General features: G+C 44.8%; 1 protein-coding gene across 1 annotated transcript; it reads right to left on the bottom strand.

Moving 5' to 3' along the window:
- Positions 1 to 86257: 86257 nt before the first annotated feature.
- LOC138267855 (collagen alpha-3(IX) chain-like) lies at positions 86258 to 259991 on the bottom strand. Its single transcript, XM_069217080.1, has 29 exons — positions 259696 to 259991; positions 247400 to 247508; positions 226507 to 226806; positions 219361 to 219484; positions 214802 to 215195; positions 208833 to 208910; positions 208714 to 208725; positions 208519 to 208605; positions 207004 to 207057; positions 202040 to 202093; positions 200145 to 200198; positions 187614 to 187667; positions 184774 to 184827; positions 184603 to 184656; positions 183306 to 183359; positions 178194 to 178247; positions 148685 to 148729; positions 145074 to 145127; positions 144934 to 144987; positions 137031 to 137084; positions 134237 to 134308; positions 128286 to 128321; positions 112464 to 112508; positions 110526 to 110558; positions 109499 to 109645; positions 98322 to 98498; positions 96611 to 96701; positions 95820 to 95897; positions 86258 to 88166 (listed from the first exon to the last, which is right to left on the bottom strand). The coding sequence occupies exons 1-29, from the start codon at positions 259714 to 259716 to the stop codon at positions 87937 to 87939; spliced, it is 2673 nt and encodes an 890-aa protein (XP_069073181.1). The 5' UTR covers positions 259717 to 259991; the 3' UTR covers positions 86258 to 87936.
- Positions 259992 to 288358: the final 28367 nt, after the last annotated feature.

The following is a 288358-nucleotide window of genomic DNA, read 5'->3' as shown; positions in this document are numbered from 1 at the left end:
ACACATCCTCACCCTCGTCCTATGCACACGCCGCCCCCCCTCCCAGCCCATCCTCCTCTCCCCTGCCATTGTCACTCCATTCCAGGAGGACAGACAGCAGCTCTAATGCTGGCCCCTGTGCCCATGGACTCTCCGGTTTCTTTAGACCTTAGCAAGTTACCCAGCCTTCATAGCTACATTTCTGGTGTTGCACCCTGCCCACCGCTGCCTGACACTTCTTCCTCAGCAGGGACCCTCCCTAGTCACCCCACTGCCTCCAATGCCATCATGGGTCTCCTGTTGCCCTCAATAAAACTATTCCCTGTCTGCCATTAGGAATCCACCTTGTGCTCCATTTAACCCTCCCAGCTCAGAACAACTGAATACAGCAGCCTTCCCACCTCACCCACACTCACCTCAAAGGCTGTCTTCTATCGCAGTAGTGGCGTGGCTTCCAGAGGCCCTTCCCCTCCCCTGCCTCTTCGCCGCTATAGCCAGTGTGTTTGCCTTATCCCTGCCCTTTCCCAGCAGCTGATAGGTCTCCCCGTGTGGGTTGGGGCTTTGTGGCAGCACCACTGGCTTTCAAGCTACTCCTGCGCACTCACTGTGCGTGTGGCGAACCTTGGCTGCCACCAGCTCCTTGCTAGGGAACTTCAGGACCACCCGTATGCCCTGTGCCTTATTTTGCCCCCCTGGGGCCACTCTCCCAACACCGAAGTGGCCCCACCCACTCACCTGCATGATCGCGGCACCAGCTCTTGGCGGAGGCACGCACGCATGCACAGCTGCTGCTACTCCATCCGCCGCCTTGCATGTGGGCCGAGCTCCCAGCACTGCTCCTGCTGTAAGCAAGTCAAGGCAGTCGGCGTCGGGAAGCAACCACACCACCTGCTTGATTTTGTCTTCGGAAGCCATCTAGGTAAACCTGCATTGACTTAACCTAAGAAACATGATATGACTGCACAAATCACAATGACTAAAGCCAAATGCTGCACAGCTAACAAACTGCAAATGGAAAAAAACGCTAAAGCTATGACAAGACAAATTGAGAAAAGCTCTACAGCTACGACCAGCCACTGTGTCACCTGGACAAAATGATGACTGGCTACATAAAATGGCTACTTTATAGCCCACAAAGCCCCCAGAGCAGTTGCTGACTGCTCCCTTTCCCGAATCCTCCTGGTGTGGAGACTTCCCGCTATTTGGCTGCCCCCCCAAAGAAAACCAATATGTGATTGACAAGGAAAGGCCTACACATAAAATCCAAAATAATATCTTGCATGACTCAAACAGGCACTTACCACTGAAGCTTAGGGGTCCAATTATTACTGAATATTGTGGTTATATTTTTTGGAGAAGAGGTTCCAATTTATGTTACCATTGCTAATAATTAAAATGTGCACCCTTCATTCAGTTTATATATATATGTATATATATATATACATACAAATAACCTAGGGGCGGTTACCACTGGGTACTCATATTTAGGACCTGGTTTCTATAGAAAAAGCATTTTTTGTTTTGCTAATAACTTTTGCACCGTTTGATGAATCTGCACAAAATGTTCAAAACTTATACTTTGCTAAGTTCAGCTTCTATCTTGAAAGTTTCAGGCGATCAGTTAAGCGGGGGCTGAGATAAAAGGGGGGGTCCCAAAACACATTTTCCCCGCTCATTTTTCCATAGGAGCTTTAGACAAGCCTACACTGAACCACTGAATGGAATTACACCCAATTTGGCATGAAGCTAGATGCTGTTCTGCAGATCACCCTGTTTGGGATTTGGTACAAATCCGTTCTGTAGTTTTGAAGTAATTTAAGGCCAAAAAATATAGATATATAGCGATGCTGATCCTCCACGGATGCGGCCCGCAGGTCCGGCTCCGGATTCACGAATCAGGGGGAAAAGCAAGTCCCTGAATGGCTGGTCGCAATCTGACAGAAAAGTCATGGCCACCATTTTGTTTGTCACTTCGGTTCTGGGTTGGGAAAAGGAGAGTGCAGGAGTGCCTAAGGTAACCATAACTTGCTTCCTCGCCATGCACAGTTTTTTCATCAAAAATGTCACTGCAAATATCACATTGATATTATCAGTGATATTATCAAAGATGCAATGAGTGCCGTAATTTGTGGGGTCATTTGCAATACATGGCAAAGCGCGAGTTATAGTTACCTTAGGGTACAAGTTATAGTTACTTGAGATAACTCTATAACTGGTGAATTTCTATGGTTTTGTACGTTTAAAATGTGAGCTTAACTATCAAGTCCATGTAACCTTTGGCTTTTTAAGTGAATTTCTATTTTTTAAAAAGTTTATTTTCTAACTATACCGTCCGTGTAACCTTTGTTATTTTCAGTGAATTTCAACGTTTTTTTAAAGTATAGTGATTTCTAATACTATACGTTAATCCAACCACCACAGTGCACAGCCTGTGGGCTCCGGCCAGACCCTCAGGCCAACCCCCTATAAGCACCAAACATTGCAACGTGCACTGCCTTCACCTGTGCAGAGGAGAGGTTGCCCGCAAGACCTGGCCTGCAGCCAGCCCCCATAACCATCCAACCCCATGCTGTGCACGGCCCTGTCTGTGTGACAGAAGTTGGGCGCAGCCTCTCTGGGTGTGAGAATAGGTGTGAGAGGGTATATCTGGGGTGAGAGTGGCTGTCACACTGTCTGTCTGGGTGTAACAGTGCATACATCAGTGCTTTAGTGGGTGTGTCACTGTGTGCGCAGGTCCATGAGTGGGTGAATGACATTGTCAGTGGATTTGTCACAGGCTGCTTAACACTCTAAGTGGGTCTGTGAGTGGGTGCGTGTGGGTATGACTGGGGCTGAGAGTGGGTGCGTGAGTGAGTGGGTCTGTGAGTGGGAGCATAAGGGTCTGGGTGGATGTGTGAGTGGGAGAAATGGATTAAAAGAGAGTCAGAGAGAGAGAAAGAACATGAGAGGGAAAGAGATAGTTCCTTAGGCTTTGATGTATTATATTCCTAGAATGAGATAATTCTCTACAATTTAAAATAAAAAAGTATCTGTCATTTAAAAAAATTAAACTAATTTGTACTTTAAAAAAAAAAAAGAGGGAAGCGATTCCAGCTGGACTTGAACTCTGACTGCTCATTGAGACAGTCTAGCAACCTTCACACTGAGCTATTGTATTTATTTATTTATTTATTTATATTTTACCAAAATGCCCTTCACAGGCTATCTGGCACCTTGGGGGAAACCTTAAGGCTTCCCTCGTGGTGCCATTGCTTCAGCAAGCACAGAGCTGCTTTAAGCAGCAGCTCCCTGTTTGCTGAAGCATTTCGGCCCATATTTATACTTTTTGACGCTAAACTGCGCTAACGCAGTTTAGCGTCAAAAAGTTTTGCGCCGTCTAACGCCATTCTGAAGCGCCATGCGGGCGCCGTATTTATGGAATGGCGTTAGACGGCGCAATCAGACCGGCGCTGCCTGGTTTGCGTGGGAAAAAACCACGTAGACCAGACAGCGCCGGCGTAGGGGGAAAATGGCGCATGGGCGTCTTAAAATGGGGCAAGTCAGGTTACGTCGAAAAAATCGTCTTAACCCGACTTGCGCCATTTTTTAACGACGCCCATCCCCCATCAACATGACTCCTATCATTGTAAAGATAGGAGTCATGCCCCCTTGCCCAATGGCCATGCCCAGGGGACTTCTGTCCCCTGGGCATGGTCATTGGGCATAGTGGCATGTAGGGGGGCACAAATCAGGCCCCCCTATGCCACCAAAAAAAAATATAAAAAATAAAAAATTATACTTACCTGAACTTACCTGAATGTCCCTGGGGTGGGTCCCTCCATCCTTGGGGGTCCTCCTTAGGGCCATATTTATACTCCGTTTGCGCCGAAATTGCGTCGTTTTTTTTGACGCAATTTCGACGCAAAACTAACGCCAACTAACGCCATATTTATACTATGGCGTTAGAGGCGAATAGCGCCAAAGTTCCCGGAATGTGCGTCATTTTTTAGCGTGAACCCCTTCCTTGCGTTAATGATATGCAAGGGAGGCGTTCCCGTCTAAAAAATGACTCCCAGGCCTTTACGTGGTATTTATACTCCCGGGCAAAAGAGACGCCCGGGAGTTGGCGTGGCTAAAAACGGCGCATTTGCGCCACTTTTTAACGCCTGCTCAGGGCAGGCGTTAAGGGGCCTGTGGGCTCAAAATGAGCCCACAGGTGCCCTCCCATGCCCCCAGGGACCCCCCCTGCCACCCTTGCCCACCCCAGGAGGACCCCCAAGGATGGAGGGACCCACCCCAGGGACATTCAGGTAAGTTCAGGTAAGTATAATTTTTTATTTTTTATATTTTTTTTGGGTGGCATAGGGGGGCCTGATTTGTGCCCCCCTACATGCCACTATGCCCAATGACCATGCCCAGGGGACAGAAGTCCCCTGGGCATGACCATTGGGCAAGGGGGCATGACTCCTATCTTTACAATGATAGGAGTCATGTTGATGGGGGATGGGCGCCGAAAATAAATGGCGCAAGTCGGGTTAAGACGATTTTTTCGACGTAACCTGACTTGCCCCATTTTAAGACGCCCATACGCCATTTTCCCCCTACGCCGGCGCTGTCTGGTCTACGTGGTTTTTTCCCACGCAAACCAGGCAGCGCCGGTCTGATTGCGCCGTCTAACGCCATTCCATAAATACGGCGCCCGCATGGCGCTTCAGAATGGCGTTAGACGGCGCAAAACTTTTTGACGCTAAACTGCGTTAGCGCAGTTTAGCGTCAAAAAGTATAAATATGGGCCTTAGTGTTTCAACTTCTGCAGCAAACTACAGTACATGCTTCTCTCATTCTCTTTAGACTTATACATTTCAGATGTATGAATTTCTTCAACTTGCGGCAGATCATTGATGAGGAAAAATAATTAAGCTTCATTTTACAAATGAATCAGAAAAAGGCATGTCAAGAATGACGCACGCTTCAGAAAGTATGCCATTATTTTTTTTTTAAAACAGTATGGCTTGCAAAGTAACCAGTCATAAAAAAGGAAGTTGTGAGAGCATTTTGAAGTCAAAACCTCTTGTTTCTGAGTTGGAAAACACGATCCAAGTTTCCACAAATCTGAGTTTAAGTCATGGATATCTAAAGCAGTGAAACCGAGAACATGTTTATGTAACATTTGTTAACATGCTTTGCTTACATAGCAGAAAAAAAACGCAACTGTCATATTAAGTTGCTTCTAACTAAAACTACCGTTACTGTATGCCCTTTACTGTGTGTAAGAACTTTCCTGTAGCAGTTAAGATATGTCTGTTGTTCAGTCTCTCTGCAGGAGTTGCTAGACAGTGGGTCTGTGGAACGCTCCGGAAGTGTTGCTCAGGTCATTTGACAGATGTGACGGGTGCAGCCCTATATTACATTTACTACACTGCTCAGCTAGACTTCACATAACGTATTTGAGCCAAGATCTCCAAAACGTTGTATTACATACTATTTTTTCTGGCCGTCTTTCAACGCGGAGGCATTATATGAAACACATGGAACGGCTCACTAACGATACACAGTTGAACCTCCAACCATTAAAATTAATGGAAATAAATGTTCCTTGAAAAAAAATGTCAGCCTACATTTTTCTAGAAATTGCACGGAAAAACCACACAGATTTCTGCCATAATATGAATTAAAATGTTATCAGCCTATCAACATGTTTCTCTTTCACTCTGCCTTACTGTCTCTCTCGCTCCCTTTCTCATGCACACATGGTCTCTCTTTGCCACCCTTTGTCTAGAGCATTCGCACCTCTGTATGTAAGGTTATTTTTGGAAGGTTCATGGAGGGTTAGAGTTGCCTTAGCGCCAGATATTTTGACGCTAAAGCAGGGCTAACTTAACGCCATATTTATATTTTGATGCTACACCCGTCTAGCTCCAACATTTTGGAGACAGCGCCATTTTTAGGAAGGGCCAACCCACCTTGCGCTAATTAGATGCAAGCTATACATTCCCTTCCTAAAAATGAGGCTATGTCCCCAAACGCCATATTTAACACCCGACGCTGAAACGACACCCAAGTGGGAGGCGGGTGTAAATATGGCGCTGAGCCTGCTTACCACCATTAATTAAAGCCTGGTCAGACCAGGTGTTAATGTGCAGGTAGGCCCATTTCCATGGGGAAACACCATGGAATGGGCACAAAGATGCCCACCTGCAGCATCACCTCTACCCACACCACAGGGACACTACAGAGAAGGGAGCACATCCCAGGTAAGTTGCAGGTAAGTGTGTGCAATTGGGGGCCCCTTAGATGGGGCACCCTCCCTGGCACTGGGTATGTAGGACTTGCCCAGGGGACACTGATTTTCTGTGGTGGGCACTGGGGCAGTGGTAGTGACTCCGGAGTCATTATTTGGCTACGTGTGCATCAAAAAATGATGCTAGGCTGACTTGCGGCAGATATTTTGCAGCTAATCAGCCTAACGTCACTTGTGACCCACTTGCACCATTTCCCCTAACGACATCCCTCACTGGTTAGCGTCTTTTTTTGAGATGCTAGTCATTCCTTAGCGCCATCGTGTATCATTTTATAAATATGGCGCATGGATGGCGTTAGGGAACGGTGTTAGCTTAAGTTAAGAAAAGCACAGTTGTGCCCCATTTTAAATAAATATGGGCCTACATGCTATTCACTTTCCCACAGCAAATGTTCTGAGCAGAAAACTCATTTCCTTGACAAAGCTAACCAAAATTGAACAACTTAGGGCCAGGTGTACAGAGCATTTTTGTGGTCACAAACACCCGATTAGCAGAATCGGGCTGTTAGTGATTCCAAAAGGCCTTTTCCGATGTACAACCTCAAACTGCAATTTGGTACCATCTTACCGAATTGCAATTTCTGTTTGCAACCCAGTAACAATTCGGAATTTGGAAGGGGTGTGTTTAGGGTGTCCCTTCAAAATACCAAACTGTAGTGTGTATTAATGTTTTGCAACCAAATTCCAGTCACAAAACGTTAATCTTTTACCACCTCCTTGAAGGAGGTGTTAAGCCATTCTCAAACATGTAGCGGTCCCCAAGGGACCAAAATGTTTTTTAAGAGTAGGCAGTGGTGGCTACTGGGTAAGCATTTAGTCATTGCCTGTTCACTGGCTGAGCTAACAGCTCAGCTTGCCTTGCACAATGAGAATAGCAGGCCTTGCTATTATATTGAACACAAGACTAAGGCCCTCATTCTGACCTTGGCGGGCGGCGGAGGCCGCCCGCCAAAGTCCCGTCGTCAGATTACCGTTCCGCGGTCGAAAGACCGCGGCGGTAATTCTGACTTTCCCGCTGGGCTGGCGGGCGGTCGCCTTCAGACCGCCCGCCAGCCCAGCGGGAAAGAGGCTTCCACGATGAAGCCGGCTCGGAATCGAGCCGGCGGAGTGGAAGCTGTGCGACGGGTGCAGTTGCACCCGTCGCGTATTTCACTGTCTGCACAGCAGACAGTGAAATACATGTAGGGGCCCTCTTACGGGGGCCCCTGCAATGCCCATGCCAGTGGCATGGGCACTGCAGGGGCCCCCAGGGGCCCCGCGACCCCCCCTACCGCCATCCGGATCCCAGCGGTCGGACCGCCGGGATCTGGATGGCGGTAGGGGGGGTCGGAATCCCCGCGGCGGTGCAGCAAGCTGCGCCGCCGTGGAGGATTCAATGGGGCGGCGGTACACTGGCGGGAGCCCGCCAGTGGTGCCGGTCCGACCGCGGCTTTACCGCCGCGGTCGGAATCCCCATTGGTGCACCGCCGGCCTGTCGGCGGTGCTCCCGCGGTCCTTCGCCCTGGCGGTCAAAGACCGCCAGGGTCAGAATGAGGGCCTAATTGTTCAAACACGTTTGCAGGTATGGACCATCTCTGAAATGCTAAATATGTTAGATTTTCTGCCGTAGCAGAAAGAGGGCATAATTGCTATAAAAGTAAAACTATAATTATGTTGGAGTATTTACTGTAACATGCTTTTGGTGAACATTACTGTTACCATACTGTTTGTCTATATTGTGATTTCAACTCATAGTGTGGGCGCTTGGCTAGGAGTTTAATTTTAAATTAGTCTGTTATTTTTTAATGTGTGCTAGTATAACTAAATTTATGTTGGAGTCTTTACATTCACTAACGCTTTTGGTGAACATTGTTGCTACTATATTATTTGTCCTCATTGTGATTACAATTCATATTGTGTGCACTTGACGAGGATTTTGGTTTTTGGTTTTAAAATGAGTCTTTCTTCTTCTTTAGATAGACGGTTTGTGTTTCCACCAACTATCACAGTAATGTCTAATGGGATTGATTGCTACCTGAAGCATATCTCATTCAAATATTGCTCATTGGCTTGTGGGGTGGTAGTAATGCAAATGGTTTTCTGTCTAGGGTTGGCACATTGACTGAGTCCTTAATGCCAGCGGTCTAGAATACCATACTCTGCAATTTAAAACAAAACTAAAACATATATCAGTGTAGCAGGGCCAGTAATGCTGTAACATTGTGGAGGGGCAAGACCCCGAGATATATAGTATATCATAATGTAATTGTTTGCACTTGCAGCATGATGGCATGGTGATCATGTGTGCCATGTGTAGATTGTGTAGTAACCAGTGCCACTTGTTCTAGATCCTAAAACACTGAACTTAAGCCTTACCTCATTACATCCCCTGGCATACAATAATAAAATGTCACTCCATTCCTCATCTGTGTATTGCAAGAGAGCTTCTCCTGTCATCTGACCTTGATAGGTGCAGCCATTTGGGCAGAGGACATGTCTATGATAGAGCAAAATGAGGCAGACATGTCTTTCTTGAATCTGTGCCAGATTCAGAAGTATTTAGGTATAGGTGAGATGAGATTCCCACTCTTGTATTCAAAAGGTGTGTGATTTGATAGTATCTCCCTGTATCTCCGTGACTGATGAGGAGCTAGGCTGAACTCCTCATGGAGCTTAGCAAAAGATTTCCATTGGCCTGGTCTATCATATTGTTATTAACAAGGATACCTGCCTCAGCCTTTTAACTCAATGGGGATTTCAGGATTAGGGGACAAGTAATATTTCTCAACCCCTAATCCTGATGCCCCTAATGTCACCCCAGTGTGTTTCATCAGGCATTTGGTCATGCACTCCAAGGAGTTTGTGTGCTGTTTGGCAGGTTGTTTCAGTGGTGTGCATTATCAAAATAAGATTCCTATAACTGCCCATGTTCCGTGTAGACCACATCTAGATCTCCATTAATGGACAATAGGTCCTTTTCTACTGTACTCATAGTGTTTTGTTCTTACAAAGGGGTTGTAATCTGCCAGTGTGTGCAATCACATGCACCAGGTAATAAGACTTTATATGTGGTAGTCTTAGCCCTCTGGACGTAGTTGAGGCTTGTATTTTAGCTGATGTAAGACTTGGCCTGGATTGGCTTACAGAGTTAGTAAGGGTAGTCAAATGTAAGAAAGTCATTTATGAACGAAATGACCAAACTAATATATCAAATGTTGCATTAGCAGGAACATCATCTTCTAGCAGTCGGTTCTCATGAGAAAGCTTCCTATATGAGCACATTTAAACAATACAATAGAAATCACAGTTTAACTCTCTAGGACAGCCATTTAATTAAACATTAAGAAATACAGCTTTTTACATGAGGCCTGGCAAGTAGGCCAAGACACTCGCTAAATTAAGGCCTACAATTAATAAAGCTAAAGCTTACTGCATAACCCTTAACATGACATATTACTACATTAATCAAAAAATGCTCAATATTTCATATTATTAAATCATTGATTACTGCATTTTGTTACCATTGGTGACCATTCATCGTAATCACATTTTCAAATGCATGCATTATTTTTCTACGTTATTTTATTTTCTACACAAACTTATTATTCAGAATACGTGAACACTCATTACTAATTTTTATTAATACACCTGCGCTAGCAGTCCTGTAAAAAAATAGCAAGTAGTTACCGTTCTGTATGCAAACTGACCCTAAAGTTTTCCTAAATAGTCCACAAATATCTTTCCTTGAAGCTTTTATGTGATATTATGCCTGTTGTGTAGTTTCTAAAACTTCATTAAAAGAAGGTGCATATGTGGTTTGTAAAAACTATGCTTTTTTTATGCTACGTTTAACTTTCTATGCATAATAAGTACTCACTGATTCTAGTAACAAATGTTGTTTTGAAAACAAATTTCTGCTTTTCAGTTTATTAGAACTCTCATTTAAGAGCTTGTTAGTATTTGGCTAACAAAGTTTAGATACTATTTCTCGTTTTGGCAAATAGAGCATATAATCGAAACATTCAATCAGCTCAAACACAGTCACTAGATATGTGTAACCTGTATTGAGTGAAGAGCAATGTTATTGTGAATCTTATAACAGAGGAACCATTCTTCATTGTTTGTAGAGTTCCAGTGATTTCTGCTTTTGGTGAGTGCTGAACTTTGCATTCTTGTCGTGGTCTCCTCTAACTATTTGCCTCTGTTTTCCAGGTTGTTGATGGGTGCTGGACTCTGTTTTTGCTGTTTGTGATAGTCTGGGCACTTTACCACTGCTATCCAGTGCTACAGTGCAAGTGTGCATATATAAAATGTATGTGTAATTAGCTTTCCATGATTGTCATATTTCATTTACCAGTAAGTCTCTAGTACCATTCACTAGAGGTGCCCAGGGACTGTGAATCAAATGCTACTAGTGGGCCGGCAGCATTGGTTGTGCCACCCACATTAGTAGCACTGTACCCATGGCTCAGACCTGCCCCTGCAGTGTCTACAGTTTTAAACTGCCAATTCGGGTTGGCAAGTGTACCCACTTGCCATGCCTAAACATTTATTTTCTTACATGTAAGGTACCCCTAAGGTAGGCCCTAGGTAGCCCCATGGGCAGGGTTCAGTGTATATTTAAGGTAGGACATATACTAATTTGTTTTATGTGTTCTGACTGAAATACTGGCAAATTCTGTTTTCACTGTGCAAGGCCTATCCCTCTCATAGGTTAACATGGGGGCTGCCTTTAAATATTATTAGAGTACAGATTCCCTTTGGGAGCAGATAGAGATATGGAGTTTAGGGTCTCTTTAATAATAAATCTTTTACTAAAGTTTGTTTTTAGATTGTGAGTTTGAAAATGGCACTTTTAGAAAGTAGGCATTTTCTTGCTTAAACTCTGTTTGTCGATTCCCTGTCTGGGTCAGTTTCAAAGTTGGACTGTTTGCACCTCTCCTCTAGACATTGACATAAAGAGAGCTGGGGTGTAGCCTGCATATCCTGAAGAGCCATCTGTGCTGGGAGGGAGGAGAGAAGTGATCACTCACATCTGAATGGGCTGTGCCTGCCCTCACACAATGCAGTCTCCAACCCCCTGGTGTGTGTCTGGGGCCTGGCTTGGGCAAGGCAGGATCTAACAAACAAGAGAGACTTTCCTTTGAGGTTTTCCTACTTCAAAGGTAGAAAGGAGTATAAGTAGTGGACCTAAAACCCCTGAAAACTAGATCAGTTCTGGAATCAAGAGGAACCTTTGCCAAGGAGAAGAGCTAAACAGCTGAGGAGAAGTGCTGCCCCTGCCTGTGACTGTGTTCTGTTGGGCTATTCTGCAGTTGCTGCTTCTGCCTCTGAAAGGGGACAAAGACTGGACTTTGTGGTATATTCCTGCTTGAGAAGAATCTCCAAGGCTTGGAATGAGCTTGCTCCCTGTTCTGAAGTCTCAGCGTCATCAAAGACTTCCTCTACCAGCACCTGGATTCTCTGCTGAGACTCCTACCCTGCCAAGTGGTACCCTATCCAGTCCTTGGGACCTTGGAAGGAGAAGCTGGTGAAAAACCAAGGAAACCGACTTCGGATGACTCCAGACCGACACCACTGCCGAATCCTGCGACGCCACCTGCAACCAAAGCCATGGTCCTCACTGGAGTGAGACGATCATCGCGATTGACACCGCTGCAGCCTAGCCGAAGTCCGCGACTTCATGGAAGTCACCACACCATGTCATGACTGCTGGAAATACACTCCACCCGAAGTGCGTGGATTCAACGCTTTGCACCCGCGCAGCCTCGCCTCCACCGCTCCGCAGCAAGGACCCAACGCCTCTTCGTGACTCCACCGCTGCTTCGCCCTGCAGCACCGGAACAGACGCAGCCTCGGATCAGGCGATGCCGCAATCCCCGACTTCGCGCACCGGCTTGTTCTTACATTTCACTAAGGTACTGTACCTGGGGGTCAGCGTGACTCCGTACCCGCGCCATTAGGGTTGGATTGTTGGGAAAGACTCCGTCACGATGCGGTGTTATCACCTCATCGAAACATTTTGTGTTTCTAAGCGCTATTTTTGAGTTTAATCTTTAAAAATTAATAACGACTTGTGTATGTTGGATTTTTGTCATTTTGGTCTTGTTTTGTTCAGATAAATATTGGCTATTTTCCTAACCTGGTGTTGAGTCATTTTGTAGTGTTTCTACTGCATTACTGTGTCTGTTGGTACAAATACTTTACACATTGTCTCTGAAGTTAAGCCTATCTGCTCGTGCCAAGCTACCAAGGTGGTGAGCGGGGGTTAACTGAGTGTGTTTCTCCTTTACCTTGACTAGAGGGAGGGTCCTTGCTTGAACAGGGGTTAAACTGACTGTCAACCAAAACCCCATTTCTAACACTGGTGATCAGCAGTGAGGCTTGGACTTGTATTTGTACTTGACATACAGTGATTAAGTATACACTACTGTTTTCAGAGCAGACCATTATGTGACCACATACTACTTGTTTTTGCTTTTTTGCTTTTTGTATTTTTTATTCTACTTCCATATTTTTGGTAATCTCTTGTGATCTTTGAACTCTCATTGGGAACTCTTGTTCTGCCTTGGAACTTTGCACTTTTTTGAATCACTATCATGTCCCAAATTGAGTTAGGGAAACTGGAGAGTTACACAGTTGCCCAACTGAAACAGTTCTGTAAGGATCTTGCCTGTCCCATTAGGGGCACCACCAGGAAGGAAGAGCGGCAAAAGGCACTGAGGGCCTGGGTGACAGCCAACACAAAGGACAAGGATGAGGGTGAGGAGGATGAGGTGCAGGGTATTCACAATGGTATAGTGGGTGGACCTGTTATGTCCATGTAGAGGGTCTCCAGGACAGGTAGCAGTGTGTCATACAAGGGTCTGACCCTGAAGAGTTGAAAGATAGACAGGCAGAGAGGGCTCACTAGTTGGAGTTGGAAAAGATGAGGATGGCAATAGAAGAGAAAAAGCTGTTGCTGGATCATGAGCTCAGCTTGAGAGACCTGGATCAGAGGAGCCAGTGCAGTAGGGATGGTGGCAACAGTACCACAGTGCAGCCTGATAGGAGAGTGCACATTCCTAAAGACCTAGCGAAGGATGAGGGAGGATGACATAATCTTGTGGTTCAAGGGGTTGGTGTCTGCTCTCCATATGAATCTGGTCCCTGCAGCTCATTGGGGGGGCGGGTCTGTGGAGGCACTTTGAGGTAGAGAGGAGGGATACTCTGACATCCTTATGGGATCCTCAGGTGCTCACTTACTCTGTCATGAAGGACGCCCTACTCACAAGGTATGGTCTCACCCCTGAGCAGTACAAGGACAAGTTTAGGTGCTATAAGAAGAAGGAATCCCAAAAATGGTTGGAATGTGTTGATTATTTTTGCAGGTCACTTGGTAGCTGGGTAAAGGGCAGTAAGGTAACAACTTTTGAGAGGCTATACAATGTGATTGCTTGGGAGCATTTGTATAGTCTTTGTTTTCCAGAGCTGTACCAGCACCTGATTGACAGCAAGCTGACTGACCCTAGGAGGCTTACGCAGGAAGCAGACCATTGGGAGAGCACCCGGGTCCAGAAGAGGTATGGGGTAGACCACGCCAAGGGTGGGTAGGGTCCCTTTCAGAAGAAAGGGGGAATGGGTAAACAGAGGGAGTTCTCTAAAGGGCCCAAACTAGGGTACAGATTTCCAGACCCCCCAGTGAGAAGAAACCATGGTTCTCGAAAGGGAAACCTGTGGAGGGGAGTCCCTACAAGTGTTATGCATGTGACCAGGTGGGTCATGTGAGTGGGGACCCCAAATGCCCTAAGAGTACATTGGCACCCACTGGTGCTCAGTCACAGATTTTGGATAGTGAAGCACTTGGCGAGGAGTTGGTTCCAGGTGGGTGGGAGCCAGCTGAGATGACCCTTGTCTCGCTAGGGGACAGTGAGATGGTCCAGAGAACCCTAGTGCCTGAGAACACTAAGAAATACAGGCAGTGGGTGACCATCAATGAACAGAGGGTGGAGGCTCTGAGAGACACGGGAGCCAGTGTGACTACATTTAGGAGTCACCTGGTGTATGAAGAGCAGATAGATCCCTGAGTACTTCACCAAGTTGTTGCAGTGGACAACTCAGAGCGCCTGTGCAGAGTGGCGCAGGTTCCCTTTGAATGGGGGGGTTCTCGGGTTCCTTGAAAGTATCTGTGAGCCCAACCATGCCTGTGGATTGTTTGCTTGGCAATGACCTGGAGGATTTCCCTTGGAAGGAGGTGGAACACAGGTCACACTTGGAGATATTGAGTCTGCCTGGGTGGGTATGCGTATCCACCGGGTCAATGGCAGCCTGTCAGGGTGGTCAGAAGCTCCTAGAGCCTGTAACAGTGTCCCAGGGGACTGTCAAAAAGTGGAAGGGCGAGAGGCCCTGGAAACAGGCCCCAGATGTTCCCACGGTCTGGGAGGAGGCGGAGCCTGAGGGTGACGCCCCAGAGCCTACAGGGGAACAGGTCCCTGAGCTGTCACAGTGGCAGCAGGAAGGGGGACCCACATGGGAGGCCTTCTGTGAGTCACAGAGGACATGCCTTAGTCTACTGAGTTTGCGGCAGCGGGCTGCAGACCAGGCGGGAGGATGGCCTCCTGTACTGTGAGCCTATGGTTCCTGAGCCTGGGTCAGCCTGTGTGCTGGTGATACCCCAATGCTTCAGAGCCTTCCTACTGGGTCTGGCTCATGATTTGCCTTTAGTTGGAAATTTGGGGCAGGACAAGATCTTTGAATGGCATGTCACCCACTTTTTCTGGTCCCTAATGCGCAGGCACTCAGATTCTCATTGCAGGTCTTGCCAGACTTGTCAGGCAAGAGCGGGGGAAATGTAAGTATCCCCTCCAACCTTTTCCAGTGGTTAGTACTTCCTTTGAAAGGGTCAGTATTGACAATGTGGGGTCTCTGGACCCGAGACAGCCATGGGCAACAGGTTTACCCTGGTCTTGGTGGCCCACCCCACCCTGTACCCATAAGCCATTCCTCTGAGATCAACCCCTTCCCCTGTGGTGGGTCATGCATTGATGGGGGTTTTTACCCACATGGGGTTCCCCAAGGAAGTGGTATCTGATAGGGGTACCAAATTCATATCTACCTATATGAAGTCTCTGTGGCAGGAGTGTGGGGCAACGCATAAGTTCAGCACTCCTTACCACTGCCCAAAGCAATGGTCTGGTTGAAAGATTCAACCGTACTTTAAAAGGCATGATGAAGGGCCGATCAGAGCCCTTGAGGCGGAAGTGGGATGTCCTCTTACCATGCCTTCTATTCGCCTACAGGGAAGTGCCTCAAAAAGGGCTCGGATGTAATCCTTTTGAGTTACTATTAGGGGACCTTTGAGTCTGGTGAAGGAGGGCTTAGAGAAGGCCCCCAGTAAACCTTCCCAGGATGTATTTAGCTACATGCTGGCCTTCAGAAACCAGAGTGCCCGCTTCAGAGCTCTCGCACAAGAGAACCTGTAAACAAGCCAGGCAGACAAGAAACGGTGGTATGACCAGAATGCTACTTTAGTCGAGTTTCAGCCTGGGCAAAAAGTGTGAGTGTGGGTAATGGCACCAGAGGAGCCTAGGGTGCTCCAGGACAAGTGGGCTGGGCTATCTGAGGTGGTTGAGTGCAAGAGCGAAGTCACCTACCTGGTGGACTTGCGGATTCCCAGGAACCCCTTAAGGATCCTGCATGGGAACCCTCTCAAGCCACACTTTGAGTGGAATGAATTGTCCATGCTCTTAGCAACACATGATGGGGTGGAGGGAGAGAGTGAGTCTCTTCCTGACCTCCTGTCTGCTGGAGACAAGGATGGGTCTATGGAGGGAGTGAACTTCCTCCCCTCCCTGACCTGAGAACAACAGAGGGACTGTTGCCAGGTGTTGGGTCAGTTTTCATCTCTATACTCCTTGATCCCAGGGGTCATACACCTGTGTACACATGATGTGGACACTGGGGACAGTCCATCCATTAAACAGAAGGTTTACAGGGTGACTGATAAGGTCATGACTAGCATCAAGGATGAAGTGTCTAAGATTCTATCCCTAGGGGTAATTGAGTTTTCTAGCAGTCCTTGGACCAGCCCTGTGGTCTTGGTCCCAAAGGCTGCTGCTAATGGTGCCACCCCAGACCTCCGGTTCTGTGTGGACTACCGGGGTCTCAATGCAGTCACTAAAATTGACGCATGCCCCATCCCCTGAGCTGATAAGCTCATCGATTGGTTGGGAGCTGCCTACCTCAGCACATTCGATCTGACGTCTGGTTATTTGCAGACTGCCCTAACTGAGGGGGCCAAGCAGAGGTCAGCATTTTCTACCACAGATGGACACTTCCAGTTCAAAGTGCTGCCATTTGGGATGAAAAGTTCCCCTGCCACATTCGAGAGCTTCGTCAACCAGGTGTTTACTGGGCTGGATGACTACAGTACAGCCCACCTGGATGACATTGCAGTGTTCATTTCCAATTGGGAGGAACACTTGCAGCACCTCTGCAGAGTGTTTGAGGCCCTACAAAAGGCAGGCCTCACTATTAAGGCTAGCAAGTCTCAAATAGGGCAGGGTTTAGTGGTGTATTTGAGGCACCAGGTAGGGAGTGGCTAAGTGCACCCCTACAGTCAAAATTTGACACCATTCTTGCAAGTAGTATAAGGGGATACCTTCCATCAAACATTTTGACAGGTGCCACGCCCGTGACGACGTATTTAATGACATGGGTGCCCTGCCAAGAGGTTGTCAATCAATCTCTGTGCCTGTCATGTGTCTGTGGCTGTGTGATTGATAGCCCTAAAAGCCTGTGCCTGGTGTCTGTGTGTGCCCAGACATGTTCAGGCTGTTAGAGGGTTGTGAAAAATGTCAACCCTAACAGCTTGCGCAGTGTGTGAATCTATCAAGGTAAGTCTGGCTGTGTTAAGGTGTGTGTAAAATTAAAGCCCTAACATTTTGCGCACTGTGTGAATCTGACAGGGGCTTGTTGGGGCATGTTCTGGGCTATGCTGTCTGTCTCAGCTGAGCAAAGGATATGTGTGAATAGGCAGCGTGTCTCATAGCTGCCTAACACGGAGGTGGGGACTAGCCGTGGGAGTTTAAAAAAAAAAGAGTTGGGCAGTTAAAAAAGACCCCATAAAACAAAATGCACAAACCTATCAAAGCTTCCAGCCGTGTGTCATAGAATGAGTAACACAGAGTTAGGAAAGGGCAGAGTCATAAACAATTGTGCATTTTCCAATCGCCCTGCAAACAGCTGCAACAAACAGAATGCAGGAGGAATCTGTAAATCAGACCCACAATGTCAGAGATAATCAAAAGATTTTAAAATGAATGGTCATCTTGAAAGCCTAGTGTAAACAGATGCAACCAACACAATGCCAGAAGGAGCTTTAAATCAGAGACTATGGGGTCATCATGACTCCAGCGGTCGGTGTAAATGTGGTGGTAGTACCACCGACAGGCTGGCGGTACCTACCGCCACATTAAGACATTGGCGGGTTGGCTAGAGCCAAACCGCCAATATACCGCACTGACCGCCATGGCGGTAGCAGCTGCCAGAGATAACAATCTCCAACCCGGTGGCTGCTACTGTACCGCCAGCTGCATTTTGACCCTGCCGACCGCCATGGTTTTCGTGGCGTTTGTAACGCCACGAAAACCATGGCGGTAGGCCCTACCAGTGACAGGGAATACCTTCCCTGTTACTGGTAGTAGGCCCCCCACCACCTTATGCTACCCAGACGCGCCCTAGACCCCCATCCACGCTCCCCATTCCAATCCACCCCCCCCCATACACGCACACTCGCAGGCCACACCATGCATTCACACACTCACTCACACAGGCAAACACACATTCATACATGCATGCATCCATTCATTCACGCACGCATCCGTACACACATTTATACTGACACACAGACATGCATTTGCATTACAACACACTTTGAAAACCCATCATTTATAAAAACCCATGCCCTAGTCAAGAGTAAAATAAGTTATAAACAAAAAACGTACAGGTGGCTATGCAGTTAAGTAAAACATTTTTTAAATAGAAACATCAAAACCCATGTGGGTCATGGTACAACATTGCACAGAATTCCATCATTTATTTTGACCGGCTCTAAGCCTACTTTACAGCCGAAAAGCATTACAGAGAGCAAGACACACCATTGAAAAAAAGACCATAAAAATTGAAAATAGCATCAAAACTTTTACACCAGTACACAAGTTGCAAGCGTTAGCTAAAGTTAGCTAAAGTTGCAAAAGCAGCTGCAATACATTAGAAAAAGACCACATGCGCATATCGTATTAACACAGCACAATACACAGCGCACCATTAATTAAATAATACAAGTGTGTGTTTCACAAACAAGTCTCAGGGACACCATCACCTTTCAACATGGGAAATTTACATGTATTAAAACAGTTGTTTAGACAGGTTGAAAACTGCACAGAATAAAACACCACAAAACATCAGGGGTTGAACTACTTAGAAAAAAGTTGTTGGTCTCTCCCTGAATTTGGGGGTGCGTCCTTCTGGGCCATGTTAGATGTCTTGGGCTAGGATCCTGGAATAACTCTGCGCTGGGTACAACTCCAAAATGGTGAGGACTTAAAATTGTCCAAGATGGGTCTGTGTACGGGGTTAATGAGGGTTTTTCTATACCTGTGACAACTGCTAATTATACGCATATATTGCTTTAGAGAACAATTGTTTGTGTTCACATTGTGTTTTATAGCCCCTTTGTGCACTGGACCCTGCTAACCATGCTGTGGGAATAGTGATGCCTGTCAGAGGTTGTCAACAGATCAAACAGTGTCTTGTGACACAGCCCTCACAATCTCTGGTCATAAATTCCAACCTTCCTCAGCATATTGACAGCTCTGGGACCCTTCAGATTTGTTTATGTAGGCTTGATGCTTTGACATATAGGTGGTCATTTTGAACATGGCGGGAAACACCGTCGCCTGCTGTGGTGACGGTGAAGAGAAGACCGCCATTGGCGGTGAACAGAAACCCGCCATATAATGATGCCAAAAAAAAATCTACAAAAAATCTGACACCTCCGGCCACCGCCAGGGCCCTTGATGGCGGAAAGGCTGCACAACCCACCCCGCCACCGCCAAGCAGACAAATTACCCGTGCTCCAAATAATAATGCACAAATCACCATGGTGGATAGTGGATGTCGAACGACCATTGGCAGTATAGGGCCACGGCCAGCAATGGGACCCAACAGCAAGAAATGCACACATTGGCAAGTTTGAAACCCACACACCTGACACACATCCACAACACTTTAAAACACCCACATACACACCCCACAATCCTTTGCATTGCCAATAGGACAACTGAGACTGACAACACAACATGCAGACACTTAACAGAACACCACACAAGTCACACATCCAACCACACAACAGCACCCTCACCAATATCCACACATCACACCACCCACAACATACATCATGGCACCCCCTAAGCACCCCCGTTTCACAGATAGAGAGCTAAGGACCATGGTGGACGAAATACTCAAGGTAGAGCCACAACTATTCAGGGCACAGGTCCAGCAGACAACCATCACCAGGAAGATGGAGTTATGGCAGACAATAGTAAACAAGGTCAACGCAGTGGGAAACCATCCTCGCACGAGGGACGACATCCGCAAGAGATGGAAAGACCTGCGCGGGAAGATGAGATCGATGGCATCCAGGTACAACATTGTGGTCCAGAAGACTGGGGGAGGACCCTCACCTACACCCCCGACTACATCGACTGGGAGGAAAAGGTAATGGCCATCCTGCACCATGAGGGCCTCACTGGACTCACTGGCGGAATGGACTCGGGTAAGTCAACAACAATTACTTCATATCCACCACACCTGTAATGCATGTACCACCCCACCCCTCCAACTACCACCAGAGCCACTACCCCACCCAGGCCAAAATCACTACATCCAGTCACCCTACATGCCCACAAACCCATTAACAGGCCCACATCCCTCTCCCTGTGCACAGCCACCTACCCCTACAAGGAATCACAATGGAAGAACAACACACACAATGCACCTCCAAGTCCCATGCAAAATCCAATGGCAACCCCACAATAGGTCCCTGCATGGCCCAACAGGGGAATAAACAGCACAATATAGGGCAGAGCTGTGCATCCTTATACAAATGCGTACATGTTGCATGCATGTCCATTCCCCCCCCACAGGCACCACCACCCATGTCACCCTGACAGAAAAGCCAAGGAATGCCAGTGCCCCACGTGGAGACAGAGGCCCCACTCAGGACACTGGAGAGGGAAGTGTAGACAGTGAGAAATACCCTGGCCCGTCACACAGTCCTGGACTGTCACCCTCCAGCAGCCCCTCCCAGGACACCACTGACACACCTACCACCTAGCCACCAACAGCAGCCCTGGCCAAACGACCAGACTCCAGGGTCTCCAGGCCGCAGACTGGTGGAACACAACTACAGAGGCCAGAGTCTTCACCTACTACAGGCAGGATGACGATGGCCTGAGTGCAAGTGGTACTGCCAGACCTGTGCAGGGGGCACAGGGGGCTAGGCCCAGTGGGAGGCCAAAGGATGGATGCAGCAGCCCAGGAGGTGATCTCTGAGGTCCTGGGAGCATACCACCATACACAAGACAGGATGGGCGAGATCCTGGCAACCCTGGAACAGAGTCAAAGGCTGCAGATAGCCCAACACCAAGAGACAATGGAGCGGTGGAAACAACTCAATGCCACCACGGCCACTATTGCAGGGGTGCTGCAGCACCACTACCCAACCCAGCCCGAGACCCCAACAAACCTGCAAACCCCTACCACTGCCCAGGACACAGACCAGCCCTCAACATCAGCAGTAGCAACTGGAGTGGTGGCACTGGCAGAGGACACACAGGAGACCTGCACCTCTACCCCTGCAGCCCAGCACCAGATCCTCAAGTGTCCCTCAGACCCAGATATGGCACAGGAACACCTGCCAAGACCAAGGCACCCACTGAGAAGTGACTCTGACATGAACTGTCTGCCAAGGGTGCCACTGTGCTACAATCCTCACCCGACAATAGCTACTCAACACCTTGCAAGGAACAGATGGCCCTATACCCACTGCCACCAATTGCTGAGCCCATGTACCTGGTATGGACAGACACCATTAGCCCACTCCCTATCTCTGTAAAGCGCACCTATGCATTTATGACACCAAATAAAACACATGTACACCAATTTGTATGCCCCCTGTCATTATGTTGAATCAATTGTAAATGTGAATGCATTTGCCAGTCAACTTCATATTCAGGCCTTTAATGCAGGAATGGCATCCCACACAGAACATTGTCTTGAGTACACATTAATGTACACCATATTTGTTTCCATGGAACATGCCACGTTAGTCTTCAGGTAACAGTGTCAATGACTACAGACCCCAAATCCCCATAATGAATTAGTCAAACAGGCATTATGCAGTGCAGACAACATCAACAGTGAACAGTACCTCATTGTCACTGAAAGTATAGTTGGATCAGCTGGTTTCTGGAGTGGACATCTTCCCCCTCGTCATCCTCACCATCACTCTCATCCCCTCTCAGAGGAAGCAGGTCTGGATATACTGCACCATCCTCCTCTAGTAGGGGTATAGCTTTCCTCACAGCCATGTTGTGCAGCACGCAGCAGGCCACCACTATTCTACACACCTTCTCAGGGCCATAGCACAGGGATCCCCCACAGAGATGGAGGCAACAGAATCTAGCATTCAGGAGACCTATACTGTGCTTTATCACCCTCCTAGTATCTCCATGAGCCTCATTGTAATTCCTATCTGCATCTGTCCTCTGATTCCTCACAGTTGTCAGGAGCCATTGCATGTTGGGGTAGCCAGAATCACCTGCAGAAGTGGGCAAAACAGGACTGTAACAAACTGAACCTACTTGCAAATAGCCTGGCTGTCAGCTCTGTGTGCTGATCCAGTGTCATACACTCTCACATATGAGCCATCCTCTGTTCCCTTGTAGTTGATCCATCATGTGTGGTACACTGCTGTTCCTTAGGACAAATGAATCATGGACTGATCCTGGAAACATGGCATTCACATGTGAAATGTACTGGTCTGCAGTACACACCAATTGTATGTTCAGTGAGTGGAAGTTCTTCCTGTTTCTGTACACCTTTTCATTTACTCTTGGGTGGATGAGAGCTATGTGGGTGCCATCAATGGCACCTATCACATGGGGAATGTTAGCTAAGGCATAAAAGTCTGAATTGATGGCAGGGTGTTCAGCCCTTTGGGGAAACATTACATATGTCTGCAGGTGTAGTGCAAATACATCCAGGAATTCGACAAGATGAGGCTAAACATTGGCTGTGAGAACCCTGCACCCATGCCCACTGTCCCCTGAAATGAGTCCGTAGCCAAGAAATGGAGTACAGAGAGCACTTGCAAGTCAGTAGGGATGGCATGCTGATTCTGATTAGTCGGTCTCAGTACAGGATCCAGTAATGCACATAGGTCATGGATTGTTGTACGATTGAGTCTGTAGGTGATAATGATGTGACGTTCCACCATGGTCTCCAAATCAACAAGAGGTCTGTACACAGATGGGGCCCTCCCTTGTCACATGGGTCTGTACCTGGGGGAGAAGAGAACACATGTGAGGGACACACATACACATGGAAAACATGTTGTGTATGAATAACTGCTGTAAAATATGTAGGTTACACACAAGCAATGTATTTAGACATGAGTCATTACACAGCATTCCAGAGGCAATATTTACCAGCTTCTCGTGGCAAGAATGACGCCGTCACCATCCATCATCCCAAAAGGTATTTTTATTTCTTATTTCATGTGAAGTACAAAGTGCAAAGTGCCATCCAGATAAATGTGGCAACGCTTTTCGGCCTGAGCCTTCGACTGGCCATAGAATAGGTCATGAGATCAGTGTATTTAAGTCATGTATTATGTACAACTGTAGGGACATGTATGCAGTGATACCTCTGGACTTATGTGGGGAACAAACACTCATGTGGCCATGCGTCTAAGGGCTTGAGTTCATAGGGCCTGAATGGGGCCCATGACCATGGAATATCTACGTAGTGCTATCAAAATGGCAGCCCCCTGCCATCCATATATGTAGGAGCGGAAGTGACCTAATTCCGCTAGCAGTTGTTGTCATGGCGTAAGGCATGTTCACCGCCGTGCACCCATTTATTGGTTAACATGGTTATCAAAGGGGAACCTGGGCTTATCATGATCGCCGCCGCCGGTGATGGTACACACCACCGCGGAGCATATGCCATTTCGTCACCCCAATTTCACTTGACTCCCGGATCCCGTGCATGGAAGTACTCCACTGAGTGTGCTGCTGTGTCCTGACTCTGGTTACTCAAATGGCATTAGTCACAGGGGAAAGGGCCCTGGCCTTCACCACGGAGGAGCTGGAAAAGCTGGTGGACGTGGTCTTACCCCTGTATGCCAAGTTATATGGGCGACCAGAGGTGCAGGTCAGTCGGCGGTTGCCTTGCATGGATGTGTGTGATGGTGGAGGATGCCTGTATGCATGTGTGGTCGGTATGTACGTGCACAGGCGTAGTTTGTGTAGCATGTACCGTGATTGTGGTGGTGATATGGACTTGTGAAGTGTCTGTCCCATAGGGGACGTATAGTTAGTGGGATCACATGGCCATTTCGTGAACTCTGTTTTCCATTTCTGTGTGTCCAATACAGGTCAGCCCTCATCAGAAGAGGGCACTCTTGAAGGCCATAGCCAGGGAGGTGCGGGCCCTGGGGGTCTACAACTGGTCCAGCTTGGGAAGTCCTCCCAACGAGGAAGGGGTGTCCGTCAGACCTGACCCCCCTAATGTACTGCATTCTGGCGGTGGTTTATCCTGAATTGGATGGGCGCTTGAAGGCTGCGCAGCTGCCGCAAGGGGGTGAGTACCAACACCATTTAATGCCTCTTTGATGTATGTCTGAGGGTGCTGTGGTATGTGTGCTGTCTAGTGCTAGGAACTCTGATAGGTGTCTACCAGCAATCCTTCCCCCATGGGCACTGAGATGATTAGGGGCAGGTATGACAGTTCATCAGGTCCTTGTGCCATGTGGGGGGAAGAGTTGTATGCTAGGGTAGTGGCCACTAGTCAGCGCCCTAGGCACAACTAGTTGTAGGTGCTGCGTGTAGGTGTCTAAGCTGGGTGGGAGTGTGTGTGTGCCAAGTTTGTACATCCATTCAGGTATTTACAGATATCTGTCATGTTTTGTCTCCCCACCCCTGTACTCTTGTGTTGTCTGTGTACATCAGCATCATCTGTCAAGGGAGCAGTGGCACCGGCAAGTGGGAATGCAGCCGCCCACGGTTCCAAGGAGGCAGAGTCGAGCCACGCCTAGGGGACCAGTGGGTTGGAGGGGAGAACCATGGGGGAGGCTACTACCACTGGCTGTAGTGACTCTGAAACCTCCTCCGATTGCAGCTCCCTGATGGTGGCGGACCCTAGAGGGCCCACCAATTCTGTGTCATCTTCTGCCACCACCCATACCATCAACGCCCTCCCAGTTGCTTCCCACCCAGTTGCTCGAGCCCACTCACCCAGGAGGGTGGGCGTCTCCTTCGCACCAGGCACCTCATCCCCTGCCCCAGTCAGCCCTGCTGCCCTCATGGAGGAGGCTATTGACCTCCTTAGGACCATCTCTGTAGGGCAGACACCCATCGTGAATGCCATCCAGGGGCTAGCATCCCAGATGCAGAAATGCAATGCATACCTGGAAGACATTTACAGCGCCATGTCTGGACTACAGAGATCTTTTCAGGCTCTGGCCTCCTCTTTGACGGCAGCCAGTGTACCTGGTCTTTCCGTCCCCCCTCTAACCACCTCAACCCCTTCCAGTACTCCACTCCCTTCTCCCATCCCCAGCACACGTTCAGACAGCCATGCACACACCTCAACACACAAGAAGCACATAGAGAAACACATGCCCCACACTCCCCACCACAGGCATAGACACAGCCAACATACAGACGCATCCACTTCCCCCAGTGTGTCCACCTCACCCGCCTCCCTGTCTGTCACCTCAACATGCACACCCACAAGCACTGCACCCTCAGTCATTGTTGCTGGCCCCATTCTTGCAGTCACCATTCATCCACCCCAGACACCACACCTGCACTCACCACAAGGACATTGACTGACAAATGCAGCAAACTCACCAGACCTGCAGACACCCAGACAACATCAATTTACACTGGCAGCCTGTCTTGTCCCACTGTGTCCACCCCCCTCCTCCCAAGCCACTAATACATTCCCAGACACCCACCCAACACACATCCACCACACCTCAGCATACTGCACAGGCACCTGCATCGACGTACAGCACACCTACACCAGTCACATGCACTCCCTCTACCTCCACTCCCACACCTTCCTCTAAATCCACCCTAACTGCCCCTAAAAAACTTTTCCTGTCCTGTGTTGACCTGTTCGAACCCACTGGCCCACCCCGTCTCCTCCCTATACCTGCCTACCTCCTTTGCCTGTCCACTCCTTCCACGTCCAAGTCCTCCCCAGTCCACCCTTTGCATTCTCGTGCCCCTTCCCAAGTGAGTAGGAAGCCCTGTGCTGCCCCAGGCCATCTGCCACCCCCCGGTCCAAGCCCACTCCCCCACCTTCCAATAGCAAACCCCAGCCACCTCCACCTCCCAAATGTAAGCCCAAGCCCCCCTCCCAGACGTAAGTCCCTACCCCGCCACCCCATTCCCCTGTTCCCTGAGGTGCCTGGCTGTCCCATTCATGTCCCTTTATGGTGGAGTGCCATGTGCACATGTGGGAGTCAAGTCCGGCCCATTTGGGCCCTTCAGCCTATTTTTCATGGACTGGTCAATGGCATTTTTGGACATTCCTATATTACTCTTGTAATAAATATTGTGTGCCCAGTGGTGCTGGTGGCACTTTATGGAGACGTTCATCGTTTCATTGTGGGGGTGTGGTGTGCACATGTGTGTGCTTTGGGCAGGTTGTAATGGCCTTTTGTCGGGTAAGTGCCTCTTGTTCTGGTGTGTATGGCTTGTGATGGTGTGAGGGGTTGGGGGTGCATTGCAAGGTGGGTGAGGTGGTTAGATATATAACTGTGCCCTTTCTTCCCTTGCTTAGTAGGTTGCGGTACTTAGCGTTGTCGTCTTCGCCGGAGGTCACGGTTGTGGAGGTATATTGCAAAGAGCAGCACAGGTATGATTTCCAATTCTCTCTCCATGTCTGCCTCGGCGCGTTATGTGTGCCTACAGTGAGTGTTTCCTTTTATTTGGTTTGTTCCCGCCCCAAAACCTACGGTGGTTATATGTTGGGCAGGTGGGGCCTTTCCGTCGGCCTGTGGGCGGCATCTTCGTCACTGTTGGCACTCCTGTGCTGGTGGTGTGTGGATTTCATGCTGGCTGTTTCTCATGTGCTTCTTGGACCGCCAGCCTGTTGGCGGTAGTTACCGCCACTGCCGTCAGTGAGGTGATTACCGCCATGTTCATAATGAGGGCCATATTCTCTGATTTGAAGCTCCCTCTGGCCTTGTGTTGGTTGCACCTGTTTACACTAGGCTTTCAAGGGGACCATTCATTTTAAAGGTTTTCAGCTTGACAACCGTTGAATGTCTCTGACATTGTGGGTCTGATTTATAGATTCCTCCTGCATTCTGTTTGTTGCAGCTTTTTGCAGGGTGATTTGACAATACAAGATTGTTTATGACTCTACCCTTTCCTAACTCCTTGTCACTCATTCTATGAAACAGGGCTGGAAGCTTTGACAGGTTTGTGCATTTTGTTTTATGGGGTCCTTTTAAACTGCCCAGCTCTTTTTTTTTTTTAAACTATCACAGCCAGTCCCCACCTCCGTGTTAGGCAGCCATGAGACACCCTGCCTATTCACACATATCCTCTGCTCAGCTGAGACAGACAGCATAGCCCAGAACATGCCCCAACAAGCCCCTATCAGACTCACACAGTGCGCAAAATGTTAGGGCTTTAATTTTACACACACCTTAACACAGCCAGACTTACCTTGATAGATCCACACACTGCGCACGCTCTTAGGGTTGTAATTTTTCACAACCCTCTGACAGCCTGAACATGCCCGGGCACACACAGACAGCAGGCTCTTAGGGCTATCAATCACACAGCCACAGACACATGACAGGCACGGAGATTGATTGACAACCTCTGGGCAGGGCACCCACGCCATTGCCTACATCATCACGGGTGTGGCACCTGTCAAAAAGATTGATGGAAGGTATCCCCTTATACTACTCTGGCTTGGGAGTGTCCAAGACCCAGACTGAGGTGAGGGCCTTTTTAGTTCTCACTGGCTATTACAGGAAGTTTGTCAAGGGATATGGCACCATTGTGGCCCCCTTGAATGAGTTGACTTCCAAGAAACAACCCAAGAAGGTGTTCTGGACAGGGGCTTGCCAGACCGCTTTTGATGCCCTGAAGGCAGCCATGTGCACAGCACCTGTACTGAAGGCACCTGACTACTCCAAGGAGTTTGTTGTGCAAACAAACACAGCAGAGCATGGTATAGGAGCAGTTCCCTCACAGCTTAATGGAGAGGGCCTAGATCAACCTGTAGCCTTTATTAGCAGGAGGTTACTTCTCAGGGAATGTAGGTTGAGTGCAATAGAGTGTGAAGCTTTTGCTGTGGTCTGGGCGCTGAAGAAGCTAGGACCCTACTTGTTTGGGACTCACTTCCGGGTTCAGACCGACTACAGGTCCCTCAAATGGTTAATGCAGATGAGGGGTGAAAATCCAAAACTGTTGAGGTGGTCCATTTCCCTACAGGGGATGAACTTTACAGTGGTACACCGGCCTGGCACAGAAAATGCCAATGCTGATGGTCTGTCCAGATTCTACCGCCTTAGTGATGAAAACTCCCATGAGGCTGGGTAGTTGCTCCCCACTTTCAGCTGGGGGGGACACGTGTTACGTGGCATCCTTTGCGTGGTCACCCTTAACTTTTTTCCTCTTTTTCCCAGGTTGTTGATGTGTGCTAGACTCTGTTCTTGCTGTTTTGTTACTCTGGGCACTTTACCACTGCTATCCAGTGCTAAAGTGCAAGCGCTATTGCATAAAATGTATGTGTGATAGGTTTTCCATGATTGGCATATTTGATGTATTAGTGAGTCCCTGGTACCGTGCAATAGAGGTGCCCACGGCCTGTAAATCAAATGGTACTAGTGAGCCTGCAGCACTGGTTGTGCCACCCACATTAGTAGCCCTGTAACCATGGCTCAGACCTGCCCCTGCAGTGTCTGTGTGTGTAATTTTAAACTGCCAATTCAAGTTGGCAAGTGTACCCACTTGCCAAGCCTAAACATTTCTTTTCTTACATGAAAGGCATCCCTAATGTAGGCTCTAGGTAGCCCATGGGCAGGGTGTAGTGTATGTTTAATGTAGGACATATACTAATGTGTTTTATATGTCCCGACAGTGAAATACTGCAAATTTTGGTCTTCACTGTGCAAGGCCTATCTCTCTCATAGGTTAACGTGGGGGCTGCCTTTAAATACTATTAACGTGTAGATTCCCTTAGGGAGCAGATAGAAATGTGGAGTTTAGGGTCTCTGAACTCACAATTTAAAAATACATCTTTTACTCAAGTTTGTTTTAAGATTGTGGGTTTGAAAATGCCTCTTTTAGAAAGTAGGCATTTTCTTGCTTAAACTGTGGTCTGGGCGCTGAAGAAGCTAGGACCCTACTTGTTTGGGACTCACTTCCGGGTTCAGACCGACTACAGGTCCCTCAAATGGTTAATGCAGATGAGGGGTGAAAATCCAAAACTGTTGAGGTGGTCCATTTCCCTACAGGGGATGAACTTTACAGTGGTACACCGGCCTGGCACAGAAAATGCCAATGCTGATGGTCTGTCCAGATTCTACCGCCTTAGTGATGAAAACTCCCATGAGGCTGGGTAGTTGCTCCCCACTTTCAGCTGGGGGGGACACGTGTTACGTGGCATCCTTTGCGTGGTCACCCTTAACTTTTTTCCTCTGTTTCCCAGGTTGTTGATGTGTGCTAGACACTGTTCTTGCTGTTTTGTTACTCTGGGCACTTTACCACTGCTATCCAGTGCTAAAGTGCAAGCGCTATTGCATAAAATGTATGTGTGATAGGTTTTCCATGATTGGCATATTTGATGTATTAGTGAGTCCCTGGTACCGTGCAATAGAGGTGCCCACGGCCTGTAAATCAAATGCTACTAGTGAGCCTGCAGCACTGGTTGTGCCACCCACATTAGCAGCCCTGTAACCATGGCTCAGACCTGCCCCTGCAGTGTCTGTGTCTGTAATTTTAAACTGCCAATTCAAGTTGGCAAGTGTACCCACTTGCCAAGCCTAAACATTTCTTTTCTTACATGAAAGGCATCCCTAATGTAGGCTCTAGGTAGCCCATGGGCAGGGTGTAGTGTATGTTTAATGTAGGACATATACTAATGTGTTTTATATGTCCTGACAGTGAAATACTGCAAATTTTGGTCTTCACTGTGCAAGGCCTATCTCTCTCATAGGTTAACGTGGGGGCTGCCTTTAAATACTATTAACGTGTAGATTCCCTTAGGGAGCAGATAGAAATATGGAGTTTAGGGTCTCTGGACTCACAATTTAAAAATACAACTTTTACTCAAGTTTGTTTTAAGATTGTGGGTTTGAAAATGCCTCTTTTAGAAAGTAGGCATTTTCTTGCTTAAACCATTCTATGACTCTGCCTGTTTGTGGATTCCCTGTCTGGGTCAGTTTGACAGTTGGGCTGTTTGCACCTCTCCTCTAGACAGTGACACAAAGGGAGCTGGGCTGTAGCCTGCATATCCTGATGAGCCATCTGTGCTGGGAGAGAGGGACGGAGGGGAGGAATGGTTACTCACTTATGAAAGGACTGTGCCTGCTCTCACACAATACAGTCTCCAAACCCCTGGTGTGTGTCTGGGGCCTGGCCTGCGCAAGGCAGGATCTCGCAAACAAGAGAGACTTTCCTTTGAATTCTGCCTACTTCAAATTAGATCACTTCTGGAATCAAGGGGAACCTCTGCCAAGGAGAAGAACTGAAGAGCTGAGGAGAAGTGCTGCTCCTGCCTGTGACTGTGCTTTGTTGGGCTATCCTGCAGTTGCTGCTTCTGCCTCTGAAAGGGGACAAAGATTGGACTTTGTGGTATATTCCTTCTTGAGAAGAATCTCCAAGGGATTGGACTGAACTTGCACCCTGTTCTGAAGTCTCAGGGCCATGAAAGACTTCCTCTACCAGCACCTTGATTCTCTGCTGAGACTCCTACCCTGCCAAGTGGCACCCTGTCCAGTCCCTGGGCCCTTGAAAGGAGAAGCTGGTAAAAAAAACGACTTCAGACAACTCAGGACTGACGCCGCTGCTGAATCCTGCGCCGCCGCCTGCAACCAAAGTGGGGTCCTCGCTGGAGTGCGACGACCCTCGCAGGCCTGACACTGCTGCAGCCTCGCCGAAGTCCGCGACTCTATGGAAGTCGCTGTATCACGTCGTGACCACAGGATATCGACTCCGCCCGAAGTGCACGGATTCAACCCTTCGCACCGCCGCCGCCTTACCTCCACTGCTCTGCAGCAAGGATGCAACGCCTCTTTGTGACACCTCTGTTCGTTCGCCCCGCAGCACTGGAACAGACACCGCCACGGATCCAGCAATACTGAGATCCCCGACTTCGCTCACCGCCTTGTTCTCACATTTCACTAAGGTACTGTACCTGGGGATCTGAGTGATCCTATACACGGCACCATTGGCGTCTGATTGTTTGGAACGACTACGTCACAACACCGTGTTATCACCTCATCTAAACTTTTTGTGTTTCTAAGCACTATTTTTGAGTTTATTGTTTAAAAACTCATAACTTGACTTGTGTATGTTGGACTTTTGTCATTTTGGTCTTGTTTTGTTCAGATAAATATTGACTATTTTCCTAACCTGGTGTTGAGTCATTTTGTAATGTTATTACTGTATTACTGTGTGTGCTGGTACAAATACTTTACACATTGTCTCTGAAGTTAAGCCTACCTGCTCATGCCAAGCTACCAAGGGAGTGAGCAGGGGTTAACTGAGTGTGATTCTCCTTTACCCTGACTAGAGTGAGGGTCCTTGCTTGGACAGGGGTTAACTTGACTGCCAATCAAAGACCCCATTTCTAACAGTGAGACCTTCCTTTTACAAATTATCATACAATGTTATCTGTTTACAGGTGAGTGATGCTTGTAAAGGGGTTGGACAGTCCTTGGCACTTAAAAACTTTGATTGTTCCTAAAATAAATAATACATTGACTAAGGAATCCCCAGGTATATTTCAAAAACAAATTTCTTAGCAGTGTATACCACTTTGCATCTTGTTTTATAAGACATCCTTAAAGTTGCAAAACATTAACAGGTATCGTAATAAACCCATTAGTCAACCATGTCATACTTGAATTTTCATAAGGAGTAAAAGGCAGCAATTCAAACTCCTATATTGATAGTAAACTATATGTCTTCCTTACTTAGCACTTTATGATGACTACTCAAGTTACAGGGCTTAAATGTATCAACACCATCGATGAGGGTCCAATGAACTCAATTTCAATACCTGTAAAGAAACGTGCTGTAAACATAGCTTTGAATTGCTCTTGTTCATATTTATAACTTTCCTATGTGTCATTCATAACATTAAAGGCAATCAAAGTCAAAGTTACTTTGAAATATTTTCATTACCATGTTTAAATAATTTTCTACTATTTTAATTGTTTAGGGTCTCTGGTTCTAATATTCTGGAGCACTTCTGTTGGAGTTTTACACATCCTAGCAATCACCGTTCATGCATTCAATTTAAATCATGTTTTTCTTGTGATTAAGAGACCTTCTCAGGCATAATGGCAAGGAGACTACCTAAAGTGATCAGGATATTGTACGTGAAGAGCAAATGGGTTTGACCCAGTGCAGTACCTTCATGACAAGATACATATGGTGGGTTTGATTCAGTGCAAGCTCTGTGCTTATTACTTACAGCCAACCTTCTAGTGTACAACAATTTAACAGTGAGCTTTGTAACTGAAAGAGGGTCTTGATAGGTGTGCCCCTTTCCCCATTGTTATTTGACATGTTTATCAAATCTCTGTCACAACTATTATGGCAGGATGCAGGAGTTATGATATTTTAATCTAGAAACCGTTTTATGTGGATGGCTTGCACTTACACATCAAAGCCACACAAAGGAATTCTGAGGGTGGAGAAAATAGATCAGGAGGCTGGATCTTTATCTAGCTGTTTGGTCAGCAAACTGAATTCAGAGATGATGGCTGGGAACATTGATTGTGAATCAGCTCATATTTGTTCTGAAATTAGGGGCAGGTTTACAAAGCCCTTGTGTCAAGGCAATGCAAGGGTGTAAGTGAGAATTACTAAGCCACTCAAAGCCATCTTGCTTGGCTCTGTGTGGCTTAGTACATCCAGTTTAATGCAAGGTAGTGCAAATCGTTGCCTTGTGTTACTCTGCATTGGGAAGGCATTCCAGGGGTAGAGTGTGACCGTTCCCATGTATCCACCCATGGATTTTGGCGCACTTGCAGATTTACAAAGACGTGTACACCTGGGAATGTGTCAAAATGGTATTCCTTCCCAAAAGAGGTGTAACAAAGAGTAATATCTTTATTTTCCTCATTATTTCCTCTTTCCGTGTGCAGCACACAACAGAAGAGGAAAATACCTCTGAGGATTGTGTTTGTGCTGAAGTTGTCCCATCCTGCCTGTAGCGCAGGCATCCTTGCATCATGGTGCACTCGGGCCAGCACATTGAGACAGAAGGAATGTGTCATATGTTAGTAGCTATGGTGCATTCCTGCTCAGCACAGCACAGCAGGTTGTCGTACTGCGCTGCACTGCATAGCCTTTCAGTAAATCTGGAACTAAATTTACGTATTAAGAAATGTATTGAACCCATTTTAAAGCTATGATAAAGGTCAATTGTATGGTCATTTTTTGCAAGTGCTCCTACTTTAATTTTTTTTAAAAGACAGATTAAATGTATTGCAGAGCACAGCCAGTTAAATATTAAGAAATTTGATTTGGGACTCCACAAGAAAGCCAGAATGTGTGAAGGATGCCATTAGTCTACCACTTTGTGCAGCAGGCTTTACACTTTGGTACGATCTTTTAGACTTGGATTAAGTCCGTTCATGGGTCCTTTAAGTACTGTAACTAAAGGGTCCATATGCAGGTGTAAGAACCTGCAGGTGCACTCTTAGACCTTAACAGGAAGACTTCCGAAAGGAAATATTTCAGGTGAAATGAAAATGGAAATGCAAGAACTAACTCCCACACTGAAAGTGGTCACTAAATGGTATAAAGAATTAAATGAGGTGGACGAAGAAAAGTTGCCCTATGCAGGCAGCTGTTGTTCTATCACTTGACAGCAGACTCTTATAGCAAGTATCAATGAAAATATAATATTCTATTGTTAAATCTGCAACACTTATAAGAAAGCATTTCTTCACTGTCTATAGGATTTACTGTAATCCGAAGAAAATGGTGAAATTCGATTGAACATCAGAGGTCCACGCCTGAAGTGCGATCAAGTTAATGTGAAGTTTTCAAATCTTATCAGTTTTCCGAGCTTTAAGTCCCTACTAGCATGAAGCGCGTACTCTCCTATCTTTGAAACTTAGGGTAGAGCTTGAGATAAATTCCATTTTGGTTTTCATTCCATTAGTCTATACTGTACATACAGTACCATGAAAATAACAATAAAAAAAAATTGTTATTTAAATGTGCTGGCAAGGAGAGCTGTAAAATGGGTTTCTAATCAAATTCCTTCAACAGCTGAATGGTTGCAATCTTTTAACCTACTCTGCAAACTAAATCCTGCCTGCCAAACAAGAAAGAACCAGACTTTTGTCCGACCTTTCCAATTCGTTAGGGAAGTGAATACATAGTTGTACCTAAAAGGTGATTGTTGTCCCATTTCTGTTTTTTCAGAGCAGTCCAATGATTATTCTTTTCATGACAAGTGGATCCAAAGAATAAGTTAACTCCCCTTCAGTCATTGGAGGATTGCTCTCGCCCTGGGGAAGACTCATCTCTACCTGCGAGGCACGCTGATGTCACAAAACCCCACCGGACCAGCTTCAGAGAGAAAGTAAGGGCTACTCCTATGTCCTGTGTATTTTTTTTTGTTTTGGATGCCCCCTTATGTTTGTGGGAGGCATTGCTGGAAAGGAGAGAGTCTCCTCTATCCAACAATGCCTCTTACAAACAGATTCCTGCTTGTGGATCACCACAAGGGGGTGGGTCGGCCTTCGTGATACCAGGCCGGTCCGCCACCCGGAGGCAATATTATTGTAAAGGGGTGTTTTTTCCCTGTGCCCCCAGGAGACTATAACTTTTTTTTTTTTAAATGTGATTACAAAATAATTACATTGTCAGAGGGGTCGCCCCTTGTCTTGTACATATGGGTCGACCGGCAGGGGGGTTAATTATTTTTTTATACATGTGTGGTTACCCTGGAGGTTTCTATCGCCCCCCAGGGAAACCACACATGTATTAAAAAAAGTGATCTATATAAATATATATATAGAGAGAGAGAAACTCTCTATATATGTACATATTTTTATGTAAATATATATATATACACATATATATATATATATATATTTAGAGAGAGAGAAAGAAATCTCTTGATATATATATATATATATATATATATATATATATATATATATATATATATGTGTGTGTGTGTGTGTGTGCATTTTTTGAGGGTCGAGATCGGCCCCCAAAGATACCACAAATATCTAAAAAAGTGATATCTCTCTCTCTTTCTCTCTCTCTCTCTCTCTCTCTATATATATATATACATATATATATATCTTTCAGGGAGCAATAAAAATGATGTTGAGATAACTCTTGTGATTATGTTCCTGCTAAAGAGAGAGATTGTAGTTTTGTCTAGTGGCAGTTTTGACATGCCATAAAGTAGCTCAGAGGGTTAACTTGCCTGCTGCAAAGACCAGATTTGTATTGTATGTCGATAGCTGAGTGGATTAGTAAAGCCAGCTGATACCAGTGCTTTAAAACAAGTAAAATGTGTGTGAGAGATGGGCTATGGAGAGATGAGGGGCACTTTTGCTGGGTGGTAATGAGGAATTCCAAGGAGGAGGTCATGGTGGTGGGGCACCAAAAATGATTGTTGCACTGGGTGCCACCAGGTCAAAAGGCTGTGATGATGGGTATGTGGTAATGTGAAGTAGTACTGTGTCTTTTTTTGTCTTTTTAGAACCTGCAGATTTAGGGAAGAAGAAAAGAAAGGTAAGGTGTTATTGTCGTTATTTATTGTTGCACACATCACTCACGCACACACCTATTAACTGTTTCAGAACAACATATCTGCCTTCTACATAGGATAGTGCTCTGGAAGGATGGTTTTAGCCAGTAGAAGAGATGGCATCTTGGTAAGACTGTTGTTCAACCTCTAACTCGGGTTATGGAGGATAGCTCTGAGGCAGGATCAGAGACTAAGACAGCAGATACTGAATCAGCATCTGAGGGGGGGACAACGGAGCAGAATCTGGAAGTGATTTTTCAGTCAGTGGAATTCCATCCAATGACTCCTCTTCCAACAGTTCTGAGGAACACAATGATGACAGTTGCGCTGTCCCTTTGTAAGCACAGTCTGCGCAGCGGTACACAAGTAACAGGTTAGACCAACCTAGAGAGCAGGCACATGCAGCGGCAAGCACAGATTGAGTGCTCTGTTGGCAGCCCACTCATTTATTTCAGCCCCAAATTCCACCTTTCACTGGCAACACTAGATGTAAAGACGATACAGCCAACTTTTTGCCAATTCACTACATCCATCTCTTTTTGGATGTTGACTTCCTTGAGCAAAGTGTGTAGTAAACAGATGTGCATGCCAAACAATTTCTGATGGAGCATGAAGACACTCTACGGCCTCATTCTGGGGCATGCCAGTGGACTCCCACTTCACTTTAAGATTTTTGTGTCTTAAGCTCAAATTGGAGCAAGTGTAGAAACCAACCCTGCCTTCCAACAGGTTTCCCCACACGGCTTGGGTAACTCCCATCTTCACAGTGAACAGAGATCGTTTTTTGCTACTGCAGTGCATGCTGGATTTCAATTACAATTCTGCTGCATTGTCACAGGGACATCCAGGCCATGACAGGTTGTTCCAAATTTGGCCTGTCCTGGAACATTTGTTTGCCAGTTTTCCAGGGATTTTTACTCCTCAAAAGAATATATCTGTAATTGAGTCCTTGATTGTGTAAAATGGGTGTCTGCTGTTCAAGCAGTACTTTGCAAACAAAAGAGCTCACTATGGCATCAAGCTGTACATGCTTTGTGAGAACTCTGCTTGCTATGTGTACAGCTTGATAGTGTATAGAGGGAAGTACTCCACTCTAAACCCTGTAGTTTGCCCTCCCACGCTGAGTCACAGGAAAGATTGTATGGGAGTTTGTCCAGCCACTCCTTCATAATGGTTATAACCTTCAGGTGGACAATTTCTATACGAGAGTAGACCCGTTTAGTGAGCTGTACAAAGCTGGCACTATGGCCTGTGGTATAGTTCATTGCCAGTGCAAAGGATTCCGGGATGAGCGTGTTTGTAAGAAGCTCCAGAAATCCCAGAACACATTGTCCTAGGAACTACTCACAGCCAAGTTCTCAGATAGGCTTGATGTGTACGTGCTGACTACAATTCATGATTAGAGCTGTTAGAAATGGGTTCTCACACCCTTGTCCAAGTAGGGACCACAATCCTAGTCAGAGTAAGTCACAACACAATACAAATTATCCTGTGCCCACCCTCTGGTAGCTTGGCACTGAACAGTCAGGCTTAACTTAGAAGGCAATGTGTGAAGTATTTGTGCAATAAATCATACAGTAACACAGTGAAGACACCACAAAAAAATCCAATGTACACAAGCAGAGTTATGAATTTTAAAAGATTAAGGCCCTCATTACATCCCTGGCGGTTGGTGATAAAGCGGCGGTAACACTGCCAACAGGCCAGCGGTAAAAGAAATTAAATTATGACCACGGCGGAAACCGCCAACAGAGACAGCCATTAACACACCGACCGCCACGACAGTAGCAACAAACACCGCAGCGGTAACCACCAACAGCCGGCGGAAGACAATGTACCGCCCAACCTATTACAACAAGCCAATCTGCCAACTTTTCCGGGGTGGTACCAACGCCATCAAAAGCTCGGCAAAAACAGTACACAGAAGGGAAACGACTCACCTCTGGACACTCAAGGAAGAACCACAATGCCATGGAGCCCGAACTGCAGATCTTCCCCATGCTGGTTTACCTCCTCGTGCACCAGGAACACGAACGGCGGCGAAGATGACCACGGTGAGTACCGCACCCAGCACACAAGGAAGGGGGGGAGGAAAAAGAGAGTGACACACACGCACAACACGCCGTACACCTCAGGAATAACACAGGGACAAAAGGAAGTGAGCAAAGTCAGTGTAATAGTATAAATTTCAATAAATACGTCCTCAAAGCACAAAACAGTATCTACAATATATACAAACGGAGGGACACTGCCTAGTCCAAATTGTCCATGGCCCACAGGGCCATATCACATAGGCCAAGGCCCCACTTGACTCCTGCCTCAATACGGAGAGAACACTGCTGGGGCATCAGCTTGAAAATACACAGGCACATCAGGGGAAAGGGGAAGGGGGGCATCTCAGCCAGAAGATGGTACAACGCCACTGCTCCTGGAGGGGGCCACATTCCCTCCGTGATGTCCTGGGGAGTGCAAGGCCACAGCCTCTCTAGTGGTTGGTTGCCCAGTGCTTGGTCCTGGGGAGTGCAAAGCCACAGTCTCTCTAGTGGGTGGTTTGCCCACTGCTTGGTCTGGGGAGTGCAAAACCACAGTCTCTTTAGTGGGTTGTTTGCCCACTGTTTGGTCCTAGGGATTGCAAAGCCACAGTCTCTCTAGTGGGTGGTTTGCCCACTGCTTGGTCCTGGGGAGTGCAAAGCCACAGTCTCTCTAGTGGGTGCTTTACCCACTGCTTGGTCCTGGGGAGTGCAAGGCCACAGTCTCCCAAGTGGATGGCTTCTCCACTGGTTCTGGAGGCGGCCTTGTGCCCAGTGTGCTTCATCTTGGCAAGGAGGGGGTGAGTGGATGCCTTCTTCCACTGGCTCTGGAGGGGGCCTTGTGCCCGGTGTGTTTCATCCTGGCAAGGAGTGGGTGAGTGGATGCCTTCTTCCACTGGTTCTGGAGGGGGCCTTGTGCCCAGTGTGCTTCATCCTGGCAAGGAGGGGGTGAGTGGATTCCTTCTTCCACTGGTTCTGGAGGGGGCCTTGTGCCCTGTGATGCAGATATTGGAGGGTGCAAGGTCACAGTCTCTTACCTGGGTGTCACACCTACAGTCTTTGCAGGGGCAAGGATGCACTACATCCCAGGGAGGCACGACTACACACTGCCCACCGGCGGTGACGGATGCTCAGTGGTGGCGGTGCTGCCTGTGGTGGAGGGAGGCTCCAGCCATTCCCCCGCAGCCTCGGACGGCTGCCCACTGGGGCTGCTGCTGCTGGTAGTGATGCTGGCAGTGGTGCAGGTGGCGGTGCTGCCTGTGGTGGGGGGAGGCTCCAGCCCTTCCCCAGCAGCCTCAGACGGCTGCCCACTGGGGCTGCTGCTGCTGGCAGTGGTGCTGGTGGTGGTGCAGGTGACGGTGCTGCCTGTGATGGGGGTGGCTCCAGCCCTTCCTCCGCAGCCTCGGACGGCTGCCCACTGGGGCTGCGGCTGCTGGCAGTGGTGCTGGTGGCAGTGCAGGTGGCGGTGCTGACGGCGGTACTGGTGGCGGTGCTGCCTGTGGTGGGGGGAGGCTCTAGTCCTTCCCCTGTAGCTTCGGACGGCTGAACTGCCATGGCTGGTGTATGTTCAGATGCTGCTCTAGCACCAGACTCCATATCCATCCTGCCTGCGGCGTCTGTGCCTTTGTCAATGCCCTTGGCAGTTGGTTTTCCCTTCCTGCCCTTGGCAGCTGGTGGTGCCTCCTTGTTTCTGCCAGCTGGTGGTGCCTCCTTGCGTTTGGCAGCTGGTGGTGCCGCCTTGCTTCTGCCAGCTGGTGGTGCCTCCTTGCGTTTGGCAGCTGGTGGTGCCTCTTTGCTTCTGCCAGCTAGTGCTCCATTTGTGGATTTGAAAGCAGGTGCTCCCTTTTTGCCCTTAGCAGCTGGTGCAGGCACACTGGCTGTGTGGACGGGTGTCTTCACAGAGCCTCTCACAACTGCAGTGGCTGCAGAAATGACAGTGGCTGTGGACTGGGTGGCTGAGGTGCTAGCCTGGGTCCTGACCACCCTGGCCTGAAGTGAAGGACAGGGGCAGGGGCAGGGAATAGGTCAAGGGTGCAGAGGAAAAGCTCTTTAGGGACACTGGTGCTGGAAGAGGGTGAAGGTTTGGGAGTAATGGAAGAGGGAGTGGTGTTAGGAGGTGTCTGCTGTGTTTGGGTGCAGGTGCATGGGCTGGATGCTGTCGTGAGGTGGATGGCTGTTGGGTGTCTGAGTGCTTGCATTTGTGTACTTTTGGAGGAGGGGGCACAGACACAGTGGGAGAGAACACAGGGGATGTGTGCATGGATGTGGGGGTGGTGACTGCAAGTGAGGAGCGTTTAGCGATAGGCGTGCTGGTGATGGAGGTTGTGGATGAGGATGTAGTGCATGCAGGAGTGAGTGGAGATGCTACTGGGAGGGAGGTGGATGACGACGAGGAGGGGGACACAGTGGGGGCAGTGGATGTTGGTGTGTATGCATCTGGATGGAACTTGTGTGAGTGCCTGTGGGATGAAGTGTGGTGCTTGTGTTTGCCTGAGCCACTTCTGTGTGTTGATTTGGGTGCATGCTGGTCTAAAGGTTTGCTTGGGATATGCTGGGGTTGAGGGGAATGGGACTGGGTAGGGGAAGTTGGAAGGGGAGGCTAGAGACAGGGACAATGGCTGCCATCAGTGAGTTGGCCAGAGCCTGGAATGATCTCTGTTGGGCTGCCACACCAGAGTGAATGCCCTCCAGGAATGCATTTGTTTGTTGCAAATGCCCTGCCAGCCCCTGGATGGCATTCACTATGGTTGACTGCCCAACAGAGATACATCGCAGGAGGACAATAGACTCCTCTTTGAGGGCAGCAGGGCTGACTGGGGCAGGGCCTGAGGTGCCTGGGGCAAAGGAGATGCCCACCCTCCTGGGTGAGCGGGCACAGGAAACATGCTGAGGGGCTGCTGGGAGGGCGGGGCTGGTATGGGGGGTGGTGGCTGTACCTGTAGTTGTGGTTGGCACAGAAGTGTCCACCACCACCAGGGAGCTTCCATCGGAGGAGGTGTCGCTGTCTGAACTGTCCCCTCCAGTCTCCGCCGTGGTGCTCCCCCCGCCCTCTGTCCCACTGGTTTCCTCACTGTCAGTGGATTCGGCCTCACGGGCCACGTCGGAGGCAGCTCCCTCCGTTGCCGGTGCCTCTGCTCCTCCGCCAGATGATGCTAATGCACACAAGGATAGGGTGACAAACCAAAAGGGGGGGGGAGAGACAGAGGATACACTTGGTCAATGCCAGCAACAACACCACCGTTGGCACACACTACACACAGGGAAGAGCCCTATGCACTAGGCTATGCACTACCAGTTACAATGCTAGTCACCAGGCCATGGAGTACAATGTCTAACGCCAATAGCAGCACAGCTGAAACCCACAGGACCCTGCCCGGTAGTAGATGCCCACTAGCATATTTGGGGTTGGAGTACATCAGACCCTGCCCATCATGGAACCTACCCTGCTATGTTTGTACTGGCCTAGGGGCACCCACAGACCCAGATCCCTCACCCAGATAACACCTCAACACGTGCCATTTTCTGATTCTGAAACTGTACTCACCCCCTTGTGGCTGCTGTGATGCCTTCAAGCGCCCATCCATCTCTGGATAGGCCACCGCCAGGATGCAAAACATCAGGGGGTCAGGGTAGGACGGGCACCCCTTCCTCGTTTGGAGGCCATCATCAGCTGGGCCTCCGCCGTCTTCTTTGCCCAGCGGCGCAGGTCTTCCCACCGTTTGCGACAGTGAGTGCTCTGCCTGTCAAAGACCCCCAGGGTCCGCACCTCCTTGGCAATGGCAATCTAAATACCCTTTTTCTGATGGGTGCTGAACTGCAGAAAAATATGTTTTTTAAAAGGTATTAGTCATACCGTCCAGACTGTTACACTCATGGCCCACCATATCCCTCCCACCCCTTTACAGACATACATTGACCACTATACATGCAGCACTCTGCCCAGGACCCCTCAGCCAACCCCCCCCTTACACGAGGCTGACACACACAGCACTCCATGCATTTATGCCCCATAAATCATGCTCACAGTGTACTCACCTGTTGGTCTGGAGGACCATAAAGTAAATGTTACTCAGGTAGGACCCCATCCACCAGTCTCTCCAACTCCTCCAAAGTGAAGGCAGGGGCCCTTTCCCCAGACACTCGAGCCATGGTCGCTTCTAGACACAGGTCACAGCAGCACTTGTAGTGTAGGTTCTCTCCTGTTGAAGGTCAGGTAGCAAGTGAGTGAACAGATAGAAAATGGCGGTCACGTCCTCGGCAGTGCGTAATGTCACCGCTGGCGTACATCAGCATTGGCTACTGGAACCCATAGGGCCTAATGATAACCAATGAGGTGTTGCACGGCGGTCCACGGCACACAATGTCAGCGGAATTACCTAATTTCCACTTGTCCCTCCACACAGGTCAGGCGGCCGCCATTTCAGGGGGGGCAGGCCATGGCACCTAACTGCGTCACAGCAGACATAGGCACATTTATGGAACTACAAGTTGACACACTGTTTCTGTCAGAACATGCAAGACATTTTACTCTGAGGATATGTTTGAATATGACCATCTGCTCACCATTTTTCACCCTAGAGTTCAACCGCTGCAGATGAATAGGAGATGGAGACATCCCCCATGTACAGACCCCTGGTGGACCTGGCAACAATGGTGGACAGGCACATTATCCTCACCTACAGACTTGATAGGGCCACAGTACAAGAGCTGTGTGCTCAATTGGAGCCAGACCTGATCTCAGCTATACGTCACCCCACTAGGATCCCTCCTCTGGGGCAAGTCCTATCAGTGCTACATTTCTTGGCAACTGGCTCCTTCCAAGCGACAGTGGCCACGGCAGCAGGGATGTCACAGCCCATGTTCTCAAACCTGCTGACCAAAGTGTTGTCAGCCCTGATGAAACACATGCACAGCTACATAGTTTTCCCCCAGGTGGAGGATTTGGCCACAGTGAAGTCTGACTTCTAGCACTGGGACATATCCCCAACATCATTCGTGCTATTGATGGTACACATATTGCCTTTGTCTCCCCCTTGAGAAATTAACAGGTGTACAGAAATCGAAAGAGCTATCACTCTATGAATGTGCAGATAGTGTGCCTGGCGGACCAGTACATCTCCCATGTGAATGCAAAGTATCCTGAGTCTGTGCATGGTGCCTTTATCCTAAGGAATAGCAGCATCCCATATGTAATTGCTCAACTCCAGAGGCACAGGGAGTGGCTAATAGGGAGCCCATGGTCCCCACCTAGTGCATGTTGGTATATGGGTGTGGGGTTGGCCCTAAGGGTGAGTGTCTGGCTAACAGGTGTCCCTCGATATTTACAGGTGACTATGGTTACCCCAACCTCTCATGGCTACTGACCCCAGTGAGGAATCCCAGGACAAGGGTAGAGGAACGTTACAATGAGCACATGGGTGAACAAGGAGGATAATTGAGCGCACCTTTGGCCTCCTGAAGGCCCGGTTCAGATGCCTCCATCTGAGAGGTGGATCCCTGTGCTACTCACCCAAGAAGGTGTGCCAGATCATCGTTGCACAACCTGACCTTGAGACTCTAGGTGCCTTTTCTGCAGGAGGATGAGGCTGGAAATGGTTGTGTGGCAGTGGTGGAGCCTGTGGACAGTGACAAAGAGGAGGCAGAGGTAGAGGATGTGGACAACAGAACAACTATAATGCAACAATACTTCCAGTGACACACAGGTAAGAAACTGTAACCTCACCTTCCATTGCTGCTTTGTGAAGTGAATTTCCTCTGGCTGGCTGCTGTTCACACTACAAGGGACACTTATTGTACCCTTTAACATTTCTATTTGCAGATATTTGTGCCCTCCTGTGGCTCCTGGTGTATTGACTGCAGCACATTACAGGGCATAAGTATGTATACATCACTGTACAGTCTAATTAAAGTGTCTACTGATTGTTAATCAGCTAGATCCTTAAATCATTTGACATACTCCATACTTGTTTTTTCCAAGGGTGTTTATTCCAGTGCTGAGAAGTAAATGGGAATGTGCAATGGGCTTGGGTGATGGTGGAGGAAAGTCCAGGATAGGGTCCAGTCTATTTGGTTCACAGGTGCATTGTCCAAGGTGGGATAGGAACGGGAGCAATGGCAGTTCAAGGTGGACAGGGTGACAGAGTGGGACACAGGGGTGACAATTAGGAGAGTCTAATTTCCTGGCAGAGGTCTTGGCAATGTTCTCTGGCTTCTGCCTGGATAACAGGGCCCATTTGCGGGGTGGTTCTCCTTCTGCAGGGGGTGGGGTGCTGGTTGTCTGTTGTTCCTGTGGCGGGGTCTCCTGTCCACTGGCGTCAGCGGAGGTGGAAGGCTGTTCATCAGTGTGGCTAGAATCAGGGGCCCGTTGGTGTGCCACTGCCTCCCTCATGGTGTTGGCCATGTCTGCCAGAACCCCTGCAATGGTGACCACGGTGGTGTGGATGTCCTTCAGGTCCTCCCTGATCCCCAGGTACTGTCCCTCCTGCAGCCACTGGGTCTCCTGCAACTTGGCCAGTATCTGGCCCATGGTCTCCTGGGCATGTTGGTATGCTCCCAGGATGTTGGTGAGTGTCTCGTGGAGAGTCGGTTCCCTGGGCCTGTCCTCCCCCTGTTGCACAGCAGTCCTCCCAGCTTCCCTGTTGTCCTGTACCTCTGTCCCCTGAACCGTGTGCCCACTGCCACTGACCCCTTGTCCCGGATCGTCCTGTGTTTATGGGGTTGCCTGGGGTCCCTGTAGTGGTGGGCAAACTGCTGATTGACATGTCCTGGGGACAATGGTATGGGCCCGCTAGGTGGGTGCTGTGCTGGTGTTTCCTGAGTGAGGAGGCTCTGTGGTGGTATGGGACTGTGCCTGGGTAACCGACTGTCCAGAGGTCCCCATGGGCCAGGTTGGTCAGCCTGATCCAAGCATGCAGAGGTGCTGTCATCACTGTGGGCCTCTTCTGGGGGGGGGGCTGGATGTTGCTCGAACCTCGTCTCCGGTGACGTTGTGTGGGGGTCCTTTGGGGATGTAAATGCAGTGTTATTGTTACTGCGTGTGACATCTTGTGCATGGGCATGTTTCCCTCTATGGTTGTTATTACCAAGGCAGCTTTGGCTTGTGTGAATTGTAATTTGGTTAGCTAAGTGATTATCACTACTGTGTATACTGTGGTAGTGGGTGTCTATGCAGGGCTGTAAGTGGTGTCCATGGGTTGTGATGGTGGGGTATATGTGAGGTGGTGGGGTGATGGGGTGGGGGTATGTGACAGCATGCAGGTAGGGGGGTGAAAGTAGTTAAGATTTGACTTACCAGAGTCCAGTCCTCCTGCTACTCCTGCCAGGCCTTCAGGATGCATAATCACCTAGACTTGCTCCTCCCATGTTGTTAGTTGTGGGGGAGGAGGTGGGGGTCCACCGCCAGTCCTCTGTACAGTTATCTGGTGTCTTGCAACCACAGAACCCACCTTCCCCCGTAGGTCGTTCCACCTCTTCCTGATGTCGTCCCTTGTTCTGGGGTGCTGTCCCACGGCGTTGACCCTGTCCACGACTCTCCGCCATAGCTCCATCTTCCTAGCAATGGATGTCTGCTGCACCTGTGATCCGAATAGCTGTAGCTCTACCCGGATGATTCCCTCCACCATGATCCTTAGCTCCTCCTCTGAGAATCTGGGGTGTCTTTGTGGTGCCATGGGTGTAGTGTGTGTGTGGTGTGTGTGAGGGTGTGTGGGTTGATGTGCTAGGGTGTGTGCTGTGAGGTGCATGGATGGTGTAAGGTGATGGTGTTCTTTGACTCTGGTTCTGTGGGTGCTCCTGGCTTGTCTCTCTTTCTCTGTTGTAAAATGTTTGTATTGGTAAAGGGTTGTGGGTAATGTGGGTGTGTGTTTTATTGTGGTGTGGGTGTGTGGGTGTGGTGTGTGTATGTGTGTCAGGTGTGTGTAGTTTGAATTGTCCAATGTGGTGCTGTTTTGTTTGAGTGTATGTATTTTGAGCACAATTGTATGTACTGCCAATGGTTTACAACGTTGAATGTCCGCCGCGGTGATTCATGGGTTATAATGCTGTGGGCGTAATTCTGTTGGCGTAACGATGTGGGTTTTGGTACCGCCATTTTATCACTGACCTTTGGTGTGACGGTCTTGTGTGTGTGTCTGTATAGTGGAGGATTTCTTTCTGTGTGTCATAATACGGGTGGCGGTATACCGCCGCGGTCGCAGTATGTTGGTGTCGGTCAGCCTGGCGGTAAGCAGGACTTACCGCCAATGTAAAAATGAGGGCCTAAGTCCCACTAAAGCGCTGACAAACACAATAGCTCCAACTGGGGCTATCACGGCGTTGTTGACAGAGTTATTTCCAATAATCCTATGCCACAGGCACCGGTCACGGAATCGCATGGACCCCCAGGTACAGTACCTTTTGAGACAAAAACGTTGTATGGAGTCAGGGAGATGCAGTCTTGCTGAGGCTGGTGTGGTGTCAGTCGCTTACAGTGTCCAGGAGATGAGGCATCAGTTCTGCCCTGCAAGGCAGGTGGAGGCAAGGCGTTGGTTCCGTCCGATTGCAGGGGAACTGGTGCTGTATTGGTGGCAATGCGTTGGTCCCTTGTGACCCGGTGGGGTAGATGGATGCACTCGGTCATGACGTGATGTGTTGACTTTGTGGCATCTTGATGACCCTGCGTGATGTCAGCGGTGTCGCAGCAACTTTGGGCTTGCGTTGCAGGCCATGGTCGTTGCGTGCAGTGATGTCCACGGAGCGGGAGCAGGCTGCAGCATAGGTGCTGGCGCCACTGAAGTCGTTCCTGGCGTCACTGAAGTCATTCCTGGTGTCGCAGAAGTCAGAAAACTAGCTAAAAGCTAGTGGGTGAAGTCTTTACTGTCCCTGAGACTTCAAAACAAGAGGCAAGCTCAATCTAAGCCCTTGGAGAGCACTTTTGGGGAAGGCAGAGTCCTTCCAGCAAAGTCAGAGGCCAGCTGGGCAGCAGGGCAACAGCAGGGCAACAGTCCTTCTCAGCAAAGCAGTCCAGTGAGTCCTTTGCACAGCCAGGCAGCTCTTCTGACAGAGTTCAGGTGTAAATCCAGAAGTGTCTGATTTGGTGGGATCAGAGACCCAGGTTACATACCCAAGACTGCCTTTGAAGTGGGGGAAACTTCAAAGAGTGGTTTTGAAGTGCACACGTTCCCCTTTCAGCCCAGTCCTCTCTGCCAGGGTCTCTGTGGGGGGTTATCAGTCTTTTGTGGCAGACCACTGGCCTTTGAAATGTTAAGTGTGAGCCCCCTCCACCTTTCAAGCCCAGGAAGACCCATTCAGTATGTAGTGGAATGCAGATGTAACCTGGCTACTCCTTGCAGATCAGAATTTTCCCCTCAAAAGTATGTAAGGGCAGTTCTAATGCTAGTCTACGAGAGGAGCAGGCTTTGCAGTAGTGGAAAACATAGGTACATGTCCTGCCTTTTACTTGCATAGCACCCTGTGCTATGGGTTACCTAGGGCCTACCTTAGGGGTGACTTATATGTAGAACAAGGGTTTTTTTCAGACTTGGGAAATAATTTTAAATGCCAAGTCGAGGTGGCAGTGAAACTGCACACACAATCCTTGCAATGGCAGGCCTGGGACATGGTTAAGGGGCTACTTATGTGGGTGGCACAATCAGTGCTGCTGGCCCACCAGTAGAATTTAATGTACAGGCCCTGGACACATGTAGTGCACTTTACTAGTGACTTACAAGTGAATTAAATATGCCAATTGGGTAGGAACCAATCTTACCATGTTTAGGGGCGAAAGCACATGCACTTTAGCATGGGTTAGCAGTGGTAAAGTGCGCTGAGTCCTAAATCCAGCAAAAACAGTATCAGAAAAGTGGAGAGAGGCAGGCAAAAAGTTGGGAGATGACCACCCTAGGGATGTCAGGTCTAACAAGAGCACTTCCCCAGTCACGGTTTGGGGTCAGTTCACAATCTAAATACATTATTACAACAAGTACATGGTTGGAGTGAATAAGAACAACCAGGGTCTTCAGCCATACAAAGCGAGTCATAAAACTCGCACTTGGTACAGGAAACTGTTTACCCACCTGATCCAGATGGTAACATACAATGCACGTGTTGTTTATCATCAGACAACCACAGTAAAATTCAAATCTTTCCTTGACTTTCAGTTGTTCGTCATTGAAAGTCTTACTGTTACAGAAGCAGCAGCCTCTACTTCATATTTTCTGGAGGATGTGGCAAAGCTGAAGGAGCGGCACTTTGCTGATCGCATTCCTTAAACACCTACAACGTCCTGACCGTGTCATCATTATAAAGTCTGCTTTAAGCAGGGAAAGAGACCGGAGAGTCATGTTCACTAGGCCCAGTGCCCTTCTCAGCCAGCCCTGTGTTTTTCTACTTGCTTTATGCTATATCATGCAGTAGTGAAGTGCTGGGAAACTGACTGAGGTAGAGCTGCCATTAGTTAAACTTTTGAATCGCTGTGCATGGATACCTACTGTCCATGGGCCACTACTTTGCTAAGCATGCAGCCACAGAATTTGAGTTCCTCTACTTAAGGCAATCATGGACTTCCTTATGGCCTGCTCGACACCTTTATCCGCCGTCAGAACGTGGTAGGTGTCCTGATCGCCGATTGACAAGTGCATTATAGTCCCACACTGCACATACTGGTGGACAGAACATATGCCACATTGTCACAGAGTACCCTGGGTGGCAAAATGTTGAAGGCTTGACTGGATCTTGAAGTGTTTGTTTGGGAACCTATGTATACTGCACAAGGACCACCCTGATTGTCCACAAGAAGTAGAGTGAGTGTAATAAGTCAAACAAATGTCCTGTGGGTCTTATTCACTAACATTTCTACTTGCTTTAAAAGTGTGCATACCCAATTAGTAGTTTGTAATCATGTTATTGAAAAAGGGTACAGGACACAATATATCGTATGACGATTCTTTTCACATCTTTACTATAAGATGCGAAAAGAATCATCATACAAGATATTGGCCCTCATTATGTCATTGGTGATAAAAACCGCCTACCGCTGCGGCGACGCAGCGGCCAACAGCTGTCCGCCATAATATGACCAGAGAAGGAGGGGATTGGAAGGGGGGAGAGTGGATAGAGGGGGGGTGGGTGGGAGTAGTATGGGGAGTGTTAGGGGGAAGGAATTCCCCGTCACTGGTAGAGCCTACAGGAACGCCACAAAAACCATGACGGTAGGCAGGGTCATAATGCCGCCAGCGGGACAGTAGTGGCCACCGGGTTGGAGATTGTTATCTTCAGCCTGGCGGCTGCTACTGCCATGGCGGTGAGTGTGGTACATTGGGGGGTTGGCTTCAGCCAACCCGCATATATCATAATGTGGCAGTATGTACCACCAGCCTGTTGGCGGTACTACCGCCACATTAACACCGACCGCCAGGGTCATAATGACCCCCATTGTGCCCTGTACTCTTTTTCAGTAACATTGGGTATGAAACAAGTTAGTAATTGAGGTTTTCACACTGTCAAAGCAAAAGTAGAAGTGAAAGGTAAATTAGTCTGACAGGACATTTGCTTGGCTCATTACTTTAGGGAACCTAGGTAGTATTCCCCAGCATGTTTGCCTTAGTTTCTACTGTAAATATGCTCTCTCATTTCGAGGAATAGGCCTCTGAAAGCATACTCGACACCCCTAGCTTACATTCACAAACTGGAAGGAGCTGGATTTAGCACAGTAAGTGCCTGACGGTGCATGAAAGACATGTTTTCTTGAGCTTTCAGTAGCTAGGGACGAAAGGCTTTAGTATAGGTTCACTTGGCAATTATACAGCATTAGTCAGGACTCTCATGGAGACAGAGGCATGAATGAGTAAGAAAAGCTTATAGTAGGTGTGGTTTCCCAGAGATATTGCATAGGTAGAAGCCAGAAAGTAAAGTTAGTACAGATACACATGCCATAACTTCATCTTTCCCTATGGATTCAAACCCATAGGTGATGCACTCACCCCAAAACTGAATCAATATGGCATGTATGGGTAAATGCTTGACCTGCTTGCCATATTCATCCTCTGTCCTCTGTCAGAACTTAGTAGATTTTAGTTTGCTGTATGATAAATGCATTACAGCCACAGCGCTGCACATAACGTGGATTGGACATATGCTACGTTTTCACAGACTACCCTGGGTGTCAAAAACTACTGTTCTTCATAGTTTATGTTCTCTTTAGGGAACTTGGTAAAATTCCCCAGCATGTTTGCCTTAGTTTCAAAGGTAGATATGCTCACTCAGTTTGAGAACTGATGCCTTGGGGGCATACTAGGACACTCCCAACTGCATCCACAAACTTGAAGGAGTTGGATTTAGCATAGGGAGTGTACTAAAGGCGCATGAAAGACGTGTTCTTGAGCCTCATGTGGGTGTCATGGGTGCGATTAGTAAAGGTTTAATTGGCATACGTTCAGTAATGTTCCGAAAGAAGGAGATGGTTACTTGACGGGTGGTAAAATATAGTCTAATGGAGGGGCGGGGCTCCTCCACTATGGCGGAGGAGTGTCAAACCCCTACCCCCAGTAGCAGCTGCAGCAGCTGAAAAACGTTTACAGTAGCAGCACTCCCCCTCAGTGCACAAGTATGTTTGTCCGGCCGTCTCGAGCAGGCCAAACATACATGCGCAGCAGGCTCTGTCCAACCTGGCAACCCAGTTCCGGATTAGAGAGAGCAGGCAGAGGCTCCTACTCTGCCTCAGGCGCCCAGCCAGGGTGTTCCATCCAATCCTACCGCTGCTTTCATGCTGCTGCTGCTGCTTGCATGAAAGCAACAGTAGGATTAAACGCATGGAGCCTGAGCCTGTCCCTGCACATGAATGGTTCAGAGGAGGCGCGGCGAAACAGGTACATTTTTTTTCTTCATTTATTTAACTTATTTATGGTGGCACAATCCGATGCCACCCCACCCCGCTCCTTCTCCCTCCCGCAAGCCATGACTGGTCATTCTGATTCCGTCCTGTGGGGTATGAATGTGATGGGCCCTTCCATGGTGGCAGTATGTTGATGTGCGTACATTGATCGGTTGGATTGGGCCGGTGGCCGGCAGTATGAAAGTCTTCTGCATGGTGTGTGAACGGCAAAGGAATGGACCAGGATTTTTTTTACACAGCATCCCCTGCAAATCTCAAACTTTGCTTGGTGCCCACGACTGGGAAGGGTCCAAGACGTATTGTGGAGACATCAGAATTATCTATCACAAAACGACCTGGTTTTGCATGGGGGCATCTACATTTTTGGCCCCAGGCTCAGCGGCTATCTAGGGAAGCCTACCAAACCCAGACATTTCAGAAAACTAGACACCTGAGGGAGTCCGTGGAGGTGTGGCTTGTGTGGATCCCCCTAAGGTTTCTTACCCAGAATATCTTGCAAAAATTAAACATTGAATAAAAACACTATTTTTCTGTGCATTCATGACGTAACCTACATGAATGTGCACAGATCCACTAAATTCCTCCCACCCAGCATTTCCCCACTTGTCCCATTAAAAATACTACCCCACTTGTGTGCCTGGGCCTAGTGCTCGCATCAGGAATGGATCACACCAGGGTCGACAGTAGTCCTTATGAGGGTGGGTTTGTAACAGTGCTAGCAGAGCTAATCAGAAAACATGAGCAGCAAGGTAGCAGTGTTTAGCAGCTGGGCCTGCACTGGCACAAAATTGAAAAAGTAAATAAAAAGTACAGCGAGGGAGGGCTGGGGAATAGAGCAAGGAAGGCACTCCATAGTCTCTCTCATCATTAGTCAAAGGAGACAACTCATCCAAACAACCGCCAGTAATGCCAAAATGCTCCTTAGGTGGTAAAAATCAAGATTAGAGAGGAAGGCTATCAAATCAGGAGTGTGACACTGAGATAGACAACAGTCATTGAATCAGGAGCAAAGCGGAACCCAGAGGCAATTTTAAGTCTACACTGCCTGCCTTAACGTTTTGAAGACGAAACCTAAAAATGAAGGCAACATTATTGAGAGATGTCACAAATGCACCTTTCATGCTGGCCACGCTGGCTGTCATGTCTGCCTGCTTTACTATGAAAGCGTCTTACAAACTAGGCCCGTCTATTTCAGGAAGCATTTGAATTACTTAATAGTTTGGAGTTTGTGAATCATATCTCTCTGAAATTGCAAAATGCGAAATAAATAATAATTTAATCAAAAGGTCCTCGTTCATCTAACTCATTAAGAAAAAACATGCTTTCCTCGTATGCTGAGCCAAAATATTTATGTAAGGCAGGACGATGATGAAGCACAACAAAGAGACCGGTATGAGTGAAAAAGACCAGATTGGCATTAAAACTAACAGAAAGTGAAGACCCCATGACATGAAAATGGACGCGTAAACACCAGTTCGCTAGCCCTGGGTCCTGAACACATTACAGCTTCCCCACGTCTCAGAGCAATCAATCATACCACAGACATCAGTCGACAGAACGCCTCTCTTTTGAGTAACTTGTCAAGTCGACTCTGGGGGCAGTGTAAACAGAACAGAGTAGTCTGGACCGGGAAGAGAGTGAGCTAAACAGGAGAAAGCATGCTAGAGATAGACCTTAGTGTGGCTTTTGCATTTCAAAGTGTGCTTTGACTTTGCTCAGGGCAGTTTACGTTTAGGATACAGCAAAACCTTGTCCTATATTTCATGTCTTTTTCTGCTCACTTTTTTTTGGTTGCAGTAATATTTAAGTGAGCACATCTGTACTGATGTGACCGATTAAGAGAATATTTTCACTAAGACTTTCTTCATTGACTATAATAGGTGCATCGTTGTGGCTAGTTTAGCACATTCCTCATCATTCAGGCGAACACTCACTGGCTTTACTTTTATCTTCAAAAAAATGCTCTAAAGATAGTAAAGGCGCATTTTATTTATTTTTGTTTAGATTGTTGGCTTCTTGCACCACAAAATTAAGGTACTATAGCAACACTTATCAACCTTTTCAATTCTCAATCTTCTTAAACAACTCATTCATATGTTAAAATATTGTCTAACAAGAGTATTTCCTGCCCCGTGTCCATCGCTATGTACATTACTTCAAGTAGACACATCAGCTAAAGGCCCCAAAAACCATTTGCCTTAGCTACAATCAATGCTTAATTTGCGCCGGTAGTTCCAGTTGTTTGGTAAGCTCTCATGACCGTGGCGTATTTTTCATTTCAGTCTTTGAACCAAAACAATTGAGAGAAATGTAAAAAAGGGAGAAAGAAGTAGGAAGAGAACAATAGAAATCTAGTGGCAGAAAAAAAAGCATGGGTAAACAAGCACTGGCAAAGGAAATAGGTCTCACCTGTGCAAGAGCTATTGACTTTGCCAATGTGTTTAAGCCATGTTGTACACTAGCGTGGTTGGTGTTCAGCATGGCAAAAGGTTAGTGGTGTGGAGGAGAGTTGCTTGGAGTGTCGTAGAGTGTGATGGCAAAGAGTGGAGTAGAGTGTTGCAGAGTGGTGTGGCAAAGAATGTCGTGTATTGGCGTGGCATAGTGTGGAGTCACATAGAGTGGCATACACTGGCGCGGCATTGAGTAGTTAGGACTGGTGTAGAGTTCATTGGCGTAGAGTGCTGCAGAGTCTAGTGGCGTAGAGTGCAGTGTCATTGAATTCAGCGGCATACAATGCAGCATCATAGAATGTAGTTGCAAAGATTAGAGAGGTGCATAGGACATTTCAGCAGCACAGAATGGAGTGGTGAAGACTGGAGTGGCACAGAGTGGAGTGGTGAAGACTGGAGTGGTGCAGAGTAGAGTGTCATGGTGCAAAGTAGAGTGGTGCAGAGTAGAGCGGGCAGATTAGAGTGGCGCAGAGTATAACGGTATAGAGTAGAGGGGCATAGAGTTGAGTGATGCAGAGGACAGTGACATAGAGTAGAGTTGAGTGGCATAGAGTGCAGTGGCGTAGAGTGCAAAGTAGAGTTGAGTGGCTTAGAGTGCAGTAGCATAGAGTGGTGCAGAGTATAATGCTGTGGAGTGCAGGGGCATAGAGTGCAGTGACAGAGTTGAGTAGCACTGAGTGAAGTAGTGCAGAGAAGAGTGGCAGGGAGTCCAGCGGAGTGGAGTGCAGTATTGCAGCGAAGAGCATCAAAGTGAAGTGGCGTAGAGTGGAGTAGCACAGAGTGGAGTAGTGGAGAGTAGAGTGGCATAGAGAGCAGTGGCATAGCTTACAATTATGCAGAGCAGAGTGATGTGACAAAGTGCAGTTGTGTAGAGCGCATTGGCATAGAATGCAGTGGTTGAGAGTAGAGTGGCATGGAGTGCAGTGGCATAGAGTGGAGGTGTGCAGAGTGGAGTAGATTGGCATAGAGTGCAGTTGAGTAAAGTTGATTGTTTCAGAGTAGAATGCAGTGGTGTAGAGTGCAGTTTTGCAGACTGGCTTCCAGTACAGTTGCATAGAGTGGAGTTGTGCAGAGTAAATTTGTGTAGCCTAGAATGGAGTAGTACAGAGCTCAAAGGTGAACAGTGTAGTGGTGTAAAGTAGAGTGGCGAAGAGTGCATTGGCACTGAGTAGAGTGGTCTAGGGGAAAGTAAAGAGTTGTAGCGTGAAGTGCCATAGAGTGCAATGGCTGTGCAGAGTGCAGTGATGTAGAGTGCAGTGATGTAGAGTGCAGTGGCATGAAGTGGTGTAAAATGGAGTGGTGAAGAGTAGAGTGCAGTGGTGTGGAGTGGTGGAGAGTAGGGGAAGTGGCGTAGAGCAGAGTATGAATGGTATGGTCTTGCACTGCCATTACAGACAATACACACATTCCATTTGCACAGACATACAGTTTTCCTAATAAAACTACACAGTGCACAAAGGTAAATGTGTGGAAATTGTATCGCCTAGTGGAGTGATTTGTTTTGATCATATTAAAGTATTTGTTTCCAACAGACTACAGAAATAGCAACAAATGTGCTTTATGTGTATTAATAATCCTGATATATTCTGAAATTCTTGCACAGTTTATTTAAATGGTATTGTGTGCTAGAAAAAACTCTTTCCTACCCTCAGTATCCAGCTAGATGGTCACATAAAGCCTCTCACTCTGAAGTCTGAGAAATAAATGTAAACAAGCACCCCTGGAAGACAGCACCTGACCTTTGACCTCAGCCTTTGAATTACAAAGAAAATGTGACAAGATAAGAAGAAGATTTAAAGGCCTGCTTACAGAAAAGGAGTTAGTGGAAGGATACAGTAAACACATTTAAGGCAACAGGAGGGACAAACTGAGCATGGCTAGTCTAAAGCAAATAAAGCCAGCAAATAGAAAGCCAGAAAATGTGAGTTACAAACCACAAAGCCAATGGTAATCAACAGGCAGAATGCATTCCTAGGTCAACTTTCTGAAAGTCCCCAAGATGTCTTTAGCAAACCAGACCGCTGCCCTGTCTGATAGATTGTGACCTAAAAAGGCTGGGGTAGGAATCATTAATAACTACTGGCTAGTGCACTTATTAAAACTGACACTTCACCACCATTGTTAGACCTGGAAACACTACACCTGAACAAAAATGGCCCTGCTGGAAGAAAGAAGACTGCAGATTTGTGCCTGGAACTCAGGAACTGGAACTATTCTGCAAGAGTTGGTAGCTGACCATCTGTTTGTCTGTTCCAGGGACACAACTAGCAGAAGGACACCTGCTTCCAATAAGGGCCAACTGACCATAGGAAAGTACATCCCAAGATAGCTATGGCTTTAGAGAGACCTGGTGCCTAGAAGTCTGTCCTAAAGACTTAGGCCCTCATCATGACATTGGTGGCAAATCCCACTTACCGCCTCGCTGACGGCCGCCAACATTCCGCCGTGGTGGCAGATAACTGTTCTGCATATTACGACACACAGACACCAAACCGACAGAATATCATCATATACACAAATCCGCCAGCCCAAAGGTCAGTAATAAAGTGGCGGTCCCAACACACCATCATGACCCGCGAATCACCACGGCAGACATTCAACGGTGGTAAACCATTGGCGGTACACACCGCCTCACTCAGAATGGACACCCAAAAAGTAAACTACACAACATTGGCCAATTCAAACATCACACACCTGACCCCCATACACACACCACACCCATCCACTCACACCACTATAAAACCCACACCCACATTACCCACAACCCTTTACGTATACAAATCCTTGCCACCAGACAGATATCAAGACCACTGCAACAAATACACACACACCCAAACATACCTCACGCACTCCACTATGCACACCCAATCACACCACCCAACACTCACACACTCACACACATCACACAACACCCATGTCCCTGCAAAGGCACCCCCATTTCACAGATGAGGAGTTGAGGGTCATGGTGGAGGAAATAGTCAGGGTAGAGCCACAGCTGTTTGGAGCACAGGCCCAGCAGATATCCATTGCAAGGAAGATGGAGCTATGGTGGAGAATTGTGGACAGGGTTAACGCTGTGGGACAGCATCCAAGAACAAGGGATGACATCAGGAAGAGGTGGGACCACCTACGGGGAAGGTATGTTCCGTGGCAGCAAGGCACCAGCTTGCCATACATGGGACTGGTGGTGGACCCCCACCTCCTCCCCCACAGCTCACAGCATGGGAAGAGCTAGTCTTGGTATTACTGCATCCCGAGGGACTCGCTGGAGTATCCGGAGGACTGGACACTGGTAAGTCAACACTTACCACTTATCACCCTTCATACCTGCATGCCATCTCACACCCTCACCCTCACTCCCATCACTCCATTCCATCCCACACACTGCACCAACGCAGATAACTAACCCCAATGCCAAGCCCTGCATGCCATACCAATGCATGGACAGCCCTCCCAGCCCTGCATGGACGCCCATCACCAAAGCATGCACAGCATGGGGAAGCTAACCATTCCACAATACATCACCATACACAGTCAAAGGCGGCAGGGCAAAAGCAACAATAGAGGGAAGGATAGGGATGTACAACATGTCACAGGCGTGAAGCATAATACATCTCTTACATACCCACAGGTGCCCCAGCCAATCTCAGTGGAGAGGAGGTGCCACGACTATCCAGTCCCTCAATAGAAGATGCCCCCAGTGATGACAGTAACTCTGGACTTCAGGATCTGGATCAACAACCTGGCCCATCACGGACCACTGGACAGTCGGTCACCCCAGCCCACTCACAGTCCACCACAGAGCCTCCCCCATCAGTTACCAACACCACAGCACCCACCCAGCATCCCCACACCTCTGTCCCCGGGACACGTCAATCAGCAGTGTTCCCACCTGTACAGGGACCCCAATCCACACCTCATATCCAAGACACTCAGGGGCCTGGGGTCAGTGGCAGTGGGCACACCATTCAGGGGACAGGGGCAACAGTGACACTGGGAGGCCCACCGTGCACCAGGGGTGGACAGGCCCAGGGAACCGACTCGCCACGAGGCACTCACCAATGTCCTGGGTGCCTACCAACAATCCCAGGACACGATGGGCCAGATCCTGCACTACATGCAGGAGAACAAGCGGCTGCAGGAGGAACACCATCAGGAGATCAGGGAGGACTTGCAGGCACTCAACACCACCATGTTCTCCATAGCAGGGGTGCTGGCAGACATGGCCAACATCATGAGGGAATGGACAGCACACCAGCGGGCCCCTACCACTAGCCAGTCTATTGACCAGCCCTCCACTTCTGCTGCAGCTAGTGGACAGGAGGCCCTGCCACAGGACCCACAGGCCACCAGCAGCCCTCCTCCTGCAGGGAACAGTCCAGCCCGAACTGCCAGGCTAGGTCTTCCCTGAACCAGAAACAAGCATCCTGGGACTGGTTTCAGGGTATCACCCTTCATCAGCCAGGCTAGCTTGAATCTGGTGACATAGCAAGCACGGGACCCACGTCTGAGCATACCCTTCCCACTTGGGGTGACAAATGCAAAAACAACAGATGATGGATGGAATGCAGAGCAAATCAAACCTTCACCCCCAGTCACAGATCTGGTTTTAATCCATCAGTTTTTTTGCTTGCCAAGGCACTTCAGTTTGGACCCAGCCATATGCAGATCAGTCTTGACCCTGTTCCCCATGGGAACAGTCCAGCCCGAACTGCAAGGCCAGGTCTTCCCTGAACCAGAAACAAGCATCCTGGGACTGGTTTCAGGGTATCACCCTTCATCAGCCAGGCTAGCATGAATCTGGTGGCATAGCAAGCACGGGACCCACCTCTAAGCATAGCCTTCCCACTTGGGGCGACAAATGCAAAAACAACAGATGATGGACGGAATGCAGAGCAAATCAAACATTCACCCCCAGTCACAAATCTGGGTTTAATCCATCAGTTTTTTTTTTGCTTGTCATGCCATTTCAGTTTGGACCCAGCCATATGCAAATCAGTCTTGACCCTGTTCCCCATGGGAACAATCCAGCCCGAACTGCCAGGCCAGGTCTTCCCTGAACCAGAAACAAGCATCCTGGAAGGGGAAGTAGGCCACACCTCCTGCCATGAAGGGAAAGAAGCCCTTGAGTACTGCCATGAAGGGGAAGAAGCCCTCTACTCCTACCATGAAGGGGAAGGAGCCCACACCTCCTGACATGAAGGTGAAGAAGCCATTGATGTCTACCATCAAGGGGAAGAAGCCCTCAAATCCAGCAGAGGCGGGCGGGGTGACACCACCACCACCACTAGTGGTCACGGAGCCCTCACCTCCAGCTGAGGCAGTGCAGCCCACTCCTCCTCCAGAGGCTGCACCTTTACTCGCTGAGACAGTGCAGCCCTCACCTCCATATGAGACAGTGCAGCCCTCCAGCAGAGGGCATGTAGACTACCCTCCTGCGACTGCGGTACAACGAGCCCCCTCCAGAACCAGAGGCTGGCATGGTGACACCATCACAACCACCACCTCCACCAGTGGTCAGGGAGCCCTCACCTCCAGCTGAGGCAGTGCAGCCCACTCCTCCTGCAGAGGCTGCACCTTCACCGGCTGAGACAGTGCAGCCCTCACCTCCAGATGAGACAGTGCAGCCCTCCAGCAGAGGGCATGTAGACTACCCTCCTGCGACTGCGGTACAACGAGCCCCCTCCAGAACCAGTGGGAAAGTCACCCACCTGAGAGACTGTGGCCTTGCACTCCCCAGCACAGAGAAATGGGCATGGAGCCCCCTCCAGAACCAGTGGGAAAGCCACCCTCCTGAGAGACTGCGGCCTTGCTTTCCCCAGCACAGAGAAATGGGCATGGAGCTCCCTTCAGAACCAGGGGTCCAGTGCCCCAACTCAGCTGAGGTGTCCCTTTCCCCCTGAGGTGCCTACCCACTTACAAAATGTTGCTCCTGCAGAGTTCTGTGCAGTTGATGTCAGGAGACAAGTTGGGCCTTGGACTGTACCATGTGGCTATGTGGGCCCTTTGTACTTTGGACTGGGCATTGGCCCTTTGTAGACAATTGTACATATCATGTTCATGTGGTGGCTTTTCCCTTGCTAATACATTTTCAGTACTTCTGAAATCGGGTCAAAGTTTCACTGTGCCGTGTGTCGTGTGCGATTGGTTTACGTGTGCAGCTGGTTGTGTGTATAGTGTGTGTATGGTGTGTGTTGTGCGTGCATGTATCACTCTTGTCTTCCTCCCTCCCTTGTGTACTAGGTGGCTGTACTCACCATCGTCATCTTTGTCGGCGTTGGTGTTCCAGGTGGAGCACGGCATAGAAGACGATCGGGAAGACTTGCAGTTCTGGTTCCATGGTGGCAGCGGACTCCTCTATGTACTTGTTGGTGAGTCTTTCGTTTTCTGTGTTCGGTTTCTGCCAGGCTTTAGATGGCGTTGGCACCACCCCAGAAATCGTGGCGGTGTGCTGGGTCATATTATGGTGGGCTGTACTTTGTCATCGCTTGGCTGTTGATGGCTACTGCCGTGGTCAGTGGTGTTAACGCCCTGCGGATGGTGTCGTACATTGGCTTTCTAAGGGAGTTCTCACCATCATGGTCATAATTTGACAGTAATTACCGCAGGCCTGTTGGCGGTATTTCCGCCACTTTATCACTCACCACCAATGTCATAATGAGGGCCTTAGTGACTACAGGAGTGACCAGAAAACAATTTTGTCTCCGAAGTAACAGCAATGTGAATCTAAATACTTTTTTAACCTCTAGAGGACTGGAAGAAGGTGCTGATGTTACTCAGGGAGGTAACACTCAATACTGGTAAAGAAACCATGTGTGTCCACTGTAAGAAACTGGGGGCCAGATGTAGCAACTTTAAAATTTGCGAGGTGCAAAGTGCGAGTCCATGCGATTCGCACTTTGCACCTCGCAAATTGGTATGCAGTACGGTGTCTCAGACACCGACTGCAACTCGCTATGGGGTCGCAATGACCCACCTCATGAATATTCATGAGGTGGGTCGCAAATTGTGGCCCCATAGCGAGTATAGGCACTCGCAAACATGGAGGCCTGCTGTCGTCAGCAGACCTCCATGTTCGTGACTGCTTTTAAATAAAGCAGTTTTTTTTTTTTTTTAAGTGTAAAAAGTTTCTTTTACAGGAAAACGAGCTGCACTTAAAAAAAAAACGAAACCTTTAGTTTCGGTATTTTTTCAGGGCAGGGAGTGGTCACTTGGACCACTCCCTGCCCTGAAAAAATATTTGTGGGTCCAGTCACAAAGTGGAAGGGGTCCCATGGGTACCCCTTCCAATTTGCGAGTGGGTTACCATCCACTTGAAGTGGATGGTAACTGCGATGCCATTTGCGACCGCGTACGCGGTCGCAAATGGTATTGCATACCACTCAGACTCGCAAATAGGAAGGGAAAACCCCTTCCTATTTGCGAGTCGGAAATGCATTTTGCGAGTCGGTCCCGACTCGCAAAATGCATTTCTGCATAGGAAACTCACATTTGCGACTCGCAAACGGCAATTTTTGCCGTTTGCGAGTCGCTTATCGTTTCCTACATCTGGCCCTGGGTTATTAGTTGTGACGGGTGGAATCCTCCTTCAAATAAGACCATTCCATGTCACTGTGAACCTCAAAAGTCACTAAATTAACCTGTGCTTAGCTCTGGTAGCATAGCACAAATCAGTTGGGCTTAACTTAGAGGCAATGTGTAAAATATTTCTGTGGCACTCAAACAGTAATAAAGTGAAAACACAACACAAGAAAAATCCCAAAATAATTTACAAAAACTTTTAATAAATAAAATATCAGAACAACAAAAATCGTATCAACAAAACCAGATATATAACCAAAATCGCAAAGCACCACTCACAGTTATCTGGTTGCACTAGACTGAGAGCAAAGTTTCAACTATAGGCTTATTACGATGAAACATGTGTCAGGTCAGGGACCAGATTAGTACCACTGAAGAGTTACCTTCTCAAAGTCCACGTGAAAAACAGCGTTTCCATTGGTGGATGACACAAGGAGTAGAGTGCAGGCGAGCAGATCGGATGTCAAGGACATATTTTGCTGAAGCACAGTCGGTCGTCACTGGAATTTTGTGCTGGTTGATTGTTACAGACGGTCTTTGTTTGCAAAGAAGTGCAGGTCTTGTGTTGCTGTCCATCTCAGACAGTCGCTGTCAGCGTGAAGAGCAGGTCATGCTGTCTCTTCACATTGGCAGTCCTCGCAGGTGGTGAATTATTGGCGCGAAGAGGGCACGTTAAAATGTAATCAGGACAGAGCACAACTCCTCCCCAGCCATTTTGGCAAGAAGACCCTCCCCTCTGCACATAAGCCCTTTTGTCTCACTGTCCGAAAGCAAAACACAAAATCCAACGGGAGAGCCTTTCACAGTTATGTGACCCTGGACACAGTCAGAAAGTACAATTGGTTTATGCAGGAAAATGCCAACTTTATGAACGTGACATTTTTAGAATAGGAATTTACAATCCGACTTTACCACTGAGGAGGATTTTAAATTACAATTAATTTAATCTTTCTTTCAGCTCCCAAACTGAAACTAGCACTTACTAAAGGCAATAACTGACAACTCAGTGTCACTCCATGTGAGAGATAGGCATTTCAACAGTGACAAAACAACTTTAGGATTTTTTTAATTTTCAGGACCTATAAAACTTAAACACACAGCCTACTGTTTAAATACCATGGACCCTGCCACATGACCCTGTACGGTCTACCGTAGGGGTGACTTATAGATGTTAAAAAGGAAGGTTAAGGCATTACAAAAGAACAACTTTGTCAGACTGAAATGCTAGTTTAAAACTGCACTACAGGCTGCAGTGACAGCCTGAGACATGTCGTAATAGGCTACTTTAGTGAATGGAGCAATGAGTGCTGCAGTCGGCTAGTGGAATGTAAATTACAGGCCTGAATACTCGTAGTACCATACACCAGGAACTTACAAGCAAATTAAATGTACCAATCAGTTGTAGACCAATGTTACCATGCCTTGAGGAGACAGCACGTTATCCGTGGTTAACAGGTAAAAAGTGCATCTAGTCCGAAAGGCCAACAAAAACAGGTTGAGCAAAGGAAGGCAGATGAAGGGAAAATCTGGGGTGACCCTGCCAAGAGTGCCGGGGCCAATACCTACTGAGATAGAGACCTTCGAACAAATGTATCCAGCCTTGTGGTGTCTGACTGCTGTGCCATTGTGTCGAGGCCGAGGTCAACAATTAAATTATATTTTTTCAATGCCGTTTTACTTTTTCTAGGTGGTGATTTTCCTTAGCATTTCAAATATTCATATCTCCAGGTCAGTTATCTAATTTTCACCATGTTGGGATGCATTTGCTCATTGAATGTGTCCCCATTATTCTAAACCGATTTAGAAATTTTACTGTGTGTCTTTTGTGTTTAAAATTGTAAGATGCTACATGAACTTAACAAGCCATTCTCCAGGGATTTCCTTCTGCTAGTGCCATAGCTACCAGGAGTGGAGCAAAGATTCTCAGTGAACTTTGTTAAGGTTTAAACAGATTGAGTTTATAAATTGAAAGCCCTCCGCCTTCAACATGAATAACCTAGTTTTTACAGTGCCTGTTTTTGTTTTCTAAATAAATGCAAGCTTAGCAAACGTGCCTTAAACCCAAAGTTTTTGTATGATTGTATCATAAGTAGCGTTCATTGACAGTTTGACTTTGAAAGGTATCTTTTTTAACGCTGCATTTCCTCCAATATAGTAGAAAATAACCATCTCTTTTTTTCTTTGGATCATTTACTCTGCAAAATGACTTCATTGGTCTTAGACCTGTGGACGGATGATGTTCTATGTACATGCTCATACCTACGAAATAATGTTTAAAGGGCATGTGCAATTCCCCTAGGAATGCTAGCATACAAAAGGAAAATTTCTCTCTTCATTCCAGCTGCTGTCTTTTCCTTCCTCGGTTGATCAGCTCCTTCAAGTGAAATTGACATCAAATGTAAATTAATGGCCGGTAGCAGTCTAACTTACTGCTTCCCCAAATCAAATAGATACCCTGTTTAAACAAGCGCCATTAGAAGACTGTGCCTGACGTTTGATCTCGGTCTTTGAATACTCAGCAAACCTGACAAGATAAGAAAAGATGAACATGCCTGTTTATTACAGAAAACAAGTTCGTGGAAGGATCCTGTAAACACAGCTTTGGCATGGGGAGGGATGAACTCAAGTGGGGAGCCTAACGAAAATAAAGCTAGCAAACGGGAAGCCAGAAAACGTGAATTACACACCACAAAGCCAATGGAAAGCATCTGACAGAATGCATTCCCAGGTTAACTTTCTGAAACTCCACAGCATGTCATTTGCATAACAGACATCTCTGGTAGGCTGAAACCTAAATGTGCCCAAAACAATGAGATTGAGAGACAGGTGGTGTAGGGTGGTGGAAGATTTGATACCACTTGTGGTGGTATAAAATCTAGACAGCATTGGTATTCAGTAACCTGGCATTCCAAAGCACCGGCAGCAAACTCCTAAGAAAAATGCTGAGTCCTTGCACATATGTGTTTTACAAATTGATCACTGACTATCATGCAATATTACTGGGATATCAAACCAGCACCAAAGCTTTGCATTTTCATCTCTTTTAGGATACTGCCTGCACCCTTTCATGCAAGGTTCTAGCTCCTTCTCACAACTCACCTCTGTTCATTCTCTGTCATCGAAAAGCCATTTGGTGCCTTCAACCTGACTCTGGGTCATGTGACTAGGTGTAGTGTAGTTAACAGATGGGCTTTGTGTATTCCTCCTACACAGCCGAACACAATAGAGAGCTTACATGTTCTTGAATGGGCCATTCATGGGAGGAAGTATCTGGGCATAGCCCTACATACACTGGAATAGGCTGTGCCCTGTCTCCACACTAAGGGCTGCATACCCCCTCTATTTAGTCTGGAGCTAGGGCCAGGAAGGCAGGACACCTGTGCACTTCAAAGGGAAACCTCTAGAAGCTTCTCCCAGTTCAAAGGAAGATCTAAGTATAAATACTGGACCTCAGGCACCCCCTCTTCAGTACACATCTGGACCTATGGAGACTGTCAGGAAGAAGGACTGATATGCTGCTGGAAAGACTCAGCTATACAACCGCTCTAGAAGACTGCTGCCCTGCTGTGCTGATCCTCTGCCCGATGCCCACTTGCCTGGGTATGGACTGGACCTGCACCTGCTGAATCCAGGTTTCCAGAGTGACTTCAAGGGCGTGTTGACTGGCCTCCTGACTAGATCCTCAAAGACAGAAGGCTCCAACAACCTTGAACCCAGCACCTAGACTCTGCCATCTGTGAGTCGTACCCTGACAAGTGGTGCCATCACAGTCCTGGACTGTTGGACATGGGCCTGAAAGTACTCTGGCAGCCCATTTGTCGATCCAGCAGAACCAACTCATCTCCTCTGCTGTGTGTTGCAAACTCAAGCAGAACTGACACATCACTTCATCTGTGAGGATTCTCTCACCACAAGGACTCCGCATCCACCTCACAGACAACATTGGAACTGCAGCTGTGCAAAGCTACACCAATGCCAGCCTTCGCATTGCAAATGTCTTGCCGATGGCAGCCTCAACAACAATGCAGGTTCACTCATTGCAGCTTTTTGGAACTGATGCATCACCCTGACTGCATGACACAGCCTCTAATCATGACTTCATATCGCAAGCCCTCATCGACAAGATCCTCGAGGACAATGATGGACCTTGCATCACAGCTTCACAATTCCTCAGACCGGAAACATCACCTCAGCTGTGTGATGCATCCTTGACGAGAGACCTTGCAAAGCTCTACAACCAGGATTTAAGGTACTCTGTTGAGTGGACCTAACTGGGTCCCTGTATCCTGCCCCCACTCCATCATAGTCAGCCTCAACTTGTGACTTTGCCCCGGCTCGTCGTGATTAGATATTCATAGTTGCCACTTTGTGCTCTTTAGTGCTATTTTCTCTAAAACCTTTAAAATTGCCTAACTCTAATGCTACTGAATGGAGTTTTGTCATTTTATTTTTAATTTGCTCGATTTTTATAGATTATCTTCCTGTGAGAAGCCTGACCCTACACAAAGATGTTGTCTGCAGATCAGCTTCAAAACAACCCTCAAAAGGAGAACCACCTTAAACTGCTTTTACAGTTGCAGAGTGGATGCACATTTCCTGTCTGACCTTATTACATAAAAGTGGGACACCAATAATCCAGCTATTGGTCTAGTTTCAAGTCTTCTATCCCACTCTGTACTCAGAGGACTGCTACACTACTAGAGCTGGTGTCTTCATGACAGTCAACTTCCCAAAGGTGCTGGGGCATCCCCTGTTTCGTGACGTCTTGCTGGTAGAGCTGAATCCTTGCCCTTGAGTGCCAAGAAGCCTGCCTGCAACGGGAGCAAAGGTGCCTGCTGGCCCAATAGGAGGAGTACCTTTCCAGGAGTAGTGAAGTGAAGCATGTCTAAGCGCAGGTGTCTCCAATGAGTAGCTCCTGAGCTTCTAGTAGCTCTCAAGCTACCCATAAGTAGCTCTTCTGTGTGCAGTCCAGCCTTCAATAACTGATATGTGTGTATTTAAAACAAAGATGTAAACATGTCAACTTGTCTTATGTGGTCAGCTTTAAAATTCGAATAATATTCGTAGCTCTGGCTGATTTTCATTGAACATAAGTGGCTTTTACTATAGAAAAGGTTGGAGGCCCCTGGAACGTGTGTGTTAGGAACCCATAGGGGAGAGACTAAGGACAGTAATCTAAAAACATGTGTTTGTGGTCCCAGAGTCTATGTGCTAATCTCATGCAGGAAATGCTACAATTGTGGCCATAATTGCTGAGGCCTGGTCGGGACTGTGACTGTGCATTGGACTTGACCTGCGTTTCTCTGCCACTGCCCAGAGTGCTCAGCATGTGTGAAGGGTGTAATTGCTGTCTTGTTCAGGGCTGCATCTGCCAAAAAGTCATAACCAGCCATAAAAAGATGCTTCTGAGAATCTTTTGCTCTACTCGGGCTCCTTCAGAAATTGATGGCTCTTGCAGGAGTCCATTGTCGATGCCCTGACTGTGCAATACTCACTGTTGGCAATCGGGACCAAAAAGATCCAGGACTGCTGCTTCCATTCCTTGTACCTGCACTACTTGAGTGGGGACCCAGTGAAAGAATCAGCTCTTGTTCAAGACACTTCTATGCCACCTCTTGGGAAGAATGGTACAAGCATGCTAGGAAGCCAGGTTGTGCAACAATCCAGAGGGACTAAGCAATTACATGTTGTAAGACTGAGACTCTGAACTGAACACGCTAGTTTTAGCAGTAACATAAATGCATCTGATATAATTCACACTAATTTCTTGAGTGAGGGGGCACTTAGACCTGGCTACCAGGTGTGGTATCCAACCAGAATCAAGATGGAGGACAGAGTTAACATGTTGAGGTGCAGCATTGCCTCAAAAATGCCCAGGATCACAAAATTACATTTTTATAGTGTAACATGAAGTACTTTGTTTACTTTTAGTTCTTGTAAAGGTAAGATCTGGGTTGGGTAGTCATTTATTCGGTTGCTGCATAATCATTGAGCCCTGAGCTTCAGCAACCCCACTCTATCACCATGAGAGGCCAGGCACTGTTTACCATTGCTATCACTGAGACAAGCGCTGAAAGGTCTGTCCTAGGCCCAGCTTGCAAAGCCAGTTGTGGGATGGACCCTGGGAAATCAGAGACAAATAAAATCAACCCTAGTGGTTGATATCCAGCAGCCCCAGCTTGACCCTTGGCCCATCAAATAAGGTCTGAATTTATATATATTGAAGTACCTATAAGTATAACTTGCACAACTGCAGATTTCAGATGTCATCAGTTATCTAATATTTGAGGTCATGAGCAGTGCATCATAGTGGTGCAAGCTGTACTTGCAAGTTATACTTATGTTGATTACATATACCTTGTGAATAATTTTTTTTTTTTTTTAATTTATAAACATTGGATTTTTTATTAATAGAGGCCCTACCAGCATTAGGGTGGTCTTAGCTAAACCTTTTGGTTCCTCCTCCGTTTTTGCTGCTCTCATTTTTGTTGATTTTAGGACTATGCACACTTTACCACTACTAACTGTTGCTAAAGTGCTTGTGCTCTCTCCCTTAAACATGGTGAAATTGGCTTTCACCCAACTGGCACATTTAGGCCCATATTTATACTCTGTTTGTGCTGAATTAGCATAATTTTTTTTATGCTAATTTAGCGCAAACCTAACTCCATATTTATACTTTGGCGCTAGATACGTCTAGCGCCAAAGTTATGGAGTTTATGTCATTTTCTAGACGTGGAAACCTACCTTGTGTCCATGAGATACAAGATAGATGTTCCAGTGCGGAAAACAACGATATGCCCATAGCGCCATATTTATCCCCCCAGGCAAAAATCTAGCATGGGGGCATGGGAGCCTTAAATAATGGCGCTAAGCTTGCTTAGCACCATTATTTAACAGCTGGGTCATGGCAGGTGTTGGGGGACCTGTGGGCCTTTTTCCATGCCTGACTGCTTGTGCCAAACTACCAGAGGGTTAAGCACAGGTTAATTTGCTTGTGACTTCACCCTGACAGAAATTGTATTTGCTGCTTGAGTAGGGTTTCACTCCCTCAACCAGTAACCCAGTTTCCTGCACCTCTGTATAACTCCACTTTATCCTTTGTTTTTTTCAGTGAATTTCTAAGGTTTTTTAATGTAAGTTATCATAACTCTTACTAGCTTAGTTCTGTACTCAACTTCAACCTTTATTTTTTTCAATGACTAAATATGTTTTATATCTAAAGTGAGATCTTATAATAATCAAACGTTTGTGGTCAACCCCCTTACCATGCATGGCCTTTGGCCAAGCACCCCTCCCAGCCCTTGGGGAGCCTGCTGCCTGACCCTGATCCCAAATCCTCACAGGAAGCAAACCACCAATGCAAATGGTCAATGGTCCTGTGTGTTGTAGGGCTGGGTGCAGGACCTGGCTGTCAGACAATCCTTGTGCCCAACTCTCACAGACAGCCAACACCCATGGGTGGCCAACCCCCCCGTGAGCAGCCATCCGGCCACAGGCCTCCCACCCCACATATTCCTTTTTTATTTCAGTTACTCAGGACTCCCAAGGGAGATAAAGTAGCCTGCAGTGGATAATGGTTGAGAATCAAAAAATAGGCACTCCCCCATTCTATGGAGATGCCAACAGCCTGGATGGAACTACCAGAGTGAGCTCCGATCCATTACTCCGGCTCCTAATTGATAACCAAATTAGCTCTAATTCATGACTCAATCATGATCCACTGCGGACGACACCTGATGTCACTTGCCTTTTTCTACAGATAGCTTGCAATTACATATTTTTGGTTGTCATACATTTCAGCAGAGAGTTTGATCCATCCTGATGAAACCTACTGACACCTTAAATTAGGGTTTTTACTGGCAGAAACATGTCACTCTCCACTGATGAGTTGAACTACTCCCAATGTTACTTTTAATTTGATCAATGGGGGACAATTAAAATGGTTGTGTGTCTACCTAGGAGATTATTTTAACATGCACACATTTCCCCTCTGCACTATGCCTCCACATCTATTCATTTTGAGGGTGGCATAAATTAATATGTGTAGGAAAGTGTATTATTAAGAGGTGGAGGTATGCACCTTCATCTAGTAATAATACGACAATCACTAATAAGGTCCAGTCAAGTCTCAATAAATTAATCCTTGTTCAACCCTGGGTAGCTTGGCATTGAGCAGTCAAACTTAACTTAGGAGACAGGCAAGTGTAAAACATTTAGGGGGTCATTCTAACTTTGGCGGGTGGAAATTCCCCCGCCATTTGGCCGCTCCGCGGTCAGAAGACCGCGGAGGCCATTCCGACTTTCCCGCTGGGCCGGCGGGCGACCGCCAAGAGAGCACCCGCCGGCCCAGCGGGAAAGGCCTTGCAACACAGAAGCCTGCTCCGAATGGAGCCGGCGGTGTTGCAGGGGTGCGACGGGTGCAGTTGCACCCGTCGCGATTTTCACTGTCTGCTAAGCAGACAGTGAAAATCATGCTGGGGCCCTGTTAGGGGGCCCCTGCACTGCCCATGCCAGTGGCATGGGCAGCGCAGGGGCCGCCAGGGGCCCCACGACACCCGGTTCCACCATCCTGTTCCTGGCTGTAAAAACCGCCAGAAACAGGATGGCGGGAAGGGGGTCGGAATCTCCATCGCCGCCATGGAGATTCAGCCCAGCCAGGGGAAATCCGGCGGGAAACCGGCGGATCCCCTTTTCTGACCGCAGCTTTACCACCGCGGTCAGAATGGGCAGGAAAGCACCGCCAGCCTGTTGGCGGTGCTTTCCGTCGGTCACGGCCCTGGCGGTTTTTACCGCCAGGGTCGGAATGACCCCCTTAATATCATCAAAACAGTAAATAAGTATAAAACAGAACACAATAAAAATCCAACACCAACTTATAAAAATAGAGAATATTTTTATCTTTAAAATAACACCAAAACAAAGAAAACCAGTGTAGGAAACTGGAGATATACATTTCCAAAAACTAAATAAAAAATGTGCATTCTAGCACCAAAAAGCATAAAGCGCCAACCACAGCTATCTGGTCGCACTGGACTAGACAAAGTAAGAGTTTTAGGCAGATTGCAATGGAGTGCGGGTCAAATATAGGAAGCAGGAGGTTCCAGTCAAGATTTTACCCATGCACGTAGTCACTTTTTTGGACCTTTTCTTCTCGACTGATCGGGTCTTCGGATCCAGATTTTGATTTGAAGATGGCAGCCTGCTGCAGCGCGATACCTCAGTGAGCCATGGAGGTCCTTGTCTTTTTCATCGACAGCGATGAGCTCCAGAGCTTTCACTGGGACAAACCTGTGCGGTAAGGCCATGTCGCGGTTCGACGTCGCCAGCTTGACTCTTATCGTTGATGCTGGTCTTAATCTGGAAGGTTTTCACAAAAGTTGTCAAAAAGTTCCCAGACTATTAGATATTCTTCTGAAACGTTCCTTGCGGGTCTGAAAGGGTCCACGGTACCAGCCTAGAGTTCAGAATCTCTAGTTTGCCTCTTGGGGGGTCTGGTACTCTAATTTTCACAATGTACCTGGTCAGGACAGCAAAATCCAGGTAAATATGGTCAACTGAAGTTGTCCTCTTAGTGGATATTGCAGGTGTCTTCTTTGAGCACTTTTCTACTTGTTGCTGCTCAGGTAGTCCACTCCTTATACTTGAAGACAGGCAAAGTCCTTCTTGTGTGTACTCTTAAAAGTGCAGCCAGTGCAGTCTTTCTGAGTATGGTCCTCTTTTGCAGTCCAACAGTCCAGCAGGGCAGTCTTCCTCCTTCAGATGGTTAGGGAAGGGATGTGAGGGGCTCCCGCAGATCTTCCATATTTATTTCACATCCTTGGCTGGCAAGAGTGGGGGCACCCCAAACAATGGAGTTCAAGTTGCACCCTCTGGTATGATCAATTCCTGGAAGTGTGGCATATTTTGGTCCCAGAATGCACAGGTCTCCAAAAAATCTAAATGGAGAAATTCTCCCCTTGGAGTTCAGGTCTGGCTAACCCAACCACAGATATGGCAAACTATTCCCTACACTCTAGCCCTTCTTCTAATCGAATTAAGGGGATCCTATCTTCCTGGTGATCAAGGAAGAGGGTGCTGGTCTCGGTCCTGTGACATCTGTGCTTCTACCTTAGAAGTCCACTTTATCTCCCCAGCCCCCTTATTGGCCTGGCTTCTCCAGAATACAGATCTCCTCCCACCAAATGGTTGTATTGTTTCAGTCCCAGGCCTCTTCTCACCTACTCAGGGAGAAGCTTGGCTCAAGCTGTAAAATGGCTGATCAATTAGAACAGGCTGCTACAGGGCTGTTTTAGGTAACTTCAGGATAGGCTCTTTTGGGCAACACTAGGATAGAAAATTCTAAATCTACTTTCCTGCAATAGTTATATTAAATCCACCCTTGGCAAGTTGCTGGATGTATTGTAATACTTATTTTGATACTTTGATTAATTTTGCTAGCTAACTCCAAAAAAAAATAGACTTTATTTAAGTTTATTAAAGCCTTCCCATGTTAGCTTCTGTGACTTGCAGCACTACAATGGGGAAAAATGACTTTGGCTGTCTTTCTCCATCAGGGCATTTAAAACATATTTTATATTGTCCCTGCTTTTCGTAGCAAGGCACATACGCTTGGGGCACCCTGGGCAGACCTTAGGGGTGCCTTATATGTAATAAAAAGGTAGTTTTGGACTTTGGAAGTACTTTATTTCCAAAGTCAAATTTGGACATAGTTTTAATTTAAAATCAGCCTGCAAGATAGATCTGGCATTAAAATGACACCAGCCAGCACAGCGGTGCACACTTAAGTCCACTGGGGTCTTTAAACCTCCCTGCCCTGTTATATATACTGGGGACTTACAGTACGGTGTATTGGTCAATTATAATTATACCAAACACCATATACTTTTATACTTTTAAGGACAAAACCTTGGCCCTGGTTAGAAGAACCCAGTGCACTTTGAGAGTCAGTAACCACCAGTATCAGTCAGAAAATGGGGCTGATCAGGGCCGAAAGGATGACTTTCCTGTTCACACACCCCCAGACGAAAGGTGATGGGTAACGTACCCAAACCCTGGTAGCTCTCATAAGCTAAGTGGAAAACCTGGAACGTACATCTCAATTGGCATGGGCAGTCCCAGGTCTGTGTTCCACTCTAAAGTCCATCCACTATAGGGAAATGGACCACTTCAACAATGTTGGGTCCTCTCCTCTCATCTGCATGAGCCATCTGAGAGGTCTGGGTCTTTTTGAACATGGACATGTGTACCAAGCAGGTATGGCCTCAGCTTCTTCAGCAACTGGACCACAGCAAAAGCTTCCCTCTCATTGGCACTTCATCTTTGCTCTCAGGGGAGTAGTCGCCTGCTAATGAAGGCTACTGACTGATACTGACCTTCTTCATTTACTTGTGCCGACACTGTCTGAACAATAAACTCATTATTGTACTCAGGGGCCAGCAGGACTGGTGCTGAACACATAGCCTCTGTCAGACTGTCAAAGGCCTTCTGACACCCTGGGGTCCAAATGACCTTTCTGGGCTGTTTCCTAGAGATAGTTCTGTCAGGGGACCCACAATGGTCCCATAATACTTTACTAACCTCCTCTGGTACCCAGTCAGGCCAAGAAAGACCCTGACCTCAGTCTGGGGTTTAGGAACTACCCAGTCCAAGTGGTGACTCTAGGTGTCAGTAAGAACAGTCCAGCTAACTGCTTCAACACATGTTTGAAGTCTTTCTGCTGCCAATCTGTCAACATGGGAGAGAGTACTACTCTCTCTATGGATCCATCTTGTGCAGTGGTGGAGAGGAGGTCTGGCAGAGACTCTCTCTCCTCCTCCCCTCTTTCATCTGTGACCAACAGCATAGTCATGTCTGTCCTGTCATGGTGGGGTTTCAGTCTGTTGACATGGAATACCCTGTAGTGACTTTTGGGGGTGTCAACATCCACCAAGTAGGTGGCCTCACACTATTTCTCCAAAATGGCGTTGGACAAGTCCAGTTGACCTGGAGGGCCCTGGGAGCCACAGGCTCTAAAATCCACACTAACTGCCCTGGATGGTATTCAGGCAGAGTAGCCTTCTGGTCATATCAATTAATTAATAAGCTCTTGGCTGGTCTACAGATTGCTGCTCACTCTGCTTATGTACCCTGCCATGCAGGACTGCAGGCCTAGCACATAGTCCAGCACATCTTGGGTTCCTTGAGAGGTTTCTCCCAAGCTTCTCTCACCAAACAAAATGGCCTTCTTACACGATGATCAAACAATAACTCAAAATGGCTAAACCAACCCTTTTCTGTTGAACCTCTCTGTAAGCAAACAGTAGGCAAACATCCCATCTCCTCCTGAACCTGTCAGATAAATCCATAATAATGCCTTTAGGGTCTTATTGATTCTTTCCACCATATAATTGGTCTGGGAATGATATGAGGTAGTGAAGTTATAAGTAACACCACATTCATCCAACATTGCCTTCAGATAGGCAGGCATGAAGCTTGTCCCCCTGTCTGAGACCACCTCCTTTGAAAGTCCACTCTGGTGAAGATGCCAAATAGGGTTCTGGCCACTGTGGGACCAGTGACCTTTCTGAGGGGTTCTGTCTCTGGATATTAGGTGATATGTTCCAATACCACCAGATTATTTCTATTCCCTGAGGCTATTGGTGGGTCTAGGGGACCAACAATGTCACCCCCTACCATCTCAAACGTAGTTCCAACCACATGCAGTGGTATCAAGGGAGACTTTGGTTTGCCCTCTGTCTTGCCACTTGCCTGACAGATGACATGGAGCTGCAAACCCCTTCACCTTGGCAGACATATTGAGCCAATAGAAATGATTGACTAGCCAGTTCCATGTCTTGGTCTGACCCAAATGTCCTGCCTAGGAGATGTAATGAGCTAATGTGAGGAGAAACTTTCTATACTTCTGGGGAGCCACCACTCTCCTGGTTGCCCCTGGTTTCAGGTCTCTGGTCTCAGTATAGAGGATTCCATAGAGGCTTCCGTCCTCTCAATAGACTCTGTAGAACCCACTGGCATCACCCTTCCTTTGCCTGGATGTAGCCTGCCTCAGGCCCCCAAGAGTGGGACAATATCTTTGGCCATTGCACAGTTCGTTTCTGATGGGTCCAACAGCTCTTTGCATTTCTGCCTAGTCGGACAGATCTTGCAGGGGTTGGGTCACTACCCTAGAGGCCAAATCCCCCTCTCAGGACTAGATTCCTCCTGATCTGTGTGAGGAAGTTCATCAGACCCTTCACGCTGTCTCTTGTTTTTGGAGGCTTGGCCCATTGTTCCAGGGTACAAATGTCCAGCGCTCCCCTGATGTTCAGTCTGTGACCTAGTCATAGCATAAAGCCACTCAGGGTGGTCCAGCATCTGTTCATGGACCTGCCTTTCCACCACCCCTGACCATTCAGAAGCTTCAAGATCATTTCCAAGTAAACATTCTACTGTGAAGGCAGGAGACACACCTACCTTCTTAGGGCCAGTCACACCTTCTCATTCTAAGCTTCCATTGCCATAGGCTAGAGCGAGGCTCTTCTCTCTTCTCTCTGCGTAGGTAACCTGGTAGATTACACCCAGTACGATATGCTCTGGGGAAACCAGGTTGTCCACCACCATGGTAACACTGGCTTCTGTATCTCTCAGAACCTCAACCTCAGTCCTGCTGATTCTAGGCCTCTGCCTAGAGCATGCCCATCTGTGGCTGTAAAAAGCTGAACTGGGTCTGCTCTCTTGGCCCTGGTGCCTTGGTATTAGGGCTTATCTAAATCATCTACTGCATCTAGCCTTCTGGTTTTCAGCGGTTTTGCTGGGCCTCCGGATTTAAGTGGCTTGCACTTTCTATGAAGCCGCTTTCTACTGACCTGCTTTGGTACTTTTCTTTGCACCCAACTGATATTAATCCATTAGTATTATAAGTTTCCTAGTGGCAGGGTACCTCCAAACACAATGGGCAGACAAAGGCTGTGTGTGCCACCCCAGAGACTGGCAGTAATCATACTACAATGGACTCTTTTCTTGCTAGGATTGTTGGAGTTATCTCCAGAGAAATTGATCTGGCCGAAAGGCCTTTGTTTTGGGGTTTTGCTTGGGCTCTTGGTCTACATGAAACCACTTGTTCCAAATGTTGCAATGGGTCCAGCACCGGGACCAATTGAAGCGGAAAGATCCAGTCCTGTTTCTGCTCTTGATGTGCCTCCCTTTGGTGGGTTCCTCCCACTTGCCAAATGAAGCTTTATCACTCTAAGTTCCTCCCACATTGGTATGCTCACCTGCCGCTAAGTGCAAGCGGAAGAGTCAGTAGGTGGCTGAAACTCCATCCAGCCCATCATCTTTTGCTGATCCTTTATGGGCTTCTATTTTGCAAATTGACAGCTTCTCTTAAAGAGTTTTTCATGCCAATCTGGAACAAGCTGGATAAACTGGAGATTGACATGGGGAAAATCCTTGACCTCTGCCAAACCCAGCAGAAGTCCGTTACTGTGGCACTAATTTGTCTGTGCTCCCAGTTCTCCAGCTTGTCAAGGGTCCAAGCCCATCCAGTCCCATTCCATCTACTACTCTAGTAAATGGGGGAAATAAGTCCTAGCACATCAACCTTGACAGCTAGGAGGACGTGTTTTAACAGGGCAAGAGTACTCCATCTTCACTGAGAGGCTACTCCGCTGGTCATGGTTCTGACAAACGTCCCTGCTTTCACACAAGGCCAAAAGGAGATTATACATTGTCTTACCAAACACTCAGATCTGTATACTTACGTCTTTTCTTTTAATGCTATTATCAGTGTGGAGCAGATGCACTGGATTGACCCTTTGCCAAAAAGAGAGGAGGAGGTTGTATAGTTGTACATTTTGCCCAGAAGTCGGAGCTGCAGTATTATGCTTGGGTCAATTTTCCAGTAGGAAGTGTAATGGCAGTTCCCTTGAGATACTTTTATAAACCTCCTGCTGTCTGGGAGTGAAAATCTATGTATAACTTGCCTGGTTGCAATGTGTATAATGTCCTCACATCCACAATCTTTGCTACTCTGGAACAGGTTGACTGTCATTCATCAATCAAGATCTTCCACTAACAGAAGACTTGGGGTCTCCCACTGTGTCTTTTGAGATTGCACGAGCAATCTGCCCTTCAACCCTTTTTACCCCGTAACCCACTGACTGTAGCAGTGGTAGCAAAAGTTACTGTATGCACACCAAAAGGGTGTCAACTTCTGCAAAGTTGTCAGCACCCATTATGGCTTCACAACAGCCAGTCACGTTAGAACATCATGATTGTAAGTGTCTATTTTGGAATGTGGCTGGTGTTGCAAATTAGGTTAAAAATGAGGACTGGTTAAATTTGGTCTCTGGGTATGATATGATATGTCTGTAAGAGACCTAGTATAGAGAGGCAGTCTATATTGTTGGGTTTCACTCTGTTCATACCCCTGCTGAAATGTCAAGAGAAGGGGGCCTCCTTACCTTATTTTCTATTACCTCAATATGGAAGATTCTTATAACATATTTAGAGTCCCCCCACCACTTTCAAGTTGTAACGATTTAGTTAATGATAAACTTTTTCATGTTGTAGTTAATTTTGATCAGAATAACGTTTTGCAGACAAATGTGGACATAGCTATCTCGCTTTATAATACTCGGAGTTCTGTTTGGATAAATTCACAACTGACTATTTTATTAGTTTGGGGGGTGGTTTTAACTGTAAGTTGTGCAGCATCAGGGACTCAAATGTCTGTGGTGTGCCTGACTGGGACACTGATGATGCTGCCTACTTTTAACACACTCCCTGTGGCGATATTTTTAGCTCAATGTTGTGTATGCTGTCTCTTTCTCTAACAATAGATCTGATTGAACAACCTACTGGAGATTACATATCCTTCCCAAGGGAGAGGAAAAGGGAGTTTGCGTATTGATGTGGTAAGTTCTTCTCATCTCATCTCACAGTGTGGCTACTGCGTCTGTAGTATATGCCAAAAACACTAGTATTACTCGCAAGCGAGCAACAGTTGACTCTCCCCTTGTTCTTCATAGGGCATTACTGAAGGAAGTGGGAGATCAATCTAAGATTGTTTAAATGATGCTCTTACCTCCCAGTGAGGTTTTTAGCGCTTGTCATACAGTTTGTAAATTGCCTGCTGGTTTTTTTACCTCAAAAGGGCAAGTAGCCGAACCCAAAGGCCAGCTGCAGTTTGATTGTAACTGCTTTAGGGCTCACAGAAAGCTTGTGGGTGCACTGAAGAAGATCCCGCTTTACAGGTGGTTGGTGGCACACCTTAGTTGTGAATACAAACAGCTCATGTTACAGAGGAAAAAGGATATTGTGAAAGATGCTTGAGACAAACTTCATAGAGCAAGTATGAGTAGAGAAGCCCTTTTGTTTTGGGAAACAGTTAATTATCTATATTTCAATGACGAACATAACACCCCATGGATGTTAACATTCTTCCTCAAGATTGGGTTGAGTATTTCTCAAACCAGTGGATAGTCCTTCAAATTATATTTTGAAGGACAGCTCTGAAAAATCTTAGATCCACCAACTTATGGGGAAGTGACTTCTGCTCTAAGTTAGTCAAAGAGAAATAAGGCCTGGCCCAGATGGGGTCGCTATTGACCTTTTCTTAGACAGTCAAAAATTCTGGGGCCCATTGATAGCAAATGTTCTGTGGCTAAGGTAGGCCCCCCTAAGATGTGGTGCAGTGGAAATATAATACCTACCTGTATGGTTCAAATCTTTTTATTTTGTACAAAAAAGGTGTAGCAATGTAGGGGATTCAAATAATTCCCAAACCATAGTAGAAGCAAACTGAACAATAACAACCCTCAAGTCCCTCACTCCCGGGAACCACAGTATCACAGTGTGCGGTAGGTAGCGCAATTGAGCGTTGTGTGTCAGAGTGCCCCAGGGAAAGTCCCCCTGGCTTTGGTCAGAGGATATTGCCGTTAGACTGAACAACCAGAGATATCTGGGGCAGATGAGTTCCCAGAATTCAGATGATAACAGGTCGATGAGCAGGCACCAGAAGACAGGGTATGATGTGCCATGTGCAGAAAGATTGAGTGTCAGCTGTTTCATTCATAAAATGTGCCAGAGACGGTGGAGCCAACCCTGATAGGTGGGGATCTGTTCTGTTCTCAAGTGAGACAGGATGTTTTGCAATGCCCCCTCTAGGGCCAACTCTATCTGGTGCCCTCATCTGGACTTGAGCGGAAAGGTAAGGCCGTTGGCCAACACCAGACAGTGTATGAAGGGAACCAGGAAGCTGTGCGTTGATATGTGTATCTATGTCATTTAGCAATCAGGTCCAGTAATTAGTGAGATGCGGGCACTCCCATAGAAGGTGCAACAGGATACCTGGAGTGCCACAGCCATGCCAGCAGTCTGGTTTGCAGGCGGGGTTGCACCGGTGAAGACAGACTGGGGTGTGGCAAATTTATTGGCGGTTTCAATACTGCCCGTGTTGCGGGTTGAGTACGATAATACATGTCCCCCCATTCTTCCTCGGACAGTGTGTGGCCGAGTTCCCATCGCCTTTGACCGGGTGATTTGAGGTGTGGGGGGTGCGGACCAAGGAGCCCATATAGTTCCGTAATGAGGGGTTTGTCCAGTGTCTTTGTGAGCAACCACTTTTCAATTGGTGTAAGAGTGTAGCACTCCAGGGTGGACTTTGGGGTGCATGATCCAGTGCATAGTTTTGAGACAGTGCAATCTTTCAGTTTTAGGCATTGCATGTTCAGAACAGAGTATATCGAAGGGCAGGGGACCCTCCTCGTCAAATGAGGCAGAGGATCCAGGCCCCGGCAACGCAGCCCTAGGAGCAGATGATGAAATAGGCCTTAGGCCCAGCCGAAGACGGCTTCAATCTGTGGCTCCGAGGGAGCAGCAGCGCCAAGACCAGGGGGTAGCGAGGAGGGAGAGACTGCGTGTATCTCTCAGGGGCCCTGTTCCTTCTCCGGCACCCGATGAGCTCAGGAGACGTTTGCAGTGGCGGAGGGGAAATGAGTGGCATCAGGTTTCAGTCTGGGGACACCAATCTCTGGTTCCAGGTCCCAGGAGGCCACTGACAAGTCCTTATGGCTGTGGGGGAGTTCTGACCTACTCCGGGTGCGAGCCAGGGCCTTTTGGCAGCGGCGGCTGGCGGTTGTAGGCAGGCTGCATGCGGCAGAGAGAGAAGCATGGGGATGGGGGCCTGCCGCTCACTTGCTGTATTTTCAGCTCACTCCCCTTCTCCCTCCACAATGCTTTATGGTGTTGAGTATGGACCGGGCCAGAGTGTGCAGGGTCAGCAGGGTCACCGGTGGACTCACCACTGTTTCTTGGGGTCGGCAGCACAGCAGGGACCCCAACCTCAGGTGCCACAGCCCCCACAGCATCAGTGCAGGTTCAGGCTGCCGCATGGAGTGCTTGTTGGTGGAGGCCGTGTTTCTCTCGGCCTGCAGTGGGCCAGGTCCTCTCTGCTGTCCTCGAGCCTCCACCCACTCAGGAACATGGTCGGGGCACCCAAGAAGCAGGATCTCTGCTCTTGTAGGGCTGCATAAATGCGAGGTGGGTCAGTATGGGGCACGGAGAGACCAGGAAATGCATCTCATCCTCCATTATCTTGGCCACACACCTATCTTTAAAAAGTGTAACTGATCAGATCCCAGCTCCTACTCTCCAATCTCATTGATCGATTCCACATGTAAACTCATGGGGAGAATCAATCAATCAGTTTTGGTAAAGCACGGCTACTAACCAGTGAGGGTCTCAAGGCTCTGGCGGGGGAAGCGAGGGGTCTCATCCAAAGAGCCAAGTCTTGAGGTTCTTCCTGAAGATGGTGAGCGACGAGCTTTGTCTGAGGTGCAGGGGGAAGTTGTTCCAGCTTTTTGCTAAGATGTAGGTGAAGGATTGTCCTCTGGTGGTGGTTTTGCAGATGCGAGGAATGGTGGCCAGGCAAATCTGGGTGGAATTGAGGGATCTGGCGGGGGTGTGGAAGGAGACGCAATGGTTCAGGTAGGCTGGTCATGCATTATGTATGGCCTTGTAGGTATGGGTGAGTAGCCTGAACCTGATTCTTTTTGTGATGGGAGCCAGTGGAGGGTTCTCTGGTGTTGGGAGATATGTTCTCAGTGTGGGAGGTCCAGGATGAGTCTCATGGTGGCGTTCTGGATGAGTTGTAGTTTCTTTATGTTTCTTGTCGAGGTGTCGGCGTAGAGAGCGTTGCCGTAGTCGAGCTTGCTTGTGACTAAGGGGTAGGTGACTGTCCTGTGACAGTTTGCTGGGGTCCATCCGAAGCTCTTCCGAAGTTTGCAGAATGTGTGCCAGCAGGAGGAGGCGACTGAGTTTACCTGTCGGGTCATGGATAGGGAAGAGTCGAGGATGATGCCTAGGTTGCGGGCATGCTCAGACGGTGCGGCGGTGTGCTGTGGTACGTGGGCCACCAGTAGTCGTCCCAAGCTGAGGTGGCATTTCTGAAGATGATGAGCTCAGTCTTGTCGGAGTTGAGCTTGAGGTAGCTTTCTCTTCCTTTTGGCGGTGTCCGGGTCTTAGGTGAGGGAAATGATGAGTTGTGTGTCGTTGGCATATGGCATGATGTTCATACCGATGGCTGCGAGATGGGCCATGTATATGTTGAACAGTGTGGGACTCAGTGAGGATCCGTGGGGGACTCTGCAGTTGACTCCTGTGGGTCTGTATGTGTAGTACGGGAGTCTGACCCTCTGCGTCCTTCCAGAGAAGAAGGAGTGGATCCATTCCAGGGCTCTTCCGCAGATTCCAATGTTGTGGAGTCTAGTGCGTAGAGTGCTTCGAGATGTGGGTTGTGTATAGGGGGTGTTTCTCACACATTCAATCTGGGTTCAGGCAAGGCCTTAGTACTGTGGAACAATGTCTCAATCTCCATCTCCTGATTTCAAAGCATACTGAGAGCAGCAGGGAGAGTATCCATCTGGATTTTATGGATCTTTCAGTGGCTTTCGATTGGGTGGACAGAGGGATGCTGTGGTTCATCATACCTGATATGGATTTTGACATGGCCTTGGTTCTTTGTTTAGCTCAGATGCACAACAGGGTAACAGCGACAGTGAGGTATGGGAAAAAAGGTGAGCTTACTGAAGCTTTTAATATCAAGAGTAGCATTAGGCAAGGCTGCGTCTTGGCCCCGTTTTTATTCTGTCTCTATATTAATGATCTAGAAAAACATCTTCATACAGTGGAGGCCGACGCTCCAAAAGTTGGTCACAGGAAACTTCCTGCTCTGTTGTATGCTGATGGTTGTCTTTTAATATCTATAACAGGTGTAGGTTTAAATGGGTTATTTTGTTCACCAATGGTTTGGACTTAAATACCAACATTTCCAAATCCCATGTAATGGTCAGGTCTAAAAGGATTTCTACAATACCCTTGCAAACCAAGACACTTCCACAAGCTCCCCAACAATACGGTGGGGTGGAGCTCACAAAGATTCATATTGGATTAGGTCCTAAGAGGGACCCGGGGATGAACCATGCCACCTTTAAGGTGCATGAGGGCCTTCGTCCTGAGACAGTGATTCACTTAAATGTACTGAGTTTCCTATTTCTATAAAAATCGGCAGCAATTACTGGTATGTGCATTCATAGGATAGGATGTTATATTGACTGTTTCAGTTAATTCTCCAGGCTCTGATGTGTTTGATGATTTGGGACAACCCCACTGAGCTCGGCCTATGGTTTTGGGCACATGGTATGACCTCTGGGCTGACCTTTGGCAGACTTGCTGCAAGTATCCAACCCAATGTCCTCTGAACACAACCTCTATGTAGCACATTCCTGCATTGTTGTCCTCTTCTTTTTGACACCGTACTTCAGGTGGTGCAATTTCATCTGCTCTTGCTCCCTGATGTGTTATTTTTTTTAGCATTTTTTTGCCCAGCTGAAAAAGCAGAACATTTCGAGACCACGTATTCCATTACAGGCCTACTGTGTTTTGCTGCAACAGTTGCAGATGCCGGCGCTATCCCATCCTCCACATGTGATGACCCAGGAGTAAGAGGGTAGATGGATGGTTTAGTAGGTGGCAGCTGCTCTAGATTTACTTGGATTGTCTCCTTAGCAAACTCCCTCTGCAAACCACTAATGTGCTAATAATGTTCAGGAAATTCCTTTGAACTATTTTCTAAAGGCTGCGGGCTCATATTATGAGTACTGTACCCTGAGTGATCAATTACGTACCTGCTTTCATTTTTTTATTTGTTTTTATTTGTTTTTCTGCTGGTCCCAATGTAGTCCAGTGGGACCCGTAGAGATAATAATAGAGCACTGCATTACTGTCGCAAGGTTGTTATTTTCATTTTTGGGGGTCCCTGCGTAGTAAAAGAAAAAGTACTGCATGATCCAGACGTTTTTAAAACGTTTAGTATAATATGATAGGGTCATTCTTTTCAAGGTTGAGCCATGGGTTTGCTGACAGGCCGAAATATAAGAGATTTTGTAGTTTTTTATTAAAATATCTACATTTTTAAGTGTTGTGGTACCTAAGAACGGTAAACAGGTTCTTATTACGCAGAGTTAAACTGCTTCTATTTGGTTCATATGGGAATACATTTGACTCTGTACACATCTTACATGCACTCTTTTAGGGGGTTTCTGCCACTCTTCTAATTTTTTGGTGAGTTTAACTACTTATACAGTATCTGGAGGAGATCAATGAGATTATCAAACAATCATGATGTGCAAGAAGAGCAGAAGATCACCCCCATGCCCCCTGTACTTCAATGCAACACAACAGAGATGCAAAGATGATGAGGGAGTGCCTATGTCTTCTGCATTCCTCCAGAATGTCCAAGATGGAGATTCTAGTCCAGTACATGTCCTTGATGCCCAACAGTAGGACTTGAAACCTTCATACTCCAGGATACGAGTGTACTCATTGACTGTCTATGGGTGAACAAATGTCACAGCTCATCGTAACGAGGTGACTACCCATCAAGTCACCTGCGAGAATTAATTTCTTTGTTTATATTGCAACACCCTGTTTTGTTATTAATTTGAGTTGATCCCCCAAAAAAGTCAAAGGTTCCAAAAAAGATACATGGGCCTGGGTCCAGAAGTACTAATTAGATTTGGGAAAAGGGTTTCAATATGAGCACTGAATTTGTGCAAGTCAAATGAAAATAATATTGCAAGTCCTATTTAATAATGAGTTGGTTCACAAAATACTGGTAGATAGTGGTCGCAATTCGACCTACCTCATGAATATTCATGAGAAAGGTTTCATATTGCGACCTACCATGATTGGCTGTCATCACCCAGATGGTGACCTGCTGGGATTAGCATACCGTCATGTCTGTGATCACTTTTCCAAGGCCAGATCCTGCACATAGCTGTGTGGGTGTTACCACGCATGGTGGCTGTTGACTACATAGCATTACCTGGCAGCAGGGCATGACCCCTGTGGGGGCAGCCAGGACATGCATTCAATTGCCATTTCCTTACAGTAGCCAATCCCAAAGCCATGCACACTGGTGATTGATCCCAGGACCTGGCGTATGGTGGGCAGCTAGGCTCTGAGTCCAACCTTCCGCCAATTATTTTTGGGTACCGCCGTACCACTGTGGGCTGGAGGAATCACTGTAATACTGTGATACTGCACTGGGCCCATGCTTGGTCCCATGGTAATATTGTGTAATCTGTGACAAAAGCAACTTCTTTTATTTAAAACACTCTGGTTCCCTATGCCTCCCTGCCTACAAACATGGGAATAGGGGCCATGGTGTCCTCAACATGCCCCTTTACATCTCCTCAGTAGTTTCAGGATTCAAGAGCAAAATCCCAGAGTTGTCTAATGGCAGTCACAACATTTGCTCTAATGTTACAGCCAGCCAATCAAATCTTTTCGGTGGATTGGGACATTTACCTGTCCAGAGGAACCAAATTTGCCAACGGGAGAAAAAGCTTCCTCTACCAAACAGATTTCCTTTTTTTATTTTAGTACCTTTGTACCAACTGTCTAGATCGTTCTAAATTTTTCTGAGGGCTAAGCCAAACTCCTCTTTAAACGCTAGTTTATTAAAAATGGCTAAATGGATTTACAATAAATCACAAAAAGTATGCTTTCGGACTTAGGGCCTGATTTCAACATTGGCGGAGGTGGTTAATCCATCCCAAATGTGACGGATATCCCGCCCACTGTATTACGAGTTCCACAGGATATAATGGACTCGTAATACGGCAGGCGGGATATCCGTCACTTAACCCCCTCCGCCAATGTTGTAATCAGGCCCTTAGTGTCAAATGTGGTGCAACTCTGTTCTGCTGCTTTTTCTTTATCAGAGAGCAAACTTTCCTATGGAAATTAAAACTGAAAATCACACTTTTGGGATTCCCCCTATTTCTTGCCCTCCGTGTTACAGATCAGCTTAACACTTTATATAAAGGAGCCAAAGTGGATGAATTTCATTTTGGGAAGTTTTCTACAGATTTGTCTAACGTCAGTTATTAAAGAACCAAAAAATGTGCATTGTGTGTAAATTCTGGCCTAACTTTAACTACACTGGCCCTATTGCCGCCAGTGTCATTTACATGATTTCTTCAGCAACAGTTCACAACAAGCAAAGAAGGACTCAGAGAAGAACAGGAGAAGAAAAGGAGCATGGTTTTCCAGGGACAAGTGTTAAAGGCAAGACCTAGAGGTCAAAGGGAGGGTCTAAAGGTGAAGACCAAGGTCTAAGGTTAGGAGGCAAAGCCTAAATATTACAAGTAGGGTGAAGAGGCCAGATGCTAGGCCTGGAGGTTAGTGGTACAGCCTATAAGTTAGAGGCAAGACACAGAGGTAGGAGTACAGTATTTAAATGCACGGGCAGGCCCAGAGGTCAGAAACACAACCTGAAGATCATATGGTGGGCCGGGCACTGGACACTTAGGGGGTCATTATGACCCCGGCGGTCAGTGATAGTGTGGCGGTAATACCGCCAACAGGCTGGCGTTACATACAGCCACATTATGACTTTGGCGGGTTGGCTGAAGCCAACCCACCAATGTACCACTCCAACCGCCATGGCGGTAGCAGCCGCCAGGCTGGAGATAACAATCTCCAGCCCGGCGGCTGCTATTGTACCGCCTCAGGCATTTTGACCCTGCCTACCACCATGGTTTCCCTGGTGTTCATAACGCCACAAAACCATGGCGGTAGGCCCTATCAGTGACAGGCAATTCCTTCCCTGTCACTGATAGGAGGCCCCCTACCCCCAAACACTACCCAGATGCCCCCCACCCTCCATCCACGCTCCCCCCTTCCAATCACCCACCCCCTTACACACACACACACAGACACGCACCACACATACACACACTCATTCACACAGGCATACACGCATGCATCCATTCATTCATGCACACATCCGTACCACATTCACACGGACTCGCAGACACACATTCACATATCCATTCATACACGCATTCTCACAAATGCATACACGCACGCACACAACACACACATACATTTGCATTCACGCAAACACTCACACATTCATGAACACACCCCCACACACAACAACCCCAACCCCCTGCCCTGTTGGAAACCCAACTTACCTGGATCCAGGGGGTCTTCCGGCAGGGGGCGGGATGGGGCGCTGCTACCGCCAGCGGAACACCGCCAGGCCGTATTATTTGACATAATACGGCTGGCAGCAGTCTACCGGCGTGGCGCTGCTGGTGGTAGCAGCACTGCCTTAACCCCATCAGCCAGCATGGCCCCCGCCATATTTCCGTCCTTCTTCTGGCGGAAATCCGGCTGTGGTAATTGTTTGGCGGACAGCTGTTAGCCACGGCGACAGTCTTTTTGCAGCCGTCGCCACAGCAGTAGGTGCCATTTACCGTCAATGTTTTAATGAGGGCCTTAATGTGTACAGAAGACCATGGAGTTCTTCAGGAGGCCAAAGAAGGATTGCAACTCTTCAGTATGCTTCTATTTGTTATAGTACGATTTCTAGGTTTGTAAGCAGCTGAAGTGGTAGTTTGCACAGAGTGGCAGGGCTTGGTAAAGAGGGACACGTACTGCAAGTACTGCTACTCAAACACAGGGTACTAGACTCACTTAAACCACCTGAGTCACTGGCACAAGGTAGTGTTTGACACCTTTGATTCTATAGTGCTAAATGTGCATGGTAAGAGGAGAACAGCAGCAGGAAGATAGAGATGGCCACTGGCACCTCACTTGAGCCTTCTCCACCTTGGTAATGATGCCACTGATATCAGAAGGTAGGCCACCACCATGCGTCTACCCATGTGCGATCCTTATGCCACAACTGTGTTGTTTCCAGACACTGTAGATCACTACTAACGGGAGGCAGCATCCCCGGATATTTGTGTAATGGTACCAGTCTTTCAGAGAACAGGGATACCTGGCCTTCAGCACTGTACTCGTCGGCATAGACCTTGTCAGTGGGATTTAATGGACCAGCATAGCATTAATCTTTAGCCACCTCTCAGAGGTGGGAATATGATCGCTTTCAACTTCTATTTGCATGCGTAAAAGGGTTTCAATTGTCAATCATGGTTTACATGCAATACTTATGCAAACTTATAGAAAATGTTTACATTGGTGAGGCTTGCTCACAATCGAACAAGATGAACCCAGCCATTCTAGCAATACACCTCATAATTAGGAAATATATGAAGATGTTCTGAAACAATTATACTGTGCAAAATCACTTAAACCTATTGAATCGTAATTCATCTTGAGAAATATTCAGACGCACACAACTTATTGAATCAATATGCCACTTGCAGAGGTATTATATGCCCCCCTACTTTACAAAATAGGTGCATCAAAAAGGAAACGACAATTATGTTTTGAACATTTATTTTGCTGTCGACCTTCATTACTTTCGCACAGCATTTTATTTTTAATAGAGAAGTACATCGTTTTTTTAAAGAGAAGACATCTGGAAAACATTTTTATTTGCTCAAAGCAGAGAGTAAACCACACTATTGCTACAAGAACAACTCAGGCACAGGGTGCTTAATCACGCAACAAAATTAAATACGGACATCATATGTAATATCTTACAAATCTTATAAACACGCTGTTAAATGTGTGTTCCAAGTGAATAAATAGTAAGTAAGGGTTTGGAGATCAAAGCATTTTGAGATGTAGGGTGGATAATTCCTGAATTAGTTTTCTATTAATAAGAAGAATGCTGCTGTTTAAGTTCTTCTTGTGTGTGTTTTTTTTAAATTTCTGCAGCATTACGTCAGATTTCAGTTTCTTCAGATTAGCTGCTAGCTCATAAATGTGTCAGATTTGATCCGTAAAACTGATGATCTAGAACAGATCGTCCACGTTCTTCTCGGGAGCAGAGTGGGCTCGAGGTGTCATATGGTCTGCTCGCAAAAAAAAGTCAGTAAAAGGGCTGATCAGCCTTGGGGACCTTATTTATCGGGAATATCAGTAGATTACTACCCTACACTGAGCAATTTCCCTAAATGATTCAAGAATGACCTACCAAAGGGTGCATACTTAAAGGAAGTATCCAAATACCATTCTCCGGAGCCTGCAGAGCAAATCATTTCACCTACTCTGTGAAGGTGGTGAGCTGTCAATTACATAGAATAAATAGTATGGCATATACGCAATATGCCCTTTTCTGGGCACTCAACGAAAGGTGACAAATAGATTGTATCGACAGTAAAACTATTAGCTTGATCCAGGTAAAACATTAAATTTACATATAAAAGGGAAAGTTTACATATTCCACATTTTCAGCTATCTCTGATTAGATGCCTCCTTAGACCAAGAATGCAAAGAGTATAAAGGCTGCGTATCAATATTTGAATTTTGGGTTTTAAAGAGTATGACTGTTTCTTTTATTTATTTCAAGAGACTGGTAGTTGACGGAAGAATGTTCCCGACATTTTATTTTACTTAAAAGGGAGCACATGGCATACAGATGCATTACAAAAGAAATGTGGCCCTTTCCCTAGGTGATATTAACAGAGCAGCATGCTGAACTAATTCAGATATTAACAGCAATCAGAGAATTAAAAGGTGTTTTGAAATGCTTCAGAGCTCTGCAAGGCGCCTTGCTCAGACATCACAAGCTTTATGCGTGCCCTCCCCACAAAGGGGAACCAAAAAGCCATCTCTCACTGTCATAGTAATGAGCTCCAAATGCTTCTCTGAGACTCCCGAGGTTTCTGTGAATGTGGCATTCGGTCGAGGAATGTGGCAAAAGAAACAGGAGAGCTCCCAAAAGCAAAGACAGTACATGTTCCAGTGTTTGCTTACCTGCTCTCTAGCCCCTGGCAGAGCTGCGTATTGAAGGATGCTCGGAATGTGGGAACGGATACAAGGATTAGCAAAACAGGCGGGTCGAATACATGGAAAGCAGTTTACAAATTGTTAGTTGTTTCGGCGTGTCTGGTGGGCTTTCAGCTGCATGGTGTTCTCGGCAGCCACCATGCTGATTGCTGCGGCTGCTGTTCATCCAAGGCCTCCAGTTACTTAGAAGAATCGTCCATTTTCCTAAGTTCTTCTGGTTCTGTCAGTGTGTTGTTGTTGAACCAGTGGTCTAATTAGCAGGCCTTGTTCATCCCGTAGAGTGTGTGCATGGATGCTACAGTCCCTGGCTTCACATTGGCCAGCGACACCTGGTGGTCCAAACAAGCCGGGCTGGCCTGGAGGACCGGTGTAGCCACGAGGTCCTTCTGCACCAGGCAGCCCATCTTTGGCTACCCCTGGATATCCGTGATAGCCTAAAAGAGGAGACAAGGAGATGGTAATGAAACAATGTGCAATAAAGAAAGAGATAGTCTTTACGGCTAAGAGTACTCTATATGCAATCAAGGTGAGGTATCAGAGAAGTGTGTTTGCTTTCTCTTCTGCAATATTTGAGGGAAGACAACTAGAAGCTCAGAAATTCATCCAAAACAAATCACAATGGGCGTAAAATGGATGCAAAACTGAGTGGCCAGGCTACTGCTAAACATCACTCTCTAGGATCCCTACACATTATGACCTTGCACTGAATTGCTGTGTCTTTCTGGAATGCATTCAAATTACTGAGCATAGTACACAAAGCATTGCATGGACAAGGGCCAACGCTCTTTTGCCACAAACATCATACTCACATTCTCAAAATAGTTTCCAAATACATTTCGACTACTCAAACTGCCACGTTTCAATTGAACCAGGCTTGGCGGTCACTAATTCTTAGTCAAAGCCAGCAAACTCTGGAACTCATACCCCATCCAGGTAAGGAAAGTGCAAAATCACATCATTTTACAAAAGGTCATGAAAACAGGTCTCTTCAAGTCTTCGAAAACCTTAAGGTCTCCTCAGTCACAGCACAAAACATCTATCAATCCCTGAACCCCAATAGAAACGACACGATATTTTACCCTCTAGTTAAAGACTCACCAAAGCAGATATCTTAGAATAATCAGTGCTTGAAATGGGAAAATAGAAGTGCAGGTACTCTGTAGCAGAGTACCTGCTTGTTTTTGAGAAGTGCCGGTACTCTCCAATGAAAAGTATTACGTTTTTCTTGAAGAGTGCAGGTACTCTCCCTCTCAAAATAAAGTGCCGGTACTCACTACCGGACAGTACCGACCCATTTAGAGCACTGAGAATAATTGTGCCTGAAGAGAGATCTATCACATCCCACACCCTTTATAAACATGGGCACACATAGCAGCAGCAAGTTTACCTCAATACATTAGACTACTTGTAAGGGAACCTTGTGAACATCACTTAACTCTTCTCATACAGCTTGTTCTACAGCCGCATACAACAAGTCAAACACGGAGGTCTGCTTATAATCGCTCTGAGCAGTTAAAAAGACACAATGCTACACCGGTAACACACGCATTCTGCACAATTTCAGATAAAATAACATTTAAATGATGAAACTTGTAGTTGCACAAAGTGTCAACTGGATCCTAGTACTTCACCAGGGATAGAGCTTCCAGATTGATGTTTATTTACAAAACATACACTCTGAAACATGCACTATGATCACAGCAGACCACTGTTTATAGAAATATCTAAAAAGTATAACATATTAGAACATATAAAACGACGTAGTAGTACACATAATGAAAGATTCGGGAATTTTTCTTCTTTTACTGGCCTAGTTTAAATTTCACCTCTTCCTAGCAGTAATACAGGAAAGAAGACTTTAGACCAAGCACAAACACTGCGAGAGGGGAACCCTCCAGGAACTGCGTGCAGAAATGTGCTCAATGCATGCCTCTCTCTCACAGCACTCCAAAGCTTCCCAGCGGCTCAGTACTCTCCCTGAATGGGCGGTGTGTCATAGCAGTGTTAATACTGTCTAAGATGTCCTGATTGGGGATGCAGATCCAAAACATGGCAACTCTCGATCCCAGGCACATAGCGCCCTAGTATTAGCCCCTCACAACATGAAGTAAAGCACAGGCACATGTCGAGGATGCAGGAGATGGTGAATAAATTCAGACATGGGCATTGATTTGGGATTGTTGACATTTAGGAGAGGGGAGGGACGCAGCTACAGCAGTGCATGCAGTACCGCATTTTGTTGTGTCAAGGCATTATGACAATAGTGCATGTGCAAAAATCATTGTCAATGGCGGGGCTACTTTGGAAGAGGAAGAAGTTTCACGAAAGAACAGTTTCGGACATTGGCCTGCTGGTTGACTGGGGTGTGAGCCCTGGTGAAGCACCAACCACGATCCTTGTCAGGTTGAGGCATTAGCTAACCCTACATTAACATGTGATCAGCCTTCTAGTAGCTTGGCACAGAGCAATCAGGCTTAATGTAGAGGCAATATGTAAAGTATATGTGCACCACACAAAAAGGATCCCACACCAAGTTAAAAAATAGAGCACTTTTTCATAAATAAAACAAGACCAAAAGAACAAAACTCCAATTAGTACAACTAGAGATATGCATTTTAAAGATTTTAGTGAAAATAGTGCCAAAGAGCACAAAACGCCAACAGTGGACATCTGGTCACGCAAAACCAGAACAAAGTCACAATTTCAGGCTGATTGCAATGGAACATGGGTCAGCTACAGGGACCTAGATAGGCTCACTGAACAAAATACCTTCAATCTTGGTTTGTAGAGCATTGCAAGGATCCGAGTCAAAGTTGCATCAAGCAGCCAAAGCAATGCATTGGTTTCCAAGTGCAGCTAAACTACGATACGAGGTACTGCATCATTCTCAAGGATCCTATAGTTGAGAGCTTGTGATGCAAGGTCTGGCGTTGACAATGTGTTGCACAGTCAGGGCGATGTGTCAGTTTTGAGGAGCTGCAAGGCTGCGATAGGGAGTCCAGAGTCATAGTCAAGGCTGCCATAGATGAGAAGCAAGAGCCTGACTTAAGGACGCATCATGCAGCAGGGCTTCCGGAGAGGTTGTGGAGGTGATGCAGGTCTTTGTGATGGGTCCAATCCACTCAGAAGCAGCGATGCTAGGGTTCTGCTCGGGGAGGGGTGTTGCGCCATGCAGCAGAAGAGATACATCAGTTCCACTGGATCCACAGAGGCTGGCAAAAACTTTAGGACCACCTCCAAGGGACCAGGACTGGAGTAGCACCACTTGTCGGGGTAGACAGAGATGGACGAGCCCAGGTCAGGTGCAGGGTTGTTGGACGTGTTATGTCCCAGAGGCTTTAGATCAGAATGCCAGCCACCTAGCCCTCCGAGTCTCTCTGGGGTTCTGGGTTCAAGAGATGTAGTCCAGTCCTTCTCACTCAGGTAAGAGGACAGATGACAACAGGGAAGCAGTCCCTTCATGTCATCAGTACAGCAGAGTGGCAATCATTTCATCAGCACAGCAGTCCTTCTCCCTGGCAGATAATACATAGGTCTTAAAGTGTACTGAAGAGTTGGTGTCTGAGGTAAAATAATTATACCCAGTTGTGTCTTAAGTAGGGAGAAACTTCTAGAGGCATGCCTTTGAAGTGCACAGGTAACCTGCCTCCCTTGCCCTAGTTCGAGACTAACTACGGGGGGGTTTGCAGCCCTTTGTGTGGAAGCAGGAGACAGTCTATCCATGTGTAAGTGGGGCTGGGTCGAGCACCTCCTTCCCATCCTGCCCATATAGGCACATCTAAGCTCCTTATTGTGTGTGTCTGTCTAGAAGAAATACACAAAGCCCATCTGTCAACTATACCCAGTCATATGAACTAGAAACAGGCTGCAGGCACCAAATGGATAATGCAGGAAAATGCCACCTTTCTAAAAGTGACATTTTCAAAATTGCAATTTAAAATTCGACTTTTATAGTTTTTCACTACCAGGACATGTAAATTACATTGCATCCTATCCTCCTGGCTGTCCAAGGCCTACCCTAGAGATTGCTTATATGTATTAAAAAGAGAGGTTTGGGCCTAGCAAAAGGTTAATTTTGCCAGATCAAAATAGTTTAAAACGAGAGTCTCAGTCTCTCTCTCTCTCACATGGCAGGCTTGAGACGTTTAAAGTGCTACTTAAGTGGCTGACACAATCAGTCCTGCAGGCACACTAGTAGCATTTAATTTACAAGCCCTGAGCAGAGGAGGTGCCACTTTACTAGGAACGTACAAGTAAATTAAGTATGCCAATTGGGTATAAGCCAATTATTCCATGTTTCAAGGAGATAGCACAAGCACTTTGGCATTGGTTAGCAGTTATAAAGTGTGCAGAGACCCAAAGCTATCAAAAATGAAGTCCACAAGCATGACAGTTGAAGGCAAAAAGTTAAGTGTTAAATCACACCAAGGATACCATGTCTAACAGACAGCAAGTGAGAGCACTAGGGTACAGTGCTCCAGGTCTCTTTGATGCGTAGGACCTGTCTCTGGCATGAGTTGGGAGGGATAACCAAGGTCAAAAGTTTATAAAAAAACGAAGTTTTTTGTGGTTAGTGCCTGGTCTAATTGTCAGTGGGCACGTGTTTATTTTCCAGTATTGTTAAACCTCACAGTAAAACTGTTCAGTTTGAATTTTGTTTCAGTCTAGATCAAACAGTGGCAAAACCAGTAGTTCTTGCCTTGCTCCTATTGGTTTTGTCAAAGCTTTATGCCAATGGTGTGCATCATCAGTAAAAGAATAAACCAAAGACAAAAAAGCAAAATGAGAAGCCTCCTAGCTTGCTATGCTATTCTGTAGGAAAGGTATTTGTGGACATAACTCGCTATGCATATTTGCACCTACTGAGTTATGTGAGGGCCAGAATTATGTGAGGGTCATTTTCTTTTTTGTATTCACTGACCTAAAATGGTAGACTCCACATAGATTGGTAAATAAAAGGATATTATTTTATTTGCACAAGAGGCCAGGCTCCAAATTAGAGACCGGTGGGGAGAGCAACAAGCAGTGGGAGGTGGTGAGGTCCATGAAATCGTCTTTTGAACTGCCGAGCATCCTAGCAGCAAAATGGATGCTCCAAAGAACACCAAAAAAAAAAAACATAAATAAAAATATTTAAATGACATTAAAGGGCGAAGACGCAATGGAGGAGTAGGTGGGAGCTGATGAATGGGGAAATAATGGGGTGTGACTATTGAGGTGGTAAGCAGCACACAAGAGAGAGAGAGAGCAAGCAAAGACATGCACTCTCTTGGAGTGCTTAATGAAAAAGAAAAAAGTAGTTTATTGATTGTGAACCGTGGAAGAATATATTTAAGCCAATCAAGAGCATGGCAACGAGGCTAAACACCAGGGAAGGGGCAAGAAGGGGAAGCCAAACCATTGAATATGAAACAATCAAATGAGCATGTCAGTGAAGTCAACCAATTGTAAGCTACGGGTGGACTCTGAACCCATTGTAAGTTTTTGGTAATATCCACAAGAGGCTATAGACAGTTAAAAGCTAGGTAAGTACGTAGAACCAGAAAACTTGATACTGTTATCCTTTTGTGGCCCTCACTTATGTGCCCTACATCTGGCTGTATTGCATGGTGCTTTCTTGTGCACAGGGAAATAATCAGTAAAGAAAACGTGGATAACTTTGAGGTTCAGCAGTGAACCGCCATTCTCAGTAACTACTTCATAGTTGACATTTGTGACTTCACGATGCACCTATGATGTCTTCAGCATGAACTGGAACATTAGAGATAAAGGCCCAGATTCTGAGAGGTGTCAAACAGCACAGTGCAGCAGCCAAAAAAGCTGTGCTTCGCTGCATGACAAGGAGAGAGCAGGAGAGCACCATATTCACATAGATATGGCATTCTCCTCCCCACTCCCTAGCACTGGCTCCGATTTCAACTGCAGGGCACCATGCACACACCGTAGCGCCATAGTACTAGGGTGTGTGTGTGTGTTTGTGTGTGTGTGAGCCTAGCATATGTTTTGTACAGGAAAGGTACCCTTTCTACACAAAATACTATGCCTAGACAAGTGGAAATGCTTTTCCTACTTTGTATGTGTGCTGTACAGTGCAGCACACATGCAAAGTCGGAAAAGCATGGAGGAATAAAAACATTTCTCAGTTTAGCGCCTGCTTTTCAAAGGCGTTAATGTTTGGTGCTAAACGCATGGGTCGTAGCACGGGTATGCCCACGTACCACCCATGTAATGCCCCCTTAATGCAAAGTAATGAAAAGCAGTGTTTCACGCTGCTTTGCATTTCTTTGCCACACAAACCAAGGCAAATACCTATTTGCGTTGGTTTGTGAATGCCAAAAAAAGTTTAGGGTCGGTTTAGCATTACAAAAGCAATGCTAAACCAACCTAAACCTTTGAGAATCTGAGCAACGGTTTTGCACAAACCTAACTTTGTCATTTTCTTGGGAAATGATGTTATCATTATTTAATATTTTTCTAACCTAGACCATTTGCATACTGTAAAATGATGGAAGTTAAGGTTCTTGAAATGTGAACGCCATGCAAACACAGAACCAAAACTCTTCAGTATGGATATGATATGAATCCATTGGACCACTGCCTGCTCTGAAAAAACCTTTTTGGCAACATTCACAAAGGGGAAAGGGTCCCATCGGGACCCCTTCCCTTTTGCAAATGGGTTACCACCAGTGTGATACTGGTGGTAACTGCGACTTGCTTTGCAACCGTATTCGCTGGTCTCAAAGCAATTTAGCATCGCGATGCGAGTCGCAAATTGTGAATGAGAATTTTGCATGGCACAAACTGCGATTTTTGCAGTTTGCACCATGCAAAATGCTTCCTACATCTGGCCCTAAAAACCATCCAATGCAACATGACAAAAAATGTTTGCCCACCCGGTATCGCCATAACTTCCCAAAGTAGACAATAGTGTCTCTGTTGAACTACAAGAGTTACAAGATACTGGTATTATTTGGTGGAAGTTATTAAAGACAATGAGGTTGTGCTTAATTGTACAAAAAAACATAAGCGCAGGGGGGCAACGTTTTAATTATGTGCGTGCTTTCAGCACTGCTGAATGTTGGTTGCCGTCAGTGCTTAATTTGTAAAATAGTAAGTGCTGGTGCCCAAAGCTCTGCTCAGCTGCCCATGGCCAGTGCCAGTAACTGTCAGTGCGCCGAATAACAAGGCTGTGTAATCTTGAATCCACCTCATGCCTCCTATATTCACTACCAGACACTTACTGCCCCTTTAGCTCTCTCTTGGGGGTTCCTGCTTTCTCCATTTATGACTGTTTCAATGTCTTTGCCTTCCTCCATCTTTCCCTCACTTGCTCTAGGCAAAGGTTTGATGAGAAAAAATGATTACCGATGTCTCCCAGCGGTTTAAGTTAAGCACTTGCTGCTGTAACAAGTCTTTCTAGTTTCGATTCCACCTCATGCTGCTTTGTTCCACCACTCTACACTTCCAGTTTCTTTGGCTCACTCTCATAAATTCTCTTTCATCCCTTCTTTTTTCTCTTCGGCACAGATTTTTTTCTTCCACTTTCTTTCCGCCTTTTGTCCTTTCTTTCTTGATCGAGATCAAAGTTTTGGGATGAAAAATACGTTTTGATCCGCAAAAGTGAATGCCAGTGCCCACCGCAGACATCCACTGACACAATGGGGGTTATTACAACTTCGTCGGAGGTGTTAATCCGTCCAAAAAGTGACGGTAAAGTGACGGATATACCATCAGCCGTATTACGAGTCCATTATATCCTATGGAACTCGTAATACGGCTGGTGGTATATCCGTCACTTTACCGTCACTTTTGGGACGGATTACCACCTCCTCCGAAGTTGTAATAACCCCCTATGTAAGCACTGCTATTAGGGTACTTAAGCTATCAAGAAGTGTTTGCTCCCAATTAGCCTACTGAATCATAGAACACTCAAAAAACGCATCAACACGTTTTAAAAGGCGTCATGTCTGCCCTCAAAGTAAGGTGTTCATGGGTAAAAAACAAATGCCTGAGAAATCAACAGGCTAGCACACGAAAAATCTCCAAAAAGTGTTCAATGTGGACTTTTAGTTAAAAGTAACCTTTACCTCCGGGTCCTTGAACCCCATCTGGTCCAGGGATTCCCGTACCGGTATCTCCTCTCTGACCCTTCTGACCTCTGTCACCTGCAGATTGCAAAACATAACACAAATGGTACATTTCAAGATGTGCCTCATGTCATACTAAAGTGGCTTGTGCATAAATAAATCTATTTGTACCAAGCCTGTTAATCGTTTACTGTGGTTTCGGCAACCCATATGAAAAACATATTCACCATGACATAGACCGACAAAAAAAAAACATATACTTGCAGTGTAGAATACGTCATCAATACAGGTCCCTCCAGTTTTCATATCAATATGTGTTTGAGTCAGAACTTCATGAACATTGTTCAATGCTCCATCCCAGAGGTCTGGACTACGTAATAGGGACCAGCATGTAGCTAGTGCGCCCGCATAAAATGGTGCCGTCGGCTACCCTCGCACCTGCAGCTCCATCTTGGGAGGGGATCCCTGCAGCTGGCTAGACAGCCTGGCGCAGGTGAGTTTCTCCCCAGCAAAATCCCCCATACAACGGACCTCGGGAACATAGGTTGCACTATGCGAGCGTATCCATCGGGGCTCTATACTAGATAGCTGGACTAAATAGCTAAAAAATACGCTGCCAAGACCTTTCTCTTATGTATCTGCATCGTTTTCTTGTGCTTGATTCAGACTGTTTTTAGAAAATGATGTCAAATGGAGTGTTTATACCCACCTCACAAAACACAAAAATACTGTATCAGTTTAAGCTCTCAAACAATTGTGGTAGGCCCTAATGTATGCATATATACATTTACCTGCATCGCCTACAGCTCCCTTTTGCCCAGGTACACCAAGAGGTCCACGGGGGCCACGATCTCCATTGATCCCGGCAGCTCCTGATTTTCCCTGTTGATATAACGGCATTTTATGATCAGATGGAAACGGCCTTGTTGTATTGGTCAGACATTTTGCTCAATAAATAGAAGCCATTCACAGATAATGCTTCTAGGCTTGAGTGACAAAGCATATTGAGTCTATCTGTGAACAAAGGCCGGAGTGTACCAGAAGAAGCATGCATTTACTGCTGCTCTGTTCTATCACATTTGCCGTCTTTTGTGTCACAGACAGGGGGGGAGCTTAGTCAGTAAGATTGGGGGCTTGAGGGACGAGGGCATTGGGTTGTTGATCTTCAGATTTTTCCCAAAAATCAAGCTAGTACATAATGTTAAAATACATTATATAGCAGGCAGGGAACACTAGAGGGGTTTAGGGCAGCGTAAAGGAGATGAATACAGAACGGTAGGGGCACTAAGTGAGAGAGGGCACATTATTTTGTGAAACAAGGGGGGGGGGAGGAGAGTGTGTGTGCGTTTTTGTTTGTGTGTGTGGAAAATTCCTGGTGAAATCATACAGGCACCTCACCATACTAACTAAAACCCCTGTAGACTGTGTGGCCTCTGAAGGGAAATGCTTTCCTTATCTATTTCACATCACCATGTTGCCTGATGAGATGCATTGTCGGGGACGAAATTCTAATGCCACTTAAGTCGCTTCAGCGCAACCACATAGACAATCACCCAATCAGCGTGAGTAGCAATTTGCACCTTGTATTCTAAATAGTAATGAATTAGGTCGAATTTTGACTCACTCTGAATAGTTCTTTTACAAACTGACCTAATAGTACATAGGTCGGCTTGCAGACCAATCCTTTATACATCAGACCCTTGGTACCTACAGATAGCAACAACAGAGCATGGGGGAGAGAGTTGCATTTTGAAATGAAGTGTATAATTATCGTTGGTAAGCACATACCGTTCATATTAAAGGAAAGCTAGGGGCAAGCATACTTTCACTGACATGCTTTCTACTCAAACCTTTCAAACTGATTTTGAAAATATTTTGGATGAACTTTAAATGTTTGTGACCTGTACCAATAAATTAAATACCACAGAACTTGAGTTTTGAATACATGTACCTGTTAATACATCTAAAATGATAGAATGGAAGGTGGCACGATAGTTTACTATGCAGATGAGCACAAATTAACGCCACAATTAAGTCAATAGCAGAACACATTCACAGGACAAAAATGGCTTTGCTGCTTATGAAGTAATGTAGTTTTCCTGATCCTGAAAGATTGCCGAAACAATCAGGGAGTGAGTTTTTTGGGGAAAATGGTGGTTACCGAAGCAAGTAGTCGACTGAAAGAGGCTTAAATGGAATAAAGCTTTAGGTTGGTTGTCGAATCATTTGCACCTATAGTTTTAGACTAGAGTCAGTTTGGCCATTGAGCCTGCATTTTCAATATTTTCCATTCTTTACTTCAAAAGCTACCGAATATGCTTCTGCCAACAGAAGATTCCAGCATGACACATCATAATGGTGACCATTTCAGAAACCATGCAGCATAAAGGATGCTGGTCTTTTCTTGCAAGTGAGATAGCCAATAGGTCTAATCAGCTGAACACTGAGGGGCCTTGTCTCTTGTACAGTAACAGTAACAATGTACCTTCCAAAATTGCCTACCTTCTTCCCCGTAGCTCCGTGTGCCCCTCGAGGGCCAGGAGGCCCAATCAGTGTCCTGTTGGCAGTAGGGCAGGCGCTGGCACATTTCTGTCGGATACCGGCTGCATACTGAGACATTTGCTCGATGATCACCCGGCGGCACAGTTCGTACACCTGCTCATCCTGCATCCCTGCTCCCTGCAAACACAGATTTGCAACTTCATAAATATAAAGTATAGTTAAGCTGGCCTAATCGTGGTCATCTATTTGTTCCAAGCTTCAGTCACTTAACGTTAGGTAGTAGTTGGCTGTGACGCTGCATTTGTTTCCACTTTGTAAAATGGAAAGTATAGGCATAGAAAGGAGATCAAATGCAGTTTTCAACTTACTAGGCATTTAATATTTGGGTATTAAGATAAGTTCTATACAACACTGTAGGAAGTTGGCTCTGTATGTGCTATTTCAAAGTAAGGAATAGCATGCACAGAGTCCAAGGGTTCCCCTTAGAGGTAAAATAGTGGTAAAAATAGATAATACTAATGCTCTATTTTGTGGTAGTGTGGTCGAGCAGTAGGCTTATCCAAGGAGTAGTGTTAAGCATTTGTTGTACATACACATAGGCAATAAATGAGGTACACACACTCAGAGACAAATCCAGCCAATAGGTTTTTGTATAGAAAAATATCTTTTCTTAGTTTATTTTAAGAACCACAGGTTCAAATTCTACATGTAATATCTCATTCGAAAGGTATTGCAGGTAAGTACTTTAGGAACTTCAAATCATCAAAATTGCATGTATACTTTTCAAGTTATTCACAAATAGCTGTTTTAAAAGTGGACACAGTGCAATTTTCACAGTTCCTAGGGGAGGTAAGTATTTGTTAGGTTAACCAGGTAAGTAAGACACTTACAGGGCTTAGTTCTTGGTCCAAGGTAGCCCACCGTTGGGGGTTCAGAGCAACCCCAAAGTCACCACACCAGCAGCTCAGGGCCGGTCAGGTGCAGAGTTCAAAGTGGTGCCCAAAACACATAGGCTAGAATGGAGAGAAGGGGGTGCCCCGGTTCCGGTCTGCTTGCAGGTAAGTACCCGCGTCTTCGGAGGGCAGACCAGGGGGGGTTTTGTAGGGCACCGGGGGGGACACAAGCCCACACAGAAATGTCACCCTCAGCAGCGCGGGGGCGGACGGGTGCAGTGTAGAAACAAGCGTCGGGGTTGGAATGGAAGTCAATGGGAGATCTAGGGATCTCTTCAGCGCTGCAGGCAGGCAAGGGGGGGGTTCCTCGGGGAAACCTCCACTTGATCAAGGTAGAGGGACTCCTGGGGGTCACTCCTCCAGTGAAAGTCCGGTCCTTCAGGTCCTGGGGGCTGCGGGTGCAGGGTCTCTCCCAGGTGTCGGGACTTTGGATTCAAAGAGTCGCGGTCAGGGGAAGCCTCGGGATTCCCTCTGCAGGCGGCGCTGTGGGGGCTCAGGGGGGACAGGTCTTTGTACTCACAGTCTTAGAGTAGTCCTGGGGTCCCTCCTGAGGTGTTGGATCGCCACCAGTCGAGTCGGGGTCGCCGGGTGCAGTGTTGCAAGTCTCACGCTTCTTGCGGGGAGCTTGCAGGGTTCTTTAAAGCTGCTGGAAACAAAGTTGCAGCTTTTCTTGGAGCAGGTCCGCTGTCCTCGGGAGTTTCTTGTCTTTTCGAAGCAGGGGCAGTCCTCAGAGGATGTCGAGGTCGCTGGTCCCTTTGGAAGGCGTCGCTGGAGCAGGATCTTTGGAAGGCAGGAGACAGGCCGGTGAGTTTCTGGAGCCAAGGCAGTTGTCGTCTTCTGGTCTTCCTCTGCAGGGGTTTTCAGCTAGGCAGTCCTTCTTCTTGTAGTTGCAGGAATCTAATTTTCTAGGGTTCAGGGTAGCCCTTAAATACTAAATTTAAGGGCGTGTTTAGGTCTGGGGGGTTAGTAGCCAATGGCTACTAGCCCTGAGGGTGGGTACACCCTCTTTGTGCCTCCTCCCAAGGGGAGGGGGTCACAATCCTAACCCTATTGGGGGAATCCTCCATCTGCAAGATGGAGGATTTCTAAAAGTCAGAGTCACCTCAGCTCAGGACACCTTAGGGGCTGTCCTGACTGGCCGGTGACTCCTCCTTGTTGCTTTCTTTGTTCCCTCCAGCCTTGCCGCCAAAAGTGGGGGCCGTGGCCGGAGGGGGCGGGCAACTCCACTAAGCTGGAGTGCCCTGCTGGGCTGTGACAAAGGGGTGAGCCTTTGAGGCTCACCGCCAGGTGTCACAGCTCCTGCCTGGGGGAGGTGTTAGCAAATCCACCCAGTGCAGGCTTTGTTACTGGCCTCAGAGTGACAAAGGCACTCTCCCCATGGGGCCAGCAACATGTCTCTGGTGTGGCAGGCTGCTGGAACTAGTCAGCCTACACAGACAGTCGGTTAAGTTTCAGGGGGCACCTCTAAGGTGCCCTCTGTGGTGTATTTTACAATAAAATGTACACTGGCATCAGTGTGCATTTATTGTGCTGAGAAGTTTGATACCAAACTTCCCAGTTTTCAGTGTAGCCATCATGGTGCTGTGGAGTTCGTGTTTGACAGACTCCCAGACCATATACTCTTAGGGCTACCCTGCACTTACAATGTCTAAGGTTTTGTTTAGACACTGTAGGGGTACCATGCTCATGCACTGGTACCCTCACCTATGGTATAGTGCACCCTGCCTTAGGGCTGTAAGGCCTGCTAGAGGGGTGTCTTACCTATACTGCATAGGCAGTGAGAGGCTGGCATAGCACCCTGAGGGGAGTGCCATGTCGACTTACTCGTTTTGTCCTCACTAGCACACACAAGCTGGCAAGCAGAGTGTCTGTGCTGAGTGAGAGGTCTCCAGGGTGGCATAAGACATGCTGCAGCCCTTAGAGACCTTCCTTGGCATCAGGGCCCTTGGTACTAGAAGTACCAGTTACAAGGGACTTATCTGGATGCCAGGGTCTGCCAATTGTGGATACAAAAGTACAGGTTAGGGAAAGAACACTGGTGCTGGGGCCTGGTTAGCAGGCCTCAGCACACTTTCAATTGTAAACATAGCATCAGCAAAGGCAAAAAGTCAGGGGGCAACCATGCCAAGGAGGCATTTCCTTACACAACCCCCCCCCCAAACGAAAGAGGATGAGACTAACCTTTCCCAAGAGAGTCTTCATTTTCTAAGTGGAAGAACCTGGAAAGGCCATCTGCATTGGCATGGGCAGTCCCAGGTCTGTGTTCCACTATAAAGTCCATTCCCTGTAGGGAGATGGACCACCTCAACAGTTTAGGATTTTCACCTTTCATTTGCATCAGCCATTTGAGAGGTCTGTGGTCAGTTTGAACTAGGAAGTGAGTCCCAAAGAGGTATGGTCTCAGCTTCTTCAGGGACCAAACCACAGCAAAGGCCTCCCTCTCAATGGCACTCCAACGCTGCTCCCTGGGGAGTAACCTCCTGCTAATGAAAGCAACAGGCTGGTCAAGGCCATCATCATTTGCTTGGGACAAAACTGCCCCTATCCCATGTTCAGAGGCATCAGTCTGCACAATGAACTGCTTAGAATAATCTGGAGCTTTGAGAACTGGTGCTGAGCACATTGCTTGTCTCAGGGTGTCAAAGGCCTGTTGGCATTCCACAGTCCAGTTCACTTTCTTGGGCATTTTCTTGGAGGTGAGTTCAGTGAGGGCTGTCACAATGGATCCATATCCCTTCACAAACCTCCTGTAATACCCAGTCAAGCCAAGGAATGCCCTGACTTGAGTCTGGGTTTTTGGAGCTACCCAGTCCAGAATAGTCTGGATCTTGGGTTGGAGTGGCTGAACTTGGCCTCCACCTACAAGGTGTCCCAAGTAAACCACAGTTCCCTGCCCTATCTGGCATTTGGATGCCTTGATAGAGAGGCCTGCAGATTGCAGAGCCTTCAAAACCTTCTTCAGGTGGACCAGGTGATCCTGCCAGGTGGAGCTAAAGACAGCAATATCATCAAGATAAGCTGTGCTAAAGGACTCCAAGCCAGCAAGGACTTGATTCACCAACCTTTGGAAGGTGGCAGGGGCATTCTTTAAACCAAAGGGCATAACAGTAAACTGATAATGCCCATCAGGTGTGGAGAATGCTGTTTTCTCTTTTGCTCCAGGTGCCATTTTTATTTGCCAGTACCCTGCTGTCAAGTCAAAGGTACTTAAGAATTTGGCAGCACCTAATTTGTCTATGAGCTCATCAGCTCTTGGAATTGGATGAGCATCTGTCTTGGTGACAGAATTGAGCCCTCTGTAGTCCACACAAAACCTCATCTCTTTCTTTCCATCTTTGGTGTGAGGTTTGGGGACTAAGACCACTGGGCTAGCCCAGGGGCTGTCAGAGCGCTCAATTACTCCCAATTCCAGCATCTTGTGGACTTCCACCTTGATGCTTTCCTTAACATGGTCAGACTGTCTAAAGATTTTGTTCTTGACAGGCATGCTGTCTCCTGTGTCCACATCATGGGTACACAGGTGTGTCTGACCAGGGGTTAAGGAGAAGAGTTCAGGAAACTGTTGTAGGACTCTCCTACAATCAGCTTGCTGTTGGCCAGAGAGGGTGTCTGAGTAGATCACTCCATCTACTGTGCCATCTTTTGGGTCTGATGACAGAAGATCAGGGAGAGGTTCACTCTCTGCCTCCTGATCCTCATCTGTTACCATCAACAGATTGACATCAGCCCTGTCATGGAAGAGCTTAAGGCGGTTCACATGGATCACCCTCTTGGGGCTCCTGCTTGTGCCCAGGTCCACCAGGTAGGTGACCTGACTCTTCCTTTCTAGTACTGGGTAAGGGCCACTCCATTTGTCCTGGAGTGCCCTGGGAGCCACAGGCTCCAGAACCCAGACTTTCTGCCCTGGTTGGAACTCAACCAGTGCAGCCTTTTGGTCATACCAAAACTTCTGGAGCTGTTGGCTGGCCTCAAGGTTTTTGGTTGCCTTTTCCATGTACTCTGCCATTCTAGAGCGAAGGCCAAGTACATAGTCCACTATGTCTTGCTTAGGCTCATGGAGAGGTCTCTCCCAGCCTTCTTTAACAAGAGCAAGTGGTCCTCTTACAGGATGACCAAACAGAAGTTCAAAGGGTGAGAATCCTACTCCCTTCTGTGGCACCTCTCTGTAAGCGAAAAGCAGACATGGCAAGAGGACATCCCATCTCCTTTTGAGTTTTTCTGGGAGCCCCATGATCATGCCTTTTAATGTCTTGTTGAATCTCTCAACCAAGCCATTAGTTTGTGGATGGTATGGTGTAGTGAATTTATAAGTCACTCCACACTCATTCCACATGTGCTTTAGGTATGCTGACATGAAGTTGGTACCTCTGTCAGACACCACCTCCTTAGGGAAACCCACTCTGGTAAAGATACCAATGAGGGCCTTGGCTACTGCCGGGGCAGTAGTCGACCTAAGGGGAATAGCTTCAGGATACCTGGTAGCATGATCCACTACTACCAGGATATACATATTTCCTGAGGCTGTGGGAGGTTCCAGTGGACCAACTATGTCCACACCCACTCTTTCAAAGGGGACCCCCACCACTGGAAGTGGAATGAGGGGGGCCTTTGGATGCCCACCTGTCTTACCACTGGCTTGACAGGTGGGGCAGGAGAGGCAAAACTCCTTAACCATGTTGGACATATTGGGCCAGTAGAAGTGGTTGACTAACCTCTCCCACGTCTTGGTTTGTCCCAAATGTCCAGCAAGGGGAATGTCATGGGCCAATGTTAGGATGAACTTCCTGAACAACTGAGGCACTACCACTCTCCTAGTGGCACCAGGTTTGGGGTCTCTGGCCTCAGTGTACAGGAGTCCATCTTCCCAATAGACCCTATGAGTTCCATTTTTATTGCCTTTGGACTCTTCAGCAGCTTTCTGCCTAAGGCCTTCAAGAGAGGGACAGGTTTCTTGTCCCTTACACAGCTCCTCCCTTGAGGGTCCCCCTGGGCCTAAGAGCTCAACCTGATAAGGTTCAAGCTCCAAAGGCTCAGTTCCCTCAGAGGGCAGAACTTCTTCCTGAGAAGAGAGGTTCCCTTTCTTTCGCTGTGTTGTAGTTGGTTTCCCAACTGACTTTCCTGTTCTCTTGGTAGGCTGGGCCATTCTTCCAGACTCCAGCTCTACTTGTTCACCCTGTGCCTTGCATTGTGCTCTTGTTTTCACACACACCAGTTCAGGGATACCCAGCATTGCTGCATGGGTTTTTAGTTCTACCTCAGCCCATGCTGAGGACTCCAGGTCATTTCCAAGCAGACAGTCCACTGGGATATTTGAGGAGACCACCACCTGTTTCAGGCCATTGACCCCTCCCCATTCTAAAGTAACCATTGCCATGGGATGTACTTTTCTCTGATTGTCAGCGTTGGTGACTGTGTAAGTTTTTCCAGTCAGGTATTGGCCAGGGGAAACCAGTTTCTCTGTCACCATGGTGACACTGGCACCTGTATCCCTCAGGCCCTCTATTCTAGTCCCATTAATTAAGAGTTGCTGTCTGTATTTTTGCATGTTAGGCGGCCAGACAGCTAGTGTGGCTAAATCCACCCCACCCTCAGAAACTAGAGTAGCTTCAGTGTGGACCCTGATTTGCTCTGGGCACACTGTTGATCCCACTTGGAGACTAGCCATACCAGTGTTACCTGGATGGGAGTTTGGAGTGGAACCTTTCTTGGGACAGGCCTTGTCTCCAGTTTGGTGTCCATGCTGTTTACAGCTATGACACCAGGCCTTTTTGGGATCAAAGTTTTTACCCTTGTACCCATTGTTTTGTGAAGAGGCTCTGGGCCCACCCTCCTGTGCAGGTTTTTGGGGGCCTGTAGAAGACTCTTTACTATTTTTAGTTTTGGTTGTCTCATCACCCTTCCCCTGGGGAGTCTTTGTGACCCCTTTCTTTTGGTCACCCCCTGTTGAAGTCTTGGACACCCTTGTCTTGACCCAATGGTCCGCCTTCTTTCCCAATTCTTGGGGAGAAATTGGTCCTAGGTCTACCAGATGCTGATGCAGTTTATCATTGAAACAATTACTTAACAGGTGTTCTTTCACAAATAAATTGTACAGCCCATCATAATTACTTACACCACTGCCTTGAATCCAACCATCTAGTGTTTTCACTGAGTAGTCTACAAAGTCAACCCAGGTCTGGCTCGAGGATTTTTGAGCCCTCCTGAACCTAATCCTGTACTCCTCAGTGGAGAATCCAAAGCCCTCAATCAGGGTACCCTTCATGAGGTCATAAGATTCTGCATCTTTTCCAGAGAGTGTGAGGAGTCTATCCCTACACTTTCCAGTGAACATTTCCCAAAGGAGAGCACCCCAGTGAGATCTGTTCACTTTTCTGGTTACACAAGCCCTCTCAAAAGCTGTGAACCACTTGGTGATGTCATCACCATCTTCAAATTTTGTCACAATCCCTTCGGGGATTTTTAACATGTCAGGAGAATCTCTGACCCTATTTATATTGCTGCCACCATTGATGGGTCCTAGGCCCATCTCTTGTCTTTCCCTTTCTATGGCTAGAAGCTGTCTCTCTAAAGCCAATCTTTTGGCCATCCTGGCTAACAGGAGGTCATCTTCACTGAGAGCATCCTCAGTGATTTCAGAAATGTGGGACCCTCCTGTGAGGGACTCACTATTTCTGACTAACACAGTTGGAGACAGGACTTGAGGGGTCCTGTTCTCCCTATTTAGGACTGGAGGAGGGACATTGGCCTCCAAGTCACTAATTTCTTCCTCTGTGAGGTCATCATCAGAGGGGTTGGCTTTTTCAAACTCTGCCAACAGCTCCTGGAGCTGAATTTTGGTAGGTCTGGAGCCAATGGTTATTTTTTTGATATTACAGAGAGACCTTAGCTCCCTCATCTTAAGATGGAGGTAAGGTGTGGTGTCGAGTTCCACCACATTCATCTCTGTATCAGACATTATTTTGCTAAGAGTTGGAAGACTTTTTAAAGAATCTAAAACTGTTTCTAGAATCTAATTTCAAACTTTTAACAAACTTTTAAACTCTAAAAGACAATGCTAAACAGGGACTTAACACACAAGGCCCTAGCAGGACTTTTAAGAATTTAGAAAAATTTCAAATTGCAAAAATGAATTTCTAATGACAATTTTGGAATTTGTCGTGTGATCAGGTATTGGCTGAGTAGTCCAGCAAATGCAAAGTCTTGTACCCCACCGCTGATCCACCAATGTAGGAAGTTGGCTCTGTATGTGCTATTTCAAAGTAAGGAATAGCATGCACAGAGTCCAAGGGTTCCCCTTAGAGGTAAAATAGTGGTAAAAATAGATAATACTAATGCTCTATTTTGTGGTAGTGTGGTCGAGCAGTAGGCTTATCCAAGGAGTAGTGTTAAGCATTTGTTGTACATACACATAGGCAATAAATGAGGTACACACACTCAGAGACAAATCCAGCCAATAGGTTTTTGTATAGAAAAATATCTTTTCTTAGTTTATTTTAAGAACCACAGGTTCAAATTCTACATGTAATATCTCATTCGAAAGGTATTGCAGGTAAGTACTTTAGGAACTTCAAATCATCAAAATTGCATGTATACTTTTCAAGTTATTCACAAATAGCTGTTTTAAAAGTGGACACAGTGCAATTTTCACAGTTCCTAGGGGAGGTAAGTATTTGTTAGGTTAACCAGGTAAGTAAGACACTTACAGGGCTTAGTTCTTGGTCCAAGGTAGCCCACCGTTGGGGGTTCAGAGCAACCCCAAAGTCACCACACCAGCAGCTCAGGGCCGGTCAGGTGCAGAGTTCAAAGTGGTGCCCAAAACACATAGGCTAGAATGGAGAGAAGGGGGTGCCCCGGTTCCGGTCTGCTTGCAGGTAAGTACCCGCGTCTTCGGAGGGCAGACCAGGGGGGGTTTTGTAGGGCACCGGGGGGGACACAAGCCCACACAGAAATTTCACCCTCAGCAGCGCGGGGGCGGCCGGGTGCAGTGTAGAAACAAGCGTCGGGGTTGGAATGGAAGTCAATGGGAGATCTAGGGATCTCTTCAGCGCTGCAGGCAGGCAAGGGGGGGGTTCCTCGGGGAAACCTCCACTTGATCAAGGGAGAGGGACTCCTGGGGGTCACTCCTCCAGTGAAAGTCCGGTCCTTCAGGTCCTGGGGGCTGCGGGTGCAGGGTCTCTCCCAGGTGTCGGGACTTTGGATTCAAAGAGTCGCGGTCAGGGGAAGCCTCGGGATTCCCTCTGCAGGCGGCGCTGTGGGGGCTCAGGGGGGACAGGTCTTTGTACTCACAGTCTTAGAGTAGTCCTGGGGTCCCTCCTGAGGTGTTGGATCGCCACCAGCCGAGTCGGGGTCGCCGGGTGCAGTGTTGCAAGTCTCACGCTTCTTGCGGGGAGCTTGCAGGGTTCTTTAAAGCTGCTGGAAACAAAGTTGCAGCTTTTCTTGGAGCAGGTCCGCTGTCCTCGGGAGTTTCTTGTCTTTTCGAAGCAGGGGCAGTCCTCAGAGGATGTCGAGGTCGCTGGTCCCTTTGGAAGGCGTCGCTGGAGCAGGATCTTTGGAAGGCAGGAGACAGGCCGGTGAGTTTCTGGAGCCAAGGCAGTTGTCGTCTTCTGGTCTTCCTCTGCAGGGGTTTTCAGCTAGGCAGTCCTTCTTCTTGTAGTTGCAGGAATCTAATTTTCTAGGGTTCAGGGTAGCCCTTAAATACTAAATTTAAGGGCGTGTTTAGGTCTGGGGGGTTAGTAGCCAATGGCTACTAGCCCTGAGGGTGGGTACACCCTCTTTGTGCCTCCTCCCAAGGGGAGGGGGTCACAATCCTAACCCTATTGGGGGAATCCTCCATCTGCAAGATGGAGGATTTCTAAAAGTCAGAGTCACCTCAGCTCAGGACACCTTAGGGGCTGTCCTGACTGGCCGGTGACTCCTCCTTGTTGCTTTCTTTGTTCCCTCCAGCCTTGCCGCCAAAAGTGGGGGCCGTGGCCGGAGGGGGCGGGCAACTCCACTAAGCTGGAGTGCCCTGCTGGGCTGTGACAAAGGGGTGAGCCTTTGAGGCTCACCGCCAGGTGTCACAGCTCCTGCCTGGGGGAGGTGTTAGCATCTCCACCCAGTGCAGGCTTTGTTACTGGCCTCAGAGTGACAAAGGCACTCTCCCCATGGGGCCAGCAACATGTCTCTGGTGTGGCAGGCTGCTGGAACTAGTCAGCCTACACAGACAGTCGGTTAAGTTTCAGGGGGCACCTCTAAGGTGCCCTCTGTGGTGTATTTTACAATAAAATGTACACTGGCATCAGTGTGCATTTATTGTGCTGAGAAGTTTGATACCAAACTTCCCAGTTTTCAGTGTAGCCATCATGGTGCTGTGGAGTTCGTGTTTGACAGACTCCCAGACCATATACTCTTAGGGCTACCCTGCACTTACAATGTCTAAGGTTTTGTTTAGACACTGTAGGGGTACCATGCTCATGCACTGGTACCCTCACCTATGGTATAGTGCACCCTGCCTTAGGGCTGTAAGGCCTGCTAGAGGGGTGTCTTACCTATACTGCATAGGCAGTGAGAGGCTGGCATGGCACCCTGAGGGGAGTGCCATGTCGACTTACTCGTTTTGTCCTCACTAGCACACACAAGCTGGCAAGCAGAGTGTCTGTGCTGAGTGAGAGGTCTCCAGGGTGGCATAAGACATGCTGCAGCCCTTAGAGACCTTCCTTGGCATCAGGGCCCTTGGTACTAGAAGTACCAGTTACAAGGGACTTATCTGGATGCCAGGGTCTGCCAATTGTGGATACAAAAGTACAGGTTAGGGAAAGAACACTGGTGCTGGGGCCTGGTTAGCAGGCCTCAGCACACTTTCAATTGTAAACATAGCATCAGCAAAGGCAAAAAGTCAGGGGGCAACCATGCCAAGGAGGCATTTCCTTACAAACACCCTGTTGTATTGGCAATTTTCAACTCTTAAGAAATAGTAGAACATGTAGCGGAGTTCACTGGAAAACGTTTTGACTACATATGTCTAGTGAACAGTTTTCCTCAAGTGACCCATCATTAAGGGTAATTTGCGGAGTCATGCCCGCTCCATGAGGTTTGCTTGGATGATGTGGTAGAAGCTCTGAGTGGATTTATAGCACTTATCAACCAAATAAAGGGCTATACAGACACAGCACTATGTAAGGTAACATATCCACAACAGTAAAAGTTAAGTAAAAAAAGTTACATAGCGAACAAGGTAAGACCTACCTCCGGTCCTGAAACACCTTTTGGGCCAGGAGGACCACTTTTTCCATCTTCTCCAATGGAGCCAGAGAAGCCTCTTGGTCCTGGTAGACCAGGGACACCTATTCTGCCCTTAGGACCAGGTGGGCCAGGAACACCACGTGGTCCTTGCTGCAGGGTTGGAAAGATTGTGATATTAAACTGTAGAAGAGCCAATATCGAAACACACACTCGTCTTTGAATTGCGGGTCCACTAAAGTGGCTGAAGACACGGTCTTTGTAATCTGATAAATGATATGAGGCAGGAATGGACTGCTACCGAGAAGACTTTCCAGAGTAGGCTCGGGGAACCATCTTTAAATTTCCTTTTTGGTAATGCCCACAAATTGCCATGGTTGTTGCTATGCCATGAATTGTACCTCAAGTACGATAGTGGTTTGTAGTAGACACACACTATTAAGCGCATCTCTGTACGCAAAATACACCATCACAATAAGTGACTGACATTTTCCTTTTGCACAGATAGGATTGAGCGCCATTCAGTTTTCTTATTCATTTATCAATGTTTCCCGTGGTCCTTACTAGGAGAAGACCTACCTCCTATATTGCATATACTTTTATATAGAAAAAAGATTGCTTTGTCCTTACACAGTTCCCTTCACTTGTCTGAGCTGGCTATATTTTCACAGTGGTATATGTTTGACTCACTGCTTCCCAATGAATCAACTTAAGAACCCTAAACTTTTGGATGCCCTCCATTGGCAGTTTGAGTCAGGTACAGTAAATTTGATGTTCAGCCATGAACACTGCAATGTGGATGGTAGAGGTGAATCAAATGGTGTTCCTTACAGAGGACATGGGATTCTCACACATACACATTCCTCAGTTTCGGCACCATTCACCCATACAAAGACCACCAGGATAGCGGGTTTTATATAGTTCTGGGTTCACACAGGAATAACCAATCAATGTAATCATACTCTCTTTCACACTATTGGTGATGACTTGAAACAAAAAAATGTAAATATGGCATGCAATGAAGAAGACTCACAAATCCTTTGTCGCCTCTGTCCCCCAAATCACCCTGTTAGGGGAAAAAAGAGAACAGAAATTATATTTGCCGAGGATTAAGTCCCAGATCCTTTTTGCATTTAGACATATGTATAAACTCTCAACCAGGAGTTTATCACCTAGTTATACTTACCCATGAGTGTGCAAACTTGAAACAGTCCTTCACAATTTCGTATGTTTTTTTATACTACACAATTTGAATGACGGCCACGAACTTTGCAATTAAAACATGCTAGAGAGTGCCTTGAAGGTTTTTGGGGAAAAACCTAAAAAAAAAGCCTCTTTCGCATTATTTTGCAAAAACATTTTTGCTGGACACTTTTTCTGCAAGCAATGATAGGAAACTGCACAAACTATGCAAAGTCTGTCAGCTGAACTTTGAGGGCATAGTTTAATTCTTCACAAAACATTAACACAATATGACCTATTGATGAGTCATTTTACTACAATGTATGAACTACTATGTCCTTCAGATGTGTTAGTCACAAACTGCAAGGCCCCCCTTTCAACACGAAACGGTCCTCACATCCAAGAGAAGACAGAACACAGTGTGTAGAAGAAGGATGACATGAGGATTTCAAATGAGATTCCTTCTCTATTTTTATGTATTTATGTACATTTATAGAATTCTAGCACAATAGGTGTAAAATAAAACGGGATTTCACTGGATATACTGCCGGTTGTCGAATCGCCTCAAAGTGTCCCTGTATCTTCAGGGGACGCAGTTAACCCTTTAACTCCACCTTCTAAAGTTACAGATACAGGATATGTAAAGTAATTCGAGTGGGTGAAGCTTTAGGGAATTTGTGAGTGGAAATTTTATGAAGGATCAGTTCTTTGCATGTGTTTTTGATCAGAAAATGCCCGGCGCACGAACGTTTTGTCTCCCCTATAACACAGATGTCTAAATTTTCCCACCACAGAGCGGGTCTTCCTCGGATGAGGAATAATTTTGGACCGTCTTGGGTTTGGTCTCATCACTGTAGTAGGAATAGCTCATGGGGTTCAACAGAGGTCTCAGTCTCTACATCAACCATTTACACAAAATGTTGAGACAGGAAATTTTGAACAGTTGCCCACAGAGGACTTTTGACACACAATTATGAATCCGGGGTTCCTTAGTTAAGCTCAGGTATGACTAAACCATTTGCAAAGACACCAAGACTTATAGTTCCAAAGAGCTGGAGGAGAAACCCATGGCAAGCGAATATGAAAACTAGATGTTGCTGTTTGTTGGCCACTGAAGTGCTTGTTAATGTTAGAAGATGCCTAAGAGAAGATGAGAGGAAGAGCATTGGGTTGCATACCTTCTCAAGTGACTTCTAGCAAGTGACTATTGGGCTGTTCATGTTCATGACATGCCATGATGTGATGTCTATTTCTTGCCCTCTTTGGGGTTACAGTGATCCAATAAAATACAAGCAATTTCCAGGAACTGTAGTTTTGGGGTACTTGAGAAAGCCTTCGCTGCCCTCTTTCAAGTGGAAAACATCAAACACCTGCACTACTGTGTTCATTAATGGCAGATACGTGGCTTCTACTAGAAGCGTGAGTCGGGTCCAACTCTCGGCAAACTGCGGTGACAATGATCCCGACTTAAGAAAAAGATGCTCATAGACACTAGGTTGTTGACTTCACATAAGGGCTACTGTTATATCTAGTTTTGCTTATTACTATTCTCCTGTAGCCTCATAAGTTCTATGCACTTTCCAGTACGCGTGGTTTACATTACTAGTTACTGGGCATCTCAATCTTCATATATCAAATAGGAACAAGTTTAAGTCCTTTTATGTCTAAGTATAACGGATAGGTTACTTCTCAAACGGCCACCATATAATTCAGAGATTTTCTCTAAATATATGTTTTCCTACCTTATGCTGAATATGTAAATAATAAATAATTTATTCCAGCTGCCTACCTCAGATCCAGTTTTTCCTGCCGGTCCTCTCTTTCCCTGGTCCCCCTGGGGAAAAATATTTTGTTAGTTTCGAAACGAATTCAGAAATCTGTTCCTGTTCAGATCAAGGAGTAAAGCGAAAATATGAGCCTAATATGTAAATGCACATCATGCGGTGTAACCGTTCCCATTCGTTAGTAACAAGCTATGTCATTCTTATTTCAAAGGGTGCTCTTATACAGGTTAAAACACAAATACATAATGATGCACTAAAGAAAAATTTGTATATTGTGACTGAATTAATTTACTTTGAAATGGAGTACATTTACTACTGTTTTAGTTTTCTATGGCTGTAGAACTGGAGAAGTACAGTTTGTGAAGAGGAATGGGCTTACTTTTTTGTTGTGGGTGGATGTCCCTCCCTAAACCTCTCTGTAGTCCTACCCCGCCTTACTTCTTTTTAAAAACCTATTTTACAGCAAGTATTTCCTATTCCCTAGCAACTTTGACTTGTCACCTCCACATTTACTACTAAACCATAGGTGCACCTATAAGCAGTGCTTTAAATGGGCCGGTACTCTCCGGTACTGAGTACCGGCACTTTTTTATTTTGAGAGGGAGAGTACCGGCATATCTCAAGAAAAACGTAATACTTTTAATTGGAGAGTACCGGCACTTCTCAGAAACAAGCAGGTACTCTGATAGAGAGTACCTGCACTTCTATTTTCCCATTTAAAGCACTGCCTATAAGGCCATCTCTACACAGAAAATATAGAAACAGCAGGGATGTAGACCTCCGTACATAGATTTGTGAATGGCATTTTGTAGTATATGAGTAGTGTGATTGTGGTACAACTAAAAATACTACAAAACGCAGTTTGGTAATAGGCTCCGGGGAGTATGTGTTTGTTTGCGTGTGTGTCTGTGCAAGGGTTGAGAAGTGTTGTGCTGACAATTACTGTGTTTATACTATAGACATAACAGGCGGAGCAGGTATGCTGTCATCTTTGGAGCAGGCTCTGTTCCCGCATGTTCCATTCACACATATAAAAGTATGATTAGAAATAACGTGACATTTTAAAACATGCAAACACTTTTTTTTGGTTGTATTTTTTTTTTTTTTGACGAAGTGTAACAGAATACAGATGCAGTGAGCATTATGTCATAATACTGCATGAAAAGGACAATTTGAAGTTTGTCTGCTGAGACGAAGGTAGGGGTAATGGGTGGGGTAATATTGACACAAGGAGGAGAGGAGGCGCCTCGGCACCTAAGAAAGATAGATAGACATGCGATAAAGTGAGCCATGAACTGTGTCGAAATGATATCAATAATAATAGTAACAACAACGATACTCTAGTCTGAAACGTGTCAAAGTTCCAGAAAGCACCCCCGCTTCTTGACAGTCGTTAAACAGGTCCAGGATCAGGTAATACGAGGGCCCTCTGAGCAGGTCATATGTCTTACCGTATCATAGGGCCACGGAGGGAGGGGCAGTGAAAGGTCTCGTGATATCTGAGCTGTGACTGGGAGGCGGGAGGTCATGTTAGGGGGAAACTAGCAGTGTACTTGAGTTGCCGGTCCCTATGCAGACATGCCACTCGCAGGTCGAGAAGAAGGGGGATAAGGGCGGGGCAACACTGGGGATGGGGACATGCATAGGGTATCAACTGGACTAGCAGAGAGTATAGTGGCACAGAAGCGTTCTTAACAGCAGACGGCGGAGTATTTGGGTGCAGTATATAGTAGATCCAAGGAGTACTGAGAAGGGTATAGCATAGGAGAGTACAGCTTTTAGAGGTCGAGAAGAGAAAGGTATAGTATAACAGCATATTACTGATTGAGATAGCCTATAATGATAGAGAAGGAGGGGTGACAGGCCATAAGAAGGGAATCGTTGAGGCAGATAGGGAGGGTCAAGAGAGAGAGGGAGGGGAGCTGAGAACCGAGGAGAGCTGAATTGAATTGAGGGCACCCAACGCCCCTCATGCAGCACAGTCTAGGAAAATAGATGGATGTGGTGGGAGGGATATGGGTAGAGGCAAGGGGGAGGGGTTATTGGAGGGTAGGGTTGGAGGGAGTGCTGGACCAGGGGAGGGAGAAAGAAGGGGGAGGAGGAAAGGAGGGGAGGGGAACTTGGGCATTTTGTTTTAGTGATAGCGATGGCCGTGGAGGCAAACTGATAGTGAACTCTGTATTGGGCATCCAGGAGAAAGGGTGCCCACGTTTGTTTAAACAGGGCAACTTGATCTTTCATATTATATATGGTATGTTCAAAGGCTACAATCCGGGCCATTGCCACCATCCATTCTTCCGGGGTGGGGGAGGCAGGGGATCTCAAGTGGCGGAGAACGCATATCTTGGCCATCGCCAGGGCAGTGTGTAGTAGTAGTGGGAGGTTCTCCATATCGTGAAGAAGTAGGAGAGGAAAGGAGAGCGGGGTCCGCAGTGTCAGAGAGGTTTTGAGAGTATTGCCCACCACTTCCCAGAGGGGTCGGACCAATGGACAGTTACAGAGGATACGAGTCAGATCGCACCGAGTCTCCGGGCATCTCCAACGCTCTGCATGTAGGAGAAGACCCACCCTTTGCAGTTTGTAGTTTATAGATTATTTTAAAAAGGTAGAACTTCAGTCGGGCTTCCCGGTTGCCCCTTTCTAGGGCCTTCATTATCTCTGTCCAGTTCTCTGCTTTGAATTCAGTTTGGAGGAGTGTCTGACATTTTAGGCGTAGTGCTTCAAGGAGGAGCTGTGAATAAAGATGTGTGTAATAACATCGTAAATGCCATCATGCCTTTGGAGTGTCCGCAAGATTTAGGATAGGATACAATAGGGGAATTCTAGAGGGTCCATGGAGAGGTCCCCATACTACATTGCGGGCAGTGTTTAAGTTGTATATACTGCCACGTTTGGTTGGGATGTAGGCTATAGTCCTCTTGTAGATGCTCAAACGGTTTTAGTGTATCATTTTCAATGATCTGGTCCAATGTTTCAATGCCGGCTGTGCTCCACTGCGTCCAATGGAGGGTATGTCCTTCAATCCGTAGGCCTTCATTTCTCCAAAGGGGAGCCTGAGAATGGGAAAGAGGGTCGATGCCCAAAAGGCGATGTGCTTTGCCCCAGGCTGTGTGCATTGTTTCCGTTGATAGGGCATGGGTGGGATTGTGAGGTACAGGTTTTATACAGACCGCAAAGTGCACCCCTATAAGAGAGTAGCAATCATTCCGTTATGACCCATTGCCGTGGGTCATGTGTCTCGGGAAGCACAGAGGCTAGCTGGGATAGGTGGAGAGAAAAGGCATAGGGGGTCATTCTGACCCTGGCGGTAAAATCCGCCAGGGCCAACGACCGCGGGAGCACCTCCAACAGGGTGGCGGTGCTCCCATGGGCATTCTGACCACGGCGGTACAGCCGCGGTCAGAAACGGAAAACCGGCGGTGTACCGCCGGTTTCCCGCTGCCCTGGGGAATCCTCCATGGCGGCGCAGCTTGCTGCGCCGCCATGGGGATTCCGACCCCCATACCGCCATCCTGTTCCTGGCGGTTTTGGCCGCCGGGAACAGAATGGCGGTATGGGGTGTCATGGGGCCCCTGGGGGTCCCTGCAGTGCCCATGCCAATGGCATGGGCACTGCAGGGGCCCCCGTAATAGGGCCCCACAAAGATTTTCAGTGTCTGCCATGCAGACACTGAAAATCGCGACGGGTGCAACTGCACCCGTCACACCCCTTCCACTCCGCCGGCTTCATTCGGAGCCGGCATCCTCATGGAAGGGTGTTTCCCGCTGGGCTGGCGGGCGGCCTTCTGGCGGTCGCCCGCCAGCCCAGCGGGAAACCCAGAATACCCGCGGCGGTCATTTGATCGCGCAGCGGTATTCTGGCGGTCCCCGCCAGGCCGGCGGCTTCTGCCGCCGGCCGGGGTCAGAATGACCCCCATAGTGTTCTACCGATGGGAGCCCCATGCCACCGCAGGAGCGGCATGCCATGAGTTTCAACGATGATAAGGGGCGTCTATTGGTCTCAGAGTCGATAACGGCACATGAATGGAAAGCATGCCTAACATGTAAGTAAAGCGCAGTAATGTGACCATCCATACCGCCTGCACCCTACCCCACATGGAGAGTCCCAGATGGGACCATTTCTCAAAGTCCATCTTCATGCGGCCAATGAGCGGGTCTAGGTTATGAGCCACCATATTCTCCAATCCTCAGTTGACAAGGATCCCTAGGTAGTTAAGGCGGAACGGCGTCTAGCGGAATGGAAAGCCGTGTATCGCAGCCCTTGTGGTGATGAGAGAGAGGGATAGCGCTTCACATTTGTCCCAGTTCACCCGGTACCTGGATAGGGTTGCAAAGCCATCAATGATCTCCATTAAGGCAGGGAGGGAACGGTTCAAGTCTGTCAGGGTAAGTAGGATGTCATCTGCATATAGATAGAATTTGGAGATCCCTCCTGTTACAGGTGTTCTAGTGAGTACTGGGGATTGACAAATGGTGGCCGCTAGTGGTTCCATGGCCAGTAGGAATAGTAATGGCGAGAGAGGGCAGCCTTGTCTCGTCCCTCTGCATATGGGGAAAGGGTCTGACAGAAAGCCTCAAAAGTTGACCCATGCCGAGGGGCAATCATACAGTAGGCATACTTTAGCAATGAATTGGTCGCCCAGGAGAAATTTTCACAAAGTTGTGAACAAGTAGCCCCATTCAGTGCGGTCAAATGCTTTTTCAGCATCTAGGGACAAGACTAAGGCCTCTTCTGGCATGTTTTAGTGCATGGGAGAGAGTGCATAGGTGGTTTCAGGAGGTGCGTGCTGGGATAAACCCTACCTACGGGGAGATGAGTCATCCCCAAAAAGGCTTCCACCCTTGTAGTGTTAGCAACCTCTTGTGGGGTATATACAGGTTGATAAAAGTCTGCAAACTCATTGACAATGTCCTGTGGTCTGGTAAGGAGCTCCCCGGAGGAGGATGTAATGGTGGGGATGGCCTGGGCCTCTTCTCTCTGTCGGAGCTGAGCCGCTAGAAGCCAACCAGCTTTTTCCCCCGGTTCGTAGTGTCGGCCTTGCAGGCGCTGCAGGGAATATTCGGCCTGGGAGGTGTAGAGTTCATTGAGGGCCATATGGGCCTGTTCTAAATGCAGATGGGCTGGCACAGAGGGATGTGCTGTGTACTGTTGTGTGACGATTGTGATACTGTGCTCTAATTCTGTCTGGCGCACTAACCGTTGTTTGTTTACCTTGGCGGCATCACGCATCATTTGCCTGTGAAGGGTCACCTTTGCCGTTGCCCACAGGACCCTCTGGGAGGGGATTGTACCTTTATTGTCCTGCATGTAGGTGGAGACATTGGTTCTCAGTTGTGTTTTGTCCTGGGAAGTACAGTATCAATGCACAGGCGGGTTTGTGGCCCGGGGACACAAGACCTGTAATTTCTGATAACAGTATCGGGGAATTATCCAATAGACCACATTCTAATATACAGGAGTCTTGGATCTGAGCAACTGTGTTATGTATCACAAAGAAGTAGTTCAAGCAGAACTGAGTTCCATGTGCTGGTGACAAGAATGTGTATTCCCCATTGGACGGATGCATTAGCCTCCAGTGGTCCATTAGTCCAAGATCTGAGGACACGACCATGAGAATGGCTCTGTCCTGGTTGTTGCACGTCTGTGGGTCCGGTCCTGTCTTACACTGCATCACAGGCTAAGTTCCAGTCACCTCCTATAATGTAGCGTGTGGCCTCAATCTCCGTTAGGAGTCAATTGATGTGGAAAAAGAACAAGCGCTTGGGGCCTGTGGGTGCATATATAGAGCCAACGCATATGGAGAAGTCCCCTATTTTTAGTTTTGCAAATACATATCCTCACTGTGTCCGACCACGTTTTGATAAGTGTAACAGGTAGTGTCTTATGAATCAGAATCGCCACTCAACATTTCCTTGGTGTTTCACTTCCCTGCGGCCTTGGTGTAGTACAGTAGCTGAATATCGCCTTCCCCACCCAGTCCCGACGCGACTTACTGGATTCGATCACATCAAGATGTGTCTCCTGAAGAAGGGCCATGTCGGCTTTTTTTGACTGTAGAAAAGGTAGTAGCTTTTTCGTTTCACATAATGGGTTAAGCCATTAACATTCCAGGATAGGATTGGAGTGGTCGGGCACAGGATGGGGCCCGCTACTCATGATCACAACGGATGTGTGTGATAGACTGGAGAGAAGGGTGGGTTGTCGGGGGAGAGCGGTGGTGTTAGGAGTGTCAGGTTAGGTGGAGGGGGTGAAGTGCGTGTAGCTGTGAGGGAGGGAATATAGGGGGCAGTATGTCTAGTGTCCAGTGTATGGGTTTAGATGGTGATATCAGATCCGGGTCTCAGGCAGTTGGGGGGGGGGAGTCAGGTGCCTTCCTAGGGTGGTGAAAGTGAAGTAAGGCGAAGTACGTTAGAGAGAATGAAAAGTAAGAGGGAATAGGGATGGAGGTGAGAAATAAAAAGACAGAGAAGACTGGATAGGGAATACGAATAGAAGGAGAAGGAGGGGGATGAAAAAAGTGGAAAAAATAAAGGGTTGGGGGGATATTGTAGGCTACCAGGGAGATAAAGACACAAGGCTACCTAGTTTGGGCAGGATCAATGTCCTGAGGGTTTGGGTCTGTGGACTGTGGGATTGACACACTCGGAGGGGTCCTAGTCAGGGCACTCACGGTGAGCCGCTAACAGAAGAGAGATGGCGGTAAACGCCAAGTGGGACCAGCAAAGGAGGGGGGGAGGGTCAAAGCGTGTATGTCTTCGACTACTACTACTATTCCCACTATTCCCCCTCTTCCTCCTCCCCACCCCCTGGGGTGTGGGGGGGAGGGGTCATGTTGACATCAAGACAGATAAGAGCATCAATGAGTGACTAGCACATGAGGGATGGGAAATTATATTGCATGTATAGCCACGGTGGGCCATACTGGTGAGGTTGAGCAGCTATGGGTACAGTAACACTGGTCCTCCAACTCTAGGAACCATTAAAACATTATAACAGCTTTAAACACATTTAACACTAACCACAGGTGATAGGGCATAGGAGATACAAGTCCAACTTTTGCCCGTAGTGGAGCATCTTATCCAGTAACTATGCAATGCCCTGTATATTTACATCCCCATTGTCACATTTGACATACTACAGATTACAGTATCCCGTCATAGTTGGAACATAGAGCTGGTGTGCCAACCAGGCGGTAGGTAAGAAAGGAGGAGAGAGAGCTAGAAAAAGATAAAGAACAAAGAGGCTGCCGCCGTAGGAGAAAGAAGGTGTACAATGGCTATCAAGGTGCAAGTCAAAGCAATACATTGCAGTGCTACTCAGTACAGCCCTCTATTGTGGCACATCCATAATCTGAGTATATCATTACTCATCCACATCAAGCAATAGCATGCTGTAGGGTACTAATCTGTCCATCATCGTCGGGACGCTGTGTCCACGGATCTTTCTCGCCTCCTTGTTCATTGATGTCCCACTTGGCTGCTGTGGTCTCAGGTGATGGCATTTAGACATGTTAAAGGGGATCGTGACTTGTCTCTTTCTGATGTTTGGGTATGGTGCTCCACTTCCTGCAAAGCATGATCTGTATCACTGTGGGTTCTCGCTAATCTCTCTGTGTCCCTGTCCCTCGGGTGAGGGTCATTGTCATTGCGGTGTTGTGCTTCCGATGTAGTGAATGAGGGTGATCTACCCTGTCAGTCAGCGGTCTGCTGATAGGGCTCGTGGGTTTGTGTCTGTTGCTTGGACCGATAGTTCTTCCAGGTAAAGACATAGGGGGTTATTCTAACTTTGGAGGAGGTGTTAATCCGTCCCAAAAGTGACGGAAAAGTGACGGATTTACCACCAGCCGTATTACGAGTCCATTATATCCTATGGAACTCGTAATACGGCTGGTGGTATATCCGTCACTTTACCGTCACTTTTGGGACGGATTAACACTCCTCCAAAGTTAGAATAACCCCCATAGTTCCTCCGGTTCATAGACTTGTCATCTTTAGTGATCCACATCTGTGCTGGGTCGAACATGCCATATTTCATCTCTAGTTGGCGAAGTCGGGTTCCAAAGGAGAAGAATGCCTTGCGACGGTCGTTGGTCTCCTTTGAGAAGTCCACGGTGAGTCAGACCTAGTAGCCCTCGGCCTTCAGTCGGCATGGAAGCAGGCCTTTTGGAGGAGTTGACGGCCCTGTCCATGTCGTAGGAGACAGGCGATGATCGGACGGGGTCGGGATGCACCTTCTGTCCTCCTAGGACCTAGACTGTGTGCTCTCTGGAATTGAAGGGTATACCTAGTGTGGGAAGGGTGTTTCGCAAAAAGGTTTGAATGTCTGTCCCTTCTGCTGGTTCCAGGATCCCAAAAAAACCAAACACTGTCCCTGTGGCTTCTGTCCTCCAGGTCTATGAGCTTGCTACGTATGCATAGGATTTCCTGGTCTCGATCCGGCGTAGTGTTTATATGGTCCTCTATTGTCGTGACGTGCTGTTTGAGCCCCAAAACTCTGGTTTAAAAACCCGCTATGTCCTTTCATATGGATTTAGTCTCCACCGCTAATGAAGATGTAGAGGAGTCCATCCCTTCTAGTCTGTGACCTACAGCCAATAACTCTTGGAGTATGCAGTCGACAGTGGCATCCTGCTTCGGACCATCAGAGGTGCTGGGCAAGTCTGCTGGCTGTGTTCCCTTGGTAGTGGTCATTGAGCACAATTGCTGTAGGGCTTCAGAGAAGAGAAGTTGTCTCACTGGTTTACTTGTAGTTTTACCAGCAATTTTGCCGTTGGGCCTCTCTAGGATGGATTCCCGGAGTGGAGGCCGCGTATCTATCACCCGGGGGGCAGTGCTCCTGGACTAATTTCATTTCGGCAGCAGGGGGAAGGAAGGGAGGAGAGGTATGCTCCCCTAGCCTCCATGGTAGTAGGGTCCTTCCCAGGGTGTAGACGGACAGAGTTTGCAATCTGGTCCAGTGCTAAGCAGTGCTTCCACCCCGAAGGAGACCATGATGTGCAATGTTGTTGGAGGGAGGTAGTGGCTTAAGAGCTACTCTATGCCCTGGGGCCTCTCCGGTCACCTCCCTCGTGGCTTTGAGTTGTCAGAATTACTGGAAGGGGAGGTTATTGCTACTAGCCTCAGGTCTCCAGGTCCAGTAGAGACCTCTCCCATGTACTCTGTCGCTTGTGGCACCACTTCTATTCCACCGGGAGGTTCCTTTGCCCATGTTGAAAGCTGCCTAGGTTATTAGATGTGAAAGCAGGGGAAGGTAAAGGGGGATGTTCATTCCCCAGGACCCTCCCTTTCATGTCCCGCACCACCCTTTCAGTGTCCCGCGCTTGGTCCCTTCTGTTGAAGGCAATGATTGGGGTGGATAATAGTGTCTACGCAGGTCAGCCGGCTGGTACTGCTCCGCTTCGGGATATTGGGTAGCTTTGGGCTCTTGGAGGGGCTGGCAGTAGAAGAGGGCGATGGGGTGCGTACTTGATGGCCAAGTGTGGGAGCACTCTACACCCTGTCGGCTTGTTGGGTTACTATTGCAGTCTGTAGCTCCTCCCAGGGATTAGGATCCATGTCCGTTGTGCTCTTCAGTGCTGTGCCGTAGAAGGGGGGCAAGCAAGTGAGGGCCCCCCACTGCGCTGGATGTGGTGATGCTGTTGGGGAGGGAGAGGAGGAAGACACTGGTCCCTCAGCATGCTTTTCTCTCACCGCCAGACAAGGGTGCGCTATAGTGTCCTGGAGGTGGCATGTTTGAGGCCCATCCCGTCCTGCTGGTCTCCTTGGTAGAGGTGGAGAGGGGGGGTTCCCCTGTGGTGCTTGTCGGGAATGTGGTTGATCATTGTGGGCAAGGGAGCAGCAGTGGATAGGCCCCTGTGGTGTCCACCCTTGCAGTGCTAGCAAAAGAGGGGCGAGGGAGAGCACCGTCTCCGCGCTGTGTCCCCTGCCCACCCCACCACATGGATGGCACTGTGCTCAGTCAGCCAGGTGGGCCCTGCTACGTCATGGGTGAAAACGAGCCTCCTGGCAGGGGCGCTTGTAGGGTCTTGGCAACTGTAAGGCAGTTTTCAGGGCAGTCGGAGCCCCCTTCAGGACTTCTGAGTGTGCTGTTGCTGAGCTTATCAGAGCCGCCAGAGGTGGTAGGGGAGGCACTGACTCTCCAGCACGCTCACCTTTGATTTCCGCCACTTTAGGTTGCTGCTGTTTCCCGCTGCCTAGGCCTCTTCCGCACTGCCACGGTTTTCGGAAGGCGGGTGTGACGGTGGTGATCCTCCTCTCAGGGCCCCCTAGCCGGGACACATCGTTTGTGAGGCTACCCGTGCTCTATTCAGGGTCGTGCGTGGCCCCCCTGCCGCCACCACCTCCATACAGGGCCCGTCCTCATGCAGAGCTCTGAAGTCAGGTGGCCATCCTCATTCGTGGCCAGACCACACCCCCTGCAAACACTGTTCTTAATGCAATACATCAGAGATGTATGAGTAAAGAAGAGACTCATTTTTGGAAAAAAGAAAGCGCCTCGCTCTGATAACTTATGCCAGGGGAACCTCTCAAAGACCCTACCCGTTCCTGCAAGGGCAGTTGGCGACTTGGTGGATAGAACCCATGTGTTGGAAATGCCCATCTTTTGTTTGGTGTACCCCTTTGACTGTTTTTGCTGGCTGTGGAGCTCTGAGCATTTTATCCCTGCTAACCAGTGGTAAAGTGCCTGTGCTCTCCCTTTCAACATGATGAAATTGACAAAGCCCATATTAGCATATTTAACTTACCTATAAGTCCCAAGTATATGGCACACCGTGCAGCAAGGGCCTGTAAATTAAATATCACCAGTGACCTGTACCACCCACTGTGCCACCCACTGCAATGACAGTGCAAACATGAATGAAGGCCTACCACCTGTAGCCTGGCTATGCAGTTTTAAATAAGCAAATTCAACCTAGCAAAATAACCTCTTTAGACAGGCCAAACCTTCTGTCTAAATATTAATAGGTCACCCCAAAGTAGGCCCTACTTCTCATAAGGCAAAGTGCATGGTATTTAGTGAAGTAGGATATGTAAAAGCTTTATATAAAGCATGTTGTAGAGTGAAAAGGCCCCCAAAACTATTTTTACTGTAGCAGGGATGACTGTTCCATAGGAAAGCATTGGGAATATTATATTTAATAGTGTTATTTCTGGCTAGGAAACATCTAAACATTTAATTCTTGGAATTTGTAAAATAGTATAGCCCAATTCGCTGGTGAAGTCAATTTGTAATAAATATTTAGGAAAAGATGTTTTTAGAAAGTTACCTTTGCCCTACCTAGAGCCGCTGGAGGCTTATTTGCATGAGCTTCAACTGTCACCTGACAGCTGAATAGCACCCTTGATGAGGTGTGAAAACAGCTCCCAGAGCAGGACAAGTTCCATGGATGTGGGGAGATGTGTCTGTTCCTTTAGCAGGATTACCATCTGGAATGTGCCCATAGGTACTTGATTAGCTTCAACGATGCCTACCCCATCACAGGTAAATGATACCTGCCATCTGAGTAGGGATCTCCTTTTTTCTCCCAGTCAGGCAGGCACCAATTCCAGTGGAAGAGAATCTGAGAAGCTATCTTCAGAACTGGTGTAAAGTGACCACAAAGGAGGGGCTGCTCATTTCCAAGATCAAAACTGGGGTGGGAACACAGGCTTGGCACAAGGGAAGATGGATTTTACCATCTTGGATTTAGGCAGAGAGGGGCACTGTGGGACTGTCTGCAACAGGGCACAAATGAAGTGTGACACAAGTTGGTAGGGTTGTTGATAGGATCTTTTACCCTATTGGTTAGGGAGGAGCCAGGAGACTCCCACATCTGCAGGCTCACGGCAGGTATAAATATGGCACCCACAATACCCTCCTCAGAACACTTTCTGGACCTGTGGCAGAACATGTGAGGACTGAGCCTCTTGTCTGTGACCTGTGAAGAGCCTAGATGTCTGGGCCTGCTCTCCTTCTTGCACCCAGCAAAAAGGTCTGGAAGACTAGAACCATAAGGCGGGCCCTCCTGTTTAACCTACAGGGACCCAACAAATTACAAGAGGTAATTTTATGCAGCTGGCCAGATGTTCAGTTCTGTGCATTTGTAAAGTGCACTAGCACATGCAAGGGTATCCTGCTACAGAGGAAGTGTCTTAATTAAAAAGCCAGGTCTTCAAGCTTCTCGTGGAGTTCAAGAAGGGGGAGGAGGACACTCTGATGTGGAGTTGGAGACCGTTTCATGCTTTAGGAGTGATGCAAGAGAATGCCATCCTCATGATCTGGTTCTTTGTATGCAGGGGATGGGTTTGAGTAGGAATCCTTCAGAGCTGGGGTGTCAGGGTGGTTGGTGGAAGGAGATGTGTCTGTTCAGGTAGGTGGGGCCTATATTGTGTAGTGCTTTAAATGTGTGTGTGTGAGGAGTTTGAAATGATTGCATTAGTGTATCAGGAGCCATTGGAGCTTTGTGAAGTGTGGTGTGATCTGAGTTCTGTGTGGAAGATTGAAAGTGAGTCTAACTGACAAGTTCTGAATGGTTTGTAGTCTTCTAGTGAGTTGCTTAGTAATGCCGTCATAGAGGGTGCTCCTGTAGTCCAACTTGCCGGTGACTAGGGAATGAGTGACCATTTTTCCAGTGTTGCCTATGAGTCATCTGAAGTTCTTATTCACCATTTTCAGGGTGTCAAAACAGGATGCAGTGACAGGGTTAACTTGTGCTGTCATGTCCAGTTTGCTGCTGATTATTATTCTGAGGTTTCTGGTGTGGGTCCTGGGGTAGATGTAGGTCTGAGCTCACCCAGCCATCAGTTGAAGTCACATGGGGTCAGATGTAGCAAAGGGTTTTACCCATTCTGTGTCTATGGGAAAATGTGTTCGTACATATGGCCCATGGTGAGGTGTTCTTGCCGAAGATCACTACTTCTGTTTTGTCGGTGATGAGCTTGAGACAGTTTCTTTTTCATCCAGTTAGGGACTTTGGTCATGCAGGAAGAGAACCTGTTTCTTGTTTTAGGGGTCTTAGCTGAGAGGGAGAGTATGAGTTGCATGTCGTCGGAAAGGATATTACTGCATGCGCAAATGACATTGGCCAGAGGGATCATATATGTGTTGAAGAGGGTGGGGCTAAGTGATGAACGTTAAGGCCCTCCACAGATGAGATTACGGGCTTCCAAAGAGTAAGATGCCAGGCTGACAGCTTGTGTTCTATCTGTTAAGAAGGTGCAGATCCACAGGAGAATATGTCCTTGGATGCCAATCTTGTAGAGGTGCCGATAAGGACAGGGTGTGAGAAAGTATTAAATGCTGCAGAAAGGTCCAGGAGAATGAGGGCTGCCGTGTCTCCTCTGTCACATTTCAACTTAATACTCCCTGTATCTTGCTGCTAGGCTCTGCTGGAATGAGGCTTGACCCCCTAAGTGCAATCCCCAAGATCCTGGAACCTTGGCTTGGTGTACTCCTCCCATCATCTTCAGAACCCTAGAACATTTGGATTCAAGAACTTCCAGAGGACCAGGGCCAAACTGCCAAGTTAATCAGACAAAGGTGTATTGCCGCTGGGCCAGATATTCAGATTGCTGCCACTCGGCCTTTTCCTCAGCAGCAAATCAGATTCAGCAGGACCTCACAGTGAAGGTACCCGGCTTAGGCATGAAATTCAAATTCTTGCTGCTTAGAGCTTTTCCTCTAAATGTCAACAGCTCCACCAGGACCATGTCCAGCAGCTATCTGATGTCACGGAGCTCTCTTTAGCTACAGCCTACTGCCTTGCCTTTTTGAGGGTATTTTGACTTCCATCTCAGAGACTAAGTCCAAAGGTAAAACAACTGACTGGCTTGAATCTGGTTTCTTTATCCAACCCAAACTCCATTGTGGTCGATGTTAACTTATGCCTAGGCACAGGTCTAGCAAAACCGGATGACCATGGCTTGTGCTCAATGGTTTTTTGCACTATTTCCACATATACATTTCTTAAATGTATAACTCTGGTTTCCCTTATTGGAGTTTTGTAATTTGGATGTAATTTTATCTATTGAAATGTATTCTTTTTTTTAAATTGCTTTGGGGTGTTTTTTTGTATTGCATTTTGACTTTATTAGTCTTTTGGTACTGCACAAATACTTCACACATTGGTGTTACACTAAGACTGTCTGCTTTGTGCCATACCTAATTGGCGGCTGAGCTCAGGTTTATTCACTGACTTTAGTGGTTCACGATGACAAGGGTATTACTTGAGGTGTGTGGGAAATTAGGTAATTAGTTGGGAGGGCTGGAAGCCTCACCTAAATAAGAAACACAATCTTTGTCAGGTGAACCACATAAATCACTAAATGATCCTGTGTTTAAGCCTCTGGTAGCTTGGCACAGAAGCAGTCAGGCGTAACTTAGATGCAACGAGTAACATGTTTATGCAGCACTCAAATAGTAATAAAGTGAAAACACAACACAGGAAAAATCCAACACCAATTTAGAAAAAAAGAGTAACATTTAATAAATTATTTGACATCAAAAGAACAAGAATCTAATCAGTAGAACTAGAGAAATGAGCTGAAAATAGCTTCAAAAAGCACAAAGGGCCACTTTTTATCTGATCATGCTGAAACAGGGTAAAGTCACAAGCACAGGCAAACCGCAATTGAGAGCACGTCAAATACAGGGACCAGGTTCGTCCCACTGAAGATTGTTACCTTCTCAAGTTCAAATCAGCTTGAGGGGCTATAGTGGGTGGTTCCCATTGGCAGGGGCTGTGAGGAGTCTGTTGCCTGCATGAGGAGAAGGTCAGGCACCACATTCGGTCACCGCTTGGAGTGAAGCGTCATCATCACTGGAGCTTCACATTGGTGATCAAAGAAGACCATCGCCGTTGGTGCTGGATTTCAGAGCGGATGCAAAGAGCAGACCATGGCTGGAATTTCTCATTGGCGGACGTGGCAGATGATCATCGTTTGGCGCAAAGAGTCCAGTTCGTAGTCACAAGGAGTGCACTCTGATCCCATCCAAGGGTTTAGGACCTGAGGGAAACCTTCTGGGGATCAGGGTTCATTCCAGCAAGGGCTTGCAGCAGGGCCAGAAGCCAGCCTCAGGCAGGTCAGTTGCAGGGAGGCCTCTGGAAGCCTGGTGTGTCCCTGTAATTTAAACTGGAGGTCAGCCTGCGTTCAATGAAAACAGCTCCAATCATCCTTCTTCAGATAGTAGGAATCTTCCCCATGTCCAGGAGTTTTCTGATGAGAGGTTCTGAAGGTGCCACTTTCATACCCGATGCCAGCATCTGTGTGGAGGAATTCCCTACCCCTAAGGCTCCTTCTTATGTTTTATAGATTTGTATAGTGCACCATTCACTCAAAGGCTTCTTGAAGTGCAAGCAGGGCAGGGTACAGCTCCTTCCCAAACAGCCCACTCCCCTCACACCTAGGTTTTGTTTCCCTATGTCTGGCAAGGATACACAACCCACAACTGAAGAGCCATTCACTGTCATGTGGCCCAGAACACTGGCAAAAAAGCACAGTTGGTTTAGGCATAAACATGCCAACATTCTAAAAGCTGCATTTTCAAAATAGTAACTTAAAATCTGACTTTACCGCAATTTCTTATGCCACGGGCACCATTAATAGACTGTAAGTGCCTAAGGTATGACTATGTGGCTGATGTCCAGATATGTTCACAGTTTTATGATCTATACCTCTTGTATCTTTGCCAGTGAATATGTCATGTCTATTTTGACATCTCCTTTGCCTGCCATGCCCAGATTTCACAAAGATTTGATCCCCATAAAGGTTTGTTTCTCCCAGTGAATCCACATATAGATAGAAATGAATACTATCTTGCTGGCCTGGACAGAGAGCAGAGTGATTTACCTTAGGACCATCATCTCCTGTGTCCCCTTGTGACCCCTGCACAAAAGAAATAAACAGAAGAAACGACTTAAAATGTGATACAAGTCAACGTAATCAGGGCCTAACAAAATATATAATAAAGGTTCTGTTCGTGGCAAACTAAAGAAATAATAAACATAAAAATATACAAAAACTGAATAGATTTTTATTGGCGTGCCCCTTTTGTTCATCTGCATGACCTCAGAATCCTGGGGCACAAAGGATGATGGGTTCAGTAAATCATATTCCAACACTGGAAGTTGGAGAGCTCCACTAAAGACAAGTATGGCTCATGGGAAGTAATAGTGTAGACATTTTGCTACAACATTCCAATGTTTGTCTTTCTGTGTCTCCCTTTTTAGTTTAGAACATCATACACTCTGTGGGTGAAATTATCTAATAGCTGTATAGCCTTTCTGCATTGTGATATACCAGTTGTTAAAGGACCACTCTCTTGTTATAGACTCTTACTTGCAGCTCGGGCTGTAACTCAGCTTCAGGGCCTTCAATAACTGGTATAGCCCTAGACAGGGGGATATAATTCTATAGTAAAATACAATGCAGAATAACCGTATTGGATTTGCTATTCATCTCTTGTCGCTGTTTACTTCAATTACAAAAGGACTGGACTGTACTCTAGTAACTGTGAAGATGATTAGGGTATACTTGAAAATGTACTTTCACACAGCTGCCTTGATGAACAGTGGAAGCTCACCTTGCATACCAAGCAGTGGCCAAAATATTCTTTCTAGTAGACAACGGTGGCCTTTAACTCCATGCTAGATACAGTGCGTCATGTTTGACGTAACTTACCGTTTAGATGGCTAGGGACACTTAAAAAGTCATACCATTGACAATATCCGTGCACTGACCACTGGCATCTTCCTGGCGCTGACCATCCTACTTTTTATGCGTGTTCCAATTGCTTTTCCTTGTTCCGACCACTTTTCAGTCCTCATTTTAAATTGTCCAAAAAGGCCTTAAAATGTGACATTAACCCAGGGTTGAATGTTTTTTAATTCTAGGTCCTCACTTGCTTGACTGGCGCTATAACCTGGATTACCTTTTTGTATATATTTCCATGACACTCAGATCCCACTTAAGGTAGAAAAGTCTGGCTGCAACAATTGTCAACTTTCAAATTTGGCTTCATAATTAGACTTAATGGAAAAAATTATAAAAAAGGTCCAAATCAAATTGAAAGAAAACTGATACTATAATGAAAACATTTCTTCAAATCAAGCCTTATACTACGATTTTGCTGTCTTTAGGCACTGTAAGTAAGAGATGTCACTATTTCCTGATTTATTGGTACTCCATTCACTACACCACATACAAAAGGATGGAAGGCTAAGTTGACTTTGTCAGGGGTCAGTTTTTGAACTCTAGCACAGCACATCAGCAGCAAGCATTTACATTCACCAAACTTTCATGCAGCTACTATTGTCTGTAATCCAAACACCTTTATGGTCCTTTCTCTTTCAGAGATGTGGTCAGGTGGATGAGTAAACACAATCTGTGAATGCCTCCAGGCAAATCACTGTTTCTTCCTGCCCCAGGAATTTCAAATTTGCATAGTAATGACAAATGCATTAAATTATTGAAGATAATCCAAAACATTTAAATGGATCTTGGTACAGGAATGTCTCCTACATGGTATACAAGTGTGTTCTCCTTCGCTGAGTGACTGACTGCATATGTATCTGGTATCATTACCTATTTTGCCTCTTGTGCTAAATTAGGCATAAGAGCAGAGGCCTAGGTCTATATCTGACTATGCAAGGTCCCGGACCTGTCCTGTGACGGATGGAGACGGAGGATGGAGACAGAGCTGACTACAAATTACATGAGAACTTTCATTAGCCAGAGGCCCCAGATTATTTTTTTCTGAGTGAGGCCATTTGGTTGATGATAGAGGTGAGGGGTGGGAATGAAGTTTTAGTTGTGGTAATTGAGTAAATTTCTAGGGCAGGTCTGCCATTTTGCCTACAGCTGATTACCATTTCAGAGAGGCTGAAGGTGCAGGTGCAAGGTGCAGAAACCTCACTCTTCATTGCGCCTGTGTTGTGGTTGCTCCTGATTGAAGACAGTCTGGTGCTACCCAGGGCCCCACACGGAAACCGAAAGCAGCACTCAAAACCAGACCTTCTTTCTCTGTCTCCTTATGCAATCTCTCTGCATCCACTCTCTCTCCTTCTCTCGTCTTTCTCTCTCTCTTCTCTCTACTCTTTGATTGCTTTCTCTTCACCTTCCTCCTCCCTAACTCCCTCTCTTTCTCTCTTGAAGCCTCCACATGCCTGCAACAAATACCTTAACGGAGGCTGGGAAAAGGACAAAGGCACCAGTGGTGGTCCTGAGCTTCAAACCTGGCCTCCAAGAGCTACAGCCCAATGGGGAAATGCCTGGTGGAATAAAAAGCCTGTCTGACCATGTGCTGCCTGCTGTGAGGAGCAAAGGCTGTGTCTGGAGAACAACCTGATGACAGCACCTAAAGGAGAATCACCTCAGACTACTTCCAAAGTTTGAGACAGTGGATCCACATCTCCTGTCTAAAAAATGTGAATGAAAGTGGGACCCAAATTACCCCACTTTGTTCTAGTTCTGAGTTCTTTGTGACAAAGGAAGCAAATGCTCTGCATAATGATTAAAGGACTGATGTATGACCAGGCTAGTGTCCGCCTGACAGTGTTTCGGAAGTGAGGGGGTATGACCTCAAATCTGCAGGGTCTATCTTTTGCCTCAAAGCCTATCTCCCTGCTTCAGGTTGAGAGAGGAAAGACGTCTGCCTGGTTCAGTATGAGTAGACACCCATTTTGACATCAGGAGTGATGGACACCCAGAGAATGAGGCTCCCTGGGAGCAAAGTCAGGAGCGACCCATGTTGCAGAGAGCCCCCTCATATCTCAGAATGGTTCCAGCTGCAAGCCACTACATGCCTTTGCCACTGTGATGGGCTGGTGGGGTTTCAACTGCGATGAGTACTGCATCGGCCTGATCAATGCTGCAACTGCTGTGGTGACTGTTTCATTCCAGATTGGGGCTCTAAGTTCAGTGGTGTCTGAGTCAGCCTAATTGGGTCTGCAACTGCCACAGTAACAGCACAGCACATTTGGGGTTGTAACTACAGTTATGAGGGCATCGGCCAGATCAGGGTTGCAACTACAATGCTGTCTGTGTCGGTCCCATAGGCTGCAATGTCCATGGTATCTGATTGGACCCTGTCAAAGCCCATGCCAGCTTTGGGGCAAATTGCTCATTCGGGTCTAATTCCATTTCTTTGGCCAGACGGGTCACAGCAGCTGGGTCCACAACTTCATGCAAGCGCTGAGGACACTGGTGAACTGAGTCTGGGCCGCTGCATGAACAGAGAAACAGGTCATGCTGAGCTTCCATAGCAGCCCTCAGACTGCCTTCAATCACAGTAGGACTCTGTCTGAGGCAGGACAGTGAGGCCACTAGGTCTGCATTGGAATGCATGAGAGACTAACTAGTTACCCACTACACCACTAGGGGTAAGAAGTATTAAAACAGGTGAACTGAGTGCACATTTTATTTGAGGGGCACCAGACAATTGCATCTGCATATGTATGCCCTAATTGCCTGAGTGAAATTAAAAAGTACTTTCTTTTCAAAGAAGGCAAGCAGTGGGCTGGACACTGACATTGTGTCTGTTGAATCTTTACCTTCTTTAGAAGCTTGAGACTGCTCACGCTCTCTACCCTGGGAATTGAGTGTGTACTTGGCCCAGTTTCCAGACGCATTGTACGATGGGCTGCAAGACATCAGTTACAAATTACTTTAATCACCATGGTTGGGGTCCACTAGGCCATGACTGCCATGAGCCCCCAAACGGGGCCAGACAATGTATTAAAAATAACTCTTCAGTGTGCTGACTGGTACTTTCACAAAGATATGGTCTGAGCCTCACATCTAGTGTTCTCTAATAGCAGGTCAACCCACACATACTCTTCAGTGTAGAACACCTCACGCTTCAGGACCAAGAAAGGTTTTTTCATTCAGATACTTCTTTGAGCTGCATTGCTGCTTCTTATACAGAAACTCTGTCCCTGCTCCAGTTGTTTAAGACTTTGGGAGGGAAATTGTATTCATAAGTGGACATATTGCCTTTGATTAAAGTTATGTCCCAAACTGGCTACCTCCAGCTTTGGTCTTTGGGCAGGGGTTGTATGTCAGAATATAGTATGCAAAAATATTGTCTGACATAAATAGTTTGTTCTAAATAACTCTAGCAGAAATATTATTCAATTGGGTGTCCCTTTTATAATAATTAACTCAGTGACACTGTCTTTATGTCAGATGATGCTCTGATGATATTCCTGCAACACAGCTTCTCGGAAGCAAGTCCCTGCACTGTTGCATCTTTGTACAAAAGGTGCCAATGCTTGATTAATTTGTCATGCCCCTCCGAATTTATTCCACTGCTTCATATCTTGCCTAGCTGAAGTCTGGATCCAAAAACTGCAATTGATCCAATGTTTTGCCACACAACTGGTTCTCAGTATTGGCAACACAATGTGCATCTCCATTGCTCTGCTCACCTTGCATTGCCTTCCCGTTCAAATGCCACAGAAACATACAATTCCTGGGTGGGTGTATAAATGTATTTGTTTTACAAATATGGTCTATCTGTCGTAATTCTTTTTTTAACATCCTCACCATTCTCTTTGTTTAGACTTCAGGCTAAATCTTGGCTTTTGCATCTAGTAGATGGGTACTCCTGGGTGGCAGTGGTTTCTCTCACCAAGTAGCTGATTTAATGAAGTCTCTTTCTGAAATCGTTCGATTTTTTTAGGGACATCTTATGGTCAAGAAGGCACTGAAAACCTACCTATGCCTGAATTGTGAGGCTGTTTCTATCACTGTGCTTCCACAGGTTCATGAAGTCCTCTGGTCGTATGTTCATAAATGCAGTTCCTGCCCAGTTCTATACATGATTGTTGGCAACTTTAACCATTTAATGTCGCTATGTGTAAAATACGGAAGCTCAAAGGGGTACTAAAGATGGCTATGAATGGGGTAATATCTGTCCCAAAGAAACCAGCAATGTAGCGTAACCTAAGCTTCTGTTTCAAGCTGAAAAGAATATGCACCTTTCGGCTTTCTTGCTCCCTTTATAGTTGATGGATATTTATTTTTTGTTGCTAGAAAGCTGTATGTTAATTACCATTATGAAACAGAGCAAGGAGTCCAGCAAAACGTCACAGCCCACCTCCGCGCCTCCAGCTGATATTGTGGCAATGAGAGAGGATCTATGGAGTCCATTTTTGTAACATTAATTGTAGCTGTGGGCTGAGTTTTAATTAAACAGGCGTAGCCGAATAAATTGTGGACGGGGTAGCAATTTTGTATGCCCTGAACAAATAGAAAATTCCTGAATTTGCACAAGACCAGTATGTTTTCACTTCACCTCAACCCCTCCCATTCTCTGGAGCCAGATGCCTGTCCAACAGAGCAGATTTCGATTCGCAGGACATAGTGTTCCGCACAGTGACCTGGGTGGCGGTGGGGAAACGTGACAGCTACTGTTCTGCCATATTATTTCTTTTCGCCTTCGCCAAAAATCACACCTGGGACTTCTTGCAGTGAGCAAAGGAGATGAACTATATCACTGCAGTAAAATTAGGTAAGCAGTACACTGCATAGAGCAGGAAAGTTCCTGCTGCACCTATGGTGACTTTTAAGATCTAATGTTATTAAGGTATGGGGCAGGTTTTGACATTGTGCAGCTTTGTGCCAACATTTTACTTTTGTCATGTTATACCAATGTAATTAACTTTGTTTACTTCTGTATATATTGCCGGTTCTGTTTTTCTACAGAGATTATAGAAAGAAGAGGGCGGAATTCAACTGTAGGTGAGTTGATATGACCGATCTGGTCCATGGCTTGAGTACAAAGGCCCTTCAACACTTACCTTAGGGCCCCTGAGTCCTTCAGGCCCCGGTTTTCCAGGTTCGCCAGGGTCACCACTATCACCTTTAAGACCCTGATTTGAAGCAAAATATCATAGTTAGTGGCCCAGTTTAAAGATGAAGTTTGTTATAGGAATCTATTAAACAGCAAAGATACCACAACTGTACTGAATATCGCTATTTAAAAACAAATGCCATAATATGCTAAATTATACACTACTTACGAGATTTAAAGAAAGCTTGTGACATACATACATTGTGCAAAATGTCCAGCCTTTCAATATAATGCAACCTATTAAATAATTCAAGAGAACTTTAGGCAAAATTGATCCCAGTGAGCTACAACCAGATGTTCCAATAGCAGTCCAATGTGACAGTCAAATATAGGACATCTAGATAGAAAAAAGCCACCTTTGAGCCCAAAAAATAATTTAAGATGACTGAGGTGAAGAATTAGCAGGGATTCCCAAAGAAAATAAAGGATAATCATAGTTGGCCTTGACTATGGACTGACTAAGACACGATGGAAACCAGAGAAGCAAACCAGAGAACCATGAAGACCTGCAGCAGGTGGTGATGTTGTGAACTACAGCAGGTGAAGATATCTTAAGTTGCCAGACACCGACTAGTCAATTACATTGTTTCTAAAGATCCTCAAAACTGGTTCCTTATCAGTTCAGTATTAAGGCTTGACGATTGACTGGAAATACAACAATGTTCAGCAGCATCCTCTACATTCACAGGATCATCTCCAGACTACAGCCTCCAACAGCAAGATCCCCATTAGGATGCACTACTTAATAACCATTAGAACACACAGATGGTGGGAGCTCCACTGAAGACAATAGATTGGCTTAGGGCTAAGAATGGCAGCTACTGATCATCTACTCCAACATTCAAATGGTTGTCTTTTTTTTCCTCCCTTTCCAGCGTAGAACATTCTAATGCCCACCCCCATCCCCCAAGTGGATTAAATGTTCTAATAACCTTATAATCCTTTTGGCTTGGGCTACACAGTCCTCTTTGTATAGGCCTTTGCCTGAAGTCCAGGCCCATAACTTGGGTTCAAGGTCTTTTGTAACTGGAAAAGACCTCAGAAACAGTCTATAATGTTATGTTGAGACGCTGTTCAGAAAGCTGCCTAATTATAGTCCTATTGAAAGTCCTTTCCAACAGGAGAATTCAAGGAGGCAGTGCTTAATTTGAGATAGTGGTTTCCGATGCTCGGCACCAGCACTCAATTGTCAACACCAGCACCTATTGCAGTTCACCACATGGTGGTACTGTTTGTCCAATTTTGAGAAGAAAACAACAATAGTTGTTTAGTAACTCAATATACATTAATAATGACTAATACCTTCCACCCAACCTAGCTTAGGGTGGCTTAGAATAGTCTGAGTTTTCACACTTAAAGGAATGTGGTGATTAGTAGTTGTCTTTGTACCATCATTGGCAGTGATGGAAGAGGCAACGGATGGTGCAAAATGCAATGGCCTCCTGATGATAGCCCTGGCACTTATGCTTTCCTTTATTTATTTATTTGTTTATTTGGTTTACAATTTAAGCACTACAAGTAGCCAAGTTCATACTAATGCTATTTTTTACCTTTACAGGAGTACAAGAAACATCTTCTGCTGCTCTTTTAACCTTTGAGTCTTAAATTCAGAAAGATGGTTTTGCTGTAGTGTTTAGTGAAAACCCCAATTATGCCTCCAGATATGTAGATTTAACCAATTACAAAATTTCACACAACAAACATTAACGTTTCAGTAAAATTGTGTAGTCCTGTCAGATTTACTTTCCACATTTACTTTTCAAGCTATCCAAATCCTAGAGAGGCTTCAGGGTAAAACTGTGAATGGCTTGGGGGTTCTTTCTTTTAAATAAGGCTCTTAAAAGAGAAAAAAAAAACATTTGCAGTAACTATTCACTTCTTGACAAAAGAACACAAGCATAGTTCAGATTCTTGCTTTAGCAACTATCCATCCCAACCTCACCCAGGATGCCTACAAAAAGATATACGCAATAAATAGGACTTTTCACACATTACATGCAGAGTAGATACCGACTTAACATATCCTCTCCCTTTTCTGTTGTGTGTCTGAGTAGGCTTTTGCTCTGCCAGCTTCTCACAGAACCCACGCGATTCATCAGCATTAGTAAATGAAAGTCACTTCAGTCATGTATCAAATTCCTCTCTTGCTAAAAACATGAGAATTATTCTCTTAAAGATCAAAAAGTAAACAAATATTTAAAGTCTATTTGAAAAACTGGTGACTTCAAATACACTCATACGGTAGCGAAAGTAAAATTAGTATATTTTAACAAGTTATGACCTTAGGGTTTTAATGTTGGAAGAAATATGTTCAAGGCTCTAATCTTGCCTTGTGACACCCTAATACAACAAGACATATTTGGCTTTTGAAACTAAAAAAATATACTTCACAAACCAGACCAAGCCACATAACCACACAGCTGTTAAACCTGAAATCCTTTCCATTGTCATCCTGGCGCTCTGACCTCAAGACTGAAACAGCTGCATTCAAGGTAAAAGTGATTTCAGTTCACACAGACCACACGGGAGCCACCACCCGTTCATGAGGCCCCACATTTCAATAAAAGTCCAAACCTAAGGTTCCAAAAACTGAAAAACATGGGATTTTTTAGCGAACAGATGGAGTTTCTTACAGGTACTCATTTTCATTGATGTGTTCCAGAGTATTTCTAAAGATCAACTTTGCTTACATTCACCTTTTAGGGAGGGGAGTGTGACCACATCTTGTTTTTGTAACTTACCATGAGCCCTTGTCTTCCTGGTGGGCCCCTCTGACCTCGATCACCTTTATCTCCCTGCAGAGAAAGACCACCGAATTAATTATTTGGGAATTCGTCATAATCTAGGTGAACATATTGTTACTGTCATGGATGAACAAGAAACAAGCATAGAAAAGAAGAGTCTCCTCCAATGGCATTCAGTAAGTGAGCTATGGACAGCATAACCAAGTTCATTTTAAAGCTGCATTTCTATTTGTGCCTCTTCCCACATCTACAACTTCTGGAAGCTAATATTCCACATTTTTAAATTGGCAGGACACAGGTCTGGGGTATATAGGTATGAGCCGACTACATGGTTTGCAACTTTAAAACTCTCCATAATTGATCTTAATTCTACTTAACAAGGTGCAATTAGCTGGAGGTGCAAAATATGAAAATGTGTAGTAACATCATTATTGCACACTTCCCGTTTGTGCCCATTTTAGTTCTGCAGAAAAACTGCGTATGTTTTCCAGTAATATTGCAGCATCAATGAGGTATCACTTCACAATCGCACATAAAAAACATATTTAGAGTATGATGGAGCAGGATTGCTGCCAAACGCGAAAGAGGTTCCTTGGCTGCATTTAGAGACCCTTGGACATCAATTAATTCTTAATAGAGCAGACGAAAATCCTACACTTTTTGGCAGATATACTATATCATCACATCTCCAAATAAGGCCTCCTGTCTCACTGTCGCCAACAAAAGGCTGGTGGTAATTATGAGGAGAATACGTATGAAAGTGTATGTGCATTATTTCTCCCAATAATATAATGAAGTGTGGGGGGGCCGTGGCCAACATGATGGCCAACAAGACATGCCTTTAGGAGGCTCCAACTCTCAACCTCATTATCCTGACTCATCCTGCCACTGTTGGCGATAAACCTACCCTACTGCAATAGGGTCTCCCTTCCCACAAGGAATATGGTCCCAGGGGCGATCAAAAGCTGCGGAGGTGAGAACGGCCCACAGTCTGCTGCAGCCTACTCAGACATCCGCCTGCAGCGGGGCCGCAACTGCTGCTGTGAGCACCAAGAAACATTCTCCCGAGCTTGCAGTGGAATCTGGGGACAAAAACACTGGGCTGGTGTTGGCTCACTCAACTCAATCTACAGAGAGTGGCACCGTGCCCACACATTCTGATCATCTGTAGCGAGGGGAGACATCCTGCCAGAAGGAGATCTCGGAGGGCGATGGCCTCTGCGGCATGACTATTGGGCAGAGACACACGATGCGTTGAAAAAGTTGAGTGACTGCAGTGCTGAGAGGGAGGGCCTGAAAGCAGAGGAGGAGCACAACATCAAAGCTGAACCTAGCTGGGAAACAGTGACCGGTGGCCCTACCAAGTTGGAGGGGCCGACACCCGTAAAAGGTACTGCATCCTATTAAGCAATTGATGGTTTAGACCTCTAGACCTCCTTGAAGCATGTGGAAAATTGTGCAGGGACCAGCAATCATGGAGATGGCAGTCCCCCTTCATCTTTACCTTCATCAGGGCTGATTAGAGGAAAGGTCACCAACCCGGGGCGCTGGATGTGAACTAGGGGCGAATATGAAGCCATTGGGAGGATTATGGCCTGCATGGACACTTGAGTGGAGGCGTCGAAAGCAGGACTGAACTGACCTTTGGCCTTGGGCGCAGCTCGTGGTGCAGCGGGGGGGCCTACACTTCTATTGACGGCACCTGGGAGCAAGAAGCTTGCCCAGAAAGGGGAGATGGAAACGGCTAGAGGTTGGTGATGAGTAGGGCAAACCTAGAGTGCCAGGCTGCTGGGCCTGCGTGACCCTCTAAGCACATTTCCTGACCAATACAGCTGAGGCCCAGGACTCTGATACTGGGTATCTTAACACATAGAATGGAAAGGCACATTGCGACTTGAGGGTGTAACCTCTTCAGCGCCTACATATTCGACACTGACCTCAGTGATAGTACATATGACAGAACAGGGACATAGTAGAGAGGGGGCTCTCCGGAACAGATTGGGGTCTGTGTCGCTGTTGCTTTCTCTCTCTGTGTTTGCATTGACTACACATCAGGGGCCCAGCCAAGCTGATTTACCTGTGCGGGGGACACTGTTGCTTGCTCGGCCTCACCATGGGTAAGGAAAATCCTCAGATGAAGGCACAGGGCAACACCATTATACAGTACACAACTCCTCAGCAGACTATACACAGAAGTACCATACTGGGCAGAGGAACATCAGAGCATGCCTCGAGAGCTATTCTGATGGATGCCATTAGGGATTGAGAGTGGCATTGGAAGAGCAGATTATCGGGGTATCAATGGAAGAAAATCTCCTGTGAGCTGACTTATGAAAAATAGTAAAGAAAGTGGATATTGTAGAATCCAATATCAGAACTCTACAAGCTGAAGTGGGCAGCTCAAACAGCTAACATGTCTGACTATGACTAGGGCCACACTTGATGACTGAGCCGAATTCAGAGAGGGGGATCGGGACGGACATGGTTGATCCATTACTTTATGGGTAATAATAGGTTGGTGTTGGACCTGGCTTTTTGACAGGGACATCCCCAAACTTTTTGCCTCCTTCCTCCTATTTTGTCTGACCTGTTGTTGTTGGCTTTTGACCTCTGGGCACTTTACCACTGCTAACCAGTGCTAAAGTGCATATGCTCTCTGTGTAAATTGTACTACTGATTGGTTTATCCATGATTGACTATTTAATTTCCTTGTAAGTCCCTGGTAGAGTGCACTACATGTGCCTAGGGCAGGTAGATTAAATGCTATTAGTGGGCCTGCAGCACTGGTTGTGCCACCCACCTCAGTAGCCCCTTAACCTTGTCTCAGGCCTGCCATTGCAAGGCCTGTGTGTGCAGTTTCACTGCCACTTCGACTTGGCCTTTAAAGGTATTTGCCAAGCCTAGAACTCCCCTTTTTCTATACATAAGTCACCCCTAATGTGTGCCCTAGGTAACCCCTAGAGCAGGGTGCTGTGTGGGTAAAAGGCAGGACATGTACTTGTGTAGTTATATGTCCTGGTAGTGTAAAACTCCTAAATTCGTTTTCACACTACTGTGAGGCCTGCTCCCTTCATAGGCTAACATTGGGGCTGCTCTCATACATTGTTGAAGTGGCAGCTGCTGATCTGAAAGGAGCAGGAAGGTCATATTTAGTATGGCCAGAATGGTAATATAAAATCCTGCTGACTGGTGAAGTCGGATTTAATATTACTATTCTAGAAATGCCACTTTTAGAAAGTGAGCATTTCTTTGCACTAAAATCTTGTTGTGCCCTTCAATCCACGTCTGGCTAGGTTTAGTTGACAGCTCCTTGTGAATTCACTCAGACACACCCCAAACACAGGGTACTCAGCCTCACTTGCATACATCTGCATTTTGAATGGGTCTTCCTGGGCTGGGAGGGTGGAGGGCCTGCCCTCACACAAAGGACTGCCACACCCCCTACTGGGACTCTGGCAGACGGGATTGAGCTGAAAGGGGGCTTGGTGCATTTCTTAGAGACTCTTTGAAGTCACCCCCACTTCAAAGGCACAACTTAGTATAAAACAGGGCCTCTGCCCTACCTCATCAGACACTTGCTGGAGAAGAAACCTGAACCAGAAACTACATCCTGCCAAGAAGAACTGCCTGGCTGCTCAAAGGACTCACCTGTCTGCTTTTCTACAAAGGACTGCTGCCTTGCTGTTGGCCTGCTGCCTTGCTGAACTCTTGTCTGGCTGTAAAAGTGCTCTCCAAGGGCTTGGATAGAGCTTGCCTCCTGTTCCCTGAAGTCTCAGGACCAAAAAGACTTCTCTCTTCCTCTTGGACGCTCCGTGTGCCGAACTTTTCGACGCACAGCTTGTTCCGCTGCAAGAAAAACGCCGCACACCGACGCTGATCAACACGACGTCTTCGGGACGACCGAAACTTTGACGCACGGCCTCGCAAGGACAACGCCGCCCGACTTCCCGGGAGAAATCGACGCGACGCCTGCCGTGAGATCAAAACTTTGACGCACGGCCTCGCAAGGACAACGCCGCCCGACTCTGCAGGAGAAATCGACGCGACGCCTGCCGTGAGATCGAAACTTTGACGCAAGGCCTCGCAAGGACAACGCCGCCCGACTTTCCAGGGGAAATCGACGCGACGCCTGCCGTGAGATCAAAACTTTGACGCACGGCCTCGCAAGGACAACGCCGCCCAACTCCGCCGGAGAAATCGACGCGACGCCTGCCGTGAGATCGAAACTTCGACGCGCAGCCCCGCAGAACGACGCGCAGCCAGAAAACAAGCAGGAAAATCCACGCACAGACCCGGGACATCTGGTACTCCCCGCAAACCACAGTAAGAGACTGTCCGCGCGCCGGAAGACGACGCCCGACTCCCCGCGTGAAAAATAACGACGCAAGTCCGTGTGTGCTGAGGAGAAATCGAAGCACACACACCAGTTTTCCACGCACCTCTTCTCCTGTGGCCCTCTGAGGAGATTTTCCACCAGAAACCAGGTACTTTGTGTTTGAAAGAGACTTTGTTTACTTTCTAAAGACTTAAGACACTCTCTATCACTTTTCAGTGATATCTTTACAAATTCGTATTGCAACTTTGATCGTTTTGACCTGAAGATACCCAGATAAATATTATATATTTTTCTAAACACTGTGTGGTGTATTTTTGTGGTGTTATGCTATGGTGTTGTATGATTTATTGCACAAATGCTTTACACATTGCCTTCTAAGTTAAGCCTGACTGCTCGTGCCAAGCTACCGGAGGGTGAGCACAGGCTGATTTTGGATTGTGTGTGACTTACCCTGACTAGAGTGAGCGTTCTTGCTTGGACAGAGGGCTACCTGACTGCCAACCAAAAACCCCATTTCTAACAGTTGGACATTTAATTCCAATAATATGGAAAGACAATCAATTTAAAGACCATGCAAATATAAGCCCTGAAGAAGTCCTTTTGTGTAGGATGAAATGCGTTGGGTGATTGCTCGTTTGTTCAAGAAAAAGCAATAATAAAAAATGAAGATGTTTAAAAGACAACGTTGTGTTACTGGACTTTACTGACTTTGCGCAGTGGTGCACTATCCATATCTTTTTGTATGTAATCCTTTCAGGATTGCCCCTTTGGTGGCAGGTGCCGTGATTTGTGCACAGGTATAGCCATAGATATTGGGCGACAATATAGTTCACAGAGTTTTAATATTTATGGTAGACTAAGACAGGTGCATTCTTAAGGTTTAACCTGCCACCAATTCAGTAGCAGCTCAGAATACATGGATGGGGGTTGGGTTCTTATAAAAAGATACAGTGTTATCCCTTCTCAAACGGCATAGGGTTAGTGTCACCTGTTTGCAGAAAACTCACCTTACAGAGGAGAAGGCAAACAAATCGTGGTCAAGTGTACTATGCCAATTATTTGTCATACTCCCATGGGGTGATGATATGGTTTGCCCTAGGTGTGCCGTTTGCTTCAACATATATGGAGGCATATGTGAAGGGTCAATATCTGTTGATACAGAGTAGATTGGATGAGGAGAATGTGGCCTTTGTAAATTCCTATGGGCCGAATATGGATGATAACTCATTCTACAGTACGATAAGAGAAGCTGTGTCTTAGGTGAGCGATACTCATTTGTTCTGGGTGGGAGACTTCAATTGCATAACAGATGGCAAATTGGATCGATATCCCCCACGGCAGAATACTAAACTGAGGATGCCATCACAATTATGGGACGTTTTGGCACTACTAAGGTTATGTCACATATGGAGTGAGTCACACCCGACAAGGTGGGAGTATACATGCCACTCACCAACACATGGTACATTCAGGAGGCTAGATTGTATTCCAATGGCTAGGCATTCAGTCTCCAGGGTACAGGAAGTGTCTCACTTGTCCTGTTGCTTATCTGACCATGCACCAGTGACGTGCCTACTTGAATGGGGAAACGGTCCCCTGTCGCCATGTACATGGCGATTCCCAACTGAGATACTGCAGGATATTGTGGGTCAAGAAATCCTAGCGGGGCACTGAAAGACTATTTTGGGATCAAGTGAATGACAACGCATAGTTGTGCTATGGTGTGGGAGGCAATGAAGGCTGTGATGAGGGGCAGGTGTGTGGGCCTTTCATGTGGGCTGTGTAGAGCACTGCAGTCAGAACTCCTCCTCGGGAGGACGGCCTGGCAGAGAACCAAAGCCTTCCACCTGAGGATGAGCAGTGGTGGCGCAAGGAGGCAGTGTTGCGTGTCAGGTGGCATCAGTAAGGGACAGGCTTGAGCATTATAAATTGAAGTCTTACGCCAACTGTTGCATAGAGAGGGAGACAGCTCTGGATGGCTCCTAGCACGGATCTTTCACTGAGAAACCCTGTGCTCTCCTATACTGCACCTTAAGGCCCCTTTAGATACTGACACATATACCCAGCAAACTACCCTGTGCATGCTTAGGGACCACCTGGAAATGGTGTACACTAGCCCACACAGCTTGGATCCAGGGCACGTTTCTGACTTCGCCCAAGTCTGCCACTCCCACAAGTAGGGGAAATAGTAGCACAAGACTTAGATTAGATGCTGACCTCACATTGGAGGCGGTTAGGTTGGAGCTAGCGTGCCTCCCTGGGAGGTGGGGTGAAGTCATCTGGGAGTGATTGCTTTACCCCTGAATTCTATCAAGTTTACACAGCAGAACCCGCTCAACGGTTGCTTGAGGTGTACCTAGAGGCCAGAGAAAAGGGAGTGCTGCCTCCATCCATGCTCTGCCCATCAGCTAGTGCATTCTGGGATGCTGTGGTGGCTGCACAGGAAGATGGGCTAAAATTTGATCCAGCCAATTGACTCTTCTGTTATCTAAACGAAGGGTAGAAATTACGTGGAGTGAGGTTGGCTGGAAGAGGGATGTGACAGAATGGATGGTGGCTGAGGAAGGCCACCTCAGATGAGGCAGGCAAGACAATAGAGTAGTGGAAGATCTGCAGGTTTTGGATGAATTACTGTCAAAGATTGAGAGGGGGAGACAATGGTGGAATCGACAGATGAAGAGGGGTGAACACAGGAGGTGATGAGACGGTTGCCTGCACTGCCAGGAGGAGAGAGCATGGGGATATTTGTACAAGAAATACCTGTAACATGTAATGATCTGTGATACTATAGTATGCTACATGTCAATTGGATGGCAGTGACAATAGTTTCTCTATGTATAATGGTTTACTGTAATGATTTGTTTTTGTATTCGTTTTACTGGTGAAAACAATAAAAATAAATTTTAAAAGAGAATAATATAATGAAGTTTGTAGCACATTCCCCCCGAAAAAGAACAATTAGTGCAATCCTTTCGGGTGGCTGGTCACAAGCTCTACTTGGGAGACCCCATTGCACCCCATATACCAAACTTGTGACTGCGTAAAATCCAGTCCTCTTGTGATTTTCTGTGCAGTTTTAAGTTCTATCTGCAAGAGTATACACCCGCAGATCCTGATGCTAGGACACTGGATATGCAATTTGAACTCTTAGCGAGCACCTTTTGCACACCTACAAGACATTTAATTGCTTAAGGGGTTCTCCAAATAATGTACTCTGTTCCCAAAACGTGCATATTCGATGAAAAAATTTAAGAATGGGCCAATTGTTTGTGGATGCAGAAAGGACCACAGCATTTCACCTAAAATGTGTGACAATGGAATGAAAGGATCAGAACAGGATTACTGTTACTATTATTTTTGTATAGACACAGAAGTAGAATTAAGATTAATATTATTTAGTGCTGATGTCATATTGTGTACAATACAATAATCCTTCAAAGAAGCGAGATAACTTTAACCCGTTAACCCCAGGATCTCAAAGATATTCTGTGCTGCAGTTCTATATAACTACATCAAATTTAAAGAAAAGCCACAGTTCATGTTGCAGTGCAGGTTCTCTATCACCTTCTGTCCAAATATTCCAATATTTCCTTCCCTTCCAGACACTCCTGCGCGACCCTAGAATTAACAAAAATACACAAGTTAAGGATAAACGTTTATGTTCTCTGATCTAGAAATGCTCTTCCTTGTGCTGTAACACTTACATCCTTTCCAGGTATTCCATCATATCCTGGGATTCCATCAGATCCAACATTACCCTACAAAAAATAAATATAAGTGTCATCAGAATGCCGGGTTAACACGGAAGTGTTTTTAGTGGTGCAGACTTTCTGTGGGATGTCCACCAACCATACATTCTAATGGTGTCTCACTTTGGGTATAATAATACGCCTACCATGTATAAGATCATACCAGTCTATCTTGGTCATTTATGTTTGATCAAGAGCACACACCACCCTTAATACGTTTATGGGAATCATTTCTACTGAGTCAATGCACGTCCAGATGTACAATGCCACGTCACTGTCTATATGTCTCCAAGGTTTGTGCTAGAGTCACCAGCATACTGAGCGACAACTCACAGCATTTTGCTTTAGTCCCTTACAATTCCGAATACCTTTCAAAAATGTAGTGAGTTTAATTACACAGTTGCAGAAAAAGGGTAATGTTGTCTTTAGCTCGTAAAAGGAATCTGTAGAGGTCTACAAATGCGAAAATTATAGAAGAGGTTGAAGAAATTAACATTTTACTGCATGTCAATGAGCTTCCACATTAGAAGATCGATTCACTAAGTTTTTGCTAGGAGTATGTGAGATTTATTCCTGGGAATTCATGATTAAGTCGCAAGTCACCCTATTCACAAAATAAACTCAGCCATGATTTGTGTAAATCACAACATGGCCAGGGAATTTGCTTCAGGGGAGTGTTTAGAGTGTGACACTCCCTAAATAAAAACATTCTTGGAGTGGAAGTTGGGGCTGTGGGGCCCAGTTGGGTCTCCGGTTTGTTCCGTTTTTTTCTCACTGGGAGTGAAAAAAAAACAGACCCTTCATATAAACTGGAATAAAGGAGATATATAGAGCAACCCATCAATCAATAACGCCTTCCCTGTTTTTTCAAAATGTGTTATTTTAGGAAAATATTTTGTTTCACAGACCCTCCTTTTTCATCGATATCACATATTAGAGCACTTTTAAATACTTGAGTTCAGGGTGCATACCTGCCAACTAAAAAACAAAATTTCACAGTGGGGGGCTGTTGGCCTTTGAGGGGGCGGGGCCTCATGCCAAGATATACCTAAGAGGCACTTTTGCCCCTGCCCCATCCCCTAATCTCTCCTCCAAAAAGAAGATAAAAAGCTTGCTGAGGCTGGTGCCATTTTCCTGGGGTGGTTTCACAATCCTTAATGGCCGTCAGTAGTCGAAAGCCTTCAAAAACTAGATGAAAATCCACTGGTTTCAGCTTGTTTTCCCTGCCACTGTATGATAGTGGCTCCGCAACGAGTGGCAGTGTGAAGGAAGCCAATATTGTTTCACATCATGGCACTGTGTGAGTTAACAGGTCTGAAGATTTGCGCCGTATGAGCACCTTTTAAATTGAATGGACTGTATTGTTGCTCCATCTATAATAAAAACCTAGGCCAGGGTTTACATTGCTAACGAATCGCCTCCTAGATCACTAATGGCATTGTCATTGGGGGTGAGCTACATATGTTTGTAAAAACAATCACGTTTAATGAATGTCTGTCTAAGCAGTGGTATAATCAGATGTACTACGGGGAAAATCTTCTGCATGTTAAAGAAATACACGTTTATGAATTTTGAAAAGATTGTTTTTTTTTTACATTATGTTTATTGCAAAATATATATATGCAAATGTTTTGATGACTCAGACCCAAGACCCGGCTGTGTCTCAACCCACCCTATTATTTTGACTTTGCAACCTCCTCAATTTGTGACTCAGGCTTAGTACATGGGGCCATCAGTCACTTGATAATATGATCTGTAAAAGGCAAGGACTAGAAAGGTGGAGCCCTGCCACATGCACATATTTGACAACTTTGCTATCAAGGCTTCATGTAGCAGAGACAAATAAGAATGCATGCAGTGTGAATGCATTCAAAAAAGTAATGCAAGGGCATTTATTCCAGGCCGTTGTGTTGTATGTGACTGTAGTCATGGGTTCCTCAGGTGGACTAGCAGGTCCAGGAGGAGTTGGTGGGGCATAGTTTCAGTGGGGGATGTTTGGGGTGTGATACCCCTCTAATACATTCTTGGTTTGGTAGTTGGTTCTGAGGGGCCTGAAACGGGCCTGCTATCGGTTTTTCATTTTTTCTTGTCATTCTCATTACACTAAGAGGTTTTAACTGGTTCATTTTTTGGCTAGAGATCATACATATATATAGATATTTACTGTATATATCTCGAAAAAGTAGTAAATGTGCCTTTAGGAGTAATCCTTTGGATGACTGGAAATGTATTACTTTTTGGAATTCACAAACATGGTAGTAGTGTGCTTTGAAAGCTGTGCCAGTCTAAAGTCTCCAGGTATACTACTGGCAATAAAACACTCTAAAGGCGATGGTGTAAATGCTTTCCAATAGTTTAACCAGTGGCAATTGCTCAGGGTAGGATTCCAACCCGTTTTTCACCCACTGTGCCACTCTAGACAGAGGCCCATCTAACGTATATCAGTACTGACCCTGCTATTCATGGAAACAGCCCATCCCGAACCTTATTTATCTCACCCTTCCACCCCACAACCCAATGCTTTTTAGTTGGGAAATTTGAGACTCATGCCTCTCAATCTCAGTGACTAAGCCACTCTCCTGAACACAGCTTTGCAGTGGAAAATATCACAAGTAATATGTGCTCTACAGGTAAGAGCTTAAAGGAATGGAGACAGTCAAGAAATTGTTCATTCAGTCCTTTTCAAGGCATATTAGGTATCATCTCCGATAACTAGTTTGACTGTATTTGCTACTCTATTACGCTTTCAGTAAGATGGCTGGAGGTGTGTTACTGTGTCACTCATCAGTCTGGCTGACCTTTCGATTAGAACTTTCTTTTTCTCTCCCTTTGTCCTTTCTTTCCTCCTCTTCCTCTTTATGGCACTTCTTTTTTTCCTTTCTTTCTCTTCATGTTTATTTCTCTCTTCACCGCACTCTCTCTTTCTATGTCGTTTTTCTGTCCTCCATTATCCCTTCCATTTCCTCTCCACTACTCTACTTTTCTCTCTATTTCTATTCCCTCTTTCGTCCACTTACTCCTTTTTCCTATTTTTTTCCCTACTCAGAGTCCATCTTTTTATTAATTTCTGTTCTCACTCTTTTCTGTCTTCTGGCACTACTATCGCTCTCCCTATCTCACGTTCTCTCACTTTTCTCTCTCCCTCACTCTTTCTCGCTTCTCCCTGGCACATGGTACTCTCACTCTCTTTCTTTTTTTCTATCTCTTTCTCGACATTTTTCTCTTCACCCTTCTATTTCTAAAGCCTTGATCCAAGCCCATATTTTCATTTGTTGCATGACAATATTCAAGGCAGCTTTACATTATGATTTGTTATGGCAAATGGCCTGCCATATTTGGTCCTCTGATCAATGTTATTTGGAGGACCTACTTCAATATGCTCATAGGCAACTTTGTGAGGGAGATTTCTTCTTAAGGTACAGTTTTATCAGTAGTTGTCAGGTTTTTTTTTTTATTGAAACACCATTCTGCAGCATTCTGTATGGCACCAACTTCAGTGGGAATTGTCATGATCTGTTTACTCAGCGCTGACAGATGAAACCATTGCACACCTGACAGTTCCTTACCTTGCCTCCTTGAGGTCCATGAGCTCCTGGTATTCCTGGATAACCCTAAATGGTACACAGGGAAAGAACAGTAAGATTACATGTTTGGTGCTGCTGTACAGGTATGTGGTACTTCCTTATTATGGCAGAGCATGGCTATAAACAAGCTCAATTTGCACTCTATAATGCCACACTTCCACCAGACAAGACAATCCATTCCTGCACCTTGTACTAACGGAGCTAACATCCTTTGAAGGACTGAGATTGCAGTACACTTCTGAGCTCTGATATGTCACTCAAAAATGTCCACCACCATCACTTTTCTGCTCTACTGCCTTCTTAATAGATTTAAGAGAGCTCCCTGCAAAGTTTGACTAACATCATAGTTGACTCGTTGGTAAATTGTCCATGCAATATCAAGGAAAAATGCTGACTGGGGTGTGTGAGTAGTAGGGCTTGGAAACAACCCAATTAAATACATGGCAGTTCCACATTTCTATTATGGTGCTCGGTGTAGTGATGGCCACGTGACCACTTTTGTGGTCTCTAAAGGTTAGGTAGGTCCAATTGAAGACCTTTATCGCACACAGAGAAAGCTGCATTCTGCTCATTATACAGATACTTCAAGGTTGCAATTAGTTAAATCACAGAGTTTGTGGTTGCTGAATGGCTTTAGAAATGCTTTCTGAATCACAATTTTGGAAGGGGCATATTTATTCCCTTTCAAATTGCAATTCACAATGCTATTTCTCAATGGTTTGATTTGGACTGAAATTTCGGTAGCAAACCATTTGTAGGGTACCAACCTCAAAGTAGGCGGTGACCCATTTCAAAGGAGAAAGGGTCCAATTCCCATTTGCGAATGAAAAAACATTTACTTGGAAGTGGGCAGAGGTCTAGGGATCACTGCCAACTCTTACGGAAACTTTTTTGTTGTTGTAAAAAAGGTGTTTTGGTTTTTTAAATGTTCAGCTGCTCTGACCATTAAGGAAAACAGGCTGTAACGAAAAGGTGTACTTCATTTAAATGCAGTCACAGATGTAGTGGTGTGCTGACTTCAGCAGTCTACCATTTCGGTGATGGCATCTAATCAGAGCAAGTTGCAATTTGCAACCTACAGCATGAATAATGATGCAGAAGGTGGCACTGCAACCCTGTTCGAATAGAGATTTTAAGAATTGGCCTATTAGTACAGAAGTCAGCTTGCAAAATCAGAATCGATTCACAAAAAGTCAGTGTGCAATTTGCGGCCACATACTGCTTCTGTTAAACGAGAAACTGGTTACACCAGGTGTCTACAACCAGTAGCTCACGAGCTACCAAAAGCTCCTAGACACTTGCAGAGTAGCTCAAATCCTTGAGTTAATTTTTAAATAAGCACCACGTCATAAATTGCTTTCAAAGTTAAGGGAAGGCTGTGTTTATTTTACATTTTTATCATCAGGCTGCAGATAGCTGGGCCTGATAATGAGCAGTGCTCAGTCAGATTTATGACTAAGGGGCACAGAGGTGAACAACTCAATTACTTAAGTTTTTAACTCTTAATAAAAGTCCTTGCCAACTCAGTATTGGAACTGTGAACAGAAGGATGCTTCTAAATGCCTTTAAATAGGAGAAAATGAAAAGTTACCTTAATGATTAAGTTAACTTTTCATTTCAATGTTCTCCCATTTCAAAGTTTTGCAAACAACAGGTCTCTTGCTTACAGTGGCATATGTATAACTGAAAAATACAACTATTTCTGTTAAATAAGATACATTTAAAGTGCACAAAAATGTTCCATATCATGAATATTTTTGCAGAGCATTCTTCTGCATTTTAAATTTCTCCCATTAAAAAAAATATATATATATATATATATATTTGGGTTATACAGGTTTTGGTGCCATATACAGAGAAAGGTATGTCCTGTTCTGCAAGTACATACAACGCAGGCTCTTATTCACCCATACAACTATATCCCATTGTTATGCACATCTTTACACATTTCAAAAAGACCACACTCACTGACACCTGGCAGCCCTCTCATAGTGCCCCAAGTCAAAGTATTTTATTTAAACCATAATGTCTAGCTTCTTTGACAATAGGCTTAAAGTCAATGAAGCTGGTTATGAGGGTGTTGAGTAACAATGCGCAAGTTGTTCAGCCTTCTGTAGCTCACAGCAGTTAACACTACGGAAAAGGTTGGAGACCCCTGGGTTACACCATTATTGGTCATAGCAGCTGATCATTTGCTGCACTGATCTAAGCACTACTTTATATTTCAAAAGTGAGAACCTGCATCCATCTTTGCACCAGGCCATAAATCGTTGAACTCAAACATCTGATTTTGCCCTAACAACGTCTAGCTACCTCTGGTACAGCCCCTCCTATGTTCTAGAGTTAAGAAGTTTCCCTGTCTAATTCTGTATATTCCACTGAACCTTCTATAACTTTTGATCATGGTAGCTTGCCTTTTCTCTGCCTGAACTCCACAAGTAAATCTGTCACTTGTGATTTACTAGATCAGACCGGGTGATTTACCTTCACTAAATTGATCTAGCTAACACACTCAGATCAATAAAAATAAGTATAATTCTGGTCCTTTAATACATAATGACTTTGAACATGACCCTGGTCTTGAAAGCTAACCTCACTCCTACAGAGTATAAAGTCAACCATTTCAAATGACATGCAAAAATATGCTAAAAACAAATCATAGGAGCCCCATCAAAAACGTCAGACGATTGACACAATCATTTTCCTACTTATTCCTCTATTTCAGAACCCTACCTTTAGCTCCATTCCATGCCCTCGCGACCCCCAGCTATCCCTATTGCCAGAACTCCTTACCCAGGCTCTACCTACCTCCCAACTCTCTCATATCTCCTTACCCTTCTACCTCACCATTGACTTCTCTGCTTGGTCTTCTTTCTCCTCCCATTAATTGTCCACCTTCAAGACCTCCATGCCTGTTGATTGTGCACTCCCCTTGAAACATAAACCATGCCACACTAACTCAACCTGACAGTTTCCTCCCCCTCCTGCCAAATTCTTCCTCTCTTACAATCCACCTTTCAGGCATTTACTCCTTTCTTACCTGTACATTTTCAGCTATATTATTTACTCCTCTGTTCCCGAGACCTCTTATGAAGCCTATCTCACCTCCAACCTCCACGTCCCTTCTCACACTCATTCCTTGCTTATCTTCCAACTTCAGTCCTTACCATCTCTCATTGTTCAAGTTATTACCATGCTTATTTGCCTATTTTCTCTTTCCTTTAAACACACAACCTTCCAACCCACTATGTGCCTCTTCACCCTCACCTCTCTTCACCCCTACTTAATCTGTTATGTCACTACTCAGTATTTCAGGACAATCAACAATCTTTTGTTAGACATGGGTATTATACCAATTTTCATCACTGAACAGTTGAATGATTACTTAGGTCCAATATTACAAGAAGCAATGCCTGCTGTCTACCAAATTCCCATTAGAAACCACACCATGAAGAAGGTTGGAGGAACAGCTGTCATTATCCACAAAAATGCAGTATCTAAATAAAATCCATTGCAAACTACACCATGTCAGAATGTATATCTATGTTCATCAGATGTTTCCAACTTCTTTCACTTCCCCATTACACCTTATCTACAGATCTCACCATCACAATCTAACATGTACCTTACTTCTTCATAGACTTTGGTGGGCATTTAGACATTGCTGGGAAGCTGTCACCCTCAATTCCATCTCTGGAGGAGGACCACCCACCCTACTAAGTGATCCTGGCCTGTTTCTTAAGGATCTCAGTGCTTGAAGTGCATCTGCCATTACCTCTGACATATTTTTCTCATAGCTGAATGGCCTTCATTGTGATGCAGCCAACATTGGGTTTTCCTTTGCTTTTCAGAAACATTCCACCAAGCAACATCAGGGACATGTATCTCTTTTGCAGTCAAAATCAATGAAGGGCACTCCACTCTAACTGGGGAGAGAATTCACCGCTGTCACCTAGCAGCCCTATGACAGAAGGGACACTGGGTGAAGAGTTTCCTTGGCAGGTACACTGGGTGAAGAGTTTCCTTGGCGGGGACTCTAGCAACAGACACCTGAGCTCTGGCAAATTAGAGCAGAGGGCCCACTCTGCCAAACTCTAAATGCGGCCTTTTGTCTTCATTATCTTGCTAAAACACCTCAATATAGGACCAACTTAACTGTTCATATCCAAATGCATGCTGTCCAACGTGGAATCACAGAATGTAGTTCAATTGGTCTCCAGCTCTACCACACAATTCGGAATACCTTCAATCCAATCTTCACCTTCAGATCCTCACTATAGTTAGGGGTAAACAATGTGTGGCCTAGACGGAGCATGTTAAATTTCAGTTTGAACTCCACTTAGCCTCGCCTTCAGCCAAATGCACCACCACAACTGACAAAACATTCAATAAAGTATGGAAATGAAAGGACTATGCCATGCACCACCCTCAAATTACCACATTGCTGCCAAATGATCTTACTTCAATAGTTACTTCACTGGCTGACATCTGTTTTCAACAATAGCATTCCAGTGAAGACTCACACAAGCACCACTTAATGTCTGAAAGCTGGGTGGATGATACTGGAGTTAACATCTCTTACATAAAACAAAAGATGTATTGAAAGACAGAGGAAAAAGGCTAACAACCACAAGATCGAAATGATTCAGTAGTACCACTCAAACTCTACCTCTCAAATGAATCTAGCAAAACAAAATGAGCCTTTTACAGTTGAGATGTCTACTTTGAATCTTTTCCTGTACCATTTGCAATTCTACCGAATGGTACAAGCCACCATCAACCTAGCACTTTCCTGTCTGGAGCAGGTTAACATACTGGGCCACTGCACATTAACCTGAGTGGCATGAATGCATGTGTCTGAGCAGTGATGCCAAAGTATGAGGCCTAACTAGCCACAGTGGGACACGACAAACAATGGGTGAGATAGGAACATAAACTCTAAAGAAGGAGAAGGCAGCACAACAATACACGCTGTAAAGCGAAAAACCACAGGGTGTGGGGATCCTAACTTGAAGGGGAGTGCTGTTAATGGTTTATTAGTCTCAGGATGCAACAGGTCAGCTTAAAAGAAAGAAAGATATGATTGTGATTGTGGAAGTGGGTCTGCATAACTAGAGGAAGGAGGAAACTTTACATTATTCGTATTATTACGGTTAGTCAAAGACTGGCTATGTAGTTACCTCAACCTTTGTGATTATATTTTCTTAATTGCTCTGTTCTCTGTTAGATATGTCAAACTGTTGACTATATGTGTAATAGTGTTGTGAAGTAGAACATGACTTATTACATGTTATTCATGTACAACTGAGGTCTGAGTCTCTAATCCCACAACATAACTCTGAGTAAACCATGGACTTCTCTGCTTCACTTCCCTGAGAAGTAAATGATTAACCTGTGCTTTTGGTGGTCCCTCATCAGTCCAACAGTAGGTGAGTTCATGGGAGAGCATAGTATAGGATAGGACCCTACTGGATATAATTAAAGCCCATGCCTGCTGAGTGGCCCAAATCAGTTCTAACACCTACTAAGCAATTAATGACTGGCATTATCACAACTCCACTATGTTATAGATTCAGATGCATCTATTTGCTGTGCTCAGATTGTATTCCTATTTATGTGTGATATTTCATTGAAATTCTGTTGTATCCCAATGTTTAACTTCTTCTACAAATTTTTCTTATGTTCCATACAAAGTACACTCTATATGACAATGTCAAGTAAGTAATTTAAAACATCCAGGCATGCAAATATTGTTTTGTCTTTGCTCGCTATGTTGTTATATTGGTCTTGTGTCTTCCTATACTTTGCTGACCATGAGGTCAACTGTGAAGGTCAAGATATTCCAGTCACTGCAGTTGGTGGTTGTCATGTGTGATGCAGCTTGAATTCAATAATGCATTTGTATGACCACTTACATCTGTGTGGATTCCATTCTTCTTAACAACTAGTGAGTTCTTAGATTGATTGTACTGCTTTCTGCTGCCTCAAAATTGTCTTCAGATCTGTCTGGGTTCTGCTTCCCTGTCAACCACCTGTGACTTTGTATGTGGACACTGCTTCAACAGATACAGTGTTTGGTTATCAACTGTCTGAATGAACTGTCAGCTTTCTTCCATATTGAAAATTTAGATGCACACCTCCACAGTGCAATGCTTTAACCTACACCATAGTAAGGCAAATGAGGTATTTTGCAGCTGTGTGCAAGACACACACTTAAGTTATTGGCAGGTAGAACCACACAAGTTGAGGGTGGAGTTTTCCTGGAACGCATGATGTGCACACTATACATCATAATGCACATTGCAGAAGTGGGTCAGTGGAAACCTGACAGGAACCTCCTATCAGGAAAAGATGGCCATGTGTGAGCACTGATCAGTGTGTGCTTATTGCACCAACACTATTAAGTAAGTGGTTTTGGATATACCTCTGTGTACTCTGTATGTCTTTTGTTTCGTATGGTGTGATATTTTTAATATTCACGGGTCTGTGATACATTAAATTGGTACCACTGGATTGTACTTTTAATGATGCCAAGCAAAGTTTGTTATTGCTATGTATGTTGAATTCGGTAGATTGAGTACACAACAATTCATCGTAAATGCAACAGCCAGTTTTTTTTTCAAATGCCTGGATCACGTCCAATAAAATGGTTTCAATGGTATTGCAGTCTGATAAATATTTAATTGCTATTGATAGGAAAATATTCTCAGTTGAAAGAAGATTGGCCATTTTGTACAACTGTTTGGATACCCAAGGTCAAAGAACCCTTGATAAGTTACCAGATACTGTAAAAGACGGAGTAAATTTTGGTAACTGGGATGAATATATGGAGGTAGTTTCGAGAGATTCAAGACATTTAGCTGATAATTTCAGTACCATTGGCGAACATTATCCTTTCACACCAGGTAGCACTTACCTAATGAGACCAATACAAATTATGTAGCCGAATTAGGCAGTGTAGTTTATTTGAGTGACTTTGGTGGTACTTTAGAGGATTATATAAGGGAGCAAACACTGTTGCACTGTTACGAGAAGGACTAACTTTTGTACTTAAAAAAAAATACCAGTTTAGCGAAAGTCAATAATATCACTAAAGGAATCAAATATTCTTTATCTGCATCCAAAGGATAGAATAAGTGTGAAGTTGTGTTGTTAGCTCATAAAGTCAGTGCTGTGACTCTCAGTTCTGGTGGGGAGTCTAGTAGAGCTAACAAGACTCATGAGAGGGTTGTTAACCCAGGAGTGTTTAGCTGGGGCTGCAAATTTCACTAAGCCAATGTTGCTCTGGGATTAACAAAATATGCATTTAATGTAGAAGAATTGGTCATTTTGACAAAGTCTAAAAAGCTAATCAGAAAGAAGCAACTGTTTATACTATCACAATCATAAATTAGTTGGTAGGGAGGAACACTGAAGGTTTGTTTTATCAGTTTCAGAAGCTGGGAAGAAGGTAAATAAAAGGAAGGGAGGTGCAACTTATGGAACTGTTGCTACCAATATCTCATTGAGGGTAAATGTAGATTGTGGATCACCCTTAACTGTTATTTCTGATCAGGTATAGTGGAAAGAATGGCCCAGTGTGGATCTTCTAACATCAAATGTCAATACTGTAGCCTTCAGTCGGAGAAAGATAGACATGCTGAGATATTTTTGTGACAAATTCAGGTAATGTGACAGGAAAATATTTACCAGAATATATATGCAGCTAAGAGAAGCTACAGTGTGATGGGATGGGGTGACCAAGGCTCTTTGGACATTGCATTAGGTTATGACACACAGTTTTGCAACATAATAGGACCTTCAGCAGACAACTAAAGAGCAGTAGGGGGTATTCAAGGAGAGTTTTGGTTCTGTCAAGAATATTTTACACAGAATTGTCTTAAAGGAAAATGATGTACCAATTGTTCACAAGGTATGGAATGTGCCCCTTAGTGCCTGGGAGGATTTTCAGAACCATGTCATTCAAGTAAATGAGTTATCAAGTCTATTGACTGAGCTAAACGGGTGCCCATGATTGTGGTGGCAAGGAAGTGAATAGGTATATTCAGCCATGTATGGATCTTGGGCCTCAACAAAAATATTCTTATTAATTGCCACCAAATGCATAAAGTTTGATCATTTTTGTATATTTGAGTTACTACAAATATTTTTACTATGACTGACCTGAGATCTGCATACCCCTACCTGAGTATGCAGAAAACTCTTATGCTCTCGCAATTTTCATTACACCATTTCGTGCCTTTAGGTTTATGTCGATGCTATTCAGGCATGCCTCAGCAGTGTCAGTTTTTCAGACATTGGTGTTCAAGCTATTTAAATGCATCGATGGTGTCTCTGTGTTCCAAGACAGCATTTTGAACTTGTGAGTGAGCATTAGTGGATTCTCAGCAAGGCATTTGATATCTTATAAGAACATGGTATTACAGTGAAATAAGAAAACTGTATGTTGCAAACTGATAATATGTAACATTTTGTGCACTTCATATTTTCTGAGGTTATTAAACCTACATGTGATTGTTCTAGAGACATTCTGGAAGCCCTGCAGCCAAAAGGCAATAAGGAAATTAGACCATGTTTTTTAATATGTGAGCATTAGTTACAGTTCATTGTTTGGTTTGTTATATTTTCTTAACTGTTGAAAAGGCTGTTGAGAAAGGGTTAAAAAGTGTGTGGACAGATAAAGAGGAGACTAAAAAACTGCTTGTTGAGATACCTTAATTCTGCCATACACTGGGGCAGGCATGTGCATCAACACTGTGAGCATGGGATTGGTGCCATGTTTAGTCAAATAAGCAATGGACATTAAAGGAAAGCAGTTCTGTCTCAAGATGGTAAAGGAAATCTGAGCTGCATAACAGCATTATGACAGCCTTGTATTCGCTAAAAAGAATTATGTTAGTAGAGTACATCAACAGGCCTTTGGCGATGGGACGAGAGGCGCTCTCAAGGCTCTTCAGAGGTGCTGTAAACAGGCCATGATTGGGGTCAGCGGCAACAGCACCCAGCCCCTGGAGATATAAAAATGGAGCACAGGGTGGCAGGGCCCAGCAGCAGGCCAGCATATAGGGTTGCAGTCAGTGGCAGTTCCTCCTAGTGACCCAGCAGGTCAGAGGTCAGCACAGCAGCAGCAGTCCAAGGCGATTCCTGGTGAGTCCCTCCAGCAGCATTCTGTGTCCAGTTCCAAGTATGTTTCAGTGTCTCTAATGTCTCATTTTCATGGGGAAAAACCCCTGTACTTATACTCAGTTTTGCAAACATTTAGCAAAGAGGGGGAGAGGAGGTTCCAACCAGTTGCAACTGGTTCTGGGAGTGCCCCCTCTCTCCTCCAGCACAGGCTCCAGACATCAGTTGGGGGTAAACAAGCTCTTTGTGTGAGGCCAGGGCACAGCCTTTACAAATTAAAGTGTGGCCCACCTCCCCTTCTTACAGCCTAGGAAGACCATTCAAAATGCAGATGCACCTCTGTGACACCTCCACCCTCCCTGTTACAGGCTGTCTGAAAAGTATGCACAAAGTCCAGCAGTCACTCTGCCCAGATGTGGATTGGAGTCAAGCTGCTAAACACCAGAGCCATGAGCACAGAGAAATGTTCACTTTCTAGAAGTGATCTTTCTATAATGGTTAATAAAACATCCACCTACACCAGTAAGCAGCATTTCTCACTACCATTACAACCATACCAAGCATACCTTCCCTCATAAATCAGACAATAACCCCCTAGACATAAGGCAGGGCATTTCCAATGCAATCCTAAGAGAGTGCAACACTCACAGGTGTGACAAACCAAATAGTCTGTCACTACCAGGACAGGCCACACAACCAGGCACATGTCCTGCCTTCTACATACATAGCACCCCTCCCATAAGGCTAGCTAGTCCTACCTTAGGGGTGACTTACATGTAGTAAAAAGAGAGTTATGGGCCTGGCAAGAAAATTTAGATGCCAGGTCCCTGTGGCAGTAATCTGCACATGCAGGCCCTGCACTAGCAGGCCCGAGACAGGTTTGAAAGGCTACTTTTGTGGGTGGCACAAGCAGCACTGCATGCTAGTAGCATTTAATTTACAGGCTCTGGGCATAGGGATACCACTGCACAAGGGACTCACAGGTAAATTAAATATGCCAATTAGGTATAAGCTAATCATACCAACTTTAGAAGGGAGAGCACCTGCACTTTAGCACTGATCAGCAGTGATAAAGTGCTCAGAGTCCGAGAGCCAACAGCAAGAGGTCAGACAAAATAAGAGGAAGGGGGCAAAAAGTTTGGAGATGAACCCGCAAAAATGGCCAGGTCCAACAGTTAGTTTTTCCGATTCAGTGATCCAGTCACAGAACAGGGACCAGAATACATAAATCGAATGCTCCCTTTCATGGCTCAGTAAAAGTGTCAGAGTTTGAGGGAAGGGTTTAAAGCTCTCAGGAATGTAGCGTATGAAGATGTTATTTGGTTCTACACACTAAGGCACACTATTTCAATGCAGGAGATTTGGTGAGGATCAGGCATGGCATTTTTGTTCATATAGGGTAAACCAAATTGTGTTGCCTCTACCCTTGTGATGAACATCAGCAACCATCTGTTAATGTGGGAGGATAAAAGATTATGGAATAAGAGAAGAGTGGTAAATGTAAGTGAAGTTATCGACTCTAGTTCAGATGCTAGCGATTTTTTCTTTCACAATGCCATGGGACAAACATTGAAAGGTACTGCCATGCCTGGAACTGACTGTGATCATGACAGTAGTTTAATCGGTGTGAATGGCAGTGGAGCAGTGGTTGGTGGCTGTGCTGGTGATAGTGGCATTGAGAACAATGGTGGCAGTGGTGTGAATGATCCAGTCCTTGATGGCTCTTTTGCTACTGAAATTTGTAATCCAATAGGGCTTCCTCCTACAAGGATTGGAAGGCTATCAGGACCTTCTTCATATTTTAAGATTATAACAGGTACCTGTAAAGGGGGTGACTTGAAAGAGGGGTTTTGAAGTGCACAGAGGTCCTCTCTTCCTGCTCTGGCTCCAGACTCGCTACAGGAGGTTAAGCATGTCTTTGTGCGGGAGTAGGACACTGCCTATTCAGCTGTGTCAGGTCCTCTCTCCCATCCTGCCCAGGATGATCCATCAACATGCAGATGGCCACTCAGTCACACTGACTCTTCCCTTTGTATGAGACTGTCTAGAGGGAATGCAGGAATCCAGTTGTCACCCAGCCTAGTTGTTTATTGGAGACAGGCTGCAGGCACACAGGATCAAGAGCAGGAAAATGCCAACTTTCTAAAAGTGGCATTTTCAAAATGTTAATAGTGAATCCAACTTTATCATTAAATAGGATTTCTCGTTACAATTCCATCTGTACTAAACAGGACTGGTCTACTCCTTCTTAATCAGGGATGATTACACTTTATTAGATGTAATAAGGATTTCCCAGTGTTGTCCTATGAGACAGATAGGTCTGACAGCACTGAAAAACGAATTTGAGAGTTTTTCATCACTACCAGGGTATGTAAAATGTTTAATTACATAGAACCCTGCACTATGGGCTACCTAGGGCTTACCTTAGGGTGACATATCTGTAATAAAAGGGGAATCTAAAGCTTTGCAAGGTGTTTTAAAAGCCATGTGGACATGGTTGTCAAACTGCACACACAGGTTTTGCAGTGGCAGGCCTGAGACATGTTTATTGTTCTACTTAAGTGGATAGCACAATCAGTGCTGTGGCCTACTAATACCACTTAATTTACAGTTCCTGAGCATATATAGTGCACTTTACTAGGGACTTATAAGTAAATTGAATATGCCAGTTGTGGATATACCAATGTTACTATGTTTTAGGAGCGTGAGCACATGCACTTTAGCACTGATTATTGGTGGTACAGTGTCCAGAGTCCTAAGGCCAACAAAACCAGATTGGCAAAAGTGAGGACACCCCGAACAAAAAGTTTGGGGGAAAACCACCCTAAGGCTGCAGTTCTAACAAACTTCAATTAATGTATGTGTATCACCACTTAGCTCCATGTGGAATCGATTCATCTTAACATGTGTCTACAAGAAATACCAACCAGTGAAAAAAAGCTTTTAGCCATTGTTTAGCCAAATCATGTCATGAATATGCTTCTTTATCATTACATGAAGGTCATATGTATAGTAATGGCTGTCAAGGGTGCAAAAGCTGTTAAAGCAAGATGTAAACGAAATTAAGTTTAGACCACCCAAAACACAGCTACACATCAGAACTTAAAGTGATTAGTAATAAGCACAGAGTACTAGCCACCTTTTGTGTTGCTATTGCGTGAGACAAAGGGGCTATGTTAGTCAATGTTAGTAGGCAACATTAACTTAGAGGTGGGGGAGCCACGGAAAGCTCAAGCTAGAAGCCTGGCTCTGGCCAAGCTTGAGGTCATTTTGCAGCCTTGAGCCCAAAACGAGCCTAGCTTACATGGGAGCGGATGTAGCCCAGTGGCTACAGATGCAACCATGCAAAATGGGGGGAACAGGTTTGATTCTCCACCTGGTCTTATTATACAGTGAACTACTACTAAGCAACTTGTACCAAAACAAAGAGGTAAAGTAGTCTGTGTCTGTCTGTAGTGAGGTGCCTTTATATCCTTGGCAAGGTTGGTGCTATGTAAAACTGCCAAAAATAAAATGTGGACTCTGCTTGTCACTCATACTCTAATCTCATCCGTGAAGAATTAAGGACAAACCATCAACCCTTGATGTAAGACTGTGCTAGCTGAATGGTGCAGTATCAAACTGGAAAATCCAAGAGATACCCATCTCGAGATTGAGTTCCACAGTGGTAAACTAGAAAATCTATGTTCAGTCCTGTCTTTCCTGCTTGACCAAATTGTGTGATCTTATGCAAGTACTGGATGTAGATTGCGCTGTGCTAGTGTGTGGGTCTAGAATGTACTGTACTGGGGTGCAGATGCAGATTGGGCTGTGCTAGAGTGTGGGTCTAGAACGTTCTGTACTGGGGTGTGGATGCAGATTGCATTGTGCTACTGTGTGGGTCTAGAATGTACTGTACTGGGACGTGGATGCAGACTGGACTGTGCTAAAGTGTGTGTCTAGAACGTACAGTACTGGATTGCACTGTGCTAGAGTGTGGGTCTAGAATGTACTGTACTGGGAAGTGGATACAGATTGCACTGTGCTAGAGTGTGGGTCTAGAATGTACTGTACTGAATTGCACTGTGCTAGTGTGTGCGTCTAGAATGTACTGTACTGGGAAGTGGATGCAGATTGCGCTGTGCTAGAGTGTGGGTCTAGAAAGTACTGTACTGGATTGCACTGTGCTAGTGTGTGGGTCTAGGATGTACTGTACTGGGACGTGGATGCAGATTGGGCTGTGCTGGTGTGTGGGTCTAGAATGTACTGTACTGGATTGCACTGTACTAGTGTGTGGGTCTAGAATGTACTGTACTGGGGTGTGGATGCGAATTGCGCTGTGCTAGAGTGTGGGTCTAGAAAGTACTGTACTTGGACGTGGATGCAGACTGGACTCTGCTAGAGTGTAGGTCTAGAATGTACTGTACTGGGACGTGGATACGAATTGCGCTGTACTAGAGTTTGGGTCTAGAACGTACTGTACTGGATTGTGCTGTGCTAGAGTGTGGGTCTAGAACGTACTGTACTGGATTGCACAGTGCTACAGTGTGGGTCTAGAATGTACTGTACTGGGACGTGGATGCAGATTGCACTGTTCTAGTGTGTGTGTCTAGAATGTACTGTACTGGGAAGTGGATGCAGATTGCACTGTGCTAGAGTGTGGGTCTAGAATGTACTGTACTGGATTGCACTGTACTAGTGAGTGGGTCTAGAATGTACTGTACTGGGAAGTGGATGCAGATTGCACTGTGCTAGAGTGTGGGTCTCGAACGTTCTGTACTGGGGTGTGGATGCAGATTGCATTGTGCTAGTGTGTGGGTCTAGAATGTACTGTACTGGGACGTGGATGCAGACTGGACTCTGCTAGAGTGTGGGTCTAGAATGTACTGTACTGGATTGCACTGTGCTAGAGTGTGGGTCTAGAATGTACTGTACTGGGACGTGGATGCAGATTGCGCTGTGCTAGAGTGTGGGTCTAGAACGTACTGTACTGGATTGCACTGTGCTAGAGTGTGGGTCTAGAATGTACTGTACTGGGACGTGGATGCAGATTGCACTGTGCTAGTGTGTGAGTCTAGAATGTACTGTACTGGGAAGTGGATGCAGATTGCACTGTGCTAGTGTGAGAGTCTAGAATGTACTGTACTGGGGTGAGGATGCAGATTGCACTGTTCTAGTGTGTGGGTCTAAAATGTACTGTACTGGGAAGTGGATGCAGATTGCACTGTGCTAGAGTGTGGGTCTAGAATGTACTGTACTGGATTGCACTGTGCTAGTGTGTGGGTCTAGGATGTACTGTACTGGGAAGTGGATGCAGATTTGGTTGTGCTAGAGTGTGGGTCTAGGATGTACTGTACTGGGAAGTGGATGCAGATTGCACTGTGCTAGTGTGTGAGTTTAAAATGTACTGTACTGGGAAGTGGATGCGAATTGCGCTGTACTAGAGTTTAGGTCTAGAACGTACTGTACTGGATTGCACTGTGCTAGTGTGTGGGTCTAGAATGCACTGTACTGGATTGCACTGTACTAGTGTGTGGGTCTAGAATGTACTGTACGGGGACGTGGATGCGAATTGCGCTGTGCTAGAGTTTGGGTCTAGAACGTACTGTACTGGATTGCGCTGTGCTAGAGTTTGGGTCTAGAACGTACTGTACTGGATTGCACTGTGCTAGAGTGTGGGTCTAGAATGTACTGTACTGGGACGTGGATGTAGATTGCTCTGTGCTAGTGTGTGGGTCTAGAATGTACTGTACTGGGGTGCAGATGCAAATTGGGCTGCGCTAGAGTGTGGGTCTAGAACGTTCTGTACTGGGGTGTGGATGCAGATTGCATTGTGCTACTGTGTGGGTCTAGAATGTGCTGTACTGGGACGTGGATGCAGACTGGACTGTGCTAAACTGTGTGTCTAGAACGTACAGTACTGGATTGCACTGTGCTAGAGTGTGGGTCTAGAATGTACTGTACTGGGAAGTGGATGCAGATTGCACTGTGCTAGAGTGTGGGTCTAGAATGTACTGTACTGGATTGCACTGTGCTAGTGTGTGCATCTAGAATGTACTGTACTGGGAAGTGGATGCAGATTGCGCTGTGCTAGAGTGTGGGTCTAGAAAGTACTGTACTGGATTACACTGTGCTAGTGTGTGGGTCTAGGATGTACTGTACTGGGACGTGGATGTAGATTGCACTGTGCTAGTGTGTGGGTCTAGAATGTACTGTACTGGGGTGCAGATGCAGATTGGGCTGTGCTAGAGTGTGGGTCTAGAACGTTCTGTATTCGGGTGTGGATGCAGATTGCATTGTGCTAGTGTGTGGGTCTAGAATATACTGTACTGGGACGTGGATGCAGACTGGACTGTGCTAAAGTGTGTGTCTAGAACGTACAGTACTGGATTGCACTGTGCTAGAGTGTGGGTCTAGAATGTACTGTACTGGGAAGTGGATGCAGATTGCACTGTGCTAGAGTGTGGGTCTAGAATGTACTGTACTGGATTGCACTGTGCTAGTGTGTGCGTCTAGAATGTACTGTACTGGGAAGTGGATGCAAATTGCGCTGTGCTAGAGTGTGGGTCTAGAAAGTACTGTACTGGATTGCACTGTGCTAGTGTGTGGGTCTAGGATGTACTGTACTGGGACGTGTATGCAGAATGGGCTGTGCTAGTGTGTGGGTCTAGTATGTACTGTACTGGATTGCACTGCACTAGTGTGTTGGTCTAGAATGTACTGTACTGGGGTGTGGACACGAATTGCGCTGTGCTAGAGTGTGGGTCTAGAATGTACTGTACTGGGACGTGGATGCAGACTGGACTCTGCTAGAGTGTAGGTCTAGAATGTACTGTACTGGATTGCGCTGTGCTAGAGTGTGGGTCTAGAACGTACTCTACTGGATTGCACAGTGCTACAGTGTGGGTCTAGAATGTACTGTACTGGGACGTGGATGCAGATTGCACTGTGCTAGTGTGTGGGTCTAGAATGTACTGTACTGGGGTGTGGATGCAGATTGCACTGTTCTAGTGTGTGGGTCTAGAATGTACTGTACTGGGAAGTGGATGCAGATTGCACGGTGCTAGAGTGTGGGTCTAGAATGTACTGTACTGGATTGCACCGTACTAGTGAGTGGGTCTAGAATGTACTGGGAAGTGGATGCAGATTGCACTGTGCTAGAGTGTGGGTCTAGAACGTTCTGTACTGGGGTGTGGATGCAGATTGCATTGTGCTAGTGTGTGGGTCTAGAATGTACTGTACTGGGACGTGGATGCAGACTGGACTCTGCTAAAGTGTAGGTCTAGAATGTACTGTACTGGGACGTGGATGCAGACTGGACTCCGCTAGAGTGTGGGTCTAGAATGTACTGTACTAGATTGCACTGTGCTAGAGTGTGGGTCTAGAATGTACTGTACTGGGATGTGGATGCAGATTGCGCTGTGCTAGAGTGTGGGTCTAGAACGTAGTGTACTGGATTGCACTGTGCTAGAGTGTGGGTCTAGAATGTACTGTACTGGGACGTGGATGCAGATTGCACTGTGCTAGTGTGTGAGTCTAGAATGTACTGTACTGGGAAGTGGATGCAGATTGCACTGTGCTAGTGTGTGAGTCTAGAATGTACTGTACTGGGGTGTGGATGCAGATTGCACTGTTCTAGTGTGTGGGTCTAGAATGTACTGTACTGGGAAGTGGATGCAGATTGCACTGTGCTAGAGTGTGGGTCTAGAATGTACTGTACTGGATTGCACTGTACTAGTGTGTGGGTCTAGAATGTACTGTACTGGGAAGTGGATGCAGATTGCAGTGTGCTAGAGTGTGGGTCTAGAATGTACTGTACTGTATTGCAATGTGCTAGTGTGTGGGTCTAGAATGTTCTGTACTGGGAAGTGGATACAAATTGCGCTGTGCTAGAGTGTGGGTCTAGAATGTACTGTACTGGATTGCACTGTGCTAGTGTGTGGGTCTAGGATGTACTGTACTGGGAAGTGGATGCAGATTTGGCTGTGCTAGAGTGTGGGTCTAGGATGTACTGTACTGGGAAGTGGATGCAGATTGCACTGTGCTAGTGTGTGGGTCGACAATGTACTGTACTGGATTGCACTGTACTAGTGTGTGGGTCTAGAATGTAGTGTACTGGGGTGTGGATGCGAATTGCGCTGTGCGAGAGTGTGGGTCTAGAATGTACTGTACTGGGACGTGGATGCAGACTGGACTCTGCTAGAGTGTAGGTCTAGAATGTACTGTACTGGGGTGGAGATGCAGATTGCACTGTGCTAGTGTGTGGGTCTAGAATGTACTGTACTGGGACATGGATGCAAATTGCGCTGTTCTAGTGTGTGGGTCTAGAATGTACTGTACTGGTACGTGGATGCCAATTGCGCTGTGCTAGAGTTTGGGTCTAGAACGTACTGTACTGGATTGCGCTGTGCTAGAGTGTGGGTCTAGGACGTACTGTACTGGATTGCACTGTGCTAGAGTGTCGGTCTAGAATGTACTGTACTGGGACGTGGATGCAGATTGCATTGTGCTAGTGTGTGGGTCTAGAATGTACTGTACTGGGACGTGGATGAAGATTGCGCTGCGCTAGAGTGTAGGTCTAGAACGTACCGTACTGGATTGCACTGTGCTAGTGTGTGGGTCTAGAATGTACTGTACTGGGACGTGGATGCAGATTGCACTGTGCTAGTGTGTGAGTCTAGAATGTACTGTACTGTGAAGTGGATGCAGATTGCACTGTGCTAGTGTGTGAGTCTAGAATGTACTGTACTGGGGTGTGGATGCAGATTGCACTGTTCTAGTGTGTGGGTCTAGATTGTACTGTACTGGGAAGTGGATGCAGATTGCACTGTGCTAGAGTGTGGGTCTAGAATGTACTGTACTGGATTGCACTGTACTAGTGTGTGGGTCTAGAATGTACTGTACTGGGAAGTGGATGCAGATTGCACTGTGCTAGAGTGTGAGTCTAGAATGTACTGTACTGGATTGCACTGTGCTAGTGTGTGGGTCTAGAATGTTCTATACTGGGAAGTGGATGCAAATTGCGCTGTGCTAGAGTGTGGGTCTAGAATGTACTGTACTGGATTGCACTGTGCTAGTGTGTGGGTCTAGGATGTACTGTACTGGGAAGTGGATGCAGATTTGGCTGTGCTAGAGTGTGGGTCTAGGATGTACTGTACTGGGAAGTGGATGCAGATTGCACTGTGCTAGTGTGTGGGTCGACAATGTACTGTACTGGATTGCACTGTACTAGTGTGTGGGTCTAGAATGTACTGCACTGGGACGTGGATGCAGACTGGACTCTGCTAGAGTGTAGGTCTAGAATGTACTGTACTGGGGTGGAGATGCAGATTGCACTGTGCTAGTGTGTGGGTCTAGAATGTACTGCACTGGGACGTGGATGCAAATTGCGCTGTTCTAGTGTGTGGGTCTAGAATGTACTGTACTGGGACTTGGATGCCAATTGCGCTGTACTACAGTTTGGGTCTAGAACGTACTGTACTGGATTGCGCTGTGCTAGAGTGTGGGTCTAGAACGTACTGTACTGGATTGCACTGTGCTAGAGTGTCGGTCTAGAATGTACTGTACTGGGACGTGGATGCAGATTGCATTGTGCTAGTGTGTGGGTCTAGAATGTACTGTACTGGGGTGTGGATGAAGATTGCGCTGTGCTAGAGTGTAGGTCTAGAACGTATTGTACTGGATTGCACTGTGCTAGTGTGTTGGTCAAGAATGTACTGTACTGGGACGTGGATGCAGATTGCACTGTGCTAGTGTGTGGGTCTAGAATGTACTGTACTGGGAAGTGGATGCAAATTGCGCTGTGCAAGTGTGTGGGTCTAGAATGTACTGTACTGGGACGTGGATGCGAATTGCGGTGTGCTAGAGTTTGGGTCTAGAACGTACTGTACTGGATTGCGCTGTGCTAGAGTGTGGGTCTAGAAGGTACTGTACTGGATTGGGCTGTGCTAGAGTGTGGGTCTAGAACGTTCTGTACTGGGGTGTGGATGCAGATTGCATTGTGCTAGTGTGTGGGTCTAGAATGTACTGTACTGGGACGTGGATGCAGACTGGACTCTGCTAAAGTGAAGGTCTAAAATGTACTGTACTGGGACGTGGATGCAGACTGGGCTTTGCTAGAGTGTGGGTCTAGAACGTACTGTACTGGATTGCACTGTGCTAGGGTGTGGGTCTAGAATGTACTGTACTGGGACGTGGATGCAGACTGTGCTGTGCTAGAGTGTGGGTCTAGAACGTACTGTACTGGATTGCACTGTGCTAGAGTGTGGGTCTAGAATGGACTGTACTGGGACGTGGATGCAGATTGCACTGTGCTAGTGTGTGAGTCTAGAATGTACTGTACTGGGACGTGGATGCAGATTGCACTGTGCTAGAGTGTGGGTCTAGAATGTACTGTACTGGGACGTGGATGCAGATTGCACTGTGCTAGTGTGTGGGTCTAGAATGTACTGTACTGGGAAGTGGATGCAAATTGCACTGTGCTAGAGTGTGGGTCTATAATGTACTGTACTGGATTGCACTGTGCTAGTGTGTGGGTCTAGGATGTACTGTACTGGGACGTGGATGCAGATTGGGCTGTGCTAGTGTGTGGGTCTAGAATGTACTGTACTGGGACGTGGATGGAAATTGCGCTGTGCTAGTGTGTGGGTCTAGAATGTACTGTACTGGGACGTGGATGGAAATTGCGCTGTGCTAGTGTGTGGGTCTAGAATGTACTGAACTGGGACGTGGATGTGAATTGCGCTCTGCTAGAGTTTGGGTCTAGAACGTACTGTACTGGATTGCACTGTGCTTGAGTGTGGGTCTAGAACGTACTTTACTGGATTGCACTGTGCTAGAGTGTGGGTCTAGAATGTACTGCACTGGGACGTGGATGCAGATTGCACTGTGCTAGTGTGTGGGTCTAGAATGTACTGTACTGGGACGTGGATGCAGACTGGCCTCTGCTAGAGTGTAGGTCTAGAATGTACTGTACTGTGACGTGGATGCAGACTGGACTCTGCTAGAGTGTAGGTCTAGAATGTACTGTACTGGACTGCACTGTACTAGTGTGTGGGTCTAGAATGTACTGTACTGGGACGTGAATGCAGACTGGACTCTGCTAGAGTGCAGGTCTAGAATGTACTGTACTGGATTGCACTGTGCTAGTGTGTGAGTTTAAAATGTACTGTACTGGGACTTGGATGCAAATTGCGCTGTGCTAGAGTGTGGGTCTAGAATGTACTGTACTGGGACGTGGATGCAGACTGGACTCTGCTAGAGTGTAGGTCTAGAATGTACTGTACTGGGACGTGGATGTGAATTGCGCTGTACTAGAGTTTGGGTCTAGAACGTACTGTACTGGACTGCGCTGTGCTAGAGTGTGGGTCTAGAACGTACTGTACTGGATTGCACAGTGCTACAGTGTGGGTCTAGAATGTACTGTACTGGATTGCACTGTGCTAGTGTGTGGGTCTAGAATGTACTGTACTAGGGTGTGGATGCAGATTGCACTGTTCTAGTGTGTGGGTCTAGAATGTACTGTACTGGATTGCACTGTACTAGTGTGTGGGTCTAGAATGTACTGTATTGGGAAGTGGATGCAGATTGCACTGTGCTAGAGTGTGGATGTAGAATGTACTGTACTGGGACGTGGATGCAGATTGCACTGTGCTAGTGTGTGTGTCTAGAATGTACTGTACTGGGGTGCAGATGCAGAGTGGGCTGTGCTAGAGTGTGGTTCTAGAATGTTCTGTACTGGTGTGCTAGTGTGTGGGTCTAGAATGTACTGTACTGGGACGTGGATGCAGATTGCGCTGTGCTAGAGTGTGGGTCTAGAACGTACTGTACTGTATTGCACTGTGCTAGAGTGTGGGTCTAGAATGTACTGTACTGGGACGTGGATGCAGATTGCTTTGTGCTCGTGTGTGGGTCTAGAATGTACTGTACTGGGACGTGGATGAAGATTGCGCTGTGCTAGAGTGTAGGTCTAGAACGTACTGTACTGGATTGCAGTGTGCTAGTGTGTGGGTCTAGAATGTACTGTACTGGGACGTGGATGCAGATTGCACTGTGCTAGTGTGTGGGTCTAGAATGTACTGTACTGGGAAGTGGATGCAAATTGCGCTGTGCACGTGTGTGGGTCTAGAATGTACTGTACTGGGACGTGGATGCGAATTGCGCTGTGCTAGAGTTTGGGTCTAGAACGTACTGTACTGGATTGCGCTGTGCTAGAGTGTGGGTCTAGAAGGTACTGTACTGGATTGGGCTGTGCTAGAGTGTGGGTCTAGGACGTTCTGTACTGGGGTGTGGATGCAGATTGCATTGTGCTTGTGTGTGGGTCTAGAATGTACTGTACTGGGACGTGGATGCAGACTGGACTCTGCTAGAGTGTGGGTCTAGAACGTACTGTACTGGATTGCACTGTGCTAGGGTGTGGGTCTAGAATGTACTGTACTGGGACGTGGATGCAGATTGCGCTGTGCTAGAGTGTGGGTCTAGAACGTACTGTACTGGATTGCACTGTGCTAGAGTGTGGGTCTAGAATGGACTGTACTGGGCCGTGGATGCAGATTGCACTGTGCTAGTGTGTGAGTCTAGAATGTACTGTACTGGGAAGTGGATGCAGATTGTACTGTGCTAGAGTGTGGGTCTAGAATGTACTGTACTGGGACGTGGATGCAGATTGCACTGTGCTAGTGTGTGTGTCTAGAATGTACTGTACTGGGAATTGGATGCAAATTGCACTGGGCTAGAGTGTGAGTCTATAATGTACTGTACTGGATTGCACTGTGCTAGTGTGTGGGTCTAGGATGTACTGTACTGGGACGTGGATGCAGATTGGGCTGTGTTAGTGTGTGGGTCTAGAATGTACTGTACTGGGATGTGGATGGAAATTGCGCTGTGCTAGTGTGTGGGTCTAGAATGTACTGTACTGGGACGTGGATGGAAATTGCGCTGTGCTAGTGTGTGGGTCTAGAATGTACTGTACTGGGACGTGGATGCGAATTGCGCTCTGCTAGAGTTTGGGTCTAGAACGTACTGTACTGGATTGCGCTGTGCTTGAGTGTGGGTCTAGAACGTACTGTACTGGATTGCACTGTGCTAGTGTGTAGGTCTAGAATGTACTGTACTGGGACGTGGATGCAGACTGGACTCTGCTAGAGTGTGGGTCTAGAATGTACTGTACTGGATTGCACTGTGCTAGAGTGTGGGTCTAGAATGTACTGCACTGGGACGTGGATGCAGATTGCACTGTGCTAGTGTGTGGGTCTAGAATGTACTGTACTGGGACGTGGATGCAGACTGGACTCTGCTAGAGTGTAGGTCTAGAATGTACTGTACTGTGACGTGGATGCAGACTGGACTCTGCTAGAGTGTAGGTCTAGAATGTACTGTACTGGACTGCACTGTACTAGTGTGTGGGTCTAGAATGTACTGTACTGGGACGTGAATACAGACTGGACTCTGCGAGAGTGCAGGTCTAGAATGTACTGTACTGGATTGCACTGTGCTAGTGTGTGAGTCTAGAATGTACTGTACTGGGAGGTGGATGCAAATTGTGCTGTGCTACAATGTGGGTCTAGAATGTACTGTACTGGGACGTGGATTCAGACTGGACTCTGCTAAAGTGTAGGTCTAGAATGTACTGTACTGGGACGTGGATGTGAATTGCGCTATACTAGAGTTTGGGTCTAGAACGTACTGTACTGGATTGTGCTGTGCTAGAGTGTGGGTCTAGAACGTACTGTACTGGATTGCACAGTGCTACAGTGTGGGTCTAGAATGTACTGTACTGGATTGCACTGTGCTAGTGTGTGGGTCTAGAATGCACTGTACTGGGGTGTGGATGCAGATTGCACTGTTCTAGTGTGTGGGTCTAGAATGTACTGTACTGGATTGCACTGTACTAGTGTGTGGGTCTAGAATGTACTGTATTGGGAAGTGGATGCAGATTGCACTGTGCTAGAGTGTGGATGTAGAATGTACTGTACTGGGACGTGGATGCAGATTGCACGGTGCTAGTGTGTGGGTCTAGAATGTACTGTACTGGGGTGGAGATGCAGATTGGGCTGTGCTAGAGTGTGGTTCTAGAATGTTCTGTACTGGTGTGTGGATGCAGATTGCATTGTGCTAGTGTGTGGGTCTAGAATGTACTGTACTGGGACGTGGATGCAGATTGCGCTGTGCTAGAGTGTGGGTCTAGAATGTACTGTACTGGGACGTGGATGCAGATTGCGCTGTGCTACAGTGTGGGTCTAGAACGTACTGTACTGGATTGCTCTGTGCTAGAGTGTGGGTCTAGAATGTACTGTACTGGGACGTGGATGCTGATTGCATTGTGCTAGTGGGTGAGTCTAGAATGTACTGTACTGGGAAGTGGATGCAGATTGCACTGTGCTAGAGTGTGGGTCTACAATGTACTGTACTGGATTGCACTGTGCTAGTGTGTGGGTCTAGAATGTACTGTATGGACGTGGATGCAGATTGGGTTGTGCTAGTGTGTGGGTCTAGAATGTACTGTACTGGATTGCACTGTACTAGTGTGTGGGTCTAGAATGTACTGTACTGGGACGTGGATGCGAATTGTGCTGTGCTAGAGTTTGGGTCTAGAACGTACTGTACTGGATTGCGCTGTGCTAGAGTGTGGGTCTAGAACGTACTGTACTGGATTGCACTGTGGTAGAGTGTGGGTCTAGAATGTACTGTACTGGGACGTGGATGCAGATTGCGCTGTGCTAGAGTGTGGGTCTAGAATGCACTGTACTGGATTGCACTGTGCTAGAGTGTGGGTCTAGAATGTACTGTACTGGATTGCACTGTACTAGTGTGTGGGTCTAGAATGTACTGTACTGGGGTGTGGATGCGAATTGCGCTGTGCTAGAGTGTGGGTCTAGAATGTACTGTACTGGGACGTGGATGCAGATTGCACTGTGCTAGTCTGTGGGTCTAGAATGTACTGTACTGGGGTGTGGATGCAGATTGCACTGTTCTAGTGTGTGGGTCTAGAATGTACTGTACTGGGAAGTGGATGCAGATTGCACTGTGCTAGTGGGTGAGTCTAGAATGTACTGTACTGGATTGCACTATACTAGTGTGTGGGTCTAGAATGTACTGGACAGGGGTGTGGATGCGAATTGCACTGTGCTAGAGTGTGGGTCTAGAATGTACTGTACTGGGACGTGGATGCAAATTGTGTTGTGGTAGAGTGTGGTCTAGAATGTACTGTACTGGGACGTGGATGCAGATTGTGCTGTGCTAGGGTGTGGGTCTAGAACGTTCTGCACTGGGGCGTGGATGCAGACTGGACTCTGCTAGAGTGTGGGTCTAGAATGTACTGTACTGGGACGTGGATGCAGATTGCACTGTACTAGTTTGTGGGTCTAGAATGTACTGTACTGGGGTGTGGATGCGAATTGCACTGTGCTAGCGTGTGGGTCTAGAATGTACTGTACTGGGAAGTGGATGCAGATTGCACTGTGCTAGAGTGTGGGTCTAGAATGTACTGTACTGGGACGTGGATGCAGATTGCACTGTGCTAGAGTGTGGGTCTAGAATGTACCGTACTGGGACGTGAATGCAGATTGCACTGTGCTAGTGGGTGAGTCTAGAATGTACTGTACTGGGACGTGGATGCAGATTGCACTGTGCTAGTGGGTGAGTGTAGAATGTACTGTACTGGGGTGCAGATGCAGATTGCACTGTGCTAGTGGGTGAGTCTAGAATGTACTGTACTGGGGTGCATATGCAGATTGCACTGTGCTAGTGGGTGAGTCTAGAATGTACTGTACTGGGACGTGGATGCAGATTGCGCTGTGCTAGTGGGTGAGTCTAGAATGTACTGTACTGGGGTGCAGATGAAGAATGAGCTGTGCTAGTGGGTGAGTCTAGAATGTACTGTACTGGGACGTGGATGCAGATTGCGCTGTGCTAGGGTGTGGGTCTAGAATGTACTGTACTGGGGTGCAGATGTAGATTGCATTGTGCAAGTGTGTGGGTCTAGAATGTACTGTACTGGGACGTGGATGCAGATTGCGCTGTGCTAGAGTGTGAGTCTGGAATGTACTGTACTGGATTGCACTGTGCTAGAGTGTGGGTCTAGAATGTACTGTACTGGGACGTGGATGCAGATTGCACTGTGCTAAAGTGTGGGTCTAGAATGTACCGTACTGGGACGTGGATGCAGATTGCACTGTGCTAGTGGGTGAGTCTAGAATGTACTGTACTGGGGTGCAGATGCAGATTGCACTGTGCTAGTGGGTGAGTCTAGAATGTACTGTACTGGGGTGCAGATGCAGATTGCACTGTGCTAGTGGGTGAGTCTAGAATGTACTGTACTGGGACGTGGATGCAAATTGTGTTGTGCTAGAGTGTGGTCTAGAATGTACTGTACTGGGACGTGGATGCAGATTGTGCTGTGCTAGGGTGTGGGTCTAGAACGTTCTGCACTGGGGCGTGGATGCAGACTGGACTCTGCTAGAGTGTGGGTCTAGAATGTACTGTACTGGGACGTGGATGCAGATTGCACTGTACTAGTGTGTGGGTCTAGAATGTACTGTACTGGGGTGTGGATGCGAATTGCGCTGTGCTAGAGTGTGGGTCTAGAATGTACTGTACTTGGTCGTGGATGCAGATTGCACTGTACTAGTGTGTGGGTCTAGAATGTACTGTACTGGGGTGTGGATGCGAATTGCACTGTGCTAGAGTGTGGGTCTAGAATGTACCGTACTGGGACGTGGATGCAGATTGCACTGTGCTAGTGGGTGAGTCTAGAATGTACTGTACTGGGGTGCAGATGCAGATTGCACTGTGCTAGTGGGTGAGTCTAGAATGTACTGTACTGGGGTGCAGATGCAGATTGCACTGTGCTAGTGGGTGAGTCTAGAATGTACTGTACTGGGACGTGGATGCAGATTGCGCTGTGCTAGGGTGTGGGTCTAGAATGTACTGTACTGGGAAGTGGATGCAGATTGTGCTGTACTGTAGTGTGGGTCTAGAATGTAGTGTACTGGGGTGCAGATGCAGATTGCGCTGTGCTAGGGTGTGGGTCTAGAATGTACTGCCCTGGGACGTGGATGCAGATTGCACTGTACTAGGGTGTGGATGCAGATTGCACTGTGCTAGAGTGTGGGTCTAGAATGTACTGTACTGGGGCGTGGATGCAGATTGCGCTGTGCTAGGGTGTGGGTCTAGAATGTACTGTACTGGGGCGTGGATGCAGATTGCACTGAATTAGGACTTAAGTGCATATTTCATTTTGTTAGAACGTGGTTACCGCTTGACTCATTTCTGGAGGTTTCAAGCATACGGCAGATTGACTAAAACCACTTCAGCAATGAAAGCTACGAACTATTTCCAGGCGATCTATTAATTCCTTTACTGAACACTCATCACACGGTGAAATGTTTAACACTCTCCTAGGCATCTCCTTTATCCTGCAGCTGGTAAAAAGGAGTTCTGTCATTTCTTACATTGACAGAATCCGATTCTGGCATGCTTGTTACTTTTGGTTTCTTTCACTATTGAACAATTTCACATTCAAAAGCTGGAACAAATCAGCATAAAATTCAAACACATGGTCCAAGTGGACCCCTTCTCCAACATGTGCACCATGGGGAAAAAGTTACTTTGCATATCATTTTGCAGAAGGTCATTTTGTGAAGCAGGGAGGGGCATCCGCAGTACAACTCTCCTGGGTGCATAATTTGAGTTTGTGTACTTGACACATAGGTTGGCAGATTTATAAAGTCGGGTCATTATCAGTGTGGTCAGACAACTACGCGTTGGTAAATATTCCAGTGAAGAGGCATCCAACAGGTCGCACACATTCTTCGTGTGGTAGTCAAATGCACAGTCTGCACAGAACATTCAGTACGGTGTGCTCTGTCGACCATGTCTATTTGTTTGTTTGTATTTTGTTGTATATTGCACGGAAAAGGGCTTCAGGCATAAGAATGATTTAAACTGAAACAACAAACTCGATTGAATGCGGATCCTGCCTTAGAACAACAATGAAGCATAACTGAGGAAACCGACCAGTGAGAGTAAAAGAGAAGGTTGTTAAGGCACTTTTACATATAAGCCAGACCTGTCGGCGTTGCCAATGCTTGTTTACATTCAGAAACCATTTTGGTTTCTCTATTATTTATTTGCTTAACAGGAAGGTCCTATCTCGGGGACATAGGTTTTAGTAGTGCTGACGGTGCAGTAACATCAGGGTGGGTGCTTAATTTGTAAAAGAATGAGTTTTTCTCTCTCTTGCTCTAGGGAAATGTCAAATCCGGAAAAATAAGTGCTGGTCCCCAAAAATGAGTGGCAATGGCTACCAGCAATCACTAGCTCACTGGCACTGATCAGAGCTCAGGGGTGTCAGGGCCCTATTGTACCCAAATTATAGCTGTATTTGGTTTTCTACCAAACCAAGGCTATGCCCACTTCCTTGCTTTCATGGCGGCCTATGATACCCCTGCTATGGCACTGTTCTATCCTGCTATCCCTGAGGCCAGGAATCTCGGGTGAGTGCTAAGATGTCTGTCTCCACAAAAGCGCGGGGGAGGGCTGTTCTGGTGATGACAACCAGAGATTAATGGTATATGTTTTCTTTTCAATTTTTCAGTTTCAAATTTTTCGGTTTTAAGGTGATTTTATCCATCATCATTCCAAACTTGAAGTTAATATTGCGTTGTTTGTTGAAATGAATTCTTGCTTCCATTTTGTAGCACTAACGAGCGGTCCATGTGAGGTTCTTTCAGCTTTTTCTGACCTGTCTTTTTCAGTCAGAAGAATGTTAGTGAACCGGGGTGACTAGGTTGGAACATTTTAAGCACGGGGTGCCTTTTGGCCTTCCCAGTTTCCAGTTAATTTCTCTAATAATCAGCTATTATTTTGTAGAGGTTTGGTCGAGGTTCAATGTGAAGATATCACTGGAGTGCACTCCGTGTCCAATAATTTCACGTTCTTTTATTGTTTTGTATTCAACAATGGGGACTGAAAACGAGAAGGAAATGAGGTGGTAATCCCCTTTGGCACTTAGGCCCGTATTTATACTTTTTTTGCGCCGCATTTGCGTCGTTTTTTGACGCAAAAACGGCGCAAACTTGCAAAATGCCATTGTATTTTGTAGGTTTGTGCCGTTTTGCGCCAAAAAGCGGCGCAAATGCGGCGCTAAAAAAAGTATAAATAAGGGCCTTATTGTCAGATTGCCTGCGGAAGTGTGGCATGGAGTTACACCATCGTGTCAGTGTCTCTCCACAACACAGTTTGTTCTTAAGATAATATATGGCCCATATTTATACTTTTTGATGCTAAACTGCGCTAACGCAGTTTAGCGTCAAAAAGTTTTGCGCCGTCTAACGCCATTCTGAAGCGCCATGCGGGCGCCGTATTTATGGAATGGCGTTAGACGGCGCAATCAGACCGGCGCTGCCTGGTTTGCGTGGGAAAAAACCACGTAGACCAGACAGCGCCGGCGTAGGGGGAAAATGGCGCATGGGCGTCTTAAAATGGGGCAAGTCAGGTTACGTCGAAAAAATCGTCTTAACCCGACTTGCGCCATTTTTTAACGACGCCCATCCCCCATCAACATGACTCCTATCATTGTAAAGATAGGAGTCATGCCCCCTTGCCCAATGGCCATGCCCAGGGGACTTCTGTCCCCTGGGCATGGTCATTGGGCATAGTGGCATGTAGGGGGGCACAAATAAGGCCCCCCTATGCCACCAAAAAAAAATATAAAAAATAAAAAATTATACTTACCTGAACTTACCTGAATGTCCCTGGGGTGGGTCCCTCCATCCTTGGGGGTCCTCCTGGGGTGGGCAAGGGTGGCAGGGGGGGTCCCTGGGGGCATGGGAGGGCACCTGTGGGCTCATTTTGAGCCCACAGGCCCCTTAACGCCTGCCCTGAGCAGGCGTTAAAAAGTGGCGCAAATGCGCCGTTTTTTGCCACGCCAACTCCCGGGCGTCTCTTTTGCCCGGGAGTATAAATACCACGTAAAGGCCTGGGAGTCATTTTTTAGACGGGAACGCCTCCCTTGCATATCATTAACGCAAGGAAGGGGTTCACGCTAAAAAATGACGCACATTCCAGGAACTTTGGCGCTATTCGCCTCTAACGCCATAGTATAAATATGGCGTTAGTTGGCGTTAGTTTTGCGTCGAAATTGCGTCAAAAAAAACGACGCAATTTCGGCGCAAACGGAGTATAAATATGGCCCTATATTTTCCTTAGGTTTGATATTTCATAGCAACGGATATGAAGTATCTACATATTGTCAGGAATTTAAAAATATGCCTATAGTCTTACATACAGCATTCCACATTGTCCGAACAGTGGCACTGCTTATTCTCCATGGAGGTTTACGTCATATTGAAATATCTGGTGACAGCAGATAGGCTTGTAACAAACTTACCGGGTATCCAAAGTCACCTCTGTTTCCGACCGTTCCGGCAGTGCCAGGAAAGCCCTAGCAGAAATATGAAGGGTACAATTATTGGAAAGGAAATAGGAAGAAAAAGAATGCAAATTGCCTTCAATGGTTCAGAAATGTTTATTTTTTAATGATATTGAGTTCTGTGTAAATTCCGCATACCTGTTTGCGCATAAGTCTTATACTAAATTGTTAAATAAATAAAACCATAAACAAACCACATGAGCCATGCGTTGCCTTGTCACCAGGTAACTATAGATATATCAACAAGTCATCCCTGGATAGTCATACGTGCTGTGCGAGGTGGTGTTTTTAGCAACACAGTAGGTTGTGTAATGTTAAGATGGATCTTCATATTTATTTATTTCCCTAGAAATCAGCTGCATATCAGTGTGTGCAGCCTCGGCAATAAAGCTTATATAAATATATACAAAAAAGCTATGAAACATTGGAATGCTGAGACAGAGGCGAAGCTTCGGCGGAGGGTGGTGTTTGAGGTGTTACACCCTCCTAATAAATGAATTTTCTGATGAATAGTTGGGTACAGGTGATTTCAGTCAGGTATGGTGAGGTGTCTGTTAGATTTCATCTGGGATTTTTGCATTCACACACTGACAAAATCACACACACACACACACACTCTCTCTCATCTCCATTTTGAAAACCTTAAAAATGTTGACTATGTTACAAAATACTGTGTTCTCTCACTTAGGCCCGTATTTATACTTTTTTTAGCGCCGCATTTGCGCCGCTTTTTGACGCAAAACGGCGCAAACCTACAAAATACAATGGTATTTTGCAAGTTTGCACCGTTTTTGCGTCAAAAAACGACGCAAATGCGGCGCAAAAAAAGTATAAATACGGGCCTTAGTACTCCTAGCAATCTGCAGTCTTCTCCCTTTCCACTGCCTCTTACGCCACTCTCACGCATCCTGCTTGTCGTAGAATGTATTTTAACATTATATTCCAGCGTGATTGTCAGAAATCTGAATCTCACCCCCCCTCCAGTCTTACTGACCAAGCTACGCCCCTGTGCTGTGAACCAACACAGATGCAAGAATACAGCTAACGATGAGACAAAAACGCTGGTCTGGTGAGAGACCTGACAAATTCAAATAGCTTTTCACTTTGTGAGTGGAGAAGAAGGGGCTTGGGTTCTGGAAATGAGGTGGGGCTTTGAGCCCGCCACTGAGCTGTCAGCAGCTGAAATCTTTGTGATAAATACCACAAATTATAATGCATATGCGTCCAGTACCTTCTGCTGGTGGGCTTGTTGGAATGAAAGCGACACTCATAATCAGGGCCAAACAAGTATAATGAGGCACTTGCTTGGTCTGAAGCCCACCAGAGGCTTCCTCTCTGTGTTTCTGAAGACCTGCAGTAGATCAAGGTGTGTTCACGGAGCACCATGAACCAATGCACATGCTGGAAAGGTAGCTGACAGACTCCTCGTCAGGTCAAACTACGGTTTCACAAAACATGGTGTGGTACCACCACTGCTCTACATACTAAACCCACGACAAGGACTGTGGTCTACTGTCAGTGAAATCAGGGTGTGCTTGGTGCGCCCCACCACATCACAGGACCTCTCTCGTGTCCAGGGAGGGGTCTAGGCTTCCCCCACACACTAGATTGGCATGAGGTTGGGGCCAAAATAAATAAAAAACAGCATACCATATACTAACACTTGGGAGCTTAGGGCATGGCAGTACAACCGTACACCATGCAGGGAAGCCATATAGCAGGCCTGAATAAGCTGTGATTGGCACTTTTGTGGTAAACTACTCCTTTTATGGAAGAAGATGTGACAACACTAGTCAGATAAAAGTGAGATCTTCCATGGATGCTGTATATACTGGCGAGGAACCTAAGGTAAATCCTGCTGCTGCTTAGCTTATCAATTCTGGTGTTGGAAAAATCCACTTATCTGTTGTTTGACAGCCAGGTAAGCATTGACACTGAACTCCAGCGATGCCCATTGCCTCCTAATCCAACCTTAAGGTAGTTTCATGTACCCTGGGATCTTGGTTAATTTGAATCAGAAACAAATCTATGAAAACATGAGAAGTTGCCTCATCAAGACCTGTAAGTGCATAATGAAGGTACCGTCTTTGCTCAAGACATGTGCACTTGGACTTCATGAGACACTCCCACGTCAATAACTTCAAGTTCTTTTCTAAGCCCACAAAAGAAATGTGCTTGACAAAAATACACAAAATGTGAAGGTATCTTTTCTCAGCATGACCAAACCTCTTTCTCAATCAGTTTGTTTGGCTCTGCCCACCTCCTTGGCCTTCTGAAGCCTTATGCCACACTTTGGCACTCATACTCTGGTCGGCAGAAAACTTCATTCGGGATAATAATGCAAGTGTAAACTGTACACAGTGCCAGTGGTCATACTAGTTTTTGCCCACACATTTGCCCACACACAGTTTTGCAGTTTTTGGCCACACAATTTTCATCATGTAAAACGTGGAGCAAATTGTATGGGCACATAGCGTACATAGGAGTTTAGCCACATCATAATGGGGACTAATATGTATTATTACTATTTTATCCCTCATTCTGAGCTGTATGAAACCCGAACGTGACACATATTTTGCAAGCGGCAACCTCAAACCCTGGGCTATTGGCATGTACTCAATTTGCTCAATGTATGCCAAATCAGCAACTAGGGCATCAAGCTTTTTAGTGAACATATCTTAAGCACCATACACTCCAAGGACGTTTATAACAAACATGTATTATAGACTTTATGCCTAAAACATTATTTCCAGGTTACCTATTATTATATTGCATTTGGCTCCTTTGATGTTTTGCTGGCTTCAAGTAAATGGATTCTTACTATTTAGGATTACTATTTAGTACTTAGTGAATAAACATTAAAAATAGCCAATTTTCCATGTTCTTTAACTGCTGGGCATTGATTTTGTTCTTTCCTCCACCCAAGTACCTCTTCTCTTGTATGGATAAGACTGAGAGTCTTATATACTCAAGTGAAGAGGATTACCTCGAGTTGACAAGAAAGGTTCTCACAATGTTTCTGAGTGTACAACATAAGTTTAGGTTCTGTCAGACAACTCTCGGTTGAGCAGGATGTTTTATCACCAGTGTATTCACTACACATCACTCCACTGCTCTTTGTTCCTGATCTCAATAGTTCAGTCTTCTATCTTTTCCAGTATCTGACACAATTGCTCTCATAAAACAGGGGTTCAAATGGAAAATTAAGACTAGTCATGGCAATCATCCACTAATGTTCCCCATAAAAACAATCACTATTATTAATAAACGCATTCACGGTCTTGCTCAGCTCTGCTATCAAGACTGCAGCTATATTACAAACATGGCATTTTTATCACTCGTTCTTGTCTTCATCTAGACAAGTTTAGGTCAGAGGAACTTTCTTACTGAAAGTTTTCTGAAGGACTTTCAAGGAGACTCCTGTCCATCCAGAAAATGGCTGATAACCACAATGAGCGGACCACATAGGGTTCTATGATCCACACAGAAAACTGCACATTCCAAGTTCACAACTTAAGCTAGGTCTGGCCATTGTCAGAAGTAGATTTTCCAGAAAGCGTTGGGTTCAGCAATAGCAATACTTTTTGTAGCTGCAAAATTAAGTGTGAAGATGAATAAATATAAAAGACAATGCAGTTAGATGATACTTTGGGAGGCTGTTGAGTGGTTAGACTATAAGTAAGCATTTCTTTGGGTGTCGTGTATTAGAGATCCCCTTCCCCAGGTGTCTTGACTGCTCTTTCTTTCATGTGTTCTTTGAAGCTCCATTGGCCTTCAGGTATGTTTTATCAACCATGTAAATTAATGCACCAATTCAAGGGTTAAACCCATACTTGACCAAACACAAGGTGTTAGAGGCTTACAAAAACAGTATCTGACTGAAGAGCACGGTTATTTTCCTTGTCTGCAAAAACCTTTTTGGGACCACACTGTCAAATAAAAGCAGTGTAACCTGCTGCAATGGGATGTAGCTATACTTATACCAGCAGATTAAAACCCCAGGGAGCAATACCTGTGGTGTAAAGGGTGGTATGTCAAAAATGTAAACATATAACAATAGCTTGATCTTTTCCTTTAAGAAAAAGAGGATCGGAATATTAAACTGAAAGGAAAAAAGCAAAATGAAACTATGATTGTTGTAGAGCTTGTGTACTTATTGTTTTTAGATATAGAATCTTCTTGTCACTTAACCAATAAAACATTAAGCCAATAATGGCAGTTGTTTTTTTGTTTTGTTTTTTTAATCATATATAGTAGACATTAAGGGCCTGATTCAGATTTTGGTGGATGATTTACTCCATCGCAACGGAGACAGATATCCCATCTGTCGAAATATAAATCCCGTAGGAAATAATGGGATTTATATTTCGGCGAACTGGATATCTGTCATCATTGTAACGGAGTAACCCATCCGCCAAAATCTGGATAAGGCCCTACATGTTTAAAAGGAAAATAAAGTGAAGATGCTGCCGCCTAAAGGGGGCGTGAATATGTTTTAAAAAGTTTTTAAAAATGACTCATTGCAAAAATAATGTAAAAAACATTAAATGAAAGCAGATGTAGGCCTAGTAGTCCTGGCACGGAGGCGAGGTACGTTCTAGATGATGCGCAAATGTGCAAGAGCAAAATAGTGTCACTCACAGAGTAAAGAACCAATGGCTGAACTGGACTGACCCATTGGCCCATGCTCTAAGCCGTGGTGTACATATAAGTATTTTATTATGATTTTTTCTTTAAATGAGGCTGGCGTGTAGCTAAATGCTGTCCGTTTCAGTGAAATATAACATTCAGTAAAACGGACCGGTAGAATGTTTTAATGGGTTGGTAAAAGCTTGGACTGGGCTAGTGAATAACGTCAGATATGCTGCTGACTTGATGATATGACAAATTAAAAGGACTTTAAATCGCTCTTTTACCTCACCGTGCCTAAATTCTTGTTGTGACTGATTCCGACTTAAACCACACTCCACATTAGGATAAATATTACAGAATACATTACTGGATCTGCCTGCCCTTTACGGAAATTATAAAACAAGAACAAAGAAAATTAAAAAATGCTGCAGAAAATACCTTTTGTCCTTTTCTTCCCTGGGGCCCATCTCGTCCCTGAGGACCTCGGGAGCCCTGTAGAAAGCAAATAAAGAGCATGGTGGTAATAACACAAATTCATAGAACTTGCAAACTACTCGATATCAAAGCAGAGTCAAGTAAAAAGGCCCCGTCTTGATAGATCTGTGAGGTGTACTAAAGTCTTCTCATGCACCATGTGTCAGAGACCTTTGCTGCCCCTACCACAAATAAGAGTTTGGCCTTCTGTGTCAGCAACGTGTTGCCTGATGCATTGGGTAAATGAGACATCTGCTCTTTCTTACATTTTATAAAGATTTCTAACTGCTACCACTGTACGAATCTAGAAGGGATCCTTAAATAATACCCTTTAATTTTATCATTTATTGCACTTCAGCTCTATTTAAAGTTGAAAACTAAAACAAGAGTTTAGTGGACGTGGCACATCAGCCTGCACGGATGTCGATGGCACTCTGAATATGTCAGAGGAGACATCCGCTTTTGAAGATGTAGCTCTTATATCCAATTCTAATAAGTTCATAAGATATGTTGCAATTTTTAAACCTGTGTAGAGCCACCAAAACACCTCGTTTCGAATGACCTTGAGAGAACGTTATGGCACTTCCTAAGGGGTGAACAGCTGTCTATTCACCTCCATTTCGTAACTCTGTCGACTCATGTCCTGTCCTCTTTTCATTTTGTTTTACAAGCATATTTGTCTCCATCAAACAACACAGCTGCACCTATACCCTGGGCCTGACCACATAAACAAAGCATTGGTGCAGAAACATTTACATCATTTTGGAATATTCGGGAATAAGGAGTGGAAATAGTTGTAGCTGCCGAAGGAAAAATATGTGATTTAAACTGATTTGGATCTATTGTTACTATCTATGTAGCAACAGCTAGGAAAATACATTTCTTTATTTTCAAGACGAACTAGACGCCTATGTTCAAGGGCCATTTCACGTTTTATCACATAAAAAGCAAAAGTACGGTAAGGTCAGTTTGATTTTCTACTGGTTAACCTTGGATTAAAATGCCTCTGTTAAGATCTTTATGACTCATTTAAAATTATTTAATAATTATTTCATAATCTATTTAGTTTATTTGCCATGGTGCAAAAATTGGTCTGTGATATGGACTAGACTCTTGAGCAAAAATTGTTGGCTCCCTAGTACAAAATATGTTGCCCTTTCCTTGAAAATTTGATTATTTTTTAAACATCAGCCCTTTGCCATTTACCATCACCTTTTTATCCCGGGGTAAGAAAAAATTTAATAAAAAATGAAGAACCTACCTTCTCACCCGGCGCTCCATCTAAGCCATCGCTACCAACTCTGCCAACATCTCCCTGTAAATAAATGTCAGAGATTACAGCTGTCAGTCACCCGAATAAGGACAGTCACAGAGTTGTCAGCATTATACTGTGGGCACTGAAAGCAAGTGACAGAAATTGTAAATGACTCACTGTTGCTCCTTTCAGTCCAGGCTCCCCCCGAGGACCAGACAAACCAGGGTCACCCTGGAACAGAAACATTAACACAGGTTACACACAGATCCTGCATCACTTTATGTGTTCATGTAAGCACTTATGTATATGCACAGTGGTAGGGAGAAAGCATGAGCTCAGACCTCACAAAAGTAAATAGCATGCAAGTGCCTAAACCATGTGACAGAGTAGGTAAGGTGAAACAGAAGTGTGTGTACTACATAAAATGTAATCAGTAGCCAGTGGTGGAATATGAAAAATATAGTGAAATACATTCTCGTAGCATCTATTGAAAACATTTAAAAAGCAACCAAAATAACTTAATTTAATAACATAAATGTTCCTCTTTTTATTTCTTCTGCCGCATCACAACAGCTAATAGGTCTGCCTTGTAACTATAAATGCAAGCCAGACTTATTAGCTTTGACAATGTTGATTTGTAATCCTTATTGGCAGCAAACATCAGGGATTCATGGAGGTACGTTAAGGAAATCATTATTTCTACTGAAGAGACTATGGGACTCTTTACGACTTTGGCAGTCCCACCATAAGACCGCCAAAGCCACAGGAAGGACGCCACCGTCATGCCAGATGCATCCCCCTACCCTGTGGTATCACAATGTTCCAGCCAGGCTGACCGGCTGGACCATTATACTATGACATTTCACAAAGCTGACCAGTGGGAATAGTGCTACAGTAATGGCCTTGGCTCTCTTAAGGGAGCCGAGGCCAATACTGTAGCACCCTAGCACCGTTGAATGTGGGACCCCCAGCACTGGCTTATCGCCAACCTTTCCATGGTGTGGTGACCACCATGGAAAGGCCTGGGGTAAGTGGGTTTAGAATCAACACAGCGGTGCTGAGTTCAGCACTGCCATGGCTAAGCACAACCCCGACTGCCGTCAGCCCATTAGAAACCATGTTCTCAGCAGTGACAGTATTCCCCTGGTGGTCCGATCAATAGGGCCATAATGTGGTAGTCGGACCGCCTGGAGTGCGGCGGTCCGACCTTCACTGCGAGTCTGGTGGTCCAGACTCGTGATGACCCCCTAAGGGCCTGATTTAGAGTTTAGTGGTCAGAATACCCTGTCTGCCAAACTCTCTGCACACCCACCTCATTTAGGAATGAGCAGACCCTAAGATTTCGTCAACAGAGCCCCTATTGACTCTTTTGGTGGAAAGCTTATTCCAATAGCCAGACGAAGTAAGGGCATTGGAGAAAGGGAATTACTCGCTTATTTATGATGGATTGTGTAATGTCCTTTTTTTCTGTTCATCACTTGGACCAGAAAAAAATATTGAGCCCCAAATGCTGGGAGAAAACTCCAAGCGTCTGACCTTCATTAGCATTTTTTAGAAACAAACACTCGCTTTAGGAGTTTGTTTCTGAGGAATAAACAAAAGTTTAAAGTTTGGTGGACGGCTGTCAATACTGTCGGTGGCTGTCCACAAAACCTTTGTATCTTGAGGAAACCGCTGTGACGGCAGTTCCAATCAAAGTACAGAGATGACTGCTCTGATCTTTAAATTTGACAGATGGAGTACCATCGGGATGCTGAAGGTAACGGCGACCGCCTTCCTGACAGATACTACTCTGTCCCTCAAACTTAAAATCAGGCCCTAACTGCACCTCTGCAGTAGGAGCAACTGGATAGGAAACAATTGTCTGAAATTGAAATCTGCAGAAAGGTATGTTGATCGGCTGCAATGATGATAGTGAGTCCTTGTCATAGTGGTCCCTAGAGATGGGGGCCTGTCCAGTGTTAGAAAAGGTCATTTAGCCTGGGCACCAAGCTCTTTGTGCTACCCAGCCTAACCCTCTTCTTTTGGTGGTGTCAGTAGCATAGTGCAAGTCCTTTTTAAGCCCTAGTCTCTGCTTCTTCGAAGAACTCGTGTCTATATCTGGGCCTATTCATAACCTCATTTTCGGTACTTAAAGTGCACCTTATGTAGTACTCTTTTGCTTACTCCCATATGCCTCTATGGATAAGTCCAAAACATTCATATTTGTGAGTGAAATGGGAAAATTCAGGGAATAAATATGTACAATTAGTATAAATAGAAAGGATGGTGCCCTCTTTGTACTTTACCTAATAGGGAGGCATTTAATAGTATGTGAAAGAACACTACTGTGTGTACATTTTCCTGTACTCATAAATACAATGTGAATCTACTTCAATTACAATAATTTCCACTTTGAGGGAAACTTGAAAACTGACTCATTCGCTTCAGTGTCTTAGCAGCTTGTGGTCTACTAGCTCTGTATAAACACAATATAGCTAGATGAAAAGATGATAGTAGTAAAGCGCTTCATTACAAGGAATGGGTGTCTCACAAAGCATAGAAACCAAGGCACATAATTAAGTTAAAAGTTTATTGAATTGTATTGCCATTCCAAGACCAATTGAAGGGAAGGACTTTTGATATCACAAAGATGAAGAGAATACTAAGGAAACAATGTAGTTTTTGTGACTGCAGTAGGTGGCGAGCATACAATGGCAGATGTATAGATATATTGTGCATTTAATTGGAAAATCACAGCACAACGTGTACCTATTTGTGCTTACTCTAAGCATTTTGAGTTGTGCTTATCGGAATCAAGGCGTATTTAATTGAAGACAGCTTTTCAACGAAAGCTTTATATTTTTCCCTATAACCTAGTCACGAGTTTCCAATTAATATCGGTTATTCGCACCACCGTAGAATACGATATCATTTTGAATATTAATAATTTAAATACAAAATCATATTGGAAGAACGTTTTTGCACAACCAAAAAAGTAGAATGAGACCGTTTTACAAACGAAAATGTCCCTTTACCTTATTTCCTGGAGTTCCTTCTTCACCCCTCTCTCCAGGCGGTCCAACGTAACCCTTGGAGTAAATACAGACAACATTGCTTAGCATGGCCATCCTGACTGCATTACATACATATATAATTTGTACAATGCATTCGAAGGGAAATATTTACTCCTGCTTTTGTCTCTCCGTATGAAACATATGCTTTGTTGCGGTTAAACACTTTATCCGACCCACACACCCTCCCCATTCCTGTTCGCTCTCAATCTGGAAAGGTATTTACTCTGATTGGCGTGACTATTTTTGTGTACTTTTCCTCAGTTAAAAAAAATAACTATCAGGGATTAAGAATATTCGCAAACGTACAGATCTGTGAATTCTCTCCTACTTTTTCAGAAAGGCCTGCCTAAGAACGGCCACAAACATACTCCTTACTCTAAATATGTGATTTTTGCAAATCCCACCTATTGGACGAATTTCTGCAGTAGGTGCAAATGGTGATGGGATGGGCGGCCTACATACATTTGGCAGCCAGTCTGATGCATTTACTGTGTCATACTGTACCTACAAAATGTGTTTCTGCTCTTGCTCTGAAACTCTGCTTTGTGATTGTCTGGATAATGTATTCGCGCAATTGATTGAATTCAGTGATTGACAGCATTAGCGCAGTCCATACTGACTAGCTCTGGATTCAAACATGCACTTACCTTTGTTAGTATGTCTAGCTAAGAAACATTAAATTATGCTTTCTAGCTTTACGCTATTGTTTGACCAGTCTTGCTATGTTTCTCAGATAAATGATTTGCTTACTTGCCTCTAATAGGTTCTGAGCTAAGAACGTAACTTGCAAACACAGACGCGATTATTCCTTCATAACCACACCTTAATACATTCCTTATGCTCTACCCAGAGAAGTCTTTGTTATGCCTGTGCATTTCCTAACCGAAGTTCTCATAAACACTCTCTTTCACTCAGGTACTCCAGGACCTTGATGTTTACTCACTTCCCTTCAGTCTCTACTGGCTTCTCAAGCTACGCATTTTGCCTTCTGATTGCTCTTTTTACTCATTTTGTCTGCTTGTGATTGAGAACTTGAAAATCATTGTATGAATAATTGGGCTAGGGCTCCAATGCCTGATCTGGCCGGTTAACACTCAAAAATATCATACATAAATATTTGAATTTCCTACATAGTGAGTGCTTAATTTACAACATTTGATGCCTCCAGTCTAAACTCTTGCCCGCATAAATGTGGAAAATGGGTATTATGTGTAATTTTGCCAAAACAAATCCTCGGCTGGGGTGAACACTTGACTCCAGGTCATTACCAACACTGCCTCCCGCCTGATCCTGAATGTAGCATTCCTTTCTACTGTGCTTACAAAATCAGAAAAATCATTTAGAGTAGCATTTGAGATTATATGAAATCAAAGAATCGGGTTTGCAAGGGCTTCTGGGTAAAAAGTAACTTTGTGTAATCCACCTGAATCACAGCACCCTTACTCCTCTCGGTGTCTAGTTCTCATAAGTGTGTGGGTTTGGTAGGGTCCCCTGGGTGCCGGCTCAGCTAAGACCCAAAACACACAGCTAACCAATTTGTTAAACTAAGGGGATGGTTTGAATGGAAAAATCTGATCTGTTCATATTGCGTTTTGGGCCCTTTATTGTCACAGGTGCTAGGCCGTGACAAGTGGGGTACTGCTTTTATCTGGAGATGTGTATGAATGGTGGGTGGTAGGGCATTTGTGGATCCCCACCGATTAAAAAACTTTCCCTCACATAACTGTGCAGAAAAATTGTGTTTTTAGCCAAAGTTTGAGGTCTGCAAGGTCGGCTGCATAACAAACACCTGTTATAACCACACAAGTCACATCACTCTGTCCTTCCCTCTAATGTCTGGGTCTTGTGGTTCCCAAGATATTTAGCTAAAAGTCCTTTGAATCACTTGATAGTCTGGTATCTACAAATTTAGAGGTGTACAAATAACCATTGCTCCTAAACTCTGTATCTTTTGTATATTTCAGACATACATAGGTTTCCTTCATACACATTTTAATTTTTTCTATTTTATTGCATGACTTACTGTATAGTCGGTACACTATGAGCCATCATTGTGAGGTGCAGCTCAGTTTTTGTCTCTAATTATCATGTGTTTTTGGAGAACCTATAACCATATATGTCATTGCGACCAGAAGGATCTGTTTGACATAATGGTATATTGATTTTGAAAATTGACTATTGTGACAAGAAAGTACATATGAAAACGTTGTCACAAAATGGCTGTTTTGTTCCTAAGCATTTTCGTTATTATTCTAGTTTAACAGTTAGTTTCTTTGGGAAATGCTTGAGGGACTTATATAAATGACTCCTCACTTAATTTAGAATTGTGTCTACTTTTTAGAAATGCATAGCTTTTCTGTATTATCAATGTGTTCCACACTTGTTTCCATCACAAACACCAGAAGTACGCTGAAGCCACAAAAAAAAAAAAGGAATACCTCAGAGAAAAATGCAAAAATAGTGGTATATGCTTTTCTATAGAACTGAAGCTGGGAAGTTGGTGATCCCAGCACAACAAACATTTTGTTGGTGCCATTTTTAGAAGAAAACAGCATTTGTTCCCACAAAATACATAATTCTGCTCTATTTTGTAAATGTTTTCAGTTCCCTCCAAGAGAATCTACAAACTCGAGGTAAGTTTTGAAACCTCAGCATCTTGGAAAAAAGGACACATATTTGATGTGGATGTCTTTTGCAGAAAAACGGTTATGAAGGATTAAATGTGAGCTACCCCTAAAATCCAAAACAGGGCCTAGCACTCAGGGCAAACTCCCAGCAGTCAGTGAGAAAACAAAAATTAGGGGAGCTGTTTTTGCTAAAATAAAAAAAAAGTCTGGACCACCAATACCACTCACTTCCATCTATGGTGAGGCACAGGACTTTTCTGAGTTTGTACGTTTATGGTGGCCCCGGGCATTCCAATTCTCATAGGCTGGCAGTGGATAGCTTATTCTCTGAGCATTATGCAGGAGCATCCAGTGTTGGTTTGACCTTTGCCTCTGAGTTGTCTTTAGTTCTCATAGGATTCCCAGGGTCGTCATTGTACATTTGGACACTGTGGTTCTGTACGTCTCATCTCCACTTTGGGGTTCTAATAGTCATCAGTTCAGTATGCTATATAGGGTGCTATGGGCGGAGTGATTGCTGCTTCTTCCCTCATGATCTTGCTTGATCGCAATCCTTTCTAGGCTGGTCTTCTCTCTGAATCTAGTTCCCAGCTTCTTTAGTTGAGGTGATTGTCCTCTTGGAGTATTCATGGTTCCCCCTCCTCTCAGGCGATGGTTGCATTGAAAGAGCTTGAGGCACAGTATACTTGTTCAGAGCATATTCAGCATACTTTTATTTCCTTTACTAGATATAACCGCTTTCTGGACAGATGCAGTTGGTCAGTGGAGGCCCTTCCAGGTCTCTGACCTAGCAGTAACCAAAGACTAACTTTCAAAGGTGTCCTTATTGGGCCTATATTGATTTTCTTTTCAAAGAAAACACTGATTGATTTATCAGCAATGGCTATAAAACCTATAAGGAAATCTATGCCAGTGAGGGGGCTGTCCTCTTCACATTTCATATATTTTATTTAATCTACCTCCCTTAGAGTTTTTTATGTTTCCAGGATGCTATTTCTCTGTAATCTTTTGTGCAGCATATTAATCTTATATTGTTGGTACTGTGGCCGGGACTGTCGGTGTCTGTGTAAACTCAGGTTTTGAGTGCAATTTATATAGGGCCATGAATGAACTATCAATAAACATAACTGCTCCATGTGACTCAACCTCTTGACTGACTGTATAGACTAATGTTTTACCTCTGCTCAGGAAATTGTTTCTGCTATTAAATACTTTTCCGTCCCCACTGCTTGAGTTCAAACGGTTTCACCTTCCCAGGAGCTCTATTCCAAGTTGTCAAAATTCTTCTTAAGTAAAATCAATACCATCTATTCTCAATTCCAGACTAAACACCCCTATGGGCTCCCTTCTTTTTGCAAACCTTTCCTCAGATGCTACCAACAAAGCAAGGCTTTCGAAATTCACACCCCTGCACCTTAAGGCCATCAACAGCACTATGCATGTGATCAATTCTGGCTCCCTCGATGATCCTTGCCCTCATCACATTTACTCTGCCTGCCCTAATGTCTTGGCCGCAGTTCTCACTAACATTTTCAACCTCTTACTGACCTCAGCAGATGTTCTTAGTGTATGAAATTACACGAAAGTCATCCCAACACAGACCCTGAAGGTTTGACCAGATACAGGCCGAGCTCCCATTTTAGTTTCCCAGTTAAAACATAAAAAAATAGTTATCATACAATTCTCATCCTTTCTGGAAAACAATAACCTACTGGAGCCCTCTCGATCAGAATTCAGGGCTGCCCAGAGTACAGAAACAGCTCTAGTGGCAGCTACTGAGAATATTTGCAGCATTGTTGATCAGGGCTCATTGGCTGCCCTAATCCTTCTTGATCTTCCTGTTGCCTTCAGTACGGTCTCTGATGCTATCATTTTAAAATGTTTGCATGAGGTAGGCATCGGTTTTGATGCCTTCAAATAAATTACTTATTTTCTTGCTAAGAGATGCAATCTATTTTTCCTTCTCGTTTTCTTTTCGTTCCCACTCATCTTCTTTGTGAAGCAGTCCAGGGCTCATCGCTGACATCACGGCCACACATACTAGCTTCACCGCATGCATGCTCCAAGTCTCTGACTGGATGGGTAATAACTATATAAAGCTGAACAGAGATAAAACTGAAGTGATGCTATTCAAGAAAAATGCATCTTACATGGCTGAAGGCTGGTGGTCCTCGAAGCTGGGGGGGCATCCCTCTTCCCACCAATACCGCAAAACAGCTGGGCATCACACTAGACCACAAACTGTCCACGGTTGACCAAACCAATTCATTTTATCCTTCATACTTCCTGAGAAAGCTTCACAAAGTCTTTAGATGGATTCCTATGTAATCTGGCAAAACTGAAACTCAGGCCCATATCATATGGTGACTCGATTGTGGAAATGCCCCATATGTTGTCATCATCACACAAACTTTATTCGGTCTTGTTTAACCATCAAAGCAAAATAAAGTCACAACAAATAAAATAATGAAATACACATAATAAATACAAAGATAAAAGTGAAAACAAAATCAACCATCATGCAGATATACTAGCCACCTATCTGGGAGAACAAAACTGTCTCGCACCAGCTTCCTATGTACACTTGCAGATTCTCATATGGCTTTTCCCCCATCAACCGAAGAAGGGTCATAACAGTCATAAACGTAGGTAAATAGTTAATAAATAATAGGTTAAGGGCAATGTTCAATTGAGAGCAAGTCGTTTTGATTCTTTAAGAAACGAGCACGTATGTGCTATGCGGCCACAAGGAACTTGGTGACCGCACAAATTAAAAAGGGAGAAGTGTCTCTCATCAACAACCTTAATGCAGCTTTACAGTGTCTCAAGCCCATATTCCTGCAAGCTGGGTGAATCCACTTCCTCCAAGCAGTCCATTAAGCAGGGCAGATAAACATGAAATGTACTATAGTTTCCGCGGTGCAATTACAACTAGGGCATAGATCTGTAGTCGGAGCAGGTCGCTAGGTGCTAGTTAGAGATTTCATTGATAAGCACCCATACCTGAAGCTAGCATACAAGCTTTTGCTTAGTAGATCTGGAATTAAATCCAGAAAGGGCTCAAAATGAGGGTACCACTTGAAGTCCAAAACTTGTGATGTCAGTCGACCATATGACGTACATAACAAATACTTGTTCTTGACATAGGACCAATAGACTGACTTCAGATATTGCTTCTGGGCCCTCCTTAGATGATATGGTTGTCTCCAAAAATCCCCAAGTCCCAAGGTGTGCAACCATCTCGAGACATGCTTAAGCCAGGGAATAGAAAGTGCATTGGGTCTATCTAAAATATCTTGTAAAGATTCCTTATATTCAACTAGTTCTGGGGTGGTCCAAATGCATACCCAAAAAAGTAATGGTCTTAGAGCTATTACATCTGAAATACGGGAAAACCTGAGATCCAGGAACACTGGAATCAATGGGGTATTGCGAGGACATGAAAGGAGAGATCTTGTAAAATTATTTTCCCCTACAGATAGTTTACTAACATTAGAGAATCCCCAAATCTCGGCACCATAGGACGCCGCACCCTGAGCCTTTGCTAAAAAAAAATTAATGGCTGGAGAGACAGCTTTCACAGTCCCATATCTTGTCATTCCAGCCTACCTGACTAAAAGACTTCAGACAATCCAGAACATCGTTCAGCTGTCCTCAATCTGCCTAAAAGGGCCTTTATTTCACCCCATTTAATGGTCCTACACTAATATCTTGTCCAGAAAAAGGCTCTCTTTAAGCTTCTCGGCCATGCTTGCAGGGCACTTTACAAAACTGGCCTATGATATCTTCCTAAAAAGTTTTTGGGGGAAAAATCACTCGACGTCTGTGCTCTGGCCACCAGCATCTGGCCAATGTTCCCTGCATTAGTCTTACAATATTCAGAGGACACTCCTTTTCTAATGTGGCAGACACCGACAGAAACAAACTCCAGCTCGATCAGTGCCTGACCACCTCCCTCTCTGTTTTTAAAAAGAAGCATAAAACCTGTTTTTTTCTGGCACTGCCTTACAGTGTAATGGCATTCAGACATTCACTTATTTGTGCTATGATACCCTTTCTGGGTAAGCAGATGGTAGATTTCAGAAAGATAAGGGTATAAAAAGGATGTAAGTGTTTCACATAGAAGCTGCAGAGGAAGGTGATGCGAAGGGGAGGACAGGAGTGATTGCAACACCCGGAAGTCTACTCCCCTTTTCACAGACCTCAGCAATGTTTAATTCATAGTTTCAGGTTTTCAGAATTAAAATATTTTCAATTCTAATTTTCCATAACAATATAATTGTTACTCATTTATCTAATACTGCTAGCAAGCATTGCCAAAGCCAGTAGGCCTGACTTGTTTCATGTGCATATCTGTCCTTGATTGATGCGTCTGGATGCAATAACAAAAACTCACTGAGAGGCAGTCAAATACTAGTCAGGTGGCATGCTGTGTGATACACGGGATTCTAGTGTACATGTTTTAAGCCACAACTTTAATTATATAAGTCATAGCTCTTGGAAATGATTCATAGTCATTCTTATTTTACCACAACCCTTTAAGACCCCTCACCTTTTAAATCTCACTTAAAGACCTGTGGTTGGTGTCAATTTGTCAGAGGCAATCGAATTACTGCATGTGCATCACTCACACTTTTGTGAGGCACTGTCTCTTGGATTTAGTGTTGGTCCATGTTGCTAGTTTTTCTATTCATATTTTGTCTTATGCTCCAGGTAGTGCCTAAACTTTTGTGTTGCTTTTATGATGATTTTATGTTACGGGTTCTCTGGCCTCTCCAGTTTCTTGTGGTTTGGCTGTTGGCAGACACATAATTTTTTTACAAATCCCCACACTTTGAAGGATGTAACAAGGAGGACAAGACAGGATGGCAATGACTCAGTTCCTTACCGGTGACAATTCATGGAAAGATCTTTATATGGTGGATAATAAAAGTTTCATATCATCAAGGTTAGGACTTTGAATGAGACAAGCTACTATGTAATTTTTTATGAGAAAATGTGTAAGGATTTAACATGACACTGGTACTGCCTTGACCTGGATGGTTAATGGTCTCTGTCTACATATGGATAAGCAACTTATATACTTGTGCAATGCTGGGTTTATCATGGCCTGGAGAGAATGCTGGGTTAATCATGGCCTGGAGAGCATTGCCAATTTATGCAGTTACAGACCTTAAAGTATTCTTCTGAAACACGAGGAATACGTTGTTCTTTTTGGAGTATTGTGAACTATGTACCCTTGGGTTCTCATGTGTCTTTCATTCCACTTGACACTTTTAGGGAACTATGTGTTTTATAGGACTGCATCTAAGAAAATTGTAAATAATTCGCACTGCAGCTCATTCCCTGCCTCACTGACTTAATCCCCCAAGAGATTTGATCATCTGTGATCAGGCTCACTGGTTCGCTTTGGGAAAGGTGCGGTACATCTTTCGTTCTTATAAAGATAAAAGCTAGCGGTGTTACTTCCAATAGTGCTATGTGCGTTGTACATTGTTGGTTACTTTTTTACTGAGTTCATTTGAACACTTCTAATTGCATCACTTGGAAACAAAAGCATATATTGAATTAAATGTACTGGTGCAGTGAAAGCAGCACACAGTGTAATGTCTCATTCTGGCTGAAATTAACTGTAACTCGTCGAAAGCTCTTTATTAAAAACATTTCCAATGGTGACACTAAAGAAAGGTAAGCGTGAGAGCTAAATCTATGCCCTCAACTCCTTTAACAATAACCTCTTAATCATATGCCCCAAACCATCAATCCTATCCATCACACCCTCAATCCTATCCATCAAACCCTCAATCCTATCCATCAAACCCTCAATCCTATCCATCACACCCTCAATCCTATCCATCAAACCCTCAATCCTATCCATCAAACCCTCAATCCTATCCATCAAACCCTCAATCCTATCCATCACACCCTCAATCCTATCCATCAAACCCTCAATCCTATCCATCACACCCTCAATCCTATCCATCACACCCTCAATCCTATCCATCAAACCCTCAATCCTATCCATCAAACCCTCAATCCTATCCATCACACCCTCAATCCTATCCATCAAACCCTCAATCCTATCCATCAAACCCTCAATCCTATCCATCAAACCCTCAATCCTATCCATCAAACCCTCAATCCTATCCATCACACCCTCAATCCTATCCATCACACCCTCAATCCTATCCATCAAACCCTCAATCCTATCCATCAAACCCTCAATCCTATCCATCACACCCTCAATCCTATCCATCAAACCCTCAATCCTATCCATCACACCCTCAATCCTATCCATCAAACCCTCAATCCTATCCATCAAACCCTCAATCCTATCCATCACACCCTCAATCCCATCCATCAAACCCTCAATCCCATCCATCAAACTCTTAATCCTATTCCCTATACTTTTAATTTTAGCCCGTAACCCCAAAACCAGCAGCTTTATTTCTATAGCCTTAACCCAATACTCTCCTCGCTTAACCCTCCAGGGTACAGTTTTTATCCCAAGATCTACAAACTAAGGCCAAATTTACAAGCGGCCTGCGCCGCCAATGTGTCACTTTTTTTGACGCATTGATGGCACAGGCTGCTGACCCATATCTACAAGGCAACCTAAAGCCACTTTGCGTGGCTTTACATGGTCTTGTAGATATGGAGTAAGGCCATGCAGCACAAGTCGCTGCATTGCCTTACTTTGCGTTGGGGAGGCATTTCCATGGGTGTTGCATGGGTGTTCCTACACAATACCCAGGGATTTTGACGCATTCCCAAATTTACATAGTCTCGTAAACCCGGGAATGCTTCAAACCCCCACGCCACCCCAGGGGTGGCATAGAAGTGGCACAACACTCAAAGTGATGCCCGTTTTTTCCTCTTTCTATGTGTGCTGTATTTTGCAGCACACAGATCCTCAATCTTCCACCCCCTTAACCCCAAACCCTGAACCAAATACCCCCATCTTTTAACCCTTTGTCACAAAACTTCCATTCTCTACATATGTTGCATTTATGTTTCTCACATTGTCCTTATTTAAGTATATTTTCGGAATACATTCTTTGAAAAGTTTTTTTTCTCCGAAGTATTTATAATTTGAACAAACCATTGAGATAATTGAGAGGTGATATTTTTCATTGTAAATGTTGTTTTCAACGTTTTGAGGCAATATCAATGCACAATAGGAAAATACTCTCTGTCTCCCATTCTCTCTTTTACACCAACTTATTAATACAAGTGTTCTTTGGCATAGGATTTTAGTAGCAGTATGACTCCGAAAACTTTGCTATTTCTAAAGGTATTACTAAATGATGCATGAGTAGATGTCAGTGGAAGCAACCCTACTTTTAGTTATCTTACATTAAATAGTAGCATTGAGGGTTTGAGCATATCAGTGCTCATATTTCACATTTCTAAGAAGGAGTCATCTGTTTTGAGTCACCTCTGCTATGGAAGTGCCCTGTGTTAAGGATTTTTCAGGGCCCCCTCCTTTGAAGGGCAGCTGCATTTCACTATTTGATGCTGATATCAATCTTCATATTTGCGAGGTGCAGGAATCATTCAGCACTTAATTTTCTGTTGGCTGAAACTCTCTTTAGCTAAACAAATCAGGGGCACTAAGAGTGATGTCAACTACTGCATGTTGCTTGAACCTGGGTAGATTTACTGAAGGTGCCCCCCTTGCTAACGTAGTGGCTATTCACATTGTAAAGGTCCGTGTGTGCAGTGCAAAGTTGCATTGCTCTGCGTGAGTGCCCATGGAAATCCAGCAAATCTACTTTCATGTCACTTGTCCTAAACAGTCTGGTGGGACAGTGTCTGCCACGTCTAGCAGCCTGTAGATGATGCTGAGAGAGTAAACTGAACAGTATAAAATAAACTCCTGATAAATGACTGAAAATATTGCTTTAGTGAATGATACAAAGTGAACGTAAAGGCTTTGTGGTGCTCAGCAGACTCAAGGTTGCAAAAGCAACCAATATGAAGAGAAAGTGTGAAGTTTTTACTGGGTTGTAGAATGCTTGAAGACTCTTCATTGTACTAAGTATTAAAGGCAAAGTATTGCATAGAGTGGAACCCACCACTTTCAGTGACTTCCGCCACCCCCTATCCCCCAACTCTCTGAGCTGGGGACGCAGACACCACGAGAATCAATGGTGAGGCTAAGCGAAGGGCAAAGTACTGTGCATGTGAGGATTTTCTGCCACAATAGTTCCTACTGCTTTAAACAGCACGTGCACAATACAAAGCACCTTAAACTGGATTGATTCTCCTCTGGACAGGGCGCCTTTATGGTGAATGGTGGGCCACAATGACATGATCCTGTTTTTGCCTAAAAGTGCTACAGAAATGTGGATCCATTGTAGTATGTTTAATGTCTTGGGTGGTACAAAAAGTTGCCGTAGTTGATGTTTGAACGAAGCGTTGCTCGCATTGAAGGTCTGTGTGTTAGTTTGTAAATGAATGGCACTGTTTTACACTGAGTCTGGGGCTGTACAGAGCGTGAGGACAGGGTCTCATGTATTTGATAACTCCACGGCCACATGAATCATCTCAAAAGACAAAGCCACCGAGTTTATCACAACTGTTCAAGATGGTGGTGGTATTGAAAATCAGCCTCACTTGTGCAGGTGCCACATTGCTATAGCCAGTGTCTGTTTTTAACCTCTGAAAAAGAAGACAACACCTAGTTTCTGTGTGTATTGACTAGAGTAACATAATGTTGGATTTGGAGGACAAGTCTTCACATAGAAGTGTACAACGCTACACAGGTACGAGAGAAATGTTTTATTTCCTGTTCGGCCCGAGGTTCTGCAAACTTCCCTAGCCCTGGCAATACTCCATTCTACCTCCGACAATCAGGTTTTGAGCCATCCAGAGCATCCTAACATCACCTTCTCACACCATCCAACGTCAACATTTCACAACATGTTCACACTGCCCGTGCCTAGACAGACACGCACCTAATCACTACACAACTCTTGCACAGAGTGTTCCATTGGGTGGGCTAAAAGGGATAAGCAATATCTGAGCATATCACAAAATTCTCCATAAACAGAAGTGACTTCCAGTGACACACTTTATTAAATTCAATGTGCTCACTGCAGTCCACATAGCAGTGCACAGAGTAGGGCCTAAACCACTGTCAAGATGACTCACTTCTGAGAAGTCAGAAAAAAAAGTTTCAAAAGTTCTAGGGATTGGAAAAAATCTGATGACCATAGTCACACCATCTACTATTTGGGGTCTGGCTCCAACATTATTAATAATAAGAAAAAGATTAAGAAGAGGAATATAAGAATAAAAGGAGAAGAAGAACAACAACAAAAAAACAAAGCAGTAAAAATAATGTTTCTCTGCTGAATTGGAAAGTGTTCTAATTACTCGTGTTTCTGTTCCACAACTCAGGGATACTCCTTTTATTGACCTGGCGTATGAGCGCTGGAGTGTCATTAGGCCTCAGTCCCTCGGCTCTAGGAGCTAATATTTCAGTTAGCTCGGGCCTGATCAAGGTTTCTCACTGGGCCGTTTTAATTCCCTGACTAAAGTTTAGTTTTTCTCTCGTCTATTCTTTCCTTTGTTCGTGAAACCTAAACAGTGGCGATGCCCCTCGTATTTGGGTCTGGTCGCATTCTGTGAGAGGAGGCAGTATACACAGGAGACATATGTTTTTTATACCATTTATCAAGGAGTCACTCTCCGCACATATTACCCATGGCGCATCAGGTGATACAACTGACGTGACGTAACGAACGAGGGTGGTATAACCTCCTGTAAGGTAATTGTATTAATTGTGTTTGAAATAATGACAGCCAGTAAGGGCGAGATGGCGGCAGAGGCAGGCTTCCAGTCCGCCTCTTATACTCACAATAGCGCCTGAGTAGCCTGAAGGCCCCTCGGATCCATCGTCACCCGGATCACCCTGAGGAGATAAAGTCAATTTATTAGCAGAAGCAAGGACATTTCTAAGTACCCCTCCCTGCTTGGTATTTTGATGATTCCTAATTCTAACAAGTGACTAAAACAGTAACTTACTGCAGCTCTTTCAAACTGCAATGAACATCACTAACGAACGCCCTTCACAGGTAAGCTTGAGAGACCACTGGCAGGTCCCGAAGGCTCGGGCAAGCGTGGGGCACCCCCTGCTGCTGCCTGGCACTGTTCTGCCCTCGGGCACAAAGGTACAGTGCCCAGCTAATGAACATTCAGATCGGGATCTAATTGTTCATACACATTGTGGCCTCTCTGGGCCTAACGCAGGGGCAATGCATCCAATGGCGCAGCAGGTGCAGTGCCACCGGGGCCAACTGAACTCTGATTATTGCCATATTTTATAATTCAGACAGCAGCCAGGAGGCCCATTTCTGCGCTTGCATTAGGGGACATAACACACTGGATACATTAGTCAGGTCTTTTATGGAAATGTCGGGCACAGAAAAACGGTGTTTGTGTTAATTAGAACGTCGGAGGCTTGGGCGCTGCAACACTTCCAAACCCCTTTAATTATTGCTGCAAAACAGGGAAAAAGGGACAGGATAAACAGTTACTAGCCGTTTTTAGCAGGCAGCGTCTAGAGAAAGACTTGTGATAGAACCAGCCATCACAAAGCTTAAATATCCACCTCCAGTTTATACTACTGAGATACTCCATGTGCAGATATATTGATATATCCGTTCATACATATTATTTGCAGACCAGCTGCTGCAGTGGGGAAACTCATATAGTGGAACTGACTGAGAAGGAAGTCCATTCTATCTAAGAATAAAAGCATCTGTATAATTAGCAGTGTAACTAATTTGATTCGAAAAATTATAAATTGATTGATGTAAGACTGAAAATATGAAGATGGCAGGGATAGCGCCACCAAAAACACAAGCTACAAAATCCTGTACTTTCCACTAGAGGTCAGCATTACACAATCTTTAACCTAAACTGTCACGTTCCAAAACATCCATTTTAGATTATTGGATTTCAGGTGCATTGAAATTTCTCTGTATTTTTTCTGTCCGTCATCCCCCTCATCATTCTAGTTTGGAACAGTATATTAGTCAAGCAGTGTTCTCCCAGCTCCCTCTAAGTTCAGATGGCCCACATAACTAGCAGATACACATACCTGACAAGAGAGCCTTGAAACCGGCTGCTAGCGAGGCGGCTTGATTGATATTAATTATAAAACATAACACAACACAGCACAAAAAATAAACAACATAACAAAAAACATCACAGTGCCAAAACATAACACAGTCAATTTAAGTTCGGCCTGTAGTTCTCCCCTTCCTCTTACAAATTAGTTATATTTTCAAACTAGTGATGCTTTCTGTAGTAATTACACCAAAACCTTAATCAAACCAAAATCGAACTGCCCTTATGTCCCTCAAACCACAAATGGCACCTACTGCATAGATTGCAGTGTCACAAAATGAATGCCCATCAGTTGCTCTCTGACTCCTGCTTAAGGGATGGTGCGTAAGATATATCGCCACCTCATTGGGGGCTGGAAACCCATCTGAAACCAGAGATTGGCTTTGGCCACAAAGCCGTGTATTGGGATAACTTGTAAAGCACAAGATTCACAAATTCGACAAACAAATGAATAACCTGTCCCGAGAAGGAAAAACAATATATATTTAGATTAGTTTACTGAGCGATAACAAAACCAATTGGGCATAGGTTTCCCAAAGCAACGGAATCGTCAATAATTACAAATATTAAGTAAGTAAAAACTACATTTTTGCTTCGTGGTATGATAATAAGGATACATACCCGTGGTCCAGAATCACCTCTTCTGCCTTGTGCCCCTTTGTGACCTCTGTAGCCCTAGGCAAAGATGGAAAGGTGGAAATGTAAACCATTTTTTATGAAGTAAAACCAATAAACTTGAGTGGGATTTTTAGACAGTTTTAAAAGCAGATTGCATTCTTCATAAAGGTTCTCCAGGGGGTACTTACTCCTGGCTTACTCCTAGAATTTAAGAGTAATCTCGGAGCATTACAAGAGTATGTTATGTCAAAAGCATTTGTGGATTGGGGCCCAACATGCCCATCACACACACAAACTTTCTCTCATGTACACACCTGTGTGGGCAGCCAAGTAATTTCCAAATAGAGAGAGCACATCTGTAATACCGCAGCTCTAAAGTCTGAGTAGGTCGCCTAAATAACTTCTATAGATCTAATCTAGGCATTGATACCGATTTGCCCCATCCATTATGAAATTCTTTCCACCACAAACCCTGTCCAAAGGTACTAAGATATGGTTTCAGCAATAGCAAGCCATAAATCATATCTGAATTAAACTTTACAAGGGCAGGAGGAGGAAAATCAGAGACACCACCTGCAGGTTTGTTGGCCCCTCTTGGTGTGGTACGAGAAACAGATCGAGAAGTAGAAGCCTGAAGGGAGAGCGCGGGTGTTGGACAAAACATGCCAAAGAGCTAGAGGAGCATGCCTATATAAATATTTTACGCTGTGCTCATAAATCTAAAGGAGTGCACATAGTCTAAAGATGGTGTTTGTGTCGTTTCCCTTTTTGATTCCTTAGTAGGTCATTTTGTTAATTTGGATCAAAGAAATACCAAGAGACTAAGAGCTAAAAATTGTTTTTTTGAGTAATAAAGTCTCATATATCTACCACAATAAAAATAAAAACTCCAGCTGAACATGATACATAGTGGATTATTAGGAGTGGTTGGATAAAGGTTTGCAGCATTCACCAAAGCGAAGGAGAAATAGTATAGTGGAAAAATGTCAATTTAGCCCTTGGAAGCCATAACAATTTTATTTTAACCCTCACACAGCACCTTTGTCCAATTTAAGCCAAATGATCGTGAAATGTAGCAAGACCGCTTCATTACAACAGAGTTAGTTGTAATGTCGGAATTATTACATGAAAAATATGTAATATGACACTGTCCTGTAACCATTGGAAATGGTGTCACGCTCAGAAAAAAAAGAAACAAAGATTTCCTACCCAGGAATTGTCATCAACAATATTTAGAGAGAGAGAGCGACTGACCTCTAACATACCCTATCAACTTCCAACAATTATTTGAGAATGGCTTGTGCCCTAATGGTCAAGCCTCAGACTGGTTGTAGACACGGACTAACATTCTCATGACAATTGTAGGTAGAATATACATTATTGGTGTCATTGTCTGATGAAAAAATGGAATGGAGATATTATGTATTAAATGTATTGTAATATCTGTCATTTCATTTCACCATGGCGTGGGTTTTGGTATCAATTGGGTGTGTGTAGGTCTCTGTATGACGAGTTGGCAAGGTTTGATAAACCCGTGTACTGAAACTGGAGGAGTGTTTCTAACAAAAAATATTTTTTACCATTCTTGACCACTGATGGAGTGTAATTCTTGATTTGCAAAATTAAACACATTTATTCATAAAGTGTGAATTACAATGTTAAATGACGTGCACATTTACCATATAAATTGCAGTAGGTAACCCCACTTAGCTTTTACGAGGAAACACTTGAGTTAACATGTTGTAATGACTAAAGTTAGCCTAATATTAATGCCATTTTGAATGTTGACTTTACACATTTAAGGCTATGAGGTCTGCTCAATTATGTTTGCGGTTATTTTGCACAATCTGTTTTTTCCCTTTTTTCTCCCAATGCAGATATTGTATTTTTACAGAAGCCATTTATTAGCTAGTGAATAGGCATTTGTTATGCATTAGACAACTGACAGTGAGGCTCCCACCGGGAGGAGAAGAAAATGCCGGGAAGTGTGACTCGTGGGAAGAGCTGTCTGTACCTGAGATTCTGTCCAGTGTACTGATTCAAGGACATAGCCATGAATGGGCCATTGTTATAATAAAAGAAATATGGATATTTACCTGTTCCTCGCGTGTAGACAAAATGTTTGGTTCCTGAGAGTGGGAACAAGCTGAAATGTTGTAATTAGTGTTTTGTTGATTTATAATAGTGTGTGTTCCTTAGACTAGATAGAGCACACACAGATTCTTGCTAATTTTCTAGTTTACCTTATTTTGAAATATTGACTTCTTGACCATTTAAATTTGTAATGATGATGACTAAAACTTTAATACTTAGTGAACTAATACTCTGGATTAACTATTTTGTTAATTAATCCCTTTTAAACCCATTTCAGATCTCTTTCTAATTTCCTGTGAAGTCCCAATTGGTCTTCACTGTCTACGGAAATTAATGTGAATGATAGCTCCTAGGGCACTCTACTTGCTGATGAACAAAGGTCTGTATGACCAGTGATGGGGTTTGCATGATTATACCCAACATTTGATTTAAGAATGCCCACTGTACTACAATTTAGGGTACAATTTGCTTTCAAATAATAGTTCAATGAAGTAAAAGTTAATTCTGCTGATGGTCTGCCTGAGTTCAGCCCCTCATGTTCACAACAAATTTGTGATGATAATAACATTGCAGAGGCCTACATGCTACTCTACATTTAAACTATATCCCCTTCATAATACCACACAATGCACGCTATTGTAAAGTACTGTTGCTTCTTTTTCTTGTGGTAATATTAGGTCTTGATTTTTTTTTACTTCTCGTTTGTAATCTTTTTCATGTGCTTTACACACAAACAGTCACCAACCAAGGCAAATGTTTGACCAAATTAGAAAGTCACAGGATGAAGTCTTATGGTAAAACTTTTTACATTATTACAAAGGCGAGATTACGAGCTGTTGAAATTATTGTGGCCAATAAAGTCTGACACTAATGTGTTCGGAATATTTTCGGTGTGAACATTATCAGCTTTTATGAGTTTTATGGGAATAGCATGCACACTTTGGTGCCTGCCACACACAAGTCTGCATGAAACCATAATTATTGAGTTTTCTCCAATGCATATTTCAGACAGTTTAGACCTGCTGAGATTTAACAGGGACGCATTAAGTGTTACATCAGTTATAATTGCAATCCCTGAACAAACAGGAATTACATTGTTACAGCATCGTAGACATCCAGAACTCCAAAATGCTATTTCTCCAAGGATGACAAGTTTATTTTTTCTTGTGTCATTTAATTATTACCTCTTACAGCTGAATCGATTTCCTCTCTTCTGTTACGTAAAATGCCATGCATTTTAAGTGAGTGTTGGGCTCTATTGACTAATGTTTTGAACATGAACTTTCTGTTCTATGAAAATTTTGTACTGAGCTTATTTGTATACATAATTGTTACCTAATAAGTGAATGAAGATTTATTCCTTAAAGTTAAAATGTGCATTTCTTTGCTGAGATGTCCATTTATGTTGTTTGCATTTGAGCGTTAATGTTGGCTTCCTCCTTTAATTGGTGATTTATCGTTAGATGTGTTTTTTGCGCCAGTGTACCACTCTGCACAACAGCACAGCGATCTGCTGTCCCCTGCTCTACGTCACAATCATCCGTCGACGTATCCCCATGCATTGATACAGAGAAATGCATACGCATCATAAAGCCCGAGCTGCCACTTAAGTGCCTGGGCCTGGAAAGCTGGCCCAAACTTTATTTTGGAAATATTATATTTATAACACACTGAGAGCACTGCATTTGTTTGCCTGTTTTTCTCAAAAATGTTTTGTAAAACGTTCTTTAAGATTTAGTCACTGTGGTTTGTTAACTATGGCCCCTGTACTACCTCTCTCCTTTTTTTTACCTTCCTTAATAGGTATAAATTATTACTTCATAACACAATGGGCCTGATTACAACTTTGGAGGAGGTGTTAATCCGTCCCAAAAGTGACGAATATACCACCAGTCGTATTACGAGTTCCATAGGATATAATGGACTCGTAATACGGCTGGTGGTATATCCGTCACTTTACCGTCACTTTTGGGACGGATTAACACCTCCTCCAAAGTTGTAATCAGGCCCAATATTACTAATAAAATTATTTCTCACAGTGTTAGGTGAGCTCGTCAAATAGTCCTGGACCCAATTCACTACTTTGTGACAAACTTTGGTTATGTGATAGTAATTTCTCAAACTTAAGGTCATTGCCCACTGCTCGTTTTTGATTAACAACACAGGGTGGCGCCACAAATCACGCAACATTCTGCAGGTAGCCAGTGAACACTGTTGTACTTTAAGTGTATGTGGGAGGGGTCTAGAAAAGTTGCAACCATTGAGAAAGATTAGTCCTGGGCAAAATTATGTTATTGCACAAATTTTGAATTAGGCTTGTTATGCAAAACCTGCCAAAATAATGCTGCCTGGCGCGGGGCAAGGGAACAACGAAGATGACTACAACACAAGGGGTTGTTCACAGCATCAGAATTTTTTGTGCTATATTTTTTTACCGCAAAATGCATCATTGACCGAAATAGTGCATACATGCATTTCATTCTTAAATACAGTGCTAAATTCTTGTTTTGCATTAGTGTAATTTCACTATTTTAGCAGAATTTTGCCTAATCACGTAGAAGCAAATTGTGCAAATATTGCTCACCCCAACAAATTAAAGCACAAGATGACATGAATAGAACGCTGCAGTGGCAGACAATCAATTTTACACACACTGAGAAGCTGGCTCATATGCTTTGGTGAACTAGTATTTCACATAATTTATCAGGCTGTACGTGCAACCAAGGTTCATGAAGTTCCATAGCAGAAAAAAAGGAAAGATTTTTCAAAATGGTTTTTGCTAGAAAGAACAAACAGTGACTCTGTTTTCTTTGGCATTTTCTTCTTGGCTAAGTAAATGAGCATGTAAATTAGAGAGTGTGTGCTTCACTTACATGTCTTCCTTGGGTCCCTTGGTGTCCATCAGCGCCCTGGCTGCCCTTTTCTCCCTGTAAAAGAAAATATCTGTTACCCATGTATGTGGCTGTAGCAGCTTAGAACTTATGGCATCCTTATCTTTTAATGGTGATTGGTAAAGGTCATTGGCTTCAGAGGCTGTTCAACAAAAGAGGCATCTGAAAGAAACCATCAGTTTAATTAATTAGAAAATGAGATATTACAAATGATCTATTTAAATGCTATTGCATACTATGGTATGGGGGCCATTTAGAGATAGCTACTGTTAATAGATGATAAAATGTAATGCTGTGTGTAATCACTGTGGGATAATTTGCAATCTATGTGAACTTAAAATGGCTAATAGTAGCTGGTTGTTTGGCACTGTTATTTTTCACTATTGTTGCAGCCTTAAATTCTCAATATAATGCCTTAAACATGCTGTGGCCCTTCCTTAGGGTAAAACAGTAGTGTGATGCAACTCCCTGTAATGTCATCAGGAGGTAACAGGGTATGTGAAGTCACGTCCACTTTTCTTCAATTATTTGTAAACTGATGTCATTTCCAAAGGCACCAAAATCTGCATGTACTCTATGTTCCTGCCTTTAAAGAATGTGTTGGAGACCACACCGGGGAATACAATAGAGTCACTGTTGTTAATGTTTCCAGTTTCATAGATTCCAGCTTTTCAAACAATTGTCATTAGGGTTTTGCAGATCTAAGAATCAATAAAACCTATAGGCTAGCTACATTGGTCACTGTTCACATAAATATTAGACACCAAAGTTTATGTAAGGCAGTCAAAAAAAAACTCCACCTGCAACTGTAGATCTCAGAATTTGATTCACACAATGAGAATCTGTGAACATGGAGTATCTACATGAACAGCAGATTTTCTGCAGTCCTATGTTCAAGTTGTAGTGGAAGGAACTTGGGTTTCCTGTGGAAAAGACATGAAGGTTGGCTTTTGAAATGGTTGTTAACCACCAATAAATTGGTAGTTTGTGGGCAGTCACAACCCTTCCCAATAGCTTTTGATGCCCAACTGTGCAAAACCGCACTGTAGAATGGCAATAGTAATTCCTCGCAAAGAAAGTTTTCAGGTGGAAATCTCAATAACTGAGAAAATTATGCCACCTCGGGAGTTCTTTTTACCGCCCAAAGGTCTGGTTTAAATTGCCAAAAGGTTGTGACAAATTCCCAAAGACTGAATGAAAACGTTTTCACAGACAATGGAGTAAGTTTGATATCCTAATACACATCTCCAGTATGTTTACTCATACAGATAATGCACAGCAGTAAGTGTAAGGCAGCAGGTGAAAACAAAGAAGCTATGCCTTGCTGCAGACCTGTGAACTTGTGGTGGTCTGCATCAAGACATGTCCAGTAAGCTAGAGGCTGCACTTTGCAACTCATCTCCTTCCTGGCTAATTATTGAGCTTTTAAATAGGAATATTTGCAAGTTTGGGAAATAAATTAGGTTGATATTATCTCAGTAAATGTCTCTCTCCTACCTTGGCACCAGCAAAGCCTTCGAATCCTGGATCTCCGGGATTGCAGTTGCAATCAGTAGGTGTAGCAATAACCCCTAAATTGGCACACTTGAAATAAACACACAGTTGTGCATTAGTAATTAACTGGCTTCATGTTTCCACAACACATTTGAAACTAGCTTTTTAGGAAGATGACATGCATTGATTCCAACTTACCCGTTCATCTTGCTGAGAAGGATGAAAGAAAAACATAATTGAGACAGAAGTAAATGTTTTAGCAGGTCAAACAGTTGTTAATTACTCGAGTATCTTTAGATCAGCAGTTAGGCACTCACCACTCCAGGCAGGTCACAACAGGTCTCATCTGCAGCTCTTTCGGGATCTGCAGATAGCTCGAGTTGCTGCACATCAATCTGTAGAACAATCAGAGAGACTACAGTGGTGATGAGGAGACCAAACAGTTGGCATTGACTTTTATAAGCATTCCACCCAACACATTCGTTTTTGTTTTTGCAAATCTACACCTACACATGACTTGGTGTTCCCATTTTTACAGGGCTGAAAATCCACTTATTTATTAGGTTGAATCTAGAAAGCACTTGTGCTTATACATTGTGGGGTTATAGCCCACCCATTGCTTTTCATTTGTTTCTTTTAACATCCTATTAAAATCCTTGCTTCCAAGTGGTTAACCTTTCCTATTTGTTCCTCCTTTTCATCAGTTGTTCACTCCCACAGAGCAGTGCCGCCTTACTTATAGGCTTCCACTAGTCCCATTTTAGAAACTGCTGAAGGGACTACTTTTCTTTTGTCAAAGAGCACTGCTCACAAGCGCTTGATATTTTCAGTCCCTCCGAGCTCAGACTTCCATTTCTGTAAACAGGACTGTAATTCTTGTTATCTCCTCACATTTGCTGTTCATTCAAATACCAAGATGGAATGTCAGATGCTTCAGATGCTGTTTTCAAGGGCACCGCTTTAAGTTTCTCTGAATTCAAAGTGCAAGGATTTCCCCCCAACCCCTACTACTTCAATGCTTATTGCTTTAGCAAACCTTGGTCACCTGACCTTCAGCAGCCCAACCTTGCAGCACAGTTAAGGGCCAGACTTGTGCAACTCCAGTCACATTTTCTCTGCTGCTTGTTTATATAATGTGAACTCAAGCGATCCAACAGTGTTGGAGTGCTTTACATGAGCACTAGTTCCATTACACAAGGTCAGATTCGTTTTTGGGGCATTTTTATAGCGTGTGATCTCGACTGACCCAAAGGTATTGGAGCTCTTTATAAAAGCGCCAGTTACGTTACACAAGGTCAGGTTAATATTTTTGGTTTTCGGAGCATGCAGATTAAGTGATGATGACACTGCACCAGTTATTCATTATTTCCATTCTACCTGACAAATAGGAGCAGCATTTGTCCCTCCCACTTCCTCCCATGTCGATGCATGCCCACTTCCTGTCGTCCTCCTGGTCTCAGAGCTCTAATTTCAAAGTACATTAAGGCAGCTCCCCAGGGACTGTGAGGCACTTTTTATTATATATTGTGAACCCAGGTGACACGGAGGTGTTGGAGTGCTTTACATAAGCACTAGTTACATTACAGAATGTCAGATGAATTTTCTGGGGCACTTTTATAGGACTCAAACTCAACTGACCTGAATGTATTGAAGCGCTTTACAAAAGCGCCAGTTACATTACTCGAGGTCTGGTTATTTTTTTTTATTTTAGGTGCCCAGAGGTTATGTGATGCACATAGTCTCCGTTTATTCATTATTTTCCATCTACCTGATAAATGGAAGCATTTTGCTTTTGTTGCTGTGTCCAGTGCTCCTATACTCAGTGGGCTGGGAAAGAGGGCCGGGCCGAGGGACTTGCTAGTAAAAGGATGGTGAAAGCAGTGTTTTTAATGGAAACCTCTGGAGAAGGGCGCCTGGTAAATAGAGGCCTGGGGGAAGAGTAATGTGATGTCTTCGCCATTGGAAAGTACTTCATTGCTTTCTTTCATAGGCTGTCCAATACTCTAGTGATGCAGTCCCACACAGAATGTTATAGTGTTGTTGACTTGCATTGAGGCACTTGTCTTCCTGTGTGTGCATTAAAAAGCCTTGAAATGTGTCCATAAATGTTTCCTGAGGCACGCATATACCCCTGAATCAGACTGCATGATCCAGTGTGTAGTATTTGTATAGCTCTTCAATCCCTGGCGGCACAGCACCCAGGATAATGTGCTGCATGGCTAAATACGGATAAGGTCCCAAAAGGCAAGACCTTTTGGCTATGCCAGTGCTTGTAATCTTCTGGTGTAAGTATTGCTTTAGCTTGTTTTATAATGTACCATTAGTTTAAGAACTTGTAGGGTAGAAATAAAGGGCAAATGGTTATTCATCAACCTAACTACAGTTTCAACACCTTCATTCCAAGTTGAGGAATGCTCAACATATGTTTATGACAGAATACATTTATCTAAGTGAGTGCCAATGAGGCATAGTATTAGGAACCACCTTTTTTGATGACTTTATTATTTGGTGATAATTCCTTAAAATATACAATTTTTGGTACAATTTGTACAACATCTTAGGTCATAATTTGGGAAAGTGTTTTAGTATATGTGTGCAATAGACTACTTGGATGTTATAATGTAATATTGAGTTATAAAAGTATTTTAAATGCATACAGTTGAGATATTTGTCATGTCAAACAACTAACAGAAACCAGTCATCAAAGGATTTTGTGATATTTTGGTATTTTTCTAAACACAGTATGCATTGTCAAGGTCTGAGTACACAACTGAGACAAATATTCGAATTCTAATATGGCATTTACCACACAATCTGTGAGGCAGCTTTCACTTCTACTTCACATATGTCATTTAGGGGTCGTGGCTGGGACCTCTGGCTTGCCCCTTGCAACTCCTGACACTGCCTTTGTGACCCCTGGCCTCAGAGGTGGTAAAATCAATGCAGAGAACACATACACAGCTTGCTAAGAATGGAGTACAATTAGCTGGAATATGACCATCCCTGGCAGCTGAGGCCAGTAAAATGACCTTTTAAATGTATGTTGTTTGTGTGCTTGCAGGTGAGAGCGTGTTTATGTGAGCACCAGTGTGTGTATGTGTGTGCGTATGTAAGCCTGTGTGAGTGACAGTAAAGGTCAAATGGTTTGTGATGTCATTTCCGCTACACTTGGCATTTCGGTGAATTGACGTTCATGCTTTACTTACATTTGTTTTTTATCTAAAGCTGCACTTAAAGTTGGCAGTGAAGATATCACAAAGACTGTTAATTTCAGATGCTACTAATTATTGTGACCTGCATTTTAAACTGGCATTCACTTCTCCATGATGGAAGAGCACAGTCTGAAAAATTCACCTCCTAAAAAATATCCACATACCAGATTTGTGTGCCACGAAAGCAATTTTGTAATGGGCATATTTTCAGTTGTGTGGTGTAGAGGCCAATATTATAGCGAGATGAGAGATATTCTTAGTCTTGGCAGATCGGTACCTCCATCAGGAGAAGTTCTGCATTAAACAGAAACATCATTCTGGATCACTTCTCTTCATGGGTCTGTGTCAGAATACCAGTGACAGAAATATTGTGCTGTGCCGCATGACTATTGTAGCAAAAATATCAACAACCAACATATTGCGGAGGTACATATATACTTAAGGGTAGAGATTTACTATTTTTAACTCCACACCTGTGTGCCTTGAAGTTGTGTATGCATATCATCGTGGTACATATAGAGTTAAGTATTTTGAACCTACATTTACCTTTATGTGCTTACGTTGTCAGTATTTTGGTCATTGGTATTGTTCTATGATATTTTTGCAACTTGATAGTTAGAACTCGATATTGGGGCATCATACTGTCTCCACTATAAACAACCTATTATTTTAGATTGCTGAAGCGATCATGTTTCCTTTGTGCACAAATTACAAGGAACATCCATCAATTCTTGGCCAAAGGCATTTACTAAATGTCAAACAACTTCTGCAACTTTGAAGAAAGCAAAGTAATGTTGTTTGAGCCAATACCTATTGGAGACTTACTCTAGGGAGTTTAATGAGTCCTCTCAACACTCTTGCCATGAATCCCAACTATTTTCTCCTCTCCAATCCCTTATCAGGTTTTTCACCACAGCTGCTTCATATTAGATACTCCTAATCTCCGACTCTTACACGATCGAGCCAAAGCTACTTTTAAATCAGTGCTTCTAGATCTTAAGTTCTCTTTATGAACCAAAGTCCTGGTCAAATAGGATCTGCTCCTCACGCATCCAATGCACCATTGAGACTAGGAACTGTCCCCAATTCCTACAGGAAAATTTGCAAAGGCGATAGAGCTTTAATCTTTATAGATGGAGGGAGTTGTGTGAGCAGCAAGAATGTAGCATGAGCACAAAACTGCACCACCCTTAAAGGCTTCTTCATCAAGTGTTTTGAAAGTTAATTGGTTGATATTTCATTTATTCTGACTTGTCTTCAAACTCTCAAGTATTAATAGTGGCTACTATTTTGAGAGAGCTGAAAGTTAATTGGTACCCTCTACATTAACAAAACTAGCTAGTTTGTCTCAATTTGTTAGAATGAATCTTGTGTAAAGAGCAGGGAAATTGACTGTACTCTTTTCAAGCTCCCCTGAGTTTTATAAAGGGGACATGATTTTCTTAAGATTTTAATCCCTTTGGGATCGTATATCCCTCTTGGAAATACAAGAAGAGTCTCCTTCATGGCTCTGAAATGTGCTATTACAATCAAGGCTTATGCAAGATTACAGGGAGTTACGCAAGGAGCATAACCCAGCATTTTGCTCTATTTTCTTAGTGAAAAATGCTTTTTAACATCCAAAATTGACCCAAGGATTCATTTTGCACTAAGAAAATGGAGCTAAATGCAACAGAACATGAACAGCAGCAGCTAGCAGGCGTCCTGTGGTAGACATTATGTGCCAAATCACCCATAATTATGGGAATAGGCATTACTGCATAACTTCCAGTAATTCTGTGTTAAAAGAGTGACGCAAAATCACCAAAATTACTCTGGCGTAATTAAAATTTCACTCAGACTTAGTTATGTTTGCCTCCTCTGGGATTTTGCCTTCTACCCCCCTTGTTGACAACAGGCTTCCTTACTCTTTCCCAATGATTGTAGACTATTTTTCTATTGCCTTTGTAGATTCAATTGCTCCATTAGAACAAACAGAGTAAAGCCTTGTTCTTGCTTATGAAATCGAGAACCTTACCCAATATCTGCCTCTTTTTCTTGCACTTGTGTAAAGTAGAGAATAATTACCTAGCCCTCACTCAGCCCCATCCTGCTTCCTCTTGATTCATCGAATTTCTTGTGCACGTGTATGTGCCTGGTCTTGTTGTTGCCTTGACGGAGATAACAACGGTAACTGTTGGGCCTGCGGGTCAGTGCTGGAGGGTGGAAACAATGTCCCTAGGGGCCAGGCCTAGAGCAGAAATCGGGGAAGTCCATAAGTGGGACTCTAATACCCCCCTTCCGTATTTCATGAGGTAACTGGAAGGAGACACGTGTCACTCTACAAAAATTCTACTTAATTAAATAAATATAAACAAGGTCAGTAAAGCCACAAATAACTTTAAAAAAACAGACTTCGCCATAAGCAATAACAGATAAGGAGCTATGTGGAAATTCATCAACAGGCCTATGATGGAATGGCACCAGTGGGCCGGGTCCTGCCAGTGCTTGGCACCGGCAGTTCTAAAATGCAGGCGCTGCGACGGGTCCCTGCTGGGCTCTCCATTTTTGCCGTCACCCTCAAGGTCGAAGACAAAATCTTAACTAAGCAGCAGTACCACCCTGCGCTGTCTTCGATGTAACTTCAAAGAGACTTGTGATGGTTCTTTCACAGTCTCATCATTACAGAACTGAAGCATTTTCAATATTTTATACAACAAAGCCATTGTTGTTGCTGATTTATGGTATGCAATTAACAACCACTGACAAAGCCAATAGTCCTGGTTTGTTGTGGGGTGAAATGTGATGGTAAATCTGGATGCAAAATACCAGTCTGCAACACACTATGCTAAGCACAGATTTTTAGTTCATCTGTTTTTAAGCCACACCCTTAACTACACTGGCCACGCCCATATGAGAGACCTTTCAGTTTTTCATCCAACTTAAAGCCCTGGCACTAGAGGCATTGATCGGGTGCAAAGTGGAGCTTTTCTGGGGAAAAATAGATGAGAGGAACTGCACTCTGGGTGAGGTTTTCTCTCCAGCCTATTTGTATATGAAATCCCTCAATTGCAGCAAGATGTCTGTGTACTTACGGCAGGAGTGGCATTATCCTTCATCCTCCTTGCTAAGGTGCTGACACCGTCTGTTTTAATGACTCCATACTGGCGCATGGGGGCAACGCCCACCTGTTGGCAATCCACATACAGAGTGAGCTTGTTCCGCCTGGCGCTGAGGGAGAGCTTGTGCCAAGCGCCATCAAACAGCTGCTCCACGTTCTCAAAAGTAGTGGCTTTCTCTGACCCAGAGGCGGCGGCGTTGTACACGTCCACGGCGTTGCTCTCGCCGTAGAGGCGCAGCCTGAACTGCTCCACATTGTTCTTGTCCTTCAACTCCCACAGATTCCAAACTACATCTGACGTCCCTTCCCTCATCCTGAAAGTGGAGACTAAGGAGAATTCTGGGGGGAGCCCATAGGGGCTGACAAACCTTAAAACAAAAAATAAAAACAGAATCAAGAACAGTGCATGGTTCAGAGAAACAAACAATCTTCTTCACTCATGTACACTCAATATTTAATGGGAGCCCTTGACACTGGAGCAATATAATACAGTGTTTCAGTAGTGGCTAATGTCTGCCTATCTGGTTTTATCTAACATAACAATGTTCTCAGGATTAGAAAACAGAAACAATCTGCCTAGGTTGCTAAAAACAAAACAAAAAATGCATACATTTCAAATGAGAAATTCTAAGTGCACAAGGGAGCCAAAAAAATATGGCCCCATAAAAAGAAGCTTCAGGGTAAGACCAAAGTGATAGCTATAATAATAAGAGCCATCGAAATAAGATCCTCAGAGGATGGCAGACCAACCTGCACATGGAAAAAAAGTGAAAAGTGCTAGAAGTCAGGCGGAATACCCTGCAGCAGAAGCAATGTTGGTCTTGTAATTTGGCTCTAGAAGAGTAACGTGACATACCAGCATCATATCACGAAATAGGAACATGCTTCATTTTGTAAATCACTAGCATCTGATCAAGAGGTTTCATTTCCATGTTTACAGGTTAAATTAAAATCAACTCCTATAGATTGTGTACATTTCATGCATTTGAGGTTATGGCAGGAGGGTGGGTACTAGCAGAGCCAAACATACCCCCAGGTAAGAGAAGTGATAAACTCTCACAACAATTTTGTTTTTAGCAGAGTGTCTTTGAATTTGTTGATTTTGGCCCACAAATCATCACATGGATTTTAGAAAGAATAGTATCCAAATCTAGGTTATCCATAAAGGTGACCAAAGCATCTACAATATTTTTCAATCCGTTAGCAGTACGCAAAAGTAAAACAAGATTGTCTGGCTAAAGAAGCACCGGGATAGCAATATGATCCTTGGAGACTAAATAAGGAATGAGATTATTGATGTAGGAAATAAAAAATATTGAGGCCAAATCACAACTATGTGAAATCTCCCTATTTATTCCTAAACAGTCAGAGCATTCACCACAATCTCCAAACCTAACAGAAGCAGATAGGTCGGCGTGTAGACAGTGAGAAAGTTAATAAGTGATGCATCAAGACCCATAAAGGATCAAATCTGCTGTACCTTAAATGTATTAGCACGATCAAAAGCACTGCTCAAACCAATAAAGTCTAAATGCATAGAAGACTGTTTAAAAACAGTATACTTGTGGTCCTACCTATCTAAAACCATATTGGATGTCAGAAAGAATGTTATCAGAAGACCAAGCTAATTTTTCTTCAAAATCACCCTCCCAACTACTTTAATAACAGACTCAATTAATGAGATGGACCTACAGGTTTTTGGATTGCTTTGATTACCCTTTCTGAAAATAGGGACAATAATTGAATTCATCAAGGAATTTGGTAATCTGGAATAATTAGCAAAGTTCAAGATGTTGGTCAAAAAGGGGGCCCAGTGCTCTATATTGGATTTAAACAGGTCAATGGGAACACCATTTGGCACAGGGGCTTTACGAGACTGACTTTCTGAGATTGCAGCTACCACATTATCTTAAGCAAAGTCAAAAAAAGCCAATTGTAACAATTACAGCTGCATGGTGCCTGATCTAAATTGGGTGGACGGTGCCCTGACTCTTCAGAGCAGAAGGCTGGGTGATGGGGGACGAGGTGAGCAGAAGGCTAGGTGAGTGAGGATGTTTGGAGAGGGGTGCGAAAGCTGATGCGTCTATGAAGGTCTAGACTGAGCAGTATTTTGTTTGTGTGCTTGAGTAGTTTGAAAAGGGTGCATTTGTGGATGGGGAGCCTACGGAGGCCTTTTAGGTGAGTGGAAATGTGGGTGCGGCCTAGGAGGTCGAGTGTAAGTCTGGCTGCTCCATTCTTGATGATCTGTAGCCTTATGTGAGAAGAGATTCCCATGTAAAGGGTGGTTCCTAACTTAGGTTGCTGGTGATTAGAACTTGAGTGACTGTACGACAGGGGTTGAGAGGAAGCTGTCTCAAGATTTTTGTGAGGAGCTTTAGGCTGTGGAAACAGGAGGAACCAATCAAGTTTACCTGGCTGGACATTGAGCTAGGGCTGACAATCATGATCCATAAGTTCCCAGCTTGTTTTGACGATGTGGGGGTGGGTCCTAGTTCTGATGGCCTCCAGGCCAGTGAGGTGTCTTTCCCAAAAAGTACCACCTCAGTTTAATCTGAGATGAGATTCAGGCAGTTCGACTTCATCCTAAAGATGACTTCTTAGAGGCAGTCGAAAACTTTGCTTGGATACTGGGACTGTCATCGGAGAGGTGGAGGATAAGCTGTATGTCATCTGAGATGATGTTGAGGTCATGAGTACAGATGAAGATGGTCAGTGGAGTTGCTGGTCTAAGGTTTCTGCCAGCAGACACTCTGCTGGCAGAAACATGACGGCTTGCCCAGCTATAAATATATAGAGAGAGATAATATAATATAAATGTAGCAGCTGTTTAAAAGGGTACTCTGCCATGCATGTGACAGAGTACCATGCCTATCCATCAAACTCTAATTGGCATCTAAATCCTGCTCTTACTCTCCAGTGACTGGGGCAGAAGTAAAGCACAGTGGATGTTGCTACATTTCAGACAAGTGGAACCATGATGAAGGCTGTAAACTATAAACCTGTAAATCTGGCCATTGTCAAAGGGAAATTAGCAAATCAAAGTTCGGAGGACTATCTTGGAGCCGTGAATTTACAGTACCGAATTCGAAATGGTTTCAGCAAACAGACACATCTTCTACCATTATTTTAGTGTATATGTCAAAGATGAGCGAAGGGGGTGTATTTTGAGATCAGGAAGGCCTTCAAACCTCTCGTACTCAGAAGAGGTACAGGAAAACGGTTTACAATAATGCCATCATTTCAGATGAATGGCATATTTGTGATAATATCAGAAAACACCGTATTGGTGCTACACCTGGTATTTGCAGCATTATGAGAAATTCTGCTCCAAATGGGGAATATTGTCCCTTTTGTTCATAGTTAAAGCTGCTGAGTTACCCCCAGATTTTTGATGATGCTAACTGGCGTGGATATGCCTTTCCCCTGCTGTGATGTGGTTTTACCACAGTTGTAATGCGGTACTACCACGCCACCTTTAATCACAAACGTCAGATGCTTATTCCTGATGCGCTTTAAAAGAGGATGTCTTGTTCGCCCCTTGGTGGTGGACTCCAAAAATTCATCACATTCACCACCTCAATCTGCGACACAGCAGGACACAATGGAAAGTAAGATTCTTTGGTTCAGTATTTTGGGTCTTATCTATCAACGCGCTTCACACATTCTATATCCATTGGGAAATGTGTTCAGACATAAAATCCTTAAAATCTTCTTTATTGTTGATACTCCTGAAGGAATGAGAAAATAAACAAGTTGGTATTTTGGGTGTGAGCCAAAGCAGGTAAGGGCACGTGAAGTTATTCCATCCATGAGTATTCAGAATACATTATTTCCCATAGGGGCAGATACCTTCTATGTGGTGCACAGTTGATTTGCACATCCACCTTGGATATTTGTGGTTACTCCCATCTGAAGTTGATGTTTTATTACTATCATTACACTTAGGGCTTCATTCAGAGTGTAACCAGTAATCCCAAGGGGTCGTTGGAAGAGGTTACCAGTTCCACTGAGCTTATACATTTTCGGGGTTCACATGCAGGCTCCAGCTACTGACAGTAACAAACATCTCCAGGTAAAATTCCAGAGGAAAGAGGTGCGGGGGGTGGAAACAGGCTTGTGCGGGCCGGGAGTTTGTGGCGCTGAGGGTGGCGGGGTCCATGTGGTACTGCAGAGGGGAGTCGTGGCTGGCACAGACAGTGCTAGCGGCGGTACTCAGGACATTGCCCACAGCTTGGCAACATTACACCCGATGTCCTACGTGAGTCTTAGCTGCGGAGAAGGACCGCCAAATCAGCCTCCCCTTTTCACAAACGTTGTAAAGGTCCCGAGGTTTACAATAAAAAACATATGAACTTGCAATTATATGACTTTGTATGTTCTCGTCAACCCTCAATAGCTCCTGCTGTCCCTCATATAATACGTTTACTACTTCACTTTTACTTACTTTCACGTCACGTCTCAGTTCCTGAAACATTTCCTTGAACAAGATACTTTAATAATAAAAGTCGACAAATATTAAGCTTATTTCTGCACCTTGCTTCTCTTGTCACTTGAACCCTTGGGCCCAGTTTATAGGCCGTCAGTTCGCTCTGGGATCCGGGAACAACATGCACACCGGTCACACTGGCCACTCTCAGCACCTCAAGCAAGTCAGTAACTGGAGGAGAAAAGAAACAGAGGTGTGTTTTGAGATGGCATGCTGGGATGTGCTTTAATTTTTTCAAAATTAGTTTAGCTTTATTATGTTTTGCTAAGGAACGAGGTCAACATAGGCGTCAGAGCACTATACAAACATTCACTAAAAACACAAATGATAAAATAACAATGAATCAGAGAGTTTAGTCAATTTCTGCTGACAGAGAAAATAGAAATGTAATATTGAAATATGAAATACGAATGAAAAATAACAGTATGCAAATAGAAAAAATAGTATTGAAGCTTACTGTATGAGGGTGACGAAAATTATTTTGGTAACTGATGTTAAATCACAGTTTGAATTTCAATTTATTCTGATAAGCTTTGTGAAGATGTCTTGGGATTGTTCCAATAAAAAATGTTGAAGGTCTGTGTATCAGTTACCAATTGCTTTAAGTGTCACTGTCCCACTAGCACACTCGCTCTGCTCTGCTCTACTCCACTCCAGTCCAGTCCAGTCCAGTCCAGTCCAGCCTTCCATCCTTCACTCTGAGGAGCCTGAATCATATATCTAATGGAATCAAAGCCACGGAGGTACCAGGCAGCAGCTACATATGGACCAAGCAACATCCAGAATTACCAAGACGAACTGGAGATACACCAAAGATTCAACCTCTTTCCACTACTATTCAATCGGTATTTGTGATCTCTGGATTAGTCATTGAGCAACTCCAGCTGGACCTCTAAATGTATGCTGGTGATGCTTGGCTACAACTATGACTTTGGAAGGGTAGTTATAAAAACTTCATAGCCAGTAAGGAATATTTTATGGTCGAAAGAAAGCCTCCAGTGGAAAATGGCTCCCTTGGTCTCATCTAGTCAGAGGATTCATTGCTATTTTCTTGGCCTTAACAGTTCTGTACACCACACCGAACAGTGAAAAAAGACGCCCCTGACTCTCAGCTCTGCTTTATTCCATGAATCAAAGTGGCGGTGAAAGGAACAAATTACCAGTTGCACATGCTGAGGAAGTTCTCATACCATCTACAGATGAACCATTGTTTGGTGCTTCTATCATGTTTCTGCAACAGCTGTCTACATGTCAAACCAGCAGAATGCAAAGCTCCAGATCTTTGATCACGGTCCTTTCTTACTGCTTCTGTCTTCATAAGCTTCTTTGCTTTAAAAATCAATCTCTTACATTCTGATTCCTCTCATGACAGTTTGCCCTGTATAGCTTCACCTACAGCTAAAACATCCCTCCTCTTGCTTCTACCCTACTCCAGATTCTGTACTCCTCCTTTTTTAAGTCATCTAACACTACAGCAGCTGACTCTGACCCCTTCACAGCTTCTCTTATTCCAAAGCTCTACCCCCTTTTCATACCTTTTCCCTCAGTGCTGTTTGATCTTTCTCTTACCTCCAGATCATTCTCTTTCTCCTTCAAATGTGAAATTAGTTTACCACTTTTCAAAAAACGACTCTCAGTCATTCTGTTCCTTCTAATTTCAATCCTATATCGCTTTGCGTTTTTCTTTCAGCACTTCTAGAATGCACTGCACACCACTGGTGTTTTACCTTTCTAGATTCCAATTTGTTGTATCCTTCCATTCGTTTAGGCTTTAGCCACCACACATTCAGCTGAAAATACACATCTTGTTGTCTCTAATCACTGTCACTATAGTTATCACTCTAAACTATCTTCCGTGCTTATTTACTTGAACCTGTTCTCTGCCTTTGGCACAGTGGGCCAATCCATACCGCTCTCCACTTTGTTTTCTTTCAGGATCACTGTCATGGCTCCCATTAGGGTACTTCTACTAGATCTCTGGTCACAATACTCTGTTTACTGTGTAATTATTCATTTCACACTTTTTCTTCAATTCATAGGTTATCCCATAGATCTGTCCCTCTCTCCCTTCTCTTTTCCCCCAATACCACTCCGCTTTCTGGGGTCATTGCTTCTTTTAACCTTTCCTACCATCTTCATTCTGACGATTCCCAACTTTTTATATCTTTCTTTTCTTTCTCTCCTTCATGTGTCTATCTCTTGTGGTTTATCTTCAATTAACTCCGAGGACTTCATTTCACTTGTTTTTCCTACAGCAGCTCTTCTTTCTTCCCCCTACTTTCTCAGTCTTTTTCTTGCAAGCATATCTTTTGCCCTCTATCGAGAATCCTGATTTTACCATTCAAGTCTTTTCTTTTCTCAGTATTCTTTCACTGCCTCTCCTCTGCAGCCTACTTCCAGCTCCGATAGCTATCTTCTCTTTAAACTTCTCAACAATGCATCGTAATTCCCTAGCCTGATCTCGCTTTACCAACTCAATTTTTTTCCCATCTCTAATTCAATTTTTCGGTGTAGTCTTTAAAAGTGTCCACAATCTGCCCCACATATTCTTAAATCACGTCAAATTCTTTGCACCCTGCATCCAATGTTAATAATGTATTCCCTCCTTCCTGTGCATCACTTCTCAATTTAAGTCCTTTCGGCTCCTTGCTCTTAGATTGTGAAACTCCCGCCTCTTCATTGAATACTCAGCTCCATCTTTGAAACTCTTCCTGTTTTTCCTAAAATCTTGTCTTATTTGAGAGGCTTTTATCAATAGTTTTGACGTTCCCCCATGCATTGCTAAATTGCACTATATCAGAGATTCAGCGTGATCCTTATGGCCTGTGGTTTGCTTCTTTCCTTCTTAATCTTTGTACAATGCTTAGATGTGAGTGGTATGTACAAACATAGAATGAAAAAATGCAGGACAGATGGTATCTGTCATTGGATGGATTCTCGACAGAACATACAGTGGCAACTTTCCACTCTTTAGAGAGCGCCAACCATTCACCACCCTCTGAAATACTGCACTTCTGAAGAAGTGCCAACCTCTTTCAAGCAGAATCCAATGCCTTTGGAATAATAAGATGCTAGAACTGTGGTAAAGAGGCCGAGAGAACAAACCTGAGTTCCTGAAAAATGCATGGACCAAGGGTAATGACAATTTCTACTTCATTTCAGACACTCTGCATGATCAACTGTGTCGACTGGCACAGAAGATCCCATCAACACCTCAAACCTATTTGAAGTTTGGTTAGTGCAACTTGATGGCAGCAAACCTTAGCTTTAGATAAGATAGTTATTGCAGCTGTTGATGATACTCCATGTAATCTGGATGGAAGGGAGAATTTACTTTTACAGAGAGCTACAATCAAGGGGTGCTCAAGAGGTAGACTACATAGAAGAACATGTCAAGAAGGCTATGTATGAAATTCTTTTATTGAATTAGAAAAGAAGTGCAACAGAATCGTAAGTCCTGCATTCACCCCTGAAAAGTTGAATGAAAATCAAAGCGCTATCAACTATCTTATGAAGTATGGTGAACCGCTCTTTTAATTTCTCACAGCAACATATTTGTAGCAACTGAATCAGCAGTATAAACCGCCAAATGAATATAAGCAATCCAGAAAGCTGTTTTAATGCGGTTCTATCAGTGAGCCGTTCTCTTTGCTGCACTCTAAAAATTAAGCCCCTTTACATCTGAAGTACAGTCAGTGACAAAGATATCATAGTTTTGCCAGCTTGTCCTCAATTACCACAAACAAACCACCACTTTTTGCTAATCAGTTATCAGAAGTTAATAATCTTACTGGAACCTTTCAACAGAGTGCAGCCCTTTTTAGGCCTGGGACAAGTCTCTTTTCAGTGCAAATTTACGTATAATTTGTAAATTTTTAGACATTGTCACAAAGCAAGCCACACTTCATATATTGTTTTTTTAGGTTTTTTTCTACTTTGACTACATTCCAGGCATTATTTGTTTATTTGTTTAATCTCAGACCAGCTAGTTCATTACAAACTCAGCAATGAATGATCACTTTATATTTAAGGTATTAAAGGGAGTACATATTCGAATGATTGCACAGCTGAGTCTACAACATTTAAATTTCTGCTGTATTTAACTAGATTGGTTTTACGGTTATCTCCTCAGGGTCAGACTGGCCTATTAGGGCAATCAGGCAGTGCCCGATGGACTGGTCTGAAAGGTCAATGTGTAGGCCGTATTTTTTGGCTGTCTGTGCGCCTATTTGATGGTTTGCCGGACTGGTGCTTTCTGTTTATTCCTTGATATTAAACCAGACTGCCTGTCCCTTGCTCAGATCCATGCAGTTTTCAATACCTTGCAAAACCCTCATAGAATGTGACTTTACAAGATCAAACTGCGCCAAGTTGCAAACCCGGGCCACTTTTTTATCTAATTCAACAATAGAGGCCAATTTTATTTTGGTGCCCAAGTCTACCTTCTGACCGAGTCTGACCCTGATCCCCCTTGCTACCTGAGCATAAACTTTCAGCTTGGCTGAGCAGATCGGTGACATACAAATTTCTGTTCAATCCCTGTGGTAACTATCAGAAACTGATTGAAACTAAAATCCAAATTTGATGTGATTCAAAAAATGGGTGGCCATTCACCAAAATACCAGGGGTAGCGGAAGTGACATCATGCACCATTTGACTCTTAGAAAATCACAGTGTGCCCCTCTGCCCCAACCTGAGGGGCTAGGTAAAAGGGGAGAAAAGAGAGCAAAGTATAGAAAGGAAGGAGACCACACAGTCCTCCTGTGGACTTTTTTAGTCCTGCTGCTGGATGCTTGACCTCTTTCACCAGGGATAGCAAGGGCAGAGAGTGGGTTGCCAATTGCAAGCCATGGGCATCAGCAGTAACCGTCAAAGCTCCTATTTACAGTCTATGATTTAAAGTCCCTCAAAGTCTTCTAGAGCTTGTCAATTCTGGTATGTAAGGAAGAATAAGAACGAAAAGGGACAAATGCATGTGGATTGCAAAAATTGTATGCATAATGTGTGGGAGACTAACATTTGTTTTTGTTACGGGAACTGAATAGTAAAATCAAAGTAGAATTGCAATCCCTTGTGAGACTTCAGTAGGGTTGCAATTTTAGCTTGTTTTCAGTGGGTTAGCCCAAGGGATCCTGAGGCAAGCCAGTGCTCTTTTTGAATTGTCCCTGATTAGAAGTGGGTGGCTATGTTGCTGGCTTTCACTACCTGCAGGGAGCACATAAAAATGTGTCCCCGCCACAAGGTTTCCCAGGACTAGTGCATTGAGTTCCTGTGAGGAGGGGGCTGGCCATGCTTACCGTCTGCTTCCCTCCCTGAAGATAAAGGTATGAGGGAAGACTGGGAACAACTGTCTTCCCCACCTGGCTCCAGAAGCCAAGCAGCAGGTGGACTAAAAAAATGCCCCGCACCTGGTACCACCTTGCTGTCGCCAGTGGAGGGGTACCCGAAGAGGTGGCAGGGTCATACACACTATAAAAGTAAATGGCCGAGTGGGCTGCATCAAAATGTAAATTAAAATGAAAGAACCAAGAAAATAGAAATCTGGCTTGGACCACCAGCGGATCAGACATGTACCCCATAAACACATACAGGGTTAAAAATCTGCATATTTATCCTGGTATCCCCAGAGGACAAGGGTACTCAGCACCATATTAAAAGCTGATTTAGGGGCAAGGGACCAGGAGGAACATTTACCTAAAATACACCCAGGGCTAATATTTTGTGAAGACCTTGGTGGTTGCTGTGGGGTCTCTTTCTATCGGGCTCATGAGTTGTTGTTAGGTAACCTTATTTAAATATAGAAATGTTCATGTTAAACACTGTAGGTCTTTTGTTTTATGCATGGAAATCTTATTTTAAAACCCTTAGGTTCAGGCTCTGTATTGTGAAAGACAAATGTTTGATATGAATTGTTAAAGCAAATAGGGTTCTGGTTTTCAAGGTTCTATGTATTGCCAAGGACAATAGGACTGATATATTGTGGTTGGGAACAACTTGACAAAGCCAGTCCCTTTGGCTTTTTAATACTTAATAGGCTTCTATGCTTTGCTGTAGGCCCATGTAGGGTTAATGCTGTTTTGAGGGATGGGACCTGCTGATGCACAAACGGTTTAAGGTATGTCACGACTAATGTCTAACCAGATTCAAGGGTTAGTTGCACCTTGTGGTCTTTCTTTAAAGGTTCATGATTTGAACCATGGCTACTTGGCAAGGCCTCTTTAGAGGGGATCCAATTGGAATTAGCCATATTGCATTCATTTTCTTTAATGTTGTGTTTGATTGTAAATGTCTTAAAGTATATTTCCTCTTAAAAGGAACAGCACTGACTAGACAATTATGTTCTGAGTGTTATTTTGAGCACTGTTAAGTTCTCAGTTTGTGGGACTTGGGGTTAAAGGCCACTTTTTAGACATTTGGGGACCAGTAAGATCTGATTGCCGTGGGACCTCCTGAACTGGATTTCTCACATCTGCCGTATGTGTCCATTGAAGTGGATGCCAAGTGCCTCCTCCAGAAGTTTGAAATTGTGTGCAGTTACAGAAGAGACTTTTCATATCTAAGGTGTGTACAGAATTGCTGTCAGTCCCACTCGACATCGTCTTGTGTCCCACAAGGATTCCCACTTACCCTCCTGCTGTTTATATAGAATATGTAAGTAGGCTTCATAACTTGCAGCAGAATCGCAGCAAGCGTTTCTATACCTATGAAGATAAAGACATTGGAAAGGGCCCTGCTACATTGACTTGTTATCAACGGCCAATAAACTATGGATAAATGACAAAATACTGTATGAGATCACTACATTTCTCGAAGACAAATACAAAACAATCAATATGCATAGTAGTGGTAATATATCTCCTCAATCTTCTCTTCACTTCCGCAAAATATACTCTGTGCATCGACTACGATTGACATCTAGGATCAAAATTATAACAGCAACTAACATGTTGAAAAGAATCCATAGAAGTTGTACACAAAACACTTGTGGGAATGTACTATTGATTAAAAGCCTTACAAATACAAATGCTGGTTAAGAATAACAATAAAAAGTGAAGGTGCAAGCACAATTTTGGCAGAACCCAACTAAATTACTGTGTACCTGATCCACCACTTTTCCTTAGAAAGCCTAAAGTTCTCGTGTTTTATACATGTCAACAAACTGAAACTGAAACCAGTATTTGCTTCTGCCATACCTTCTGCACTGTTGGAGACAGAAGGGGCTGGCATAATATCTTCATCGACTCTTGTAGTTCTTTCGCGGTAATATGGGGTGCTTGTGGTGGTATACTGAGGTTTCTTGTCAGTGGTTAGTTTTGCATTTGGATAGTATTCAGGAGAGGTCTCCTCTGGGTAATATGCATCTGTAGTTTCTTTGCCATATGGTTCGTCTGTAGTTGTGATTACATAGTCATCCCCCGACTCATAGCCATCGTATGGAGCGCTTCCATGTTCATATGCTTCTGGGTATACTTCTTCATGAAAGCCATCGTCTCCTAGTGGGAATTAAATTATTTGAATTTGATAAATAATGGGTTCATAAACCAATCAATTAATATCTACATTTCGATAAATCTATTAAAAGGAAAAGCATGGGCAATGCCATTAGGCCTGGCTTTAAAGGAATGTTGCATAGTAATATAAAGTGTTACCGGTAGATAGCATGGAAATACATATCTATTTGTGTGGAAGAACTGCAGAATAATATTGGTGCAGGTTTACATGCTAAGTGACAATTGTACCGTTAAGTTAGACCTGCATGCAGGTTAATGACTGCCCTTTCCCATTTGTGTTGCTGCCAGAAAACACCATAGATTATCTAGTTATCTAAGATACTTTAATAGCATTACAAAGTCTTGTGAAAGCCACTGGAAGTTCCAGCTCAGGCAGCTGAATAAATAAAATGATCACAGCTATGTGGAGGGCAAGCCTATTTTGTGGAAGCACAAAACCTTTGCCCAATCGAAATTGTACCTCTGGTTCCCAAAATGTGGGCAGAGCAAAGCCCTCTCTCACATAATTATCTGGCAACAGCTGCAATGTCAAGACAGACCATAACGAGGCATAGCATAAGGAGAGAAACAGCAACACCCCCTAAAATACATGTCCACAACTGCTTTTGTTGCTTCACAAAACTGCACCAGGTGGTTTTTACCAAGGGATAGGCAGACCTTTACAATTCCACATCTATTCTCTTTCATGAGAAGCTGTGAGGTTCCTGCTCTGGACATGTATTTTAGGATGTGTTCTTTGCTGTTTTTTGCCAACTTCACCCTGTAGGTTGGGCGGAGTAGTGTCTGTGGTGGTTGCCTGTGTCCGAGAGCCGTTTACCCTCTCGATTCATGCAGTGGCAACATCAATTGTGTTTGAAACAGAGAAGACCTTTCACTCCATGCTTGTAGAAGTGCTCAGGAGAATGGATGTGGAGGTCCTGAGGTCCTATCTTTCTTTGGTTTGATTGCTCGATGTGTGTCCCATAGTTAAGGTGCAAATACACCTGAAAGTACCAGGTTTTTTCTATGGCAAGTGGGACAAAACAGGGATGCCTCTTTCAAAGCCTGATTTTGTACTTTCACCATGCCCCACAGCATGTAGTCCATGTGAAAAATATTTGGCCCGGCATCTATCTTTCAACAGGGATCAAACTCTTATGTATTGTGAAAATATTCTATTATTTGTTCAGTACCTAGAGATTAAGCAAGTTGGAAGGAACTGAGTTGCCTGGCACAGATGTAGATGGTCAGGCAGTGGTTGAGGTAGTCCGGTCCAGTGTTGTGAAGTACCTTGTAGGTGTGTGTCAGTAGCTTGAAAGTGATGCGTTTGTCGACCAGGAGCGAGGGAAGGTCTCTGAGGTGGGCGGAGATGTGGCTGTGGCGTGGGATCTCCACGATGAGTCTGGCTGCTGCGTTCTGGATTCTCTGTGGTCTTGCTTGTAGCTTCTTTGTGATGCCAGCGTGGAGAGTGTTGCTGTAGTCCAGTTTGCTGCTGAAAAGAGCGTGAGTGATCGTCCTTCTTGTCTTGGTGGGGATCCCCTTGAAAATCTTCCGATCAGGACGATGAGATGCATTGACTTGGTGGGTCATGGAAAGCGTAGAGTCCAGGATGATGCAAAGGTTGCCTGCATGGTCAGTGGGGGCGTTTCTTAATCCGGTTGGTCACCAAGAGTCGTCCCAAGCGGAGGGGGTGGAGCCGAGTTCGACGATCTCTTCCTTGTATGAGTTGAGTTTGAAGCAGCTGGTTTCCATCGAGGCAGCGACTGCTCTCAATTTGTTGTGGAAATTTCTCTAAGCTGTTGATGGGTCGTCAGTCATGGAAAAGATCAGTTGGGTATCATCAGCATAGGAGACAATGCTTAGGCCGTGCTAACAATTTTAGCAAGTGCGGCCATTTAGATATTGAAGAGGGTCAAGCTTAGTGAGGATACCTGGGGTACTTCGCAGCATATTTCTTTGGGTGTCGAGGTGAACAGTGGGAGTCTGACACTATGGGTTCTTCCGGTGAGTAAGGATCAAATTAATTCCAGTGCTTTGCCGCGGATGAAGGTTTCGTGGAGTAAGGTGCAAAGGGTGGAGTGGGAGACTGTCAAATGTGGTGGAGAGGTTGATGAGGATGAGGGCGGCTGTGTCTCCATGGTCCAGTGTGGCGCGGATGTCATCAGTGGCTGCAAGGAGGGCTGTTTCGGTGCTGTGATTGTTACTGAATCCGGACTGGGAGGGGTCTAGGATGTGATTAGACTCGAGGGACTCCGTGAGTTGCATGTTGATGGCCTTTTCTGTAACCATGGCTGGGAAGGGGAGCAGAGAGGTGGCTCTGTAATGCTTCATCTCCCTTGGGTCGGCAGAGGGTTTCTTTAGGGGCGGGTTGATCTCTGTGTGTTTCAGGATGGATGGGAAGGTGAGGGTTTCGATGCAACAGTTGATAGTTTGGCAAATCTCTGGTGCAATGGTAGCGCTGCCCAAGCTGAAGATGTGATGTGGGCACGGGTCCAAGGGTTCCCCTAAATGGATGGAGCTCATGAGTTTCTAGGTGTCTTCAGTGGTGACAAGGGTCAATTGGGTCCGTGGTGATGCTGGTGGGTAGTGGGGGCGCATTTTGGTTCTTGAATCCTTTGTATATGTCTTGGATTTTCCAGTGGAAAAAAGTGGTGAGGCTGTAGCAAAGGCCTTGAGAGGTAGGGGTGTCTGTTCCAGGGTTCGTGAATTCCTTGACTATAGTCAATAGCTCCTTGCTGTTGTGTGCGTTGGTGCTGATACATTCTTGAATGGCAGCTTTCTTGGAGGTCCTGATGCGTTGGTCGTGCATGGTGATTGCGTCTTTGTAAGCTGTGTGGTCTGCGGTTGTTCAGTTGTTTCTCCATTATTGTTCTAGACATCTGCAGGTGCGTTTTAACTGTTGGCGTTCTGTCGTGAACCAGCTAGGTTTCTTACTGTGCTGGTTTCCGGTGGGTTTTCTGAAGGGGGCTATTGTGTTAGTGCATTTTGTGATCCAGCGTTGCAGGTTGCGTGCTGTGTGATTCACGGCATCCGGGGGAGGAGTGGCTGAGTGCATTGGTGAGCTGGGCTTTGGTGACTTTACTCCAGTTTCTGCCAGGGTGCAGGGGGCGTGGTGGTGTGCAGTGGTCTTCGTGAAGGTGAAATGGATGCATTGGTGGTCAGTCCAATGGTGTGCGAAGGTGTGAGAGATGGTGATGTTGTTTCCTGCTGAGAAGACGGGGTTGAGGGTGTGACCTGCTGAGTAAGTGAGGAGGTTGCCTAGTTGCTTGAGACCGAGGGTGGCAAGGTTGTCCAGGAAGGCTGTGGTGTTTGGATCATCGTGGTTCTCAAGATGAAAGTTGAGGCTGCGGAGACAGATGTCAGTGGAGGCGAGAGTGTTGGGGGGCGATGAGGTTGGCGATAGCTTTGCTGAACTGGGGTTTGAGGGTGGTTGGCTGGTTCTGCATCTCGATGGTGTTTGACATGCAGAGGGTGTTCCGGTAGACTATGCAGACGCCTCCTCCTGCTTGACTGACTGTCTTTGTGGACGATTTTGTAGTGGTCAGGAATGGCAGAGGTGATGTTCGGGGCTGAGGTGGGGGTGATCAAGGTCTCAGTGAGGAAAGCGATGTCAGGGGCAATCGAGTTGAGGAGGTCCTGAACTTCTACTGCATGTTTGGTGAGGGAGCGGGTTTTGAGGAGTATGCACTTGAGGTGTCCGTCTGAGCTATGGGCGGGGTGGGGTGGTGTGACGTGCAGAGCAAGTGAGGGAGTTAAAGCGGCAGGAGAATGGTCCATGAGTGTTCTTTGCGTCATCTTACCGGTAGGCTGAAGATCTTCCAGGGTTGAGGGCGTACAGAGCGCTGGCATCGTATCAGTAGGTGGTGCAGGAAGCAGGGTCCGGGGAGCTGGGCACAGTCTAAGCACTGAAGGGCGCAGATGAGCTAGCCACACAGTGGCCGTCATTAAGAAGGGGAGGGAGGTGGGAGAGGCCAGTTGCTGGGAGGGCAGGAAAGCGCTTCGCAGGTTGGGGGGCCACAAGGACAGCAGCGACAGGCACACATCGCGGGAAAACGGCAAGCAGCGCAAGAGTGCAAAGAGAGGAAAAAGACAAAAAGATGAAAAAAGATGAAAAAGGCAAGAAAGACAGAAACAGACATTTACAGATGGCCACTAGGCCACCAGGGATGAGGCGCAGGCAGGCGCCTGTGGTTGGATATAGCCCTCAATCTCAGAGCTGGCAGGCTCTTAGAGGGATCAGCAGCAATGGTAGCAGCAGGTGGTGCTGCGCAGGAGGGAGCAAACAGACACAGACCAGAGGGTCAATGGAGTAACTCCCACTGCGCAGCAGCTGCCATTAAGAAGGGGAGAGAGGTAGGAGGTGGGAGGGGATGGTAAGCTGGAAGGCGGGGGAAAGCACTTTGCAGGAAGAGGACGGGACCACAGGAGAAACAGCGGCAGAGACAGAGCGTGGGAAAGTGGCAAGCAGCACAAGAGTGCAAAGATAGAAAACACAGACAAAAAGAGTGCCTGCGGGTGGAGGTGGGCCCGCAGGCTCTGAGATGGATCAGCAGCAATGGAAGCAGCAGGTGGTGCTGTGGAGGAGGGAGCAAACAGACGCTGACCAAATGGTCAGGGGAGTCACTTTGTTCAGGGTTAATATGGTTGGCAGAACAAAATTGCTTTGGATGGCAACAGTGGTAAGGTCATATATGATACTGGTGGGTTATTAGTACCAGCTGAAGAAAAACTGTATTTGATTGTGCAAGCCCCTATGTGTAGTTTTGGTATCCTGATTGAACTACCAGCCACACATGCAGATGAATTAAGCCTCTCCAGTAGAATCACAACCAGGTAGACTGTGTGTGCAAAACACCTCAGCTATGGTATTTTGGTCTTGGAAAGGACCAGCTGACAAATTGAGCATGGACTTGGGGGGCGTTGCGGCTACTGCCTTGTGTATGATGCCAGAAGTACCCAAAAACAATCAAAGTGTGTATGTGAAACTGTTTGTAGAGTGGCCATAAGTGTGATGTAAAAACTGTCTGAAGGGGGCTGTGTTATTTATGGAAACATTCAGGGAGTGTTGTGCTACTGGTGTGTAGGAAGCTGGCTCCTTATACAGTGCACGAAAAATGAAGTACAGTGTGTAGAGAGTCCAGTGGATCCCCAATTGGTACTGGAGAGGCAAACGTAGATAGAACCAATGCTCTATTTGTGGTAGTGTAGGTGAGCAGTTAGGCTTATCAGAGAGTAGTGCTAAGAATCTGTTGTACTCACAGAGGCAATAAATAAGACACATACACAAAGAATAAATCAGAGACCAATTTAGAAAAATAACACTCCTTTTTATATGTTTCAAACCCAAGAGCTTTGTAATCAAATAAATACTTTGGCTCAAGTCCTAGAGTTCAAGGGAGCAATTAAAAAAAATCAAGAGCAATTTTTCAGTTCAGTGATGTTAACCTATGGGAAGAAAACAAAAATGCAGTTTTGCAGGCAAGTACATGACTTACAAATCCAGTCTTCGGGGTTTTAGGTCAACACAAGGCAAGGTTCAAATCAGTACCAAGAGTGCACCCACAGCGGCACAGGGGTGGCCGGATGCTGGGGTCAAATTCTGAGTCGGTGCCCAATGTTAACCAATGGAGACTGGGGCTGAACGAAGATGCACTGCTCACGGGTGAGTAAACCGGTGTCAGGGGTTGATCTCCTGGAGTTGAGGCAAGCAAAGGGGGCGGGGGGCTGCCACAAGGCAGCACCTAACTTACACCCTTAGTGGCACAGGGGCAACCAGGTGCAGAGTGCCAACACAGCATTGGGTGCCAATGCACATCAATGGGGGAGATTAGTTTTGGAAAAAGGCTGCAGGCTCGGGACAGGAGGCTGAACGAAGAAAACCCAAAGCTGTCCAGGTAAGGTCTGATGCTGTGGAATGTAGGGACACTGACAGTCCAGCTCCCCAAGGCCCAGGGGCTTCAGGTGCTGGGTTGTCCCTTTGGCATTGGGAACACCTTACTGGGCAGCTCACCATCAGAGGGAGTCTTTTGTTTGAGGCTGCAAGCTTTGAGGCAGATTATCTCAGGGCTCAGCCCACTGTGGGCTCGGACTCAGAATTGCTGGGAAACCTAATCAGGACTGATGGGCCACTTGGACTTGGGCCGTGGGGGTCAGGTGCAGAGATGGGTCCGGAGGAGGTTTCGCAGTTCCTCATGGCAGATATCTTTTTCTTTTAAAGTTGGTTTCTTCTTCAAGAGGTCTGCAATTCTCACGAGATCTTGGTCTTTGTCGAAAGCAGACAGTCCGCTGAAAGCCTTGGAGGTTGCTGGGCTGCATGACAGGTTGTCTTTTGGTGCAAGATCGTTGAGGAATGCAGATAGGCCGGTAAAGCTGGGGCCAAGTCAGTTGCCTGCAGTCTTCTCGGCTGATGCAACTCTCTAGTGTCCGGCTCTTCTTGGGTCATCAGGATTCTGAGTTCTAGAGCTCAAGGGTGCCACGTAAATACTGAATTTAGGGGCTTTACAGGGATTGCCAGGTGGCACCCAACAGGCTACTCACTTTTAGGGTGACTACAACCTTTTTGGGACCACTTCAGTTGGGAAGTGGGCATAGCCCTAATCCTAGTGGCCTGAATTCTTTCCAAACAAGATGGAGGAATTGAAAAGGTAGTGTCCACTTCAGCTCATCCACCTTGGGGTAGGACTGTCATGAAGTGGGCACGGCTCCTAGTCTGCCTAATTTTTCTGTCAGTCCTGCTGCCAGGAGTGGGGTCAATAACTGGGGGTCGGCCTTCTCTACCATAAGGAGAGGCCTTGGTCGCATTTTGAAGGTGGCAAGGCCTTTGAAGCTCTCCACCCTGGAATGTCCATCCAGCCTGGACGAGGTGTTAGCATCCCCGCCCAGAGCAGGCCTTTGTTCTGAGCACTTAAGAGTATTGGCTCTCACCTCTGAGGGCCAGAACTCTGTCTAAGGTGACTGCACTGGTTTTGACAAGTCAGTATCCACGCTAGGAATTTGTATGTTTACATGGGGCATCTCTAACGTGCCCTCTGTGTGCAGTTCTTAATAAATCCATCACTGGGGTCAGTGAGGGTTTATTATTCTAAGATGTTTGATACCAAACATCCCAGGATTCAGAGAACCCATCATGTAGCTGGGAAACTCGTAATGACCAGTGTCCAGCACATGTATTTAAATTGGCCTCCTTGGACACTTACTATGCCTGAGAATTGACAAAGACATAGCAGGGGCATATCTGCTCAGACAGATATGCCCTCACATGTTTTATAATGCACCCTGCCTTCGGGCTGCAAGGCCTGCTAGAGGGGTGACTTACATATACTGCACGCAGTGTTTAGGGGACATGGCACACATGCTGTGTGCCAGGTCATGTTTTCAAGTTAGTTCTGCACCAAGACGCGCAGCCTGAGAAAATAGCACTGTGTGCACTTAGTGAGAGGGTCCCTGAGGGTGGCACAATTTGTGCTGCAGTCCTCAGGGGCCTTCCTTTAGTACCCCAAGCCCTAGGTAACAGGAGTACCATTTACTAGGGATTTACAGTGGCATCCAAAGGTTTTACCAATTGTGCAAAATGACTGCAGTGTTGGGGAAAGATATCTGGCACTGGGGTCTTTGTTAGCAGGGGCCCAGTGTACCAACAGTAAAAATCACACCAGAAACCAGGCAAAAGGTGGGGGGGGGGAGGGGGGTGATAAATAGGCACTTAACTGCATGGTGCCTTGGACATTCCCTTGTATTATGGAATTAAGCAAGACTTAAGCAAAAGTTTGCCAGGGCAGCTAGCAGAGCAACTGACATTGAAGGTCCTTGACTGGGCTAAAAGCATGCTAGGGAAGGGAAAGCTTACTGCTACCCTTTTATAGGGAAGTGCTTAGGATGAGGCATCTAGGCATGAAATATCTAGCCCAAGATGGGATCTGTGGACTGCCCACCTATGCCTTATGACGGTGTGGCTACATATTCCACAAGCCTAACCTTGTTTCTTAATTAAAGAGACAACACATATTTTAAACGTGTACACTTGGTGGATTACACTCCAAAGTGATTGCAATTCATGTTTCCTGGAGTAACAAGGAGAGAGGGGCAGGTGAGATTGACTATCTGCATGTGTCCTTCTGGGTAAGGGGAGCTGGTATCACTGAGGTTATGGTGGGCTAAGCCATCACAAAGGGACCCTTGGTAATGGATGCAGGTGTTAGAGGAGAGATTCCAGGGCTCACAGGTGTTTAGCGCAGAGCAGATGTGCATGGATAAAATTGTTATTCTGATGGTTAAAGACTAGTTGCTTCAAATTTCGGAATGTAACAAACTTGAAGGTACTTACTTGTTGGAAGTTTCTCCTGCCGCCAGACCTAGAGACTTGGGGACTATTCACTGCCTATTTGGTTAGTGATGCGGATCTAATACCAATATGATGCTGTTATTCCTTTGGGAGATGGTTTTGCTTTTTATGTCTTGGTGCCCAGTATGTAGAGCACTGGCACTGTGTAGAGATGGTGTAGAGATAGGAATAGGTGGATATGATGTGAGTTTTTGGATGAATGAAAACTTGTACATAAACTTTGCTGGTTTTGTGGTCTCTAAAAAAAAATTTGTGAGGGAAAAAATAAATGTATATATACACACACAAAATGTTTTTTTTTTTTGTCACAGCACTCCAGAACTCCAGCAATCCAAGGCCATAATTACAGTTCGATTGGTAATCTCGACGTGGGCGTAAACAGAAGTTTGTGCCGAAATAGAAATTACTTTAAGTAATCTGTATTTGCAAGCACTGAGGAAGGCATTCGCCGAAACGCGTTTGCTGCATGGTGTTACTAATAAACAAGGAGGAAACCCCGTGAATGCTCCACAATTTGTTGTTAGTTATTGTGAAATACGCGCCTCCTACCTCTGTGCACACGGATGCACCCATCTGGAGTTCGGCTGTGAAAGGTGGGACTTTGTGAAAGGAATATTCCTCTCATGGAAACACCACTCATGGATTTTACCCGTTGACCATTGGAGGCCGTAAGTAACTCAAAAGTATGGTTGTCGAGTTATTTAACTCATTAACTGATGCCTGCGGGAACATCTGGGGCCAGATGTATGAAAGCATTTTGCATTCGCAAACGGTGCGAATGACCGTTTGCGAATGCAAAATGCCATTTCAGAATGTATGAAATACATTCTGAACGCAATTTTAAGGAATCACTAAAATAGCGATTCCTTAAAATTGCGACCCTGTTTAGAGAGTCTCTAAATTAGAAATCGCAATAAGGATTCCTTATTTGCGATTTCTTAGCACATGTATGAAGCCATTCCTAAATGCGATTTTGGCATTTAGGAATCGCTAATTACCACCAAGTTGAACTTGGTGGTAACCATGTGCAAACTTTAAAAATGCATTTAGAATGCATTTTTAAATTGTACATGTAAAGCACACATGCCCTTTTGGCATGTGTGCACCTTACATGTTCCCCAAAAAACTTTTGGGGTGCAGCAGAGGGGGCCTTAGCCCCCAGCACCCTTGGGTTGTGCATTTCCAAAATTGCGATTTCTGGTTCAGAAATCGCAATTTTGGAAATGCAAAAAATTCGCAGATATGGGCCAACAGGCCCATAGCTGCAAATGGGACCAGTATCGCAATTTGCGAATCGGTAATAGCATTTGCGATTTTTAAGAAATCGCTATTACCGATTCGCAAATGTGATACATGGCACTTTGCGAGTCGGAAATAGCGATTTCTTAAAAATCGCTATTTCCGAATCACAAAGGGCTGTGATGATACATCTGGCCCCTGGTTTCAACATTGAGTGGCTGACGAGGGAATAAGAATGTGTAAAGTGTTTGGTTTCTTCTGATTCCAGTAAGATGAGGCAACCCATATTGGGCTTCATGATAGGAAGGGACTAATAGAGATCAATTGAAAATGTTGGAGAACACTGGGACTGGCACCGCAAGTCCATCGAGGAGATAAATGTTATTTGAGGCCGTTATGAGACACATTCAAATCAGATGCCATCGAGGTGTTAACCCCTTGGCTGCCAGGACTTTTCCCCTCCTGTGCCAAGCCTTTTTTCGGCTATTTGGGGCAGTTCGCCCTTAGGCCCTCATAATTTTTTCTCCACATAAGCTACCCACCCCAAATTTGCGTCCTTTTTTCCAACATCCTAGGGAATCTAGAGGTACCCAGACTTTGTGGGTTCCCCTGAAGGAGACCAAGACATTAGCCAAAATACAGGGTAAATTTCGTTTTTTTTTTTTAAAAATTGGAAATAAGGGCAGCAGAAGAAGGCTTGTGGTTTTTCCCCTGAAAATGGCATCAACAAAGGGTTTGTGGAGCTAAAATCACCGTCTTCCCAGCATTCAGTAACAGGCAGACTTGAATCACAAAACCCAATTTTTCAACACAATTTTACTGAGACATACCCCATTTTTACTATTTTTTGTGCTTTCAGCCTCCTTCCAGTTAGTGACCAAAATGGGTGTGAAACCAATGCTGGATCCCAGAAAGCTAAACATTTCTGAAAAGTAGACAAAATTCTGAGTCCAGCAGGGGGTAATTTGTGTAGATCCTACAAGGGTTTTCTACAGAAAATAACAGCTGAAATAAAAAAATATTGAAATTGAGGTGAAAAAAACAGCCATTTTTCTCCACGTTTTACTCTGTAACTTTTTCCTGCGATGTTAGACTTTTGAAAGCAATATACCGTTACGTCAGCTGGACTCTTCTGGTTGCTATTCTGTGTTCCCCCAAGTCTCCCGATAAAAATGGCACCTCACTTGCGTGGGTAGGCCTAGCGCCCGCAACAGGAAACACAAAATGGACACATCACATTTTCAGAAAAAAAACAGAGCAGTTTTTTTACAAAGTGCCTAGCTGTGGATTTTGGCCTCTAGCTCAGCCGGCACCTGGGGAAACCTAGCAAACCTGTGCATTTTTTAAAACTAGACACCTAGGGGAATCCAAGATGGGGTGACCTATGGAGCTCTGACCAGGTTCTGTTACCCAGAATCCTTTGCAAACCTCAAAATATGGCCCAAAAACACATTTTCCTGTCATTTTGGTGAAAGAAAGTTCTAGAATCTTAAAGGAGCCAAAAATGTCCTTTCACCCAGCGTTCCCCCAGGTCTCGTGATAGAAATGGTACCTCACTTGTGTGGGTAGGCCTAGCGCCCGGGACTGGAAATGCCCCAAAACACAACTTGGATACATCACATTTTCCAAAAGAAAACAGACCTGTTTTTTGCAAAGTGCCTAGCTGTGGATTTTGGCCTCTAGCTCAGCCGGCACCTAGGAAAACCTACCAAACCTGTACATTTTTGAAAACTAGACACCTAGGGGAATCCAAGGTGAGGTGACTTGTGCGGCTCTGGCCAGGTTCTGTTACCCAGAATCCTTTGCAAACCTTAAAATATGGCCCTAAAAACACTTTTTCCTCACATTTCGGTGACAGAAAGTTCTGGAATCTCAGAGGAGCCATAAATTATCTTCCACCCAGCGTTCCCCCAAGTCTCCTGATAAAAATGGTACCTCACTTGTGTGGGTAGGCCTAGCGCCCGCGACAGGATATGCCCCAAAACACAACATGGACACATCACATTTTCCCAAAGAAAACAGACCTGTTTTTTGCAAAGTGCCTAGCTGTTGATTTTGGCCTCTAGCTCAGCCGGCACCTGGGGAAACCTAGCAAACCTGTGCATTTTTTAAAACTAGACACCTAGGGGAATCCAAGATGGGGTGACTTGTGGAGCTCTGACCAGGTTCTGTTACCCAGAATCCTTTGCAAACCTCAAAATTTGGCCAAAAAAACACTTTTTCCTGTCATTTCGGTGAAAGAAAGTTCTGGAATCTGAGAGGAGCCACAAATTTCCTTCCACCCAGCGTTCCCTTAAGTCTCCCGATAAAAATGGTACCTCACTTGTGTGGGTAGGCCTAGTGCCCGCGACAGGATATGCCCCAAAACACGTGGACACATCACATTTTCCCAAAGAAAACAGACCTGTTTTTTGCAAAGTGCCTAGCTGTTGATTTTGGCCTCTAGCTCAGCCGGCACCTGGGGAAATCTAGCAAACCTGTGCATTTTTTAAAACTAGACACCTAGGGGAATCCAAGATGGGGTGACTTGTGGAGCTCTCACCAGCATCTGTTACCCAGAATCCTTTGCTAACCTCACACTTTGGCCAAAAAAGCACTTTTTCCTCAGATTTCGGTGACAGAAAGTTCTGGAACCCGAGAGGAGCCACAAATTTCCTTCCATCCAGCGTTCCCCCAAGTCTCTCGATAAAAATGGTACCTCACTTGTGTAGGTGGGCCCAGTGCTTGTGACAGGGAAGAGCGAAAAACATGTCGAAATTGAGGGGGAACCAAAGCGGGTCCAAAAGGGCAGTTTGAGAAAAAAACATTTTTAGGCTGACAAATGCAGCATAATTTTTATCAGTATAGATGAGACAATGCTGGGTGGTAGGAATTCTGTGGATTCATGCAGATTCTGAAAGGTTCCATCACAAAAACGTGTGATTTCCAGCAAAGTTGGAGGTTTGCAGGGCATTGTGGGTAAAAAAATGGTGCAGGGTGCCTGTGAAGCACACCACCCTGGAATCACCCAGATGTTTAGTTTTCAGATGTGTCTAGATCTTGTGGATTTTTCTACATTGCAGCGTCCCAAAGTCCAAAAAGTGCAGCCCTCACCATTCCAAGTGGGACGATTTTGAGAGTTAGCCAAGCTCTCATGGCCCAAATGTAAAACGAAAACCCAAAATAATCAAAGGTCCTCTTGCTTAAGATAAGATGTTTCAGTGTCCGGGGGAGAGATGAAAGACTGTTACCCCCTTCAGTTGGTGTAGGGGTATAACCAGGTCCATACTGGTTGGTAGCCACCACCCCACTATTTTTGTCTTTTTTTAAATTCCCTGGCATCTAGTAGACTTTCTGCCCCCCCAGGGTGTGGATCGGGGGTAATTGCCCCATCTGCCCACTGGTGGGCAGCACAACTTTGTCCCCATTTATTTGGGGTGGGGGTATGGCCATACCCCCACCCTCTTATTTTGAAAAATAAATCTTCCCTGGTCTCTGGTGGGTTCTCTGCCCCCCTTGGGGGCAGATGGGCCTTCCAAAAATAAGCCAATCTGCCCCAAAGGGGGCCGATATGGCAAACAGTAATGTGCCCCCATGGCGAGCGACCCTTGCCCAAGGGGCTGCCCCCCAAACAAAACACACACATACACACAAACCAATCCCTGGTGCCTAAGTGGTTTCTGCCCCCCCCCCCCGGGGCAGAGCGGCCTAATAGAAATAGGCCAATCTGCCCCCAAGGGGAGGAGAAATGGGCTAAAATAAATTTGCCCCCCGCCCCGGGGAGCGACCCATGCCCAAGGGGTCGCTCCCCTTGCGTGAAATTGGCGCAACAAAAAAAAATCCCCGGTGCCTAGTGGTTTCTGCCCTCCTTGGGGGCAGATCGGCCTAATAAAAATAGGCTGATCTACCTCCAAGGGGGGCAGAAATGGCCTAAAATAAATTTGCCCCCCCCCAGGGGAACGACCCTTGCCTAAGGGTTCGCTCCCCACCTCTAAAAAAAAAAAAAAAAAAAAAAAAGTGATCCCTGGCGCCTAGAGGTTTCTGCCCCCCCTGGGGGCAGATCGGCCTAATAATAGGCCACTCTGCCCCCGGGGGGGGGCAGAAAAGACCTTTAAAAAAATGCTCCCCTGGGGAGCGACCCTTGCCCAAGGGGTCGCTCCCCTTATGCCAATTTCTTTTAAAAAATAAATCCCTTGTGTCTAGTGGGCATTTTAGCAGCCGGATCGCTTCACAATCCGGCTGCTAAAATGCTCAGAGAAACTTCAAAGGGAAGGAAATTCCTTTCCTTCCCTTTGAAGCCTCTCAGGCCTCCTCCACGTGATCGGAAGAGAAATGCTGAGCATTTCCCTTCCGATCGCGCTGGAAGCTGAGCTTCCAGCGCAATGGGAGGAGGCCTCTATGAGGTCAGCGTGCGATTGTGCGCTGACGTCACAGGAGGGGTGGTGGGGTTGGGAGGGCTGTCGGGGGTGGAAGGGGAAGGACTTCCCCCTCCATCCCTGCCTTTGGGGGGTGGGAGGGAAGAACACAGAGGGAGCGCTAGTGCTTCCTCTGGGCTCTGTGCCCAGGACGTAATGGTTACGTCCTGGGCACACGAGCACTCTGCCGCAGGACGTAACCATTACGTTCGCGGGACAGAAGCGGTTAAAGCTATATGACGGCTGATATTAAAACAAACATGAAACATTGCAGTCCTTTGATTGGCCATGTCCTCACCAATGGGGATAATGGTTTTACTATTTAAACCAATCAAACGCTTTGTACTGTGCCTATAGCATTTGCAAGCACTGAGGAAGGCATTTGGCCAAAACACGTTTGCTGTGGAAACCCTGTGAGTGCTCCCTACTTTGTTGTTAGCTATTGTGGAATACCTGGGTCCTACCCCCACGCACACGGATGCACCCATCTGGAGTTCAGCAGTGGAAGGTTGGGCTTTGTGAAATGAATAAACACACACGCATCCATTCATTTACTTTTGTCATTCGTGCTTTTCAAACACAGCACTCCAAGGCCATCATTACAGTTTAGTTGGTAATCTCCACGTGGGCGTAAACAGGAGTTTGTACGGAAATAGAAATTACCATAAGTAATCCAAACTACTGAGCTATTTACCCTGCAGATTTCACCAGAAAAAATTGTTAAAATTCACATGAAGAAATGAGAAAGAAATGCATAACGTATAATAAGTTGGTGTGCAAACCCCAGTATTGCATATTAGGGTGACCACCCGTCCGTAATTTTCACGGACTGCCCATAATTTCACCCTGCCATCCACTGTCCGTGATGAAAGGCTTAACGGACAGCATTTGTCTGTAATTTTAGCCTTTCACCTAAAGGACAAAATGTAATTGGGCCAGATCAGTTTCCCCTGCTGGATTGAAAGGCAGGGATCTGAGGGAAGGGCAGACAGATAAGAAAAGGCCTTCTTGCCAGGGTGTCTCCTTCCCTAAAGAAATGCAAATGTGCGCAACTGGTAAATCTGCAAATGTAAAGGGGCTTGGAAACCTGCATTGACTTTAATCAAAGGAGTCACTTGCAGCTTTCTGATGACAAAGATATTTTCTTTTAGAGAGGCACTGTAAGGGTGTTCCAAGGTGAGCTGTGGAGTGTGTAGTTTTATTGGACTGTTATAAAAAATGTTAGTACTAGGTATAAACTGTATATTATTCAAATCTGTATTTTAGAAGGACTTGTTTTTTTAACAGAAACATATTTGCACATTTTGAAGCAGCCTATATTGTGATGTGTGTGATGCATGTTTAAAATAAGGAATTACATGTTCACAGTTCTTTCAGGGACCATGGTACGTCATAGTACTAACCAACACTGGCAAAGTCAATAGGTCTCGTCTATGCAAGGGTTATTGGCTTTGCCAATGTGTTTTAGCCACATTATACACCAGAGTGGCTGCTGTTTAGCATGGCTAAAGGTTAGTAGCATAGCGGAGTAGAGTGGCATAGGAGCAGTGGCGTAGAGCACAATGGTGCAGAGTAGAGTGCAGTTGTTTAGAGTGCATTGGCATAGAGTGCAGTGGTTTAGAGTGCAGTGGTTTAGAGTGCAGTGGCATAAAGTGGCGTGGGGCAGAGTAGAGTGGCATAGAGTGCAGTGGAGTAGAGTGGCATACACTAGAGTGACAGAGAGTGCGGTAGTGTAGAGTGGTCCAGTGGCATAGAGTTCAGAGTAGACTCGCATGGCATAGAGTGCAGTGGCATAGAGAGGTCCAGAGTGGAGTAGTGTAGAGTGGTGCAGAGTAGAGTATAGTACTGTAGAGTGCAGTGACATAGAGTGGAGTGATGCAGAGTGCAATAGCAGAGTGCAGTGGGATAGAGTGCAGTAGAACAGAGTAGAATGATGTAGAGTACAGTGGCGGAGAGTGCAATGTTGCAGAGTAGAGTGTCAGTAAAGTGGTGTAGAATGGCACAGAGTGCAGTGGCGTGGAGTATAGTGGTGCAGAGTAGAGGGCAGTAGTGTACAGTGCAGTTTCGAGTGCATTCGCATAGAGTGCAGCGGCACAGAGTTGCAGGGGCAGCGTAGAGTGGCATAGAGTGCAGTGGAGTACAGTGGCATACAATAGAGTGGCAGATAGTGCAGTAGTGCAGAGTGGTGCAGTGGCACAGAGTGCAGAATAGACTTGTGTGGCATAGAGTGCAGTGGTGCAGAGTGGAGCAGTGTAGAGTGGTGCAGTGTAGAGTATAGTGCTTTAGAGTGCAGTTGCATAGTGTAGTGATGTACAATGCAGTAGTACAGAGTAGAGTGGTGTAGAGTACAGTGGCGAAGAATGCAATGTTGCAGAGTAGAGTGTCAGTGCAGCGGTGTAGAGTGTAGAGTGGGGTAGAGTGGTACAGAGAGCAGTGGTGTAGAGTACAGGGGTGCAGAGTAAAGGCCAGTGGCATACAGTGCATCCGTTTAGAGTGCATTGGCATCGGGTGAAGTGGCATAGAGTGGCATGGGGCAGAGTAGGGTGGCATACAATAGAGTGGCAGAGAGTACAGTAGTACAGAGTGGTGCAGTGGCATAGTGTGCATAGTAGACTCGAGTGGCATAGAGTGAAGTTGTGTAGAGTGGAGCAGAGTGGAGTAGTGTAACGTGGTGCAGAGCAGAGTATAGTGCTGTTAAGTGCAGGGGAGTTATGCAGAGTAGAGTGGCATAGACTGCAGTGGTGTATAGTGCAGTTGTTTAGAGTGCATTGGCGTAGAGTGCATTGAAGTGGAGTGCAGTGGTGCAGAATGGGGTGGAGTGCAGTGGCATAGAATAGATTTTTTAAGAGAAGAGTGCAGTGGCATAGAGAAGAGAGGTGTAGGGTAGAGTGCAGTGGCATAGAATGCAGTGGTGCCGAAGCAGTGGTGTAAATAGATTGTTTCACAGTAGAGTGAAGTGGCGTAGAGTGGAGAGATACAGGGTAGAGTGGAGTTGCATATAGTGGCATAGAGTGTGATGGCATAGAGTAAAGTGGTGTAGAGTGCCAGGGCATAGAGTAGATTAGAGTGATGTACAGTGTATTGATGTAGAGTGCAAGGGCATAGAGTTGAGTGTTACAGAGTAAGGTGCGCTAGCACAGAGTGTATTAACATAGAGTGCAGTGGAGTACAGTGAAGTGTTGCAGAGTGACAGAGTGGAGTTGTCTAGACTGGAGTTGTATAGCATGCAGAGGCGCAGAATGCAGTGGTGTAGAGAGGAGTAAAGTGCATTGGCATACAGTAGAGTGGTACAGAGTAGAGAGGTGTAGTGTTTAAGTAGTATAGATTGCAGTCGCATAGAGTGGAGTGGAGAAGAGTGCAGTGTCCCACAGTGCAGTGGCATGGAGTGGTGTAAAGCGGAGTGATGCAGGTTAGGGTGCAGTGTTGTGAAGTGGTGCAGAGCAGAGTGAAGTGGAGTATGCATGGTGTGGTAACACACTGCCATTACAGACAACATGTTTTTGATTGAAATGACCATTACATTGCACAGACATACAGTTTTACAAATAAAACTATACAATGCACAGACGATGTGTGGAAATTGCATTACCTAATGCAATGATTTGTTTTAATCATATAAAGGTATTTGTTTCCAGCACAGTTCAGACTTAACACAAATGTGCTTAATTTGTACTCCTAACGCTGATATATTCTGTAGTATATTTATATGTTGTCTTATGATAGAAAAAACTGTTTCCTAGCCCCAGTATCCAGCAAGATTGTCGCATAAATCTTCTCACTTTGAAGTCAGAGAAAGAAAAGTAAACAGTAAGTTCCCACCGAAGACAGAGCCTGACATTTGACCTTGTTCTTTGAGTGCACAGCAAATGTGATGAGATAAGAACAATATATTTAGGCCTGTTTACAGAAAGGGAGCACTCGGAAGGATACTGTAAATAAGGTTTGGGCAAGGGAAGGGACAAACTAAAGCTGCATAGCCTGAAAGAAATAATGCCAGCAAAGTGAAATCACAAAATGTGAGTAACAACCCACAAAGCCAATGGCAACAAATGGTGGAATGCATTCCAAAGGAAGCTCTATGAATGTACTTATAATGACTGTCGTGGGATACTTTGTGCAGAAAGTCCAGTATTTTAGTCCAGCCTGTATCTTGCAAAGGTTTGGCCACATCAGTCACCCAGATATCATGATGAGAAGACCTAAAGAGGTCTCAATGTTGCAGGAAAGGTCTGTGCATCTATTCTATTTGTTTGCCACCAGACCCTATGGTGTAGAGCTTCTGGCACACCTTATTTATGCTTAGTGCTAAGTGGCAGACATGAAATATTACATTTACTGATTGTTTAAGGTGGTTGTAAGTAAGGAGTTGACCGGGTGAAGATGGTAGTCAGCCTCCAGGGTTTGGAAATTTAGTAGCTCAACGTCCAGAAATAAATCCCCCAATTTGAAGACATCTGCAGCATGCCACTGATGGAGTTACTCTGAGCACAGCCACCCTGTGCAGAGTGGCAAGGCTTAACAAAGGTAGTGCAGGAGCATAGGGTTTCTTTGTGTCAGTGAGTTTACAGGTTCTTGCAAGGCAATAGAAAGTGGTGCAGGATAACTCTGGATGTGATCCATACAATGGTCAGTAGGAAATAATGAGCAATGCAGTAAGCCCTCCTTAAAAGGCTTTACTTATAACCCCATCTCATGCAGGGGGGCGGGCAGAAAGCCAGCGAGACACCCATTGGACCTGTGCAGCTGAATAATAGCGTTCTAAGTCCAGAAGACCTAATTCACCTGCAGTCACAGGTAGCTTTAGGGTGGAAAGAGCTACCACATGGTGCCCCAGCGACCAAATCAGATGTGTGGCATGTCTGAAGAAGGAAAAAAGGACGAGCAGGGGAAGGTTTGCAAAATAATATCATCGGGGTAGCAAACCATCTTCACTAGTGCCACGTGGCACACTACAGCAAGCAGAAGAGAAGACCAAAAAGCAAACTGGGCTCGGAGGGATCATGACACTCTGCCGAGATTTCCATCCCGTAAATCATTGGGAGAATGGTAGATATTAATCACTAGGTATCAAAAGGTAACTAGTTCCAAGTTCAATCTGAGGTCTAATTGTATATAACTGGGAGACAGTGCCATATGTTAAAGAAGCAGTAATTATATTTTAAAATGTTTACATTTTGTTCATGCAATTTACATCCCACATAATTTTGACGATTCTATGTGTACTTGACACTTAGGGATAACCCAGATCACTAGTTTGGCTTTTACTCAATTTTAAAACCATATTAATACATGGGCAATTGCCTTGCACAACCTTGCAAGGGGTCTGGCCCCTGCTCACCCTTCACAAGCACGAACAGCGGACCATTGCACCAGAAGAGTTTGCCAAGGTGGGTGGGTGCTGCTTGTTCAATCACTTGACAGTGCCTCTTCTGTTTCTCTCCTGTCTGCAGAGACAACTGCCCAGGTACCCAATACCTTCTGATAGTCTTGGTGGACCCATCTTGGCTGGTTTTAGGAACTGGCCTACCTTGCTCTTCTTTTCCTTATTTAACCAGTTCTTAGCAACAACATCCCATTTCATCCTCCTATTTTATTATATTTGATTGGTAGTCCAGGCTCCCAGTTCTGAGATAAATGTAGAGTCCCAGACATACACTCTAGTGCTGCGATACTACAGACAAGTTGTGGGTACCTCACATCCTGACATTAGGTTTGAGACTGTCGTCCACACCATCTGCTCTGCCTCATTAACATTTTTTTTAGGTTGAAAGTCCATGGGTAGTTGGGGTGAGACAGATGTTTTTGTTCAATTTGTTTAATCTAGCATAAGGTTAATTACCTTAATGTTTCCCAAACTGTTTGCCAGAGGTTTTAAAATGTTCAGAAACATAATCAAAATTGTGTTGTTACTTTCTCTTTAAGAAAGATTGGGTAGATTTGGGTGGGGGTGATGGCCTTGACACATTGCTGAAGGGCATTAATTTACTACTGAACAAGGTTGTAATGTGACCCCTGAATGTAGCATACCAGCAGACAATCACAAAAAGACCACAGTGAATAAATAGTGCTATGTTAAAAAAAAGAGTAAATAAATACATTGATAGCTTAATGGGGTATGGCCCTTCTTGGGAGTGTCTGTAAAACTGACGTTTGATCTTGAATTTGTGCCCTGAATTTTGACACTTCGTCCTGAATTTTTGTCCTGAATTTTGACCCTTTGTCCTGAATTTTTTGCAGTCCTGTCCAGAATTTGCCTCAATGACAGGTGATCACCCTATCAGCATATTATGCTACATTGCTCATTCTAACCTTCCGAGCTTGGGTTCGACTGGTAATTCCCCCCATGAAAAACATGCACTGCAATATTGGTAGTTCCCTGGGCGGAAATACTGCACCAAAATTCGTTTGGAGTAGTACTGAGGCCTTCAGTTGTGATATTCTTGTGGGCTGGAATGGGCCAAGTGCTTATCTGCCCCAGCATAACCGGAGTGCTTCGGTTTCCAGTGCACAAGAAAATAAGGAACTAACACATTTCAGGGCAATAAGACATGAATTAGTTTTCACACCAAGTGACATAATTAAACAATCTGGAGCTCCTTGCCATGGGTCTCTCTGCAAATACCTGAATGATATCCAGAATGCTCCTGTCCGTAGGCAACACTGGGCAGCGTAGAAAGCACAACACTAATTATGAGCCACATCCAGATGTTCGTCCCCGCACCGGATGAAATCTGAAAGGTAATACAAAATAAGATCACGATTACTTAAGTAAGGTATTTTTGGTTATACACTGAGTTTAAATGAGGTCCCTTTTGAGGTATTTATGGCAATACAGATACATTTGTGAATTATTTTCTCGTTTTTTTACCTATCATAATTTAACTCCAGCCCTATTCATGGCAGTTGTTTTCCTCCCTGTCTTTACGGCGCAGCTGTCTGAACATCCAGTTATTAGCAAGTCTTTAAAATATACGATGGACACGGGCTCCACCCATAAGAGTATTACTCTTTCACTGCATGTCGCTGGCTGTTTGGTGTATAATTTCACTTCCGATGCAGAGCTTGCAATGCAGAAATGACTATTTTTCATATCTAGAGTACTCTAAACAATCATATACCAAATTGTTTTTATTTTGGATCCACGGCAGAAGATTTTTTTCTAATGTTTTAGGCACTATTCAAAATTTCAGCCTGAACTGTTAGTTTGCCAATGCCTGTTTTTATTGTCCTGTTCTTGTAAAGGTTCTGTCCGTGTGAAGGTGTGTAACTGTAAGGATTAATAATGTGATGGTGGTGCACCCCAAACAGGTTTTACCTACAGCAGTGATTTATTTTATAACAGCTGCATGTTTTGCAAAGTTGATGAAGTCCCTCAGAGTTTAGCAAAAGCCATAGGTGACCAAATATTTCTAGAAAATTGGGATATACACAAATAGAACACACAGGGATTTTTTTTTTTTTTAGCAAAGGCTCACGAAAAAGCAGGGGGTAAGCAGTGCCCCCAAAATTGCACTCTGGTTGGAGTAGTCATGTGACAAAGTTTCAGAACGGGCTTAATGACCTTAATTGGTTACGAGTCTGAGTTCTGTTTATTTCTATGAAAGTCTGGCATGATGATGCAGTAACAAAAGTGATTCTCTAGTCGTTGGGACAAAAGAACACCAATTGCTGGAGATGAACTTTCTTGCTCTGTGCAAGGTAGATGCTTCTAGTGTATCGTACTTGATCCATTAGTGTGATGTGGTAAATGGCACATCACGGTGATCTGAGCAGACAATAGCCATCCTCCTAGGTGAAGAGGTGCCTACTGCTGATGCCCGTCTGTTTGAGAACCTCTTTACAGATATTGAGAACTACTGCTTGGTTATCTTCCAAGACAGATGAATTATAGAGCGCAGTGTACTGTTCAAGCATTGTTTATATGTTCAGATCCATAGCCTACATTTCCTATAAACCCACATAGAAACAGTGGTGGTGTAAGGGATACTAGAGGACTCATCTGGTGCAAGACGTTTTACAAAATGAAGATGTATATGTATGTAAGGATATTTACATCACGTGCACCAATCAGGGGAGCAACACACCACCGTATATTGGGGTGTTGGTAGACAAATCAAGATCGAATACATCAAGTGGAGATTTGCATCTTGGTATTACACAATTACATTTCAGGTATTTACAATTATATTTCACATATATACATTTTTAGGCAAATGGAAATGAGGTGATTTGCCCAGAATCACATAGTTTTCAGATAAATTTCAAGGCCAGGATTCCACCTCAGCTTTCCAGGTCCCAAAGTCAGCAGCCTAGCCAATACATCATATCTACACTGTGAAACTAAGGTGCTGTGGAGTAATTTGTGAACACAAGTTTCATTTTCATCGAGTAAAGACACTCAGGCCCTTATTAGGAGTTTGGTGGGCGGATAAGGCCGACTGCCAAACTCCCACAGGTAAGGAGACCACCAGTGTGGTCTCCTTCCCTCTGGCCCTATTTCGAGTTTCCCAGTAGGCTAGCCGGAAACGCACAACAACATTGACGCTGGCTCGTAATACTGTGGGCGGCAATGCTGTTTTGCATCAGGTGCATCAGCACCCGTCACACAAATCACTGTCCGCAAACAGTGATTTGCGCGATGGGGCTGGCCACGGGGGCCCCGGCACTGCACATGCCAAGTGCATGAGCAGTGCGGGGCTCCCCCACTGTGATCCCAGCACTCCGTCTCTGCCAGCATTTACATGGCAGTGAAACCGTCATGTAAATGCCGGCAGAGAGAGGGGTTGTAATCCCCAAGGCAGCGCTGCTCTGGTGGCTTGGGACCGCCAGCACCGCCAGACCATCTGGTGGCCGAAAAGTGGTGGTGTCGACGGTCCTACCGTGGCGCTTTCGCATAATGTCACGGTCTGACCGTGACTCATCATAATGAGGCCCTGAATATCTAGAGGAAATAATCTTTTGGTAAACTCAGATGACTTCATTTTTGTACAACTGTATTCAATGATTCTGTACGGTTGTGATTATTATTTCAATCAACACAATAAATTGAAAACTATTCAGAATCACACAACACTCATTGGTAAGCGTTGGCACTAAATTATTTTTTGTTCCATGTGTGAATGATTCTGTGCTAATATTCACATTTTCAGATTGATCGGTCAGTCTTAAAAATGCATGCACGTGACGTCGGCACATAGAAAGTTACACCAAAATCCCTTGTAAGAAGAAGAAAAGGGACGGCTATCACAGAAACCCTTGCGAGGAAGGACACCATGCTCTATCCTAGTTGGTTTGATTTTTTAACTTTTTTTAAAGTCTCATTAAATATTAATCTTCATTGCTATCATCAGTGTGCAAGACCATTCGCCTGAGCATGCATTTTGTTTTAACATCAAGTTCTCATGGCATCTATCGTAGGAGACAACAACTGTGCTCAGAAAGAAAAACAATATGGGCAATATGCCAAACCTATACATTAAACGGTCAAACCAAGTGTCTTACGTTGGAGTCCTCTGTTTCCCAGGGTCTTCAAAACCAACTCTGGTGTGTCCCTAACCTCATCTCCAAGGGGATGTAGTGTCAACTTGCGAACTTGAATAATGGAAAGGACCTGATTGCAGTGGATCGCTGTCTAAATAATTGGATTTTAAAACAAGTGCTGGTGCTCCCCTCCAGCTTTCTCAACACCTTCCATATGGACCTTAGTGGACCCTGCTGTTCTGGTGCTTTCAGAACGTAAAAGTGAGCACTACGCATTGCCTCTTGGTTAGAAACAGGCCACAAAGTCCAGCTGAAGCATAACTGGCCTGTCCTGCAACTCCTACTGACCTTGCCTGCGTGGAAGCCACCAGCTATCCGGATGTGTCCAGAGGCGGGGACACAAGTGCCTAGATTAGAAGATATCTACTCCCCTTAGCAGAGAACGGAAGAGGGATACCTCAAAACATTATTGCTAAAAGTGGAAGTGAGCAGAGTAGCAACTCTTAAAGGTGATCATACCGCTCTCTGCATCACCTTTTATAGTTATCGTTCATTTGACCCTGCCTTGATAAAAGAGCTTAAAAACAATAGGCTTGTCGGGACACGGATCAAGAAGGGCGTAAATGGTCTGGCGTGAGTCATCTGAAAGTGCCGCAAGGCCTTACCAATGCCAGAAAGGTCACCATAGAAATGCCAATAACATGACACAAATTTGGTGGACGCCCTACACCTACTTCAATAGCAAAGGAATTTCGAGCCCCGGTTACTTGCTTTATTAGGCATGGTGTGCAGTGTGAGATGAAACTGTTGATACATATATTATTTGCACACTCCAGGATTATCTCACTGCCATTTGAGACACATGCTCTTAGCCCTTCTCTGTTGTGATACAGCTCACGTCTTAACCCTGCGCAGTCGGCCTGGTTGGAGATTTGAGTGTAATTCAATTTTTGATCCCCGGAGCATAACCGAAAACTTTTTTCTTCCTGCCAATAAAATGAGTACAATTGAGTAGGATAATTACATAGAATTCATATAAGCTCAAAGAACGTCCTTGTAATGAATGTGCACTTTACAATGCACATAATATATCTTCTCTACGGGAGAGCTATATTCAGAATGTGCCATGTGGATTAGTCCAAAGGCATTCTCTGCTTCGATTTGTGATATATGTCTTGCACCATTCTACTACTGCCTATGTTATGTCCTATAGGATTGAAATGCGATTCTGGGCTTTTTCCAGTCACAGAAAAAGAAAGCAATCTTTTAGGTCCGTCTAGACACAGCTTTACTTATCTGCACATGGTATAGAGGGGAATAGTGGATCGGAACTCTCAATCACTACTTGTTGGGAGTGTCATTCTCTTTTGGACCACTCCACGCTAAACCCACTGGCAAATGGAAATGCCTGTCATAATGTATAGAGTGATGATGCGTTCTAGACTTATAGGACTGAACAAATGTTTGCACAATGCCAGAGTTTATTGCTTATAGCTCAGAGACCTATAGTGCAAAGACAGATCAGATCTTCTGTCCCTAGCACATTATAACATTATAAAAACAAAGCACAGACCACCTGGATCCATTGGATTTCTTCCATCTCTGTCAGCCGGCAGAGGGCCCCCTTTGCTGGCTGTTGTGGCACTTTCTTAATCTCTTTAATGGGAACCAGAGCTGGCATCCCACCACAGGTTCAGGTACCCTCTTCCTGGACCTACCCCAGCAGTATCCACGAATGCTGTCCATCAGGTGTGGGAAAGATGCCCTCCCTTGTCACTGACAAGGGCCTGTAGTTTTCTGACTGTTCTCAGAAATCATTTCTAGGTGGAGTGCTACTTTACAGGATAAGTACTTAATGCCTCCCCAGTGAATAGGTTCAAAGAAACACTTCATATCCAGTATCCAGAACGTATTGAGCTCCCACATGACTGGTAGAGCATGTGCTAGTGGGAATGATCTGGACAAACCTTCAACAAACTTATTGTTGATCATGTTGGAGGAGAGTGAAGGCTGGCTCGCTGAGCAGTGATACCCTAAGAAAGCAGTCACGTGAGCATATAGTGAAGTGTGCTTAAGCTGGGCTAAGTATAGCAAAATACAGTCATACGTGGTCCCACTGGAAAGATACTAGCTATAGGTAATATGTTCTGCATCACTAACAGACACCAAGACAATCTAGCCTCAGCAAGAATGGCCCTCAGTCCAGTGGTGTGTGTACATGAGCAAACTCGAGGTGTTCAGAAGCCAGGTCGATCAGCTCAGAGAGAAGGGTCTGAAAACCAACATTTGGAAAATAGGTTAGGGTGTGAAAAACAATTGCGAGGTGCTGCAGCTAGATGCAATAGTCTCATAAACCCATATTGTGGTAGCCTTAATGGGGCTGTCATGCTATGACATGGCTCCAACTTTGTCTTTCTAACTGCCCTCGGAATTTCGAGAGGTGATAGAAAGCGTATGCAAATATCCCATACTATTTTATCAAAAAAGCATCATCCCTCAATCTTGGCTGGTACTGTTTGCTAGAGTAGAATCAGGATTTCTTGAAGGTGTTGGTGGCAAGAAGATTCATCTGTGTCTGCCCAAATGGCAAAATACCTTGTAAAACTAGGTTTGGTTAATTTCCCATTCATGACATTTAATTTTGTACTCATGATGGTGTCAGCTCATTCACTCCTGACTCTACTCAGTTGTTCTGTTCTTAGAGAGATGTTTTGATGAATCACCAAGTTCCATGGAAGCTAGCCTCCATGGACTGAATGGGTGACTTTGTAAGTCCATCCCTTTTGACACAGTGCATCGAAGTGGTGTTATCTTTTATGACTAGTACTGACAGCCCTTGATTCTAGAAAGGGAGATCTGAAGGCCTACTCTGAAGGCTCACAACTACAGGACAATGTTATGCAAAAATCCATCCTAGCTCAGTCACCAGCCTTTTGAGGGAAATTCTTACATGTGGGCACCCCAGCCCTTCAAAGATGCATACATCATTGAAACAAAGTATGCATCTCATGCCTGGAAGTGGTGGCTCACTGCCAAGATGTGTCTCTGGGCCTACCAAGGCAGAGCATCTTTCATCTATGACATGACTCCAATCTGGTCATTGAAACTATCTGTTCCAGGCACTGACAGTCCAAATATGACATCAGCACTACCTGAATGTGATGGGTATGGCGTTGATGGTCTTCCTTGGCTGGTCGTGCACATCTGAATGCCTTGCTAGTGGCACACACAGACACATATATAAACATTTAACTGTGAGTAAATATACATTTGTTAAACAGGCTTAAAGAGTATGTACATATTTTATTATCATGAAATAGTAATCATACATATTTCTTAAAGAAATACACATATCTAGATTTATACACATAATCAGAATATAAATGTTTACCAACACAGGAATAAACAGTCCATTGCTGATGGAAATATGGTGGTTATGAAGGAAAGAGCCAACTCTTGAATAGTCTTCTGAAGACAAGATAGTTATCCGTGGATCTTATATTTTGGGGTAATGAATTCCACAGTTTGGCCGCTTGAACAGAGAAGGTTGTACCACCTACAGTCTTTTTCTTCTATGGTGGTGTTTTAAGGCGGGTGCCAATCTTGAGCAGAGATTTCTTTGTTGAGGATATTTGGGGATTTTATTCCTGAAAGAAAAGCAGTCCTATTCCATGTAGAGCTTTGTGGGTGATACAAAGCAGCTTGAAGATGGATCTTCTGGCAATTGGTAACCAATGTAGTGCCCTTAAGGCAGGGGGAATGTGGGCATGAGGCTTTACATGTAGTAGTAGTTTGGCAACCGAGTTCTGAATGCATTGCAGCTTTTTCATACTAAATCGAGATGATCCATGGTAGAGGCCATTGGCGTAATATAGTTTAGATAGTACAAGAGAGACAGCAGCCTGGACCTTCTGTGGAAATCCGAGCTGGGGGAAAATGCTCTGCAGAGTTTTCAAGTAGATGAAGCTTGATTATGCTAATTTGTCCACTTTGGCATTCATTGTTAACTTGAAGTCCATGGTAATTCCAAGTTTTTTTTTAACTTCCTTAGATACTTGAGGAGGTGGTCCCAGATAGTCAGGCCAAGTGCACAATGTGTCATAATGTTTCCAGTTGCCACATGTGAGTACTTCCGTTTAGGAAGCATTCAGTTTGAGATGGCACCAGGTCATCCACTGATCAATGACTCTAAGGCAACTGAAGATTTCTGAGTTTCCAATGTCTTTGGGGCATTCCAATTTAAGGCGTATTTGTGTGTCTCTTGTATGCACTCTTTCATATTTATGGGACTGTTTATATAAATTATATGGGTGTTTAAAAAAATTGTACACTGTGTTTGAAACCAACATCAGAATAAACACTTGTTCATCTGCAAACCATGCAAATACCATGCATGTTTTAGAAAGGAGCTCGGTGCTAGTTTTAGTGTGGTAAAGCCGAGCTGCGTGACAAACGGGCTCAAAGTGGCAGAACAAAATATATAACAGTTTACAGCCTAGCTCCTTTCTACAACAAGCGACCATATAGCATTCGTTGTACTTGCCCTCTGAAGCAAGCCATGAAAGAAGAAACTGTTACCGCAGTGGCTGCGCATTCCGCGCCCCAGGTGTGACCCCGTCTGACCTCTCTAGACAGTGGAGGATTCAGTGCTGAGGGGTCGGGTGGCCCGGCCGTTTACTCACTCTAGCGTGTGAAACAGTCAGCCAAGTGCAAGACTCTAACGAGACTGCGCCGCATCTGTCTCTAAAACAATATCCAAGCGGTGCGCCTCTGTCTACTCCGCAGCGAGGCGGGCTCCAAGTTGACACAAAAATTAAAACAGCTTGCGAAAGCAGCGTAGCAATTTTCGAAATGGCCAAGTTTTCAATATAGCGCTTAATTGTTCAGGTTATCCCGTTTCTATGCGCGCCCAGTTGCCCAGGATGAGAGAAATTAAGCACAGGGGGTGCGCCTTTACACCCAACTATACTGCTTTAATGCTATACCTAAACTAGTTGAAAAAAACCTGGTACAACCAGTATGTGCGCAGGGTATTCAACAAATGTTTCTTCTCCGGTGTAGCATTGACTGTTAAATTGGGACATACGGGCACCAATGATATATGATCCCATGTTGGGCCCATTTTAGTACATTTAGCACTCTACTCCATTTCCAGGTTACTGCTGGCGGTAAGCGAACAGGTGCAAAATCGTTGAGCTGAGGTATCTACATTAGGACACAGGCGTACAAATAATTTGCCATGGTCACATTATTTGGTCGAGTGGGGTAGCTGGAATCAGGCCCCGTACGTGTTGGTTCTATATAGCCAGCACGTGGGGCACTATGTAATGCCTCGTACCTCATCAATCACTAAAGAAGAAAAAACAAACAAAAAAGTTGCGGTGTATTTGCAAATTATCTCCAATTTCACATAAAGACCGAAGCAAACATTTAATAGGGGTGTTGAAAGTGGAGCAGGACATCTCCTAAGCTGCCTCACAAAAAGAAAAGCCATGTTGCAAAGTTAAGGACATTTTTTGGGGGGGGTGGGGGGGTAGAGCTTAATACTCCACCCCTTAGAAACATTGACACCCCTGCCTTAGTCGCCCACAGCTAACGGCTTCAGTGTTTCCCTTTTAAAAATGCTGCGTCAAGAAAATCAGGAGCCGTTTCCACCTAAATACCCCATGTCCAAGGAAGATTTTGGGGTATCTTTGGGTTGTGTTATTATTTCAGTGCGTCCATTTAATCAGACTTCAATTTCATGTTTTCATGTTGCTATCAAAAACTATTTGAAATATTTCATGGCAATACAGTACTTGACACCAATCCGCAAAGCAGGTCATACCTGCGGACATTACTGCCTCTTCCGTGGTTTCACCCCTCCCACCCTCTCCCTCTGCACCCTTGGAGCCCCAGTACTCAGTCTCAAGGTTGTCAGTGGACTGAAAGTTGTTCTCACATCCACAGAGCCAAGCAAGTGTTCACCGAACATTCTGCACCATTTTGTGTACTTTACGGCGGCATACGAGATATTTGTTCTCAGTCACCTAGGCGTTCCCTTATTACAATTAGGAGTGCAACTTACATATTGTTTTCCATGCGGAAAGCCAGACTTTCTCGCAGTAGCATCCAGTTGCGCCTGTATGCCTGCATCCAGCGCTCCAATCACAGCCCATGCGCACACAGCGCCCTCGGGCCCTACGTTGACTTACTGCTCACGCATGCCTGCAGGCCGCACATATACGCTGCACAGCACCCAGCCTACACAGCAGTATCACAGAACCCAACAGACTTGTCCAAATAAAGCACCCACCACAATTCAGCACTGTTTGCTCGTGCACCTGTCAGAAACTCTAGGATGGATGAACACCCTGGCTAGGACAGCAACCTCGGTGAGCACGTGTCCCCAAATACCTCTAGCAGCCACAGACCGAAAAGGTGGGTGAGCGAACCCAATCGAGAAATGTATACTGCCCCCATAGCCAGTAAGGTGCTGCCACAAGACACGGGTATTCAGCATTCAGCCACTGCAGGTGCAACCCAGACCTCATTTTGACCAAGACACCGAAGAACTTGCAACGTTTAAAGCGAGAACCCCGATCTTTACAATTATTTTTTAATACTGAGTTTTTTTCACTGTTCGAAGAAACCCAATGTGACAAGGTATACTCCAGTGCTTCTTGTACAGTCATTATGTGAAATTCAAGAAACCGTAATAAAGAGATGTCAGAAACGAATCCAAAAGTAAGAAAGGTGGAAATTAACACTTCGTTTAACTCTGTGTGGTGATTTTAATAAATAACAAAACGACATAAAAAACGGATGATACAGATAAATATGGTTGCGTGTAGGGTAGAGCTAACAGTAGGCGTGGAGGGGTGTGAGGGGCAAGCTTGGGAGTAGCGATGGACTGGAGTCGAGACAGGTGTAGTGGTAGGTACGGAGGTTGTGGTAGGTGTAGGGGAGAGTAAGTCAGAGTAACGCGTAGAAGTACGTGCAAAGGTAGAAGTAGGTTTAGTAGGAGTAGAGGTAGTGGTAAGCATAAAAGTAGAAACAAGGAAACAGGGTTATCAGAAGCACGGACTTTAGTGCAAGGGCTAGGGTTAAATAACGTTGATTATATTTTCATCATCATGAGTTTAAGCCTATACCAAGGGAAATGATCTTTAATAACCGGTATAGCACGAGGTAGAAGGGCTTTATGGGTATTAGAACATTCCACCTACTGAGGGTAGAATGTTCTAAATTAAAAAGGGATGAACAGAAAGACAAACATCGTAATTTTGCAGCAGAAGCCTTATATCAACCTCTATTAGCCCTGAACCACTATAGTGTCTTCAACGGCCCTTCCAATGTTCTAATTAAAGGTAGTCAATTAATGTGAATAAACATAAAATGCTTCCTGAAACATTAGGCAGAATCTCTATACAATGTGCCGAGTGTGGGATTTTGAGAATTCGTTGTTTAGGTGATATGTTAATAAGGTACAGTTTGTGGTCGTGTCCCCTACATTTGTGTCGATTCGTAGTAACGCACGTTTTAGTGAGTGCACATCAGAAGGTTAGCTGGGTTGGCCTCCATCGCCATACCTATCGCTGCGCAGCGCTTCTTGCGCTGCTGCGTCACAACCCACTCAGCTAGGGAAGACTGCCTTACACGCTACTCAGCACGTGTCAGTCTAAGAACCTGCCCGTGGTCTCGAAGGAGCTAAGGGGCTCGGTTGTGACCTACCACCCTGTGGACCCTCGGCTCAAGCACGTGCTCAGCGCACCATTCTCTGTCGATCACATGATTCCGTTCTGGCAATGTGTTCGCTAAACCACGAGTTGCAATTTCTCCAAGTTCCATGAGCGTAGACAAAAATGGCAAACGAGTGAAGCAGATGCAGTGTACACGCCTTGAGCAGTGTAACACTACACCGAGGCTAATTCATGAGAAGTGTGCAAAAATGAAACCATACATATGACGTTTTCGAGGCACACTTTCCAGTTGAGTAACTTTTTTTGGAATCCGTCTTTTCGTTGAGCTACATACCATATTTTCCGTTAAAATAATGATTTAGGATTTCTTTGTACTTTAATAAGCTTGCGTGAGTCTTAACTATAAAATAAACTTTAATTTGTCCTGTATACTCTTCTGGGAGCAATAATCAATGGACAAGTTGAACTTTGGTTATGTTACAGAAAGACTTGCATTTCACCTCAAACTAGATTTACAAGTCTGGGATAATTGCCCCACCGGCCTCTGAATTTGAATAAATAGGCATTCTTTTATATCATGCCTCATTCACACAGCTCTGCTTTAATAAAATCCTAGCTCCCATGTATATATATTTATGGTACACATAAGTAAACTAAATCAATTCGACCCATTCCTTCATGGCAGTGTACACGGCAGGGAACAATCGAGTGTTACACTGTATAAACTAAAATCTCATTTTCTACAAGAAAAGTACATGACATCTGAATGCACGCATGAAAACCACGAACGACCAAAACATAGTTTGATGCATTTCTCTGAATGATCGGGGCACAGCCGATTTCCTAACATCGGCCTAACCGAGATGATGTCCATAGCATCCCTTTTGCCAACTTCTGTGTTTGAAATGGAGAGGACGAAATCCAGTATCCCCGAGTGCCTGTGTTCTACGGAGAAGTGATTCCCTCTTCGTTCTCCCATCTTGTCGTCCTCTCTCCTTTGGGCCAAAGTCGGAAGAAGAAAAATAAGTCCTGGTTCCCCAACCTGCAGCCACCGGTACAAATTAAGCACTGGTCCCAACACAATGATGTTGGTCAGCATTAGGAGACCAAGGCCCTCTGCTACAGCGAATTGGTGCTGCATTTAAACATGAACCTTAGAAGCGCTAACTCTAGATCATATAGCCCTAGCAAAACGAACTTGCTGAAGTGTTGCGGGTGAGGAATTCCGCATTTCAGACCACTCTTGCCTGTGACCTACAGTGTTACAAACCCTGACAGAAAGCTTGACTCTTTTTATAATGCAAACAGTGAAATTGATTCAAGTTCTCTTAGTCACTGTTGGACAGAGAGTATTCCGAAGTAATATCACGAGCCTCCCCAATTGGCACAGTTTACCTAATTGTCCGCAGTGGACATCTTATTTTATACCAGTATTCCCTTGCCACTTGCAATACAGTGTTTGCTAAAGCAATTGTCACTCAAAACAAGCAGATTTATCAGTGTGATCACAAAAGTAACGCATCAAGTAGATATTATGGGCACTGTAAAATATAAAGCAAAACAGATGTTATAATTTTGAGTTGGTTCTGCTGGTGGTTAACTTTTCCCCATACAATATAAAATTATTTCAAACTACATAGATCATAGGGCAAATTGTTATTATGGTGGATTAGCTGAAGAATATGTCAAAGTAAACCAGTTGTGTTCTGTACACAAGAGAGAGTAAAGAAGAAGAAAGCGCATTGGCAGTTCTTACCTTTACACTTGAATTTTGCATAGTGTTAAAACTGCTAGCATCAAACTCCAGTGCTCTGGCGTGCACTAATTGCAAATGGTGGTGAGAGATGCTCGCCTCTCTACTGCCTCTTCATAGTACTGTTTCTGGTGCGTTGGGTGTCTCCTAGCTGGGTGCCGCTCGCCCTCCTGGAGCTCTGGGATCAGACTACTCAGGGCAGGTCTTGTCAGCCCTCCAGTGTGACCATAAGTTTCACTCAGCTCCCAGAGCTCTCTGAGTTGCCTTACAGAAGTCCCCAAACTGGTGAGAAATACCTGACGTCTTCAGTGCAAATATCCTTGCATTCCTTAAGCTAGAGGCTCAGATCCTTCCCACTTGCCTCCAGTGCCAATCAGGATACACACGATGTACCGAGCTAACACACCTTTATTTCCTTAAGAGGCAAAGACTATATTCCTGACATTGCCTAGTAATATTTCATTTCTTTAGTAAAGGTATTTATGTAGCAGACTTAGCCTAACTGGCATTGGAGCTCTTTACAATAAACAAGGTTGGTGGAATATGCAGTGTTGAAACAGGGAAGGAATAACCTCCAAAAGTGATTACTAAAGGTGTATTAAAAAAAGGATTAAATGATGCATATTAGTATTTAATGTGGGTTTTAAAGTGGTGAGTCTTTACCCTTTTCAGTCAGGTTGCAGGCTAGGATTGAGTCCTAAATTCTCCAGTAGGTGATGCCACCGTTTCCGTGCTTAACATGTGCTTTTGGTTTAAGGAACATGTGACCGAAACATTTGCAATAATGTACTTGTCAAAGGTGTATGCAAAATCATACCTGCTGACCAGCAATGACTACTAGCAAGCCAAGGAAGAGAAAAAAAAAAGTTCAGCCACGAAATATGCCCCTCTTAGACTAGTTATCGGAGATTGTGTAACAGTGCAGAGCTTCTTCTGGGATGATTCAAATGACAGCTGAGCTGTATAAATAGTGCATACACGGATGAGTGTGATAACTGCTAACTCGGACATGTCTGCTTAAAGAAGGGCCCTGAGGATGAGGTGGTCCTTCCCCATCTAGGATGATGGAGGAATGAGGTTCAACTCATACGATAGCCAGAACATGAATCTTCTAGTAGTGCATCTGGATAGAAGGGCACACTAAAAAGAACTGTGGCAGAAGATTTCAGTAGTCTCTATCAACATGGGTCCCTGAATTTTGTTGACCAGAAAATTAGGGGCTAGGTTCTGAATACATTTATGAATACTAACTATAACGTTACATTCAGTTGTAGTATCCACAGGGAACTAGTAGATTGCTGGGTAAATTTATTAGGCTAGAGATCAGTTGGACAATCATTTTATGGATTTTCTGCAGATAGCGGTTAGCTTTCACCAGAAGGGCATCATATAAGATGCTATTTTCAAATAAAGAGTGATTTAAAACTTCTGCAGTGCTCGGCAGTCAAATCTAGGGCGGATTAGAGCTTCTGTGGGACTGCATTTTTTGCCATTTCCATTGAAGTAAAAAGTAGTTCAAACTGCAAAACTTGATCAAGCGCAACATTATTGGTAGCATCAACTTAAGGTCACCTCTGATCGAATTTTGACATTGAAAGTCTTAACAGAAAACACTAGCAAGGGGAAAGATGAAACAGGATTGCTAGTAATCTGAAATATCATGGGATAAATTCTATTATTCCCAAATTTCTCAAAAACTAATTACAAAATTGCAATCCAAATGGATCCCCAAAGAATGTTTTGGATTGCTGCCATGTATGGTGTCTCCCAGCATTCTTCACTGTGCAAGTGTTCATATGTGACTAAACAAGCTTGTCTATAAGAGATGTGTATATTTAAGGCTGAACTAAAGACACGTCTGCTTTAAGGTTTTGGCAGACAGTAAGAGATACACAACTACATTGGCTTTATAAAAGAAAAAAAGGAAAACAAAAAAAAGAGTACAATTCATAAAGTGCAGTGGCACCATCAAAATTAATTTAAGAAGTTCCTTATTAGCTTGAAATGTGCTGCAAATGCAGAACAGTCTAACAAATACCACAAGCTACTTGATTTAACTCCATTTTTTTTTTTTACTTTCTGACTTGCTGGAATTTCCATCTCTGCTGGGCCCCTAACGTGCTAAACAGGCCACAGCCCACAAACATTTATTTTGAATTAGATCTCCTTTGACCTCCTGTGCAGTAGCTGTTATCATAGGACTAATCGATGCTTGGAATGCCCCCAGGTCTTTATTTTGTTCAAAGTGCTATATGAATTTACTGTCAGCGTATAGGATCACTTCAGTTTGGTTGTATGTGTCTAGTTGTATCACATGGCTAGGAAGTGTGCAGCATTTTCTTCCTACAGCTTCACTCTCTCTTGTGGTTCTTGACAACTACAACTTGTTGATAATTGGTTTTCTGCAGCCAAGTAGGCATGAGCCATCCAAGCCACAGCTGATTCCGAAAAACCAAAAAGCAGAGCAGAAGACTTACTCTGACCACACTAATGTTAGTATATATCTTGAAGTCACAGAGCTAAACCTTAAACAAGTCCTATTGCTCTCTGACCACACCTTTTCACAGAACAATTTCAACAGAGAAGGGAGGGCTATCAAATCCCAATGGGGGCACCTGGGTAATTCAATTATATAGCCATTCAGTTTATCAAGATGGCAAGCCCTTAATTCAGTCCATAAGAACACAGGTGCCATAACGTAGAGCCTTCAAAACACTTTTATTCTTCAGTACAAGTCAAGCCAACACGTTTCATCCGTCCGAAGGTATTCATCAGGTCTGTGAAACAAATTGAATATGGATAGAATATGGTAAGTGAGACACCTGGGGCATGTTTTGACTATGTGATGATACAAATAGAATTCACTATGTAAATATTGTATATGTTGTGGGTTTTGAAGTCAATATGGTTTCTAAGTCTTTGTCCTAAAAGAAAGTGTGAGGTGGATTGGGGAGCTGTGAAAAGGGTACTTTGTTTTATGTGTCTTTTACGTGTTTTTAAAGTTGCTTTGTATATAACAGTTTCACAGCCCTGCTGAAGTCCTTTTGGAGGGATGAAACAAGTTGGTTGGGATGAATTTATGTATTGAAGAATAAAAGTGTTTTGAACACTCAACATTATGGCTCTTGTGTATCTATGGACTGAATGACGAACTTGCCATCTTAATAACTGAATGATGTCCTAGTTAATGGCTATATAATTGAATGATCCAGCTGCCCTATTGTGATTTGACAGCACTCCTTTCTCTGTTTAGGTTGATTCCTCACTAACTTAATATTTCCAATACTACAGACCAAGGAATACATGTGAAAACTGAACTGGATGATTGTATTTGGAATAAAGTTATGTACAGTTAGTTAGCTAAAAATAAAATAAAGGAAAGGACAGAAAATAGAGTAAGTACATGATTAGAGTTGACAATGTTTATCCAGAAAAAGCTTTATTAAAATCTGATAAAAATACAAATATTATTTACAATCTCATCGCAGACGTTACTAAATAAGCTAAAAGGTGACAATTGCAACACACCACAAGAAGGGGCTTTGGCAATGAGGATAGGCCTAGAAACAATGTGTAAATTATTGTGTCACACCCTTGCTTGCCCAAATAGTAACACTGAGGCGGGGTGGTGGTTCGAAAGAAGAGATGATGATCACAATGGGTGTGCACTTGGGTCCAAACAAACCTATTTCAAGGCACGTTGGGGATCATAATGATAAGCACATTCCAAGGCCTGGTGTCTCTGGTTTAACTACAGGAATGCAGAAAATTTACCTTATTTCTAAAGAGATGGTAAATGGGTAATTCATACGACATCAGGTGTTGCCAATAAAAATGATATTATAAAACACTTTGCTCAGGTGAGCGGTGATCAATCTCCGATATCAGGATTTGTTATGTCCCACGACTCCAAGACCAAAAAGGTGGCTCTTTTGACAAAGGTCCTGGCTATATTGGAGCCTTACAAGGATTATAGTCAAGTGGGAGAAGACTATAACCCATGCTTCAACCTGGCTGCCAATAGACCTGATCATCTTCTGAGGTCAGCGGTGGAATGAAAACAGTTGGGTGGAGGATAAAGACTGAATCTGTGTTAACGTTTACCACACGCATTGAACCATTTTACAGTATTTACCATTTTTGGAGACACTTTGACAATACCCAAACAATTATGGCATGTACTTGAAAATCTCATTCATTGGTGATAATCATAAAATGAGAACCGGTCCACTAATTCTCAAGAACTTGTCAACGTTTCTTAGCCTCATAACAGAAAACACCAAATGAAATCTTCTATCCAGGAAACTCAAATCTAATTTCAACAATGCGTGTCTCTCCGGTATCAGTGTCAGTTTCACACAATCTCTCCATGAGGTAATTTTAGCGATTTTAGACTGAACAACATCTTTACACGATTGGTAATCTCAATCATGCACTAAAAAAGTGCTACAGCCACACTATAATCCTAAAGCTCAAAGTCTTCTACTCAGTAGTGTAATCTTTAGTGGTCTGTTACTTCAGCCCAGAAAATGCAGTCCTTACTGGACTTACGGTATTTTTTAGGCCAGACTATTTATCATTTATATACACATTTCTGGCTAGGATTCTTTGTTCTTTTGATAAATTTTGAATGTAGTCATTGAGAATGTTTAACTTATGTCATAATGTTTCTTCCCTCTCTGCCTTTAAGTTATAACTAAAACAATAATAATAATACAAATGAAAATAATATCAAATAACAATATAAATAATTAATAATTGAATATGATAAATTAAAACAATTTGGTATACACAGAGATGGTTTTCAATATATATGAATTTTGCAAATTAATTCTAAGGTAACACGAGATTATGTCAAATTTTAATTTTTGAGAAGCATATTTATATATGGTTTTAATATTTAATCATATTTTTTTGTCTTGGAATGTTTTTTTTCTTTTTCTTCATATTGAGTTATTGTTATTTATATTTGTATGTTTGTAGCCCTGAAGAAGTCCTTTGGGACGAAACGCGTTGGCTATGGTTAATAACACTGTATATGGAGTCACATATGGATTGAATCAATAAAAACTTATCATGTGAAAGAAGAACGTGGTTGATGGATCAATATTCTGATACAACGCTACATAAGAACCTAAGGAAGTAAGTTGAGGAGAAGTAGGTGGAGAAGCTTGAATAAGAAAATAAGTCTTTTGTTTGGTAGTCTGTTTTGGAGGCAGAGAGGAATCAAGACTCTCTTACAAAGTTAATTTCCTCTTTAAAGGTGGGGGAAGTGATGCTATAATCCCCCCTGTTCGTTCTTGAATCTGAAGTCAGAGCTGACAAGCATCCATAACTTCTAGAAATGGAGTGGTGGTTATAGACTGTCAAAAGACACTGAAAGTCTTTTTTAATATTTTCGGTTCCGAAGTTTTTTGTGGACTGAAATTTTGGGAACCGAAACTATAGCTGGATGTTTTTTGTTTTCGGTGCTGAAGTTGTCGGCACTGAAGCACCATGTATTTTCAGTCTTGTCAGAGCCAAAATAGAGGCACAGAAGGTTGATGCTGAAGATTTCTCTTTGGCTTTTTCAGTGCTGAGCTGCAATGCAGAGCATCCGAATAAGTTTCTTGGCTCCAACCATGGCTGGAAGGCAGTGGCGGGCCGGTGACATCTTTTGATGATGTTGTGCTCGATGGAAAAAGGGTCATTTTACTCACAGTTTGCGCTGCCTGTAATGGTTGACTCTCGATGTCCGACTGCACATCAGAATCGGAATCTTCAACGGGGAAGGTCCCCTCCTGTTCTAATTCTTGCATACTTGGATGTCACGTGGAAGAGGTAGGCCCAAAGAGGGCACAAGAGGACCTGTTTTTTGCCACAAAGGGCTGGAAAATTCGATTCCAAGTGTAGAAATGGAACAAAAAATAAAGTATTGAAAAATACGCAATCAAAAACAATACTGACGATGATAGAAAGATGGAAAGAACACCGTTTTAGAATGTACGGAGCAGAGAACTCGGAGTGAGAGGAACACCCGTCCGAACCCGACGGCGAAGAGAAACTCTTCTGCCCATGCGCAGTATTACCAAGAGGAGGAGTCACTCGATACTGCGACTCAAAAAGTTTCTTCAAAGAATAACAAGTTGTACTACTCCAAACCCAACACTAGATGGCAAGCTTATGCACATCATATGTGTATCTACAGATTCACATGCCATTGAACATAGTGTGCCTCACATCATGGTGAACCTTGTGGAGTGTGGTCTTCCTCAGTTGGAGAAGTGGGAAAAGGGGGAGGAGAAGTAGGTGGGAATGAAGTAGGAAGAGGCAGAAGAGGTTGAACAAGCTCCTCTATGGAAACAGTCTTTTTCCTAGGGATTTTTTTTTAGGTGGTGAGGTGTCCAGTGACTCCTGGAAGGTTAGCTTCCTTTTAAAAGTAACTGTAGGGGAAGCTACAATTCATCCTGCGCCTTCTTGAATATATATTTTGTACTGTCTAGCATCCATCGTCTCTAATATGGGTTGAATAAGCCAAAGCGTTGTGGAGTGGCTTGAGTCCAAATGCACCGAAGGAACATGTTCCTTTGTTTTCTGCGCCAAACTTTTTGGTCGTATCTTTTTCTGTGCCAAACTCTGATCCAAAGATTGTCAGCCTGTAACCAATGCAGTCAGTGCTTGGTGGTGGAAGGTTGGACGAGGTGGAGCCGAAGATGCAGCCGCACTCTTTGTGGTTTTCAGTGCCGAGCCAATGGGCGGAGCATCCAAAATTTATTTCAGAGACTGCCTATGGCTTGAATGCAGTGGTGGTCCAGTGACCTCGGTATGGATTCTTTTTGGATGTTTGTTTTGTGGTAAGAGTTGGGGCCACTGTATACACAGTTTGTGACAAAGTCAGTTCTCAGCTCTCAACGTCTGATTGGATGTCTGAATCCAAATCTTGGAAGGAGACTGCTTCCTGGTGAGGCTCCTCTTGTGCATTTCTTCCCCAAAAATATAAGGGGTGCCATATGGAGAGCTACGCATCATCTCTAGCCTACGAGCCTGTCGGTCACGGAGCATCTTCTTGGACCAGAAAGATCGACACACCTCACAGGTAGTCTCTTGATGGTACGGCGAGAAACACAAGTTACACACCCGATGAGGATCGGTGTAAGGGTACTTCGAACAGCACCGAGGGCAGAACTGAACTGGTGTCCGTTCCACTGGGCTTACATTCTCTCTGGTGCCAAAGGTTTCAATGCCTTAAGTTTTGACAGGCCTCCGCCCCATAGGCCATACGATAAAAAAAAAAACTGTAATTGACAAGTGAGAAACGGTCGAAGTGAGAGTTAGAAAACCCAATGGAAGGTACAATATTGTTGAATAGAAAAGACAAAGGGAAAGTCTCAGACTGGAGCGAGTCGAAGACGGAGCGAAGAATTACACGTCTGAACCCGACAGCGAAGAAAAGAATCTAACAAAGGACTCCATGCCCATGAGCATTATCACACAGAGGGAGGAGTCACTCCATCCCGTGACTAGAAAAACATCTTTTTCGAAGAAAAACAAGTTGTAACGCTCCAGACAACACTAAATGGCAGGATAATGTAAAGCATGTGTATCTACAGTCACACATGCCACCGAACAATGCATTTCAGGAGGGATGGATTACACATAAAAAACACACACATCACATTTTTAGGTCGAGTGTAGCGTTCGACGTGTTGTATACTTTTAAAGTATACTTACACTGTGTGTTCCAGTGATTTCATTTGTTGATTACACTGTCATTCAAAAACCCTCGCTTGCTAGTGGTCAGTTCTGCCTCTTTGTCCTGCCTTTTTCTCCTTGGGAGCAGCACAAAGTACTGTAGAATTACGCTATGTCCTGCTTATCTCTTCTGTGAGGGACTTTTTTTTCCTTAGTATTTGCCTGTTCGTCTTACACTGTGAGTGTGTGTTCAATCCCTCCTCCCCACCAGCTCACTCTGTAAACATAAACCAGCAGCAGAGGGGGGCTTTTCCAGGGCCAGTTGCCCTTGATCTCTTTCTCTTATTTTCAGTCTTTGTCTTCCTCTTTCCGATGCGCTTCCAGTCTGCTGTTATTGTTCCCCTGTCGGCTCCGAAGATCGCTTCCTGCTTCTCCACTCTGGGGGCGGATGGCAGCTCGGGAAGTGCTGCTGCTTCTCCCGGGGGAGGCCAGCACCTCTCTGGGGGACAGGGAGCCAATTTACCGGGATTGCGTGAGCCAGTGTGACTGGAGCAACTGCACCGGGGACCGCGGGCCGCCCTGGGGGCGGATGGCGGCTCTGGCAGCGCTGCTGCTTCTCCTGGGGCGGCCGGCCAGCGCCTCTCGGGGGGACAGGGAGCCCATGTACTGGGATTGCATGAGCCAGTGTGACTGGAGCAACTGCACCGGGGCCCGAAAGGCAGCAGTAGAAGGAGCGGCATCCCTTCTACTTGAGCCTGACGGGTGAGCGGGGCTAGGGGGTGGGGTCCAGGTGGAAGTGTGACTCGGGAAATTCATTTTCTCGTTCGCCCGTTTGCATTGCTTGCTTTGGGCTATAACAGTCTCTTTTCTGCATTATAGCATAGAACAAGCAAACAGCATTTGAGAAGCAAATTAAAATCTTCATGTACTGTTTCAACCGCATGTCTACGCAAAAAACTGCAAAAGAACGACGCCCTGCACGCTTAATTACTCACATGATATTCCTTTCTGTGCAGTTTTACGTGTAACTTAGCAAATGGATTTAGAGTGCCAGACTGACCTTGAGGGATGTCAGTCTATTTTGAAGTGCTGGTAACACCAGCAGATTGGAGGACGCTTACAGTTTAGGGATTGACCAGTATGCTCTGTATTTGAGCAGGTTTATAATTCTGTGGCAGCACCGCAGGCAATGATTATATTTTTTTTACTCTTTGCAATTTAACGGCAGCCAAAACACAAAAACACCATAATACATATACTTCCATTGGCTAAAAGTACAATAAAGGACCACGTCATTCCTACAGTGTTTCCATACATCTACATCTTCCCATTACCCTCTTTCTTTGTTGCGTGGCATCTAAGTGTCTTTTACTTTATTTGATGTTGTATGTTTGCGTGCTTAGGGCAAAGAGAGCGTATCAGTCAAGTGGCTGCCTGATTCGTGTGCCAATTTGTGAGGGTAATTGCCAGGAGTGGCTTTTTTCCCTCCAGCGCGGGGATGGAATATCAGTGGCCCTACCAGGATCCTTTGGGGGTTCACAGCATTCTCTTCTCCTAGCTGGCCATTAACCGCTGCGGTATCTTGGGATGACCCCAGGCTCACTTGCTTAACCCTTCGAAAGGTAGTCTGATTGTCTTACTTCAGGGAATATCAGTGTGCGTAATCCACTCTCTCATCTCTCCCATCCATGGCAGAATGGCATCAGCACAAGCACTCCCATAGTCATTTACTTTGCAGCAGCAGTGCCAACCAAAGTACACCTGGCCATTTTAAATATTTCCTTCGCTTCTGGGCACCCATTTAAAATACTTCCCAGTTTGGGTAGCGTAACATGGTTCTACTTTTTTTTTATCTGTCCTAATTAAAGTGTTGCTAATATTTCTTCCTGTGATGTCCACCTAAGAATTATTTTTTCCCATCTACATCTCCCAGTTGGATTGAAATGGAACACTGAGCGATTGCCAGTGGTTAGACACATAGCAAACGTTAATCACCTTTTGTATGTTTGATGTAACGCCCTAAGTGACCAAGGGTATGAACAGACATGCACTACCAAAAATGCAAGCGTAATATTATTCCTGCCTAAAGTGAATTTGAACTAGAAACTAAGGTTTTCTTACAGTATGGAAACATATATTAGAGTGACTGTGATTCCTACTGCTTTGGTTGCTGAAAATATGTGACAGATAAGACCTAAGACCCACTTTACCTCTTCCTGCATCTGAATCCATAAAACAATATCTCCCCTACCTGTTGGTTATCCTAAAAGTCCCTTACCTGAACCTAAAAACTCTTACCCGTTACCTCTACCCATCCCTGAGCCCTAAAAATCCATTAACTCCCTTTGCATCTACCCACCCGAACCCTTAAAAAACCCATCAACTCCCTTTACCTCTCCTGTACCCTAAAAATCCCTAAACCTCTACCAGCCCCTAAACTCTAACAATCTACCTTTTCCTTTACCTCTTTACTCCAATACCCTTATCCATCCCTTAAATTTGACCCATTTCCTAACTCTTAATTTCCTTTTTTAAAGGACATACTATTTAAGTCATTAAAAAAAAGAAAACTACTTACAACAGGTAAAGTACCAAAAAGGGGTCTGTATAGTACTTACATACATGGTAATGTCCGTGGTGTGTTGAAATGGTATGCGGCCACTAATCTGTGGCCTAAAGGCTGCAGGTTAGAGGCCTCATACCATTTCAGCACAACTCCAAATAAAACGGTATAGTCTTAGCTGGCATGCCAGAAATGACCCACAACAAGGAGGTGTCATTTGGGACCACTAAGGAATCTAAAGAGACATAAATACATATTTCATTGACAATGCGGACAAAGCACACGTTCATAATCTCTGAATACAGGCAAGCGATGGGGCAAGAGTGAAGTCTCTCCTGCCATCCACAGACTTTCAGCTTAAAAGCCTATCTACAGCCACAAAAAAGGGGGACTGGGAACACATGGAGATCTAGAACAAGTAGGAAACCTCAAACAAGGGAGCAAGTAAAGGAACACAACTAGCAGGGTGAAATGCTCTCAGAATGAGACAACACTATTAAACTAGAGGTACCGACATACACACAAGTCAATGCTGCAGAGCTTAGTAAGATAAAATAAAAGTAATCAGTTGATGAAGTCTAGACATTACATTCTATGTTGAAGGGAATAAGATACAGAGCACTCTCTTTAGAAAGCCTACCTCATGTAACAGTGTCCTACATGCCAGCAGTGCCCATCCTAAGTCTGTGATCAACAATATCCCCTTCGGAGAAATGGTCCGCATAAGACGCAGTTGTAGCACCAACAAGACATTCACTACATATGTCGATAAAGCCAAGCAAAGATTCAGAAATCGAGGCTATGGAGAACATATCCTGACAAAAGCGGAAAACTAATGAGAAGCAATACGCTTGTAATTAATAATAGTAATAGTGACAAAAGAAGAAAGGAGCAGACCCTTGTGAGATTTGTTACCTAATTCTCTACATCAAGTAATGACATATATAAGATCATTAGGAAGCATTGGCATTTACTATTGGAAATACCTAATATTCGTAATTGTATCTCCGAAAAACCTCAGATAACCTATTGAAGGGGTAGAACCCTTAGGGATCACTTGTGCCCTAGTTATATTGCTACAAATAAATCAACGTGGCTACCTGTGGGCCCACTAGGTTTCTTTATATGTCATGAGTGCAACATCTGTAGCTTGGGTATTGATAAGATCAAAAAGTTCTGCTACAATTCTCGTGAAAGCTATGAAATCAAAAAGTTCATCAACTGTAAAACGAGATATGCTGTTTACATTGTAGGATGTGGATGTGGATGTGGTAAAATCTATGTTGGCAGCACTATAAGGCCTCCCAAACTCCGTATACAAGAACATGTCCGTGCAATTAAGAATAAAGACATTAGATATCCTCTGTCACTGGATATGTTGAAACAACATACAGATGACAATAAGATCTGGTTTCATGGGATTGATACGGTACCACCAAACAAAAGAGGGGGTGACAGAGAATTGACCCTACGGTGTAGAGAGGCAGCATGGATATGCCGCCTTCGCGCCGTATGGGCCACAATACAGATGAAGAATTACATTATTTCCTTTAAATAGGCATCGCTTGTTAGGTCTCTGTTCTCTCTTTTTTCCCCTGTTGGCTAATTTCTTTTTAGAATTTCACAATTTTAGGGTTTTCTGAATTGGATACTCACCCCCAATAGATGATGGGCCATAATTGTCATATAATCTATATACATTTAGTATAATCGACACCAGTTCAAAATGGCTGATGCCTTTATCCATTATGGCAAATATTTCAATTGAACTATGGTCGCTATAGCGACGGGTATGTTTCCTGTGTGTTATTCTTCACAGATTATCTTTCTCTTCTTATCTTGTAGGGCTTTATTAAAATCGTTTTCATGTCCCAACAATGTCTTATCTATATTCCTACTTGTTTTGCCACCATCTATGTTATTGATTACACCCTTCTAAGATGGCTGACACCCCATTTTAGAACGATACGTTTTTCGTGGCTCTTCCTATGTCATGTTAATATAACATGGCATAGTCTGTAACCTTTATACTTTAGGGCTTTATTATAAGAATGTCTTAGGCTCAGTTGGTTCTCAGTATAGTTGACACCAGTTCAAATGGCCGACGTATTTATGCGATAAAGAGTAATTTTATCGTACAATAGTCGCTACAGCAACTTATATGCATCTTGGGTCCTGTTTAGTATAGAGTATTAGTTTCTTTTTACTTTTTAGGGCTTTATCAAAACTCCTGTTAAGCCCGTATAATGCTAGATGGATCCTATACATTTGTTTATAGAATGGATGACACCATTCAAAAATGGCCGATCTGTTTACCTAAGATGGCGACTATACTTATTCCAGAACGGTCACTGTAGCAATGAGTATGCCACCTGTGTCAAATAATCTTGTTATCTAGATTGCCCAGGGTTTAAAAGCGGATGTCAAGCTGGGCTCAGTTTACTTTCTTTGCCGACCGGGTCGGACATGGCTGATCCCTTATGTTATGGGGTAAGCAGTTACTAATTGATTGCAATTTCACGTGCTTCACAGACCTTTCAGGCAGTGTTATCGATGACTAGGCATTTAAATTTAACTATACCGCAAATGGCTTTTCTTTGTAAATGTCATCCTGTGGAACGCTGTTTTGTAGTATGCCTATTAATTTCCTCTCCCATTGGGATTGTTTTGTAGTAATAACACAAATTAATAGCATATTAGTACATGTGTGGTGTTAGAATTTATAAATATATGTTTTTGTCTAAGCACTTGTAGGTTTGTGGGGTTATGGTTTATGAGCTGTGTTTTTTTGTAAAATAGAAATAGCTATATTTATATATTTATTCTTAAAAGCTTTGGTTATTATCTTTAGAGTGCAATTTCTCGTGTTTTTTTAAAATTATACTATGGGCTCTTTTGGTGGTCTTTCTTTGTGGCATTTTTGACCATTTATGTAGGGCTATTTGTTTATGGAGTTTTTTAACCTCTTTTGAAATTCCCCATCTTATGAAAATTTTGAAAATATAAAATTTATGTGTGGGTAGTCGATAATTTTGGTTGTTACTAGTTTCTCAATCAGGGGGATAATACATAGTGTTGTCATTCTTTTTAGTAATAATAGGTTGGACATTTAATTCCAATAATATGGAAAGACAATCAATTTAAAGACCATGCAAATATAAGGTATATTGTGTTTGATATCATATTTATTTCTCTATATATAAAAAATGTATTATAATTTTTTCTTTTCAATATATTGTTAAAAATTACAGAATGATGGCGATATTATACAAATCTTTAGAACTATGTAGATTATATCCTTACAAAAAAAACTGGTGTTTATATTTTGTTTTTTGTATTTGTAAATATTAGTAATGTGTGTCATGTGATATATTAATATATATGTCTTCATCGACTACATGTGTGAATAACATTCCTGGTAGCATGTGTCCCTTGTCTCTTATGATTATGAGTTCTTTATGACCATAAGTATGTGTATTAGAGGTGATTTTTTGTATATATTTTTTGTATGTTTTTGTACATTTTCTTTTTGTTGTGAAATTATTTTTGTATTTATTGTGTCTTTTCTGTCCTGGTGTGATATATACTTTCTTTTTGTGATGCATTTCAGCCCTGAGGAAGTCCTTTTGTGTAGGACGAAACACGTTGGTTGATTGCTCGTTTGTTCTAGAAAAAGCAATAATAAAAAATGAAGATTTTTAAAAGACAACGTTGTGTTACTGGACTTTACTGACTTTGCGCAATGGTGCACTATCCATATCTTTTTGTAAGATAAAATAAAAGTAAACAGTTGATGAAGTCTGAAATGTTACGTAAAATAGAACATGGGGTGTGTGAAAGGAGTACATGGAGTGCAAAGCAGGTTGTGTTCTCCTTCATTCCAGACAGCAGGTCTACTCAATACGTTGGGTACCTTATAGGATGCAGGCAAGAACAACATGAATAGAAAGTACTTCATACAGCTTGCAAACTATTAAGTACATTTCACCTGAATACACTATTTATTATTTTCTTAAAATAAGCCACAATAGAAATTCTGATTTCAGATGAACTGACAAGAATTTAATTTCTCAGTTTCCAGTCACATATACAATGATGCCAGATACCACTATCACCACCTGAGAACACCAGAGAAGGGGATCACAGTATCTTCCGGCTGACATTTGCAGAAACGTGTAGAAAGCTTCTGACCCTTCACTTTCTTTTTATGCCTAAAGTGGGAGATAAAACACCATCATTCATGTGTCACCTTATATTGCCAAGCCCAAACAACTTCCATCCAATTGCACTGTAACCAGAATCAAAATGTCAGCAGGACACAAAGGTTTGCCCATTTTAGATAACGAGCAAACACTTCCTGGTTTAAACAGTTGCAAGAAGAAGCTCAGACACAGGTCCCACTCCAAAAGGAGCACTAATAGAGCTTGAATCTTCCACAAGTTACCACTTAAAGATGAAAAATGTGGCAACTTCTGTCAAGTTCTGGACTTTTCAGTATGATGCAGACAGGGTAGCATAACTACATAGTATGACGCCGTGTGCTTAGTGGCTCATCAGGAGTACAACATACAAAGGACAATTTGGCCTCTTCAGTTTTATTATCTTCTCTTGTGGTGGTGGGGTCTTTCTTCTTACCGGAGGAGAAAGCAAACATTAAGAAATTAGTATCTACACATATATGTATATCAAGGGATTAAAAGAAATCAACTTAAAAAAAATGAATATTGAGCTAGATCTGTACATATTTGTGGCAATTTCAGATTTAGTATTATTGTGAGAGAAGTGTTAGATGCGTTCCGTAATTATAGCCATTCAAAAATTCACATGAAAAAAGATCTGCTAAAATAATGTTTTAATTCTAAGTTCATTAGACCATCCTGCTCTAAGGTTTCACATCATCAAATAAAATTGCCGCTGCATATCACAAAGTCTTTTGCCACTTGATCTTACTCATATGTTTTAATGGAGGAACCGTGAGCACATCTGTGGGTTGCACAGCTAGTACGCAAACCATCTGGTTCACCTCCTGCGTACCATTTATCCAACCTACACAAAATACATCTCTTTCCAACACACAAAGTGTGATAGGAAGTGATCAAGTAGAAGAGAGTCAAATTGCATTCCAATTCAAGCTGTGGGTAGATGCAACCAAACTGATGATAGACTAGAAAGCTGGACAATGAAGGCAGAAGAGCAGTAATCTAAATGGGTGAGGACAGATTTGCCTCAATGAAAAAAGAAATATTTAGGAGTGGCGTTTTGCCATCTGTGGGTGCATTCATGGGTAAAATTTATTATACAGAGGATTTAACCAGTATTGGAGCCAGAGCCAGAATCTCACACAATCCCTACACTGATGAGTGTCAACTGATGGACAAGCTATCAAAATAATCCAATAGGAAAGGGTTGGGGAAAACTAGTAGAATATGGCTAGACCAGAGGATGCTCTTTAGGTACCCATGCTCTAAAGGCCCTCAAACTTCCTTAAAAGCAACAGAGAAATTTGCACTACTGGAACTGATCACGTTTCACTACAAGATTATAGCAAGGCATGATCTGCAGCAGGGGCCGCGTAAGTGATCTCCAGAAGCAGCAGATGACTGATTCAGCACCCAACAGAGGCATAGTACCTTTTACAGCAGTCTGTGATCAGTAGACATGATCATGAATAATGGCAGTCAGATTGGGGACACAGAGTTGCTAGTTTGAAGCAAGGACTCTGTGCAGACACCATAACAGGAGACAATGAGGTTCAGCAAGGCTACCATTGGGCAGTAATCATGCATTTGATGGTAAAGAAATAATTAGCTCGATGTAAAGGACTCAAATAGTGCAGTAACTCTGACTACACAAAGCCCCTATCCCCTTTCTAACAGAGTAGCAAAACAAAAACAAGGATTGGCAAAGTCAATAGGTCTCGCTATATAAGAACTATTGGCTTTGGCAATGTGTTTTTGCCACGTTGTACACGAGTGTGGTTGTTGTTCAACGTGGCTAAAAGTTGGTGGTGTGGAGTGCTGTAGAGTGGATATGTTGATGTAGACTTTCGTAAAGTGGAGTAGTGGGAGTAGACTGTCGAAGAGTTGAGTAGAGGGGAGCGGAGTTCAGTTGTTTAGCGGCAGAGAAGGTCGTACACTGCAGTGTCATAGTGGACTATAGTGGAATAGGGTGAAACAGGGTGGAAAGGGTTGGAGTGGACTGAGGTAGTGGGGCGGATTGGAGTTGAGTGAGGTGGTCTGGATTGGAGTAGAGTGGGTGGTCTGGATTGGAGTAGAGTGGGTGGTCTGGATTGGAGCAGAGTGGGGTGGGGTCAGGGGAGTAGAGTAGGGTGAACTGTAGTGGAGTGGGCAGGTGGAGTGGGTGAACTAGATTGGGGTAGATTGGATTCAAGTCGGGGGGACTGAAATGGGGTGAGGTGGATTGGATTGGAGTGACAGGACTGGAATGGGGCGGTGGACTGGACTAGAGGTGGGGTGGACTGGCGTGGGGTAGAGGATTGGAGTGGAATCGGCTAGATGGATTGGACCGAGTTGGGTGGACTGAGCTGGGGTGGGATGGACTGGAGTAGAGTGAGGTGAATTGGACTGGGGTGGACTGGAGTGAGATGGACTGAAATGGGGCGGGTGATTGGGTTGGACTGGATTGAGTGGTGTGGACTGCATTGGAGTGGAATGGAACGGAATGGAATGGACTGGACTGACTTGGCCTGAGGTGGATTGGAGAGGACTGGATTTGCAGTCGGATGGATTGAATTGGAGTGAGGTGGATTGGAGGGAGGTTGATTGGATTGAGTGGGGTGGTTTGGAATTGATCTGACTGGGGAGGATTGGAGTAGGACAGATAGGAGTGGGGCAGGCTGGAGTGTAGCAGATTGTTTTGGACTGGAAAGGGGCAGACTGTTTTGGATTGAGTGTGCTGATTATTTTGAATTGGAGCGGGCAGAGGATTGGGGATGGTGTAGATTGGATTGAGGTGGATTAGACTGGGTTGGGGTGGAATGGACTGGGTTGGGGTAGATTAGATTGGAGTGGGGTGGAATTCTGGGAGTGGGGTGGATTGGAGTGGGGCAGATTATTTTGGATTGGAGTAGGACAGATAGGAGTGGGGCAGACGAGTGTAGCAGATTGTTTTGGACTGGAGGGGCAGACTGTTTTGGATTGAGTGTGCTGATTATTTTGAATTGGAGCGGGCAGATTATTGAGAATAGGAGCAGTGCTGATGATTTTGGATTGGAGTGGGGCAGATTTTGAATTGGTGGGGGGCAGATTATTTTGAATTGGAGGGGGGCAGATTATTTTGAATTGGAGGGGGGCAGATTATTTTGAATTGGAGGGGGCAGATTATTTTGGACTGTGGCAGACTGGAGTGGTGCAGATTTCTCTGGATTGGAGTGGAGCGGATTGTTTTTAAGCAGGGCAGACTGGAGTGGAGCCGATTGTTTGGGAATGGGGCAGCTTGTTTTGGACTGCACTGGAGTAGGGCAGCTTGTTTTGAATTGGATTGGAGTGGGACAGCTTATTTTGAATTGAATTGGAGTGGTGCGGCTTGTCTTTAAGGGGGGTAGGCTGCTTTGGGCTGGAGCAGGGCAGACTGGAGTGGGGTCAGTTGGTTTGTATGGTTTGGACTGGAGTTGGGGTGAACTGGGGTGGGCTGGTGATTGGGGTGCAATGCACAATTATTTGTTAAAACAGTTTCAGAAAGTACACATAAAGGAATAATGTTGCTTTGCAATATTTAGAACAAGGTAATCCTGATGCCCATCATGAAGAACAAAACAAAACATGAGTGGAAAGAGAGAAAAGAAGACTTTGCAAATTAAAAGAAAGTTAACCATAGAAAATAAAACTTTGCAATTTTGTTTGTCCTGCTTGGCACGTTTTTCACACACTTTCTGTTTGCATTGCACTAAAAGTTGAATAGAACAAAATAGTACTTCAGTCACATCAGGAGCAGGGGAACAGCACTAATTAACATGAATCAATCAGTGCTTGGTCTATGCTCCACAGAGAGGAACAGAAATGATACCAAGTCTGCAGTGACGAATTACGAGGCTGTAAAGAGGAGTGCAAGCCATGCCAACAAATCGTAAACAACCGGCGGGCTCCAAGACCTTTTTTGTAAACATACGTGTCTCACAAGCGAGATGCATATGGTAGCGCAGGCTCAACCCTAAATAGTCTTCTAAACTTTAAGGAACGCAACTGTATACACTGATAGCTACGGCAAGACCATCAGAACAGTGACAGCTTAGCATATCATCCCACCATTAGCCTGAGCTGCCTTCATTACCATAATTACAGAACAAAGCATGTTGTAAAGGTGCAAATATGGTCTTACCATAACATTTATATCTTGTAACATGTTTCATAAACCAATTCTATAATACGTAAAGTAACTGTGTATGGCAAACAATGCTCAAAGCGTCATAGCAATTTCAGACATTTATATGAGCAGTATAAGCCTAGTCTCACTGGAATGTCCTCAGATGCATTTTTAAGAAAATACACTATTTTAAAATACCCACTTCATTTGGAGGAATATACCAGACAAACGTTGTGAGGCCTGATATTCCCCCCCCATTCAACACATCTAATGTGCCCTACATGCGGACCAAGGCAAAGTGGCATGATGCATTCCTTGAACAAATTGACAAAACAAGATGTATCCAGTCCCTTCAATTCCCAAAATCTCATTCAATGTACTATTAACAATATCACCAAAGTATGAATGAGATGAGGAGAAGAGAATAGAAAAGCTTGAGAGGGCTAGGAGGTCCCATCATCCTGCTTCCTAAAACAAGGTATGCTGTGGTACACAAGACTGAAGCAGTTTAACAAACCTCACTGTAATTAACTGCTGATCAATCATCTCTCTGCACACAAAGCCTGGGACTGGAAACTGGTGACTGTCTACAAATGTCAAATTGCGCTGCATAAACACACATTAAGTTTAATTTTCAAAAATCTATTTCTGACTTCACTGTAAAAGAGTGCTGAATCTGGCAGCTTGGAGCATAGGTTTTTGAGTGCTATACAGTGCTTAGCGTAAACGGTTTACTTGAAGATTTTTAGATGGCATTCTTCTTAAACCTTGTTGACTGCATCAAAGCGTGGAGCAAATACAACATTTTATGTAAAGCTTCAGGATCTGTTTTGCAGAGCTGAGGTACATACATGTAGAAGAACTACAAAGCCACCAGGAAAGGTTTCGTGGACAGGATAAAAGGAAAATGTTACTAACCCAGTAGACATCGGTTTGTGGCATGGAGTGCTATAGATTCACATGCTTTGCTTAAGTCCGCCATCTAGTACTGGGCTTGGAGCGTTACAAGTTATTCTTCAAAGAAGGTTTTCGAGTCACACGATTGAGTGATTCCTCCTCTTGGTAATACTGCACATGATGATCGAGTTCTTTGTTAGATTGTTTTCCCACAGGCAGGTAAAGTAAAGAGTGTATGAGTGTATATGCACATATATATAGTAAAAAAATGAGATGTCCATGTAATGTATATACATATTTACAATATTTTAGTACTACAACGGCCACAGGCTTGGAGGGAGGGTCCATGTGAACCTACAGCATTACATGCCACAAACAGATGTCTACTGGGTAAGTAACATTTTCCGTTCGATGACATGTGCAGCTGTAGATAAACATGCTTTACATACACTGTAAACAGCCCTCTCCCAAAAATAAGCAGTGGCTAGCCTGTAGGAGTTGGAGTAGTTTGAAATAGTGTTTTAAGCACTGCTTGTCCTACATTTGATTGTTGGCGAGATAATACACCCACACAGTAATGTTTAGTAAATGTGTGTGGTGTAGACTATGTAGCCGCTTTACGTATATCTGCCATTGGTATAGGAATGCCACTGTAACTCCTTTTTCCTAGTAGAATGAGCTTTATGAGTTACTGGTAACTGTCTTTTAGCTTTAAGATAGCAAGCTTGAATACATTTGACTATACATATTCCTAATCCATTTTTTTTTTTTTTAAATGGGATTACCTTTGTGAGATTGTGAAAATGCCACAAAGAGTGGTTTGGATTTTCTGAAATATTTTGTTCTGTTTATATAGTACACGAGAGCTCTTTTAACATCAAGAGAGTGAAGAGCCCTTTCAGCAACTTAATCTGGCTGTGGGAAGAAGACTGGCAATTCCACTAACTGATTGATATGAAAAGGTGAAACCACGTTTTGTAGGAATTTTGGGTTTGCCCTAAGAACTACTTTGTTTTTGTAAACTTGAAAGAAAGGTTCTTCTAAAGTGAATGCTTGAATTTCACTGAATCTTCTTAAAGAAGTGATTACTACTAAGAAGGCAACATTCCATGATAAGAACTGAAGAGGGCAAGAATGCATGGGTTCAAATGGTGGACCCATAAGTCTTGTGAGTACAATATTAAGATTCCACACAGGGGCTGGTGGAGCTCTAGGTCCAATAGCCCTTTTAAGACCCGCAATAAAAGCCTTTATAACAGGAATCCTAAACAGGGAAGTATTTTGTCTGTTTTGGAGGTAAGCAGCTATAGATGTTAAATGGATCCTAATAGAGGAATATGCGAGGTTTGCGTTTTAAGTGTAGCAAACAGCAAACAATATCCTGTACTGAAGCTTTAAGTGGATCAATGTTTTTTGGCTGACAATAGTAGACAAACACTTCCATTTAGCTGCATAACATTGTGTAGTTGTGGGTTTGCATGCTTCTTTTAGAATATCCATACATTCATATGGAAGTTGTAAGTGGCCGAATTCTATGATTTCAGGAGCCCAATCGCCAGGTTGAGTATGCTGGGATTTGGATGTCTGATTTGACCTCTCTTTTGAGTCAACAGATCTGGTCTGTTTGTTAGTTTGTGATGTGGTACTACACTCAGGTCCAATAGTGTTGTGTACCAATGTTGACGTGCCCACATGGGAGCTATGAGTATCATGGTGAGCGAGGTTTGTTTAAGCTTTTTGATCATAAATTGAATTAGTGGGAGAGGTGGAAGAGCGTAAGCACATATCCCTGACCAATTCATCCATAGAGGATTGCCCTTGGACGGAGGGTGTGGATGCGAAGCGTTGGCATTTTGCGTTTTCTTTTGTGGCAAAAAGGTATATTTGTGGAGTTCTCCACATCTGGAAGTACTGTTGAATAACCAGTGGGTGAATCTCCCATTTGTGTATTTGTGGTTGCGTCCTGCTTAAGTCGTCCGCTAGCTGATTGTATATCCCTGGGATATACTCTGCCACTAATTGAACGCAATTGTGAATAGCCTATTCCCAAATTGTCTAGACATTTGAGATGAATGCTCCCCCTTACCCCCTCTTGTTTCCAAGTAATATATTGTGGTCATATTGTCGGTCTTTAGTAACACTATCTTGTGAGCAATTTGTGTTTGAAATGCTTTGAGTGCTAGGAATACTGCTAGTAATTCCAAGTGGTTTATGTGATAAGTCTGTTGGATTGAGTCCCTTTCCCCCTGTATAGTGAGGTTGTTGAGATGAGCTCCGCAACCTGTCATTGCTGCATCTGTTGTGATTATGGTCTGAGGCACAGTGTCCTGAAAGGGCCGACCTTTTGATAGGTTAGTGGAATTCCACCATTGAAAAGAGTGGTAAGTTCAGCGGTCCAACAAAAGTAGATCCTGAATGGGACCATGAGCCTGAGACCATTTTTGAGAGAGACATTGCTGTAGTGGTCGCATGTGGAGTCTCGCATTGGGTACTATTGCTATGCATGAAGAAATCATCCCTATTAGTTTCATCACCAAGTTTATTGTATAAGTGTGGTTGTATTGCAGTTGTGATACGAGATTGTGAAATGCTTGAATCCTGACTGGGTTTGGGTATACCAATGCTGATTGAGTGTTCATAATTTTTCCTAGATATGGTTGAATCTGTGATGGTTGCAGGTGAGATTTTTGGTAATTGATGGTGAATCCTAGTTTATGGCGTACTGAGTATGTTGTTGACAAATTTGAAGTGTACTGGCTTTCATGAGCCAGTTGTCAAGATATGGGAAGACGTACGTGTTGTCTTCTGCTAATGCTGCAACCATGGCTAAGCATTTGGTGAACACCCTTGGTGCAGTTGTTACCCCGAATTGTAGCACTCTGAATTGGTAGTGTTTTCCTGCTCCAATGAAACTTAGATACTTTTGATGTGCAGGATGTATGGGAATGTTGAAATACACATCCTTGAGGTCTAATGCCATCATGTAATCCTGTTTTTGTAGTAGGGGAATGAAGTCTTGTAGAGTGACCATATGTAAGTGTTCTATAAGTATGTATAGATTGAGGGGTCTGAGATCTAAGTTTGGTCTGAGAGTACCATCGTTTTTTGGTATGAGGAAGTATAGTGAATATACTCCGGATCCCTTTTGGGATATAGGTACTATCTCTATGGCTCCTTTGAGCAGTAGTGATTGCACCTCCTGTTTTAATAGAGTGAGATGCTCCTGAATAAGTTTGTGTGAAGGAGAAGGAGTGTTTAGTGGAGCAGAAATTAGTTCTAGACAATAACCATGTTGGATAATTGATAGAATCCATTGATCTGTAGTGATGTTGTACCATTGTAGATAGAAATTTACCAGTCTTCCTCCCACAGGAGATGTGTGCCCTGTGGGACTGGTGAGAGAGTCACTGTTTATTTGCCTTAGAGGAACCTCTGGAGGTGGATGGTTTACCTCTTCCTCTACTGTTAGATCTTCTGTAGGAGCCTCTAAACGATCCTCTTGTATAGAATTGTGAGGACTGCTCTTGTTGGGAGTTTGCAGTTTCTGAGGCTGATGCTCTGAAACACCTCCTAAACTGTGGTCTACGAAAATGACCTCTACTGGGTATGGTATATAAAGTACCCATTGCTTTGGCGGTTTTAGAATCCTTTTTAAGTTAGTCTATGGTTGTGTCACCTTCTGGGCCAAATAGATGTTCTTTGTTAAAGGGCACATTTAAAACAGCTTGCTGTATTTCAGTTTTGAACCCTGAACATCTTAACCAGGCATGTCTTTTAATAAGCACACTGGTGTTAATTGATCTTGCTGCTGTATCAGCAGCATTCATAGCAGATCTAATAGCATTATTAGATATTGCTTGCCCTTCTGTTATTATCTGTTGTCCAATCTTTTGCTGTTCTGGAGGAAGGTTCTGCAAGAGTTCTCCTATTTCATACCAGTGGGCCCTATCATACCTAGCCAAGAGAGCCTGTGAGTTGACTATCCTCCAATGATTTGCAGCTTTGAAGCTTGTGAAGCTACTTTTTTACGTGCTGCATCTATTTTCTTACTTTCTTTGTCTGGAGGAAGAGCATCTCCTGTGGACTGGCTGTTAGCCCTTTTCCATGCTGTGCTAAGACAATTGAATCAGGTGGTAATTGAGTTTTTATAAACACTGGGGCTGATGGAGCAGGTTTATGTTTTTTTTATTTTTTTTACTTACTCTAGGAGTGATAATTCGGACCTTAAGAGGCTCCTGGAAAATATCAGACGCATGTCTGAGCATTCCAAGAAGCAATGGGAGACATTGATATTGCTTATGTGTAGATGCTAGTGTCAGAAAGGAAATCTTGTTCTATTTGATCTGTATGCATCTGCACATTATGATAAGCAGCAGCTCTGGCTATTACTTGGTTATATGCAGTAGTGTCTTCTGGTGAGGAAAGTATAGCAGGATATAAGTCTGGATCATTTGGAAGAATGGGATCCGGATCATATATATCCCATGGATCATTATCCTGATGGTCATCACTAAAATCATCTCTATGTGGTGATAGTGAGGATGTGTGTGGTGACAACTCTATTTCATATGTGGGTGATGGTGGTGTAGATGTAAGAACAGGCGAATATGGTGGTGAAGGAGGTTTGTTTCTTGTAGGCTGTTCCTGCTCTTTATCCTTGGAGACCTTTTTTGGTGGAAGTGCATCCTTTAATGTGACTCTAAAAGTAAATTTCCTCTTAAAGGACATTGGAGGAGAAGCAACTATTCTTCCTCTGTCCTTTGGAATTTGTAGTTTTCGATATTTAGCGTCCATCACCTCTAAAACAGGTTGAATATCCGAAGTTTTGTGGGTAAAAGTAGTTTGCATGCTACCTGTGTCTTTCGACTCCAAAGGTTTATGTATGTAATGCTTGGCTCAAACAGAAAACATTGGCCCCAAAGGCGGTGTTAATTTTCTGGCTCTAAAGCTTTCCCTCCTGACTTTCCGTTCGATTTCGAGACAGATGTAGCAGTTTGTCTTTTTGATGCCAAACGCTCTTTAGTCTTTGTTTTTAGTGCCAAACCCAAAGGTTGGTCATCCGGACTTTCTTTGCAGATCAGACCATGGCTCAAAGGCAGTGGAGGACCGACTACTAGTGCTGGAGTCTTTTTAAGTATCTTTGTGTGGTGCATTGGGGCAGTTGTACTAACATACTGCGCCGCAGGAACGTAGTGGCTATCATCATTTGAGTGTTGATTGGAGTTGAGTCTTGGATGGAAAATGCTGTTTCTTGTCAAACTTCTTCCTGGGCGTGTTCTTCACTAAAAAATGTCAGATGTCTCTTCTGTGGACTTGGACGCCATTGCGAGACGACGAACTCTACCGTTCCGGAGAGTGTTTTTAGATCAAAATTATCTGCTAACCTTGGAAGTCTCTTCTCAATGATCAGGAGACAGATTGCAGTTGGAATGTTGATCGGTGTTTGGAAATTTAGCGTGACACCGAGGACAGAATCGAAACCGAGTTCGTTCCATCAGCCTAACATTGGAGTAGGCCCTTGTGAGGGTGAGAATTCGACCCCCACAGTCTAAATCGGATCGAGTATAGATGGGAAACGCTATAGAAAGAATACCGACAATATTATAGAAAGGTAGAATAAAGTTCAGACATACCGTACAGAGATCCACAGGAGCGAGAGGAAGCGCGTCCGAACCCAACGGAGGAAAGAAAACAATCTAACAAAGGACTCGATGCCCATGCGCAGTATCACCGAGAAGAAGAGTCACTCGATATAGTGACTCAAAAACCTTCTTCGAAGAAAAACAACTTGTAACACTCCAAGCCCAACACTAGATGGCAGACTTATGCAAAGCATTTATATCTACAGCTACACATGCCACCTAACACATATTTACAATATGTGGTACTACAACGGCTACAGGCTCCCAGGAAAGAGGTCGGCACATGTGAATCTCCAGCACTACATGCCACGAACAGATGTCTACTGGGTAAGTAACATTTTCCGTTCAATGGCATGTGTAGCTGCAGATACACATGCTTTGCATAGACTGTAAAGAAGTCCCCTCCAAAATAAGTGGTGGTTAGCCTGTGGGAGTTAGAGTAATTTTAAATAATTTTCTAAATACTGCCTGTCCAACATTTGCTTGTTGGCGAGCTAACACATCAACACAATAGTGTTTAGTAAATGTGTGTGGTGTAGACCATGTAGCAGCTTTACATATGTCTGCTATTGGTATATTGCCTAGAATGTCATTGAAGCTCCTTTCTTTGTGGTAAAATGAGCTTTAGGAGCTACTGGTAACTGTATTTTAGCTTTAATATTGCAAGACTGGGTACATTTGACTATCCATCTAGATAATCATTTTTAAAAAAATAGGATTACTCTTGTGAGGTTGTGAAAATGCAACAAAAAGTTGTTTTGTTCTGTCTATATAGTACATGAGAACTCTTTTAACATCAGGAATGTGTAGGACTCTTTCAGCAACTGAGTCTGGCTGTGGAAAGAAGACTGGCAAATTCACAGACTGGTTGATATGAAAAGGTGAAACTACCTTTGGTAGGAATTTTTGATTTGTTCTGAGAACTAGTTTGTCTTTGTGATTTTGAAAGAATGGTTTTTCCAAAGTGAAAGCCTGAATTTCACTAGCTCATCTTAACCCCTTCGCTGCCAGGCCTTTTTTTGGCTATTTGGGACAGTTCACACCTAGGCCCTCATATAACTTTTTGTTGACATAAGCTACCCACGCCAAATTTGCATCCTTTTTTTCTCAACATCCTAGGGATTCTAGAGGTACACAGAGTTTGTGGGTTCCCCTGGAGGAGACCAAGAAATTTGCCAAAATACAGCAAAAATATATATATTTTTTAAATGGGGAAAAAAGGGCTGCAGAAGAAGGCTTGTGTTTTTTTTTCACTGAAAATGGCATCAACAAAGGGTTTGCGGTGCTCAAATAACCCTCTTACCAGCTTTCAGGAACAGGCAGACTTGAATAAGAAAACCACATTTTTCAACATAATTTTGGCATTTTACTGGGACATACCCTATTTTTACTATATTGTGTAGCCTCCTTCCAGTTAGTGACAGAAATGGGTGTGAAACCAATGCTGGATCCCGGAAAGCTAAACATTTCTGAAAAGTAGACAAAATTCTGAATTCAGCAAGGAGTCATTTGTGTAGATCCTACAAGGTTTTCCTACATAAAATAAAAGCTAAAATTAAAAACATTGAAATTGAGGTGAAAAAAACCAGCCATTTTTCTCCACGTTTTACTCAAATTTTTTCCTGCGGTGTCGGGTTTTTGAAAGCAATATACTGTTACGTCTGCTGAACTCTTCTGGTTGCGGGGACATATAGGGCTTGTAGGTTCATCAAGACCCCTTGGTACCCAGAGCCAATAAAGGGGCTGCACCTTGCAATGGGTTTTCATTCTAAACAGGGTATAAAGCAATCCATTTGCTGAAATATAAACAGTGAAAAATAGGTATTTCCAAAATGAGCACAAGATAACGTGTTGAGAAGCAGATCTCTGAATTCCCCATTTTAGCATGTGAATTACAGGGCATTTCTCAAATAGACTTTTTTTTTACACTGTCTTACATTTGGAAGCAAAAAATGTTGAGAAAGACAAGGGGCAATAACACTTGTTCTTCTAGTCAGTGTTCTCCCAAGTCTCACGATAAAAATGGTACCTCACTTGTTAGGATAGGCCTAGTGCCTGTGACAGGAAATGCAACATGGGCACATCACATTTTTACATTGAAATCTGACGTTTTTTTTGCACTGGGCCTAGCTGTGGATTTTGGCCTCTGGCTCAGCTGGCACCCAGGGAAACTTAGCAAACCTGTGCATTTCTAAAATCTAGACAACCAGGGGAGTCCAAGATGGGGTGACATGAGGGTCTCTCACCAGGTTCTGTTACCCAGAATCCTCTGCAAACCTCAAAATTTGGCCACAAAAAAAACAAAAACCTTTTCGTCACATTTTGGTGACAAAGTTCCGGAATCTGAGAGGAGCCACAAATTTCCTTCCATCCAGCGTTCCCCCAAGTTACCCTATAAAAATGGTATCTCACTTGTGTGGGTAGACCTAGTGCCCGCAAAAGGAAATGCCTCAAAACACTATGGGGGTCATTACGACCCTGTCGGATGGTGTTAAAGCTGCGGAAATACCGCAAACAGGCCGGCGGACAAAAAAAGGGAATTACGACCCTGGCGGTAACCGACAACAAAGACAGCCACTTTAACACTTCGCCCGCCACGGCGGTACAGACAAACAGTGTGGCGGTCACCGCCAACAGACAGGCGGGAGACAAAGTACCGCCCACACTATTACAACACACCAGTCCGCCACCTTTTCCGGGGCGGATTCACAGTGGATAAAAACACGGCGGAAACAGCCTTTGCTATGGGAAAACGCTCACCTCAACACACTCCACGAGGAACGACGACTCCATGGAGCCAGAACTCCAAATACTACCTGCCCTTGTCTTTCTGCTCCTCTATGAACAACAGCGATGTAGGCGCTGAACATACCGGTGAGTACTGCATCTACGACACGGGGGAGGGGGGAGGCAAAAGTTAGGGGGACACCCACCAAACACCCCCACCCTCGCATATCACAACATACACACCAATGCAGTCAAAAATATCACATTAACAACCCACAATCCCCCCGGAAGAATGCAAAGACAAAGCGAGATCCGTTCAAATATTGTAATGTGCCAATATACGTCATATAAAAATATACTAAATCATATCTCAAAATCTGTCATATTTATATATACAATACAAGAAGTAGTGCAGATATGTACACAACAATGTCCGTGCACCAACAGTCCAAAAATGCATGGGCGAGGCCCACAATAGATACCTGACCAAAATCCGAGAGAACACTGCCGGGGCATCAGATTGAAACACTACAGGCACCTCAGGGGGAAGGGAAAGGGGGGCACCTCAGCCACATGACTGCAAAGCCAGATCCACGACGTGGCTCCATGCCCATTGATGTATCCTGGGGAGTGCAAAGCCACAGTCTCTCAAGTCTCTACAGTGGGTGGCTTGCCCACTGTGCCATCCTGGGGAGTGCAAAGCCACAGTCTCTCAAGTCTTTACAGTGGGTGGGTTGCCCACTGGACCATCCTGGGGAGAGCAAAGCCACATTGACGCAAGTAGATGCAGTTCTCAACTGGTACTGGGTGGGACTGGTGCCCAGACTGGATGAGTCTCCCCGTG

Source organism: Pleurodeles waltl, chromosome 2_1 (assembly GCF_031143425.1).
Source record: "Pleurodeles waltl isolate 20211129_DDA chromosome 2_1, aPleWal1.hap1.20221129, whole genome shotgun sequence".
Lineage (NCBI taxonomy): Eukaryota > Metazoa > Chordata > Amphibia > Caudata > Salamandridae > Pleurodeles > Pleurodeles waltl.
Note: the sequence above shows the minus strand (reverse complement) of the source record. Positions and strands in the feature narration are given on the sequence as shown.

Bases quoted from the DNA above. Each gene is read 5' to 3' on its own strand.
- LOC138267855 (XM_069217080.1), bottom strand. From the start codon at position 259,716: ATGCAAAATTCAAGTGTAAAG. The intron at 200,199-202,039 runs GTATGTATCCTT...TTATCTCCTCAG, and splicing joins GAGGTGATTCTGGACCACGG to GGTGATCCGGGTGACGATGG. The intron at 95,898-96,610 runs GTAAATGTATAT...TGCAATCTGCAG, and splicing joins GGGAGCTGTAGGCGATGCAG to GTGACAGAGGTCAGAAGGGT.